The sequence below is a fragment of the Hibiscus syriacus genome, unplaced genomic scaffold (genome assembly GCF_006381635.1).
Source record: "Hibiscus syriacus cultivar Baekdansim isolate YM2019G1 unplaced genomic scaffold, ASM638163v2 tig00110931_pilon, whole genome shotgun sequence".
Taxonomy (NCBI): Eukaryota; Viridiplantae; Streptophyta; class Magnoliopsida; order Malvales; family Malvaceae; genus Hibiscus; species Hibiscus syriacus.
Genome location: NW_024062918.1, coordinates 87,568 through 325,381, shown reverse-complemented (window position 1 = coordinate 325,381; position 237,814 = coordinate 87,568). Strand labels below are relative to the sequence as shown.

The window sequence follows — 237,814 nt, the reverse complement described above, 5'->3', positions numbered from 1 at the left end:
TGGGGACTAGTAATCGTTACTGCCACTCATGATGGTGAAATCAAGATTTACCAGAATTTCGGGTTACCACGTAAAATTGCCCTCATCTAAACATGATTAGTTACATGACATGGAGAACAAGGAGTTTAGCCCTCGAGCAGTCGAACTAAACTGATTTTTTTATTTGTTATTCTTACAAGACTCTTTTTGTATATTAATATCTATAACTTATTGGATGCAACGAAGTTTTGTTGATAATTCATTTCATTATATAATCATTAGGCAGTCAAATTTTTAATACCATAACAATACGAAATATAAGCATTTTAATATATTCATATGCTATATTTCGAATGTAATGTTTCATTAGCACATTCATTATAAAAAGTTCAACTTGTTTTGTTTTGTTTTCAGTACGAAAACTAACGCAATGCAATGTGTTGAAGAATGAGATCCTATTATCAAAGGAGAATAAAATTTCATCTCATGGATAATAATATTAGTAATATATAATAATTAAATATTTTTTTTGAATAGTATGATGAGATAATTACAAGTTACAGGTAGTATCTATTCAGAATCTTTCTTACCGTTGACAACGCACACACTCTGCAAACATAGCTGCTCGAATTTGAGATCTTTGAAGAAAACAATACTCAATTTAATCACCGAAGTCACTTGTGGGTTTTATATAAGAATTAAATTATTTTATATAATTAATTCAAATCAAAATTTGAATAAAATATTACATATTAAATTAAATTCACTTATAATTATAAGATTTATCTAAAATTATTAATATCATACTTGTGTATGTATCATCTTTCTTCTAATATTTGTAACATTAACTTTCTACGATGTACCGTTTTAAATTTATAAAATAATTAAAAAAACATTTGTATATGCATATTTATAGCCTAATTTTTGAACTCGTAATAAAATACTTATAACACATGCATGCAAATATACCTCGATTATACAAATATGATCGCATGCATCCCTACAAAATGAAGTGAGTTAAATGCAAATATGAAGTTCACAATTATTAGTTAAGTTAAACACATGAATTTAAGTCGAAAGTTTTAGCTCAATTGACACATTCTAATAGTTATATTTCAATTTTAATGTAACTATAATTTTTTTTATCAAAACAAATAAATATTCAATTTAATTACTAGATATCGAAACGATCAAAACGGCACGTCTCATTCAATGTAATATGGACATCCATCCATGGAAGATAAAGTTCACATAGCTCAAATCAAGCCTAGTTTGCCCCCATCATATATTTCTTTCAGGAAAAAAAACGTAGTCCACTGCTTTATGGAGACTGCAACGGAAAGGTCCGAGTAATTCGAACTTTGCAAGACAATTTAATGCCTATCGCATTCTCGTAGCTCATTATAATCGATATAAACCATATAAGAATGGAGTTCAAAGAGCATACCAAACATACTCTACCATGGTTGTTGCTTGTTAGAACTTCTCATTTTCTTCACTGCATTCGGCAGGTAGTTTTCCGGGACTGTGACCACCCACTTTCCCAAACGGGCTGATGGCGGATAAACCTTTGAAGCTGCTGCTTCCTTCACTGAAATTGGACTTTCTAGATTTAGTTGGCTTAGAGGGACTGAATTCCGCTCCTGTATCGATGTTGGTGATCATTCCACTACTCAGCCTTAAAGGACTAGCATCGGCTTCTGATTCTTGATTGTCGGTTTTGGCAACGACTAGTTGGGTGATGCAGCAACGGCAGAATGGGCAAACTAGGACTAAAGGAGATGCTGTCAACGGGTTGGGCTTCTTGTGGCAGCATAGGGCTAAGATGCAAGGAGCACACATCGGGTGACCGCATTGTCTAATCTCTATCGTGCATAGCCGATCAAAGCATATGCAGCATACATCCGCATCGCTCACCTGTTTAAGAAGATTTTCACTGGTGGATTAAAAGCCACGGTCGTATTATAATAGAATATTAACTCTTTATCCCGGAAACATTGGCAGTGATAATATGGGAATTTGCTTTACGTAATCTTTGCATAGAAAATAATAAACAAAAATAAATCATACAATATTACCTCAGAGGCAGCATCGTCAGCTTCGACCTCGTACTGTGAATCAGGTGGAAGTGCATGGATTGTATCCTTCAAAATGGCTCTCTCCCTCTCTCTGTTAGCTTCCATTAAGGCCTTCTCCAAAAGTTCTTTTGCATCCGGATTAAGCTCGCTTATGAACCTTAAAGGCAATGGCCAAACAAGAGGTTCTGCGGATGCAGGGTTCAATAAAGCAGCACATGCTTCGTGTTTGTGCTTCATAGCAATCAAATATGGTATTCTCCTGCAGATTACAAAGCGTTGGACAATCACATTCCCGGAATTTTAGTTCCATTTCTCCGCAATCACTACAGATTGAGAGTTCATATCTGTGGTAAAAATATCAAGCCAAACTGCATGTGCTTTTTACTAAAATCATATGGCATTGGATCATGAAAGCTATTGAACAGGCCAAGAATCACGATCTCTAAAGTCGAAAAACCAAATCACTTTGGCTGATCGGATGTCAGTCCATAACATGAAAATAATGCAATAATTGTGACTGAAAATATCTTTGTATTTTATCGGTAAGAAAGAAAACAATGATTAAATATCATTCTTCCTTTTCCAGATATGCTTACCCGTATGAATCCGGCTGAAGCCTATCGGCTCCCCAAGCGAGTAATTCCCGGATACACTCTATAGAACCCCCACGTGCAGCGAAATGAAGAGGCGTGCTCCCAGGGTAGCTGCAAAGTAACTAAAATCAATCGAAATTTCACACTAGAAAAATATCAAAACACAAAAAAAACAACCAAAGATAATCACCCATTTCCACCAGTTGAAGCACAAACAAGAGCCCCACTATCTAAGAGGGCATGAACACAATTGGACCATCCCTCGCGAGCTGCCAAATGCAGAGGCGTAGCTCCATTTTCATCTCGTATGTTAACAAATCTCGCAAAGCCCCTACAAAATTCACAACGACACCGATTTCAACCAATCAGAGAATAATCATTGTTAAGTTCATCAATTTAGCCACTTTTTGTTCGGGTTTTAAGAAAGAGACCAAGAATCTGCAAGAGGACTGCCATGGGCAGCCGAAAGAAGAGCTTGAAGGCAATCGAAATGACCATAGTAAGCAGCATAATGCAAGCAAGTTCTTCCTTGAAGCGAATCAAACATCAAAACCTGATTAAAGCATTGCTATGATCAGTTTCAAGGCAGAACACAAAATGGTAAACAGTTTCAGACAAAAAACAAAACAGGACATACATATGATCCACTCTGGATAAGCCTTTTCACACACTCGGTCTTCCCATGCATTGCAGCCAACATCAATGGGGTCTAAACCGATCACAAGCAGAACAGATCATGAGATGGAAATCAAAAGAGAACCAATCAGAAAACATGCAAAGGAAAAAAAAACACAATCGGTACCTGTCTGTGACGATTCCAGATGTCTGAATTGGGATGTCGATTTAAAAGAAATGAAAGAATCTGCAGCCAATGATCAAACCAAACGCCAAAAACAAAAAGAATCCCAGAAAGAAACTATCAACATTGTCCCCAAATGAAAATCCCAAAATCCATTAAGAACAAAAAATAAACAAAACCCACATCGATCTGACCATGGATGGCTGCAACATGAAGAATAGATAACTTCCCATATCGAGTGGCGCTTTTTAAGGCACTTGGGTTTGCTTCAACCATTGCCTTAACCATCTCCAAGTCACCTGTCTGAACAGCACTGAACAAAGCAGTCTCATGGTTTTCTATGCAGCTAAGCTTTTGACCCATCACCTTCTCTCCACCTTATCTGCTATTTTAACAACCGGATAACAGCCCCAGCAGAGTCTAGCTCACGCGCCACCGGTAGGTGGGGGTGGGGGTGATGGTGATAGTATAGTGGGAAGCGAGAGTTGTGAAAGTGAGATGGGCTTTTAATCTATCTTATTTGTACTATTTAACTACACAGTACAGACCGTGGAGCTGATGCCTCGTAGTTTGGTCCGAGATTTCAGGCCATTTACCAATTGCATTTCGGACATGATAAGATTCTTCGTAGAATTTTGAACTTTAACATGCCCTTAAAATCATTGATTTGTGTCAATTCTCCAACAGTTTAATTCCCCATCCATAACCGAAAGATCATGAGTTCTATACTCACTAAAAGGATTCTTATTCTTTTCCCTAAAATTTTCCTCCTCCTTTTCTCTAGGTTTAAGATTAAATTTAAGATTTATAAGAGAAAATAAAGGTAAAAAGACACATGAGACCCCTATACTTTTTTAGAAAACTAATGTAGCACTCATATTATTTTTCACCCAATGTGACTCTCTAATCAAAAACAAACTTAATGTAGTCCTTTAACCAATATTTTTTGTAGTGGACCATTATGATGATGACTTGACAGTCCACGATGACTAATGATGTGATATATGACTTGACAGATTGATAAATTAATTTTTTTTTGTTTTGTTCGGGACAAATTTTTTTAAAAAGTTTGGGGATTTATTTCATTTAAAAAAATTATTTTAAATTTTAAATATAAAAATATTCCAAATTTTAAAAGAAATTAAATATTTATAAAGTTTATGGTCATATGTCACACCATCAGTCATCGTGAATTGTCATGCTAGAATTATGAACCGCCATATTAACATTGTTAATCACGTCAACATCGTAACGTCAACGAAAAAAATATTATTAAAAAAGCCGCATGAATTTTATTTTTTAAATTGGAAGATCAATTGAGTGAAAATATAATATGAGGATTATAATGAGTTTTTTTCAAGTACAGTTATCTCAAGTGTATTTTTGGCCCAAAAAATGGTAGCTTTTTACCTATTTTCTTCATCGTCACCGTCCTTGACATCATCTACCTCAACCTTTTACCTTTTTTGGTGTTTAGTGTCCAATAATTACAGCTCAAAAGAAGGAAACAAAATTTAACAAAAAGAGAACATTGTGTATGCATGCGCATGCGCATGCTTATGCTTTGCTATTTGGATTAATTTCATAAATATTAATTAATTCTTATGAAAACTATTTCAACTTTGGAGTCAAATTTAGACCACCAAAAGGAATGGAATCCCTTTAACATTTCTATTATTATTTTTCAAGTAAAGTTTTTTTTTACTCTACTTAAGGCTTTATTGTTTTATTCGTATTCAAAATACAAACAAAACATGAGTTTAAAATGAAAGATTCTTGTATTCATTGAGTACTCTTAGTGGTATAAAAATAATATTATTTTTATTGAAAGATTCCATTTCAAATAGTTAGCGTATGCAGTGTATGTACTTATTATCAATAAATTTAAAAAAAATCTAAATTGATATTAATTTATAAAATTATAATCAGACTAATTTTAAAAAAAAAGAATTTTTTTTAACAAATTAAATGATAATTACATGTAAGAGATAAGATAACATCCAAAAAGTGAAAAGGGATCATACTAAATCATTAAGAGGGAATAAATAAGAACCCATTAAACCCAATAAATCAATACATTGAGAAAGAGAAATAGATTCGTTGCTTTTTGTATATATTGTTCTTTAATTTGGAAATATTCTTGGTTTTGATTAATATTGGGAGTGGACAGCGAATATGTTACGGAAAATTACAAGTTACGGACGTAAGCATTGTTCCATCGATATTCATAGAAATAAAATAAGAACCCTAAATCCACGAAAAAACAAGGATCGTAATACTCCTTAGAGGCTCTGTTTACGGTTGCCGATGGTGGCACCGGTCGGACCTCGTCGGCTGAAACTACCTCAACCAAGGGGCGGGTCGGGTCTTCTTCGTCAACCGGTTCTTGTAGCGCACTTTATAACGAGTGTTGCTAATTGCTATTCAACTGCGATCGACAACCCCTTAGCTTCAGAGTACGAACCCGAGAATCCTTCCTCCTTGCTGCATACCTGGACTATGTCCCCTTAAAGAGTAGACCGTCGTTGTTCAATGAACACTAAAGAGAGATTATTCGAGAATAGATTAGAAAATATTTTGGCAGGAGAAAAAGACAAATATGAGATTTATGATTATTGGTGTGTTTTACGAATTAAACGACTTCGGTGGTTAAGAAATTATTGTTATTTATTGAGGTTCTAGATTCAAACATCACGTGTGTAGAGATTTATGAATATTTAACGTTAAACGGTTGAGAATCTTTAAGATATACTACCTTATCTTCACCTCATATTTTTATTTTTATTTTTTGAACTGAGAAGGTGACTTACAGAGTTAAACATAAGAAGGCTGCCAATCAATGCTGAGACTTATTATTGCTATGGAGGTATTCTTCGATCACCGTTGGTGGAGAAGGTAAGGAATTTACTTTGAATGGGAGAGTCTACGCAAGTTTAGCTATTTCATCCGCAATTTTATTACATTCCCATGGCATATAACTAAACTTCACAGACCAACACCGATTGAGCACATTCTTTATATGTGGTATCATTGACGACATAGCACCTGATTCTTTACCCCAACTGAGAGCAGAAAGAGCCTCCCTACTATTTGATTCCCCAATAACTGTCGATAAGTTTAAATTCCATGCCAGCATCAAGCCCTCAAAAATACCCCAAAATTTCGTATCTAGAATCGAACAAATACCTATAGGTTTAGAGAAACCCACAATCCGTCCACCATAGCAATCCCTTATAGCACCGCCACACGTCGTTAGTCCCGAATTAGATTGTCTCGCCCAATCCGTATTCAATTTGAACCAACCCATCGGTAGTGGTTTGCTCTTTCTTCTACTCACCTCCACAGCAAGATGTGAATTCCTTGCTCGCATATAGTCTCTTGTTACATTCGTAGGCTGAGTTGCAATATAATATCTGTAGCAATAAAATCCTGCTCAAACAGTGTCTTGTTACGACGAACCCAAATATTCCAAATCATAGAACCAAAAAGGAGGTCCCACTCTGTGTTGAAAGCCGGAAAATGGTTTGGTTGATGAAAGTTCTTAACAAGCCATGGAATCAAATCAAGGCTGAAGAATTCAATTGCAGTATCCGGCTTGATCACCTCATTCCAAGCTGATTTTCCTACTACACAATCACTAATAATATATATGAATATCAGATTCAATAGAAGCACCACAAATATTACAGCCCTCACCGGATGCCATGTGTCTCCAGACCCGCTCTTGATTAGAAAGAAGACAACCCCGACAAATGATCCAAAGAAGAGATTTAATACGTGCAAGGCCTTTATAGTTCGAAACAATTCTCCATAAATAATAATCATTATCCGTTGCCTCAGTTGTTGTGAATTTTCTGCGATCTCCAACCAGGTTTATTAGCACCGCCTGAAGCGATTGGAGGTTTTATAGGAGCAAGTTGAAGTTTTGCTGAAGATGAGATTAATATCATTCAATGACCGATCTCCATTTGAGGTTACTAGGGATGCTACAGTTGCGGCAGGTGGAACGATTGAATCTTGAACTAAACAAATAGGAAAAGAACTTGCTTCCTGCTGTATATGTTTGGGGCTTTGGGCTTGAATACGGTAACTTGAGAGAAAATTTTTGGGTAAACTACAAGATTGACCACTTCTGTTTAAATTTTATACATTTTTCCTCATTGGATTTCAAAAATATATATGGTCATTTTCATTTTTATTTAATTAAGATATGGTCATTGAGAGTTAATTGTCGTTAGATCTTTAACGGATTGTTGACAAAACATAATGAATTTATAAAATTAAAAAGGATAAACTACACAAATGATCACTAATATTTGAATAAATTTTTATTTTTTCCATTGAAGTTTTAAAAATAACCGAAAATTAATATAATTCTAAACATGATAACTATTATATTTTGACATAATCAAACATTTTCTTAAATAGACTATTATAAAAGTTATGCTTTAACATAATTTTGAGCGACCATTCTATGGACTATGTTCAACTAGATCAGACTATCATTTGACTAAATTAATATATTATACTTCGTTAAAAAAATATTTTCCGGTAATAGTTCCCACCCACCTATCATCATTGTCGAATTCATCCAACCTTTTGGGATAAGTGAAACCCGAAGTGACCCTCCTTCCTTGTTGCATACTTCAACTTTGTCTCCTATAGAAAGCACCGCCATTGATGAGCCTCAAAACAATGACTAACCCATAGAAAAGTTTTTCACATTGAATAATACGAAGAAAGAAATTTGTTATATTAAAGCGTTTTTAGATATGGTGAAGACGGTTAATGTTTGCCTAATCATAATAGGAAAAGAATTTGATTCATTGTTTATTTGTTTTTGGCATGGTAACACACTTAACAAAATCTCTCTCTTTTTAATAAGAATTGTAAACCAAATTAAATTAGGGTAAAGTTTATAAATAGTTCCCCGATATAGTATATTACTTTGTTAAGTCCCTCAATTATTAAAAGATATAAAATGGTCCTTCAATTATAGGGTGTTGCTTTGTTGAGTCCCTCGAATATTAAAGTTACAAAATGGTCACCCACTATTCATATGTTACAAACTCGTCCTTCTCCGTTAAAAAGAATGATGGCAATCTGAGCTGACGTCAACATGCTAACTGAGGTATGCTAAAATATGATCCCAGAATCTCAAACGACTATCATATCTCAGTCAACATTTTAACGTCCACTTAGATGATTGTCATTTTTTTTACCAAAAAATGACGAGTTTGGAACATATGAATAGTCGAGTGATCATTTTGTAATTTTTAATATTCGAGGGACTTAACAAAGTAATATCATATAATCGTATGATCATTTTATAATTTTTAATAGTAGGAGACTCAATAAAATAATGCTCATAGTGGGGGGGACTATTGTGTACTTTGCCCATAAAATTAACTCAAAGATATAACATTGAAAAATTGTACGTATCGGCCCATGATTTTCACGCACATTTTTGTTTTTTTTTTCATCAAATCTCAAACCCACTAGGGTAATGATTTTATATTTAATTGGGCCAAAAGTGAAAAGGCTACAATTTTTTGGGCGTCAAAGGTTTTTTAAAGTGGGTTATCAACATTTTTTTGTTACATGGGCTTATATTAATAAAATAATAACAAAAATGAGATGGGCTCAAATAAGCAGCTTAATTTTATTTTTTCGGTTTAATTATTGGTATCTGATCTACTAATCGATTATCTCGGATCGAGTTTTGTAGATGTCTATTATGAAGTTGATCCTGTCAACCAAGTTTGCTTCATTTACAAATGTCATGATTTTTGCAAACATGTTCTAAACAAGCATGCTCGAAAGAGGTCTAATTTGAAACACTTGCAAGCATGCTCAAGTTCGGTTTAGTTCATTCAAATGACCCCAATCAGCCCACTGGATCCACCAGCTCTAAACAAGGAACTTACAACCTCCAGGGATTTTTGCAAACAAAAATATGCGAAATCCCCCATTAGCCGGCATCGAGGTTTCTTGTCATGTAGCTTTGATAGATGAATAGAAATTGACGAGGTAACATGTCTTGAATCATGACTATTTACCTTTGTGTCTTGTCCGTGCAAAAAAAAAAAAATTAAAAATGCAATTTTAAGATTGTTGAAAGGGCTGCTTCAAACTGAGCTGGGAGCCTGGGAGAGATTTCATGTGTTTGTCCAACCTCTACATTTCCTAATTCCTTCTTTCATTTTATAAGTAAGACTTGACATCAAATTACCAAAAAATCTACAAATAAACACCTTTTCTCCGTTTCTCTGTACTCAATTATTTATTCTTTCTTTTTTATTAGTAAATGAGAAAATTACATTTTTTTTCAACTACTATTATTTTTTTACATTTTAGAATGATTTAATCATTAGTTTAATACATCGAAACGGTTGAATCGAGAATCGAAAAGTCTATTGGCTTCACTTTCAATCAAATTCTTATAATCAGGGACGAACGTAAAATTTTATGTTGGGGGTGCATTTCCAAAATTTTAGAAGGGGACAAATTTATAAAATTCTAGGAGGCGAAAACATGTTTAAAATAAAAGAATACATGAATAAAAATCTAAAACATATGATAATTTTAAATTTTCAGGGGACGCTTGTCCCACCCATCCCTACTTATAACGTTGGTTTAAATATTCAGTTCAAATTATAAAAATTAATCTAGGACAATTTGACCGTCTAATTAAAAGAAAAAAGTAATTTGTTCAATAATATTTGGAGAGAAAGAAAATGAATATTATACATTTTCTATATAACAAAAGACACTTAGAAAAAAACTGTCCATTTTTATATTCAATTAGACATGTTTAAAGATTGGGCTAGCTGTCCAATTTCAAATGTGACCAAATCAGAAATTAAAATTACAATTTTTACTCATAAAAATTTATAATTCATATTCACTGTGACAAAATATTTGGTTTCCCCTAAAACAACTCAAACCTATGTAACTCAAATCTGAAAATGATCAAAAATAAAAATTAAAAAAATAAATAACTCAAACGAGATTGTTAAATCTATATGACAAAACTTAAAAAAGGTTAAATGCTTAAATAGGAATATAATCTTTCAAAAATAATTAAATAAGAGACTCACACTTTCATATTTATTCAAATAATGATTCAACTTCTTAAAATAGTCAAATAAGAGTTTAATGTTTGAGGATTTATTCAGATAAAGGCATAATTTCTTTGAAAATATTTTTAAATATATGCTCTCATTTTGAGTAGATTAAAAAAGTTAGTCCTTATTTGGTTATATTCGAAAATATTAGACGTCTATTCATTATATTTGAAAGGTTGAACCATTATCTCAACCATGGACGAATGTAAGATTTTATGTTAGGGAACGAATTTCTAAAATTTTAGGAGGATACAAATTTATAAAATTATAGGGGAGCAGTAAACAGATTTTCAATATGAAATACATAGAAAAATCTAAAATATATGATCATTTTAAATTTTCAGAGAGACGATTATTCCCACTCACTCCCTCGATCCATCACTGATCACTGATCTCAACGTGTATTTAAAAGTGGTATGCACTTATTTCACGATTTTGAATGATTAAAGTAATGATGTGGATTCTAGCAATCCCAGTTTAAACTTTTTAAATTTCCGGTAAACTTGGGGTTGGTGTTAGCAGAAAGCTGAACAAAACATTCAGCAATATGGGTCTAAAATGTACAATTAAGTAATCAACATAAAAGGTGCATTCAACAAAATAAAACTAGAAACTTGAACTAAATTCATGATTACAAATCATAGCTGCTGGTCCAATGCACTTAAATCACGAACACCAATCTTATAATATTAAATTACGGTTACATTATCTGTCATGGCTACTATGGTAGTATTATGGTTACAGATGTTATTGACTTCAAATTATATATAATAGTAATTATGTAAATGATCTCTAAAGTAGTGTGTGTGAGTCTGGAATTGGGATATGTAGGGATGTACTCGAAATTTTATGTTAGGGGTGAATATCTAAAATTTTAAGAAGATACAAACTTATAAAATTTCAGGGATGAAAATATAATTTCAATACGAAATACATAAAAAATAAAATATAATAATTATAAATGGGGGGATTGTGTACATGAAAAAAGAAAGGGATATGAGAGAATGTGTTTGAGGGTTTGCTTTTGCAAGAACCAAAAACGAATAAAGCACATTCAAGACCGTCAAAGGAAAACCCTTTTCTCTCTCTCTCTCAGTCAAGACAGATAACTATGTTATAGTTTGGTTGGTCGGTCGGTCACAGGTCATCCTTAGTAATCAAAGGGTTATATAAATTGTTTTTAGAATGATCCCAAAATTGTCGATATTGAAATTAACGTTGGGGAAGAACTGATGAAAGCATGAAAAAAGAAAAGAAAATACCGTACAGAAGGAAGTATAATACATAATTTGCTTGGAAATCTAAGGGACAAAATCAAAACTAGAACTGTGTATTGAATGAAATTTCCTTCCCATGTTCGATGGGGGCGCATGGGACTCTGTGTAGCTTTCACTTTTGCAGCGTATTGTTTTTAAAATTATATAAAATAAACTTACAAAATTTTAAAATATATAATAATTTTAGATTTTCAAAAAAGAACAATTGTCCTGTCGACTTCCTTCCAGTCATGCATGTAATGCCCTAAGGAGGCGATTTGATTTGATCAGATCCATCAACTGTTGTTGAAAACTATTACAGATTCCAACATGATGAGTCCATCACGTTCTCCCACATGTGATCTCAATCATACACATGCATGCATGCATGAAACGCCCCATCAGGGCCGTGGCTAGGTTTTCAGGGCCCTGTACAAATTCTTATAAAGGGGTCCTATTTTTTAGATGTATTCGATTTCGGGATAATAATAATGGCGTTTTTTAAAAAAAGATCGCAATAGGTCCATCTATAGTGATATTTATTTGGAAAACGCCACTATATATATATTTTTTGGGATTTTTTTGGGCTGCGCAATAATAGTAGCGTTTTATTAAAAAAACGTCGCAATAGATCTATCTATAATGGTATTTATTGAAAAAACGTCATTATATATAAAATTTTTTAACCCTGCGCGGTTGCGCAGTTTGCGCCGCTAAAGCCACGCCCTACGCCCCCATGAAGTTTTAGATTCCCAAAGCGCCCCCACTGAGTCACTCACTTCTTTCTCTGTGTTATCCTGTCATGTTTTGCCGGTTCTCTCGATCGACCCCACCTAAAAGACCTATGTTTATTCAGGCTTTGCTATGTTGGGTTAGGGTTGCTATCTACTTTCCTTATATGTAAAATAAATAAATGTATGTTGTTATCAATCATATTATATTGAATATTTGTCTCTATACACACGGTGTCCGAATATGAAATTTCAATAAATAATAATAATATTTTAATTATTGAAATCATTTGATTCATATTATGTTAATTAAACTTTTATATAAAGATTTAATCTTTTAAGAATTGTTTCTACAATAATTGCCAAATATGTATACATATATATTCTGTAGCCGAAGCATTATTTAAAGAGATAAATATCAAATTTATATATGATTTTTAGTTAGATTAAATACTACTTTATGCATGAATTATATCAAATTCTTTAATAATATAATACTATTTTCATTTAGATTAAATACTACTTTATGCATGAATTATATCAAATTCTTTAATAATATAATACTATTTTCATTTTTTTTATTTTACATATAAACTTTTTTGTCGTTAGCATATTTACCTATTTCTGTGATGGAATCTGACGTGAATCTTTTAGGTCAATCAAAAATAGATATGAAGTATTTATCAGTTTATAATTTTATACACCATCGATATATAAATTATACTTTTATAATTTTAAAACTTGTTCGTTGGCCTAGTGGTGAACAAGAGGTCACCTCGCAACTTAAGGTCGTGGATGTATGAGTTTACATAAAAAAAATCCTAAAGGGTATAAGTAGTTATTGATTTTAAAAATTATATATATATATATATATATATATTTTTTTGTATTTAATAAAGTCATTAAACTAGTAAATTTTGTAACTTTAGTCATTTGACTAACAATTTTTATTATTGACCATCGTTATGCTGGCAGGATTGTTAATCTTAGTAATGTGGCAGTTAATGTATGAATGGTGATGTGGTAGAAAGATTTGATTACCTTAAAAAAGTTGAGGACTTTAATGATTTTTTAAATATGAGGTTTTATTTAACTCTTTAAAAAAAACTAAAACATAATTATTAATTATATTCAAACAATAAACAAATATTAAATAAATATTTAAAAAAAATAAAAAATCATTGAAAGTAATAAAAAATTAAAAATATATTTAAAATAACATTATATTAAAATTTTAAAAATAAAAAATCTTAAAATTTTTAAACTTTTTACCACACAAGTTTGCATTCTTGCTAGCTCAAAACTATTGAAATACTGTAATTTTGTTTCTTTCTAGATATATCACTTTTAACAAAGTGGTGATCAACATGTTCATAAAACCGGTGAAATAAACATTCGATTCTTGAGGTTGAAGCTAAGGATCCAGCCGTATTTGGTGATATGGGAAGTCAAGGTCAAGCCAAGTCCTCCATGTATGGATGGACCGAAACAGTGGATGGCAGCATTTATCTCCTTAAAAATTTAAATTTTTTATATATTTTATTTTTATTAAAATTTTATTTTCATTTCTTTTAAAATTTTATAAATCCATCCTCGTCAAAGTTAACCTAAGATGATGCTTTGGTCTATATCTACATGCGTTTAGGGTGTTTGTTTGTTGTGTCAGTAAAATGAACAAATGGGAAGAGTGGGAAATAAGAGTAATAGATTTTGTTTGAAGGGAAATAGGCATGAAGCGCGTGCTGTGTAAGAGATCCAATCACGGACACCAAGACAAAGCAGTGAGGTCCACATGCTGACAAAACCACTACTTTGTCTCACGCGCCTCTGTCTTAGGAATTGGGTCAGACATTCCATTCTCTTGTCCGGAAGCCACTCCTAGTCTCCTACTATGTTGATCTTTTGGTTATATAGATTTGAGTGAGATTTTGGAGTCTTTTGAGACTATTCTCTTTGCACTCATTTAAAGAATTATTCACTAATAATTAACTTCAAATCTTGATTCTCTCACCTATGATTTCATTTCACTCTCTTTTCTATAATCATAATGGCTCAACAAATAAGTATCTTCCTTGGTGGATTCAAAAATTTGAATTTTAATATGAGTATATACTTACCTTAGATTAAGAATGGGTCCGTCATTATTTATCTTCTCAAATTATTATAAAATTACAATAGAATCTAATTCATAGTAATATATTTCTCTTCTAGATATCATCATTGTCAATGTATATGTGATAATATCTAATTATACAGTGTAAATCTTTTTATTTTTATATTAAATTAGGATTGTTGGATAAGTAGAAATAACTTAGACTAATGGTGAGAAATTATAATATATTCACTAAAAGAAAGGAATTAATCTCAGTTTTCTATTTTCATTCATCTAACGATTTTACGTATATGTAAAACTAAAAATCTAGAAGGAAAAAAACCCAGAAGATTGCATAACATCAAATACATTGTAAACTAAAAATCATGGATAAAGTAATCATTGAAGGACAATTTCTTTTTCATTCTTATATAAAGAGATTCTACTTTTGGGGAAATATTGATATGAAGTAGAAGGATGTGGTCATATATGGAAATAATCAGACAATAACCTTCTTCTCTGATAAAATAAGTGAAAAAAAGAATCGTAAAATGATATCCAAATCAACTAAAAGAGCTTTGAATTCACTGCGAAGAAGACGAAATAACACTTTGGATGTTGGTACATTTAAATAAAGTTACACTATATAATAAAAACAATATTCCTTTAACTTGAGAATAAATCCAAAATTTTAAAAGGTAAAACAAGTCCACCCAGATTTTGATTTTCTTAAATTGTTGATTTCAAATGATTAATGATCCAAAATGTGATTTTATAAAGCTAAAAACACATATTTTGCTCACAACTTTATCATCAGCGCGTATAATGTCTGATACACTCACTATGAAAAACGAACTCATACAATGAAAATCTACCAATTCTAGTGAAAGAAAACCCTGCCAAATCTAGGGTTTGATCATATTAATGGCATTTGGAGTTGGACAGTAAGTAAAATGGTGTTCATGGTGGATGTATATGAAGAGCTGAAGCTATGCAGTTCCACCCCAGTAATTATCATATCCTTGAAGCCCCAAAAATTGCCTTGACAAATTGATGAGTTCTTGCTGATTATTGTTATTATTACTGTTGTCCTCCATTTTCACTGAAGCCGTTTGGGTTGATATTGAGCTCGATATCTTTGGCCTAACATGATGAAGATGATGGCCAACAGCTTCACCTCCATAGCCCGATGACTCGACACCGGATCCACTTTCGTAATGGTACATCGCGGAAGAAGATTCCAAGCCACTTAAGAAAGGAAATTGCGGCGGTTGTTGCAGCCGCCATTGATCCAAACCGGCCATTGCCAAGAGAGAACTACCGGGAGTAGCACCGCCCCCGCCTCCGCCGATGGCTAAAGCACTTCCCATATCAAAGCTTAAGTCACTCATTCCACCGAGTGGAGCGGACATAGTCCCATAATTCAACCCAATATGATCACTGCCGCCAAATTCAGTAAGATGATGCAAAGGAGTCATTAACCTCGATGGACGAACTTGAGGTCCGAGGCCTAAAATATCGATGTTTCCCGTACTGTTGGAAGAAATCGTACTCGAAGAACCCGACGCTGTTTGCCGGTCACCGCTTGCCGAGGATTTCGAGCCGCTTCCTTTGCTTCTTTTGTTCCTACGATATCCGCCTCCGACCGGAACATTTCTCAAAGCACCCCCTCTGGTCCAGTACCTTCTACAAGTCTTGCAAAAGTGTCGAGGCTGCTTGAGACTATAGTTGTTGAAGTAACAAAACTTGGTGTTTGTGGATTCACATCTTGGGCATTTTAATGCTGCTTGCGGCATCGGTATGTTGGTCAATCGAGCTCGATCGGACATCGAATCGGGCCGGATCAAGCCTGCTTCTCCACCTCCGTGAGATTGTGGAGCTGGTGGTGGAGGAGGAGGAAGCTGGTGAGCGCTGGCACCATTAGTACCATCACCACCTTGATGATTTGGATTCTGTGGAAATACAAAGAAACAAACAACAACAATGAAAGGAAATAACAATTCATAGTATATTCAACTAAGATATAACAAAAGTAATAGGAATATAACAAAAGTACTTGGAACAAATTCGAACAAAAACAAAACAAAAGAAGAAGAAAAAAACCCTTACTTGTTGCCAGTTGGCTGGATCAAGATAAGCTGATATGGAGGTAAAATCCATAGTTTCGTGAAGTTTCCTTTCCTTTTTGTAAAGATACAGGGTAATAATGGAGAGAATCACATAAAAGAAAGCAAGAGATTATTAGTGTTAGAGAGATGTGGGTGGAAATGAAGGAGAGAAATTAAAGGAAGGTCCTTTATATGTGTGTATATATATAAAAGTATATTTAATTTGTATACTAATTAACTTCTTCACTCCCTTTTGTTTTATTGCTTTTTAGGGTTTGGAGAAGATGATGTTCTTAACCTATAAGCTTCTCTTTCTTGAGAAAATTGTTGTGATTTGATTATAAATGTTGAAAATAAAAGTTTAAATTTAAAATATTTTTTTTATTGATATGAGTAAGTATAAGGCAATATCTATTCAATAATAACTCTTAAACATTTAACATTGAACGCTTATACCTCAAATATTCATAGTGCTTAGTCTAGAGACATCAAGAAATAACATTAATTCTTTTATCACATAAATCGTTTGACTCGTACGATTTTAAAATTTAAAATTTTAAAGTTTTTAACGGAATAAAAGAATTAAATATTTTTTAAAATTTAAAATTTAAAATTTAATACATTGTTAATATTTTTTAAACTTTATTATTTAATACATTGCTAAGTTTTTAATGGAATAAACGAATGGAATATTTTATTGTTTACTACACTTTTTAAGTCACATGTCATTTATTCAACAATGTTAGTAGAATTTTTTTTAAAAAAAGTAGTATAAGATGATTATAAAGTGGTATATGTTTAAAAATAATAATCATTAACAATGCACACTCACTATAGAGACACAGCTGCTCCAACTCAAGACCTCTAAGAAGAGTATTACTCCTTTTAACTACTGAAGCCACTTGATGGATTTTTGTAAAGTTTTCTTTTAACTCCATTGATATATTGTCAAAATTCAATAAATAGAGCTCAAACCATATAAAGTATCTATTTTTAAAAAAATAAAATACTTTTAAAAAGATTTTTAACATAATTTAAAATACTACCTTATATTCATCTCATATCTATCAAAAAAAAATATTGCAAAAGTTTTAGGATATAATTTACCAAAATAACAACCCATAAATAAAATAAAAAATTGTTTCCATACATTTAGTTGTCACTTTTAAAACAATCACATTTTGTCGAACGGTTAAGTTGCTCATATTTGTTTCTCATATTTCTTTAGGTCATGGATTCTAGATCTACTAAAACATTTTTTCCTTCCTTAAAGTCATTCTTCTCGATCCCTCTTGCTAGGATTAAGATTTGTCAAAACAAATTGTCATTTATAAATAAATAAAAACTAAATAAACTAAACGCAAAAAAAATATTAATCTCATTTAAAAAAATATTTTTATTAATATAATTCAATAAAGTGAAAATCAGATTATATTAATTAATGAAAAGTCGTAAGTAAATGTTTGATGGCATAAAACAAAGATTTTATTTATAATAAAAAGGGGTGTAAGTGGTCAAGTAAAATAATGTATTAATTAGGGTGAGATATAAGATAAGTGTAATTAGTTAAGGATTAAGGAATATTTAAATTAAACAATAAATAAAGTTGCTTCGTATGGGTGTTTTGGTAGTGTGCAATAATCGAAAGTGCACTGACCGAATAAAACCTTTTATTTCCCGGTCCGGTCTGTTTACCTTCCCCACTGCTTTCCTTTATTTGTGCATATAAATTTCATTTCTATTCCACACCTCCTTTTGGGGGGAGCGTGTTTTAAACGCTCTGCAAATATATAAAATTCATGGGTAAAAAATGCAAATAGTTGTTTGACTATAGAACATCTTTACTATATATTTCAATTATAAAAAACTATGAACACATAAGATCGTCTTAAAGATAACAAGGAATATGGTTCTCTTTTAAAGGTTTTAAGTTCGAACAACTGTGTTTGCAAATAGTTACGGATCTAAAAAATTTACTGAATGTGGGCACATATATGTTAACAACACAAAATTTTTGAATACATTGATACAAATGAAATTTCAAGATGGCACAATCAATAAAATAGGCAATTAATTGGAGAAGATTTAAATTTTAGGCTGAGTACAAATAAAATTTTAAGGTGTGCGTCATCAGTAAAATAGATAATTAAGCGAAGAAAATTCAAATTTTCGTGCCCACCCCCGCTCTCAATGAATTTGCTATTGCATGTAGAGTGTTTATAATTTAAAGAGTTTAAGCACAATTAATGTAATCTTATCATTTTTCATTAGCTTGCAAATGAAAGAGTAAAACTAAAAATTAAATATATAAACGAACACTAAATGAACGCTAAATAAACACGTTCGCGAAGAATAAATAAACGAACAAGAACCGAACATGAACACCTTAACAAATAAACAAACGAACACAAACATAACCTTATTCGTTCAAGCTCAGTTGATTTACACCCCTAAAAATAATTCATCTTGTTCATCTTTAACAATCTTGACTTCATTAGATTGTGAACGAATATGTTCTCCGGCATTGATGGAATATCGTCAATACGAGACACTGTGTTAATTGTGTGTTGTTGAAGAAATGGGTATTCAAGATCCAATGAATACTTGGCTTTTCCAATTCGAGAGATAGGACATAATGGTCAAGGGAATTGGGAAAGGAAGTGATAGCACGAGTAGCTGCAAAATTATGAGAAGCAGGCCTCACGGAATGAAATTGATCCATAGCAAGATCGGGTAAAAGATTAAGGATTGGGCTTGATGCATTCACACACAACAAAATCGTTAATACGTTGTACATCGGTCCACAAATAATTACTTGAACGTATCAAAGAGTATATATTCATGAGTTGTAACTGCAACGATTATGATGAATCTAATTAAATTCTAAATTTTCTGCAGTGTATTCTATTCAATTATAATATAAACTGTTGAATATTTAAATATATATTATCTTTATAAACATTATTAATTACTTTTATATTTATGAAATATATTAATTATAATATCAAAATAATGTATTCTTACAAATTTATCAAAAATTATATCTTTAATTAATGAAAATCAGATCCATATAATACTTTAGTTGATGAAAATTATAATTAGTTAAATTTAATTCCTATTAATCCTTTAATTAATGAAACATTATATCTTTCAATAATTAATAATTCAATTTACGATGTTATAATATAATAGTTTAACTTTGGACTACCAGAACTTTTATTTTTATCCCTGCACAAACCAATTTCTTTTAGAATTATAGATTAACTCAAACGATAGTATTTTAACCAAATAAATAAAACCCACAATTCAATCAAGTTTTTTTTTTCTTTGATTAGAATTTAAACAAGTTAAATGCAATAATTTAATTTATGTGTAGATTTGTCATTAAACTTTAAAACACTTTATTTCTTAGGTACTAAAACTTTAGTGTATGTATCATTTTAGTCCCCACAAATAATCGTCAACTTCTTTGATGGTTGTTGCCAGTCAATCGATTCATGCCACTTATCGTCATTTGAGATAAGATCGATATCGCAACTTTCACATTTTACTCATATTTCTTCTCGTTGGATTAATTTCTACGAAACCAATCAAATTTGGCAAGAACTCATCTAAAGAATGTTCTAATACATCAATTTCTTCCTACAATAGTTCGTTGAAGCTAATTTCTAGATATGTTGTTATTCTTCTCGAAAGAATACTTGTCATTGTTTATAATTTCGAAAAACACTTCAAATTCCTAAAATGTAGGGTTTTTATGTTTAGTTTGTTGAGTTTTAAAGAGATTTTGGAAACATTTAAAGGCATAGTGCAAAAAAAAATACCCTTAATATTTGATTAAATAGTCATTTCTATCCACCTTATATTTTGAAGTATTTTGATACCAAATGTTTTATTTTAGAGTAAAAGAGCTCATAAAGCTTGACTGAGTGTTTCTTTTTTAGAGTATTTTGGATTCAACGTTTCATTTGAAGACAACATGTCCCTATTTGGAGTGTTGATTATTTGTTGACTAAATTTTTTTACCCATGAATAGATCTTTTCCTCAAAATGAAATATTAGGGTCAAAATACTAAAAAAAAGATAAAAAAATTGGTCAAAATAATTATTTTGTCAAATATTAAAGACATTTTATCATTATACCAAATTTAAATTAACAAAGTGATGGAATATGATAAATCGAGTCGACAATTTAAAATGTCTGCAAAAAGAATGACGATTAAAAGTAAAGTGAAAATTCTACTTTTAATAATAAAAATAATGAGATAAAATAAAAAAGTTAATTTTATTAAATTCTATATAACATCAAATTGTCATATCATTTAATTATTTATAGTCTAATATCTTATACTTAAATTAAGAGTTAATTGCATCATATGTCCCTAAATTATAATCTTTGTTTTAAATTGGCACTTAAACGTTTAATGTTCCAATTTCATCCATAAACCATGACTCTCATTCTAAATTAGTTCTTACATTTTTTAACATTCTATTTACATCCTTAAAATATGACCCTCTTTCTAAATTAGTTCCCAAGCTTTCAAATATTTCAATTTCATCTACAAATTCATCCAAATATGTAATTAATTTCAACCATAGTTTAACCTAAATTTTTTTTTTCAAACATATAATAATATAACTTGACCTAATGATTTTATTAATAAGAGACGTGATTAGTATATATGTATAATTTAGTATTTTAGGGACCAATTTAGAATGAATGTCATAATTTTGGGATAAAATTAAAATTTTCAAAAATTTAAAAACTAATTTAAAATTATAGTTATAATTTAGAGATGATATTAGAATATTTAAAAATTAAAGAGTAGTCTATGTAAAATACCACTCATCTTTATGCTCGGGATCAAAAATGCCACTGACGTTTTAATTTTGTCAATTTTAGCACGGAAGTTTATGTTTCACTTCAATTTTACCACTCCGCCGTTAATCCATTAACGGCACAATGACATGGCATAGACGGGCCGTGACGGTGATGACGTGGACGGCTTACCAAAACGACGTCGTTTCAACACAACTATTTTGATGCTCAATAAAGACAAAATAACGTCGTTTTGCTTGAAAAAAAACTATTGAAATATTATGCAACTATAAGGACTTGAACCCCAAACCCCTTAAAATTAAAAAGAATGCTTAACCATTGAACTACATTATATTCTTCTGTTATGTTTTCTATAAAAGTTTTAATATGAAAATATTAAAAACATTCCTGAGTGAAAGGAATAAATGGATTCTAAGCTCACTCATTCCTACCTAACCATAACCAGTCAAACTTGTGTGACGTAGCTGACAATTTTATAAACAAAGACAATAGCTTACCAACCTGATACAAGTGTTTTAGATCCATTGTATTTCGTATTACATGATCCACGATGTCTAGGAGTTTAGATCTATCAGTAAGCTGAGGCATGGCCTGTGTTCAATAATGGATATGGCATAAGATTTACAAACAACCCTTCATTTTTTTAAGTGAATCATCGTAAGAGCAAGGCATACGTACCCTTGAGACAATAGATTGGCACTGAGCTGGTGCCAGTTTTTCCATAGGCTTTCTTCCCAATAGAAGTTCCAGCAGCACAACACCAAATGCATACACATCGCTCTTATCTGTTAATTTACCTACAAAAAACACCAGATAACACTTTCAGATAATTTGCACAACATGACATATAATTCAAATTTAGCTTATATAACATCTAAAAGGTATTATGGGGCAACATAACCTAAAGTACCCGAAAGCTTCAGATTATTTTTGTTATGGGCTGCATCAGTTACTGCAAGACCGAAATCCGAGAGCTGTATCGAGACGAAATGGAAAGAAAGTGAGCTCCAATAGATAATACAAGATCGAAATGGAAAGCAGCATAATCGTTACCTTCGCGTTGAATTTTCAATCCAAAAGAATATTTGATGATTTCAGATCTCTGTGGATGACTGGTGGGTTGCAATGTTCATACAGATACTCCAATCCTCTGGTCAACAAGTGTTATTTTTTAAAACCATCATCATTAACCAAGAGGAATAAGTAAAAAAGAAAATAAAGCCTTACCTTGTTGTATCCAAAGCAATTTTCATCATTCTATCCCATGTTAATGAAGACCCCTAAGAAAGTCCTGAGATGTAATTTAAAATTTTCCATAAACAATAATTAACATATATCCTTTTATATTGGTGAGTTCTTAAGTTGTTCATGAGAGTTGAAGAGGGAGAGAGAGTGCTTACCATGTATATGAGTTTCCAAGGAACCATTCTGCATTAATTCATAAACAATAAACCTTGATTCACTTTCACTGCTGAAACCCAACAATGATATTATGTTGGGATGCTTACATTTACGTAGCAGATCCACCTCATTCTGCAATTCCATACAATATAACTCAACATAAAAAATGAATATGAAATCCTTGAAAACACATAAAAGGGGTTGATAATTTTTTTAATAATACCTGAAATTCTTTTTTTGCATCCTGATTTTTACAGTCCAACTTTTTAACAACAGCAAAAGAACCATCATCGAATTGAGCCTTGTAAAAACACCCAAATCCATCCTCACCCAGAATATTACCTTGATGAAACTTGTCTGTAGATTTTTCAAGCACCTTATAATCCATGAATGATGCATTATTTTCCTTAGAAATTGTCATTGTAGGCTTGAATTTACCAAAAAATGGTATCAGTCCAGCCCCTTTTTCAGCATCTTCAAATCCAAAACCATAGAAAGAAGGGGAAACATAGGGAAAAAAGCATCAATTTTAAACCCTAACTCTCAAAGTCCCAGAACTATGAAGAAAAACTGAAACAATATGGGGTGAAAAGAATATACCTAAGCTCTTCCCATCATTTCTGGTGGATTTGCGTGAATTCTTACTGTAATAAACCCATAAACAAAACAACGAAGAGATAATTGCAACCAAGGAAGAGCAAGCAAGAATGAGAGCTATTGTCATTTTCTTGGATGAATCCTTCTTTTTGTGCTCCTTGCTTCCCAGTTGAAATCTTGCTATCTCATTAAACACTTTATAGAGTCAAAAGCATAACTTTTATCAGGTAATACAGATGTTACGTGGACTAAATAACTTTAAAAAAGTCGTCCATGTCATCGCCGTCACGACCATCCATGTCATGTCATCGTACCGTTAACGGATTAACGGCGGAGTGGCAAAATTGAAGTGAAACATAAACGTCTGTACTAAAATTGACAAAATTAAAACGACAGTGACATTTTCGATCCCGAACTTAAATATGAGTGGTATTTAACATAGATTACCCAAAATTAAAAGATCAATTTAAAATGAGAATTATACTTCCAAAAAAAAATGTGATACAATTAGAAAAGTGCATCGTCACAGTTAAGTAACGGCAAGTTCAATCGGCTTTATCTAGTGTAGGCTTTTACCAACGAGACGCTGCTCTACGTTTCTGTTTCTCTCATTAAGTGTAAAAAGGAAATGGTGGGGTATCTATTGTGGTGGGTGGCGATAATTTAGTGGAGATAAACATCGTAATCGTTCATGGAACTCACTCTGCATATCCATTCCTCGATGCCTATCCCAAAAGGTACTGTTTAAAGATCCCTTCATCTCTCAACAACAAATATTTCCTCCTTTTATATATATGCCTATGTAAATTTAGCCTTCAAAGATATCTCCTTTCTCTTCATTTCTCTTGAAATTCTCTCTTTTCTGTTTCTAATAAGAAAATTAAGATTTGGGTTTTCGTTTTTTGATTCAGTCTTCGGAGGATTTCGAGAGATTTTGGGGTTAGGGTTAGACATTATTGTCTTTCTTTAGCAGCTTTGGTTTGATCTCTCTCTCTCCCTCTTTCTCTCTTTCGGTAGAGTTTGAAGACATTTTCCTTTCTTTTTCCTTTTTAGGTAATCTTTTCGTTGATCTATTAGGAAAGGGAAATGTGTAGTCTTTTTTTTTTTAATTTTCTAATGTTCTTTCTGTGGTATCTTTACAAATTTCGTTAATTCTTCGGCATTGTTGTTTAGTTTTCTGATTGATAAATTCTGGGTTTTGAAGAAGGTGTTCATACGATTTGTGATTTTGTTGATTTCTTTAAATTTTTTTTCTTAGTGTGGAAATGGAAAAATTCAATCCTCCGTCACCAATAATCCCAACCTCCTACTATAAGATAATCTGAAATGGGAGATTATCATATCCTGGCAGCCTTGTCAATGGAGAATCATCACCCTTCAACTCTCTTATCTATGGATTCAAGTGCTTCTTCCCATGAAGAATTGGATTTAGAAATGAGCAGACAAATTGTTCTTTCTCGTCCACCTGATATCAATTTGCCTCTCTCTGCTGAGCCTAGCCCTCCTCAGCTGCCATGGAACTCTGACCACTGTGATATTTTAGATGTTGGGCTCAGTTCACAAGCTTATGACACTGAGTGCTACCTAACGGTTCCCAAAACTGGACGCAAATGTTCCAAAAGGGTAGATAGTATATGGGGTGCTTGGTTTTTCTTTAGTTTTTACTTCAAGCCTGCCGTGATGGACAAATCCAAGGCCAAGATTACTCGTGATGCCAATGGTGTTGTTTCCGGTTTCGGTAAATCCGATCTCAATTTGGATGTTTTCATGGTTCAACACGATATGGAGAACATGTATATGTGGGTTTTCAAGGAGAGACCCGAGAATGCATTGGGTAAAATGCAGCTTAGAAGTTACATGAATGGACATTCTCGTCAAGGGGAGCGTCCTTTTCCCTTCAGTGTCGATAAGGGTTTCGTCCGTTCACACCGGATGCAGCGGAAGCATTACAGAGGACTGTCGAACCCTCAATGTGTCCACGGGCTTGAGGTTGTTCCGTCACCGAATCTTATGGCTATCGACGAGGAAGAACGGAAAAGATGGATGGAGCTTACGGGAAGGGACTTGAATTTCACAATTCCACCTGAAGCTAGTGATTTCAGTGCATGGAGAAACCTTCCGATTACCGATTTCGAGCTTGAACGAGCTGTGATAAAAAGTGTTTCAAATTCTCACTCCAAGAAGCTGTTAAATGGTTCCGGGCTCAATCTGTCCACTCAGCCATCTAGTCACAGCAATGGTGATGGGATCAACGGGATGGACTTATCACTTATGAGCAACAAAAGGAGGAAAGACTTTTTTCCACACGGAAACGAAGATGATAGCTATTTGGCTGTCATTCCAGATACGGAAGTTCACCCCAATGAACCACACTGGCTAAATCAATTCAGCGGTGTAATGAAGAATGTTTATGGTCCGGTTACAGCTGCAAAGACCATTTATGAAGATGAATCAAGTTATCTGATCATTATAAGCATGCCTTTTGTTGATCTTCAAAGGGTCAAGGTTTCATGGAGGAATACTCTCACTCATGGCATCATTAAGGTATCATGTGTGAGCACATCTCGGGCGCCATTCATCGAGAGACATGACAGAACTTTCAAGCTCACAGATACAGCATCCGAGCATTGCCCTCCCGGGGAATTTGTAAGAGAAATACCACTGTCGACTCGAATCCCCGAAGATGCCAACATCGAAGCATATCATGATGGTCCAGGTTCTGTTCTGGAGATTATGGTTCCGAAACTACCTGTCGTGCCAGAAGAACATGAAGTACGGGTCTGCCTGCGACCGAAGCTTGTAGGGAGTGATCTTATGTTGACATCAAAGTAGAGACCGTATTTGTTTTACTGACTTTTTTTTTGGTGTTATTAAAATTTTGGTGGCTAATTTCTGTGATATTGTATTTTGCCCCTATGCTTATGGTTAGCATTTGATTGTAACTGTAATTGATTTTCAGAAATATATTTGATGTTATTCTTCTTTATATCAAAGAAATTGAGTGATGTCTTATGGTAAAGAAAAATATATTCTTTTTCAAAGAATTTGAGTTTTTTTTAATATTTTAAGTGATTACAAGGATGATATCTGCTAAAAAAAAATTAACCATTAAAATCTAGAGCATATGGTAATATTACGTTTTTAAGGGAGAATAATATTTTTTTAACCGCTAAAATCACTTGATGATTTAAGTTTAAACAATTATGTTAGTAAATTATGTACATATTATCATAGATTAAAAATATTGAGTAAATTACATCGTTCCTTACTATACTTTACTCTCTCTCCTATTTTGTTCAGTGTACTTTCAATTTTTCTAATTTGCTCACTGACTTTAATGATTGAATCATTTTGCTCACTCCCATGTTATCTCTCTAACGTTGTCACCACCGTCGACCACCACATATGGTGGTCGTTCGGTCTCAAATTTCATGGGTTGCTTCACCTCGACACCGTGAGTCCAAATCCTATCTCTATTTTGTCGGAACTTGCTCCGAAGTCCACGATTTTGAGATTGATAGCGAGGAAGCTGAAACATTTCAATCCAGATTCACAGGGTTTGAGATATTTTTCATTGAAATAACCACCATATTCGAACTCAGGAGGTTGAGATGAACCAACCCATGAAATTTGGGATCGAACAACCACCATTAACGACAGTGGACGATGGCCGGAATGAAAATGGCGTGGTGGCCGACAACATTTCTTGTGTCATGTCATAACACCGTTAAATAGTTAACGACAGAGTGAGCAAAATAATTTAATCAGTAAAGTTCAGTAAACAAACTAAAAAAAATGAAAATACAGTGAGCAAAATGGGGGAGAAAGAAAAGTATGGTGAGGAACGATGTAATTTACCTAAAAATATTTTAAACAAAGATCTATTAATTGGTTGAATGATCAAGAATACTTATATTATCTCATCTTAATTTGAATATTAATATTTATTTTTAAAACATAATTTTTTATTTGATAAAAAATATTTTAAATAAATATTCTTTTGTAATTTTTCTATACTATTTATAAGAAGAAGAAGAAAAATACCTTTTTTGATACCTTTTTCTATACTATTTTAAAACATACTTCTATGCTATCTTATATTTCTTCTGATCTTGTCCTACGTGAGTGGATTATAAGGTTCAATTATGTTTCGTGAGAGTGTATTCGTGTTGCAGATGAAATGACTAAGTTAACTTGATCTCTCCCATTTGGTTTTAACGTTTTTCATGATCCGTATAATCGGCGAGGCGCTCATTGGTGATTCTACGCAACAGTTGTTAGTTGTATGCCTCTAGTTGAGGCTTAGTCTGTTCTGTTTTGTTTCATTCTCATTAAAATAAAGCAAAAGCAAAAATCGAAAGGGCAAACTGATTGCAAAAAAATTAGAGAATTTCACTTCATATAACAAGACATAACAATGGAAGACCCGGAAGCAACACCAGAATTCGCGTTCCAATAACCTAAAATCATTTAAATGTTGGCTACGAACAAAATGCTCGAGCATCTAAAGTAGAAAAAACAAAATTATGGAATGAGAGAAACTGCTTAGTCGACTTCTTCAATCTTGGGGCCAGCACCGGTTCCAGCGGCTGGGACATCCTCATCCATGCCTGCACCAGCGCCTTGGTACATCTTTGCAATTATAGGGTTGCACATGCTCTCCAATTCCTTCATCTTCTCTTCAAATTCATCTGCTTCTGTAAGCTGGTTGCTGTCTAGCCATTGGATTGCCTGCTCAATTGCATCTTCAATCTTCTTCTTATCTTCAGCACCAAGTTTACCACCAATTTTCTCATCCTTCACTGTGTTCCTCGTGCTGTAGGCGTAGTTCTCCAATTTGTTCTTTGCCTCAACTTTCTTCTTGTGCTCTTCATCTTCAGACTTGTACTTCTCTGCTTCCTGAACCATTTTCTCGATTTCCTCCTTGGAAAGCCTTCCCTTGTCATTTGTAATGGTGATTTTGCTCTTCTGCCCGGTGGTTTTGTCCTCTGCAGACACATTCAATATACCATTTGCATCGATATCAAAGCACACAGTGATCTGTGGGACACCTCTTGGAGCTGGTGGGATGCCCGAGGGCTCAAATTTACCGAGCAAGTTGTTATCTCTGGTCCTTGTTCTCTCACCTCCGTACACCTGGATCAACACACCGGGCTGGTTGTCGGAGTATGTAGAGAAGACTTGCTCCTTCTTGGTGGGAATGGTGGTGTTCCTCGGAATCAAAACAGTCATCACTTCACCAGCAGTTTCCAAACCGAGAGAAAGAGGGGTGACATCCAAGAGAAAGATATCCTGCACCTTCTCGTTACCCTTACCACTCAAGATAGCTGCTTGGACTGCGGCACCATAAGAAACAGCCTCGTCGGGGTTGATGCTCTTGCAGAGCTCCTTTCCATTGAAGAAATCTTGCAAAAGTTGCTGAACCTTGGGAATTCTAGTAGAACCACCAACAAGCACAACATCATGGACGCTGCTCTTGTCCATCTTGGCATCCCTCAAACACTTCTCAACTGGTTCCATACATTTTCTGAAGAGATCCATGTTAAGTTCCTCGAATCTAGCACGGGTGATGGTTGAGTAGAAGTCGATACCCTCATACAAGGAATCAATCTAAATGGTGGTTTGGGCAGTTGATGAGAGAGTTCTCTTTGCCCTCTCACAAGCGGTCCTCAACCTCCTAAGAGCTCTGGGGTTTCCACTGATGTCCTCCTTGTTTTTTCTCTTGAACTCCTGCACGAAATGGTTCACCATTCCTATTATCGAAATCTTCACCTCGGAGTTGAGTGTCTCCAGCAGTGGCCTTAACCTCAAAGATTCCCTCTTCAATAGTAAGAAGAGATACATAAAAAGTACCTCCACCAAGATCAAAGATCAAGACATTCTTTTCACCAACACTGGTAGCCTTCTTGTCAAGACTGTAAGCAATTGCAGCAGCCGTGGGCTCGTTAATAATGCGCATGACATTAAGACCAGCAATGACCCCAGCATCCTTAGTTGCCTGACGCTGAGAATCATTAAAGTATGCAGGGATAGTAACCACGGCATTCTTAATAGTAGAGCCAAGGTAAGCCTCGGCAATCTCACGCATCTTAATGAGGACCATAGATGAGATCTCCTCAGCTGCAAGTTGCTTTTCCTCACCTTTGTAGGAAACAACGATCACGGGCTTATCACCAGGGCCTGGAATGACCTTGAATGGCCACAATTTCATATCACTCTGAACAGCGGAATCGCTAAATCTACGACCAATCAACCTCTTTGCATCTTGAAATAACATAAATATTAGTTCACCCAAACCAAATTTCAAAGATGAAAAAATAAATAAAATATAACAACCTCAACACATTATGATATAAATCATGAATATCCAATAATAATTTCACATATCGGAATTAGTTACAAAAGTTCAAGCGCCATCAACATACGAGAACTAAACTTCAATGGAGTCAGATTCAGATCTGAACGAGAATCTAAGGTCCAGCAACAACGATTCATCATTAAATCTCTCGCAATCTTAGTAAAGTTCAGATCTAACTTCTTACTTTATAAAAATTGATCTTATCATAGATCTAAGATAAACTAAAGAGATCCAAACACCATCGAAATACGAGATCTAATAAAACACGTCTTAACTGAAAGATAAAAAAAGGAAAACAGAGCTAAAGCTTACCAAAGATGGTGTTCAAGGGGTTCATGGCGACCTGATTCTTTGCCGCGTCACCGATCAAACTCTCACCGTCGGTAAAGCCAACATAAGACGGCGTCGTTCTGTTACCTTGATCGTTGGCTACTATCTCAACACGATCATGTTGCCAAACGCCAACGCAAGAGTAAGTGGTTCCGAGATTGATTCCAATCGCTGGACCTTCACCTTTACCGGAAATTATTACTATTCTCTTCTATTTGTTGTGTAAACGGAAATTAAAAGAAGCTATGGGGGGAAACGAATAAAAGAGGAAAAGAAGAACTATGGTTTCAGCTTTCAAGTTAAGTAGCGCGGGAAAAGTAGTTGATTTATATAGAGATTTTCTAAGTTCGTTTTTAGAATGTTCTAATGACCGGAGTCTATGAACCGCCCGATCTTTGGAAATTACCTGATGGTTTCAGAGTTTTTAAACCTCCATTAAAATATTGCCACGTCGGCAAAAGGGTATTTGATATTGGTGGGATTTATTAACGGTATGTGTCATGTAAAATAACTCAGAAAATTCCCAACTCACCTATTAAAATTAGACAAGTATTTAAGAATAGGAAGTACAATCAAAAATATAATTGACGAAATATTTTTTCTTTGAATTTAATCGACATTAAGTGTGTTTTTAGCTCACACATTTACTGATCGGATCCTTTTTGTGCAATACAAACAAAGATTCATTCGATAATTTTGGTGTTTATCTCGTCAAATTCTTATTAAAGTGATGATGTTATAAAATTCGTTCCATATATTTATTAATGCACTGAAGAAAAATGGGGTATTGGAACAAAATGATCTCTACTGGAGATCAACTTTATGTAAATCAGTAATTTCTGCTGCAAATTTGGATAAAAGTGCACTAATAGAACATTGGTACAATCATTTCACAGGCTCAAATCCAATGCCGAATGTTAAATTTGCTCTTAACTTCAATCATTAGCTACTTCTTTTCAAACCGAATGTCCCCTTTGGAGCCTAATTTATGGTTCCTGCCTTCTCATTGCAGTTGCTACAGCAAGTTCACGAACAAAATTGGCTCTTTACTGAAATGGTTATCATGTCCATAGCAGAGCTTAAGTAGTGTTGCAAATGATCTCGAGTCGAGAAAAACACCAAATGCAGATGCCCCACAGGATTGATGCCTAAACAAAACAACATCAAGAAGGTTAGGAAGCCTGATCTTCACCGTACAATGAGAGTCACCACTAAGATATACGCCAAAGAAACTGTAAAAGAATACACGCAAAGAATACAACTCCTGACAACACTTGTCCACCACTTGCTATCTATCCATAAGGCAGGCGAGACCTAGATCCTCATATACAAAAAGCAATACCTCATCTCAAGTACTATCATCATAATCCGAAAACTAGATAAAGAGAAAAATAAAGTGAATAAGCGAACCATGCCTCCCGAGATCTATGCGTAGACCTCTAAAGGAGGATTCTGTTCTTCATGAACCATCAGTTCCCTTAAGGCTATGCTCGAAACAGCACAAACCCTGATCAACCGAACTTAATTACAATGCTAACCGTGCTTTGACATTAGCTCCATTCTAACACAGTGCTGCCTCAAGGTGCACCCTATGTTAAAAGCAGTTCCCAGGTAATGCACTCGAGATTTCATGCATGCAAAGCAAAAATGAAAAATGGATGTAAATCCAAGTCAAAGCAACACATTAGCAATGCAATAACATTTATAGCAATGTCTTGTTGAAAGAATTTAAAAACATTGATCTGTCTTCATTTCTGAAACAACTCAGTCTGGAAAAAACAATCTAAATATCCATCGCAGACACTTAAGAGAGTGCAAAACCCTCAGTTGCTTTCGAATTTTGGGTCAGCCATCACGAAATGATACGCAATAACAAGCACGAAAATGAAGATTCCAAGGAAATTAGCAAAGAAGCCGAGATCTTGATCGTCAATCATCTGAAACATTACAAGCAACAACAAAAGCACAAATCAGAAAGTTCGACTCTTTCCTCTATCCTTATTCCTTAACCTGATGCTTATTTCATCTAACCACAAACCGTATAGGCAAATCAGCAAAGCCAATTAAACAAGGACTTATTCGCAGAAAAAGCGTCCTAAATTAATCACAATAATCGATTTAATGGGAAACACAGAAAACACTATGAAACTAAAATCTCTTAAGAAGAAGATTGAAATTAAAAACTGACAAGAAAATGCAATTAAAAAACGTCTCCGTTATGAAATAAACCGAAATTTGACGATCTTAATCGCCTCAAATCGTTCATTAAGAATCGGAAATTAAAAAAATAAAGATATAGAAAATTGGAGAAATGGGAATTATGTTATAACATTTGAGAAAAATAACGAAATATTAGTAGTTAAAAAATAATACATATTAATGATAAATTTTAATTCTCTTACCTTGATAGCTTTTGAGCAATGGGAATGCTATCCCAAGAAATCCGAACCGATTTTTTATCAGAGCTCGGGAATTAGTAGCAGCCTTGGTCGAGAGTCTGCTTTTAAACAATGTCGTTTTGAAACATGCTTATTTGTAGAATAACTAAAACTAAATTTGGAGAAATAAGGGAAACGTAAGAAAGAAAAATGTGGCTGCTGGGATTCGAGCCCAGGTCTCCACGGCCACAACGTGGAATTCTTACCACTAAACTACAGCCACAGGTTGTTAACTTATTCAAAACAACTTATATAATATTTTATGTAGGTCTCGGAATAGCTTTTCATCTAAATATTTTGAAAATTATGTGGCTGCTTCGTTTTTTTCTTCTTGTTTTTGTGAATTTTCTTTATCTTGCTTACTCAAGGTGTCAGTTTTATTAAGTTTATCTATTTTATTTTTGTCTTCTCCATGTACCTTCAATTAGTGAAATTGATCATGATCTCTGCTTGGAGCAGTGAATTCAGAAATTTTTTAGGGACTAAAGTTATAATTTTATTATAACTCATAATAAATAGTTAATTGCATTAAGTGTCCTCACAGTATGACTCTCATTTTAAATTGATCTCTAAACTTTTAAATGTTCCAATTTCATCTGTAAACTATGACTATCATTCTAAACTTTTCCTCAAACTTTTGAACGTTTTCAATTCCATCTCCAAACTATGACCTGCATTCTAAATTGGTCCTATAACTTTTTGAACATTCCAATTCCATGCCCAAATTCATCCAAATATGTAATTAGTTTCAACCATAGTTTAACTTAAATTTAGTTTTTTGAAAATATAATAATCTAACAATTTTATTAACAATGGATGTGATTAGTATATACGCATTATTTGAGATGAAATTGAAATGTTTAAAAAGTTTGGGAACCAATTTAGAATGTAGGTCATAGTTTAGGGATGAAACTGAAAACAATAATTCATACTTTAGTGATCATTGATATAATTCACCCTAAGTTTTATTCGACATGATTATTTTTCTAATATATAATGTATCATTTTTCTTTTATATATAGCATCATCCTCACATTTGATAATAAATAATGAGATATATATATATATATTTTGATATTTGAGGTTTAAATTGTTAAATTTTATATTTAATTTTTGTCTAATGATATACTTAAATTTGATTTGTTAATTTATATTGATGTTTAAGTTTAATTTTTTAATTGAAATTAATATTTAAATTTAATTTTTTTAATCCAAATTGATATGGCTTTTTTTAAATTTAAATTACTCATAAATTTAATTTTAATCTAAAATGATATTTACAATAAATAATTTATTCAAACATAAAATAAAAGAAAAAAGAACTCAAGTTAAGTCCTGGTTCTTTTCGTGCATCTGCAGTTTACTGTAAGAAAAAGAAAAAGAAAGCATAAAAACTTCAATGGTTGAGATTTTAAGCAGCAGTAGATTCGTGTTAAACGACAAAGCATCCTACTCTTCCTTTTCCTCCTTCTCAATGTCTCCCCAACAACACAAAATGTATCCGACAAATTAGGTTTTGTCCCAATTTAAACAAAATTTTTTCCATTTACTTGGAACTCAGTAAAGAACAAGGGCTATCCTACTCTTCAGATCTCTTCTTCTTCTTCTTCTTCCCTTTTATTCAAAATAAATTGTTACAGCCATGTCTGCAGGGGTTTGTGGGAAAAGGGTCGGATTTGAAGAAATATTCGGATCCTCCCCCAAGAGATTCAGATGTTCCAACTTCGAATCTCCGAATTCATCGTCGGATCCTGAGGTTCATTTCATTTTTCTTTTCTTTTTTATATATAATCTTTCCTTATTTGCTTTTAATTTTAATATTGATACATGTTTCCTGAGGTTCATCTCCGAAATTAGATTTTGTTTAAAACCTTAATCACTTCTTAATCTTGTTTTATGATTCTGTGTTTAGTTAAGAACATCCGTTGTCTTAAACCACAACAATAAGAAGGAAGATTTTAAGGAGAGTTTGAATGCATTTTCTTCGGATCTCGAAGAACCAAGTAAACAACATAGTTTTGATTCTGTGAGAACTGAAAATTGTACTCATGAGACTGCTACATGTAAGTTGTTTGATTAATTTATTCTTGCTCAGTTGCTCTTGGTTTGGTTTATCATTTGGAATTTATGGTGAAATCCCTGCTTTTGTATATATCAGGTAGCCAAACCTCAGACCGCGATGTCGAGTATAACGGAGACACCGTCGATGGTCCCGAGTGGACGGATTTGTTTGTGCAAGATGGCGAGTGCGACGAATATGGACGACGCTAAGGCCCGTGCTGCCAGAATTCTTGAAGCATTTGAGGGAAGTGTTGTTGCCAAGAAAAGGGCTGTTGCAGAGGTAATCTAGAAAAATGTTTAATTTGTCATCAAGCTTTCTTCCAAGAACCAACTTGTTTGTTGCCTCGCTCCCGTCATCTATATCTGATCCCTTTTTCTGCTATAAATGATCACGAAGCAGATTGAGCATGCTTCTTTGAAGGAACATTTGCAGAGCTTGTTAGATAACAATCAAATTCTGAGGAGAGCTGTCGCCATTCAGCATGAACGCAATGTCGAACAAGAAGGGAAGGAAAGGGAAGCACAACACTTGAAGCTAATGCTCGACCAGTACGTCGAACAAGCTCGAACTTTAGAGGTATTCATCTTTGCAACCCCTGCATCTATTAACAGTTTCCATCCATGCATCAATGTGGAATTCATTGCAACTGCTTAAGATTTTAGCTGGTAAGATTGATAATAAAGCTTAGTATAACCTTGTTTCCGGGATGCAGATGAACAACTACACATTAAGGCTTCATCTTCGGAGAGCACAACAAAGTAGCTCGATTAATGGACAGTTTCCTCCAGACATTTACTAAAAGCTTCCGTCGTGTTAGCCTCACTTAATAGCTATGATTATGGTATTTTATGGTTTATGTAATGAAGATTTATAAAGTATTGTACTAATGTGTTGTTTGTATAATTCAAGCCGAAGTATCAGTTTCTACGCAATATTGCTAGTTTGAATCAATCGCTAGTTCTTTGTTTTCCTTTTTAGACAAGTGCATAGTTCCTTTTAAACAAATTCATTTTACAAAGAAGGACCAATGTGAAATGATTTATTAATTGGCTTACCATGCAAAATTGCAACAACTTATGCCTTGTTAGACTATCGAGTAAGTGTTTGTTAATATTTTGATAATGAATGTTAATAATTTATATATGTCAAGCTTAAACTTAAAATCTCTGATAACAATTATCTTTTAACCACTAAGGTCACTTAATTTTTGCTTCAAAAGTTGAAACTTAGATGTTGGCTTTTGTTAAAATTTAAGCTTAATATAACATTAAGTGCCTAAACTATTTTTCTGCAATTCAAGTGTCTAACGTTTCTAATGTTATATTTTTAGGTGTTTGGACCGTTATCACTATTAAATTATGTTGTTAAATGACACGTATCGCCTTTATGAGTTCCCGAAGGCAAACTTAGTTTTCTCTGCCTTTGAATCATTTTGTTTTTTGTTTCGACTTAGGTAAGTCTGGTATCCAACAAAAGAAAAGGGATGCACTTAATCATCTCTCCTGAGTCTCTGAGTCTTAAGCGATCTAGATCAGGTGAGTCTGCAATCTAACGTTTAGAAACTATCTTATCCATCGTCCCTAAAAGTTTTGTACACCTTCTCTTCTACCCTTTATTTTTTTCATAAGTTAGGTTATCTTTGCACTGACAAGGAGTGGTGCCTTCCCTTCGTTGGAGATTAATTTATGTGATGCCACTTCTCATCTAAACACTGATCAACTGAAGAATCATTTCAGTGAACTTTGCTCCCATTTTTTTACTGCAATTTACCAAATCTCTTTGATCTAAGCAAATGAAACCATTAATAGATTTTCTTTTCTGCTTTCTTGTTGGAATTATTATGGGGTCTGAATATCCTGGCATAAATTTATTTTCATCAACAATAGGTGGTTCATTCAACTGTTTGATTTATGTCTGTATGTTGCAGGCAGAGTTCTTTTACCTCCAATGGAATTTTGGCGCAATCAAATTCCAGTTTATGATCAGGTTTGGAATTCCATTTTGGCCTATATGTTGCTTTTCTTAACTTTGGTTCGCCACCAGCAGTTTGGGAATTTACTCTTTCCTTCTCTCGACCTCGAATATTTAGGATCGTAGAATCACTGGCATTATGGAAGGGGTGGATGACACTCAACTATCAGGTTTGTCGGAATATTTAATGCACGATAAGTTTTCCTTGGTTTCTCGAAGGAAATAAATGCATTCGAGTTGCTTTTCTATTTACTCAAAGTCATGGAAATGGCAGAATCGATCGACATAGTTCCGTTTTTATCTTTCTTTAACATCTGGCTGAGGAAACAGTGTTTCATCCAAGAATATTTTCTTCTCGTTAACTAACAAGATTTTGCAAATTGAATGTATATGTATGCTGCTAATCGTCTTGTCCCTACTTTTTATTATTAGGGAGTCGATCGAACCTGAAAAGGTGAAACCCTTGTCACGAGGCATAGACTTCAAACAGTTTGCTTGATATGCGCCTTACGTGCTTTGTTTCTTCCATATGACTATGAGATCCCATTGACTAGTTCATGTAAATATCCATATCCAACTCTCCATACAAAATGCATTATTTACATCCATCTACCATAAGTTCCAATCTTTGCTTGCTACTAGTGCTAGTAAGACTTCCACGGTTATAAGCATAGCCACTAGACTAAATGTTTTATCATTTTGATACAAGTCTTGAGCTACTAAAGGAGCTTTGTGCCTCGGCTAATCCACATATGTATGCCACTTTATCTTGTAAGCCCATTTACAAGAAATAAGCTTCACTTTATCTCTCTCCATTCCCACTTCTTAAACGCTTCTTTAAATTCCTATGTTATTTTGAATCTACAATCTACATTTTCTAGTATGTCGAAGTTGATATTTTAGGGTAAATTACATGTTTATTACCCAATTATTACTTTTGTTTTGTTTTGACTTTTTTTCTTCAAAATTATACTTAACGATATGTTTTAATTTCATTAATCTTGCACGCTTTATCTTGTAAAGCCATTAATCTTGCACGCCTGATCCTCCTCTCCTATTAGGAGTTCCCAAAATTGGATACATGTCCAACATAGAGTCAAACATACAATTCATCAATCATACATTAGTAAAGTATTATATCAATTTACAAACGGACATTAAAATCCTAATCTTTAAGACGTTAGCCTTTGATGATCCAAAGCCCTAAAAATCATAGGAAAAAAAACATCATTAAATTTAGAATCATTTCTATTACAACTTCAAATCTCTAAATACACAAACCTTCAAAGGAGTTTATCTAACTAAAACATAAATATTCAAAAGTTAATAAAATTAATACAAAAAAAGGATCATGAGTTTACTAAATATGAGCTTGGATTAAAATCTATTGGCTAGATTGTAAAGAATTTAATTGTGGAAGTATGGATGTTTAAAGGATATTCATCCATGGTGGAATTCTAGCTTGAAGATGATGAATACATTCTCTCTCCCTTAATGCTTGCCGTGAGCTTACCACGAAATGTTGGTGAAAATTGCCATATTTTCTAATTTAGAAAATGGCCAAAATTCCACTTTTGTGACACATAGGCAATGACTCACCATTCAAAGAAATTTTGGTGCATTAAATTCGTAGTCCTTAATCTTACATGTACATGAACGAATCACACAACTTTACTTACACTTTAAATCAATGATTTTCACATTCTTTGCATTTTAATCCTTAATCACAAAATTTCAAAATTATTTATAATTGATTCAAAATTATTCTGAATTTAATCTTAATATTTTAAAAACTTATTTCGAATACAGAAATTATTTTAAGGAGACATTTGGTCGTGGATACCTCCACCCTTGTGGGTTCTGTGAGGAACATCCAATCGGCTTATCAATGATAAGTACGAGATTATGAGAATTCGTTCCAAAACCTTTACCAAAAGCTCGACTTTCTAACTCAACATCCATATTGTCATAAGCTTTCAAGCCTGAACAAGCGTGCCTACAACCTTCCCCTCGCTCTCCCCTAAGGACGATCGTAGAAGTTTATATCAGAGGTAGAAACTTAAGTTGTATTAAAAAATTTAGAGTGTGTGAAGTTATAAAATTTTAGGGGATATAAAATTAGACAATTAATAAAAAAATAAAAAATCTAAAATATAAGGAAATTTAAAAATTTTAGAGGATGCCACTGCACCCCGAGAACCCCTCGGTCCATCCTGCTCTACCCACCCTTCCTGTCACCAAGGCAATCTGTTTTAAATTTTGTATATATATGTATATCAGTTGCTGCTTTAAATTGTGTATGATAAAGTGATGATTGATCTGTTTTGGAACACAAACCAGATTGGGCTTTGCCAATTGTGGGTGGCACCAGATAAGAGAGGAACACAAAGCATTCTCGTAGGCCATCGAGGAGGCTGCTCAGAAGGGTGTCTGGCTTGTTGTATTGGCTGAGTTTTTTTAGAGATGAATAATATCATAATCGAATTTTAATTATTAAGTTAAATGAATAAAATCACATTCCTCAGACTTTATTTATAAATAAAAAATAAAACTAAATTCCTCAAATTTAAAGCAAAAAAAAAGGCAAGTTCCAAAATGTAGTCATTTCAAATGTAGTCAGATTTTATCTATAAAAAGCAAAAATTAGTGACCTAAACAATTACGTATCTTAATACCAAATTTACTACATAATCAATGTTAAATTCAAGAATTCAGAGTTCTAACGGGGCATCAACGAGCAAGTGATGAATGTACCTACATGATGATCGAATAAAATGCAGGAATTGTGCGAAAGAAGAGTTATTGATTCCCTAACATGTATGTAATGTCAAAAATCCAACGACTTGGACAACATGAAAGCACAACCTGGAACGCTCCAAAACAAATATGGCAAGGAAGGGCCAATATTTAAAGTACTTATAAATGAAATGAAGTGCTGCATATCCCCTATCAAACAGTTGCATATTAGCTTGAAGAGAATACATTACACAAAGACACCCAACTTTTAGGTTCTATAGAAACAAAACACATACCCAGAAGCACATGTTTATCTTGGAAAACTTGGAAATCGGCAATACTAATTATCCAAGTTCACCAGTCCACAACTTATAAACATTTCAATCAAGTAAAAGATAGCAGGAGGAAACCTCCGTTGCACAGCCTGAAAGATCGATATTTCAGTTAGCGCGGCTTTTGATGATATCAAGACCCATCTCAGTTGGATCTGTTGCTTGCAGTTCCACCTGAATTCCATCCAATTCTCTCTTGAATCTGTCTTTGGAGCTTGCGTATATCATCTTGTTCCTCACCCTTGATGTATCAGGAGACCTTCACAAGACAGCATGATAAGTGTGGACGGCAACAGAAGAATAAACCCGTCAGTAAAGGTAATTCAGGTGATCAAGAAACTTGAATTACCATGCAATGAAAAATATCCTGCTCTTTGGGACACCCTCTGGGGTTAGAAATTCAAAATCATACACGGCATATCGACATTCATCAGCTGGAAGACTGTTAGTAAAATCTTCATAGTTCTCAGTTGGCTCGCCAAGCTTCTCCACAATAACTTGTTTCTGCTTCTCCTCAATTTTGTAAACAATAAAGCGGTAGGTTCTTTTAGCCTTGAGCTCCAAAAACTTCAATTTGCAGTCATCGTGCACAGCCATTCCTGATGCGGCGTTGGCCTAAACTTACACAATATCACATGAAGAAAACATCAAATATATGAGGTAAGCCAATGTTTCATTATATAAATAGAATGCATCAGCAACATCTACTTTTATCCTGATAGAAAAAAAATCAAAATCAATTTAGGCCCCCTAAATAGTTTGATGGCTTCTCCCCTGGATATAGCAGCATTAATTCTTACACTACCTCAAGAACACGCAAAAATAAAATAAACAGGGGCTTGGCAATGAAGCGTGAATGTTAAAAAGCCAATGGCCAAGAAAAAGCAGTTGAAAACCCAAATTAAAGGTTTAAGACAGATTGAATCAACATATCAATACATCAAACAAGAAAAAAACAGTTGAAAATCACCTAACCAAAGAATGAATATCAAAACGTACTATATTAAAAAATCAAATCCAGCAGAATCAAGCTGCAAATCACACTAGAATCAAGATCGGCTACAGTTTATCAAATTCCATAGATATAAAATCGGGCCATAAAAATCCACACCATCAAAGCACAAACTACAGATTTGAAACCCTAGGATTTAGAAACCCGAAAAACAAAAACTAATCAGTCAATGGATGCAAATTTACCTCCACACATTTCAAGTGAGAAAGCTTGAAAAGGAGATCATCAATCAACCGATAAGAACACACAACGAGTGAAGATCCGCAAGGATTATAATAAACTACAAACTCAAAGATTTAAATTCAATTAAAAGATGAATTAAAAATAAAGAAATGGGAAGCTTAAACATTACCATCTTACGAGAATAAGGATCGAGATCGACGGAGAAGGAAATGGATGAGAAAATATAGAGAAAGAAAATTCCTCCGATGACGAGATGTGGTTAAAGGTCCTTTTATTTCGGTGAACCTGCTGCAGCGGAGAGTTAATATTCTGCTTTTATTGTACGCTAAGTTATCGTGCTAGACATTCTATCCTCTAATAATATCCTGCCACGTCATGATCCACTAAAGATTTACAAATTCAATACATTTTATCGGAAATATTAAAAGATATTGGTATTTTAAGTAAAAATAATAATATTTTAGATATTTTTTTATCGATTTTATTATTTAAATAATAATAAAATCGATAATATTTTTTTAATTATATATTAAAAGTGTCGCACTAAAAATTTCTTCATTTAATTTACTGTCTGAATTTTGTAATTTTTCGCCGCTTCTTCTTCATTTTTCTTTCACAATTTAATAAAAAATAATAATATCTTCAAGTTGATGATTGGACTGTACATTCAATTGAGTTGAGTCTAATTAGAAAAAGTTAACTATTTAAGATATGAGTAAAAGAAAAAATTCAAATTTATAAAATGAGTACATTTTTTAACGTTGAGTCGAATTAAAAATTCAAATTTTTAAATCAAATCGAGTTTTGTTTCATGAGGATGCTTCGTGGTTCAACTTCAAGTGCTACCTTTGATGATTAAAAAAGAAAAAAGTGCTACCCGCTTCGACTCCTAATGATAACATGAGATTGGTTGGGCCGAAGATAAAACTGAGACAGACGAGTCATAAGAGAAGACATTGAAGAAGCATGATAAGATACTTCCATGTCCATTATGCAATAGCAACGAAACCAAGTTTTGTTACTACAACAGTTACAAGTCAATGACTTCCAATCGAAAACTGACATTGACACCACACCAATTATCAACTAAAGTGCTTCTCAAACAATGAATAAGATAATACAGATCCCATAGTCCTAAAGTTTTAGTGATTTTCAATAGAGGAGAAACACTTCGGAATAGAAAAATAAAATAAACTAAATAATGAATTTATAATAATAACGGTTGGTTCGGTGTAGTTAGTATATTTTTTTATTTGATTAAGTACCGAGATGTTATATTTATAAGGTAAATGTTAGGATTCAAATCCACACAAGATGAAATAATATGAACATCTTTAGTCACTCGATCAAATGGTTTTACTAATAAAAAAAATTGTTAGTCATGATTCAACCTATCAAATGGTTTTATCAATAAAAAAAATGTTATATTTTTCAAAGGCTCTTAATTTTGGGATTGTGGGATCGAGTCTCACGGGGGTAATTCATAATTTAGAGGTCTCCACGGAAGTTGCTCTCAACCTGATGTTGGGGGCAACCTACTATCCTACCTCCCCTTACCCCATTACATATGAGAATAAAAGTCAGCTAATTTTATTAATGACTATGAAAGATTTTTGAACAAATAATACATTATAATCGCCTTAAATTATTTAGAAAACAAACTTAATTAAGATTAAGGATTAAGTTTTCTTAAATTATTTTTTGATTAATTATAGGATGATTATAATATAATATATATTTTAAAGGTTATCTATCATTTGACAGTAAAAGTTCAAACACTCTTACAGTCTGTGGTGTTTAAACACATGACTTTTAAAACTCAGAACTTCTAAAAATAACAATCTTCCTTTTGACATGTGTAGATTGATTCATACACATTTTTGAGTTATTTTAAATTAATATCAAACTGATAAAATGTATAAATTTTAAAACTATTAGATTGTATTAGATCATATTATTATCTTTATTAATTTTTTCAAAATTAATAACTTGATTAACGTGGAAATGAAATGTTATGATTTAATTGAGAAAATATTTTATTTAAAGTTTAGAATAAAATTAAAGAATTAATTTAATCGATGACGGACAAAATTTAGGTCAGACTAAACCCTGCTCCTTTACAACGGAAACCCTCGCAAAATATTACTTTCCCTTTCTTCCTCTCGGTTCTTTTACCTGTCTACAGATGTATTCTGCTCCACATTTTGTCTCTTTGAAATTTGCCGAAATGTTTTCCTAAGGTGAACTTCATTTTATCTCTCACTCGCAATGTAATTTTTACAAGTCTGTTTGGCTGCATTAGATAGTCCGATAATGATTTTTTTGTTGTTGTCAGATTATAAGCTCTTTTGGTTCGCCAAAGGTTGATTTTAAAGTATTTGCTTCCTCATCGAAAGTTAGCGAGTCATCCAATTATATACCAGCAGCTACTATTCTTCTACCCGATGGAGTATGGAAGCAGGTCAGGCACTCCATTTTTACATTATTAGTTCTATATGATTTTTAGTTTTTATCTAATTTTGCTAATTTATTATTATTTTCTTCCCGGGGTGATTGCATAGATTCCTGGGGGAGTTACGGCTGCCAAGGGATTTAAAGCTGCGGGCTTATATGGCGGACTACGAGCCAAAGGAGAAAAACCTGATCTTGCGCTTGTCACTTGCGACGTTGATTCCAATGTCGCAGGTGGAATTTGTTGTTTCTTATTCTATGCTTGGAAACATAGTTGAATTTTTCTTTATGAATTATTTGAGTAAGTTTATTTTGAAAATACGGTTTAAATTTAAGCTGTGTTCTGTAACTCATTTTGAATCTATTTCCAGGAGCATTTACTACAAATGTGGTTGCAGCATCACCGGTGGTGTACTGCAAAAGTGTATTGAATAGCATGAAAACAGTATGTTAAAGTGACTATCTTATTTGTCTTTGAATAGTAGGGACAATCTTCTTGTAGATTTAGTCTTGAATTGAAGAAACAATCAGATTTTCAATTACCTTTGTAGGAGTTATTTAGTCTCATAGATGTTCTTTATGGTATTATATGCTCTGCCCATTTATATGCCTAATGAGTAAATAATGCGTCTTACCAGGCACGCGCTGTGTTAATAAACGCTGGTCAGGCCAATGCAGCAACGGTATGTAGTAGCTCTATTTACTTTACTCCGTGTTTGGTCAGGGGGAAAGAGGTAAAAAGGAAGAGGATGGAAGTTGAAACTACCCCCCACCCTTTCATTTGGTGGAAGGGGATTGGAAGAGGGGAGTAAAATGAGTTGATTTGCACCTTTCCTTTTGGAAGGAAAACACTCGTTCAACTTAAAATAAATTTTTATTTGCAAGTTTGCCTCTAACCTCTTTATTTCCTTGTAATTTTTCAGCCTTCATACCAAAACACAATATGATACCATTATTCGTTCTCCTCATTTTCCCCTTTTCCTTCCATCCATTTTCTTTCCTTTCTACCAAATATAGTGTTGGTCTTTATCTTTTCCCAAGTGGTTTCCAGTGAGTGTAGCACATTTTAAATGTGCTTCATTTCTTATTACAGTCTAAGCATGGGAAAAGAATCCGTGTTTGACTCTTTCTTACCGTTGGAGCATTCTAACATGCCAGATTGAATCAGTTTGACATTGCTAGTTGACTTTCTGATGGTTTTCAGGGTGATGCTGGTTATCAGGATGTGACAGAATGTGCAAATGCCCTTGCTACAGTATGAAACCATTAGAACATACAGTTGTTCTGTGTTGATCTTTGTACAGGCTGCATACTTTACACCACCTTTTTTATGCAATTTTGCAGATCCTGCAAATAAAGCCTGAGGAAGTGTTGATTGAATCCACAGGTGTGATTGGTCAGAGAATAAAGAAGGTGCAGACCCATTTTTTTTTTCCATGAACATGTCCATCCTATTTATATGCTTGCCTGTTATAGTGACCTGATAATGCCATTGAAGGAACTAGGGTGATATTCTTTTGACCAGACTGATATTACAATCCATGGGTTATAATGTCGTATGCAGGATGCACTTTTGAGTTCACTTCCACAGCTAGTTAATTCGCTATCACCTTCTGTTCAGGGGTACTACATGTGCTTATTCTTTATTTATTTATTTTTTGGTGATTTCCATACTTATGTAAAGGACAAGAGACATGGGTATGACGAAGTTAGATATGATGCTATTTTTCCTTTGTTGGTAAATTACAAATAGCACAAGGCCTAAGACTTAGTTGACCAGGAAGTAAATTGCATATCTGCAAATAATTCCAAAATCTGTCTCTTGTGTGGTATTACAAAGTTTGCATAAACATTCAGTCTCATTATGGTTGTTCAGGGCAGATTCTGCTGCAGTGGCAATTACCACAACTGACCTTGTTAGCAAGAGTGTGGCTATTGAATACGAGGTAAGTAACAGTTTCAAAGGGATAACAATTTAATATTCCTTTTTTGCTACAGTTGTATACTTTTTCTCTCTAAACCAATATCTTTTCCAATTTAGATGGTAGCATTGTCTCAGCACTATAGCACTTGAAGGTTTCTTATGAATAAAGTCTTTCTTTAATTGTATCTCATTGCCATGTATAACTAATCATTGTCTAAGGTTGGAGGGACAAGTATAAGAATTGGGGGAATGGCAAAAGGTTCTGGGATGATCCACCCTAACATGGCAACCATGCTCGGTGTACGTCTTTCAAGTGTTTCTAGCTTTCCTAAGGATATTACTCCAATTCTATTCTCAAGGCTGATAAGTCTTTCAGGTAATAACAACCGATGCCCTTGTTGAAAGTGATGTCTGGAGAAAGATGGTTCAGGTTGCTGTAAGCCGCAGTTTCAACCAAATCACTGTATGTAATTTCATTGCTTTAAATCCTCCTTGCAACTTATTTCAACTAGGTGACATCTTAGTTTAATGAACTCCTTTTCTTCCATGGCTTGGCTTAATCTGTTTACCAGTTTTTAAGCAAAGTGCTTTATTCTTTTTTTTCTGTAGGTTGATGGAGACACAAGTACCAATGATTCCGTCATTGCTTTTGCCAGTGGGTTAGCTGGATCAAATTGGATCACTTCTATGAGCACTTATGATGCTGCATTACTTCAAGCAGGTCTTGATGCTGTAAGTTATCTGCGTTCGAGCTTTTCCTTCATCCTATCCAGTTTAAATTAGGTTTGTTATATGTTGAATAAACAAATGAGTAATTTTTTATACACTTTGTGTAAACTAAAGTTTCTATACTACCTATTTGAACCCTAAATTCTAAAACCCAAACCTTAAATTCTAAACCTAAACCTTACATTCTAAAACCTTAAACCCTAAACCCTAATTAAGACACGTGGCATTAAAATACACAAGCTTGTGTAAACTAAAATTATAATTTTCCTAAACAAATAGTATTCCTTTTGCAAATCTCCCAAATTATCCATACCACAAACTACTCGAGTTTTGGTGACAATTTTATGGGATGATGTCACTTGGGTTAGTCATTTGATCTTAGCCAGTGTTTGGAATGAATTGCTTGAGGTTCTAATTTAACGCATCTCTTCTCAGGTAATGCAAGGTCTTGCTAAATCAATAGCTTCGGACGGAGAAGGAGCAACATGTTTAATTGAGGTCTGCATTCTTCAGTTCTTTAATTCCCTCTCTTTTTGGACCTATAGAAGGATCTTTCTTACTGAATGAACCCTGATGCTAAGCCACTTTAGCTAATAACTTGTTTTAATGTCATAAAGTAGTGCATTTAAATTTAGGCAGAAAAATCTCTTGGGTGGCCTATTTGTTTTTCCTTCTTCTTATGGGGTTCTTGAATAGTTTTAGCCAAAGCTAACCTAGAGATACAGGTCACAGTAAGTGGTGCCAAAGGAGAGGCTGAAGCAGGAAAGATTGCTCGCTCTGTGGCTGCTTCGTCACTTGTCAAAGTATGAAATTTGAATGTAAATCCAACAATTAATCATAGCATTGCCTAATATAAATTTATGTCAGGCCGCTGTATACGGGAGAGATCCGAACTGGGGACGTATAGCTGCTGCTGCTGGTTATGCAGGGATTTCTTTTGACCTAAACAACCTTCAGATACTGCTTGGAGATATTATGCTCATGGATTGTGGGCAACCACTTCAATTTGACCGGTAAAGTTTGCTCTTGCTTGCTGTCAACCCCTTCTGCTTTTGAGTTTATTTGTTAAATCATGTATATATCATGCACTTAGCTAGTGCTTTGTTGTGTCCAATTGGTGATCAAGGGGAGACTACAAGTTATTTAGAGGGATTAGGAAGTGACCTTGTAAACACATTCAAAGCTTTATCGTACCTAATCTAGTTACCCCATGTAATTTCAGGCTTGCGGCTAGTAACTATCTCTTGAAGGCTGGCGAGACGCATGGAACGGTGGAAATTAAAATTGCTGTTGGTAAGTTCCTCCAAATTTGATCCATAACTTGCCCTTAATCCTATCCATTTCTTCTGCGTAGGATTTTAATGTCTCTGATTGAACTGCAACAGGAGATGGACCGGGATATGGTAAAGCATGGGGGTGTGACTTGAGTTATGACTATGTCAAGATAAATGCAGAATATACGACATAAAAGACAAAATTCGAGACTGCTCAGACGCATTTGATCGTTCAGTATGTATAATAATACTTGCATAATTTCAACTGCAATAAAAATCTGCATATCCTCAGTCTGTTTCTCCTCATACAATTTTACACCATGTCTACGAGCATGGCAGCATGATGGAGCAATCAACTAGGGATCGACCTTCAATTTATTCAAGTTCTAATCAAGCATAGATTTGTTGCAAAAAAAAAATCCAGTACCAATAATGAACATCGGTCTGCAGAAATATATGTTTCAGGTCTGCGCATTAAAGGGGTACTGATGGTATATTTACAAATCAGAGTCTTTTTATGACTAACAAAACTTTCAAGTCAACACAATTATCAAAAACCATTGTATAATGTATTCAAGTAAATTGTTCCAATGACCATGATAGAGAAAGCTGAAAAGGATTGATAAAAGCAAAGGGCTTTTCTTCTCCATATGTAAAGGTTTATACCTAAAAAAGTTGTTTACACTCTAAAATAGGAATTACAAATTTAACAAATTAAAGAAAAACCTCATAAGATAAATAAAATTGCAATAAATAAATTTTCACTCGAATAACACTTGAGCAATGTTAACAATTAAGATCAAAAGTATTTTACAAATGAATATACAACAATTTAACTCACAAAGGCTATTTGAAGTTGATGTTTGCTTTCAATGTTGTTTCTTGTTGTTCTTGAGATGCTTTGAGCTTGTTTTTATACTCTCTGTGATTTCTAACCGTTAGGAGCCGTTGAAGATTCAACAGAGTCATTACCTACAAAGAAAAATTGCATTTATGGTACAAGTGATGATCATTTTTCAAACATTTTGTTGTTGTCAGAGAAGGGGTTGATCCATTTATAGAATTGATTAATCCTTTTTCTTAAGGGATCGATCATTTTAGGTATTCCTAGAAAGGGATCGATACTTTTTAAAATTAGATTGGTCCATTGTCTACTAGAATCTAAGGTATCAATCTTTTAGATAAAGATATCGATCTTTTGACCAAAGAGATCAATCCTTTTGCTAAGGAAGCAATCATTTGGGCCAACATAAGAAACTTAACTTTTAAGCACAAAAATGATTGAGTAATTGTTTGAAAATGTTCGACTAAGTCGAGAAACATTTAAAACATTTTTAAAATTAATTATAACTTTTGAATTATTTTTGAGAAATTTTAATAAATCCAATTAAATTTAAAATCAAATTTTCAATCATTTGTTATATCAAAATATAAGTTCAACAATCTCTCCATTTTTTATATAACAAAACTCTTTGAAAAATTGTTTTTGGAAGACACTTCTTTAAAAAATACTAAAAAAATTACTTAGTACGTCTAGCTTTGTATGTTGGCCTTGTTAAGATTTAGTAAAATTACTGGTAGTAAAATGGGTAACTTTATGATTCAGATAACTTGTACAATGAGTTAGATTTGCATTGATATCCCCTTCGTCTAGCTTTTGATTTCTCTCATCCAACAGTCTTGAAAGGGGTAAATCTAAGAGTTTTGCACTAAGTAGATATTTCCTGTAAAAAAAATAAAAATTAATCTCAGTCTTTGATTTCTCTTATCCAACAGTCCTAAAAAGTGTAAAACTAAGATTTTGCACTGAATGTAAATAGATCCTAACCATATGAGATACTATCTAATTATATAGTACAAGATATTTTAGTTTTACACATATTTAAGATTGTTGGATGAGTGAAAATAGATGACTGAGATTAATTGTAGTAATTGAGAATATATTCACTGGAAAAAAACAAGGAGGTAATTTCAACCTTATGTTTCCTCTATCAAATGATCCTAAATCTGTGTAAAACTGAAAATGCTTTACATTGTGTAAGTGGATCCTAACTATATATATATATAATACCGTGTGTGTGTGAGAGAGAGGTAGGATCCAATTACACCCCGTGTTTGTTTCCTCTTATCAAATGGATGCTTTACATTTTGTAAGTGGATCATAACCCTATATATATATATTGTGTGTGTGAGAGAGAGAGAGGTAGGACCCAATTACACCCAATGTAAAATTAAGAGTTTTTCACATTTTTAAGATCATTGGGTGAGAGAAATTAAAGGTTGAGATTAACAAAAATGATAATATATTCACTGAAAAAAAAGAGTTAATCTCAACCTTTGATTTCTCTCATCTAACGAGCCTAAATCGATATAAAACTAAAGAATTTTATATTGTGTAAGTGGATTATAACCTATGTGTGTATATATATATATGGAGAGAAGATTGAATAATTTTGTTTATTCGTGAAATAAATAAAAAGAAAAGAGAAGATAAAGATAAATAAACATATTATTTTAGGAGTAATACGATCTAAGATGTAAACACTATTATCATTTACCTAAAAGATACTTATAAAATAAACACATAGATTATATATATATTTTTAAAAATAGTTATTTTAAAAACAAAACATTCTTCTTATCAAATGCATTCCAAGATTTCCTTCTTTTTTTCTCACTATGAACCGATCTTTCTTAATCTGAAGAATTCAACAAAAGCAAGCCAACAATAAAGCCGAGGAAAGTATGTGAGGTTAGAACAAAAGAAAAAAAAGCCTTAGTTATCTTTACTTTCATCGATAATGGAGCATGGTTTTCAATACAAAGCAATTTTGTTCTTTTTCGACGAGTGGAATGTGCATAAGCAAAACCTCAGACTCGTCAAAGGGCTACACAGACATGTTCATTGATGTACAAAAAAAAAGGAAAATGTGTTGTTCGATCAATCTTCGCATGCAAAATTGTATTATAATAAACTTATAAGATTGAAAAACTCTATCATAAATGTATTAAATAATAATTTTTATATGATATTTAAATAGACTTTTAATCAATTATTAGTACTACTGGACAAAAAGATAGGAATAATATTTTTATTTTCCAAAAAATCTACCTAACCGAACATTGAAAATACATCAGTATGGATTTCTTTTAGTTTTCGCGTCACAGGCAGCTTTGGAAAAATAAATTGGTCGATATGAACAGGTGTATTGACCCCATTTCTTGAGTTTGTCATTGCCGTCCAATAACGAATATCCAGAAAAAGAAAGGCTAAAGCGGAGATGGGAAGAAACCCAATCTTCATAGGAGATTGAAGGGGGACGTAATATGAGAGTGGATGTCTAACGACACTCAACTGAGGGGAGGAATCAATCACTTTAATTAATTGCAAGCTCCCAAATTACATACATGGAGCAATGCAAATCAGTCACGAAACTCTTTACACAATAACTTTTTTTTGGGGGAAATTACAAATACAGCAACTCTTCCACCACCCAAAGCTACGAAAAACACATTAAAGAACTGGCACTCACATCTCATCTACAGATGTCATATTAAAGGAATCGAGATCAGTCGGCTAATCATCGATATACACATGATTTTATGTTAAGAGATATGAATTTAATAATCTATATTAGAGTCAACAATCTTTATAGTAAGTGGTTAAAAATTCTCAGTTGAAACCTCCATTTTTTCTCTATATTGTGGGTTTAATATCTACTATGAGCAAAATTCTCATTCCCTCCCAAAATATAAATTGTTAAAAAAAAAAGGAAAAATTAGATTAGAAATTTATAGGATGCGAATTCACAAAATTTTAAAAAATATAAAATTAGATATAGATAAAAAAAATTAAAAAATACTTAAATTATATAAAAAATATAAGTATGCCTTTGATTTCTAATTTCCCTTTTCTTTCCTGATGAATTGATGATATGTTTGATAAATATAAATATAAATAAAAAAAATAAAGGTCTTTTTAGAAGATAGGAAATGAAGAACTGTGGGGGTCTTAAAAGATGTTCCACTCACTATGTTTCCTTTTTGAGGATATTTTTTATGTATCAAAGATGTTTTAATTTCAATATTCTACTCTCTCCAAATATGTGTAGTTAATATTCTTTCAATTCAATAATTTACATTTTAAGTTCCTTAATTTAATATGAACTTTATATAATTCATAAAACTTTAAATTAATTAAAATATATATGTCAAAGTAATTGCATTCACCACATGAGAATATATCTCATCATAATTAATATTGAGTCTTTGTGAAAACTTTTGTGCAACCAAACATGATTTATATCTCGTAATTTCTCCAATTTTATTTCTCTTTCTCTTGAGAACACATTCATGTGTCACAAGTTTTACACCTTTAAGAGTATAGACTATAATTTCGAATACTTCTCCTTTTGTAAGAGACTATAGTTTTGCTTCAATTGCTTCATTCCATTTTGGTCGATTGTATCCTTGTTGATATTTTTCAATAGATATTGGTTCTTCATTCACATTTTCATCTAAAATCTCTAGTGCTATATTGTATGCAAATATATCATCGACTCCGTGTTTATTTTGGTTTCACTTATTTTAAGACTTAATTTATTGATATTTATTCATTATTATATACCTAATTCTTTTATATAGATTTTTTTAGTTATGTTTTTTTCTTCTTCAAAATTTATTGTTTCTTTATATCAACTATCAGAAAAAATAACTCTATTTTTTTTTTGAGAATTTTTATCTTAGGAAACTTAGTCTACCACACCTCAAGCATGCTCTAGATTTATTAGCAACTAAGGTTTCTTTCAGAGACATCAATCTTAATCGGAACATTCATAATTGGTATATGTGACTTAATCACTATTTTTGGATCAATTAAAGTATCTAGCAACTGATCTGTTAAATTTTGTATATGAAATTATCTTTTAAACTTTAATTTCACATTATTACGTACGTAGATCATAATGAAATAATGATAATTCATTCCATTTTATTTCTTTTTCCATATGTTTATTTTCTCCCCTAATTTTTGAAAAACTAACTCATTAAAATGATAATCAACAAATTGAGCCATAAATAAATTACCAATCAATAGCTTAAAATATTTAATTATTGATGAAGATTCAAATCTTACATATATTCTCAACCTCCTTTGACCTATGTGTGTGTTAGGATAGAGAAATAGGAACATATACACACATAAAAAATTCTTAGATGAGAAATATTTTATTCTTAACCAAAAACCAATTATAATAGGAAGAATTTATAATAATTTATTGGCCTGAAGCGAATTAGTGATGGTGCATGTAATATGACATGTCCTCGAACATAGATAAGAAGTTGTAATTTTATAAGCAATGATCTCGCAATTAATTGAAGTCATTTGATGGAAGTCTCAATAAAATCATTTTGTCTATAAACATGAGCTACATAATGTTCGATTTCTTTTAATAGACATGCAATAATCATTGAAAGCTTGAGATGTAAATTCACTAATATTATCAAGACGAGTTATACATGTGAATCTAAAAAATATGCTTGTAATTTGATTAACCGATTGTAAATAACAAGTTGCGGGTTGATATACATGTGACCGTCTAGTTGATGCATTGATTAAACCATAAAATACCTAAATAGATTCATAAGAAGGGCGTATACACCCACTACTATCATCATGTATGTTGTAGAAAATTAGTAGTTTCATAATCCATCTTAGCTGATGATGGTCGAATAAGTAGTTTCTCTTTAAAGCAAGTCTCACATGAAAATTATTACTTCGAAGAATCTATTGGTTCTTCAACGAATGATCATATGAATTGTCAATACTTTTTCACGTCATAATTGAACCGCGATGGCCTAACAAGTCATGTCAAATAATAAAGTTATCATTAAACTTTTGGTTTACTATAACATGTATTTCAATTATACTAATTACTGTGTAGTACAATGTGAAAGAGAGTATAGGCAATTTTTTCAAGATATGTTTATTACATTAAGTTATAATCATAATTTGGAGATATTCAACATCTAATTCACTTATTGTCTCAATATAATACGCATTTCGACGAATATCCTTGAAGTTAAAAAAATTTCTTTAAGACTTTAGAGAGTATAACACATCATAAATTTTGAATTTAAATTATCGATAATAATATATTTATTCTTCCATAGCCTTCTATTATTTTAATACTTTCAGATATAATACTCACATTAGCATTCTACATTGTTTAGTGAAAAAAATAATTTTTATGTTTACATTTGGTGTGAGTAGTTTCACTCTATACCAAGCATAAGTTTTCATCAATTTGAGAAGTGATTTTATTCTTGAGAGAGAAAAATATAGAAATATCACATAAATATGTATATAAATATTTAATAAAATTTAATGAAAAATAAAAATCATGATATTTAATAAAGTAATAAACTGATATGAAAATATATTCTTAAAACAAATAATTAAAAAATTCAATTATTCCCTTTGAGGATTGTGAAGAAATCAATGACATTTAATTGAGTTAGATGAACAATGTCATAATTATCTTTGTTATTCTTGAAAATAAAATTTATCTCCATTTTCTATCTTTTCATCATTTAATAATTGTTGATAATTGTCCATAAGATGCTTTGGCATACGACAAGTACGAACTAAATGATTTGTATGTCCATATTGATAACGGAAATGACCACAATTGTTGGAGTGGTCTTTATTTTCTATTATAAGATTTCATATTCATTTGCAAGACAAAGTTATTAGTGTAAGAAGTGGACTATATTTTTTTTTCTAACATATTATCATCTATGATATCTTGATCACATAATTTTAATTTACATACTTAAAAATAAACAAATAAAATAGATCAAATGATAAATATTATTATTGATATATATATATATATTATTTTTTAGATGTCACGTGTAATGTAAAAATAAAAAATAAAAACTAAAATAAGAATCTAAAAATAGATAAAAATTTGACTACACGTACAAAACATATAATTAGAATTATAAAAAAAAATTATCTAAAAATAAATTAATAAAGCTATAAATTTTATAAAATTTTGTTTCATTTGATCAAAGTTGTATTTTTCTGAAATATTAAAATAGTAACATAATGAACAGTAAAACGTTTTAACGACATGAACTTTTAGAAGCACAATAATATAATAATTCTAAGCAAATAAGAAACAAAGGGCAGCGAGAAATAGACGACTTACCTCAAATTAGATAGAGACGAAACTTGATTTTCTCTTTGAGTAAACTCGTGCCAATAACGATTTGGGAAATAAAGAAGGATAAACTACACGTTTGATATTTAAACTATCAATTTATTTTTTTGGTACTTAAATTTTCATTTTTTCCCAAAATATTCATAACATTTATTTTTTTTATTTCATTTTGGTACCTCATCGTTAAAAACTTAACGGTACTGTTGTATGTTGCACTATTTTATGGATAAATCACATTATTCATCACTGAACTATCTTTTCACTCTTATTTTGCTCACTAAAGTTTAATTTTTTTAATTTAATTACTTAGCTTTCAAATTACTTCTAATTCAATCACTCTTACTTCCAAACTTAATTTCTTTTATTTTACTTATATAATAGTAAAATAATAAATGTCATGTCACAAAAATTATTAATAAAATAAATTATAGTGATTAAAACATGATCAATTTGAAAGTTGAGTAGTTAAATTGAAAATTTTTAAACTTTAGTGACCAAAATAGGAGTGAGAAGATAATTGAGTGATGAATGATGTAATTTACTCATAACAAATATCACGTTATCAAAATAAAACATAAACTAGACGTTGGGCCCGATTTAAAAAAATAAAATTTAAATATCAAAATGAAACAAAAGTAATAGTTTAGATACTAAACGTACACTTTACCTAATAAAACAAGTAAACAAAGAACAAATACAAAATGTACGAGAAAAGAGAGAATTTTGTATTGCTTTCTCAATATGATATATATTGGGAGACTTTTCCAATTTCTACATTTATAGCAATAAGTAGTAGATGTAATATAAAACTCTAATAATAATGAATATTAAAGACCTAATAACAAATACATTAAAATCTTATCTTATACATAATTTTTTTGATGTAATCACCTATTTCTAATTTGTTAATTGATTAATTCAAATCGAATACTGTAGAGGCGAAGATAACCCTCTTAACCCAGTTTGTTTCATTCATAAATGTCAGAATTTAAACCCCTAAACTTTACTTAATAGATCTAGTGTCTCATCCCACTAGACCGTCAATTTATTAGTTATCTTGTGCATAAAATTGTACTCGTAAAATTATACTCATGAAAGACATTTTCCATATTTAATAAAAATCTAAATTAATTTTATTATATTAACAAAATATTATTTTTCAAATTTTTAATTCTATAAATACTTTTCATGAAAATAACTTTTTTATTTTTTGTTTAGTTTTAACATTTTTAGAAAATATACTTTTACTGATTTTGTTTCAAATGTGTTATAGGGAGTGCTTGATGACATTGATTATGACAATACTTTCGGAATACAATAATATAGTCGCTGCGAAAACCTGTTAAAGGTAATATATTAAAACATAAAATCTTTTAAAAATCATAGTTCGATAAAGTTTAGGGTACACTATGTATTTAGTCACTCAATTATTCTTACGATTTTATTTCAATTATCAAGTTATTATTATTTTTTTAAATCATGCATAACAATATGTTTTGGTTCCATTTTAATCACATGCGTTAGAAAATTAATGTTGATATTGAAGTGTTACTATAAGATAATGACATGGCATCAATGAAAAAATTGTCATGATAGCAGTTTTGTTTTATTTTTCAACGATTGTAATCAAAACATAACTAAAATATAATATTATATGTGATTTTAAAGAAAAATAGTTAAACAACCAAAATGAGACCACGAGAATAAGTAGGTAATTAAATATGTAGTTTACCATCGCACATTAATTGGGCCCGACCCTAATAGTAAAATAAATTTTGCAACAGAAATAGACTGAAGCAATGGGTGCGAAAAGGGGATCACCTTCACAATATAAATAGCAAGAAATAGATAGCAGAAAATACCTCACGAGTACATCACCTCGCTAAACTTTTCTGTTATTATTACAAGAAAACTCAATTCAGAGTTATTATTACAAAAATGGAGAACCAAGAACATGGTTCATCATCAGGCAAGTATAAGCCAATTTTAGCTGCAGTTTTGTTGCAAGTTGGGTATGCAGGGATGGACATCTTGTCTAAGACCGCATTAAACCAGGGTATGAGCAATTACGCACTCGTCGTTTACCGCCATGCCATTGCCACCATTGTCATGGCTCCTTTCGCTGCTTTTCTCGACAAGTATCGTTTCTTCTTTCGATCTATCTGCGATAAGAAAACTTTCATGCAAAGCATTTTTCTTTTAACTGATGGAAGTTGGAACCTTTTTGTTTGATAGGAAAGTGAGGCCTAAGATGACACTATCAATCTTCATCAAAATAATGCTGCTTGGCTTCCTGGAGTAATTTCGAAATTACTACAGTTTTCTGTCTTTTGCATCGTATGATATGTCTAATGTTGACATATGTACTTTGGCAGGCCGGTAATTGATCAAAACTTGTACTATCTTGGGATGAAATACACGACTGCAACCTTTGCAACTGCCATGTACAATATTCTTCCTGCCATTACTTTCGTTATGGCTTGGATTTTAAGGTACAACAAGAAGGAAAAAAATCTGTAAATCAATGGTTTCGTTCATACGAGATGTGTAAAAGTTTAATCATGTGGTTTTAGGCTTGAGAAGGTGAACTTCAGATCGATCCATAGCCATGGAAAGGTTATAGGGACGCTTGCAATGGTTGCAGGAGCGACGGTGATGACACTGATGAAAGGACGGTGCTTGAGTTGTTTTGGGTGAAAGGAACCATCAACTATGATGCAGCGGCAAAAAAACGGGACGGATCTCCACGATTCGATTAAAGGTGGTGTGATCACAATTGGCTGCTCAGCTATGCTTGTTTCGTCATTCTCCAAGTAAGTAACAAATATAGAAAATTCTGCAGTGTTATTTTTTTAATTATGAGATTACTAATGTGTGTTTTTTCACAGGCAATCACTCTGGAAACATATCCTGCAGACCTTTCTCTTACAGTTTGGATATGTCTAGCGGGCACCCTTGAAGGTACCATTGCAGCTTTGGTAATGGAAAAGGGAAATGCTGCCATTTGGGCTATTAAATGGGACACCAAGTTGCTCACTGCTGCATACAGTGTAAGACTAGTTTCCTATTGTTTACCGTGACCCGAACCAGTAACTTAGTCCAATAAGTTCTTGCGATTTCAAGCCGGAACAGCAACTGGATTATCGATATGTTTCAGAGTCCAATTAGTTCTTATTTCATTTTTTTGAATGGTTGCAGGGCATTGTATGTTCAGGACTTAGTTATTACATTCAAGGGATGATAATGAAACACAGAGGTCCAGTGTTTGTGACAGCTTTTAGTCCTCTATGCATGATTATTGTAGCCATCATGTCCTCTTTCATTCTGGCTGAACAAATGTTTATGGGAAGGTAATCTCTAATTTCATATCAACCTGTCACGACCCTAGGGAAGTACTCGGTCGGTCGGTTGGCGAGTCAGTCATGATACATACCGGAAAAAGCAAAAGAAAAGATGATAAAATGTTTTACAGGGTGATTGGAGCTATCATCATAATTGGGGGTCTATACCTGGTGCTGTGGGGTAAAAGCAAGGATTACAAGTCGCCACCATCGCCATTAATTGATGGGAAAATGATAGAAGCAGATAAAGGTAACAAGGACAAGGACAGTTTTGATCATGAGGCCATCACAGTTGATGAAAATTCACAAGAGAAATTTCATTCCATTATTGTATAAGATTTGTAAAGAATGGATATGATTTTCAATATTAGCATCATTTCCACTATCATGCAGAATTGAATATTACGAGTAAGATCATAATTCTGACTTTTAATAATTTTATCCCAAGCGGATACATATGATCGACCATCTGTAATCATTAAGCTTGAAGGAACACATTTTCATATATATTTTACCTCTAAAGGAAAGAACATGAAGACATATTCACTATATCGTGCTTGTTTGACATATTCACTATGATGGTTTTAGAAGTCGTATGTTTTGAAAACAAATGATGGAAAAAATGAATGTAAAATATTAAAAATATATATTACAGCTGTAACAAATGAAGAGGAAGCCAAAGAAACAAATCAAAGAATACAAATCAAAAGAATATAAATACATTCACATGTATCAGATGCAAAGATCAACCTTGGGAGCCTTGTTTCCAAACAGAACTTGCAATCATTCTCTCAACGGACTCAAATTCAAGTCCAAGCAAACAACCCTCTTACTACTATTCGATCTCTTCAACACCGGCACCATCGAAACAAGCGGAAACGGCGAGAAGCTTTCGTTAACGGAAACTCGATGCCTCCTCATATGGCCACCCAAAGCTTGTCCCCTGGAAAACTCTTGGCCGCAAATGGAGCACTCGTGAGTCTTGGGGTTGGTTGATGATAAACTAAGGATTTCATTGGGTTTGTCCCCCGCCAATTTGGGTCTCTTGTGGCTCGCTCGGTGACCTCCTAGTGCTTGGAACGATGGGAAGCAACGGTGACAGGTTTTGCACTCGAAGCCCTCGCTGACTTTAGGCCTGGTTTGTAGGCCTTGAGATAGCAGCATTAGACATTTTGCAATGTCGAAACCCTGAATTTCTACACTTTCTCTTTCTCTTTTCATTGCTTGGGTGATATGGAAACTCAGAAATCTGAATATAATTCTGGGAATTTTGTATTTTGGTAGTGTTTGATGTTTATGAGTGAAATAAAAGAATATAGAGAGAAGGGAAGGGTTGTTTGAAGTTTATATAAGGAAAGTGAGAAGTTCGACTGCTCTTTGACGTGTTGTATTTTTTACAATAAAATAAGAAGCCTGCTTTTGGTCAAACTTAAGGACATGTGGTAGAGACAAGGTCACGAGTGGCGAGCTATAATGGCTGCCGCTGAAGCTTCGGCTACTTTCTCAACTAATGTTGTATTGTGAACGGATAAACCCACTTTATGATTAAAATATTATTATTATTTTTTAAGGTTTTAAGTTCGAATATTTTACATGTTAAGTATGAGAATTTATTGTTAAAAGATTAAAAGTTTTTAAACAATTACTATTTTGTATTAACACTAGATTTATTAAAACAAAATGTTGTACTGCTATTATTATCTGGTAAATTATGAATTTCCCCACTCAACTTTGATTAAATTCATGTTTTGATCATTAAAGTTTTTAAAATTTTAATTTGATCACTCAATTTTAATGATTTTTTTGTCACTCCACTATTAAATCACAAACAATTTGATGACATGATGATAGAGTAATCAAAAGTTCAATCTTTAAAGTTGAGTGATCAAATTGAAAACTTTTAAGTTTAGTGACTAAACAAAATATAGTCAAATTTTAGTGATAATAATTGTAATTTTCCATTACCTTTTCTCATACGTATGAAATCATGTTCAGTTTGTGTATTTTTTTTTTATAAATATAAATGAATACACTGTAGTATTTGTTCAAAAACTTTCAATCTTTTGACAATAAATTCTCATACCCTTGCATTTGTGGTGCTCGAACTTAAAACTCAAAGAATAACAATAAATTCCTTAATCACTAAGGTCACATGATTCGTATATTTTTAATGTTTAATAATAGCGTATGTGATGATATTCATGACGTAACCTAGAAGGCTTAACCAGGAGGCAACGAATGTGAAGAAATTGAAATCTATAAGAAAAATTCAATGTTCAAACCCTTGCTCTTCGTTGATAAATCAGGTGCCTGTTGCTGACCAACTCAAATTGTCAACTTCTATTTTCAAGCGATACGGGCAGCAGACATTGATTTGTTGCTTACTGTGGGCTGTTTCTATCTTGCAAAACTTTCAAATATTTGCTCCTTCTATATTTTTCAACAGTGTATAGTGATTATAAATTTTCTATATATCTTCGTACAAACTGTTAAAACTCATGATTTTTAAAGTAAATAATAGGATAAAGTACACAAATAGTCCCCTAACTATAAAATATTAATTTGTTGAGTCCTCGACTATTAAAATTTATAGAATGATACTCTAGCTATAGGGAGTTGCTTTGTTGAGTCCCTAAACTATTAAAAGTTACAAAATGGTCACTCGACTATTCATTATGTTTCAAACTCATCATTTATCGTTAAAAAATTAACGGCAGTCTGAGCTAGAATTAACCTACTGACTGAGATATGATAAAATATGATCTCATAATCACAAACAACTATTATATCTCAGTCAACATATTAACGTCCAACTTAGACGACCGTTAAATTTTTAACGAAAAATACGAGTTTAGAATATAATAAATAGTCGGTGATCATTTTGTAACTTTTAATAGTTGAGGGATTCAACAAAAAACCTTCCTATAATCGGGAAACCATTTGTGTACTTTATTGAAATAATGTTATTTTTTATCATGAAATCACCTGATGGGTTCAGTTATTTTTTTGAATTAAGCTTAATTGACCAAAATTTATTATTATTATTATTATAATTATTACATGCTTCATTTAGTGCACTCTAGAATGTAGAAAAAACAACTTTCTCTTACACGGTGTTTAAGTCAAATTTTGTAGTTCTATTAATTGGGGCAGGTAAGGCACTGCCTCCTTAATATATATATTTACTTAAAGTTAATCTGCATTTATTTATGGTCTAAAATTTGAAAAGGGATGCACATATTTTTTTTATTAAAAAATAATTAATATAATAAGTTTAATTGGTTTAAAATTAAATTATTGAACTTATATAAATTTATGATTTATCCAAAGTAATTCAAAAACCACCATTACTCATCATCGTCGGTGGCTACCTTATCTCGTCGAAAAATTGTTTTATACAATATTTACTGCTGCAATATGCATTTAAATAAGAATTTTGATTATTCTAATGTAAATATCGATCGGTATATATATGCATGCATGTGATAAAGGGTATCTATTTTTATTTTCTTAGCACTTATTCTTCCTGATCTCATGCTTTTTCTCCTTTGATTAGTAAAAGATGAATGGAGGAAGAAGAAGCTGCGTTCTTCTTTTTATTGTTGGCAAAAAAAACTAGTTTGGGTATTTGCCGCATTCTTTTATTGTTACTTTCATCATGAATTCTACAGGCATTTAGTATATGAATTTGTGTATTTTCTATTTTGGATTTGAGACTTATTTTCCGGTACTAGGGTTCATCCTATAGTTTATTTGTTGTATTGTTTTTGGTATTAGTTGTTCTTATTCCAGCTCAAACAAATGTTAAGAATGCAACAGTGAATATTGCATAAAACAATTTTCCGATAAGATAAGGTGGCCTCCAAGGGTGAGTGATAATGATTTCTGGATTAGTTAGGATGAACCCTAAATCTATGTAAATTATACTTTAAGTCTAAATCAACTAAATTTATTTATTATTTTTAATAAAAAAATATATTTTCATTATAATTATATTGAATTTAAATTTTAATAAATAAATAATTTTAAATAAATTATTATACTCCTTAATATTTACATAATAAACACGATTTTATCAGTGGTATATTTCGATGTTTCATTTTAATGGTGTGTTGCAGTCTATACTCATCCATAATTTTATTATATTTTTACTTGATCAATAAATTAAGCTGCTGATATTAATTTAAAGGGTAAATTATAAGTTTCATCATTGAACTTTACTCTCTTTCTTATTTTGCTCAGTAAACTTAAAAAAATTGAATTTTCTCACTAAACTTAATACATTGAGGTTTTTTTATCACTCGACTGTTAAATAGTTATGGTATTAAAACGATATTAAAAAAATAAAATTTTCACCAAAATGAAGATATTTTTCATCTATATAACAGGACATTTATTATACTGTTAGTGAGAAAATGATTGAGTGATGAAAAAAATCTAATATATTAAGTTTAGTGAAAAAATTGAAAAGATTTAAAGTACAATGAGTGAAATAGGAGATATAATAAAGTTTAATTACTAAATTTGTAATTTAACCTAATTTAGAAAAGGGTTGGGTCTTTGTTTAACCGAATAAATTGTTATCCCAAACCCAAGACCCTTCCTAAAATCCTTTTCTCTTCTCCCTCTCTCTTCCCTCCTCTTCTTCCTCCTCCACCTCACCTTTCATTCTCTCGATTCCTCTCTACATCGTCCGTCCCTTACTCCACTTCTTTTTCTATTGCTTCCCGCTTCGCTTCCACTTCCTCCCACAACCACGATGTTTCTTCCCTTCTATCACGCAATCGCCTCCACCTTCTCCACTGCCCTCACCAAAACATCACTCTTGTCTTCTTCACCACTGGCTCGAACCATGACCGGATTGGCTTCTTCTCTGTTCACGTCCAAGACAGCAATTTTAAGTTTCTGGGTGATCGGAATGGCCACGTCTTTATTTCTAACAACCACTTCAATCACAAAATTTTGAGTATTCTGGTGAACCCAGTTGATGATTTCGCCGAGATTTCAGGTGATTCTGTTGTTGGGTATATAACGGCTTCTACTTTATATTCCGTTCATTGGTATTCTGTTAGATTTGTTAACTCTAGCCAAAACCCCGCTTTGGGTTACATAGGCTGTAAGTTATTCAAGAGTTCCTCGATTGTTTCTGCTTGTTTCAGTCCACATATACCTGAAGAAAGTATGGTTTTGTTAGAGAATGGTTCACTGTTCTTGTTTGATTTAGCTTCCCATGTTAATTCTCAGAAACCCAATGAGTATCTTAAAGGGAGTAAATTTAGAGTTTTTTGGGATGACTCCAGTGGTTCAGGGAATTATAAATGGTTGGGCATTGAGTTTAGTTGGCATCCTAGGATTTTGGTTGTTGCCCGATCAGATGCTATCTTTTTACTTGATTTTAGGCGCACTGAGTGTAGTGTAGTTTGTTTAGCCAAGATTGGCATGTTGAGCCCTTATGATGTGGTTGATGAAGATCAGTTCCTAGCATTTTCTAGAGCAGGAGCTGACGGGTTTCAGTTTGCTTTGGCTTGCCGAAGCTTGTTACTTCTTTGTGATGTGCGTAAACCAATGATGCCATTGTTGCGTTGGGCTCATGATCTTGATAATCCAAGCTTTATTGATGTGATAAGGTTATCGGAATTAAGATCACAGTCGAGGGATGATAGATATCAGTTGGCAACTGAATCAGGTTTTTGTGTAATATTGGGATCATTTTGGAATTGTGAGTTCCGGCTGTTCTGCTATGGCCCTTCTTTAACGCGTTGGGCTCATGATCTTGATATCCAAGCTTTATTGATGTGATAAGGTTCGGAATTAAGATCACAGTCGAGGGATGATAGATATCAGTTGGCAACTGAATCAGGTTTTTGTGTAATATTGGGATCATTTTGGAATTGTGAGTTCCGGCTGTTCTGCTATGGCCCTTCTTTAACCAATGAAGGATCTATTGCTATGGGAATTTCAAAGTTTTGCAAACCCTTTCTGGCGTGGGATCTTCCTTCAGAGTTCTTTTTGTCAAACCAAGAGTGTCGTTGCGGAAGTTGTCTTATTAGAGAAGAATTTTCAAAAGGTGCACTTCCTGAATGGATTGATTGGCAACAGAAGAAAGATATTGTCCTTGGTTTCGGGATTTTGAGCAGGGATCTCTCGGGGCTGGTGCATGAGTCAGATGAATTTGGTGGGTTCACTTTGATTAGGTTAATGTCTTCAGGAAAGATTGAAGCTCAACGATATTGTGCCTCATGGGATTTGGTGCATAATTTTGATGCAGCTCACAGAGAACCATTGTTCAATTTTGAGGATAGCTTACTATACTCATTGGGTAATGATGAATATGAATTTCCTAAAAGATTCAAGTATTTGAACCTTGAGTATCTTCGTGGGTATTTGTATGACAATCTTGCTAAAGTCCTAGACTACAAGATGAAGAAGTCTCACAAGGGTCCTCTGCAGGAGTCTTATAGCCTAGACTTTCATGAAATTTTGTGTGAGAAGTTGAAGATCTGTGGGTTTGGTCGATTCAGGTATTCTCCTGCACTTTCCATTGTCTTCAATGACATTAGCTTTCCAACAAGTATATGTGAGGTTGCTTCAAGGCAAATGTGGGCAACCTTACCTTTGGAACTTTTACTACTAGCTTTCTCTAGCTATCCCGAGCTACTTGATGTACCCTTTGATGATAAGACAGTGTCTTTGGAATTTTCAGTTGTTCCAGACATACCTCAGTTGCCTCCATTCCTACTAAGGAAGCCTTCATGTCGCAGCACTAAGTGGTCACGCAAACTGCAGCCTGATGATTCACTTGTGGGTCCTGTTCTTCCTCTCCCAATTCTACTTACGCTGCACGAGTTTCATAATGGCTGTCCTGATTCAGAGAAAATGTGTGAATTTTCATCAGACATGGAGCTTGGCCTTAGGTGCACTGAAGTCATGCAGGTGGCTACAGAAATGGCTGTATCAGATTCTAGCATGCTTAACAATGATCAAACTGTCTCTCTTGGTGATGACAGAGATGAGATGTGGGTTGACACTCAAAGGCCAAAACCATTCCTTTTATACCATCCAGTTGGAGGTGAGTCTTCTAGCATTGATCAACTTCAGGGAAACCGTATTTATAAAGATGAGAAATTTACTACCATGATTACCAAAGTGCATAAGAAGGAGACCGATCCTAACAATACAATGGATACTGTTGGGCTAGAACTATTCGATGATCTGTGTCCCATTGAGTTGAAGTTTGATGTTCCTGTCATGAACTTTAGTCCACAGGAATTAGAGGGATTAAAGATTTTGAAAAGGCAGTTCACCAAGTGGCAAGAACGTTTTAAACCATATCAGGAACTTTGCAAGCAGAATAATATAGATTTTCAAAAGAGGGCATGATATGCTGTGTTGGTGGACTGCTTTCCTCTAACTGAATCTTAGAATCCAACCTTTGTTTGATTTCCTCCCGATTTAGCTTGGAGATGTTGTAACTTGTAAGATGAGATAGCAGCTCCTGTAGCAGTAATTATAACATAGAGAAGAGTCCTTGGCACAAACCAGGGTTTCTTTTTCCTGCTCTGGATGTTTGAAGGCAGAGCCTATCCGAAGATGCTGTAAAGGATGGTCATTTTTTGTTTGTATATATTATCATATCAATGATCAAAGTATTTTTGTTACCTGATGCACCGATTGAAGTGTCAGAAAATCTAGCATCTCCTTCGTTTAACGTGGTTTCTGGCGCTGTTGAACTTTTTAAAGTCTAAGCTGAGATATTTTGATGCAAAATATGAATCCAAGCAGATAGTCATTATTATTAGCTAAGCGGTAACTTCAACTGAATTCACCAAAAAAAAAAAGCAATTGATTTTTAGTAGAATTTTGCAAGAATATTACACTAGTGAACTACGAGAATCGGACAAAATACAATACACACGAAGAAAATCAAGGAAGGAATGTTTGTAGGTACATGCTAGTGTCACGAGTATGACCGAGAAACTGAGATTGATGCACACCTGAGCAATCACGAGGTTACTTACGTGGCAATACCAAGAGAGTTTGTTCACGAATTCAATCTCTAAGGTAGCCCACGTTCAAGAGTTCCCATTCATAAAGTAAATAGAGTTCTAGTTAAATTAGATGATGCAACCCACCAAGTGTAGACCTTATCGTAGTAGGATTCGATAATAAAAGTTAAAATTTGAGTTGTGCTTTAGTAGTTCATAGTTACAAGGGGACTTAAAAATAGAGACAGTTCTCTCGTCTTTAGGCATCAATTGTTATTTTCTTTCTTTAAATAATAAAATCACAGCTCTCATTTATCCCCAATATGTTTTCGTTATCTTTCTCACCATCTCTTTTAATAAGAATTTTTGATCCGTTTGAAGGCTGACTTAAGAGCATGAATCAAACTTCAAGTGTCTAAGGTCGCACAGGTTGTTTAGGTTTGAGATTAGTCCCGTGACGGTATTAAAGCGAGATTTTATGAGCAAGACTAATCGAGATGACTCAAGGAAATGATGTTGTCGTACAAGATGGGATCGAGACCCGTGCTGGAAAGCAGAAGAGAGAAAGCTCAAGGGATCTTTTGTCATCCATTGACAAAAAGACCAATTTGACTAAAAAAACTCATGAAAGATACGAGGGAGACTTTTGACGAGTATGACCAACGCCTTGAAGAGCTAAACTCTAAGGGAGATGAGCTCCAGCAAGAGATGCAAAACATAATCAAACAATCGGTCAGATGGACTATAGAAACGTTGCTCTTGAAGCCAAAGTAATATCTCTTAGGAAAGAGATGCAATAGCTCAAAAGTGAGTTGCTACCATGAAAGGTTGCGTTGAGTAATGGGGTGATTTCTACTGCACTCAAATCGAATGTGGAGGCATCTAGGTCGAAGGAGCTCAAGAGAACTGGATCGGCCCTTAAAGTACAAAATTTACTATGAGGCATGGAACAACACTTCAAAGTCGTTGGTTTCAAGGTGGATGTCAACAAAATAGATACTGCTAGTATTTACATGACCGAGGTCATTCTGTGATGGCGGCGTCGTAGGTGCTCCGACGAAAAACGTAGAGGCTCAATCATTTGGGCTAGGAAGAGTTTCAATCAGAGTTTAAACAACAATTATATCTGGAATATACCGAGGATGAAGCCAGATCCAAGCTTAGGCGTCTAAAACGTGATGGAAATGTCTAGAAATATGTACGCCAATTCAGCGAGCTCATGTTGCAAGTTCTGGACATAAATGACAAGAATGTATTCTTCTCCTTTATGGGTGGATTGAAAGGGCTAAGAACGTGTTATGTTGTTCTCATTGACGTGAGGATAATCTCCACCGTTAGAATCGCCCAAACGATGCCTTAATCACTGGGAAATGAAAACCCCCACTCTCGTTGGAATTTGTTTTTCTTTTCTTTGCTTACAAGTTTTGCCGATGTTTGGACACAATCGACAGCTTGTGTTTCATTAACAATATTAAAAAGTGCTTCTAAATTGTCAGTAAAAGTTACTGCCATGAAACAAAGATGATAATATTAAGTATCACAAATAATGAAGAAAGACAGAAAATGATTCAAGTTAAGTAGTCGTCTTAGATGCTACTGCTTTAAGAATATTTATTTGAATTGATGTTATCACTATAATAGACGTTGCTCCCAATTTAATACAATATTCTAAATTTAGTACACCTAAAATGAGGAAGTATAACTCGCTTGTGCTACTCTCTTCAACAAATTTTTTTTCAAGAAAAATAAAATAAAATCATCAAAATGCATTCCAATTAAGGAGAGAGACTTTCCTTTTATAAGAGTACCAGACAAATAAAAATAACAAATAACTACTATCCATTACATCCCCTCCTTAAATATAGGTAATGTACTATAACTGCTTCTGGCGGGCATAGGCTGTCAAACTCCATTCTAAATGCGTATGCAATGGAAAAGCTCAAAACGGTAGCTTGTGAATAAGAAACTATAAGGAGTACAGTTGAGAACAAAATGACTCTAGAGGTACAGAGTTTGGCGGGTTTCTACTATGGCAAATCAATCCCGAGATGGGCGCGAAATTAGATAATAAAGAAAAAAATATAAAAATCTAAAATATAGGAAAATTTGAAAATTTTAATAGGTTACTACTCAAAACATCTTCTCGATCCATCCCTAAATAAACCCTGACATGTGGTACGTTGAACTTAAGATTCGGGGTAGCAAAGTTCATGTTGGTTGTCATGAAAAACTTGTAGCATTGTTTCATTTCCTTATAAAGTTATAGATTTGTTTAAGATATAGATTTATATTTTTGGTGTTGTTTATTTTAAAAATTTACTAATGAAAAAATTATTATTACTATTTATTTTAAAGGAAGTCAAAGAATTTTAGATTAGATTTGTTGAATCTAAAGCATTTTATGATGAATCGAACACTAGATTCGCATTTAAGAGGTAAAAAAAGAAGTGAAATAAAATTTTGGAATGTAACGGTTGTTAATGAAAGTAGTCAATGACGACCAATAGTGATGACAAGAGACGTTAGCTGAATTTAATAGTCAAAATGATATTTATATAAAACTTAAGTAATTCATCTAAAATTTAAAGGTCAAATTAAAAATTAATTCTTTGCCTTAACTATTCATGTAATTAAACTAGAACTTAACGACTTAATGATAAAAATAACGATTGATAACTTGATTGAAATATTATTTTTTAAATAAAAATTGGAGACTAAAAGCGAATATTGCCTTAGTTTACCCTTAATTTGAATATTTGTATGCAGGGGTAAGTAAAATTCGAATCGATTCAAAAATTTATTATTTTTTAATTTAGTTATTCGAGACGAGTCATTTGAGTTATTTAAATCAACTTGAATTATAAATTCAATTTTTGAGTTCGAGCCGAATTGAAATTTCAAAATTAAGTAACTCGAAAAATAAAAAATTTGTATAAGTGTTTTGATAGGTTTGCGATTTTGTCTCTAATTTCCTATTCCTTCAATTCCTCCTTATTTATTTTAAGTCAATTTTTTATTAAATTTAAACCATGTGCTCCTAAACTATCATATAATGTATATGTACTATCAATTCCGCTTTTTGATAATTTTTTTATCTTTTCAATTTAATCTTTTAATTTTACATGATTTTCGTATTTCTTCAATTCATCATTCATTTTAAGTATGATTTTGACCAATTTTAAGCCACATGTTCCCCTACCACTATAGAATATTTATGTAACTTATCTTTTATTTACAATTGTTTACATATTCTTTCTTCACATTAATTCTTTGACTCATTTATACCCCTTCAATATTTTATCCTCAAAATACATTCTTTGAAATATAATATTATAAATATATTTTATAATTTTAGATTGTATGTGATATATTAAATAATATTATAATATAAAAATAATATGAAGAAATATATATATATATATATATTATGGTTAAAAAAGTTAAAAAATTAAAATAAAATTTTACTTTAATATTATAAATAATTATAATTAAATTAGTATACAATTCTAGCAACTCATTTCAATTCGAAATTTTTAACTCAACTTTATCGATTTCTCATTCCTGTCTGTATGCACCACCTACCACCTTGATGGTGACAATAAGCGACTATTCTAAATTCGACATCTTTCAGTTCCAATTTGAAACCGTCGATGCTCGAATCTTCTCTTAAGTTCTGGTTTCGTATGCTTTGTTGTTTGTTTTCTCTGAAATAGTTGGAAGAAAATGGCTGATGAAATCAGATTCTTTGAGCTAAACACAGGTGCTAAGATTCCCTCCGTTGGGTTAGGCACTTACGCTGTTACTGGAGACACTCTCGCTACTGTCGTCAAGGTATCTTCTTCTTGTTGTTGTTGTTTTCTTCTTTCGGTGTCTTTTGTTTGTGATTTTCAGTTGAATTCCATCTGGGTTTTACTGTTATATTTGTTGGATTCAGGTTGGGTATAGGCACATTGATTGCGCTTCTCTCTATGGCAATGAGGAGGTAATCAATTTGAAAATTTTCTTTGATTTCTCAGTCTTGATTTGATAAATTCACCCAAATTTTACGTTCTAAGAGAAAAAATAACTTTAGTGACGAAAAATGTCTTATAATATACTATTTTAACCAATTTTTTTTTTGATTTATCAAAATGACCAACTAAATCGCAATGCAATCGATATTTGCAACGCGATCTATTATCGCAACGTGATCTCCGGTATCCCAAATCAGTTTCCAGATTCGCAGCGTGAACTTCGACTATCGCAACGCGAACTTGGATTATCGCAATGCGAACTTGGACTATCGCAATGCGAATATGTAAATCGCAATGCGATAGTCGAAGTTCGCATTGCGATAATCCAAGTTCGCGTTGCGATTTATTCCAATTCGACTATCGCATTGCGATTTACGTATTCGAATTGCGATAGTCCAAGTTCGTATTGCGATTTATTTCAAATTCATTGCGATAGTCGAAGTTCGCGTTGCGATTTATTCCAAATTCATTGCGATAGTCGAAGTTCGCGTTGCGATTTATTCCAAATTCGTTGCGATAATCCAAAATCGCAACGACTGGTGGTATTGCATTTGTTTCTTAAGAATTTTCTCTAAAAAGATAGTATTCGCGCGGACGTGTCGAAGACACGTATTACCACGACCACGACCCGATCCGAGACGAGACGAGACGAACGTGCAGTGCTAATATATTATAAGACATTTTTGGTCACTGAGATTATTTTTTCAATAATTAATGATTTTTCTGGTACATGCAGCTTGGCTTTGCTTTGAAGGAGTTAATTGATAATGGTGTAGTGAAGCGTTAGGACTTATTTATCACCTCCAAGCTCTGGTTTTTCCTTTTTCACTCCATTTTTTTAGTCTTATTTTATAATCAGAATAACTTAGTATAATACACTTGTACTTGAATGTTCATGTTATATATTTGTGTTGGACTCAGGGGTACGCATTATGGATAAGTTCTTAAATATGGTTCAACATATTAAGGAACAAAATATTTTGCATACCCATTTATTGAAAGAAAGTATTAAAATTTTTGGATCCCAATTTTTTAATTTCTGGCGCCGTTGGTTGGACTCCCCCCTATTTCTACAATCTAAGCTACATATAAAATGATGATCAGGTGCACCCATCACTTGCCTGAAGATGTACCGGAGGCTTTAAATAAAACATTGGAAGATTTGCAGCTTGACTATGTTGATCTCTATCTGGTATTTCCTTCATTTGAAAATTAAGATATGGTCCAGAAGTTACTTTTTTGTAGCTTTGCTAAAGTTGATGTTCTTTGTTCCTCTTTGAATTTTAAGTGTCAAATAGCTGAATTTATATGTTTTGCTCATTATATTTGTCGCTAATTCTGATGAATCGTGAAGATACACTGGCGGTCAGTTTGAAGAAAGGTTCGGCTGGTGTTAAGCCTGAAAACTTGACTCTACCTGACACATCCGGTACATGGAGAGCAATGGAGGCCCTATATGATTCTGGTAAGGCTCGGGCTATTGGTGTGAGTAATTTCTCTTCGAAGAAAGTCGAGTTTCTGTTGAAAGTAGCACGCATAGTTCCCGCTGTCAATCAAGTAGAACTTCACCCTGTATGGCAGCAGCCAGAGCTGCACAAATTTTGTCAATCCAAGGGAATTCACTTGTCTGTAAGTTTGCAGTTTTGAAAGCATATCAACTATCTTGAATCATCTGAGCAGGCTAATTGTGTTGGTAATGGATGTTAGTTTCTTTGTTCCCAGGGATATTCACCCTTGGGTACCCAAATGAGAGATAATACAAGGACAAAGGTTCAGGAAAACCCGGTTCTCAAGATGGTCGCAGAGCAATTGGGGAAATCTCTGGCACAAGTAGCTCTCCGATGGGGACTTCAAATGGGCCATAGCGTACTGCCTAAGAGCAGTAGTGAGGCAAGGCTGAAGGGGAACATTGATGTTTTTAACTGGTCTATCCCTAAAGATTTGTTTGCCAAGTTTTCCGAAATCGAGCAGGCAAGTTTCAAATATTTCACTGTCTCTCTTACATGTGCATGTGGATATGTACTGCAGACTAGCGGACTTGATCGTTTCCGTGCTCCCTGTAAACCCTCATTTTCTGGGACTTAACATTACAAGTATTTGAATATGTGAACTTTCCACTGCAGGAGAAGCTAATCAGGGGCAGTGAATTTGTACACCCAACTTTTGGTGCGTACAGGACCATTGAAGAACTCTGGGATGGTGAAATCTGAGCCCACAGATGGTCAAAATATGTTATTAGTATAAAATAATGAGTTTGTATCAGTAATGCACATATTATATATGTAGCCCACAGATGGTCAAAATATGTTATTAGTATAAAATAATGAGTTTGTATCAGTTATGCACATATTATGTATGTGGGTATTTATAGCCGACACTTCTTAGTCATAATGAGAAGAAATAAAAGGTCCATTATTTCATGCTGCATCTTCCTTGGTGAGTTTGATTTCGTAATTGCAACTCTGGGTCAATATTGGAAGTTTGAGAGACAGCTAAAAGTGGGTTAGAAAGTACACACAAAAGTAAAGAGATATTCCACTTCCCTATGAGAAAAGGAAAGCTAATATCATAAAGCGAAGGTGGGATATGCTTCTTCCTCTTCCTCTTCCTAAGGTAAAAGAAAAATTTTCCTTTATTCGAATTTGTTGAGTTTTCTGATATTTTACTGAGATATTGAAGAATTATTCCTTGATTCATAGTGAAATTTAGAAGAGCTGCTTTGATGTGATAGTTTGATGAATTTCCCTCATACTTGGGTTTTTTTTCTTCCTGATTTTACAAATTTTAAATAATGTTTTGTAAAATATTTTACAAATTTCCCTTTAGCTTGTGCTTTTCCAGTAAAGAAATTATATTTCATTCCCGTGAACGGCGTATGTCTCAGAGTTGTTCACTCATATCATTTCATTATTCATGCCTGCAGATAGTATTCTCAGTAAAATAGGTGAAAGTTAGTTTTTTGTTTGAATCTGAGTTTTGCATTCATGGGGAGGGTTGCTTGTTAGGAAATAGACTATTTCTGCTTTGTAATTTGTTAATTCTGTTCACAAACTACTAGTTCATTAAGGATTGTTAAGATGGTTTGATAGTCGATTAAGCCTAGATTTATTGGACTATAAGACCATTGTATTGGGCTGTGTTGAATTATATTATTTTGGATGTTATCAGATTCACAATCATGAGTACTATATTTTTCGATGACTATGGGGTTATTTAGCAACCTGGCCACATTCCTAAGAATTCGATGATTGCTTGGATGGAGTCGGTTAATTTCTTTTGGTTGGAATATTGATGGCACTTGCTTACTATGTTCGAGATAAAGTATGTGATTATTAGCATAAATGTGAAGTTTGATGAATAAAGTATTTGAGATTGGAATGACTCAAAAGAGAACTTATATGACTTATTTTCGTGACACTACAGATGTGAAGTTAGTTTTTTTCGGTAGTTTCCTTCGAGAAGAAATGTACGATGAACTATCAGAAGGTTTTGTAATTGAAGGGCAAGAGAAAAGAGACAGTCAATCCTTATAAAGGCCAAGGATGTCAAAGGAGAGGAACTAGAAGAGCCAGGAAAGAGGACGCCACCCACTTCATCCGCGGTAAAACGGAGACGAGCAAACAGATCGTTAACTTCCTCAGTCATAGGAGAAGGAACACAGGAGAAATACATGACTGTAGTGGAAGACGAGTCGATGAACATAGTCAACAGCAGGGAGAACGAGAAGCAGACCGAATTCGAGAAACCCAAAAATCCCAAAGTAGAACCATGAATGCAATAGCAAGGGGAGCACAACCGCTCGTGACCAGGCAAAGAGCAAAACTGGTGCATACGCCATGCAACTGCCCATAAACCACGTAGGGGTAACCAATCCATGACACACGTGCGTGGGATATAAACCGTCAAAACCCGCCAATGGATGAGAGCATACAACGATAACTGCACAAGCGAAATCCCAGATTAAGACAAAACAGGTTCTGACAGCCCTACTGGTTAAGGAACACCATGCGAAATAAGAGATCCTGGAAGACAACCGCAACTAAAAAAAGTCCCAACAAAAAACCAACATCGAAAAGCAAGTGATAGTTCGACAGAGCACGAAACCAAAACCAAAATCCTTAAGAAGTGTACCAGAGGAAGAAACCAACAAACCAAACCTGCACCAGTAAACTGGGGACGTTGCCAATAGCCATGACACCCCACCACTAGAGCAGGGCCGAGACGGAGCGAGAGAGACGTTAAAAACTTGAACCAAAAGGAAAAATTAATGGGTTGGATATCATCACATTATTTATAGTCATAATTAATTATTTTATTTTTTCTTTATAAATATAAATTAGATAATTATTTGAAAAATAATTTTGAATAAATTAATGTGAAGTGAGTGGTTTTGAAACCACAGTTGACTGGTGAAGATAATCCATAAAATAAATTTTCCACTAGCGGGCTGTTTCTAACTGTTGTAGTTAGTGGTGGGCTCACGGCATTCTTTTGACTGATGAGTGGAAGAACATAACTGGTCCTTAGTTTACACGTAGGATCCAAACCCAAGAGGAATTTTAAGAAAAATCTAGCGGCAAGTACCAATGGTTAAATTTTCTTTTTATTTCCAGTAACCATCACTGTTTTTGCTTCTAATTTTCTTTTGTTGTTCTTAGTTCTGAACTGGGGAAATCAAGTTGAGTGAAAAACATTGGAGACCATTTCTTTATTTCAGTCTGTTTTTCTTTGATTTTTTCTTTCACTTGGGGTCTTTGACTTCATAGTTGGCATTAAATTTTAAGTACCCAATTGGTGTCGTTGATTCATCGAATGAAGATAAAGATTCTAACTTGAAGCAAAGTTTCCAAATTGCACCCTGCTTGTCCAATGGTTTTTTTCCTTTTCTTTTTTGTGTCTTTTTCATGACATTGTTGCATGATTTGTGGTAATAATTATTTAGATATATGAAACCGTGCATATTATAATTAGGAGTGGGGAGACAAAATGGTTTCCCACGTGCATCTTCAGTCTTCTGAATCATCTTATCTTTCTATATTGATTTCCAGGGATTCTTTTATGCTTAGGATGGAGTTTTTGATCTGCCCCTATGGTGGATAATTGAAGTTTTTGGTTCTATCAAAAGGAAGCAAAAAGAGGAAGAAGCTATGGGAGAAGAGCAGAGTTTTCAGAAAAAAGATGGCAAAGCAGTTGACAGGTAAAAGAGATGATACACCACTTCACTCAGCCTTGAGAGCAGGGATCTGGAACTGGTTTTGGAAATGATTAGGGGCACTGACGATGGAGAATTAAGGGATTTATTGTGTAAGCAGAATCAATCTGGTGAAACTGCTTTATATGTTACTGCTGAGTGTGGTAATGCTGATTTGGTGAGGGAACTGATCAATTATTGTGATATAGTTTTGGCTGGTATTCAAGCAAGGAAGGGCTTTGATGCTTTTCATATTGCTGCCATGCAAGGTGATTTGGGTGAGTTCTTTAGTTTGCTCTACGCTCGATAATCATAATGAATGTCCAACCCTGCAATTTCTGTAGCAAATAATCTATGAAATTAAGTTTTTTAGTGAAGGTGAACATATTTTTTTAGTCATTTGATTCCTCCTAGCGTGTTCGGTTCTTTATCAGTGTATTTGCCTTCTGATAATCATTTTTTTTGTGTACCATCTCAGAGGTATTGAAGATTCTCATGGAGGCCAATGTTGATCTTTCAATTCCTTTTGATCCTTATAACACCACGGCGCTGCACACTGCTGCATCGCAAGTCCACGCTGTAGTGGTGAATTTCCTTTTGGAAAAAGGCAGCAACTTGGCAACGATAGTGAGGAGCAACGGGAAAATTTCCTTTTCAGCAGCAAGGAATGGGCATCTAGAGATAGTAAAGTCCCTTCTGTCTAAGGAGCCTGGAATCGCAACAAGAACGGACAAGAAGGGGCAGACATCTCTGCATATGGCGGTTAAAGGGATAATGTTTAAGTGGTAGATGAGCTGATAAATTTGGATCCTAGTTTAATAAATGGTTGATACTGAGGGCAATACTGCTTTGCATATAGGGACTTTAAAGGGTCGGATTCAGGTAGCTAGGATTGAAATTTTTGCTGATAGATCTTCTAGTCCCTCTTAGATTGTTGAAAAGACTGTGTGTCTTACTAATAACTAATTCAATCTTTCAGATTGTTCAAAACTTTCTAAATCAAAGTGGATCTCAGAAATCAGTCATCAACAAGTCCAGGGAAACGGCTCTTGACAGTGCAGAAAAACACAAGTTATCAGATATTGCAAGCATCTTAAAAGAGCATGGAGTCCAATGTGCAAAATTCATCAAGGCACAACCTGCAAATTGGGCTTGAGAATTAAAACAAACTGTAAGTGATATTAAGCATGGAGTTCATCATCAGCTTGTGCACACACACCAAACAAGAAAGCGCATGCAAGGTATAGCTCAACGGGTCAACAAAATCCAAGTTGAAAGTCTCAATAATGCAATCAACTCCACCACAGTGGTGACTGTTCTCATCGCAACTATTTGCTGCCATATTCAATGTCCCAGGCCAATATGCTGACAGTCATCAAGATAGTTCACTGGGAGTCTCTCCTGGACAAGCGAGAATTGCTCCAAAACTGCCGTTTATGATATATATTGTCTTTGACGCTATTTCCCTCTTCATTTCACTGGCTGTTGTGGTAGTGCTAACCTCAGTTGTAGTTATACAGAGAAAAGCAAAGAAGCAGATGATGAATATTATTAATAAGCTTATGTGGTTGGCTTGTGTACTGATTTCCATTGCATTTCTGACCCTTTCATATATAGTGGTTGGAGAAGATGAGAGGTGGTTAGCTAATCTAGTTACTGGTATAGGGACTGTTATCATGGTGTCAACGTTGGGGATACTTTGTTATTGGGTGATTGTGAACCGAATTGGGGCTGCAAAATTACATAGCATCTGGAGGTCTTCTATGAATTGCGGATCACAATACATGTCAATGTCATATATGTCTGACATGGAGATTCTGAACAATGAACACAAGAAACTCTATGCGGTTTGAGCTCCCCGCATCTTTTTATTCACTTGTACATGGACCTTATTAACCATAGCAGAATGTTAGCCTAGTGCTTCTCGCTGAAGCAAAATTGCAAGCTTGAGCTTATATAGATTGTATATATACATTCCTTCTGTAGTTCAATGGATCAAGTAAAACAATTAGTCAATAATCCGACTTCATTGTCTAGATTATTTGTTACGTTCGTAATGCTTCTGATTGCTTTTATGTCCTATCTTGCCAAACGACAATCATTTTAACCTCAGAACTTGCTGATTGCTTTCTTTCAAAGATGATCCAAAAGCATATCACTACATTACACTTAACTACATAAACTAAACATCTTTCAAATGAGTATAAGAATAATATATGCCTATATTATACTGTGCTTTTCCCAGGTCACATGTACTGTGCTCCTTTTCCTCTTTTTTCAAGATAACAAATGTACTGGTGACTGGTGAGTATTGCAGTGATTCTCCTGCATAGTTTCCTTCTGAATTGCTGCCATCATGGAATAATTAGTGACATTGATAGCCAATTCCTTTTACAACATTCACTGTACATAGAAATGCTTATGCTTATGAAGTCTGCCTTTATTGCTATTCTTCTTATGATTCAATGTTCCTAGGATAGTGCTTCAGTTTCACTATGTTCAGCATTAGGATGACCAACCAATAGTTTCTAGACTTGGGTGTGGCGCGTTCTTCATTTTGTCTATTTCGAAAGATGAAATTTACTCTCTTTTTTGCCCTTTTAGATTTGAATGTGAAAAAGACATGCCCTGCCTCCCTGTCTCAATTTTTCAGTAATTGTTTTCAATTTTTGTCATTCTGTCTGAATTATGGATGAACTTGGAAATTTTTAGAAAGGGGTTATCTAGAAATGCAGGCTAAAAACTGCTGATAAAAGAATTTATCGTTTCTTTGTTTTCTCTTCGGTCTATGCTAAATGCAATGAACGTTTTCTTGTAGTCCTTTATGTTTTTTGTTTCTTGTTTAAGCAGACAGCGCAGACACAACCTACTAATCAGTTTCACCTTTGGTTTCTGATTTCCTAAAACATGCTACTTATCTGTCATACTGATAACTAAGTTCATCAAGTTTAATTTGAATGAGATGAGAGAATAGTTTGATTATTTTATACATGTGAACATTATGCTGAAGGTGCATTGTGCTTCAGAACAAAGTGTAAAAAACATGACAAGTTACAGATTTTTTATTTATTTTATTAGTTTTAGTATCTATTTCTTGAATCTACCCTGACATTTCCTCACATGTTTCACTTGCAGACAATGGTCCCAAAGCAAAACTTTCAACGAGTTCATTACTGAAACTTACTTGTAGAGGATGTTATGATTAAATGCAATGGTAAGATCTCTGTCAATCTGATCTGTTTCGTCTACTAACACCACATTTCGAAAAGAAGGTCAAATCTCATCTGTTTTTCAATATTGTAAGCAAAGCAAATACAGAAACTATGCATGAAAGCATATACTTTTGGAATCCAACTTTTAGTTGTTTTCGCATAAATAGTTGGAGTTTCCATTGAAATAAAGTTCCATTTCACTAACTACAAAGTGTTAGAGCCTTGCACTTCCTTTTTCTAACCAAATGGAGAAAAAAAACTTGACCATACAGGTAGGGAAAAGGGATTGCTTTTTTAAGTCTTGTCTGTACTCAACATCTGTCAAATTAGCTACTATGCAATTTCGTTATTTCCTTTCCCATCTTGTCAAAAATCTAGCAGGCACGTTTTGTTTTAGTTTAATGGTTAGTCGCAATCATCTGAAAATAACGATAAGATAGAAAGAAATTCTTTGCTTTTGTTTTGACAGTTTTCATAGTGATCAAAATCATTTTATAAAGAGCATACAATTTCAATAACATAAAGCTTTTATTATACTTTAGCCTTAATCATCAGAAAGCAGGTGGAGTGATTATGCTTGTCCTGAATAAAGCATCTGTTTTTTCCTTTAATCAAAGTTTTTTTAAGGTATCCAAATGTAATTTAAACCCACTTTTTTAAAGTAAGGTTGCAGGGTCTCTTCGCTCCTTGATGCAAAGTGTGTTATTTGAGCAGTAAAAGAAAGGCCACTTGTTATTGGCTTGTTTAAACAGTAATAAAGAATTTCTATCTGGGAAAAAAAGCAGCTTTTGTAAAATTCACAATTTTTACAGAATCTACAGATTTGAAGTTCTGGTGCTCTTACTGGAAAAAAGTTTTTATTTTTATTTTTGATAAGAAAAAAGTTTTTATTTTTAATTTTTAAATTCTGGGGATTCATTGCTATCAACAGGAATTGACTTTTAAACTTAGCATCATCTGTGTAAAACTTAGTTAAGTGGTAAAAGATCATTGTCAACTGTGGAAACTGCAAGTCCTTGTAAAATAATGTTTTGTCCCAGTCCAAGGGGGAAAAAAAGGAAGAACAGTTACCGGATTCAATCAACTCTAAATATCTTGAGCAAGTACAAAAAGGAAAGCCATATAATGACCATTGTATTTAATTATAAAACTTCCATGGTTTTCAATATGTTCTTCCACATAAACCTGTTACAGTAACATTAACAAATTGATTGGAATCTCTCACACAGGATTGACAATGGCACGCACTTTAGAAGAACGTAAGAGGAACTGGCTACAATTTTCCAGTGTTTTTTTCTTGTTCATATTCATATTCTACAAAGTCTTTGTTTTTCTTGGTCCCCACTAACTGAAATCTTTGAAGCAGAAAGTGAACAAACCCCAAGTTCAGTTGCAGTCTTTCTTGAACTAGACAGCTGCTGAGACTGCTTACAGTGAGCAATTGCTCCCTGGATCGAATTCTCGATCTCAGAATTCGCGCTGTTGCTTCTTTTCAGCAACCGTAAATCATGGAATCCACTTGAACTGAATGAAAACGATGAAGACGACGAAGAGGAATTGGATGAAGATGTTGATGTTGATGTAGATGTAGATGAAGATGAAGATATTATTGTAGAATGCCTTTGAATTACTCCTGAGAAAGACCTCCTATGGCTATTTGCAGCATCCTCAGCAAGCTCCTTATCGATGCTCTTCCTAATAATACTTGATATCTTATATCTGTCATTATCAATCTTCCCAAATGGATTCTTCTTTGCCAGTTTCATGTACTTGTTTACACAATCGTTATTCTTCGAACCGTTACCTGCTTCCACATTGCATGCTGCTTTTGCACAAGATTCATCCGAACAGCCAGACTTGCTAAACAATGACTTGAGGTACGCCCGAGACGCCTTGAGCTTTTGGCTTATTGCGGACTGCTTGAGCTTCCGAGACCAGGACGCCTTCGAAACCAAACCGTTGCCAATAAAACCATTTTCGGTCGAACATTCAAAGAGATAGTCATCGGCATTTAGTTCACAACTGACCCTACAGGATTCTGATGGTGAGAAGCTTGAGTTTTCTTCAAGGGGTATTCGAGTTTTGCACTCCGAGGCAGCATCATCAGAACTTTGTGTTAGGCTCTGAACCATTTGCAGACGAGGAGGGAGGTGGAGGGGAAGGAGCTTACCCTTGTAGAACAGTTCATCTGCTGGATTAGTTGAAGAAAACTCTCCATCAGGAGAAATTAAACACATTTGGAACTCAAACTCTCTACTTTGAGGTGGGGAACTTATGGAATAACACAAATAGTTGGAGGGTGAGCTTATCTCCTTATCAATATAATCTTCATCTGCATGGTTACTGGAAGACTCTTGGCTTATGGCCATCATTTGAACTCTCAAAACCCTCACTTTTCTCTCTTGTTTTTGAGCTTGGTGGTGAAAGAGAGGGGTATCCTTTAAAGTGAAGATGGAGCCAAGCTTGTAAAAAAGAAAATCATTAGGAGTTGTCAGATCTTTTCCATTTCTTTTTGCCACCTTTTTTTTCTACTTTGTAGTAATATCTTGAATGGTTCCAAACAATAAAAGTATGGATTTTCCCCCACTCAGCTGAACAGCTTCTGACTGGCCCATTTATTTAGGGTTTTCATTTCTTTCATTTCACTTTTTTACATCATTTACCAATTCTGAAACTGAATAAAGCAAAGAATCTTCTGATTACCATAGTTATTAAAATCATTAGCCAATGAACTTGTAACACATGCAAACTAGCAAAACTTTAAAGGATGAGTTTGGAACCATATGATCCAATCCCTATAGTGCAAGAACTGTTTAGTGAAACCCCATGTCCATGTACTTTGAACTTGAAAAAATGTGGTGCAGAAGGTGTAAGAATCTTCCAATAAACCATCAGAAAGAAAAAGGTGACAGATCCCTTTGTTTTTGCTGAAAGTTTCATTGTAAGCAGTCGCATACATATCTCTTTCAACGGTGTTGAAGAAAATGAAAATAGATCAAAATAGCTTATAAGGAGGAGTCTTGAATTTAAAGTTATATGATAATGACATGAGTGATGAATTGATGATAGAGTATCCACTTGGGAGTTCTCAAGGGTTTTAAGCATATCAACGGTCTGCCTGCCTCTGGTTTAACCTCTGTCACTCCGACTCTTCATTTTCTCTACAAGTTCTACACATATTGAAATAGGGTATTTTGTATTAAAATATAGTATTGATTCAAAATCTTTCTTACACATTGACAACACACACCTTACAGAAGTAGCTGCTCGAATCCAAGAACTCTAGGAGGAAACATAGTCCCATTTACCATTGAGGCCACTCAATGATGTTCATTCGTATTCAAGTTACTTTAACCATACATTTGGATTAAAGCTTTTTTTTAATATAAACAACATTATTTACTGAATATAAAACAAAATACCAATTATAATATAGGTTTGTTGTTTTCTGCACATCCGTAAACTTCATTCACTGCAAACATTATTTAAATTTGAAACAAAGGGAAAACCAGGCAGACCTGTTTCCGAAACCTGTTTTTTAGCACTGTCAAGTTTTACAATTCAAAATAGTGAATAGACTATAGCCTGAGAGAGAGAGAGAGAGAGAGAGAGAGAGAGAGAGGTATTATCATATTGAAAGTTTCAAAACCTTTTAAGCTAAGCTAGGCTTAATATTAAAGTATTCTCCAAGCACTTGTATATGATAATGATGCATCAGACTATGTAATATATGCCGATCGGTATTTGACTTGGTCAAAGCATGGGAGATTTCTAGATTTGAATCTATATATATATATATATCCAAGGTACTATTTGAATTAATTGATTAACGAGTGGGATATATTAACTTTTAGGGTAAACTACACATTTAGTGTCCTAATTATCACTTTTTTCTGTTTTAAATCATACCTAACTTTACATTTTGGTTTCATTTTAGTCACATGTCATTAAAAAATTAACAGAACTGTTGTTGTGACAATTAAAAAAAATCAATGATGACATGGTATTACCTTATGGTCACACTTCAACATCAACGTTAATTTTTTAACGATGGATGACTAAAACATAATGTTAGGTATGATTTTGAAACAAAAAATAGTTTAGTGATCAAAACAAAATAAAAGTGATAGCTGTGATACTAAACGTGTAGTTTTACCCTCAACTTTTATTTTTTTTTATTTAAGAAAATTACATTCACCTCTCTAGAAACAAACACAAGCTCCATTCACCCAGGTGAAACCCAATGTTTAGGTGGGTTTACTGGGCTTCTCTTGTGCTAACTGTTCAGTTTTGGTAAACAAGACCTTCAAAGCCAGCAGCAATATATTCAGTAAGCACATTGAACTTTGGATATGCAGTTTTGCACATTATATTCGATCCCTAAAATCAATCAATTATAGGGGAAATGAACAAGGACATAATTGTTTTGTTATGATAGCCATTTTCTTGACATTTTAGACTTTGTATATGGTTGTTTGGTAGAGACATTTACAGTCAATATATGCATATATGGACACATGATTTTAGGTTTAAGGGCGAACTAATAAAATTTTAGGATACGAAAATGAGTTATCGATTGAAACTATAAAAGAAATATTTAAAATATATGCTAATTTAAAATTATTAGAGGCCGACTGTCCTCACTGGCCCCTTCGATGTAAGAGCAATGAACCTTAGAATATTGGTTTGAGTAAACTAATCTGAGGTGGTAGACTAAGTAAGATCGGAGGAAAATCCATTGGCATGAACTCAAATGACCCAAGGTCATGAGATGACCCAAAATAATAAGGGGAACAAGCACAAACTATATTGAATGGATGTTGGTGGAAAATACCTATTTCAAATTTTATTTAAATATTTTTATGATAAATTATATCATTAATAATTAAAATATTGTTTTTATTTTATTTATTATATTAACTTTTTGAGAAAATCGTTACACTATCAATTTGATGGTCAAGTATTTAACTGTTGTGGAAGAAGTCGTAGGTTCAAATCCCTTATGATAATATCTTATTTTTTGACAACGACAATAAAGGTTTTGATGGTATTTTTATAAATTTCTAACTTAACTTAGAGTTTTAGTAATATATGTCACTATTTTATTAATCGAATAAAATTAAGAAAATATCACATAAACTAGTAACAAGTAAAGATAAGATGATATAAAAAAATGACGTGTTGTTAATATATTTAAGCATGTTTCTTATTTCTTATATTATAGGATGATTTTGGTGATTCGAGTGTATTTTGCAATGTAAATATATCATTTTTGGGTAAAGGTATCAATGCTTCATAAATCGGTATGGATGTGCAAGGCCAAAGTACTACAAATATGCTCGAGTATTTTTTATAGTATCGATATTACAATCATACGTGTCGGTCTTATAAGAGTTTGACTTATATTTGATTTGACTTAAATTAATTAGAGAAAGTAAGAAATTTAGTTTGACTGAAATATATTAAATCAAACATATAAGGAAGAAATACATTACATGAGAAACACATTAATGTACTGTCTAAAACAAAAATCTTATTTTTCGAGAATAAAGAAACACACATACATTTGCATTTGTTTTAGGCACGCTAGCGATGAAATCTATAAAATGCAAAAACTCAAATAAAATATAGACAACATAAAGAATATGTCTAGAAACTAACAACCGTTCATCAGAAACATGGATTATGAAAGTTTCAGAAAGAAGGTTATTATTAGTAACAAGTAGAGATAAAATGATATAGACGTGTTGTTAATATATGCAAACATGTTTTTTATGTTATAGGATGTCTTATAGGTCGAGTTTGAGTTAGGTTATCATCACTAGATGATGATTAAATTCGAATAAAATTGAGTATCTAACTTGATTTGACTCGTATCTAACTCAATCCGAATTGATCCGAAGATTCAATGTTGACTTAAATCGAAAATAGCTGATATGATATTGACACAACCCGGAAAATCAACGGATCTAATTTGACCCAAATAAAAAATCAACCGATCTAATATTGACTCGAACCCAAAATAATCAATATGATATTAACTCGACTCGACCTAATTTATCATAAATCGAAATTAAATCCAAACCTAATATAATCAACCTGAACTGAACTCAATCTAAATCAAATCTGAATATGAGATAATTCAAAATAATATGATCCAAATGACTCATTTATCACCTCTAAGTAGATCTTACCAAATGATATAATAGTCATGTTTATATATATATCTAAAAAATAATTTAATAAAATATACATTAATCTTATATTTTTCTAACAAAATATTATAACCAAACGATATATCAAGCAGACATTTCGTCGAACAAGTTTTGAACTTACTTTCCTTTCAAATTCCAATCCTTCACACCGCCTTTTATCTTTGTGAGAATTACCATTTTCCTTGTCGATATTAGAAACTACCAAGGGTGTTGCAGTTGAGTTTACACCAGGAAAGCCATTGATGAAAACAGGACTCATCATCTCATCCTGAAAACGACGTCTTTTTAAGGTCTTTCTGATACGGCTGGGTTTTGGTGTTCTTCTTCCTTACCTCGACGCCAAAAGCCTGACTTATGAGATGATGCCATTAAGTAGATGAAAAGCACAAGAAAGAAATGAATGAGGACCGCAAATTCATTGCTAAACAAACTTCAGTGGTCGCCGACTAAACTCCAGGAATCACTCCGAACTCTATATCCACCCAATTTTAATCTCAATTATGGCGCGTATGGTCACCTTATCCAATACTTCACCAACCACCACCTCCCTCATCAAGCCAAGCAACTCCATGGGCGAATCGTCCTCTCTTCAGTCACTCCCGATAACTTCCTTGCTTCAAAACTTATTGCTTTCTACTCAAAAACCAATGGTCTTCCACGAGCTCACCATTTGTTCGAGAAAATTCCCCAACCAAATACCTTCTCTTTCAACGCCTTGCTCATCGCCTATTGCCAACATAACATGTTTGCTGACACTTTAAGGCTGTTTTCAAATTTTCACGACCTTATTAGGCCGGATAGTTTTACCGTTACGTGCTTATTAAAGGCCTTAGCTGGTTCATACTGTGAGAAAGGGTTGGCTAAGGAGGTCCATTGCTTTGTTTTGCGAGGTGGGTTCAATGAGGATATTTTTGTTTCCAATGGGTTGATCTCCTGCTATTCAAAATGCATGGAATTTGGCTTGGCTAGAAAAGTGTTTGGTAAAATGGGTGAAAGGGATATTGTGTCGTGGAATTCGATGATTTCTGGGTATTCTCAAGGAGGATTTTACGATGAATGTAAGGCATTATATAGAGAAATGATGGGTAGTTTAGAATTTAAGCCTAATGGAGTGACCGTACTAAGTGTTTTGCAAGCTTGTGGACAGTCCAATGATCTTATTCTCGGAATTGAAATTCATCGGTTTATCATTGAGAATTCAATTGAGATGGACATTTTGATTTGTAATGCTCTGATTGCGTTATATGCAAAATGTGGGAGTTTGGATTATGCTAGTGAGTTATTTGAGGGTATGTGTGATAAAGATGAAGTTACTTACGGCTCACTTATTTATGGTTGTATGTTTCATGGGTTCACTGACAAAGCTATGGAGCTTTTCCGCCAATTGAAACACCCAGGTTTGAGTACATGGAATTCTGTGATTTCGGGTTTGTTTCAGAATAAACAGTATGATGGGGTTATGGATTTAGTTTGGGAAATGCAAGCGTGTGGTTTTAGACCCAATGCTGTGACACTTTCAAGCATTCTTCCTACCTTTTCATATTTTTCGAACCTTAAAGGAGGGAAAGAGATACATGCTTATGCTGTTAGAAATAATTATGATCACAACATCTATGTTGTAACTGCCCTTATTGATACTTATGCAAAGCTAGGTTTTCTATGTGGGGCACAACGGGTTTTTGATCAATCAAAATGTAGGAGCTTGATCATTTGGACAGCAATAATTGCAGCATATGCTTCCCGTGGAGATGTTGATGCAGCTCTAGGTTATTTTCATGAGATGCTTAATAATGGAGTTCAGCCAGATCCTGTCACATTCACTGCACTGCTGTCTGCTTGTGCTCATTCAGGAATGGTAGATCAAGCTCAGAAGATATTTGATACCATGCCTGATGAATTTGGCATCCCGCCCTCAGTTGAGCATTATGCATGTATGGTAGCGGTTCTAAGCCGAGCTGGGAGACTCTCTGAAGCAACAGAATTTATTTCTAAAATGCCAGTTGAACCAAGTGCTAAGGTCTGGGGTGCATTGCTACATGGGGCTTCCGTTTCTGGTGATGTTGAACTTGGGAAGTCAATTTGTGATCATTTGTTTGAGATAGAGCCTGAGAATACTGGAAATTATATCATAATGGCAAACCTATATTCACAAGCTGGCAGATGGAAAGAAGCTGATATGTTCCGAGAAAAAATGAGGAATATTGGGCTAAAGAAGATCTCAGGCATAGTTGGATTGAAACTAGTGGAGGGTTACAAAGCTTTATTGCAAAGGATAGATCGATTGAAAGAACTGAAGAGATATACTTTCTATTAGAAGGGCTGCTTGGTTTGATGAAGGAAGAAGGATATACTTTATACGATAAGTTTGACGAGGAGAATGTTTATGTTTGATCATTGCATATTGATCGACATAATCATTGCAACCCTCCCAAGGATTCAAATGCACCCTTGAGGCTTTAATTCGTTTATTTTAAAGAATTGCTAAAGATGTTGAAGACATGGAATCCTTAATGCATTTCTCTTTTACTTGTAGCAGAAAATTGATACTTGTTGGCTAAGTGAAGGGGCACTGTCCAATTCACATGTAAACTTTCTATTTTCTCTCCTGTGCAAATACAACTTTTGAACTTGATCAAAGGCATCATTACTTTAAAACAATTTTAGCATTTATTGATCACATCTTGCAGACATGGAAGTCTCCAGGATCATCTATTTTGTTTGCTTGGTAGTCTTTTTTTTAATTTGCATTTCTCTTAAGCTAAGGGAAACCTCTGCTTGTACCTGAAACATTCTATCATGAAAGTAAGGCTATTTCAAATGTCACTCTTGGTAAACAGTAACACCCAAGATTTTCAGCTCTTTAGTAGTAGTGTTTGTATGACATTTCCCCCTATGCATTAAAGAATGTGAAAATGGACTTATTTAGCCATGAATGAAGAGAAAGAATCGGAATTTGTAGGTGTGAAGGACGACAACTGACCGTGATGAGCGCACAAGCTTCATGCTTACCTTGTTTTCTCTTGTTAAAAATAGAGCTTGTAATTGTACTCATAAGCCATAACAGACGATAGGATGAAGTTCGAGGAAATGGGTAAAGCTTTTCTTTCTTTCTTTTTTCTCTGCTTGTTTTATTGCGTATCAAAGTGGGAAGATATAATGATAAGATAAGATAAGAAATAGGGTGTCAACAGATTCTTGAAATGCACATAAACTTACTGACAAAATGCCTACTTTGGCATTTGCAGGCCAATGTCATAATTCTAACCACCAACATTCCCCTCTTGGCTCACATACATGATAACCCAAACCTCTCAATGTAATTTATACTCAATCAATGTGTACCATTAGCAGCAAATCATAAACAAATCTCACCTAATTCACGTGGTTAAAGGCTTTACTTCAATATTGATGCTGAATGTGGATCTAAATTAACAAAGGTACATACCTTATTAAGTACCAAAAACCATAACAATAAGTATATCTCAGGGCCTATTTGACCACTTTCTAAACAAATAAATAAATAAATAACAGTGGTCCACTTCTTGAAAATGAGTTTGCTTGAAGCTGTATCATTTGGCTATTCATCTTCATCAATTTTCTTTGAGTGCAGTGAAAGACAATTTAAGATTTCCGTTTGACTGATACATGTCAAAATCTCAGCAACTAAAAGGTTAAACACTTTATTCTTTTGCTCTCGTTCTCAATTCCTTTTCTTGTGTTAACCCCAATTTGCAGAATGTTAAAAGAAGTGTCATAAAGATTGTGGCAGTGCAAAAGGCTAGAGTGAGGAGGAAAACAGTAGTCAAATGATGTCTTTGAAGAAGGATATGACATATAAGCCACCTGGAAAAGACAGAGGCCAAAGCCATTACCTTGGATTTTGCAACATTGTTAGTAGCCCAAGAGTCTTTTGTTTTGGAAGAACTACCCCAGTAATTACAGGCCATAGCTTACTGTGCTGTCATTTTAGTACAAAGTGCATGGTGAGTGGATTTCATGGGAAACGGCAAACTCTTTTTCCTCAACTAGTGTGTGTCATTGCTTGATAATATGATTTGGGTTTGTTTTTGTTTTCTCCTTCCAGTGAAAAGATGGAAAGTGATGAAGGATTGTGGACTGTGGAGTGCTTGAGGGGAAGGCTTCTTGCAGAGAGGCAAGCTTCAAATACTGCAAAACAAGATGCTGAACTTATGGGAAATAAGGTTAAGTTATTGTAGCCTTTGTTTCAATCGGCTAAAGAAAAAGATCTGATTTTTTTTGGTTTCTCCAATGCAGGTAATGGAGCTTGAGATAGAACTGAAAGAAGAGACCAAACTAAGGAACAAAGCTGAGAGAAGGCTCAAATTGCTGAGGAAGAAGCTTGAATCCCTCAAATTATTGCCTACTTTGGAAGAATCAGAGCACTGTGCAGTTTCTTGTGTTTCATCCACAAGCAGTCCGAGAACCAAAAACCCAGAAAAAACAGCTTCCATGTCTCAAAATGCATCAAAAATCATGGAGAAAAATGCATCAGACACCACTACTTCTATAAAATGCTTTGAAATTTCTTTCAGCAAAGAGAATTGTAACTCTCCAGGGACTATTAAATCTGATACAAAAGATTCTTCCCATGAGAAGTCCAGTGTTAAACCAAGTTCAGGCCATGAAGTTCCAAAGGTTGATGACACAAGGTATTTCCCCACATTTATCCTACTGATTTTGCTTTCACTAAATATTTAATTTGATCACTTTATATAATTCATTTTCAGTTCTTCAAGCTTGAAAGCTTCAACAGTGGAGATCGATAACGGAAAAAATGAGAATTTTGAGGATGGTGGTGATGATGATTATGTTGATAACACGTTGGCATTGATTCCGCTTTTCCTACCAGAAGCCAAGATGGCCCCGGAGATAAAGATAGCAAAAGTATAGGTGAGGTTCTTGAGACTCTAAAGCATGCCAAGGAAAGAATTCAGAGCTCAATGGAAAGAAAAAATGATTAGAGTAGGGCCATCGTGAATTCATATAAAGTAGACATCATTTAGATAAAATAAAACACAAAGTGACAGATGGTCTTCTTGCATTGAAACATAAATGGGGAACATAATGTCGCTTGTACTTATATTTGCCTTAATCAAATCGTTTGGTCGGTGCTAAGTTTTCCTATAGCATATGGCTTGGGGATGTGACCCTCCATTGAGTCCATTGGCTCAGTCCCCAAAGCCTATTAATATGCACTTGTTTATATCCTTTTTCTTTAGGTTAGAATTGAGTTTTTTTATTAGTACGAAGGGATTATAAGGTAGTATATGTTTAAAAGATTTTCAATCATTTTACAATAAATGTAGATATCATGTTCAAACCGGGACCTTTAGAAATAACAATATCCCTTGACCATTAAGGTCGCTTGGTTCGTGCTTAGAATTGAGTTTGATTAGCATTATCTGAGTTTGGGTTTATTTCATATAATTGATATTAGTTTTACTGATATCTGATTCAATGTTTGGAGTTTTTTATCAGTAGTATAAGTAAATTTAGCAAAGCTCTATTCATTGTGAAGCTTGAAAAGAAAATTCTGTTAAAAAGTTGCAGGACTTTTAAACAACATTCCATGTGCATAGAACGATGGAACAATGATCTGCTAGCTTTTTGACTGGTGTAAATCATGCTGATTAAGCTTGCTTTCGTGTTGTTGAGTGTTGGGGGACCTATTTTTCTTGTGATTTCTGTCATAACATTTCCTCTACTAGCCAGAATCAGTTTTAAAACAATTTGATTTTAGAGTAGTAAATCTAAAAATATATTTTCAATAAATTTTAGAAAAATCATTAAAAGATAAAAACAATTAGATTTTTACTAAAGATTCATTTTTAAGAGTATGAGATTCGATTAAAAAAAACACTCCACAGCTCAATGGCATAATGGTAAAAAAAGCCCTCAACTCTTGCTACTTTTTTCAATGGCATAATGGTAAAAACGCTATGCATAGAAAAGTATTTTCTTTGGTAATTCAAATTCTAAAATTTCATTTTTTTTTCAAATAAACTCTTTGTAGGTGGTTAATTAATGACTTACATTTAAGGGTGCAATTAAAAAAATCAAGACAATTAATTTTATCTAAAACACCCAACTGTTTATGAGGCTATTAGCACCCCTAATATTCCAGAAAAATAACTTCATGATAAAATAGGAGAGGAAATGCCATTATCCTGCCTTTTCACCTTACGAGCATTCTTCTTATTTTTCTTTAACCCATGCATTAAAACGGCAACACCCTTCGCTACCTCCAAACTTCCCTGGAATCAGTGGGAGAAACAACAATCGATTCAGCAACTTGAAATGGGAATTTCAACCACTGGAACAGAATTACCCTCGGTAGAAGCAGCAGCAAAAACAACATTATCGGATTCAGCCAAACTTGTACGATTCATATCCAATTCTTGCTCAATAACAGCAGCCTGGACAGCAACCAACTCAGCCCCATTCATAGCCAATTCTTGCTCCAAATCAGCAGCCTGATCAACAACCATAGCTGCATTAACCGAGACAACCTCCTTAGCTCCAACAACACCACACTTATCTATATATAACATGAACATCGCTCTGATCAACTTCTGTAGCAACAACTAGTACTATACGATCAACATTACACGCTGTTTGAGACCAATCAGGCACCTAAGGAACCCAAATCTGCTGACTGACCTTCCTATGCTCACAACTTCTTTCGTTGCGACCAAAAACACGACAATGAAAGCAACGATGAGGAATCCATGGAATGGCTACCTCAATCGATGCCATGGTTCCATCACACAATTGCACGTTAATAATCTTTGGCACTCTGAAATCAGCCTCCAGTTTCACACATACCTTTGCAAACGCCAATCTATGTCTATGGCAGTGAGTTCATCCTTATACAACGGAGTACCCAGAGCTCTAGCTATGTAAATCAGACCTGAACCAGTGAACAACTCTGAAGGAATACGTTTAAGATGGACCCACGGAATCCTATCCATATTGAACCCCGAAGATCGCTTATTAGGCTCCCACTCCTCAAGATAATTGACTTGTTCTGGATATGCCACAGTCCATTCGGAAACACGTATTCACACGAATCCAGATTCGAAAACTGAAACAAAAATAGATCATCCCCGACCAAATTGACCTTAATATCACCAAAACGTCCCCAAAGTAATTTGACTAACCTTTGTATAGTGGAAAAATTAGGCCACTTACCCAAAACTTGAGCAACAAGCAAATTCTTCCAGACTTGCACTCCCGCATCAAAAACCTCCACTGACGGCTTAATCTTGACCTCCCCATTCCCGAGGTGAGGCAAAAAAAAAACTAGAGAGGAAGATCCTTCTGAGCGACGAACAATTGCCTCCGGTTGATGGTAATTATGTGTTATCATGTTAATCTTACTTTAGACCGTCATATTGAACTGGATATATAAATTACATTTGTGGATAATTTTGTTATGTCGCTCGACTTTGAATTAGTTTGTTGATAGTATTTTAATAATTTGATCTATTTTGGTTCGTTTATCGGTATGACAGATATGATCTTATCCACCTTTTATTCGAGTTTATTTGATTAGGTCTTTTAACATTTTTCTTGTGTAGTTCTTGGTCTTAAGTGAAAATTTTTCATGTATTAATGATTATAGGAATATGTATTTATTATATTTTTAATTTATAGTTTTAGTTATAAACATTTATGATAAATTGAATAATTTCTATTTTTAGTAAAACTAACAGTTTCTATAAAAAAATTTATGGTACCATTAAACCTATTCTAAACAATAAATTTAACCGTCTAAAATTATCAAACCAATCAAACAATCTTAATGGTTAAGGGAAATATTATTATCTTTAGAGGTCTTAAGTTTAATCACGTGTATGTAGGATGTGTTGTCAATAACTAAAAAAATTATGAACAAAATCTTCTAATCATCCTAAATTATTTCAAAAAAATGTTTAAAATTAACCTTATTTGATTTTTTTCACTAATATAATGAATAAATCAATTCATTTATAGTGGATAGATTAATCTGAACCGATGGATCCCATTTGTGGATTACTCTCACCCCTTACGCTCCTACCTACTTTAACAGAAGAGGAGGTAAAATAAGGTGACATTATTGCAACTCCAGGCTACAAGATTGACAAATACAGGAGACTGATTTTAAGTTTTCTTTGTATCCATCCTCAGCCATTAATGTTGTTCTACAGTGAGATGATGGTGCTCCATGGCTGGAAATGGTCCTAGAGGTCAGGTGGGCGGTGAGCCAAATTTGAACTATATTGCTGTGCAAGTAGCTGAAAATAAAAGAGCTGGAATGCATGTACCATATCCAAAACCAGGATAATGGACCCCTTTTCCCAGCTGTTTCAAGCTTTTTCAACTCAAAAACAGTGTTATCCTTGATCAATTCATCAAAACCAAGCGATCAAATAAAAAAGAAGTATATATATATATATATATATATATATGTTGTTTGAATCCAAATCTAGAGGATTGCAACTGACAAAGACATCAATGGAACTTTGCTAATTGAGAAGGAATCCGATCCTTTTCTTCTTTTATAGATATTCCTCAACAGCTTTGCCGGAAACGACAGAGGAACTGAAGTACTGATGGAAAAAGTGCAGAATAATATGAGTAAAAACCGACAAGATATATTATATTCTTAATTAGAGAATAATGATAATAATGAGAGTAAATTTCCATTACAAAGATTTTAAAATTTAATTATGCTCCTCAAATGAGTTTAGGAGTATGAAATTGTGTTATTACAGAATTTCAAGCACGGAATACTGTTGGGTTTATTTCAAGTAATAAAAGAAAAAAAACTTATAAAATCTCAGCCATGCAATAATAAATTAGGTTGAGGACAAGTAATGAACAAGAGGAGAGTAAAAAACAAGAAAGGGAACAAAGAACAGTTACAAAAACAATGTCAGACGTCAGTGATTTAGAATCTCTTTTATTTCTCATCTTGGATCTCATCTGACAACAAAACCCAAGATCTTCTGACATAAAACTCCAAACTCTTTTTTTTATTTCTTTCTCTTATCCATTGCTTCTTCTTTCGTCACTTTGATCTCAAACCAAACTCTGTCTCCTCCAAATCCCAAGGTGCTTTTCCAGCTAAGTCTGTTGCTGAAACACGCCACACGGTGAGGCTGCCAAAAAAACAATTGAAACCCATATTTCAAGGTACACAGCGCCCAGCACACCTCCATATTCTCTGAACTCACATAAAACTATTGCTTCCTTGTCTCAACTACACGCTTACGAGTTGAGTTAGCCCATACCCATCTTTGGTCCTTGTCTGAGACTTGTCAGACACTCAGATTAATGGTGTCTATTGGATAACTCTTTGGTTATATAGTTTCACCTACTGGGATTCTAGTACGTTGCAGAACAAAGACAAAAGCTTAACCCCAGATTGATTCTTGGTCTTCTCGGTTCTATACATTTGAAATATTGGTTGAAAAATGGTTAAATCCTGTTGGAATCCATCGGCTGAAGTTGATTCTTGCGGCCGTGTTGATGGTTTGTTGTGGTATAAAGATTTGGGGCAACATGCTTATGGAGAATTCTCCATGGCCGTGATTCAAGCCAATAGTTTGTTGGAGGATCAAAGCCAACTCGAATCAGGGTCGTTGAGTTCGAGTGGTTATGGACCTTATGGAACGTTCATCGGTGTGTATGATGGACATGGTGGAACCGAGGCTTCCCGCTACATCAATGACAACCTTTTCAACAATCTTAAGTGTTCGTTTTCACTTAAAACTTTGCTGATCTTTAGTATTGCTAAATGCTTATTTTGCTTCCCCTTTGATGTGCAGCAATTGCAACCGAGCATCAAGAAATATCAGTGAATGTTCTTAGAAAAGCTTTCTCTGAAACAGAAGAGAATTTTCTTTCCCTTGTGAGAAAACAATGGCTCGGTAAGCCACATATGGCGTCGGTGGGATCGTGCTGTTTGACTGGAGTGATCTCCAATGGATTTGTATATATTGCTAATGCTGGCGATTCAAGAGTGGTTTTAGGCAGATCAGGAAGAGAAACAAAGGGGCTTAAAGCCCTGCAATTATCCACAGACCATAATGCAAGTATAGATGCTGTAAGAGAAGAGCTTCGATCATTGCATCCCAATGATCCACACATCGTTGTGATGAAACACAAAGTTTGGCGTGTCAAGGGCTTGATACAGGTTTGTATTCTGGTATTTTTTTTTCTTTCATGAAAAGTTAAGAAAGCTGAACAGAAAGTGAATTTAAGTTGTGGGTGTCTTTTGTAGATCTCAAGATCCATTGGTGATGCATATTTAAAGAAGGCAGAGTTCAACAAAGAGCCTCTCCTGCCTAAATTTAGACTGCCTGAACCTTTGCGAAAGCCGGTCCTTAGTGCCGAGCCATCGTTGTTAGTTCATAAATTATACCCTAATGATCAGTTTCTCATATTTGCTTCTGATGGTCTTTGGGAGCACCTTAGCAACCAGGAGGCCGTTAAAATTGTCCAGACTAGCCCACGCTATGTAAGTTCAAATATTGCAGAGAATTGCTGATGTTGGTTGAGCATGTTTTGACACTTATTTTATATCACCCTTTTTAATACAGGGAATTGCTAGGAGACTTGTGAAAGCTGCACTCAAGGAAGCCGCAAAAAAGAGAGAAATGAGATACTCAGACCTGAAAAAGATTGATAAAGCGGTGAGGAGGCATTTTCATGATGATATCACAGTCATAGTTGTGTTTATAGACCCCCATTTGATCAATGGGAGCTCCTCCTCCTACCCATTATCGATAAAAGCGGGAGAACTGGCTGTTGCTAGCGGTGGTTCTCATAGCCAGCCAAGATTGGAGTTAAATTTCTCAAAATTTATCCTCCATAGCCATGAGAAAGGACTCTTTCTTTCATAAAGCATTGTCATAGGGTAATGATAAAATATGATTTGAGACTGGTATTTGCCAAAGAAACTTGGGATGAGACTGCAAGATAAATCTGTAGATATGATTTCCATGTAATCTAATAGTTGATTGTTTTCTTTTGGATTAGATAATCTCATCATCCATTGAATATATTCTCCGCAGGCAATCTTCAATTTATAAAACCATTCCCAACTTTCAACGTTTCTCTCATAATCAAATGCTGAACAGCAGTAGTAACATATAGACGATAACATCACAGACTATTTTGTGAAAACAAAGATACTAATATCTAATTATGTTTTACTTAATGCCATTTGAACCATGAGTATGATGACACATAGTAGAGATATGCATACAAACATGAAAACAATGCATGCAAGCACGTCTAGAACCATGCATGCTCATGCACATATTCATCAAAAAGGAAAACATGTCATATCTATTAAAACAAGCAAAGTACTTACCACTATAGCCCAGGGAAATAGATGTCAGACTCAATATGAATTACTACTGCTGTCTAACACATGATTACAGAATGAAACTTAGAAAAGTATAAGCTGCCACCATGATATTATCTTTAAAAAGGAACAAATCAAAGAACTTGGGGTGAGACTGGTAATGATAAAATATGATTTGAGACTGGTATTTTCCAATGAAAGTTGGGATGAGACTGCAAGATAATCTGTAGATATGATTTCCATGTAATCTAATAGTTGATTGTTTTCTTTCATTCAGAACATATTGTTGAATGTTGGTAACATCCCTCGTTCAGTATTCAAATATATGTTTCTTAAACGTCGACTTGCTCATATTCATGTTTGAGAGCAAGTTAAGGGTTTAGGATTTCATTCTTTCTTTCAAGAAAAAATTGTTGAAATGAACCAATTACTTGAAATCCAGCAAATGCATTGTTAGAAGTACATTTTTATTCTATTGAATTCAATAGCATGAGAATTGGGATACCAATTTTGTATATTAAACATCAACTTGTATCAATAGTCCACTTTAGAAAAGGTTTATGAAAACATAAGAGAGTGTTTCAAACCAAAGAGAGGTGTACGAAATTTAGAGAGATCGTGCTAACCTCAAGGATTGTTCGTTCATTGTAGCGATTATACACGTTGGGGTGAATTCGCTTCCAAGACAATGGATCACCTCAACACAATTATCGTTGTGTTTGTTTTTTTATTTAGGTTTAATACAAAAAAGTGCCCAAACTTTACCATTTTTCTCATTTAGGTGCCTAAATTTTTTTCGGTCAATCCAGGTGTCTAACGTTTCCAACACTACACTTTTAGGTGTCTCAGTAATAACGGACGTTAAACTCCACCGCTAAGTGACAAGTGTCGCATTTAGGTAATTTTGAAATTTTTATTTTAAAAAAAATAAAAATGTATTATATTTAAAAAATCATAATTTCTCTAAAATTACTAAAAAATCCAAATCCCAAAAAAATCCTAAAATCATCCCCAAATCACTAACCCTAACTTACCATCTCCATTGCTGGCCACTGACGCCACTCTTTCCATCCCCCTTGTCTGCAGTCATCGTCATTTTCGTCATTCTTACTGTCGGGGACGCTTGGGTGTCGCGATCTGCAAAGTTTTTTCTGATCATCGGGTCGTTGTTGGAAGCGTAGATGGGCACTCAGTAATTTATAAAACTCGAAATATTATTGATACGAGGTAAAATACGTTACAATGACGTTACCCCAATATTATAATATTACAACACTATAACACTAGCTGCGGCTAGTTTACAAACACAACCTCAATATTCAAAGTTTTGCTAAGCTTTACCCTCTCTCTCATAACTTTGCTAAGCTATTTTTCATTCCAGCTTTTCTAAGCTTTCATTCTTTCTTACTTTTCATACATTTTAAAACTAATCTACATACATATTTATAGGTGTAGTAATCGACTTATTTTCAGCTCTGTGGATGCTTCTTAATTTCTCTCAATTATTGCCTTAATACTTGCTTGTCGTGAATGAATTTGTGCTGCCAATTCTCTTTTGTGGGACCGTCTTAATATGCTTAATAATTAAACATGTGCATACTGCCAAAAGCTTTTCAATTTTGCTTATTTCTATTCTTTGTTGTTGCCACGTTTTTTATGTCACCATTATACCGCCTTTGACTTTTCAAACTTCTAGAATTAAGTTTAATTTCTAACACTCTCCCTCAAACTTAATTTTCCATTCCACGCTTTTCTCCGCTTATCATCTCTAATCGATTCTTCATTTTCTGGCAAGTGTGCGCTGCTGTGGCTATGTATTCTTCTTTGCTTTTTCGACACCTTGTAGAGATTTTTGCAAAATCTCCCACGCTTGTTTTGCGGTTTTTGCATCAGAAATTTTTCAAAGGTAGATTCGTCTACTCCTTGAAAAATAAAGAACACCGCTCTTTTATCTTTTTTCCGGGATTCCTTCAATACCTTCTTTTCTTCATTGGCCATGACTACTTCTATTGCTGCATTTTCAGGCTCGGTGTAACCATCCTCGATGATATCCTAACAATCTTGAGAGCCTAGTAACGCCTTCATTTGAATGCCCCAATTTCCATAATTCGTATTTGTCAATTTCAGGATTTGAGGTTGAATCATGTTGGTCATCTTCTCCACCACGTTAAACTCAAACCAAGCTCTGATACCACTTGTTGGAAGCGTAGATGAGCACTCAGTAATTTATAAAACTCGAAATATTATTGATACGAGGTAAAATACGTTACAACGACGTTATCCCAAAATTATAATATTACAACACTATAACACTAACTGCAGCTAGCTTACAAACACAATCTAGATATTCAAAGCTTTGCTAAGCTTTACCCTCTCTCTCATAGCTTTGCTAAGCTATTTTTCATTCTGACTTTTCTAAGCTTTCATTATCACTTTTCTAAGCTTTCATTCTTTCTCACTTTTCATACATTTTAAAACTAATCTACATATATACTTATAGGTGTAGTAACCACTTATTTTCAGCTCTGTGGATACTTCTCAATTTCTCTCAATTATTGCCTTAATACTTGCTTGACGTGAATGAATTTGTGCTGCCAATTTCTTTGTGGGACTGCCTTAATATGCTTAATAAATAAGCATGTGCATACTGCCAAAAGCTTTTCAACTTTGCTTATTTCTATTCTTTGTTGCTGCCACGTTTTTTATGTCACCATTATACCGCCTTTGACTTTTCCAACTTCTAGAAATAAGTTTGATTTCTAACAGTCGCATGGGAGGAGTCAAGTTTTGGGTGTCGTAGGGTGGTTGTTCAGTTCGGTGGAGGTTCCACCGAAGGCGGACTGCGGGGGTCGACGTGGGTATAAGAATTAAAATTAGGATTTTCATAGTTTTTGGGATTTTTTCAAGATTTGAGAAACATTTTGATTTTTTTAAATATATATTTTTATGTTTTTTAATTTAGAAAAATTTCAAAATTAATTTAATGTCTGTTACGACCGAGACATCTAAAAGTGTAACGTTGGAAATGTTAGGCACATGTATTGACCAAAAAAAGTTTAGGCACCTAAATGAAAAAAATGATATAGTTTAGGCACTTATTTTTATATTAGTCCTTTTATTTAATATTTTTGGATCAATGTTAATGCCTCCTATTGTAACAGTATATTTTTCTGCAGCTTTTGCCTTCTTCAAGGTTACTTATGCAGGCATGCACCGAATGTTCTTTATTATAATGGTGCGGAGGAAATTCCGTCGCGCTACATAATGCGTTGTTGGTGTAAAGATTTCAAGTCTCGGCATAGGCTCCACTGACGTTGTAGTCGGTTTATTGGCAAAATCACTTGCATAAATGTGCGGTTCTAGTTGTAGAAGGAGGAGCACAATCTCAGAAACACTATATAAGATTGCACTGCATGAATTGCAGGAATTATTAAACATATTTAATCTTGTAGATCATAACAGTGCACTATCAAATATTTAATCTTGAAAGGAGGCAAATGGAGCAGAGATGACTGAAGAAGAAGCGGGGACAGATTTTGAAAGAAAACATATTAAAAAAATGGTAAATTGAAATTTTGTCCTTGAATTAATTTGGGTTTACAAAAAAGCCCATACTTAGTATTTTATCTGAAGTTTATAGGTTAGAATAAAGATTAAACTCTTTTACTAACGTCTCATGTCATCAAACTAACAACATTCAACATCTAGGTGACCAAAACTTAATAAAATGATAATGTAAGTGATTAAAACTTAAATTTTTTGATTTAGTGAGAAAAGTATACAAATATAAAAGATAAATGACAATTGTAGTAGTTTGTCCTTTATATTATTTTCAAAAGACTAAATCGATCCTTTTTCAAATGTTTATCCTTTATATTGGCCGATGCCGTCGTTGTTGAAGTTTAGAACTCTCCATTGGATTTGGTCTAAGTAAGACAAGGAAATAACATAAGAAAATTCCGTGACAACAGCTTAATACGTATTTTTTCCTATTATGTTATTATAAGGAACATTCCAACATAAATATCATATACTAATATGATTATTATTATTTTTGTATTTTTTTTTGTAATTTGAGGTAAGTTCAAAGTAATATCTATGTACTAAAAAAATATAATATCTGCTCAAAGATAACTCTTAATCATTTGACATTGAACACTCACACTTCTGGCATTTTCATAGTGCTCTAACTCTGGACCTTATAGAATAATATCAATTCTTTTACCACCGAGTCCACCTGATTTATGTGTAGTTTTCATTAATATTGTTAGACTTAGGTATTTAATTTTTGATTGACCAAAATGAACAATTTCTCTAACAATGATTTGAGGTGATCAAAATAAAAATTCTAAAAATTAAGTGACCATCTGAATAGTTTATCCAAAGAAATCGAATGGTAAGCCATTTCCTCCATCCATGACAGGTTATTCAAACAAAATGAAATGTTATTTTTTAAATCATAATTAAAGGCTATATTCTTTTGCCAATTAAAAAGAATATTTGAAATAAACAAATGCTTTATAACAGAGGGTGCATTTTACAAAATTAAAAAATTTGAGGACGAATCTTGAAATTTACTAATGTTTATAGCCTCCGGGCACATGATGGTTGCTTTGAAACTTTATTAATAAAATTATTTATTATTTAGCTGTCATGAGAGATTATTTTTAGTATTGACAATTTCGTCACTGCTGACTATGCCTTTTAACAATTCCAAAAATTACATAAAGGCAAAGAATTCATTCCTGAAGGTGTACGAAACTGTTGAGCAAATTAAACTTAAGGCAAACTTTTGAAGCTGAATTCATCGACGACAATGGCTACTGAGTATTTGCCTCCTCTATTGGATGCTACTGCACAGGAACCCTCTCTGTTTGATGGAACTACCAGGTTTCACAATACACTTCCTCTGTTTTTTCTTTCTAACATCTATCTTGTTTGCTTGTGTTTATTGGTACATAATAAAGTTGACCCTTTTCTTCTTCCTTCTTTTTAAGGTTGTATATGACTTACACTTGCCCCTTTGCACAGCGTGTGTGGATCACTAGGAATTCCAAGGTTGTCTAATTCCCTTGGACTTGTTTTCAATTTTCTTTCTTTTCCCAAATTTTGAGAGTAAACTGTTGTGAATTTGGTTGAGTTGCAGGGTTTGCAAGACAAAATTAAGTTGGTCCCTTTGAACCTTCAAAATAGACCTGCTTGGTACAAGGAAAAAGTTTACCCTGAAAACAAGGTGAGGAGATCCACATATTATGTGTTCTGATATATGAACAACTCAAACAAAAAAAAAAAGTTGATCAATGTTCTTTTATTAATTATTTCATTTTCAGGTGCCGGCCTTGGAACATAACGGGGAAGTCATGGGGGACAGTCTTGATTTGATTAAATATGTTGATAGCAACTTTGAAGGGCCATCTCTTCTACCTAATGTAACATCTGTTGAATTGTTTAGTGCTCTCGGTGGAGATTTCTCACTTTACCACATACTAAGTGATCTCTTGAAATTGTTTTAGGATCCTGACAAGAAAAAGTTGTTTGAAGAGTTGTTATCACTCACGGACAAATTTGCAGGGATGGTATTTACTACAATTAAAGGAGACTCAACAACTGAAGCTGGTTAGTCTGAATAAAACATACTTGTGTTTTACTGAATGTATCTTGTATTTGCATGACATGATATGATATGCATCAGCTGCTGCTTTTGATCTCTTGGAAAACGCTCTTACAAAATGCGATGGCCCATTCCTCCTCGGTGACGAGTTTTCTCTGGTAAGTTGGCTCACCAGTGATCGCTAAATCACTTTCTCGGTGCTGTAATATTTTCATCGTCTGTTTCTTAAAACGACACATGAATGATTTTGTCATTTGCAGGCGGACATCGCCTTCATTCCTTTTGTTGAAAGATTCCATATGTACTTGTCGGAGGTGTTTAGGTACGACATCACAGAAGGCAGGCCTAAACTGACCGCATGGATTGAGGTATAATTTAAAGCATATATACACGCACACATGCATATATGTTTTGTCTACCATCATGTATGTTTCAGTTGCTTCAGAAAATGCAGATGAAGATGCTTCAGATATAGCCAATGTATTACTTGAGCGACATTTCTTTATCTATTTCAATTCTTGAACAATACTTACTATTGTCATAACTTCCTGATGCAGGCGGTGAACAAGATCGATGCCTATGCACAGACGAAGAAAACCAATCCAAAAGAATTAGTGGAACTGTATAAGAAGATATTCTCAGTACTGCTCTATTTATACCCTTAGATTACTAGTTTTTCATCATTGATTAGTATACCGGAAGTTGCTAACTACTGACAAATTCTTATTGTTGCAGGCCCAAAAGTGATGAAATTGCCAAGATCATATGAACATATATTAATGTGCGCTTGTGTGTGTGCATGAAAATAACATGTGCTTGGACTACTTATTTGTTCTCAGTTGAGAACCTATGTTGTACGAGTATTTACCACTATATGAATAAATCTGATATCTTTGTGTTAAATTTGGTAATTATAAATATATAAGTGTAGTCTGGTTGCAAGATGTGTTTTGTAGCTTAATTTTCAACAATTCTTGTTGATTTAGGACTTCTTCAAATGTGTTTGATCTTTAAGTGTTCTTGATCTACAATAGTCATGCTTGGACTTATACTAATATTCTTATAGGCTGCTATTTTTCCTCTTGAGATAGGATAAGCTTTCATTTTGAATCACAAATAATTATTATTAAAATGGGTAAGCTTTCATTTTGGGTAAGCTTAATTAAAATGGACTTATACTAATTATTATTTTTCCTCTTGAGATAGGATAAGCTATTCTTATAGGCTGCTATTTTTCTTCTCAGTTTGATTTTCTTCAAAATTGAAAAAACTCAAATCAAAACTTCAACCTTATCAAAATGAGTCTGTCTCAAGTTGAATTTTCCATCTTCCTTGATGAAATACAAGTTGAGATTGTCTCACTTTCATCTTTAGCTTATCAAACTTTGCTTGTGGTGTCTACCAAAAATCTACCCAAACTTATCACTAGCAATGGTGTGGCGTTCATCCATCTTTATATAACGTTGGTTCCTATCTCTATATAGATAGTGGGTCACGTTCTATCCACTTGTTATTAGTTAAAAGAACCATCTTTATAAAACGTTAGTTCCTATCTCTATATAGATAGTGGGTCTCGTTCCATCCACTAGATATTAGTTAAAAGAACCATAAGTTTAGGGTCTTCAGTTCTTATAGTATTGGTTCATCCTTAGGTTCCTTTTAAACTAATATCGAGCCTATCCTACAAATTTCACCATCCAACCTCCATCATATAATCACCTATCCAAATTCCATTAAGAGATCTTCCATCCATCACCATTCCATTTTATAAGAGACTCTGCTGTCGCACACTTTCAAACATAGATCTAATTCGAAGTTTACTTTCCTCGGGTGACCTTAATTCGATCGAGAACAAGAGTCTCGACTTCACCTACAAGGGCATGATCGCATCAAAACCTTTTTTATTTTCATTTTTTGGTTAATTAACCAAATTAATAAAAAATATTAAGTATGTTGCATATATATTTTAAACTCAAGCTCATTAAGAATTAAAATACTAACTATTGTAAATAATGGTTAAAAGAACTCCAGAAACTAACCGATAGAACATGATTAAAATGGTTTTCAAAGCACCCTATTGTTCAAGATCATGATGCCAGCACACCAAATCAAATGGGGTCTTATTATACAAGTATTCTATCTTCTCCAGTCCCCCTAATGTACAATTAAAGTCCAGAACAACAAATTATAAGAAAAGAATAAGAAAAAAGGTGGAAGGTCCATACCAATAAAACACAGCTCATCAAGCCTAACATTGTCAAATAGTCTAGACCAGTCACTTTGTGGTATCAGCCAGAGGATTTGATTTATCTCTTGTTCTGCTTGTTTTCTTCTTCACTATTCGTCACATGAATTGCCATCGGATGATAGGTCGGTGTTTTTCGGTGTTTGTTGCACAAACTGCCCATTGATGCGAGGTCGTTGTTCTGCTAGTCGTTTCCTGCTTTGGTACCGAACCTGTAAAAATCCAAAAGTATTAATAAAAAATTGAGTCAAAATTTTTCTGCTAGACTCTGACTACCTCGCATAGTTATTTATTAAACAGCTCAACGTTAATTACCCTTTTCTGGAAGCATCTCTCTTTCCTTTTCTGACGAAATTTGGTCAGTGTAGCTTCCCTATGAGCAGACTTACTCTGGTCTGCTTTGCTGCCGCTTCCGGAGCCACTCACATCTCCACTTCCACTTTTCCCAGCTATTCCGTTGTCGCTCTCCATGTTTTTCCCGACAGTATTGACTGCATTGCTACTTCCATTTGTCCCATTGCTTCCATGGTTACTACCTGAGGCACTTCCGTTGATACTGTAGTTGCTAGCATTTCCTTCAACAAGGCCTCCCAACATATTCGATGACCCACAATGAGGAGCATCTGCAGCTAATGTTTTCAAAGATAAATCATCATGTTCTGGGGGCTGCTGCTGCTGCATATCGTTAGTAAGATGGCGATGTTGATCATGATGGTTTGAGGGATGTTGCATTTTCAGTTCTTGATGAGTCCCTCTAGGTTGGGCTGGTCCTCCTGTAGTAGTTACATTATCGTCCTCGTCTAATACAACTTTCTGAGAAGTACTTAAAAGGTCATTTATCATAGGTTGGAATACAGCTGATGGATGTGAAGATCTGACAGTGGATGATATAGCTGACTTATTCTTCTCAGCTGCCGCCTTGGCAGAAGCATTGTTAGTAGTGGAGCCCATACCAATATTATTGCTACCGACATTTGAGCTTTGATTGTTAAGGTCATTAACGAAATGAGAGCGATTATCAAATAATGATCCTTTTCTAGTCAGTTCTAAATGATTATCAACTGCAGACGAGCTTCCAGTGTTGACAGCAGGAACCTTATTTGCATTTGCTGCATTATTATACCTGCAGGTAATAGAAATAATGGTCAAAACTAATCAGAATTCGGAAAATCTTTGTAGATTACTTTTCTGGGATTCAGTTAAGTTGAATGCCACAATGCAGTAGTCTCTACATTATACCTTGAGAAGGCAGAAGAGTCTGAACGTCTCAAAACATTTCGCTCATCCCTAACTTCAGTCCCAGCATCTTTAACTCCTCTAAGTCTCTTCAATCCGAGTTCAATAGATGGTAGTTCTTTAGAATCATTGATGGTTTTATCATTGCCATCTGAGATTTTGGAAAGCCTATATGAAGCCTCGCACTCAGCAATTTCCATCTTAGGATCAGTGGTCATAGATGTAATGCCAGCTTGATTAGCAGCTTCAGACTTTTCTTTGCCAGAAGGGGCTTCACTATTGAGGTCCAGCTGCCTTTTATCAATCTGTTCATTGTATTTGCTGGAGCTCATCTCAAGAAGGTTAATCTGTTTGGTTTCAACTGTTCTGATCGGAGCCTCAACTGGACACTGTAGTAGTAAATTTAAATCTCTAGGCTTGTTTACACCCAGTTCTTTTCCCATTGCAACGTTGTCTGCAATGGAAAGGATAAAAAAGGCTAAAAGAAGAGAAGAGAGACATGGCAGTTTAACCATTAAAGGAAAGAAAAGTAAAACAGGACTACCAGATTAATGATGTTGATCACCAGCATTATATGCTTCAAGCTAAGGATCTAAATCAGAGACTGCGCTTGTAAGCTACTTGGGTTCAACTCCACAAAAACTTAAATTCAGTTTGGTCATTGTCAAGTAGAACACAAGCCCAAGCAGCTAAACCCATCGGAGTAGCCAAGTTTGAGTGACTTAAAGCTCGAGTAGTTGGCTTGCCTAATAAAACCTTTCTTCTTATTTTTAATATATAATTGTTGTTTTTTATTTACTATCAGAATAATCTCAATTCGAACTCGTGTTTGAGTTTGAAGTCAACTATGGGAAATGACTCATCTTCACTAGATAAATGAGCCTAATCAAGCAAGCTCAAGTAGTTCAATTTTTTAATCTAAAATCCCTTGAACCAAGTATCAAGCCTCAAGTTTCAAATTGAGCTCAAGCTTCTTACTGCTTGACCTCGATTGACTCAATTCAAACCTACTTCAACCTACACATTTGAAATTCATGTTTACCAAGCTGTTCATCTCGTTCTTGGAACCCCCTTGCTGCAGCCACTGGCACCCCTTTGTTCCCAGATACTTCTGCATTTGAATGGACAACTTGGGCACATGTACTATCAGGGCACTCAGCAACTTTATCTGAGGGTGAGACTAGATGGGGGCTGTCAACCTCTACTGCTTGTTTTGTCCAAGAATTCTGCAAAAAGAAAATGCATTTGCAGTTTTCCACTACATATATTTACAGGTTTCTAACAATTTTATGAACTTTTCATCCAAGTTTCGAGAGTGATGAAATTCAACCATTGAGGATGAGGAATTCGAGATTAAAGCTCAAATTCCAAAAAGTGATTAGGAGGAAGTAGAATTTGTACATAATTAGCCCTAAATTTGGAATGAATAAAATGATTTGTGCAGACTACCGTAAAATTTTTGGATAAAGAATGAAGTTTTTAAATGGATATAGAAGAAGTGTTTTGCCACTAAATCTTATCAATGGAAATCTAATATTAAAATAGAGCCAGGTAGTTTTTCTCTTTCATATAAACAACCTTCATATGATATCAAAGTTGCGCTTTGTCACTAAATCTTATTAGTGGAAATCTATGACTACAATAATTTTTTTGGATAAAAGGGTGAAGTGTTAAAATGGAGATGTATGAAATTGTTGCCAAACAATAAATAATGCTGTTGGAGTCTTAGAGATCAGAATCCAGTTTTTTCTTTCATATAAACAACCTTCTAAGCAGAGGTCATTTCCTAAGCAGTGGTACGAGAGACTCAAATATTTTGATCGGAAATTAAACATTTCTTGTTTCTTGAGAATATGTACATCATTTCCTAAGCAGAGGTCAGCACAAGCAGAGCTAAATGTAATCCATGACTTATAATACTCATCTCATGCTTTTGCGGTTTCAGTGAAACATCGTGTCTTAATTTTTTAATGAAAGTCCATTACAGTTAAAATTATATATTTAAGTATTATAAATTGATGTAAACAGAATACAAAACTGCACTATCTGCACTATGACATAAATCAATGAAAGAAAAGCAGTTCAGATCTCAAGGTGCTCACCATAGTTCAGGGAAATCTAAGGCCTAAATTTCACTGCTAGATATTAACATCATAAAAAGAATACCCTGCAACTGAAGGACAGATTTATAATACCTGAGTGCCACTCCCGATATCACTGCCATCTACAACATTTAGACCACCACTCCCATTATTGTCCTCATCATTGCTACCGCTGTTGTTGTCAGACTTCTCGACGCTTTTTGACCCGACAGATTTTTGAGTTTGTGTTCCACTCTCACTTCCACTACCACTAGACTGAGGGAGCAGAAAATTTATCACTTTGCAAAGAAAACTATGAAAACAGAATATGTAACCAATTTCTCTCTCTCTGCTTTCTTTCGTCTTTTTTTTTATTTTCTTTTTTAACAAACTAGTACAAGTAGAAGTTTTCCTAATCGATACGGGTCCTAGATGTTACCTTCTTCATACAATTTAAAAATATAGTAATGGAATAGTTTCAAATATTATTTTTCTATTTTCTTGAAATCAAAACAGGAAACAAGAAGAAAAACTTGCTAGTACATAGTTTGTAGACTCTACTTATAATAGGGAATCTAAATCTGAAGTAGGAAGTTAATAACTCACACTATGGCATCTCCTCCAAACATGCTGCCACAGGTTCTTTAGCTCATTCTTTCGAACAGGCTTCACTAAAAAGTCAACGGCACCTTTTGACAAACACTTAAAGACTAGATTCATTGAATCCTGAGATGACATCACTGCATGAAGATATCATCAAAAATAGTTGTTGAATGTATCTACTCGAAAGAACTCAAAGCGAAAGCAAGAGTGAAAATGCTAGAACAATCAACAAAATGCAGGAAAGAATGGAGGCTTACTGATCACAGGAACATTTTTACGTGTTTTGTGGCTCATAATCTTGCTCAAAAGAACAAGGCCAGATAAGGAAGGTATTCCCACCTCAGCCAATATAAGATCGATGTGATTGGTCAAATCTTCTAGTATCTTCCATGCTTGTAATACATTTGCGGCTTCAATAACTGGGAAAATGAAGTGAATATTTAGGTTAGCATAGGCTACATCAGCCCCTATATTTTAACAGATAACTGATAAAGTGTTCCAAAATGGAAGAGCTTGTCGCAGGCATTAATAAAGATATCTTTTATAGAATGAAAGAAGAGATGAATCAGACATAAATAAACTGGTAAGAGATAAATGGGTATCATAAAATCTCATCATCAAATTCTAACCAAATACAGAGTCTATCGATACTTGAATAGACAAGATGCAAAGTACAATATGGAAACTTCTCACTTAAACTTCTATAAGCAAGCTGTACTAGGCTTAGTTTAATTTGGCTCTCAACAAGCAATATATGTGTGTGTGTGTGTGTGTGTGTGTGTGTAAAGCTAATTATTATTTATTAAATTAGTCTAGTTGAGATATCAGTTCTCCTTCCATGTGGCATGAAATATTACTAAGTTGCATGTATTATAAAAAAATATCCAAGATATTCTGACGCAACATCCTTGAAAAACTTTAGTCACTCACCATCATAACAGCAATTGCGCAGAAGTGCAGTGACAACATGGCGAGTAGAATCATCATTTTCTACAAGCAGAACTGTAACAGTTGTTAGATGCAGAAACCTCTGCCAGTAACACATTGCATTTTGAGGCTGTTGCTGTGCCATTTGCCGCATGGCAGGAGCCTGAAAAGCTCCAACATGACCATATTTCACATTTTGTGCAATCTTGTTAACTTTCAGATCATCTTCTTCTAGCATCACATGTTCCTCAGGGACGACACAGTTTGTAGTTCTCTTGTTACCAACGTAGACCCGGTGATTTACTTCCCGTAAACCTTTGTCACCATCGCTATCAACATTCATCGAGACACTTACCTGTAAATCAGATTACAAAAGACTGGCAACAATAAGGGCAGTCCAAGGATGGAACAGTAAAATCCTCCTCCAATTCAAAAAATAAAAAGTACATAGCTTCGTCTTCGAAAAGGCAAACTTCTGCAAAATACAGACAGTCCAATCTAAAACACAAGTAAATCACAAAGGAGATCCATAACTAAAAAGTTGGGGGGGAAAAACCACCACAACAAAAATGTTTACTCCTTTTAATCTTCAGAAACCAAACTCCATACTCGTAAGTTGCTTGCACCCTGTAGAAAACAACAGAGTATCACATCAAAATAATCAACCAGAATCCAACCATTAAGTTCAACCAAGTAAAACTCCCAATATTTTCCTCGTTTTAAGGAACAAAACCATAATGCTACAAAACAAGCTTAATCTTACACATAAACATGTAAGCACAAGTTAATTTTAAATTATTAAAATAAGTAAAAGTTTTAAAGACTTCTACACCAAGACCCTATTATCAAGCACCTAATATCTGCTCCTAAAATTAAAGCAAAACTTTTCTACTACTAACCAAAACCTAATCGAAAGATATAAACAATTCTAAGTAAACTACTGAATTGATTTTTCTTAATATTCTAGCGCTAAAAAAAAATCGCAGCTAAAAAAATGAATTCTATAACGAAAAGTAAGGGAATTCAACAACAGGAAACTATTCAAATCTGACAAAGTTAAACAACTTACAAGTATCACAAATGAAGATAATCCTCAGCAAAGATTCAAATTACCACAATTATTCAGCTGGATTGAAAACCTGTTTGAATTTAAAAATAACATTATGCAAAAACTAAGCAACATAATTAATTTCAAAGCGTATTTTTACATTGAAATTAAAATCTTCGGTTTAATACCAACAAAATTCTGGAAAATTATTGCAGATTATATTATTTTTAATTAAATAAATTGACCGCCTGAGAAATAGAGCGACTCGAAAGGAACGGATACAGGCGACCTTTGTTTGGGCGATCCGATAGCGAAGAAGATATTATTGAGACGAACTTGACTATGCTGACGTGGATAAAATGGAGGTATGGAACTTTCCAGAAATTCCACGTGGGATGGCTATATTTCCGCGTGGCAAAAATTTTGGAGGCAGATGGACTTGCTGAGCTGGACAAAATCAGAAGCCGGGAGCTCGATTGTCACTATAGCATCTCTAAAGATCTTGGAATCTCATGTGGACACGTGGCGTGTGAAGGGTGGGGAAGATCGAGTCTGGGGGTTACGTCGTTTTCACGGACGTCAAAGGCTGCTGGGTTTATGCGTTTATTGTTTGAAGTGTGGTCGTGACGACGTTAAGTTTGATGCATGAAATGACGAAAATAGGCTTGTTATTACAAAATGGCAAAATTATCCACAAATTTGGCTTGGAATTCAAATATGGGAAAATATCTAGTCGAGTGCTTGATACAGTGTGAGTGTGTTAAAGTGAATTAAGAATGAATGTCATTGGGCTTCGTAAATCACAACACTGTTGATGACACGTCACAAATAAAATCAATTAAATTAAGACAATTAAATTAAATTAAATTTATCACAATGAAAAATATTTATTTAATAATATAATAAAATTTACTCAACAAATAATTATTATTAAAGTGAAAAAGTTTTACATTTAAATTTATCAATTATATATTTAATCTAAATAAACAAAATCTTTATAACTATGTTTGTAATTTTTTTTAGAAAATAATATTTTATTAATTAAATTGGTGTTTGATTAACTCATCTTACTTAACATGTAGTAGTATATAGATTTTGAATCTATTTCAAATATTTATCTAGTATTATTTATTTTGTTAAGTTTTTTAAGATTTTTTTTAAGTATTATACATAAAAAAAAGTTAGTATAAAAATAAAGTATTATTTGAAAAATAATCATTTTTATACAAGATGAAGATTTAAAATTTTAAAATCTCGACTTAAAATACCATATATTAAAGTTAAAATATTATTTAATAATTTATAAAAATATTAATTTTATAGATTGTCAACTAAATTAATATATGATTAATTTTTGACGTCAAAATCAATTAAAAATGTTAATAGTTAACTAAAATTCCTTTTTTTGTTATTAAATAGCATATGTTAAAATAATTTAATAAATGTAAACATTAATTAATTGTAATGACCATTATTTATTAATAAAAGACAAAAGAGTACATAATGCCATTACTTTTAAAAAAAATTAGAATGTGATCCTCGAATTATTATTACATTCACTATGGCCCTCAAACTTTAAAAAAACTCAATGTGTAGCACCCAAAATTTTACTTTAAAATAATACTTTATTTATTTATTTAATTTAATTAAGGGACCAAAATAAATAATTTTGAAGATTGTTTGATCAAATTCAAATATATAAGAAGTTTAGGGACTAGTCCCGTAATTTACATATAACCAAAAATATCATTTGACACCAAAAATAAAATCAATGGTGGATAGGAGACTTGAACACGTGACCTAAAGGATGGCCACCCCATCCTTTTACCAGATAACCTAGGTCAATATTGGAGAAAATAATAATAAAAGTAAATTTTAAGGGTTATGCGGGTTAAACAAATACCCAAAACAGAACCCCCATTGTCGTAAACCCCCAAAAATTTCCCCATCCAAAATCACCCTATTTTCGTTCAGTCACCATCGGCCGACGATGGAGTGCATTGTCATCATCGTCAGTTTTAGCGTCAACCGATGATCCAACCCCAACCCTCAGTTCACAAATTTGACCATTGTTCGTCGCAGTTTAGAAGAAAAATGTTCGGTTCTCCCCGTCTCAGGTCATTGCCGTCGATAATCGGTGTTTGTCACGACCACCCCCATCAGGCACGCTAGGCCACCGTGAACCAACCTCTGCCAGCACTCTCCACTAGCCACCGTCGTTCTTCGGGGAGAGATATTTGAAAGCTTCACCAAAAACCCATTTTTTCCCATCGGTTTCTCATAGTTTCTAGTCGTTCCAGCCGCACCGTCGCCACAGGTAGACTCTCCGTCGCCGTCCGCTCGAAACCCAACCGGTGGGTCTAGTTGTCGTTTTCCTCGTCGCTGGTGTATGTAAGCTCGGATTTATATTTCGATTAATTTTCTCTCAGTTTTTCTTGGTTTTGGTTGCTTTTTTGGTTAAACCTTGGTTGATATGGTGTGGTGATGCTCCCGGAGTATTCAACCGGTCGAAACCGCCTTGTCATCGTCGTCATGCGCTTGGGGCTTGTTCGTGGTCTAGTGAGCTTTCTAGAATTAGTTCGAGTTAACTCGAACATGTCTGTGTAACATCCTAAAACAGAGCTAGTGACTAAAATGTGAATTTTGAAAGTTTTGGGTTTGATTTTGAAATAAGTTAAAAGTTTAGGGACTTTATTGAAAACATTTTGTGATGGATGGTTTAGTAAAGCATGAAAGAAAGAGGGGAAAAAGTTTTCGGTTGGAGGACGATTATGTATTTTAAGCCAAAAAAACTACTGACGTTTTCATAATTTAGAACTGAATTGATTTGGAAACTTAATTGTAAGTTTTATTTCTGTAATGTTGGAACACACTGAGGTCTCTAACTCACTCCACCAAACTCTTCCCTTTCAGATACTTTTTGGATAAGTGACCCGGACTTGGCACTTGGAGGATCGACACATTCGTACAGTACATTTTGTTGTAATGTTTTTATCTTCTGATTTGTCATTATTTTTTGGTGACATGTGCCTAATTATTTTGAAATACATGTCTTGCGACTGATGTTAGAATTTCATCGATACTGATTTGTGAAAGATGTGGTTTTACTTAGTCATTTATGGTATTATATATTACTCGAATTAGAATTTATTGCTAATAACTATGTTTTTAAAAGGTGATTATTCATAATATGGATTTAAATTATCGAAGAATATTTTTGGAAAATTTTACTGTAACTCAGTGGATCTGGTCGTAACGCATAGGCATGTCTAGGGGGTTACAATGTGGCCCTTTAATCAACGATTTTTCGTTGATCATTACGATGTTGATATGACATTTTATGGTATTGATGTGACGGTCTACGATGCTAATGTGATGATCTACGGTGCTAACGTGACGGTCCATGGTGGATAATGACATGGATCTGGTCGTAACGCACAGGCATGTCTAGGGGGTTACAATGTGGCCCTTTAATCAACGATTTTTCGTTGATCATTACGATGTTGATATGACATTTTATGGTACTGATGTGACGGTCTACGATGCTAATGTGATGATCTACGGTGCTAACGTGACGGTCTATGGTGGATAATGACATGGTTTATAGGCTAAACTGATTTCTTTTACTAAGTTCGATGGAGAAATTGGTTTTTTAAGTTTATGGGCTTATTTGATTTTTTAAAATAAAATATTTTAAATTTAAAAATATAAAAATATTTTAAAAAATAAAATAAAATAAAATATCAAAACTAAAAATTAAATTGCTAAAAAATTAAAAATATATATTATTATTTTTTACCTCAAATTTAATTTGATTTTTATCTATATAAATCTAAACTCGTTCATCCTGTACAACTTTTATTTTATATATTTATCTATAATAATCTTAAATTTCAAAGGTCTTTCTAATTATATTTCACTAAATTTTCTAAAATTGAATTAAATAAATATTATAAAGTCTTATAAAATATAAAATTATGAAATTAAAATTTATTTATACATTATAATAAAATTATATATGTTAAAAATATAAAAAAAATAATTATACAACTAAGAGGGGTATTTTAATGAATATAACATGATAGAGGGAAATAGACTTTACCTAAATTTGATCTCAAAAAATTTAATAGGAAAATTGACATACCGACCAATTTCTGTTAGATACAACTCTATAAAGTCAAGATGAATATGGACTCTATGTGTTTGAGATTTTTTTTGTCACCTCCAATATATATATATAAGAAATAACAAATTCGTTTCTACAAAATAAAAATAAAATAAAACTCACATCATAATTGACATGTATGAACATAACAATATAATTATACTACTTAATAAAATCAAATTAAAATTAAAATTCATCTCTAAATTAAATAATTTGCTTAAGTATATATTCCTAGAAAGGTTACTCATTTTTTCAAGGATCTCATTGTGAAGATCAATCAACCGATTATACACGGAGAGTGAGATTTAGGCAAAAAATCTACTCGACTATGAATTAATGAGTTTGTTGTGGTTGAATATCATTTTAATTTGTATGAGGTGATATTATCTATGGTAATGAGTTTCAAATGCAATAAGATACATGTAGTAAAGGCCTTTTTTTGGAGGACTCGAGGAGTCACAAAAGTTGTGCAGCTTGAGTGTTTATACCAGCGGTTTTGTCCTAGAAATTTTGATGATGAAATTTTCTTTTATAATAGGACAGTTGTGACGACCCAAATTTTTGAGTCAATTTTTGAGTATTGACCTAAGAATTTATTTAATAGATTTATTATAGCATAAAGGTCCACCATTTCAAATTTGGGTTTAATCATGTAATAAATTAGTCTTATTGGAGATAAAAAAAGATTTTTGAGCTTGAGATAAATAAGGAGGGTATAATGTGTAATTAGAGCCAAGGGTAATAAAAATAAAGGAAAAAACTTAACACCCTTTTTTATCTTTCTCTTCACTTTGTTTTCTACTTCATCTCCTTCTTTATTTCCCTATTTCTCCATCAAGCAAGAGCTAGAGGAAAGGCTTTACCTTTCATCATTCCCCCTTCAAATCCGAAATTCTAAGGTGAGATTAATGATCTAGAGATCATGATCTTCAAGTTGAACTCATCATCTTTTTCAATAGTGTTTTGAGCCCTCTTAAGGTTTTTGGAGGGTTTGAGCTTCAAGAGCTCCCTCATATGATTTCTATTCAAATTTCATCAAGCATAATTGTTTTCTAGCAAGTTGTGGCTATTGTTTTGGTGCTAAAAACATTATGAGAGCTTGGGATATGTTGAAGAGTGGTGCAAGAACCTCCCCTCCCCGAAAAGCAAAGTCAAGAGAATCTGGTTCTTAGGTAAGCTAAAGATGTTTTTGGGGAGGTAACACACTCTAACTTTTCCTTCCTACTTATATGTCATTTACATGGGTTTTGTTTTCTTGTATAGGGATGGTGAAGCATGTGGGGGTTGGGAGCTTGATGATTGTTACGAATGTTTTGGATGCTAGTTTGGTGTAAAAATGGTGTATAATGATCCCTAATAACTTTCATAGGCTTTAATAATCAATATAGATCTTAAAACAAGTGTTTAGGGGTGAGTTTGAGTGTATTTCCCAAGTGAAACAGTGCATTTCTAGATTGTAGTATCGATACTGGATGAACAAGAGCGATACCGGATAAACAGAGATAAAAATTAGGCTATTTTATATGGATAGTACCGATACTGCATAGGGAACTACCGATACTACTCCTTTGAAATATACAAAGGGTAATATTTGGGTCATTTCGAAGCTAAATTTAGTGCATATACTCAAAGGAGTATTGATACTACCTGAGAGTGTATCAATACTACATGTATGATATTAAAGATATTTTAGGGGACATTTGAGGTTGTTTTTTTTTTACTGATACTCAAGAAGAATATTGATATACTAGGGAAGGTATCGATATTCATATAAAGGTACTCATACCATCGATAACCATCGTTGCTTTGACTACACTCATTAGTATTCTTATGTTATAAATTAATAACCAAAAATGAGTGTCAGGTTGTTGTTGGGCTATAAAATGGTATTATATGTACTTGTCCGGATAACTATTTTTATGGCCTAAATTTTCCTTTATTGTTTTACTTTTTCTTCTTCTTCTTATTTTCTCTAGTAGTGTCAGATACAGTCTGTCGGAGCTCCGGTGACTAGTAAAGATGGTCTTTCAAGCTTCAACATTCAAAGATGAAGGAGAACAGAATGAAACTTCCAAGTTTTTAAGTTCTCTAATCAACAATCTATGAATATTCAAAGATGAGAATAGAATGAAACTTCATTTTCAAAGTTTTTTTTTTAATGTTATTTGGGTGTGTCTTCCAACTGAAACGTGATTCTTATTTATAGTAAATCTCGTGGTTGTTCATCCAAATACAACTCTTTAAATAAATGGTTAATTGAATAGTCACATCTTTTAATAATAGTCATTATTGTTGTACCCCCATAATAATAAAATAATGTCACTGAATCCATTCAAATTCCCATTAACAAACAACCTATATCCGACAACTCATTATTCTCGTTCCTTCTTCCCAGTATAACTAAGAGACATAACTCCTCATTTATAACTCTTGATTAGTATTTCACCTATAACTTTTTAGAACATTCGAAATAGTTAGAAATTGTTCCAACATAATGAAAAGTTGGCGTGAATGAATTTTGTTAGATTTTGAACTGCATTCTTCTTGGTTTGCCGTCATCTCTGAGGAAAATATTTGGCCCTTCTTTGTAGTACCTTATATTATGGTTAAACCTTGGAAATATGAAAAGCGGTGCTCAACCAATTTTAGTGAATAGAACAGAATTGGATTGCATGCAATCTGTAACGCTTTTTGACACTGTTATTTCTTTGTTGATGTGCATTATTTCTTGTTTCGCACGTTCATCTTCAGACCAGTGATCTTACGGCTGATGGATCCGCTGCTGATGCGGAAGCTCAATCAAACGACGAAGACGACAATGAATTGGACATATATGAATTCAAGGTGCTATGTTCCCGTTGCATAATGTCTGCCATGGATTTTTGCCTCATCCTCCATAGAATATTTTTCTTATAAGACAAGATTTAGGTTTGTACAGGTGGTAAGTCTCTATCCTGAATTTTAAATTTTTTATATCAATTATTTATTTTATAATATTTATCTTCAAATTTTATTTATTTTATTTCATATGAATTTTTTATTAATATATATAGGTTTATTTTTAAAAATGTTTTTATTCGCAATAGTAAGAAATAAATTCAACAGTAGCATAGGAAAACTTGGAAACAAACAAGTGCAGTTTACGACACTCAATGATGCAAAACCGACAGAAAGAAAAAAGAAATATTCAACGGCTCATTTAACAAGAACGAGTTCCGGTTCCACTAATAGAAAGCAGCCCCTACAGAACAGTTCTCAATGTCTGAATGTCGTGTACGAACTGATCCATGTTATTTTGAGGGTCGAATTTTAAAATATTTTTTTAATAATTATGTACATTAATAATATACAATTTTTATATGAATAAAATATAAATAAAATTTTAAAATAAATATAATTAATAAAAATAAAATAATTAATAGAAGAAAATACGATTTTTAAAGTATATTGTCTACCCTGAATAAAGGTGCATCCGTTGTTTTCTCATCGATTTAGCGACATAGGTATCACATAATAGCTCCAAATTCATAGGCCCTGTGTTTTGCCTTTGTTTTTGCACGAGAGCACCCATGCGCTGGGCCAGACCACAAAGAAACTTTTACTTTAAATTTTGGATTTGATTTCATTCCATCAAATAATATTTATATATTGTTATAATTAAATTTAAATTATTTTATAAATTTTTATTTAATCCATTTGATATCAGAAAAATTCCATCCAAAGACAGGTTTACTTGTTAATTTTCGTGGCTATAGAAACATTTTATTTCGTACGGTTAAGAGAAAACAAATCATGAATTAACTATTAATTGATCTAATAAGATGAGATGTTAGATCTCTAAAGTAAAATTAAAAATTTAAATTTTGATATTTAAGAATGAAGCAAAGTGGATAAAGAGAGTTGTTCTTATCATGAATCTTTACAAATTTAATCTGAAATAATCGATTAATAAATCATATATCAATTATTAAAAATAATCAAAGGTAAAATCAGTCAAGGACACAATTTATATTTGTCGGTTGAATGAAAAAAGTTTGTTCCCCTTCAATGGTGACAAATGCTGTTGAAAAATCATAGTAGTTTCTTGATACAACTCATATTATATATATAAGCACAAATATATTTCAATTACATACTATTACTACTTTTTTTTAAAAAAATATTACTAACTTTTAAAAGGTTAATTTTTTATATTCTTAAATGTAATTCTATTAGAAGTGATTTTAACTAATAATATATCATTTATTAAAAAAACTAATAATACATCATATATCAAAGTAGATAGTCGAATATGTACCAAAAAAAGTAGATAGTCGAAAACGTTATTTTATATAATAATATCATTAATTTAGTTAAAAAATTATTGAAGTGGGAATCATATTGTGATACTCATGTGTGAAATCGAAATCATATCGTCACTACAAGATCACTATGGGATCATATACGCGCATTGTTCTTCAATACGAATTACGATTTTATAAATTATAAAATTTATTTTTTGAAGCAATCAATCAAACTTTTGAGTAGTACATATCAATTATATCGAATAAAATTTGATTAATTCGATCTATTTTTAAATTAATAGAAATTTATTATTACATAATTTTTCTGTTTGCAATAACAGTAGTCATTCCATTAAAAAACATTTTTTAAAGGGGTTTTGTATGAATTTAAGGGAACAACTCATAAAAAATGACATCGGAAGGCCTTCGCTAAAAAACCATATTAAAATTAAATTAAAGAAAAGAGTGCATCTTACCAAGTCAAACATACAATCAATCGAACAGTTTGTATTAGAAGTGTTCAAACTTCGATTTTAACCAAATTAACCATAGGACCGAAGGTTTTTATATGCTAAGACTAAGTAGTATAAAATATATAATATAAATATTAATATTTAATATTTTTTGTTAATCGATTAATTTGATCAATTAACTAATTTTAAATTGAATTAACCGACAATCATAGTTTAAAAATCATTAACTGTTAACTGACCGAACTTAAAATTAACTAACTGATTAATCAAAAAAGTTTAATTCAATCGGTTAATTCGGTTAATATCAACGTGTGAATACCCTTCATGAAATGGCCTATGCATATGATGAAACTGTTTTCCAACACATATCTCAATCATTTTGGCTCATAAGGTGAAACTGTTTTTTGTATGGATTAATGGACTTACCTTTATCTGTCTTGTAATTTTCTTATTATGTGCAAATGCAATCTTTGTCTGTTTCATACCAGAATTGATCATGTAAGAAAATTAAATATTTAATCATCTTATCCAACAAAATTTTCTATTATTTATCTTATCCAATTTTTCCCCATGAATACTCTTTTTGAAGTACTTCAAAAAATAGCATAAACAAATTCATTAAAAAATATCTGTTATTGGAACTTATAATGATATAATATGTGACAATTGCACTTTGATTCTTGTCCCCACATGTTCCCAAGTTGTCTCTAAAATATTTTCTTATATTTGGAAATAAATAAGGGAGGAAAAGTAAACAGAACACCAATTATTTGAGGATCACTAAAGCTTATGTTTCATCCATCCATGGCATTTCTTCCATGGCAGCAAAACAGCAAAACCAGAGATGATGGTTGATTCTATATTCATTGCTGCTCATTTTTTAACAAGCTGAAGCATTAACCATTGACAAATGGACCATTTTTTATACCAAATTTTGTCTGATAAAGAAGAAAGGTGCAGCAAAAAAAAATGCATGAAAGGGTAAAAAGAAGCTTAAACCAGCCGATTTCTAGGCAAGTTTTATCTGGTTTTTCTGAAGCTGCATGTCTTCTGAAGCAACCACCTCCTTTCTCTGCAATCTTCTTCTACTTTTGATGCTACTCTTAAAACAGACTCCATTATAATGGACAGGATTTTAACCTTGAGCTGCCCTCTTTTTGGAGGCACCCTTTTTTGCCCTAGCTCACCTTTTGCCTTTTCCATAGCCATTGCGTGCAAGTTAAAGACTTGAACAAGTTTCAGAGCAAAGAAGGCGAATTAAGCTACAAGTTTGGCAAATTGTGAATGCAAGATGGAGCCTGAGGGTGTTTTATATAATGAGGGGTCATTTGCTTGTTTCCCTTCCTTTTTCCTTTTCTCTCTTTTATCTCTGTTGGGAAAAAGGGTTGACTGGTGGGGGACAGATGACTTAGCTTTCTACTTGATTCTCCGGATAAATTACCTGCAGTCAAATGACCATGATTCGAGGTTAATCTAGTTCAGCCCATAATTTGTCAGTTATAAAAATTACTTTCATGGTTGATTTTATCAACCCTGCAGTCACACATTCATGCATAAATCACTGGGAATGGAATTATAATTGCTTTTCAGCTTCATGCATAGAATCACTGGGAATGGAATTATAATTGCTTTTCAGCTTTGAGGATCCGCTCGGAATTAAAATGATACTATTAGAAAAAGGGGCAAAGTCCACACGTTCACAATGTCTCTTGATTCCTATTATTTGGGACATCTTGTCTACCTTGAAATGACTTATGAAAGACCTGTTGGTTGGCAAGATGCCAAACCAGATTGTAGCTGTCGTTCAAAGACAACAATAGGTGGAAACTACATAGGACTAAAACCAGATTCGGGTCTTGGTTCCAATTTCATGTCATAGCGGAAAACACACGGAACAGACCAAGAAAGTCGCATGATAAAGCCTTCACCATGCCAGTTTTTAGTAATGGTTGCTGGAATTTTCTTCCATTTTATTCCGAGTTATTGACTAACATGAATTCTTCATCGCCCCTAGGCTACCCTACTATATCATCCTGTTTGATATCTCCTGCAACTGCTGTTTGTAAACCTATAGCAGGTTGTGACTGTCCGTGAACCGAATTATTGTTTCCATCAGTTCAACAGTAAACCATTGAAAGAAGAAATCTTTCACTGCCATTCGAGATTAAAGTGTTCGATTCCTTCAGGAAATCTCAAACAAAGCCCGCGGAGAACTCGTTTCTGCTACATTACTTCCTCAACCATGTCAAAACAATGCAATATAGCCCGCAACCGTTCTGCATGCAGAACCATGGCAACAAAAAGGATGAGGAAAGATGAAAGAAAAGAAGTGTTTGTGGAGTAAAAGGAATGAGACTATTATAATTGCCCCTACTAAAGTAATCCTGGACTGGTCCACAACGAACCTCTCTGTTCTTTTTATGGGATCAACCTCTTCAGACAAGGGATAGTTTGATTGTTTAGGGTTCCAACTAACATAATGTTGTGGGAGAAAACCCCGAGAAAATGGGCTTTTTGCTTTGCTTCTTGAAATTTGACCATGCCTTATCCCAGTTAGTGGAGAATTTATCACCTGAGATATGTTCAAGAATAACTGTATCGAAAGGGCAATGTAAATAATCGAGTAGGTAAATCATAAAAAGGCATCATAACAGCATAGTGTAGTTATAATCATTTTTCGTGAATCATACTTGCATATATGAACTAGTCCTAATTCAATGGAAATCCAGCAATCTAGCTAACATGTGATGAACACTGCAATCTGCTGCAACATCAGCCACACCATCTAAAAGTCATGGCCAACTAGCTACGCAAGTAATGAGCTAGGCATGGACACTGCAAGGTAAACCAGTTTGTGTCTGGTGCAAGCATAATTGCTTGAAGGAAGGATTGATTCCCATCTATGCTAATATGCCGATGCATACACATCATAACAGTGAGGAGGATCGATAAGGCCAAAGAACAATTTACAGTCCGACAACTCTTACAGAAGCAGAACAAGAGAGAGTCTTGAATGAAGGGCAGTTAGCATATACTATAACATTTCGTCTCCATAGTTGGAATCAGTTTCTTAGTTCTAAAAAGTAGTCATTTATGCATAGCCAAGAGTATTAATTTACTGATCTTTAGATGTGCTTTACTTAAAAACCAGACGAAAAGTAAGCACATTAGGATTCAATATTCAATTTCTAAATTAGCTCATCTGGGAAATAATCCCCAGCAATCATGGATTCAAACACTGTTATTTTCAACCGGTACAGCTTATGTTGAAAACTCAGAAAAGCTTAGAACACTAACAAAACCCAGATTATGACATGAAAACCAATGAAACCTTAACAAGACAGGCAATTCAACAAAAAGGCAATGAAATGGTAAAATACCCTTTTGAGATTTAAGTGAAAATATTGTAGAGATGATGGATTCATTTACGTTCGTGAACGTTCGGTTATGTTCGTTCGATTATATTCGTTTATGTTCGTTCGTTTATGTTCATTCATTTATGTTTAACCAATCTTCTTAAATCAATTTTGGTGACCAATTTGTAAGTATCTTAAAAATATTAATTAATCTGATATTCTGATAACCAACTTCATAATTAACCCAATTTTATTTGGAAACCCAACAATATTAACATGGATTAGTTCTTTTTGAACGATCCATAAGCTGCATACCCACACCGTCAACATCCTGCGTCGAAACCCTATGTGACTGCGCCACCAGCTAATTATTCGATGAGCAAAGAGGAGTCCCAGAAACCGGTTTGCTTTCGAACCAAGTCCAAAGGTGATGGATTCGGAAGGGATGTTAAGTATTAAGCATCGTTTCTTCTACTCAAAATCTTCTTTAATTTCATATAATGGAGTATTCGAATTTATAAGTAAATAGTGATCAACCAGCACTCAAGCCAGTTTACTTTGAACTCAAGAACCCATAATGGTGAGGCCTTATTCCATAGGTTGAGAAGTTCTTTAACGCGTTTCATCAAATAATTTGTGTGCCATCTAGATATGGAAGTTAGCCAGCCGAGAAAGAATGGTTTTTGAATATGATGTATGAGTTGTGTGAACAATAAACCAACCTACTTCTCTCATCACCCAATTTTCAACTTCTACATATCATGAAGCTAAGGACATGTTTGTTTGATCCCAAGGATTAAGGTCGGCAATCACATGAAACACAATCTGTGTTCATCTCGACTGTAGTTGAAGGAGAGAGGAAGAAAGAAAGTGGAGGAACGTTATGCAATCCTACATCAATAGCAAACAAGCAGCTCGGGGTTGGTAACTTATATAAAAGAAGATGGGGGAGAATAGGTTTAAGCATCTTTGTGCTTGGGGCAATGTCGAGCTTGAATCGAGCTCAGAATCGAGCTTGAATCGAGTTCGAGTCTCGAGTTTTAATCGAGCTCTTAATTTTTTTTGAGTTCGAGCCTTTTCAAGTTCGAGTCGAGTTTCAATATTATTTTGAGTTCAAGTAGAGCTTGATAATTTTAAGCTCGCGAGTTTTCGAGTCGAGTTGACTTTAAAAGTTTTCGAGTTGAGTCGAGCTCAGCAATACTCGAGCTCAACTCGGCTCATTTACACCCCTAGGTAGGGTCTCCAACGTTTATGTCTGTTTATGTTCGTGTTCATTTATGTTCGTATTTGTTTATGTTCGTGTTCGTTTATTTATTAAATGAACGAACATGAACAAGTTATATTCCTTAATAAACGAACATGAACAAAAAAAAATTTGTTCGTTTATGTTCGTGTTCGTTTATGTTCGTTTATTTATTAAATGAACGAATATGAACATACCTCCGTTCGTGTGCGTTCGGTTCGTTTACAGGCCTATATTTTTTTAACTCCTTAAATATAACATTTTAAGCATGCGTTAAGTGATTAAAGATAAGACTAATACACATATGTCATCTTTGTAACTTAATTGGTCTTATGCTCGTGCAAATACGTCATGCACTACGTGTATTTATTCTTTTAGGTTTTAACTCACCCTATAAAAGTTTTGATCGAGTTCTATCATATCATCAGATGATGCTTCTTACAAAAAGCGTTTTCCATGTGACTTGTCTTCCCCTACATGGAATAAAATGGTGTCAATTTGAAAAATAATATCAATGGATATTAATTTTTATATTACTTTTTTGGGTTATATTTGGGTAGAAAATACTGATCTTATATATAGAAATATTTAATAAATTATTATAAATGAAATAAATAAATTTATAAATTTAGTATTTGATTTTTAAATGTATATATTTATATTACTATAAATTTAACAACAAAGCGCAGTAATGATTAAACGATGTTGAAATAATTTTTTTAGTAATATTAATTTTTTTAATTATTTATAAAACTATCAGTAAATTTTATCAAATTATAATAAAATGATCATTAAACTTATTTAATTGATAGAAAATTGTTCTTGGACTTATCAGAATTTATCACTATTTTTAAACATATGATGATCATTTTGTAACAATTTGATAAATTTAAAATTATTTTATAAGTTTAAAATGTTAATGATAAAAATATCATTTTAACATAATTAATGACTATATATTATTCTAAATTAAACATAAAGGAAGATAATATATTTAGATATGTATGATATATTATCCTAATAAACTTTAAATTGGAAAAATCTTGCCTATTGAAGCCGTGATTAAGGCAAGCGAAGCTAGGAAGCTTAGCCAAGTGAGCCGCGCCCCGACCTTATGTAAAATGGTCGCCAGATTGGGCGGGCCTAACACACAGCATATGGATGGACTTCCCCGTTTGTTAAACTGGATCATAGTTCTTCCACGTGTCATAACATCTCTTGCCTCATAAAGCTGTGTGGCCCAGATTCGTAATACAAATGGTTTAAATGTTGAAAGAGAATATAAATAGGAATCACTAATGAAATTAAATATTATTTTTCTAAAAATTTTGAGTTTGAGTGATTATGTTTATAAATTGTGCGTGTTACTAATGAATGATGCCCCTCAAGGTTAACACAATATTATTAAAGGTCATATATCCGAAGTTCAAAGATAGACAAGGTAATATCGTTCTTCTCAATGAAAACTTTGAACATAATATATAAGAGAAAACAATAGAGTGAAAAAGGTTTTTTTGGAGGATATAAACATTGAGAGAAGGTTTGTATTTACAGGTTGGTCTCCAAACATGAATCAGGTCAAGCTATAAACCCATCTAGAATTTCGACAGTAATAAACATTCATTACAGCTGATAGAATTATCTGTTGTGACAGCTAAATGATACAAATGAATCTATACATGAAACAGTCTGGATTCATACTCCAAAAATTCCGGTTGATAGTTAACTATTACAATGAATATAATCTCGTAAATAAGGTTGTTATAATTATGAATTTTATTCAATTGAAATCGGATTACAACTACATAAGATCTATTTACATTACAGTTACTAGGCCTAATAATTAGAGAAAAAAATATCATGTTCAGTTTTACAGATTTTTTTTTAAAAAGTATTATGTGTGCGATACGTGTAGAAGACATGCAATTCCATGAACATGAATTGAGTCAATCGAACAACGACAATGATAGTATGTGCATGTAAGGGACTAGTCTTACCACATTCAAGAAGTAAAGGAATAAGTTTCCATATATAAATCTTTCCGAAGGTAATTTCCTTCCAAATGCGGGATACATTTCTTAAAAGTTTGTTGAAATATGTTTCGATATAACAAATTTAAAGGCAAAATGTTTTTGGACTTGAATTGAATTTATTCAAAGTTTTCAAAAGGTTTCAAAAATAATTCAAGTTCATTAAAATCGAATTTGAGCAAGAAAAACCAGATTGCCCAGAGGGAACAGATTCCTCCCCAGGGGGTATCGATTCCCCGGGAACAGATTCCCCCCAGGGGTATCGATTCCCCGGGTACAGATTCTCCCTGCATGGTTTGGCTCTGAGAAATAACAGATTACTCAGAGAGAACCGATTCCCCCTTGAGGGAACCGATTCCCTCACTGTTCATCAGCCCAACGGTCATAATATTTGAATATTATGAAGGGGTATCAATTCCCTATGAAGGGGTACCGATTCCCCCCATTCTGGGCAGCCTATTTTTGTAGAAATACCATTCCCAAACGGCTCCAAAACATCCCCAACGGCTAGATATGACTTCAAACACATTCCAAGCTATAAATACAAGCTAAGGACACTTGAAGAAGGAAGAGAACAACTATCCAAGCAATCAAACACAAGAGAAGAGTTTTTCATTCTTATGTCATCTTTCTCTTGTATATAATTTGTTATTGTGAGCTCAATCTTGTAAACACCTACCATAGAGAGGTTTTCTTGTTTACTTATTTTATCCTTTTATAAAGGAGAAAGGTTCTAGCTAATCCCGTGTAAAAGCTAGGGAAAGGTTCTAGTTTAGCCCGGAAAAACTAGGGAGTTGTAAGGTTATCTCTTTGTCCTTAAAAGAAAGAAAAAATTAGTGAATTTGTTGGAAAATCCTTGGTGAGGAGCTAAGGTAGTGGATGTAGACTTTGGTTGATTTGAGCTTCCGAAAATCCCAACAATTGGCATCAGAGCCTAACTTGTTAAGAAGGTTTAACCACCTTGATACGATCCTAGAAGAAGCTCTACCAATTCCCTACACAACCGAGAAGATGGCTTCCACCTCCAGCTCGTTCCACATGGAAGACTCCCTACCAACTGACAAACCTCCATACTTCAATGGAGTCAACTATCATCATTGGAAGAAATTAATGAAGGTATTCATCCAATCCAATGATCTTGATGTATGGGAGATAATCGAGAATGGCTACTCTTCTCCAAAGAAGAAGGAGAAGAAGCGGAGTGACAAAGAACAGAAGAAAGCTCAACTTAATGCCAAGGCCATGCACATGTTGTTTTGTGCATTTGGTCCTGAAATCTATGAAGGGGTTTCTTCATGTTCAAGTGCCAAGGAGCTTTGGAATAAGCTCGAGGAAATTCATGGAAACAAGAAAGAAGAACCAACAAAGGTGGTGTCTCTAATGGCTTATGAAGAGCCCGAGGTATCTTCTAACTCAAAGGAATTTAATTCATATACGTTTGATGAGTTACAAGATGCTTTTAATAGGTTATATTCGGAGTTTGAGACCATAAACTCCAAATATAAGAAAATGATTTCAAAATTTAAAATTGAAAACGATTTCCTTTTGAAAACAAAAATAGATTTTGAAAGCCAAAATGAAATTTTGAAAAAGGATTTTGAGCTTTCAAAAATAAAAATTGATAGTTTTGAAAAACAAAATTTTGATTTAAAAGTTAAGCTTGAATGGTTAACAAAAGAAAAAGAAATCATTTTAAATAATTCATTTAGTTCAATAATTACAATATGCTCACATTGTCATTATCATGGTCATTTGGAACATACTTGTCCTTTGAAGAAAGGAAAACATTTTAAAATTAGGCAAGTATGGGTTCCGAAATGAACAAGGGGCATTGAAACTAACGTCCAAGGATCCAAAGCAATTTGTATACCAAAATCTACTTAAATGTCTCTTGTAGGTGTGTGGGAGCAATGATGATGAGAAAGATGATATTCAAGATGCTCTAGCCACACATGAAAAAGGAATGTGTAACCTCTAAGCTTAATGCTTTTAATTTTGGTTATTTGGTTGCTCATTTGATTTTAAGCATGCATGAGTTTTGTTTTTAAATGATTATGCATCATTGTTTTAATCTTATGTATGTTGAAAAGATGATTATGAACATTTTAAAGTTATATTAATTTTTAAGAATTTTTAGTTCATCATAATAAAATTTTGGTCAAATTGGTTTTAATGCAATTGATATCTCTAACAATTGATATCAATTTTTCAAATACTTTGATTTTATAAATTTTAAAATTTTTGACATAAATTTGAATGTTTATGCATGTGGTTTAAATGAAAATGATATCTCTCTAACAATTGATATCAAAATTTTCAAATGCATGACATTTTTGGAAAACTTTATGCATATGCACTTAATTTTAACAATTGGTATTGATATCAAATTTCAACAATTGGTATTGCATAAAGTATTTTAGTCTTGGATATATTGAATTTCATGTGCTACTAACATGTTTGTTATTCTTTGTTGAAATTCAATTTTGTTTAAGTGTCTTGTTCTTAAAGCTAAATTTTATTTGGAATGCATTTATTGAGGGGGAGTTTTTGATTTTTCAAATAAATTTTTAAATGTCAAATTTACCACTTACTCTCCAATGTTATTTTAGAACTTTAAAAGATTGAATTATTTTTGATATAACAAAAGGGGAGAAGTTTGGTTGTTTTAAAAAAATTCAATTTCTTAATGAAAAAGGGGAGCTTAACATTTTCATATATTTTCAACAATTGATATCTTTTTCATTAAACATTTTATTAAGGGGGAGTTTTGCCAAAAACAATTTTTTAAATGTTTTGTTATATCAAAAAGGGGAGATTGTTGAAATATGTTTCGATATAACAAATTTAAAGGCAAAATTTTTTTGGACTTGAATTGAATTTATTCAAAGTTTTCAAAAGGTTTCAAAAATAATTCAAGTTCATTAAAATCGGATTTGAGCAAGAAAAACCAGATTGCCCAGAGGGAACAGATTCCCCCCAGGGGGTATCGATTCCCCAAGAACAGATTCCCCCAGGGGTATCTATTCCCCGGGTACATATTACCCCTGCATGGTTTGGCTCCGAGAAATAACAGATTACTCGGAGGGAACCGATTCCCCCTTGAGGGTACCGATTCCCTCACTGTTCATCAGCCCAACGGTCATAATATTTGAATATTATGAGGGGTATCGATTCCCTATGAAGGGGTACCGATTCCCTCCATTCTGGGTAGCCTATTTTTGCAGAAAAATCATTCCCAAACGGCTCCAAAACATCCCCAACGGCTAGATATGACTTTAAACACATTTCAAGCTAGAAATACAAGCTAAGGACACTTGAAGAAGGAACAGAACAACTATCCAAGTAATCAAACACAAGAGAAGAGTTTTTCATTCTTATTTCATCTTTCTCTTGTATATATTTTGTTCTTGTGAGCTCAATCTTGTAAACACCTACCTCAGAGAGGTTTTCTTGTTTACTTATTTTATCCTTTTGTAAAGGGGAAAGGTTCTAGCTAATCCCGTGTAAAAGCTAGGGAAAGGTTCTAATTTAGCCCGGAAAAACTAGGGAGTTGTAAGGTTATATCTTTGTCCTCAAAAGAAAGAACAAATTAGTGAATTTGTTGGAAAATCCTTGGTGAGGAGCTAAGGTAGTGGATGTAGACTTTGGTTGAGAAAGTCGAACCACTCTAAATCGCTGTGCAATTTTCTATCTTTCAATCTCCTTACTCCCCAAACACAAAACCGTTCCGACCCCTCTTTGCAAACCGTTCCGGTTGTCGATTCGAGCTTTCGAAAATCCCAACAAAGTTTAAAGCATTACTAACAAAGTGCTATGTCTCTATGAAGAGGTAGAACAAAGAAAAGTAATGTGGAGTGGTTTCATTGAGGTTGCATCTCGTTTCTCAATTTTGCTTGAGAGGTTATGTAGGGATTCAATAGTGTGTATCAATTGTAGGATTATAATAGCTACTTGTACGCTGATATGTTAAATAAATACGATCATGTGATAATGATTTAGTTCTGGTAGGTTATATGGGTCTGTTACAGGTTGGTCAACGAGTCACAACTTCTCTAGATTAAAATATTCAAGATCATTTCTTCAAAGACATTTCATTTATTTCTTTTGAATGCTCTTAATCACCATAGATTCAAAAATACTTTAGAGTTCTGGTTGCTAAGAACAATAAAATTATGTCAAAAATATCATTGACGAAATACAACAATATATAATTAATAATTTAAATTACTAAACTCAAAATCTAATTAATTAACAAATCATCCAACTAATACCCAATTCACTTAATCTATATTTAATTTATCCAAATTAAATGAATTTGATTAATTAAATAACCAGGCTGAACTTTAAAAGTTTAAAGTATTTGATCTAATCACAAAATTAATAATATAATTTATGAGTTTATATAAATTTAAAAAATATTTTTTATTATACAAATCAAGTGACTTTAGTAATTAAAGAGATAATTGTTATTTTGAAGGTCTCGAATTCAACCATAATATATGTAAGGGTGTTTGAAAAAATATTTTTTTTTATTGTTGAAATAATTTTATTTATTAAAAAAGAACCGAACAAAAACCAACACAGTTTCAATCCTCGTGTAAAATTTTTTAACATATATTTTATAAAAATATAAAATATTTTTATAAAAAAAAGGGGACAATGGGACATACACACAAAATATTGGGTGTTATTTAGTGGAAGAGAATGATTGGGCCGTAGCTTTCATAAATCTACAGTACGTAGTAGGACTCACCTTCTTCCCAGTTTTAAAACTTCTCAAACATCGGCGGCGCGCCTGTTTGCGCTACCAATTCAATCCATTCCTCTACTTCTTTCTCCACGGGAAATACAGTGTGGCCTATTTCAGATTCAATTTTTTAAATAAATTATTAAATAGATTTTTATTATTTATGATTTTATATATAGAATCCATGGGTTGGGTTTGATCGAATGATATAATTAAATTCTTTTAATAATATATAACTTAATCTAGTCATATTTAATATGTATAATATTAGTTTTTTAATTAAAATAAATCATGGAGTATGTCTAATGAGTAATGATAGAATAATGTTTTAAATTTTAATTGTATTTGTAAATCGAAGAATATCAAAAATAAAAAATCAAAATGAATAAGTAAAAACTTAATATTTATAAACAAGTTGGTTTAAAATTAGAAAAGATGAAAATGAAGAGTAATTGAATTAAGTTATTTAAACTATTATCTTTCATGAATAATTAAATTAAATTAAAATCCACATAAATTTAAAACTGTTGTGATGATTGAGTATATGTTTTATTTAGAATTAAATGAATATGAATATTTATCGTTTGGTGTAGGATTGTAAATGAGATGAAGCAGATCATGAGTTATATGAGTTCGATTTGGTCAAAGTTCGATTGAGTTCTTAACGAGTCAAAATAATTTACTTAATGTCTGACTCGAAAAGCTTTCTAGTAAATAAAAAATAATATTATTTTTTAACTTTTAAAATTAACTTATTGACAATATTAACGTTTATATATTGTTTTTTTAAAATACAATATAAATATTTTATGTACTTAAGGTTCATATTTGAATTCGAATTCGAGTTTGAACCGTATTCGAGTTTAAGCTTAAATTAAACCAAGTCTAGGGATGTTTTGAATTTAAATTTTTTCAAATTTAAATCGAGTTTAATATTTGATTTCAAGTAGTGTTTGAAAATTTTAAATATGTGAGCTTTCGAGTATTGTGGAACTTAATTTTTGAATGAGGAATAATTAGGGAGACATCCGGTGAGTATTGGATTAAAGAGTGCATATGGTGGATGAGACCCACGCAGGAAAGAAATCTCTCAAATGTCATTGTGGATAAGGACCATAAACTAAAACCGCGGGGACGATTAATTGAAAGGTTCATAGATGAGTCACCACACGTATTCTTCTGCTCAGCCAGCCAACTTCTCTCTCGGAAAGTCAGACATCACTCATTGTCTCTTTGTTCGGTAGCAAAAACCAGACACAAGCAAAGCAAAAACACATGAACTCATCCCCCAATCCTCCACAACCGCCTCCTCTTCTTCCTCCGCCTCAGTCCTCCACGTCCACCACCGCTGATGGATCCGGCAAGAAAATTAGGAAACCTTACACCATTACCAAGTCACGTGAGAGCTGGACTGAAGAAGAACACGACAAGTTCCTTGAAGCTCTTCAACTGTATGTTTTTTCTCCAAAGATGAAAACTTTTTTTCTTTAATAAAAACCCTGAATTACAAGTGTCCAATACTTTGATTTCTCCTTGGTTTTAGGGAATTTGCCTTTCTTTATGTTGGTTCTTAGTTCCAATGCTTCTGTTTTTGCTAGTAGAGAACTAAGAAAATCTTGATCGACTTTTCCTTGTTTCAACTGTGAAGTGGAAGTTTTGTTCGGAGAAATTGATGATGTAAACTTGGTCTTCAATTCAAGTTGTTTTGGAGCTCAATTTTGGTACAAGACTTTAACTAATCATAATTTTTTAACCTTCCTTGTCAGCTTTGTTGTGTTGAACGTCGTACGAGTATGCCAATGACAATACATTTACTTCCCTTTTTTTTGCCCCCTTCGTGTTTATTAGCAATATGAGCTATAAGGAATAATATTGTTCTATGATAGACAAAAAACATTCATGTTAGCCTGTTAAATAGTTTTCTATCTTTCTTGCTGACTTAGGTTTGATCGCGACTGGAAAAAAATTGAAGATTTTGTCGGTTCAAAGACAGTTATCCAGGTTTAACGATAAGGATTTGATGTTTTGTCATTGATCTAAGCTTTTCAATCTTTAGTTTCAGTTTGCATATTTTGTTTCAAATGGATATTTGCTGTCTTTACAGATTCGAAGTCATGCCCAGAAATACTTTTTGAAGGTTCAAAAGAATGGGACAATTGCACATGTGCCGCCTCCTCGTCCCAAGCGCAAAGCTGCTCACCCTTACCCTCAAAAGGCCTCTAAAAATGGTTTGATTTTAGAACTGGATTGTGATGATATTTTTGAATGAATTCTTGGGGGATAATTACATTTTGACATGCTCGTATAATACCAGTTTTATTGCCATTACAAGCATCCATGGGTTTTCCTTCTCCAATAAATGCCATTCCACCTGGATATGGTCCCTGGGATGAAGCTTCCACGCTAGTAAACACTGCCTCAAGCAAAATCATGCCACCCCAAGATGAATTTGCAAGTCTTAGAGGAGCAGAAGGCATGAATTCTTCTCTATGTTGGTTCCTTTTTTTATAATAGCAGTAGACTAGATGTCCTACAGGAAACTTTCCAACATTTCTTATGCATAACGTTACTGATTCAGCTGATATTGATCAAAGGGCGTAGCAAGGATTAGTAACAGTGATGTTAGTGGCATTGGAAGCTCTAGCCGGACAATACCTAATTCCGATGTGCCAAATCAAGGGAAACAAGCATCCATGCTTCACGGTAATTGTATTGACTATAATCAATTGTTTTCTTCAGTTACTTTGTACTTGATGGTATTTGGCCAACTTTGACTTCGTTTTGCAGGTATACCTGATTTTGCTGAAGTTTATAGCTTCATTGGGAGTGTCTTTGATCCTGACACCGGGGGGCACGTGCAGAAACTCAAAGAAATGGATCCCATAAATTTTGAAACTGTAAGTCAAGACTGCACCCTTTTTTGGTTTAAACATTTCATAATTAATTAGAATTCATTGAGTGGGCTCAGTGGTAAAAGAGAATGTTGTTCTCGTTAGAAGACCCCAGTGTTTTAAAAAGCGTGCCTGAGGCACTAGGCGAGGCGTTTAGAAGAAAGCCTCCGACCACCAAGGCGGCGGCGAGTACATGAGGCGATGCTTTTAGCGATTCACGTACAATGACCCATTTATGTTCTGAGGAGACAGTATTAGGTGGAGTTCCAGGGCAGCAGATTGTGTCGGGGGTTTGTATTGATGGGAGAGAAAGGAGTTTAAGCATGGGGTTGTCACCTCAAGAAGATGGGCGCAATGTTAAAACAAGTATGTTAGAAGTTAGTGGGCTGCCAGTTGGCAGTGATAATAGGACAAAAATAAGTGGGAAGCACGTGGGTCTGGAATCAAGAAATACAAACTTCTCGGATGATTCTGCACGTTCGGTTGACTATGGTGTTGCACATACTTCAATTAGGAAATCCAACCATACTGGGCCTGTTAAGTGGGTTGGGAATGAGAAGTCTATTGGGGGGCAGAATGGTGAGTTGCAAACTGAAACGGATGATGTTTTGATCCAGTGGCAGTCTGTAGGGCCGAGTAGGGGTGACGGGGATCATGGTGTTAATACAAGTATTTCTGGAATCCAAGAGAGGGGGAAAGGTTCAGTGGAACTCAAAAGAAGCGCCTCGCGTACGTGAATCCCTCACCTCAAAGCGTCTCAAAAATTGAGGCTCTCGGGTAGCTAATCGCCTTGGAGCGCCTCGCGCCTTTTAAAACATTGGAAGACCCGAATTCGAGCAGTTGTGTCTACAGGATATGTGTCCGCTATCAATAGGACCTCCAGATCAAATATATATAAGCACTCTTTTATTAACCCCGCAAAGCTTAAGAATATCTTCCCAGACCTTGCTTTGGGTAACTTAGGCCAACAAATAGATTTTGAGACCAGATGATTCTTGCACCACCGGGTGCTATATCGGCTATTTATTTTTCCTCTCCAAAAATATCTCATACAAAGCTGATTGATCCTCTTCAAAGCTGGTTAAAGATAACCAACTGCATTAATCGCATTCTCCCAGCAACTGAGCTACCTTGCTACTCGGCTATATATTTTTCCTTTTACTTTCTCCAAAAGAGGAGTAAAATCTGTTTAAGACTGTTTCCTTGTGACAAGTAGCACCCCAAAGTATCTCACATGAGGTTTTCCCTCAAATTATGTAATTCTCCTAATTTCATCCTTTACCTCACTTGACATACCAGAGGAAATTTCTATATAAAAAAAACATACCAGAGGAAAAAATCTCACTTTTATCAGCTTTCAGCTGCTTCATTTTTCCTGAAGTACCTGTTTCCGACACTCATGTCTGATACTTGGATATGGGGATATGATCTCAAAGGATCCTCCAAATATATAGAAAAACTTCGAAAAATCTAACCATACCCGTGTTAAATACATACCTGTGGTCGACACTTCCACTCGAGTCTGAGTAACATAGGCTGCAATCCTGATATCAGGTAAAACTGATTTAGAACACACCAAATACTAACAACAGAATCAATAGTCCCCTTGGAAAAGACCAGAAGATCATCTGCGAAACAAAGGTGAGACAGCTTAACTTTGTAACATTTAGGATGAAATTTGAAGATTCCATTGGCTGCAGCTGCTTCCAGTAGTCGAGATAAGACATACATCGCTAACACAAACTGGTAAGGGGACAAAGGGTCCCCCTGCCTAATGCCTCTGGCACCCTTGAAACCTAGGAGTAGTTTTTAATCTAATTGACAGATTTCTCAGAACTCCATGCTTCAGGTAACTTCAAAATAAATTCCCAACTAATAGAATCGAAGGCCTTTCGCAAATCTATCTTAACAGCACATCTAGGAGACAAAGAATCTCTTCCATACCCTTTCACCAATTCTTGATCCATAAAGATATTATCAGAAATACTCTATCTTTAATGAAAGCACTTTGAGTACTTGAGATATTCTAGGAAGATACTTTGTTAACCTTTTCACCATGATTTTAGTGATGCATTTGTGCACCATGATACTTTGAATACTTGAGATTATTCAGATTATTTGTTTTGGGAACCAACAACACAATAGTACTGGTTAAAGGCATGACTAATTGTTGACGTTTGAAAGTAATATTGCACAGCTTTTACATGATTCTCCCCTACAACATCCCAAGCTGCTTTGAAGAAACAAGCAATATACCCATCAGAGCTTTATCACTCCCTTGTCCCCTAAAATTTGTTTTGTTATAAACTGTTCAAGTTACCGCATGTAATACCTTTCCTTATGCCATGCAGGTTTTGTTACTGATGAGAAATCTCACTGTTAACTTGTGTAGTCCAGATTTTGAGCCAATTGTAAGTGTTAAGTTTATGTTTATACTACACAAATTATTTCCGTTTTGAACTTATTGGCATAGGAAACTATGTGCTTTCGGGTTTTGTTTTTCTTGTTTTTCTTCTTGTCGATGTAAAAGTTTCTCCTGAGCATGCTGCTGCTTCATATGAATCTGCATATGAAAGACCGTTCTTAAATGTTTTGACTTTGATCTCCTTGATTGTTGCAGAGGAAGGTCCTGTCCTCGTACGATGTCAACAAAAACATGGTGGGAGTTGCCAAGGGAATTATTCCCCCAAACCAAATGAATGATATATTGTGTTAAGCGGTTATCATGTAGGATTTTCCGGTAAGTATGTGCCTTTAATATTTTACTTCTGCGTGCTGCAACTGGAATCGAATTTCTGTGTTCTTTTGACTCCTACCTTAAATATAAAGTCCGTACTTGGAATTGGGGCAGCATGCATTCGAGGTTTTCTAGGTGAGGGAGTTGCAGCCAGCAGCCTATAGAAAATGTTGGAAATGATGAGTTGAAGAAAGCGTTTCCACCACAGGTTTTCAAGCTCATCGACTTCCAGCGAGATCAAAACGGAATGGTTATCACCGTGTTTTTACTTATCAACCGGATAAGTTGTGTACATTCTTGTCAGGTGGGTTTGCTAGCCGTTCTTTTACGTAGTTGCTCCTGGTATGGCGTTATTATAGAAGCGGAAGTAGGAGAATTTGAAGATGTGTAATAAGGATCATAATTCTGCCATTTGAATGTAGCTAGAAGGATCCCCGTGACAAACATGATAGATTTCTTATCAATTTCTGAGACAAGTGAAATCTAGGTATATGCCACATTTTCCTACTTGGAAGCTACATTGATAGAAAAAGCAAAATTTGGACCATGATGAGTAAACATCAAAACATGATCATAAACTGAATGCCCTACATGAAAAAGGCAAAGAGAAGTAAGTAATATAAAGAAATATTGTTTTCTTTAAACGTTTTAAGTTAAAAAATTTTACGTTTATAGAATATGTATATTTTCATTATCAATAAATTATTTTTTTAAAATCTATTTTCTTTAAACTTTTTAACTGAATTGCATGTCTGGGACAAGTGATTCATCTTAATTTACTATTTCTGAGAATTGAACTCTCCATTTTCATGTTGGGTTGAATTCTCATCATGCGCATACCTAGATTTCTACACACTTCGCTCCAATCTGATCGTCACTGCTTAGATAAGCGGTGACCGAAGCGTCACTAATTATATAAAAAAGACGACTAACTCACTCTTCGCTCCTAAGAAAACTAGAACCAAAAGTGAGGAACAAGTTAAAAAGAAATATATATGCTTAGATAAGCGGTGACCGAAGCGTCACTAATTATATAAAAAAGACGACTAACTCACTCTTCGCCCCTAAGAAAAGTAGAACCAAAAGTGAGGAACAAGTAAAAATATATATATATATATATATATATATATATAAGACGGGAACAAAAAAATAGCATCATGGGTGAAGAAGTGAAGGTTTTTGGAGCTTGGGGAAGTCCTTTTAGCCGCAGGGTAGAGCTTGCTTTGCGGTTGAAAGGGGTTCCATATGAATACATAGAAGAAGATATCGTTGGGAACAAGAGCGCTTTGCTTCTGCAATACAATCCGGTTCATAAGAAAATTCCAGTTCTCCTCCATAATGGGAAACCAATTGCAGAGTCGCTTGTTATACTTGAATACATCGACGAAACTTGGAAATCCAATCCCATATTTCCAGAGGATCCTTATGATAAAGCCATGGCTCGATTCTGGACTAAGTTCGTCGATGACAAGGTATTATTTCATTATTTTTAATCCAACTTTTCCCTTTCGAACTTTCACATTTCTGGACTGAATTCTTTTTGTGGCGCAAGTGTAGTGCATTCCCGCCCTTTGGAAAGCTGCATGGAGCGCTGAGAATGAGCGAGAAAAGGCGGTGGAAGAAGCTTACGAGTGTCTGAAAACGCTTGAAACTGCATTGGATGGGAAGAGATTCTTCGGCGGAGATGTTATTGGAATGGTAGACATTGCTGCTAACTTCGTCGGCTTTTGGCTGAGTATCATTCAAGAAGCGACCGGAGTGGAGCTGTTGTCGGCTGACAAATTCCCCGACTTGTTTAAATGGACAGAAGAATTCATAGGTTGCAACATCGTTAAGGAAAATTTGCCTCCCAGAGACAAACTATTGGCCCTTTTCAAAGCTCGCTTTGCTCAAGTTATGGAACCGCAAACTAATACCTCCAAATGAGCGTTTCCACGATGATTGTTGCATGTATTTCTCTTCGTTACATCAGTTGGTTTTGTTTGTAATCTTCCAAGATTACACGTTGTCAAGTCAAGAATAAATTAACAACTTCTTAAATTAAATTAATTGATAACAGGGCATTGTAGAGCCATGCCTTGCAATACAAAAGCAGATTCAGTTGATAAACTGACAAAAAATAGTCCTGAGATCCAAAATTTAAATCAGTCGTAGTTAAAGAACACATCCTATATGCTAATGATCCGGTAGCATTAATAACTCAAATTGTAAGGAAATTGTTATAGGATAATGATAAATATATTGATCGTTCAATAAAAAAGATTTCAAAATTTTATGTTAAATTTCAAACGAGAAAAATCAAAGTTAGTGAAGAAAAAAATTAATAATGCTGAAAGATAAGAATACAAGAAGATTTACGGAAACATCTTGATTTCTAGCTCTATTTAAAATAAATTTCCTAATTTTAATTAATATCTAATAGTAGAAGTATAGTTTTCTTCATATTCAAACATAATTCAAGTCACATAGAGTTCATCAAGTGTATCATCTAGGCATGGGATAAGATATATATACTGAGGTGTGTTTGGTTGGGAGAATGTGAGATTCTCATGGGAATGGAATCCACATTCCCCCGTTTGGTTGGCCAGGAATGTCATTCCCGGTAATCTTATATTACCAATAGTGAATTTTTTAAGATATATTATTGGGAATGTCATTACCTCATTTTCCTTAGGTATTGTTGGATTATCAGCGTTTGGACTAAAATGCCCTTAATTTTTTTCTCAAAAATATCATTATTTTGTCATTGAATAATAAAAATTCTACGAATGTTAAATTATAAATTTATCCTTAAACTATTTTAAATTTACAAAAAAATCTATAATTACAATTTTATATGAAGTTCAGGGGTTAAAATAAAATTTTACCCTTTCATTAAATCTTTTTATATTTTCAATTTTGTAAAAAAAATTATATAAATTTTATGAATTTAATTTTTTTAAAGAAAATATATAAATATTTTCTAACTTGTTAAAAAAAACAATTATATAATAAGGACAATTTGGTCAAATATACATTCAAATAATCTTTTATTCCTTTAACAAAACACGATAATCTTACATTCCTGTTAAACCAACCAAACACAAAATACAACATTTCCAGTAATCCTATTCCTTGGTAATCTTTTATTCCCACTGGTAATTTTACATTCCGTGAACCAAACGCACCATGATGGTAATGCGGTTAATGGGTCGGCAATTGATACACATACGACACTTACCATCTTTTCGGAGTACCAAGAGTATTAGAACAACACAATGACTCAAACTCTCTGTCCCTTAGTGGCGGCAAACCTTTAGGTGATCACCTAAAACAACATAATATTCTTGCAATAATGAAACAAACACACTAGGCAAAGTCTCATTAATCTTAGACATAGATAAATCTTGCCTAAATCAGATAAAGACACAAAATTGTTAAGGGAGAAAGAGTTTTCTTACTTCTTTTCCTCTCACAGAAACATACGAGTCACTTTTTTTTTCTCATTTTGGGATTCAATCACATCCATTGGGTCATCGGTTTTTTGGCTTGTTTTTTCTAAGGATCCCTTTATTGTCAGCTTTTTTTTAATCTTCCTTTTATGATTTGGTCCCAACCTCCTCACAAACTTTTTGCATCTTTTGTTGGTTTGTAAACATCTTTGGGGTTTAATGGGATTAATGTCTACTTCTTTCCATGCTTTACTAATGTATACCGACTCAGCTTGCCATGGTGAACAATATCATAGTCATACTGCCATGATCTTCTGAGTAACAAATTGGCAGCATGCAAAGGGACTACATCAACCAAACATCATCACTATAATTACTCATATTGGATGTGATCAAGGAGCGTTTGATTACCTTCACCTCATATCCCTCATTCAGTTATTGAAGATGGTATGACTTAGGATGTCGTTGGCTTGGTAGATTGAGTGTATCGACGAGGAAGCTGCTAACATGTACACAACTCCCACTACCAATGAAACTTGAACAAGTTTTACCTTGAACCACGCATCGAGAATGGAAGATGTTCGTTCGTTGCACATCAACATCTTCTGTTACTTAGATATTAAAGGAATGTCGTATCACCAAGCATCTATGGTCTGGCTCGTCACTCTCATAAGTTGCTGGAGTAATGTGCTCTTCTTCGAAACCATCATCTTGTTCTTTTTCAGACTTGAAAGAGAGCATACCATCATCTCGAATAAGCAAGATTCTGGTATTCGAACAATCTCGAGCATAATGTCCACGACCCCTACACTTGAAGCACTCAATATCTCGGTTTTGACTTGATTTCTGAGGAGTCTCAACAGCCATGGGTGGCTCAGGAGGTCTCGGCCGTTGCTCCGTGGTTGTTGCTGGTGCCTTCCCAAATTCATATCTTTTTCGCTTCACTTTAGCTGGATCGAAGAAAGTGTTATTAATAACCTTAAAATAATATTGTTGATAGGTACCTTTGTCATAGGACGAATACTCTCGTGGATGAAACTTGGCTTTCTTTTGAAGGCGATATTCAAGGGCGATGGCCTCATCAAGGTCCACATAGGTCTGGCGTTCAAGTACATCAGCGATGTTATCATTCAACCCATACACAAACCTGTACAATATGTCCTTCTCATTTTCATGGATGCCTAATTGTTGCAAGAGAACCTCAAAATCCTAAAAGTACTCCTTAACGGATCGATTGCCTTGTCACAACCATTGAATCCGTTTTCTGTCTCTATAATAATGTGGGGGGAACAAATTGTTTCCGCATCACATACTTCAACTCATCCGATGATTCAATCTCACGCACCTAGTTGTAAAGTTTGAAATGAACTAATTGAGTCCACCAACTCAAGGAATAGTAAAAAATTCCAATGTTACCAGGGGCACTTGCTCTTACTCGGGGCACCCGTAATACACTGTCAGCCTTACTCTCTCAATCGCAATAGGCATCTGGAGCATGTTTGCCTTGGAAATGAGAACTTTTGTCTTGCCAAAGAAGGTTGTTCACGTGCAGAAGGTCTAGCTTCATCAAATCGATGACCACCTAAGGGTCGATGTCTGGGTTGTCCATGTCTTGGTTCATCATCTTCACTACTCGTCCATGGGTTCCACTGTATGGTCTAGAATTCAATGCTGCCACAGTCCGAGTAAGACATTGTAAGGTTGCCTCCATGGAGGAAACCAATGCAGACAACTCTGAAGAGTTGAAGTCTTCTTTTCCTCAATTTTATTACGATCAGTTTGTGATATCCTAAAACTCACAACAAGATAAACAAAAGGGTTATTACCTCATTCATACATGAACTATATCCAATTCTCATGAATAGAGTAATTAACCCAAAACAAAACAAAACAAAAACCTTACCATTAATCACTCAGGAAAGAATATGCTTTAAAAGACAAGTTAGCCGGCCTTGTATGTTTTTATTGTATTACATTTTTATTAATTAAAATTATTAAATATAATTGATTGTTGGTGATGATGATTTAAGGTCCGATTATTGGCAATGGCAGGCTAAGAGCCGACTCTTTCTATCTAGTCTTATTATTTTCTCTTTTTTATTTTTCTGTCTCATCCTTTTAAGATTTATTTTTTGTATATATGAGATTTTAATTTTGATTTTACCAAAAAAAATATAATTATATATTTCATTGCTCTTATTTTTAAATCTCGATTGATTTTTTCATCTTAATAGGTGTTTAAAGTCATTCCAAATATGACGTGGTTTAAATTATAATAAAACAAATTATTAATGTATTTTTATATTTTTATTATTATATTAATATTGAGAATATTTATCTTTCATTGTTAATAATTGTATTTATTTATACCTTTATTTTTTGGATATATTTAATTAGGTTTTCTAATCCTCTTATTGTAGAGTCATATCTTACGTGATAGATGAATTAATTAGATTTATAATAATGATAATATTTTTTTCACCCGATGCACGTCTCATTAACTTTGACTCTCAAACTCTCTTCGCTGACTAAGACTTTATTTAGCGGATAAATCATTATTTTAATTTGTTAAATATATATTTTGATAAGATCGTATCTTATCTAACGAACGAATTAGATTTATAACAATACTATATTGTTGACTGGGCTGCATTTAGAGGAGAAGTGCATTATTTTCATTGGGTAAATATATATATTTTGATGTCAAATTTGAATTTGATTTTATATTAATATTTGGCCTTTAGTTTTTTACTTTTTTTTTCAATTAAGTACCTGAATTTAGTTTTAATATCCGATTTGATATCTAATTTTTTTTATTCCAATTACGTATCCAATTAAGATTGTATATTGTCATATATGAACTTTAACTTGACTTTTAGGTTTAAATTGATATCTAAATTTGGTTCCATTGTTCAAACAAATCATTTTGAATAAGTATCTATTTAAATCAAAATTTAAAGTTCGAATATCAATTTGAACCAAACAAGTTATATTCAAGTACCTAATCGACCCCAAAATGTAAATATCAAATTACATCTTAATTTACTACAGTCACAATGGACTTTCCTCTATCTCCATTCTGCATGCTCATTGCATAGACCTTGTTGACTTTTCATTATGTTAGTAACCTCGACCACTTGGCTCTCACATGATCCTCAAACTTTTGACTCAGCTGCATTGATGGGATAACTTGAATAACTTATCTTATATTACTAATTTCATTAGTCAAAATTCCTCCATCTCCATGTTCATTGCTCGGTCCTTGTTGGTTTTTAATTATGTTCAAAACATTCAAAGATTCAAACCATTTCACTCTCACATTTCGTCACTGGTTAATGACAGAGAACAAACAGTCGCTAATTAAATACTAAATAATGAACTGATTCTGGTCGTCGCTAATAAAATACAGCAGCCGCTAATTAAATAATAAATACAAGTCGTATTTCCTTATCCGTCAAGGAAACTAGCAAATCCGGCCTCTATAAGTAGCGTGAAACCAAAGTCATACTTCAAGTGTGGAAGAAATCAAAGAAAGAAAAAGAAGTAGCAGAATGGGTGAAGAAGTTAAGGTTTTTGGATTCTGGTCAAGCCCTTTTACTCATAGGGTAGTGCTGGCTTTGCGGTTGAAAGGTGTTTCATATGAATACAGAGAAGAGGATCTCTTCGGGAACAAGAGCCCTTTGCTTCTGCAATACAATCCAATTCATAAGAAAGTTCCTGTTCTCCTCCACAACGGGAAACCAATTGCAGAATCGCTTGTAATACTTGAATACATGGAGGAAACTTGGAAATCCAATCCCATTTTGCCCAAGGATTCTTATGACAAAGCCATGGCCCGATTCTGGGCCAAGTTCTTCGATGACAAGGTACAGTTTTTGTTTTGGCATAATCATAGTATAGACGGTTACTTTGACCTCTATTATCTTTTTAGAGCACTATAGCCTCCGGCTACAACGTTTTACTTTTTGGTCAAAATACCTCATATTGAAAGGAAACTGTTAATTGACTAAAAGTCGACACATATTACTGACATGATATTTTCACATGTGCTGAATATATGTTTATGTATGAGTTCCTTTTGTGATGTGCGTATAGTGTATGCCTGCAATCTGGAAAGCTTTCTGGTGCCCCGAGAATGAACGAGAAAAGGCGGTGGAAGAAGCTTGCCGGTGTTTGAAAACGCTGGAGAGTGCGCTTAATGGAAAGAGATTCTTTGGAGGGGAAGCCATTGGAGTGGTAGACATTGCTGCAAATTTCGTAGGATTTTGGCTGAGGACCATTCAGGAAGTGACGGGGTTGGAGTTGTTGTCGGCTGAAAAATTCCCTAACTTGTTCAAATGGACTGATGAATTCGTGAACCATAGTGTTGTTAAGGGAACTTTGCCTCCAAGAGACAAACAACTGGAATTTAACAAAGTGATCGTTGCGAAATATGAACAAGGTGAAATTAAGGCATGATGATGGCCACATGCATTTACCTCGTTTACATTATTTAGTTTGGTGTAATCTTCATGTGTGTTGCTTGCTCTTGTTTTCGAGTGAAATAAATTTCCTAATTGTTGCCTTAAATAAATTTTTTGTGTAATCCTTTTATCCTTGTAAACCCTTCGACAGTGCTAAAAAACAAAACAGATTGAGTTGATAAACTGAAAAAACTAGTCTTAGATCCAAAACCTGACATTGTAGTAAGTAAATTAATAAAAAAAATCGTAATAAAGAAAGGCAAATAGATATTGAGTTGATAAACCGATGGATTGATTGAACACCCTTACATTTTTAGATATGTTGAGAGTCAGAGAGAAAACGAAGTAGCGAAAATCCACCCGACAAAATAATTGACCGACCAATTGCTTCCACCCTCAGTCTGTGTGTTTGAGGACGAATCCAGACACGTCAACCCCCTTTCTCCAACGACTAATGCAAGCGTTGGCAATGAATCCTCCCTCCTATTTCTGTTCCAACACAAACCAATCCCTCTCCTCTCGTTGCATCCAGCCTCAAATCAAGTAACAAATCCTCCTCTCCTCCACTAAAATCCAAACAAATCCACTGTTTCTCACTTACATTTTCTTTATTTTTCTCCCTCTGCACTTCTAAAAACTCTCCCTAATTTGTTTATCCCTCTAGTTTTCAGGCAATTGCAGAGGAGACAAAGTCTTATCAGAGATGATGGAAAACTCCATCACTGTAAAATGCTGCAACAGTCGACCCTGATTTGTCTTACTATCCATCTTGACGTCTTCATTTTCTTAACAGCTCAATAATGACCACTCTTTCACGAGGTATCACAAGAGCGTCGTACCAAGTAAAGAACAGGCAATGAGTGTTTAATCTCCTTCCCATAATTTTTACAACAACAAAAATTTCCTACCTGAGTTATCATTTGTCCAAACAGTAACAACCTTAGCTAGTTGTCCTCGTCAATGAATAGGGACGTCATTGCCTTCCATTCTTCATCTTCTTCTTTTTCTTCTTCTCTCTGTCTTGGAAAAATGGATGTTAGGATTTTTAACCCCTAATTGGTTCTTATAATATACAAGTGTGAAATAATATTATATAATATAAATATTAATTAGCTTTTATTCTAATGAGCTTTTATTCTTACGTCACTTACAGTTGGTGACTTATGTGGATTAATGATTAATGTAAGTTAATGGTTGAAGAACTTAAAATGAACAAATTGATAATGTAAGGGATCAAACTTAATTTTTGAATCAGTGATCGAATTCGATCAAATTGAAAATAAAATGAACTATTCATATAATTTACCCAAATATTAAATATTAACCATCATTTCATGCACATCAATAATAATGTAGTCTATTATAAAGTACATGTAAGTAGGGGTGTAATGTAAATGAACAGGACATTCAGTGAATTGTTCGTGAATCATGTTTGTTTTTTAAGATAAATAAATGAGCATGAATAAAGTGAACATAAACGAACACGAACGAAGGTGTTTCTGGTTCATTTATGTTCACGAACAAGCTCGTTTATAAGTTCATGAGCAAACTCATTTAATTTTTTTATATTTTAAATATTAGTGAAGGTACATACTAAATTGAATACATGGTAAAATTTGGAGTTTAACCTATAAATCTTAAGAAGTTTAAGCATCAATTGTGCCATTTTCCCTAATTGTAACACAAAAACCTTTTCCTTATCCTATCTTTTCCCTTTCCCCGATCTTCCTTTTCCCTTTTCTTCATGAGATTTATCAAACCTTAAACTATCAACTGTGTTAAAATTTATCAAATCCTAACCTTCTGTTAATCACTTTACAAGAGCTTCATTGTTGGGTTTGTAAGATTTCTCTCTATTTCACTTATGCTTCTCCTTGTTTGGGGTTGATAACAATCAGATAAGATTATTTTGTCTCCTTTTTCTCTTTTTCTTTTAGTAAGATCTTCGTTACTAGAATTCCAGTTGACTTCATCGATACTCTCTTCGACTTCTGCAACTTCCTATCATTCACTTTCTTCATAGAAAATTGAAAAAATATTTTTAATCCATCCGTTTCACTTTCCTTTTAGAAAATTTGCAGATTCCATTTTATAATGTAAATTCTTTACTCCGCTTGTGTTTCATTGTTAAATCCATAAATATTGTTTTAATTGTGCATTTGTGCTTCTTATCCCCAACTGTTTTTGCTTCTATTGTAATTCCAACTATTTATATATTTTGTCTCTTCAGTAAAAATGTATGTGTGGTGTTAACCTAAAATTGTTCTTGTTCGTATATACTAATTTTATCTTGCAATTGAATTTTTGCACCAGGTGGTGACTCTGTTTAATTTGTTTTTTCTGTTTGTTTGGTAACATTTTTTGAATATATATAAACGAATATGTTTGTGAATGCTAAACAAACATGTTCATGAACGTTATACAAGCACTAAACGAACATGTTTACGAACGCTAAACGAATATGTTTGCGAACACTAAACGAATATATTCGAGAATGTTAAACGAACATGTTCGCAAATGTTAAATGAACAAACACAAATACCTTCAAAAATAAATAAAAGAACATGAACATGATATTAAAAATTAAACGAACACGAACCGAACATGAACACTTTTAAAAATAAATAAACGAACACGAATATATGTTTATTCGTTCAAACTCGGTTTATTTACACTCCTACATGTGAGGGACAGAGTTAAGCCTGATCCCAAATTTTTAGTTAACTAAATTTTATATTAAAATGATTTAAATATTAATTAAATTAAACTTTAAGTTTTAAATTTTTTAACACTCGTGAGCCAAGGTAATTTAGCCTCCAATGTTAATCCTAGTTCACTTTAGTAACATAGGAGCACTCATTGACGAATCCACCGAGGCGTAAGGATAGATAAGTACATACATTAGAATTTTAATTTTTTCGATAATTGCCTATTTTATTAATTATATTTATTTTAAAATTTTATTTGTGTTTATTTTATAAAAAAATATATATTATTAAAATATAGATATATACTATAAAATATATTTTTGGATGTATCATTACATGCAGAGTTGAATTGATTTGATTAAGATTTGCAACAAGGCATGTGAGGTTGCTGCTTTCCACGTTCGGACGTTACTTGTACCTGTTTTATAAACAATGGGCAGTGGAACTCCGATTCAAAACAGACTTTCGTTATCTGTATCCCTCGCAAGCATGCATTTGATGTATATGAAAAAGGGAAAGCTTAACTAGTGATAAGATCAAGTCACTATCCTTTCCTTCAACCGTTTCATTAAAATTATTCTTTATTATTTTTTAGTTTAATAAGACTTAATATAAAATATTCTTAAACTATACTTTTTTTCTTATACAAGTGTTTATTTTTTTTTTGTTAATTCAGATGTTTAATGTTACAAACGATACAATTTTAAGTATTTAACTGAAACGATCGTTAAAAAATTATGTTAAGTGACAGATGTCACATTCTAATAATTTTAAAAATATTATTTAAAAAACTTAAAAAGATAATTTAAAAAAACCCTAAAATTTTCTCAAATCTTAAGAAAAAACCTCAAAACCTTAAAAATCATAATTTCAATCCCTATACCCACATCAATCGCCGACCTTTGTTGTCATTGTTGTTGTCAACAGAACACACCCCCACCGCACCTCCACCCGATGAATAGCCACCGACAAATCCTAATAGCAATTTAAACCCAATGAACGATATGAAAAAATCGAAACATTTACGTGACCCCACGAGACCTGACGACACGAGACGAAAAGGGTGACGAAGTTCGAAAAGGGAGATGACAATGGTGGCGTCGACAGCGATAGTCGTGGCTGATAAGGAAGATGGTAAGGTTATTAGGGATTTTAGGGTTGAATTGAGAGATTTCTAGGGATTTTGGTTTTTTTGTAATTTTAGAAAACTTTGGTATTTTTAAATATAATAATATTTTTAAACAAATTAAATAAAAAAATTAAATTACCATAACGTGATATGTGTCATTTAATGGAATTTTTAACTTCGTTACGGCTGATGCACTTAAAATGATAATGTTTATAATGTTAGACATTTGGATTGACCAAAAAAAAGTTTAGATGCCTAAATAGAAAAAATGTATAATTTAGGCATTTTTTATATTAAGCCTTTTAATAATAACTATTTTAAATATTTTAATTAATTAATTTTTATAATATATATATATAAATTTTGACATATAAGGCGAAAACATAAATTCTGAAAATTGTATGTTTTTAGACTTTTTTATATATCAGAGGGTGTTTTTTTATTGCATTCCAATAGTTTTCTTTAATTTTATAATTTTTTAAAAAGTAAAATAAAAATCCAAAATTCATTTTTAAAAATTACATTTTTATAATTTCCTTATTTTTATTCTTTGCATTTTAAACTATTTTGAAGATTTTATTTTTTAAATAAATTAAATATAATTACAATTCTAAAATAAATAAGATCAAAAGGTAAATTCTAAAATTAGAGTTTTTTAATTAATATCATTTGAATAACGACAAGACAAAACGATATTACATAAAAACAAGAAAAATGTATTGAAATAAATGAAAATTGAATTAAAATACATAAAAATAATAAGATGTTAGAGAAAATGCCATTTTTATCAATAATAGACTATCCTTAAGAAGAAGAAAATCATTTTACTGCTTGAATCACTCAATAAATATTAAAAAAATAGAAACAAAACCCATTTGTTTAATTGATTTTTCAGGGGGGGGGGGAACTCAAACAAAATCTTTCTGGGAATATGGGAAAAGATTGCTGAGATTGTAGCTTAGAATTACTTCCCAAGCAAGAATATTAGGCGGTTATATTCCATTCTTTCTTTTGTTTAATACCATATGAACTTCAGAAGGATAAAAAGGTAAAAGAAAATGTAAGCAGGATGTATTCACACCTTTAACTTTATATTTCATTATTTTTATATTTGTAATTAATTATTTATCTTTTATGAGTGAATGTTTTATTTATTAACGCCATCATTTGTGTTATGCAAAAAAAATTAAATTAATTTTTGTTTTAAAATTTTATAACAATATATTGATATTTAACTTATTAATAGTATATAAAGTTATATCATATCAATATATTAGATATTTATTGTATTTTTACATGTTGACTTACAGGGCAACCTTCATTTTGCACCCTTCAAAGGGAACTTAGAAAAAATGATTAGTTTATATATCAAAATATACTTAAACTTTTTATTATTTTTTTTGTCAAAAATTTACTTGTAAAGATTTTTTATTCCATTGACAATGTATAGAATAACTTTGATAGTTTTCTTATTAGTCCAATAATTATGTATACTTGAAAACAAATATCAAACATAAATATATTTGGAAATTAAAAAATATTTTTAATGTAGAAAGGTAACCTACCTTTTTACATGTCCAGAAAGAAAAGAAAAGAATAGTGTGGAAACCGGAAGAGGGAATCATGAAAGCAAGCTTAAGCTTAAGGATCACTCAAAAAAATATTCATAAATAATTAGATGAAACATTAATCTAATTATTATTCTTCAAGGCGGAGCAAGGCCGCCCTCCGATTGAGAGCCCGAAATATCTCACCGGCCACCATCCACCTCCTTCTGATTGAGCACCCAAAATACCTCACGACCACCACCTTACCTGGACTCTACTCAAGGTGTGATACTATCGTAATATTGTAACTAATAGAGGATCAAAAAATATTTTTAATTATATTAACAATATTTTTTGTACGGATAAACATAAATAAAACTTCAAAGTAACATAATTAATAAAATAAAAAATTAATAAAAATAAATTTTAGGACGAACAAATATAGAATGGGTCTTCGTTGATTGTAACTTAATATATTTGACGATTTAATAAATTATTTTATGTTCAGCTTTAAATTAAGCTTCCGTCAACATGAAATTAGGGAGGTAGATGATTCGGTTTCGTTTAATTTTTTAATAGTCTGTTGGTTTACGGTTATGTTAAATTTAATTTTTGATTTTTTATATTAATTTTGACATTTTATATTTTATTTTTATAATTTTTAAATATTATTTGATAAAGTTTTTAAGCCTTTTCCATAAATACTTTTTAAAATAAACAATAATCATATGTAATATTCTTAAGTTATTTTATTATTATTAAATATAAAATATCTACTTTTATATTATAAATAAATAATAATTTGATTTAGTTTAGTTTAATTAAATAATCGTTTTTTAAAAATTTATTAAATCATAAATTATCTAAATATTACTATTTAAATCAAAGTTAAATTAATTGTTCAACCCTTCATGCGATCAGTTAAATGTGTGGAATAAGTTGAGACTGTTGAAAATGATTGAAAAGGACTGTGAATCATAGCATCAGTTCATAGGGAAATGGAAAACTCCCTTTCCATCACAGCTTAGATATTACGAGTGAGCAATGAAATCGAGAAAATCGAAAAATCGATACGAATCGAGTAAAACGGTTTGGTTCGGTTTGGTTTGGTTTTAAACGGTTTGGTTTTCAGTTCGGTTTAAAGGCTTCATTTTTTTGATTCGGTTCGGTTCGGGTTTTTCATATGGAACCCATTTGTTCCATATTGAACCGAATAGACAATTTTTGTAAAAAAAAATTATAGTTTCAAGTGATTTTTTCATTGAAAAACCGAAAAACCGAATCGAACCGAACTGAAAAACCCGAACCGTTAAAAAACCCGATCCGAACCGAAAAAACCGGTTTCGGTTTTTTCAATTTTTTAACTATTCGGTTTCGGTTTAAATATTGAAAAACTGTTTATTTCGGTTCGATTCAGTTTTTGGTAAAAAACCGAACCGAACCGAATACACCCCTATTAGATATCAGTGGAAAACATTTTTTAAAAGTTTAGTAATATATTTTTCTCTACATTTTAATTTGATTTTCATACTATTTTTTATCAGTTGAACCATATATAATTTATGTATAACATTTTCTCTCTTTAATCATTACCATTTAAAGAAATTATGGGACCAATCAGAATCTGATACATATAATGTTGATGATGACTAAATACATATTAAAAATAATATAAATTAACCTATTTTTTAAGGATAAATATTTTTATATAAATTAAATATTAGATCGATTTTTTTAAATAGTATGATTTTATCTCTCTTCAAATTATAAATATAATGAATGATATCTATATTCTGTAAATATTACACTTTAATACTTATGATATATGTAATATAATTAATCATTTAATTTTATGTCATATTTTATATATACCCATAATTATTAATTTTAATCTAACACGTATATGATACAACTCTACGACTATGTTATATGAATGTTATTAGAAATTACTAATTATATTTACCATATAATTTTATCATGAAATAATAAAATATAAAAGAAAAAATATCCTCTTAGTAACATCAACTCTCTTTTAAGACATATAAATTGTTCTAAATCTAAATTAAATAATCACATAAATTTTTACTTGAAAAATAAAGAAAGAAATATAACTATTGTGATACCTTAAATTTGATCTAATTATTATGACTAAATTTGATATAAAAAAATTTAAAACAAAATTACTTTTTTAAAACAAAATCATAAAATCTAAAGTAGTATTCAAAGTTGGATAAAATAATTGCAAAATCACATAGCAGAAATATATTACATTTCTTTAAAACATATATAAAATAAACACGAAAGTCTCCGTTTAATGTTGAGTTTAAAACTAATATGGGATAATTACATCAATTTGAAGAAAAAAGAAAGAAAAGAGAAATGAATTATAAAATTCATCACAATCTCTAAATGTATACAAATAATTACAGAGTATGTCAACATAAGAAACAATCACATGGAAAGCCCATAAGCTCTATCTACCCATCCATCTGCTAATCTCCAAAAACATAATTTAGGCCCCATTTAATGTTCAGATTTCCAGGAATTTAGGTCAAAATAGTAGGTAATGCTTCATTACTTGGAATAATATTTTCTTTGATCCAAACGTTTCAAAAAATAATTTTATATTATGTGAACTAAACGTTCTCCTATAGTATTGGATTCAGGCAACTACTTCTGCAAAATAGAATACGTGTATATTATTAATAGTTAAGAAAAATTCTAAACATATATAATAATCTTATAATGTTTTAATATTACTTGTATTGTAAGGAGGTAAATACCAATTATTATAGAGGGTAAAGAAGTCTTGGAACAAAGCTTACATGATGATTCTAATCAAGAAAATTCTGGCCGGAGAAGGTTCGTTGTGGATAGCTTGGTTAAGGAATTATATGTTCAATACTAATAATTTCTGGACTGTGGAGGTTAAATCTAACATGAGCTGGAGTTTAAAGCAAATCCTCAAATTAAGGAATGAAGCATCCAGCATTTTGTCTACTGATGTTTCAAATGTTGGCAAAATCTGGAATGAGATTAGAGTTAAAAATCCCAAAGTGCAAGATCACTTATCCTTCGAATGCCCGATTGCCTCGTCCCTATGGTCTACCCTTTTTGCTCTCAATGGCTTACTGTTTAATCATCATTCTTGGGATGCTCTCTTCGGTTGGGCTACTATGTTATGGAAGGAAAAATATATTTTGTCTACCATCATGAAAGTTTCTTCTAATGCACTCATTTACACCATATGGAAGGAAAGAAACAAGAGACTTTTCCAAAGTCACTCATCTACTGTTGAAGAAATGTTTAAAGCTATCAAGGAAATTGTAGGGCTTCAACTAAGGGAAAAAATTATAAGTAGAATTGACAATGTTAATATTTTTCTTTATAACCAATGGGTATTGTCTGATGGGTTGTTTGCCGTTTTTTTTGGATGATCTTTGTATTTTTTACTCTATTATTTTGATGCAGTTTACTATTTTTGGATAATAAAATTTTAATTATCAAAAAAAAAAAGTAAATAAGAGTTGGATGAACTAAATCGAATAGTTAATACCTTGTATGCAAAGGATTGACTGCCCCTACATCGTCAGGTGGACAACATAGCCATGACAAATGTCTGCTACTATGCTGCCGAAACCTTAGCCCCCACGTCGCCATTAAGATAATATCGTGAATTTTGGGATATTTTTTCTCTTTATTTTTGTATAATTATAACTAATCAATCACTTTAAATAAAATATTATAAACTTATTTTTTAAAAAATAAATTTACTTTTTCTAATTTTAAAATTTAAAATCTATATATTACATAAGATAGCTTATCTTATTGAATCGATTAATAATTATTTTTATTATTTAATTTTAAAAACATAAAAAATATAAATTATAAACTTTCAATCTTATCTATTGTGATCTTAATCTTCATAATTAAAAACTTTAATCTTGAAACCTTAGTTTATATTAAAAAAATTCCCTTTACTTTAATATTCCGTATAAATAAATTACTTAAATCTGAAACTTAGGAAAGAAAATGGCGGCCACGGGCCATCTCACATAATGCGTATGAGTCGGCCCTTACGCGGCTGCAACACTTCTATGGACCCTACACTTGCTCATTTGTTGACAGTTACTACTCTCTTTAGCAATCACTGAAGTATTTTGGTTTCATCTTTGAATTTTTCCCGTTGCCAGCAACTGCTTATATTAAATATCAGTTCTTCACCAAGCGCCGAGCTCTCATCACATGCTCTCCACCCTGTCCCTTCTGAACTTTGTATCTGCTCTTTTTCTTTGTTATGACCGAGGTTTTAGACGACGGAGAGTTCTGGCTTCTGCCCCAGTTTTTAACCGACGATGACGGAGTTAAGGCTACGACCAATACCAAGAATCTTAAAGACAGTGAGGGTTTGTTTCCCTACGAGTTCTCTTGCGGGTTTGGGTCTTTCGGGTTTTCTTCGGATCTAAGTTCCCCCGTTGAGTCTGTTCTTGGTTCTACCGAAACAGAGAGTGATGGGGAAGATTACCTTGCTGGGTTAACTCGTCAAATGGCTTACTCCACTCTCAAAGACGATTCCTTCCGAATGGACCCCGCGTTTGCCTATGAAAATCCCAAGGTCTGCTGAATTACTAAACATGAACCATTTTTGAGTGAGTTTATTAAATTAAGGAGTGTTCCTTATTCTGATTTCATTTTTTTTTTTGCATTTTTGTAGGGATGGGTTTTGTCCAGTTCACCGCAATCGACCATGTGTTCGTTACCGAGCGGTTGTGGTTGTAAGCAAGGGTCTAGCCGTGGGAGCCCTAATTGTCAATCTCGGGTTTCATCGCCGCCGGCAACATGGGACCTGCTGTATGCGGCGGCCGGGAAAGTAAAAAGATTACGAATGAACGAAGAAACATATGTAGGATTCAGCAACAGAGGCCTTTTGGGTCCATCAGCTACAAAACCTTCTACGAACCTCGATGCTTCTGGCTTTTACCCTCGACAATCACTTCCTCACAGTAAGCTGCGCACCACTCTTGTAAGATCCTCAAAACAAAGTATTCAGATTGTTTATATTCTGCATGGTGTACTAATTTCTTCGTCTTTTTATTTTTTGGTTGCAGTTTCAGCAACTGAAACAAGATCAGCTAAAGAAACAACGAAACGCGTTGGTTTGGGGAGGATTGACGCAGCAGCAGCAGAAGCATGTGGTCCAAAACAGAGGAAGGTATGATAATAGGACATTGGGTTTGTCCCCATCTGCATGGGCCCCTCTGCAGCAGCAACAACCCCAGCCACCAAACGGGTCGGGTATGCGTGCTGTTTTCTTGGGCAATCAAAATGGTAAAAGAGAACGTGTTGGAACTGGTGTTTTCCTTCCTCGGCGTGTTGGAAACTCTTCTGAACTCTATAAGAATCCATGTTTGTAACCATCAACTTAAAGTTTTAATAGTATTTTCTTGAATGTTCATTGATTTGGATTTTTATGCTATAATGGCAGCTTGCTCTACTGTTCTGGTTCCAGTTAGAGTGGCTCAGGCTTTGAACTTGAATCGCGATGAGGTTGGAGCTCAACTCCAGCTTCACCATCCTGGGTTTAACTCAAGTTTCACTTCTGGTAGTAAATACTTAATATCCCTCTTAAATTTCGTTCATTATTTTTTTAAAAAAAGTTTTTAAACTTTTGAAATGTATTTGTAGATGCTGCTGCATCGAGGCCTCTAAGGGGTTGGAATTTCGTTAGAAATCAAAGGCAGCAGCAAGATATTAGCCATGAAGTCCGGTTACCGCAGGAGTGGACTTATTGATTACTCATCTTGCATGCAGTGGTTTTACCAACTGATCTGTTGGTTTTTCTTTTAAAGTCTTTTTGGGTAGAAATTTGAAGGATAGGATAGAAAAGAGAAGAAAAATTGATAGTTTCCTACAAGGGAAAATAGTAGAATAGTGGTATATAGGCTTTAAGAAGGGAAAATGTTGGTTTATTAAGAATATGAAAACGAAATGTTGGGTTCTTGGGTTAAGGTTTAGGTTGAACAATAAAGAATTTTCTCTAGTTTCAGTGATGGGTACAGCACAACCAACGGCTAGTAGGGGAAGAACATTAAGGTATGGGTTTACCTTTTTACTGTAATTGTGGTCAATAAGTTTTGTATCTTGCTGGAAATGAAAGGCTCATCGTTGTGGTAACTCTGCATCATAGCACATGGGTGTTAATTCGTTTTGCTGTAGAATTTTCCACTTTCCAACCTGTCCACGGTCGTACTCGTCTCTACTTTAGATATCACTAATTTTATTTTATTCATAATATTTAATTATTATAATATTATTTTTATAAATATAAAAATCCAAAAAAATTACAAAAAAAATTAATATTATTATTTAATTTTAATATATTTTTTATTTATCTTATAATTTAATTAAAAAAAATTTTAAATCAAACGCGAGTTACAATACCGCGTTGGAAGTGGCGCAGTACTATAACAATATTCTATAGTGGAGATGGATTTGGCGTACGGCTAAAACGTGTTACAGTGGAAATATCTATACTGTAGCACAGCGTTAGAGATGCCTTAAGAACATTGTGTTTGGAGGTTGGAATTTTATCTATTAATATTTAATGTTAATTATATATATATATATATATATATTTTTGGATAATTAATTAATGTTAATTATAACCAGAAGGATTTTTGCTTTCTCCAAGGTCCGGCAGTTGAAGTTTTTTCTCCTTTTCTGGAAAAAAACCCTACTCTGGTTCACATCTTAAACAAAAGTTATTTAATGAAACCGAAAAGTAAATGAAAGTGATCCAAGTCACCGAAGCGTATGGGTACTTTTATAAGTGTCAAACAAGAGGGGGTTACTTTCTCTGTGTGTGATCTTTCTCTTTGCGTTCTGTTTTATTGAAGGCAGAGTTATTTCCTTTATGCACCAGCTTGGTGCTGGCCGCTACTTTTTGCATTCTCCCAAAGTCCGTCGTATGTTACGCGTGTTTCCTGTATTTTTATTGGTCGGTTGATGTAATGCCTGCTACCTTAGCCTCTCCCTCTGCTTTACAATGCCACTGTTTATGACATCTTGGTGGGATTTTTTATGCTTTCACATCAAAAAAACTCAGTCTATGCTTGGGTTCAATAGCCATAGCTATCATCCAGACATAAATAGCAGTGTCAAACATTAATTGGGAAAGCATTTCAAGGACTCCTCAGTCGGTAGTACACACACACTTCCCATCCGGATATATATCTACCTTATAAAAAGCTACTATGCATTATGTATTACCCTCTGACTGAGAGCTGAATGGGGTGATGGAACATAAAGCAGCCGCACATGTATAGGTTATTAATGTGCCCACGCTACACTATGACTACTTCCGAATAACTATTATCTGCTTTACTCACACCAATGGCTGCTACCATGGCAATTCTACTCTGTGAATACTAATTTCATTTTGATTTACAACTCTACCCTCTAAATTCATCGGTGTAAATGGGTTATTTTAAATAAATTTCACTTTACACTAGAATTAGTATTTTACAATTAAGCTAATCACCTCATTGATGATCAGATTTGGTTATTACCGTAACAATACAAGTTTAAAGTTTATGCTTAATTTATTTTTTAAATAAGTTTCAAATCTAATCTCAATATTATTTAGAGAGGAGATTAAAAGAAACTCTAAGAAAATGAACGAGAACAATCCTAATAAATCTAAAATCTATGACATAAAAATATATATAAAAAATAAATACAAGTAGCTTGATCACTATAATTTTTGTTTCAGTTGATATAATAATTTAATACTCATGCGTAGTTTGGCTGAAATCATGTGTGTGGTAAGAGGGCTGGGCCAAGACATTTGTTTTTTTTTAAAGGATGTTTTGTATAAGAGAAAATAATTTCAGTGATAAAAAAAATGTCTTATAATATACGATTTTAACCAATTTTTTTTTGATTTACCAAAATGACCAACTAAATCGCAATGCGATCGATAATTCGCAACGCGATCTCCGGTATCGCAAATCAGTTTCCAGATTCACAACGCGATTCTGACTATCGCCTTACGATTTTCCAAATTCGCGTTGCGATTTTCCGACTATCGCAATGCGAATATGTAAATCGCAATGCGATTATGACTATCGCAATGCGATTTTGACTGTCGCAACACTGAATTTCAAATTCGCAACAGGTTTTAGTTTCGCAACACAAATATTTTGGGTATATAACTACGCAGCAGAAGCAACTCATAACCTAAATTCCTAAATCGCAACTCATTCCATCTCCATCTATTACTCTCACCGGCGACATCCGTTCTTATATCCAACGATATCCTTCCCCATCCGGCTACAGGTTTTAGTTTCGCAGCTCGTTTGTTTAGTAAATTAATTTATAATAATGAAATCATCTAATGTTGATCATGTTTGGATAGATTTGTGTTTTGGAGGGTCATGGGAGAATGCTCATGGTGTTTTACAATATATGCCTTTACCCATGAATCTTCAACTAAAATTGTCATTAAAAAAGTTAACTTATGAAACTCTAATGTTACGTGTTGCAAATAAATTGAATTTAGAGCCCTTAAGTGGATTTAGGCTATCTTATCAGAGAAAATGTAAAGTTTATTTGTTAACCGACAATGAAGATGTTGAACGATTCATTGCTTACGTTATTGTTTCGCAAGATGATGTTACATTGTATGTTGTTGAACCTAGAAGTAGTTAAGTTGGGTCAGTAGCGGGTAGTAATCAACTAAGTTTTTCAACCCTAGTTTATGGTGCTCAAAATTTGCAAATTTAATGGTTCCACCACAATTTCATCACCAAGCAAATTTTGTTTCACCACATTTCCAATACCAAACACAATCTCAAAACCCACAACCTTTCCCTAATCCAAATCCCAATCAACTTTCAGCACCAAATTTCGGTTTTCGTATTATCCAGTTAGACGATGATGAGTCAACAGAAAAATTTGTGAGTACTAGTCGGTATTCGAAATTTGATCTTGGTCAATACCCGGACTTTGATCTTGGTCAATACTCAGATTTTGATGATGTTTCAGCAGAAGAAACAGACCCTGCGTTTAATGATTTTGATATTGATCAATACCTGAATTTTGATCATGAAACAGCCGCTACCGAGGAAGATGTTGTTGATGATAATGAGGAGGAAGTTACGACTGTGAATGAATATGTTGAACATCCATTCTGTAATTCATATAACCCTGAAGAAGAAAAAGAAGAATAAGAAATCCCCAGAGAAAAGTCCCCGAAGAAAATACCACAGGAGTATAACTGGAATATGCCAGAATTACTTCAGATACCGGAAGAAGAGTTGGTAAAAATAGCAGTTGATTGTTACACAAAAAGTATTCGTATCAAGAAAGATGATTGTTTTGATACAAAGGAAGACTTGAAGATAGCTTTGTATACGAAATGTGTGGAAGATGGCTATCAACTAAAAGTTAACAAATCAAGCAAAGATCGTTTCGAAACAAGGTGTATGATTGACAAAAATTGTACGTGGCGTATGATTGCAAAGAGGATAAAAGATTGCGAAATGTTTCAAGTTAGGACTTTTATTGATAAACATGCATGTTCAAGAACCCAAGTTTTTCCTCATTATAGACATGCAAACAAAAAGGTGTTGGGTGGTTTTCTGGCTGAGTTAATGTTTTTGAATGGCAGGGTATATCGAGGACATGAAATTATGACTGACATGAATGCTCGGTTCAAGATTAGTATCTCATATTCTCAAGCTTGGAGAGTCAAATGTTATGCCTTGGAATTGTTGAGGGGGTCGCCAGAAGCATCGTTTGCCCAACTGCCGGCTTATTGTCACAATTTAAAGCTGAAAAATCCTGGGTCGGTAACTCATATCAAAACAGATAGAGATGGACGCTTTGAGTTGCTGTTTATCGCCATTGGTGCTGCGGTTAGTAAATCAATATAATTTTGTTGACTCATTTTTGTTAGTTATATGCATTTCACATTTAAATGATTATATTTCTTGTGTATATGATTTTGTAGATTCGTTCGTTTATTACTTGCATGCGCCCAGTTATTATAGTTGACGGAGCACATTTAAAAGGTCGATACCTTGGAGTAAACTTATTAGCAGTAGCCATGTATGCTAATAATGGGATACTGCCAATAGCTTACGGGGTTGACAAATCTGAAACCTCTGATTCATGGACATGGTTTATGGGGCATCTTAGGGATTGTATAGGTCCTATTAGCAATCTGACAATCATATCCGATAGGGCAAACTCAATTGACAACGCAGTTAGAAGGTGTTTCCCATATACTTTTCATGGACTTTGTGGTGTTCATTTATATAGAAATCTAAAATCAAGGTCTGCTGGTATAAAAAAATCACAAATGGACATACTGGAAGGCTGTAAAAGCTTATTGGGAAGTGGATTTTAATAAGCATATAAATTGTTTAAAATGTGTTTTGCCTCAGTGTGCTCAAACACTAGAAGATGTCAGGTTTGAAAGATGGTCAAGAGTACATCAACTTGGAGCAAGATATGGTTTCATGACGTCTAATAGTGCAGAATCAATCAACGCTCTAAATCGTAATTCCCGGAAATTACCCATTACTATGTTAATGGAGTTTTTTCGAGCCTCTATTCAACAGTGGTACTACACGAAAATAAACCATGCAGGTATTATTTCTTTAAATTCGTAACTTATCATATATTTTACTAAGTATTATTTATTTAAATTTATAGGAATATTGGAACATCGTGTTACACCATGGACTGAAAAAAAAGATAACGAAACGTGTTGTGAAGTCAACGTCATGGAGAGTTGAACCATGTTCAAACACTTTGTTTGAAGTACTGGATAATAACTTAAATGGGCTTGTTGATCTAAATGCAAAGATGTGTAGTTGTATGAAATGACAAACATCTGGCTATCCGTGTGGGCATGTTATAAAAGTTACTCTTTATATAAACCAAGATGATTCAAGCGTATACGCTATGGATTGCTACACTACAGAAGTATATTAACTGACTTATGCCGAGATTATCTACCCTATTCGACATCCTTCTGAGTGGGACATACCAGATGACTTATAAACAGTTTTCCCACCAGCCATGGACAAAAGGCTACCTGGCTGACCAAAAAGTCACGATCGTATACCGTCAAGGGTGAAGAGAATAAGAGATCGACATGTAGTCGGTGCAAGGAAAGTGGTCATACAAGGTTGACATGTGGATCACCAGTGCCATCACAATCATCTTTTCCTCTACCAAAATATGGATCCTCATCAAAATCCAAAGCTCATATGGTGTCAAGAAAAAGACAATCAAAATCGCAATCAAAATCAAAATCCCAATCACAACTGGCTTCACCTTTTGGGACTATTAACTTAGGTGATTTTTAAATGCAAACGTTGTATTATGTGTAAACTTTTAACATTTTCAGTTAGGCATGTATAAGTAACTTGAGTTTGAACATTGCTATGATCTGTTCAGTTGTTATCACTTATTACATATTCATTTGAATATCGCAACACGAATTTGACTATTATGTGTAATTTATGTGTAAACTTTTAACATTTTCAGTTAGGCATGTATTAGTAACTTAAGTTTGAACATTGCTATGATATATTCAGTTGTTATCACTTGTTACACATTCATTTGAATATCGTAACGCGAATTTGACTATCGCAACGCGAATTTGATTATCGCAACTCAAAAATCGCAACACGAATTTGACTATCGCAACACGAATATGACTATCGCAACGCAAAAATCGTAACGCAAATTTGACTATCGCAACGCGAATTTGACTATAGCAACGGTTATTTGACTATCGCAACGCGAATTTGACTATCGCAACGCGAATTTGAGTATCGCAACACGAATTTGATTATCTCAACGGGTATTTGACTATCGCAACGAGAAAATCGCAAAGCGTATTAGACTATCGCAACGCGAATTGACTTTCGCGTTGCGCTTTTGTCTTTCGCATTGCGATTTTGAGTTTAGCGTTGCGAAAGTGTACCTCCAACAGGTCTTTTGCCTTCAATATGATGCAGATTGAAATCAACAAATCAACTTTTACATTTCAATCAATTAAACAAGCACAAATAAGAATTATTTACACATCAATATTAAACAAATCAACTTTTACAAATCAGTTTTTATAAATCAATTAAACAAGCAAAAAATGATAATATTTATTATTTTCCTCATCAATTAATTAAAAAAATCAGTCTTTTAAGAATCAATTAAACAATAAAAAAAGTGTACCCCAGACAGTTGTTTATGCACCCATACATCAATTTCACGCAGCTCACTTTAGGATTAACCTGCAGAAACCAAACATTTGCTCAAATAACACTTTCTACACATCTAAAACCAACAAACAACAAATTATTATTGAATTCTAGGTACTTAACAACACTTGCATTTGACTTACAAATTGTTTATGGACACTTTTATAACGCGGATGCAGGTAGGCAGCGTCTCGAATATATCGCTCTAGCCATAAAATGCCGAAACCACAATCCTACTGCACCTCTATCTCTATCGGTGGGAGACAGAAACTGTGTACTTCCTGTTGTCAAATGCTCCAAGCACATGCATACGAGAGGACCACAATCCCCTCTGGCTTCCGGCGTTTGTTGTGGCGCGGTCTCGTCTCTGATAACTGTAACATTGAACTTCTTTGGCTTCTTGTTTCCAGAATAAGTCCAATAATTAATCGCATCTAAGAATTTAGCCAAATGAGAGCTCAATCCTTTAATAATATCTCTCAAATCAGACAATGATATGTAATTTATCATGTTGTCATATACTATTGTCTTCAGGGATGAGAGCTAAAGCTCGACGAGAAGCCAATGAGTACGTTCCAAAACAGGGATAAACACCTGCAATCATAAGGAATAATTCAAATTACGCACTTATTTATGAACACCTTTAAAATATTAAAAAAATACTAACCTTATCGACCTCCCACCATGCATGATAAAGTTTAGCTTGTCCATTAGCCAACACATATGATTCCTGTCATTGATTTTTTAAGTGAACTATGTGAAAAGACGTCAACATAATTGTATATCGCATATTTTTTTTTATTTTTTTTCTTCAAAGCCCTTACTATTAGAAGACGTGACACCCATGCATCAATATGTTGTTTTACAAAAAAGACATATATTAGTGAATTACATAAATTTAAAAAAAATTAATTAAAATGAAATATAAGAAGAAATATAAGACTTACCCCCATCGAAATAGTCATTATCTTCAACCCCTAATAACACACCCCACCAAGACCGTTCAATCAACAAATGCATATCATCGTTGAATTTGTATATGTCAGCGTAACACCCTTGGCTTCGCTCATGTAGATAAAAATCAACTGCGGTCTTAGCCCAAAGGCTATTATCCAGAATTGTTTCCGGTAGTTGTTTCCTCTCCACTTCATCTGCCGGAATGGTACTGGCCGGTAACTTATACGAAAGCCAACAGTCATCCATCATGTCCGGCACGTGAGTGGGTTTCTCAATAATTCGATATATTATACCGTGTGAATCGGGCTCTAGAATATTGGGAGGGACCTCTTCAACGATGACAGTGACCTCTTGAACGGTGGGAGGGGATTCTTGAGGGATGACAGGGGCCTCTTGAACGATAGGGGAGGACTCTTGAACGATGACAGGTGAGTCGGCCTTTTTCTTACAGATTCTTCGCACTATTGGGGTGAACAAATACTTAATGGCACGTGTACGCCGTCTGATGCGTGAACTCTGTCTTGCAAGAAAAACCCGACGTAGAGCATCCACCTTAGCGGGCCGTTAAAAAAAATTAATACATAAATCAGTAAATAAACAGACATGATATTAAACAGTGAAAACAAAGACAAATATATTTCAAACTTGCACGGTATTCACCCAAGTCATTATTATATCATTGTTCACAAAAATGCATCAGATAATATTCCAGAAGTAATCACTTATACAAACATTTAAAATGATAACATATAGGTTTAGTGCAGGTTCAATGACAACATAAAGAATAGTAGTTTATTCTTGAAACTTAAATTTTCAACACTGTGAAGTTAGTATTTGTCTTTGTCTTTTGGTTGAAGTAATGCAATTCATTCAAGTTTCAATTTGCAGAAGAAGAATAGAATCTGAAACTTAAAATCGCAACACAAATGACTATCGCAGCGCGAAAATGACTATCGCAACGCGAATTTGACTATCGCAATGAGAGAATCGCAATGCGATTTTCATTTCGCATTGCGATTCTTTCGTTGCGATAGTCATTTTCGCGTTGCGATAGTAAACTATTATTCTTCTGCAAATTGAAACTTGAATGGATTGCATTACTTCAACCAAAAGACAACAAAAAACAAATACTAACTTCACAGGGTTAAAGAATAAACAGTTTAACAGTATTGGCAGCAACCGAATGAATTTACTAAGCAATCTAAGTGAAATGGTACATCTAAGTGAAATGGTTAATCTAAGTGAAATTACGAGTAAATTTATCATCAAGTTAAATACGAAAAATATTAAACTTACCTCGTTGCGTAGAGTATGAACCTCATTCTGCAACAATGCTACCATCTCACGTAGAGCGGCTATCTCACCACGTAAAGTAGACACCTCAACACGCCATGTACCATTGTCATCGCGTAAAGTACCGACCTCCTCACGCAAGGCATTGACCTCATCACGTAACTCCCCTAACTCATCCCGTGGAGGTGGAGGTGGAGAACAGGGAGATAAACGTCGTGGCATCTTTGTCGGTCGCCTATCATGAGGTGATAGTGGAGAAGAGGCTCGATGATGTGACATAATAGGTGATGGCTCTCGTTGTGGAGGTGTATAGTCTGGTCGATCAGGTGATGGCTCTCGAAGTGAAGGCTGCTCATCATCCGTGCCATCAAAAAAACGCTTACTAGCTTGCCACCAATCAGTGGCAAGCTCAGCTTCTGTGGGTGTCAGCCTCTTTAATGGAGTATTGAACTCCTAACAATATAAAAGCTCAAACAAAGTTAAACGTGTACTAGTAATAACTTGTGTATAAACATATGGTAGTATTTGTGTTAACTTACATTATTTATTTTCGTATACGGTAGTAAATCTTCCCATTGCTGCAAGGTCCGTTTCATCTTCCAGGAAATAGCCCTAGGAATATCATTAGAAGTTTTTAATGCATATGTCTGCATGGCGGGAAAGGCCGCAAATATCCAAATCTACAAATAATATAATAAAAAACATTAGTAATTGTTAAATAATAATTAATTATAATTTTGGAAACATTATATAAAAATTCTTACCTTAAAGGCCCAAATAAAGCCTGACAAAGTGTATTTGGAACCATCGCCACACAAACTTTTTCGATCATCAAAGGCAGACGACAACTTATTCCATGTAGTTTTCCATAGATACGAACCCCACGGAAACAAGTTCCATGCATTTAGGTACTCTACCAATTTAATTAGACCATTAGGAATAGATTGTCTGGCCTCTCTGCCTAAAAAGCCGGCATGCAAAAGTATTAGAAGGCATACTCGGACAACATCGACGTCATCCATCCGAGTAAAACCATCTTTCTTATTCAATAATCTCGTCAAGTCTTCCACGTGTAAATTCGGCTTCTCCATTGACAGCTCAGGAAAAACCCGAGATAACCATGATAGGTGGGTAATATGTCTAGTGTACCGACCTACATCATCGTGTCCGAAGCGTAGACCGGTGATTAAGCAAAACTCCTCCCGCCCAAAACACGTATACGCCGGTGGAAAATCAAACCATATCTCTTCATCACAAAGTTGTATAGTCTCTGGTAGATCGCTAGTCATGGTTTGAAGAAACAGATGGGTCAACATAGCATCTCCACCCGGATGTTGTACTTTCAGCCATGGCCCGAAGCAAGTATCCTCAAATATTTTTCTTTGTGCAGGTGAAAGCTTCGACGCAATTGTTTTGGCCAGGCTTAATTTATTTCTTAAGGTCAATTGAACCGAATAAAAGTTCTACAAAAACAATAAACATACCAAGTTAGATATACCAAAAACTACACTGTGAAGATATACAAAGAACAATAAACATAAAGAGTAGTAGTTTATTATTCAAACTTAAATTTACAACACTGTGAATTTAGTATTTGTCTTTATTTTTTTGTTGAAGTAATGCAATTCATTCAAGTTTCAATTTGTAGAAGAAGAATAGTTTCTGAAACTTAAAATCGCAACACGAAAAATGACTATCGCAACGCGAATTTGACTATCGCAACGCGAAATGAAAATCGCAACGCGAAACTAAAATCGCATTGCGATTCTGTCGTTGCGATTTTCATTTCGCGTTGCGATTCTTGGTTTCAAATACTAAAATTGAAACTTGAATGGATTGCATTACTTCAACCAAAAGACAAAACAAAGACAAATACTAAATTCATAGAGTTTAAAGACTAAACAGTTTAGCAGTATTGGTAGCAATCGAATGAATTTAATAAGCAATCTAAATGAAATGATTAATCTATTATTGAAATTATCAGTAAACTTATCATCAATCTCAATATGAAAACCCTAATAATAATGCAAAAATTTCAAAATAAAAATAATTAAAAAAACTAACCCTCGGTGGTTGATTTTCCATTTCTAATCGTGAATGATTGTGAGGGTGGCTCTGAGAGATGGAGATAGACGGATTTCGCCGGAGATGGGGACTGATTTCGTCGGAGATGGGGACGGATGTCGCCTTAGAGAGTGAGAGATGGAGATGAGACTGAGTTGTGATTTAGGGTTTTAGGTTATGAGTTGCGATTACGGGATATACTGTGGACGGTTCAGTGTTCCGATATATTAATATTCGTGTTTGAAATTTGAAAAAAAAATGCGCGTTGCGCGTTGCGATAATAATGACGCTTTGAAAATCGCATTGCGATAGTTAGCATCGCGTTGCGACAGTCAGAATCGCGTTGCGACAGTCAAAATCGCGTTGCGATAGTCAGAATCTCGTTGCGATAGTCAGAATCTCGTTGCGATAGTCATACTCGCATTGCAATTTACATATTCGCAATGCGATAGTCAGAAAATCGCAACGCGAATTTGAAAAATCGTAATGCGATAGTCAGAATCGCGTTGCGAATCTGGAAACTGATTTACGATACCGGAGATCGCGTTGCGAATTATCGATCGCATTACGATTTAATTGGTTATTTTGACAAATCTAAAAAAAATTATTTAAAATCATATATTATAAGACATTTTTGAACACTGAGATTATTTTATCTTTGTTTAATGTTATAGAAGCAAAATCATACAAAGGGAATGACGATATCTGGATATTGTTAAAAAATCTCCTTAAATTTAATGGAGGTAAAAAGTGTCCCATGTCAAAGCCAAATACCCCAGAAACAATCAGTTAGGAATAACCCAGGACCAAACACACAATCTCATGTCCACACAGCAACCAGGAATCCAACTACAACCAGACGAATACCCAGCTTGCAGTACTGATAACGGCAGAAACATATTCAGCAGTAAACGACACACAGGATACGAGATACAGGAACCAACCATGGAGAACAAACACCAAAACAGATTTAGCGAAAGAAGTATCTTGAAAAAACAGAGATAAAACCAGCGAGTGGCTTATGCTCAACCACTCAGGCAAATTTCAACGGTTTGCTCACCCAACCAACCAAACCTCTCATTTCGTGCTCTCGAAATAGACAAGAAAGACCAAAGCAAAACCTTAATGGAAAATAATAGAGCACGGTTCCTTATCTTAAAAGTTTTATTTTTTAATATTTTACATATTTTATTAATTATTTAATTTTGTATTTCTTAAATTTTTTATAAAAATTACTTAAGTGCAAAAGTTAATGGCGTGCACACGATCAATATGGCGCCAAGTCAGGGGGCGCAAATTAGCACCTCGTCATGATCAGAATGCTATGAATTTCAACATCGTCATCCGCCGCGATTGCTGCATGATCTTCTTTTCAAATTGATCAGCTGAGATTGAAATACTAGCTGACGGATTTTGTTGTGCGATTCGCCTGGACGCTTGCAAACATCAGCAAAATTTGGTCAATCACTCTTGGACATCAAATTTCTGGTAATTATTTTTGTTTATGTTGGCAATTATAGTTAGTAAGAAGAGGAAATGATTTTTTCTCTCTTCAAACTGTTAGTTACGACTATTTAATTGAAATTAAGCTTACTTATTAAATTAAACAAAAAATCTTGTGCAATTCTTCAGTGAACGATGGCTTTAGAGGAAGATGATGAGCAGAGCTATGCTGTAGAGAGTAGTTGCAGGAAGTTATTCTGTTTGTACAGTTAGAGAATTTGTTAGTTAGTTACTGGATAGTTAGACTCCTAGCTGCTGTATAAATACTTTAGTTTGTAATCTTATACTGGTATGAGAAATGAAGTATATTCAGTATTATCCAAATTATACATTTTAACATGGTATCAGGAAGGTTCTTTCTGGGCTATTGGGTTATTGGGCTTCTATTTTACTATTCCCATTTTTCATTTATCGTTTCCCTTTCCCGTTTCAGTGCAAATTCCCAATTCTAAGTTCTGTTCTTCTGCGTTTTTTTTTCCTTCTCTCTTCGATTCTTCTTCGTGATGCCTCCACAGGACATTTCAGAGATTGATTTCACGCATCCCTTGTATCTACACCCGTCTGATACACCAGGTGCTCTTCTTGTTTCTCATCAACTCACTGGCGTCCATGATTATAGTATTTGGAGTCGATCGATGCAGATTTCTCTGCTTGCGAAGAACAAATTAGGGTTTATTGACGGCGTATGTCGTCGGTCTAATTTTGTGGAGCAACTTCAACCACAATGGGATAGATGCAATGCAATTGTTCTTTCGTGGTTAATCAATTCAGTCAGCAAAGATCTTTCGGCTGGAATTGTTTTTGCCTCCAGCGCTGCTCTTGTGTGGTCTGATTTGAAAGAAAGGTTCGACAAGGTTGATGGTTCTCGGGTCTATTTTTTGCACAGAGAGATTGCAACCCTCGTCCAAGGCGATTCTTCAATTTCGTCATACTTTACAAAGTTGAAGCTTCTCTGGGATGAATACGGTGCTTTGGTGCCTCTTCCTTCGTGCGATTGTGCTAATGCCCAAACAAAACACTGCTAATGCTCTCCAGTAACGCCTTTTCCAGTTCTTGATGGGCTTGAATGAATCATACTCTGCTGTGCGTAGTCAGATACTTCTGATGCAACCATTACCAAGCGTTAATCAGGCTTATTCGATGATGGTTCAAGAGGAGTCTCAACGATCTCACTCTACTGGTATACCTTCATTAACTGATTCTACTGCTTTCTATTCTAATGTCTCTGCATCTTTTGGCAGTGTTGGTCGGCGTCGGTTCAATGGTGTTTGTGACCATTGTAAGATTAAAGGGCACAAAAAGGACCAATGTTATCGATTGATTGGGTTCCCTACTGACTTCAAATTCAATCGAAAGAAGGATGCTTCAGCTGCTCTTACTGGTCAGCTTGAAGAACCTGTTACTGCTTCAGCTCCTCATATGCCCCCTGCTCCAGTCTTTACTCAAGAACAGTACAACCAGATACTGAGTCTGTTACATCAAACCCCTGCTTCTGAGCCCTCTGTTAATTTTGTGGGATAAACTTCAGGTACTGATTCTTTCATTCATTGGATCTTGGACACTGGTGCTACTGATCACATTACTTTTGAATTCTCTTGCTTGATAAATCCTGTTGCGTGTGCTTCAAAGAATCATTTTGTTCATCTTCCTAATGGTAAAAAGGCTCTTATTACCCATACTGGTTCTTACATTCTGAAAAATAACTACATCATTCACAATGTTTTGTATGTCCCTGAATTTAAAAATAACCTTATGTCAATCACTAAACTGACAAGTGAGCTTCAATGTGTTGTTTTGTTTTATCCTGCATTTTGCATCCTGCAGGACATCTCCAGTGGAAAGATCAAGGGGATTGGTAAGGAACATGGAGGTCTTTACTTGCTCGAGTCTTCTTTTGCATCATCGGGTTTGAGTTCATCTTCTATTCATGATTCTTCTTTTTCAAATTTCTCTGTTTGTAAGCTTGTTGATCATCATTCTTCTACCATTACTGAACTTTGGCATGCTAGGCTTGGGCATGCTGCCATTAATAAAATTCACAAATTGCTTGTTCTTCAGTCTGTCAAATTCAATTCTAGTGATGTACAACATTGTTCAGTGTGTCCTATGGCTCGACAAACACGTTTGCCATTTCCTTTAAGTACCTCTAGAACGGATAATCCTTTTGAATTAATTCATATTGATCTTTGGGGTCCCTATGGAGTTTCTACTCATAGTGGACATCGTTATTTTCTTACCGTTGTTGATGATTTCAGTCGTATGACTTGGGTGTTTTTATTAAGACTTAAAACGGATGTTGTTCTTCATTTAAAAGCCTTGTTCCTCATGATTAAAAATCAGTTCACTACTTCTGTTAAGATAATTCGTAGTGATAATGGGTCTGAATTCTTCAATTCGGTTTGCTCTCCTTTGCTTTCTTCTCTTGGCATAATTCATTAATCGAGTTGTGTTCGTACTCCTCAGCAAAATGGGGTAGCTGAGCGTAAACATAGACATTTACTTGAGGTTGCTCGGGCCCTCCGTTTTCATTCTAAAGTTCCCTTAAAATTTTGGGGTGTGTCCTTACTGCGTGTTATCTAATAAATAGGTTGCCTTCTTCTGTTTTGTCTTGGCTTACTCCATTCGAATTGTTGTATAAAAAGCCCCCTTCCTTGTCTCACATTCGTGTATTTGGGTGTCTTGCTTATGCAACTCAAACTCATGTAACTGACAAGTTTGCTTCGAGAGCCATTCCTTCTGTGTTTCTTGGTTATTCGTCCACTCAAAAAGGCTATCTTCTATTTGATCTTGAAAAAAAAGTTTTCTTTGTCAATCGTGATGTTGTTTTCCATGAATCTTTTTTTCCTTTTAGGTTTCCTCAATCATCTGATTCCTTTTTTCCTACTCAATCTTATAAGGATGATTCTGAATTCTTGGTTTTGTCTCAACCTCCTGTCTCTCTTGGTGATTCTTCCTCACCAGTTTTATCCGAATCATTGGAACCTTCAGTTATTCCATTGCGTAAGTCTTCTCGAGCATCTAGACCTCCTACATGGCTACACGATTATGTGCGTTCCAATCAGTCTTCTTCTTCTATTTCCACCTGTAAGTACCCTCTTATTCATAATGTTTCTTATGCTCATTTACCTATTCATACTCAACATTTTCTTGCCACCACTTCCTCCATTGTTGAACCACAATCCTATTCTGAAGCTATTTTAAACCCGGTTTGGATTAAAGCCATGCAAGAGGAAATTCAAGCCTTAGAAAACAATGGTACTTGGTCTGTAGTATCTTTACCTCCAGGAGTGAATCCCATTGGTTGCAAATGGGTATTTCGTGTCAAGTATAGTGCTGATGGTACAATTGAGCGTTTTAATGCACGTCTTGTTGCTAAAGGTTACAATCAAAGAGAGGGTGTTGATTTTGTTGAAACATTTTCCCCTGTTGCGAAGTTAGTCACTGTTCGGACAATTCTGGCCATTGCTGCTATGTATGATTGGCCTCTTTTTCAAATGGACGTGCACAATGCATTTCTGCAAGGTGATTTATTTGAAGAAATCTACATGAAATTGCCCGAAGGTTTTAGCAGCTAGGGGTAGAATATGGTTTGTCGGCTGCAAAAATCTCTTTATGGTTTGAAGCAAGCTTCACGACAATGGAATTTAAAACTTACTGAAGCATTGGTAGCTGCAGGATATCAGCAAAGCAAGTTTGACTATTCGATGTTCACAAAAAAGGAGGGTGAAAAATTGGTGGTGATGCTCATTTATGTAGATGATCTCCTTTTAATTGGTAATGATTCAGCCTTGATTAATGAGCTGAAGGATATATTGAATTACAACTTTAAGATGAAAGATCTGGGAGAGTTGAAATATTTCTTGGGGTTTGAGGTTTTGAGGTCAAAGGAAGGAATCACATTGAATCAAAGGAAATATGCTCTAGAGCTGCTAAAGGAGACTGGTCTTGAAGGAGTTAAACCAGCCATGACTCCTTTGGAGCAGAATTTGAAGCTTACTTCCACAGAATATGATGAGCATTTGCAGCAAGAGGGAGATGAAGTATTGGTTGAAGAAAAGTCAACATTTCAAAGGTTAATTGGAAGATTGATATACTTGACACATACTCGGCCAGATATTACATTTGCAGTGCATCATCTTAGTCGATTTATGCAACAACCAAAGAGAACACATTTAGAGGCAACATTGAGAGTTGTCAAATATTTGAAGAAGGAACCAGGTCAGGGGATTCTGTTGAAGAAAGCAAGCAAAAATCAGTTGTTGGCATATTGTGATTCAGACTGGGCTTCATGTCTTATGTCAAGAAAATCAGTTATTGGTTTTTGCATAAAGTTAGGTGATTCTTTGATATCCTGGAAATCAAAGAAGCAGAATACGGTAGCAAGATCCTCAGCCGAAGCTGAATATCGAAGTATGGCGGTTGTTGCAGCTGAAGTAGTATGGTTAAATGGCATTTTAAAGGAGCTACAAACTGACCTTTCGAAACCAGCAAAGTTGTACAGTGATAGTAAAGCAGCTTTGCAAATTTCAGCAAATCCAGTCTTTCATGAAAGGACTAAGCACATTGATATAGATTGCCATTTTGTTAGAGAAAAGATACAAGAAGGAATGATCAAGACCGAGTATGTATCATCTTCAGAACAGCTTGCAGACATATTAACTAAAGCACTTGGATTACAACAACACAATTATTTGATGGGCAAGTTGGGGATGAAAAATGTTTTAATCCCTCAACTTGAGGGGGAGTGTAGAGAGTAGTTGTAGGAAGTTATTCTGTTTGTACAGTTAGAGAATTTGTTAGTTAGTTACTGGGTAGTTAGACTCCTAGCTGCTGTATAAATACTTTAGTTTGTAATCTTATACTGGTATGAGAAATGAAGTATATTCAGTATTATCCAAATTATACATTTTAACATATGCACCGAAGAAGAAGAAATCGAAATCTGAGGATGACAAGAGGTAACTTTGCGTTTCTCATTTTTCCGTATTTTTGAAACTTTTATGGGGGGGAAATTTTGATTTTGATTTTGGGCTTTGTAATTAATAGGAGAAAGAAAATTGTCCCTGGAAGCTTAATGAGAGCTTTGATGAGACAGCTTTGATGAGGCCCGGAGGAGGTGAATCAAATCCTTCAGATGGTGATCAAGTTATATGTTTTTCATTAAACTGTTCATAATCAGATATGGCAAATGCGGATTTTTTGTATTTGGTATGGAAATATATGTAGTTTGAGAAAACAGTACAATGGGTTGAGTTGTGAATTGGTAGTTTTTTGTTTTCTTTTTTAATGTTTTGTAGGTTATATATCATTGCACTGTTCGGACATTGGATGGAGTTGTCGTTGAGTCCACGAGATCAGAACATGGAGATGAATATAACCTGAGCGTTTGAATATATTTAAGTTAAGGGACGATTTTGTATGCTTGCTTTCTGGTGAATTGTGGAATCTTAAGTTGGATAAGTTGGTCTCAAGTTAAACAATGTATCTAGTTGAATTGTCTAAGGTTATATGCTTTCGTTTTATTAAATTGACTTCTGTTTATGTGACAGGGAAAGGTATTCCAATAAGAAATCTATTGGGCAAGAGCAAAATGATATTGGGGTTGTTGGAAAGAATTCCAACAATGCTGAAGGGTGAAGTGGCTATGGTATTGTCTTTGTAGTTCATTGAACCATATTTGTGTTTATTGCTCCAAAATTCTTAACAAACGAAGTATTGATTTGAAGTTTCTTTTTATGTTGTATAAAATTCTGGTGACATTTGTTGTTTCAGTTCAAAATTATGCCTCAAATATACTATGGGGAGGAGGATTGCCCTGTTCCAGCTCCTAGTAGTTTCCCTAAAGAAGATGATCTCCATTTTGAGATTGAGTTGATAGATTTCTCCAAAGCTAAGGCAAGAGTTGCTAGAGTTCAAATTTGATATTTATCCTTTCTTTGCGTTTTGGCATAATGCAATATTATTCCTTTCTGCAATGTGTATCTAGTGCAAGGATGAAGCCAGAAATTTGTTGGGTGGTTGTAATTAAAAAAAATCAAATTATAATTTCTTTTTGAGGTTGGGAGGGGTTCAAGATAAATTAATTACTATTTTTTAAGTATAAAATATAAACTATCAAAATAAAATAAAAAAATCGAATAGAATAGCAAGCTTCAGGCTTTTGGGGGGGCGGGGCGGGGAGGCTGGGAACATCCTCGCTACACCCCTGATTCCATGTTCTGAGACAATCTTTCTTAGTAATGTCAATACCATTCCTATATTTGATGTGCTGATGGTATTGTTATCTAGATGTCATTGATTAATTTGCATGTAGCCTTTTATTTCTAATGTCTTGTTATTTTTCTGTCCATTTTTAGGTTGTTTCTGATGATTTGGGAGTTATAAAGAAGGTACAGTGCCACAGCAGTTCTTAAATTCTGCTAGGAATATGGTGATAGTGGGAACTAGAAAGTATTTAAGGAAGATTGGGAAATTCACACATTCCTGAAATGTTTCCATTTTTTAAATATGCAGACAAATTTTAATGGTTGCAGTTGCGTGCATCATTATTTTGGGTTTTTTTGTACTTTGTTGCTGCATGGACTTCATCCTTTCTTCAAAATTTGCATCAAATTAGTTCAATTCTGAAGATGTCATGTCACTAATACGAATATAATATGGTAGGTAATTGATGAAGGCCTGGGTTGGGAATCACCAAGGTAACCATATGAAGTAAAAGCTTGGTAAACTTGCTCTAAGCCCCTACTCATTTCTTTTGTGTGCATTGTACTAAGTTTCCAGAATGGTTTGATCATTTGTCAGATGTATCATAATGTGAATCTTTCAGGATTTCTGCAAAGACAGGTGATGGGAAATTGATTTGTCACACACTGAAGGAGAATCATATTTCTTTACTTTTGGGAAATGTGAGGTTAGTGATTTCTGTCTTGTAGGGATTTTTTTTCTAATTAGGCACCCTCATTTCTTTATCTAATTGTACGTTTGATCTATCCTGCTTCATGTTTTCGTACTAAAGGTCCTTTTAATATAAATTTTGTTCCTGATTCCATAATACTTAGGTACCTAAAGGTCTTGAGATAGGAATAGGAACAATGACACTGAAAGAGAAGCAGTAATTTATGTTACAAATAAATACTTAACCCTATCTCCCTTGTTGCCCGGGATAGAAGGTTATGGAGAAGTTCATTTTGAAGTTGAGCTTGTCCACTTCATCCAGGTAAGTTGTTTCTCTTTTTGTGGATTTTTCTCATGCATATGTTTGTTTATCTTCAGTTAACCAAATCGTGGATGGAAGTGAACTCTTAAGTGTTGGACTTATAGGTGAGGGACATGCTGGGAGATGGTCGCCTAATTAAACGACGATTACGTGATGGAGAAGGTGCTCTTTGTTATTTCATTATACTTTGCCACGAAGAGATATTTATTTGATTCTTTTTCTGTTTTCTCTTTCTTATGCTACTTGAGATTGATTCAAAAAACAAATCTATAGTCAACATGTTATTAATTATTGCTCATGTTACATTGTCAATTTATTTATTCATTCCTTCGAAAGTTTTATTTGGAATATACTTTTAACAGTTTCTACACTCATTCTTCTTTGATGAAAAGATACCTAGGATGATGCTTCAAAACTGTATGAGCAACTTATGTGCTAGTTACTAATTCCATTTCATATTCCTGTACTATATGTCAGCGATCCTTTCTGTGTGGCTCCATGGATGATAATGTTCGTTGTTGTTTAGAATAATCAGGGGAGTTTCCAATGGATTGCCCACTTCATGACAGTCTTTTACGTGTGCATTACAAGGGCTTGCTTCTTAACAAAGAAAAAACTGTCTTCTATGATACAAGAGTTGATAACCACGGTGCACCTTTGGTGTTCAGTTCCGGAGAAGGATGGTAAGTTCTCCTTATAGAGTTGAAAAGGTGTTGTGGGTTCTTTTACCTTCATCTTGTGCTAGTTGAAATCAGGTTTTCATATCAATACCAATCATCCAAATTGCCTTGATCAAAATTATAATGCTAGACTGAGACTATACCTTGATCGGGTGAGCATTTTTTCCCTTACAGCTTCTTGGTTTTGATATGCCAAAGGTAATAAAGTCATCTTTTAGGAACTTTCCCTTGGTTATGTCTTAGATTTCTTATGGTGTTATACTCTAGTTGAGTCATTCTACTATAAACAATTATGTCTTAGGTAATAATTCATCTTTGGATGCTTAATATGGGTATCATAGCCCATCTTTGTTTTGCTCTTCCTGCTTAACCCCATATGAGGTGGTCCACATGTAGGCCCTTGTTGAGAAAAGACGTGAGGGGAAATATTAAGCGGTGTTATTGTTAACTCTTGGATTCCTGTAGTCTTATATTCAAGTTAGACCCTTCCACCTATAATTTATTGGTTTTAGGTTGGATGCTTAACAATATGGTTGTTAAATTGTCAGCGTGCACCAAGATATTGTAATAAAAGTAGTGCACCATTTTTTTTCTTATTCACCAATCTAGAGCCTAACTTAAATCTTCATTACAGGATTGGACTGGTTTAAACTTTCAGAACATAATGGATGAAGCAGAAGAAATTAGAGTCTCGGCATGTGGTTTATTATATCTATGATTGCTAGCTGTTGCAGTGATGTAAATTAATTGTTTAATCCTTCTGCTTATTGTTCTGTAAGACTACTAATTTGAATATTTAACCGTTTGCCTGCAGGGTAACCGGCTCTTCAAAGAGGGAAAATTTGAACTTGCCAAGGCAAAGTATAAAAAGGTAGTATAGCAACTGTTTTCCCTAGATCTTAAGTCACCTCTGGATTGTGAACTATGTATTAAGCATCGACCACAGACCCAATTCTAATACGAGCAATGAAAACAAATTGGTCTATCATTTGGTAAACAAATATAAATGATAAAAAATAAATAACCCATATTTGGAATCCAAGCTAACCATCGAATCCAAATGATTTCATAATGGATATAGGGTAAACCTAAATACACATTAGTTAGCAGATGTTCATGTGATATTTCTAACGGGGTACATTTACGTGCATACGTAGTTCAATTCCATGTATTGATTTCTTTGTAGGTGCTTCGGGGATTCAATCATGTTAATCCACAAACGGATGAGGAAGGGAAAGTATTTTTAGACACAAGAGTAAGTTTCATCCTGCCACATGGTAACTGAAATAATCTATCCTGTCCTTTTATTTTATGGGTAAAGTACACAAATGGTCCCCTAACTATAGGATACTTCTTTGTTGAGTCCCCCGACTATGAAAAGTTATAAAATGGTCCCCCGGTTATAGGAAGTTGCTTTGTTGAGTTACTCGACTATTAAAAGTTACAAAATGATCACCCAATTATTCATTATGTTCTAAATTCGTCATTTTCCGTTAAAAAAAATAATGGCTGAGCTAGATGTTAACTTGCAACTCCCTTATTTTATCGGGTGGTACCTGATGTTAGATAGCATGTTTCTGGATACTATTAATTTCTCTTTTCCTGATTTATTGCATGAAGAATTCATCACATCTGAATGTGGCCACATGCTTGCTCAAAATTGGAGAATGCAGAAAGTCCATCGAGGTGTGTAATAAGGTTTATTGTGACTTCAAACTGAAGCTCTTTATCTTTCTCATTTATTAGGAAGAATAAATTTTTATTCATTTTAGGTTTAGTTCTCAAATTAGCCGTCCAGTATGCCTTTTTCCCACTTTGCACTCTAAACCTTTTTTGTCCCATTTTGGCGCTTAAAGAGTACACTTGTTTTCCCATTTCGCTCCCAGGAACAATTTTGACCAATCAACTCATGCCACATGGCATCTTGGATTTGTTTTGTTCTTATGAGTTGTCACATGGTGTGTTTTCATCGGTTCATATCATTCCAGGGTACAAAATGGGAAACATATAAGGTAAGGGTCAAAATGGGACAAAAAAAGTTTAGGGTGTAAATTGAGCTAACGGGTATACTTGGAGGGATAAATTGTGAATTAAGCCTTTATTTTATTGTTTTCCGGGAAAAGATGCATATTATGATCATAGATAACAGAAGCCATAAAGTATATTTCCTGCCGAAGTTAAAGGATATTAAATTGATCAGATTGTTTCCAAAATAATTTGTTGTTCAGTTTCTGAATTTTCACAAGGACATAAAATCAAGCTTCAAGGTTTACATTTGAGCCAACGTAAGAAATAATCAAATAAAGATAGAAACTACCGAAACCGTACCTTTCAAAATGCTTTGTCCTGAGCTGCTAATGTCTGAATTCTTAACTGGTTGTCTTCGGATGTGCATCAAATTTGAAGATTGGTCTGTTTTACTTGAACTTTGAAGGTTTTAGATGCAACGCCTGTACATACAAAGGCTCTATACCGTCGTGGAATGGCTTACATGGCAGCTGGAGATTTTGCGGAAGCAAGAGCTGATTTCGAAATGATAGTTATAATGTAATCCTTTATGCTTAATGCTCTCTAACTTGATTCTGTACCACAGCCTAAAATCCTGTTTATATATCAGATGATCAAAGTTGATAAGTCCTCAGGGCCAGATGCAACTGCAGCTCTAGCAGAACTGAAGAAGCAAGAGCAGGTGTTGTAATCAATGATATATTTTCTGTCATCCAACACGTAATGCAAACATGGCAATTCATTATGTATCTGTACTGAGTTTTGAGCAGGAAGTAGAGAGGAAGGCTCGGAAACAATTTAAAGGACTATTTGACAAGAAGCCAGGAGAAATTGCAGAAGCTCAAGTTGAAGATAGAGCTGGAGGTGAGATCACCGGCGAAAACCAGAAGAATGAGTTATCGGAGCCATTACTGGAAGGAAACGAGCCTCAACATTCCAATGAATCTGATGGTGGTAGACATCGAATGGGCTGGTTTTTCAGCTTGTGGCCTTCTGGTGGAAGAATATTTGCAGCTCTTGGCCTTGACAGATGTACCATACTCTGATATTCTAAGGTGAGGACCCTAAACTTATTAACATTGGCTGCAGAAGAGATTCTTAAATTAGTTTCCAAGAAAAGAATAAAATTTCTGTGTCTGGTTTTAGAAAAAGCAAAAGGTTTCTTCCTGTTTTTCAATGGAGTTATGCTCCATAGGTCTCTACTTCAAAATATAACACCACTACCATAAAGAAAACAGCCCATTTTCCCCTCATATTATTGAAGATCGAACCCGAGGTTATAAGAAAGTATCCAATGATTTACGGCATTTATGAATACTTGTCATTGCAACGTTATTGAAGCCTTTAGGCTAGAAAGGGCCTGACTTGGGGTGATAGACTGATAGCTGATTTTGGTATTTGGAGTTAAAAACAGGTTTACTGAAACCAACCAAAAGGTAGAATGTAAATATCACGAGGGATTCCATTAAAAATGGTTGTGTGCAACACTCTTACAATTTCATATAGGAATCCTTTATTTATCTATTACATGCACACACAATCCATAGCTAAAGCTTTAACGAGTATGCTCAAAAGAATTTGGTGGAGATGGCACAAATTTCACTGAGCTTAATTATATCATAGTTTTTAGAAGCCAAGCCTGTTAAATTGCGTCCTCTTATGAGAGTTTGGCACCTTTTAGTGTCATGTGAAGCAGTAAAGAGATAATTAACCATGGCCTTGATGTTTTTACTGTAAAACGAATTATTAGCACTCCAGAGGTCCGCCATGGCTTTCATGTTAAGATCCCAACATCGTTGGAGCCGCACCCGGTAGTGATGGGGATGGTTAGCTGAGGCAGAATCTTTGAGTAAATTGGAAATTATTGTTCCAGCTTCCAATGCTCTTATCTGCGCCCAACCCAAAGCTGTACTAGCAATCCCTTCTGCTGTTAATGGTGGCCCCGGGATCATGGTACCGACACAATATCCATGGCTGGATGTGTGGCGACAGACCTCTTCCACGAGGTCTTTGCTGTTCAAATGCTCTCCATACGAGGGATGGATGATGACAACCGATATCAGTAGCAACAATGGCGAGAAAACATAAGTGTGAAATCGGGCCATTTCGTATTCTAAGTTACTCAGGAAATATTTTAAACAATATGTAGAGACCTTTTTAAATAGATTAAGAGATGATTTGGGCATAGGAAACAATTTACGTGTAGATGTATATTCACTCAATATATATGATCAATAGTGTCAAGTTCATCACAACTTCCAACTTGTTTTTCATGATATATGGGTTGCAAGTTTTCATGATACTTAAGGTAGACACTTACAGTGGTAGGAATTCTCTCTTTAATATTTTTGGTTGTCCTCTTGGTTTTAGGGTTTTTTTCTGATTAATTTGGATTGATCCGCGTCGCATTCATGACTTTGGTGGGTGGGTGTCTTAGCGAGGATTTTTACATACACAGGTGTAATGAATTCTCTCTTTAATTGATGGTAAGCAAAAAACCAAAACCAATACTTGATCTTTGTGGTATCAACACTAAGCAACGTACCCAATATCACAACTACAATACTAGACCCATCAAATGCCATAGAACTTCACTTCTAACAACCGTAGCTCAACAAACTCTGCATATACTATTTCCTAGAACTAAGGTTGGGCAGTTTTTCAGTCCCTCCGTGCTTTCCGAAAGCCTTACTCCCAAAAACCAAGAACCCGACCATATGTCCGAAAACCGCAGCGAGGAATACACCGCCGTTAGACAACATGACAGCCAACATCACAATGTAGCTCAGCTCTGTGCACAGTGTGCATGGCGGTCTTAAAGAACCAAGCAGCCACCTTGTTGGATTTGGGCTTTCACGATGCTGCAACAAAAGAGGCACTCAACGATCACTGCCAATCGAAATACGAAGAACAGCAGTGCATACATGCCCCTGCTGGAACCAGGCCCAACCCGAGAAAAAGCTCGTAAGTATCGGTGAACGTCGATGCCTCGTTACGTTATGAGACGACGTGGTTTGGCACATGTTCGCCGTGTTCATTTTGTCTCTCCCTCTGTCTTTATGAAGAAACATTAACATGGTTTTATATGGGAGAAAATAGGATCCTGCAAAACTGGTTTCCAAGCAATCCCCCCTGTAGCCTGCCCTTTTTCAATATTCGCTTTTATTTACTTTTTTTATGCTGTTTTCTTGTTTGCGTGCATATATACTATTAAAAGGAGCATCCTATAAATGACTTGACCCCCGTAGGTGATGCAGGGAGTTTCTTGGACATGCAATGCTAGGATCGATCATGTGCTCTGTTATTCTTTGCATACTGTTATTCACTTTTAGGAAAGAAAAAAAACATGGGATTCACCGGTGTAAATATGGAAACAGAGTTTAAAAGACGATGAGACAACCTTAAGAACGTAAACTACAGATTTAATTAACACCAAAAGACGATGAGACAACCATCTTAGCACCATACTTATACTTAATCACATAATCTCAAACCCTTTAATACATCATTCCTTAAGTCTTAGACAATAAGTGGAGCACACACGTTTTGATATGAGATTTCTTTATTTATAATAAGGCCATCAAGACTTTTCCCTATGAAATTGTTAAGCAAAAGGGAAACCGATCACTCGCCACCATGGATCTCAACGCTTCTTCTAGGGCAGTGTTTGGCTTCTTTCTTAGGAACCGTGATGGTCAGCACCCCGTTCTCCAAGTACGCTGTCAGCTTATCCAGCTTCGCATTATCAGGCAGCTTGAAACGCCTCACAAACGACCCACTGCTACGTTCCACGCGCTGCCACATGTACGCGCTCACTTCTTTCTCCATGCTCTTCTCACCGCGGATGCACAGCACTCTCCCCTCCACTTCCACCTTCACTTCGTTCCTCTTCAGCCCCGGAAGTTCCGTTACGAACACGTGAGCTTCCGGGGTCTCCTTCCAGTCCAGCTTCGTGAGCTCAAACCGCGATTCGGAGGGGAAAACAGGCGTGGCCACTGCCGAAACAAGGCTGCTCCCGCCGTACCGGAATTCTTGGAACGGATCCCGAACTGTTTGATGGTGGTAGTAAGGCTCATGATGAACGGTGCGACCGCTGTAATACATGCTCGGAATCATCGACATGGTCGCAAAACCAACTAGGAAAATGCAATAACTAGCTTACGAGAAAGTGGCAAAGATGGAGAAGGTTTTTATAAGGGAAAAATGGAATCATGAAAGTGAAATAGTGGGACAATGGATGTTTTGTTCTGTGTATTACGTGATGTTTCGAGAGAGAAATCCACTTTAAGATAAGATGGAACTTCTATCAGGAAAGGTATTTAAACGAATATGGCATCCCAATAAATGTTTGAATGGGGTGGTGAGATTAGACATTTTCGGAATAAAAACATACGTTAACCGAGGGTGATGCAAGAGAGATTGACGTCATCTCATATTCAGTAACGAATCTAAACATATTTTTAAAATAAATACATGTATATTAATAACAAAAAAAATCGTAAAATATAGATAAAAAATATTTGAAGTGAACATCATTAATCAAATAAAAGACTAATATAAAAAAATCTAAATTTCATAATAGACATTGATTCACCCTAAACCCCATTTACATCACCCAGTGATCATATCAACGTAATTTCGGAGTAAAATCAACTGATCAAAGGAACACAGCTCATATAGGTATCAAAGGCACTCGACAACAAAGACCGATTGATGATAATGTTAAGCATCTATCCAAGACAGAAAATTTTTACAATAGAAATCTCTTCCATCGATTCTCAGCTTTATTATTCAAATATAATGATTTTTTTGGTGACATATTTGTGTATTATCATCCAAGAAAGTGGTAAATTACTACGAAGTACAAGGAAAGAACTCATAACGTGGAAATAATATACACGTAATATCTATACATCCAAGAAAGTGGTAAATTACTACGAAGTACAAGGAAATAACTCATAAAGTGGAGTTAACCCCTAAACTATACAAAGATTGACATTAGCCGTATCAGTAATATCTATACATTTATGATATAACTGTATACAAACTATATTCTTTATACGGGAAATAATATCCTCAGCAGGATAACACCTATCCCTAATGTGTCTAGAGTTCATTTCCAACCAAATGTTGTACACAAAAGCACTTTAAGAGAGTTTTAAAATAATCACAAGCAAAGACTTTCACTTTAAACATGTAGAAGCTGTTGTAACCGTCTTTCGGTTGGGCTCCGAATTGAGCTTCGACTTGAAAAAATATGGATTGAGAGTCGCCACCGATCATTTATTTAAAACAAATGGGTTGATCGGATACCCTATTTCTTACCTGATCTACGTCTTTCCAAAGATGTGTCGGGTTCGGGAGTCGGTTACGGTCAAGGAAGGATTAGCACCCTTGAACCGCCCTTTCGGTACTACGTAATTTCCAGTTGTCTTCGATTAAGAAAATTGCAAGTTAAATTAAAAGGTAAAATTTGATCCGAATTACTTACCCTTAATGAGTTTACGGAAATACCCTTAAAAAATTAAAATAAGATGTTAAAAGAAAATAATAATAATAAAAGAAAGTAACAAAACTAAAGAGTAAACCAAGGAAATAAATGAAACCAATAATAATAAACATAAAATAATTGGATGAAACAAATATAAAAAATGAAATTGAATAAAATAAAATAAATGAAGAAAAAATATATATATACACAAAAAGAATTAAAAAAAATGTAAAGTGTTTAAAAAAAGAAAATAATGATAAGAGCAAAGAAACTAAAACATAATGAAAATAAATAAATAAATATAAATAAATAAAATAATAAAATATAAAATATAAAAATGTATGTATAATAATAAAATACTAAATAGTAACAATAATAATAAATAAATGAAAATAAATATACATATAATATTAACTAAAAAAATAGTAATCATAGAAATATAAAATAAAATGAAGTAAGAATATATATATATAACGTTAGGAAATATAGTAAAAAAACATAGTCAATAAGTAAACATAGATAAAAATAATAATATAATATATATATATATATAATAATAAGAAAATAATATAATATAACGCAAAGTAAAATGAAAAAAATAATAATAAATAAATAAAATATAATTATATATATATACATATAAATAATAAGGGTTAAATTAAAATAAAAAAATGAATTAGGGGTCAAATTAAAAGCCAATCGAAGAAAAAAAAAAAAACACGCGGATCCACACGACCCGTTTATAAAAATCCGAATAGTTTTTCAAAAACACAAGCCTCGGGACTAGATCTACAAAAATATCTCGAAAACGCCCCCGTTCATCGGCCAAAAACACTTCTCTCAGTTTTCTTTCGAATCAAAACACAGCAAGGGTATGTAAAAATAACATGCGAAGGTATGAACTTTACATTTCAAAATATAAATGCTTCGAAAAATGGTTACGCGTTGCTTGTAGTTTTTTTGCTTGGTATTTCGTATATCCTCCTTCTGTGTTACAATAGTGAGTTACAATGGCTATTTATAATGCTTGTGAATCCTATCTTTAGGAGTTTAAATAATAGTAGAACTCTATCCTATTTTTAGGAGTTTGAATCCTAGCAAAATTCTATCCTATTTTTAGGAGTTTGAATCCTAGTAGGACGAAAATGTGTGTTGACAGCTGCCCCTCTTTGCCCATAGTCGTTTAACGGGGATAGGGCAAAGATTAAAATATACACTTTTTCGTTTAGTGGAGTTGAAAATTGACTATGATGTTTCAATAACTCCCTGTCGAATTGAGTTACGGATAACTCCTCCATCGTGAAGTCAAGTTCATCTTGAAATGATATGAAATTGAAGCCGTAGTTCGGAATTTGAATCAGCACGTGGCTTCCCGTTGCCCTTCGGTCTTCTTCTCGGTTTAAAGACCTTGGATCGGAATCGAACTCAAAAATCTTCATTGACAGATAGTTTTTTTTTACTTAAGTTATGCTGCTTGAAAATGGTTGCTTGTCACTAAGGCACGGCTAACCCAGGTCCTCTTCTCGACTTGAAAACCTCGACTGCAACCGGAAAGTAGTGCGATTGATGTGTCATCGAGCTGAATGGAATCGAACTCAACAATTTTGATGGCAGATAACCCTTCTAGCCTTGAGTTATGTTGTAAATGATGTGCCTTGGAGCTGAGCGTAGTCGAACTTGAAGGTCTTTGTTGACAGATACTCCTTCTATGAGTTGGATATCCTTCGTCGTGAAGTTGAAATCCAATCTAAAGACGGATGATGCTTGTGTGCATAATTCCCTTCGTCGTGAAGTTGAAACCGTGGGTGGCCCATTCGTCGTGAAGTTGAGCATGTAATTGGATATCATTCGTTGTGAAGTTGAAATCCAAGTAAGTAGCATTGTTCCGAGTCCAATATCCTCCGTCGTGAAGTTGAAATTGCCTCTGGAATCGGGAAATTGTTTGTTGACAACCAGCTGTCCCTTCGTTGTGAAGTTGAACTTGTGTTGTCTCGAGTCCAATATCCTTCGCTGTGAAGTTGAAATTGGCTCCGAAATTGAGAAATTGTTTGTTGTCAACCAACCATCCCTTCGTTGTGAAGTTGAACTTGTGTTGTCTCGAGTCCAATATCCTTTGCTGTGAAGTTGAAATTGGCTCTGAAATTGGGAAGTTGTTTGTTGACAACCAGCCGTCCCTTCGTTTGTGAAGTTAAACTTGGGCTGTCTTGAGTCTAATATCCTTCGCTGTGAAGTTGAAATTGACTCTGAATGAAATTTTGTTGACAATCAGCCGCCCATTCGTCGTGAAGTTGAGCTTGTGTTGTCTTGGGTCCAAGATCCTTCGCTGAGAAGTTGAAATTGGCTCTGAAATTGGGAAGTTGTTTGTTGACAGTCAGCCGCCCCTTCGCTTTGAAGTTGAACTTGTGCTGTCTCGAGTCTAATATCCTTCGCTGTGAAGTTGAAATTGACTCTGAATGAAATTTGAAAAAGTTATGCATATATGTGATGAGATGGATGCAATGCTCTTAGGTATGCCTAAAATGCATATGCAATATATGCTATTTTTGGGGCTCAGGATTGAGATCTCGATCTCCGGTTACTTTTCTGGAATCTTAGTTTTGGAATCCTCAAGTTTTGATCCCTGATCTTTTATTCTTCAAATGTTCAAATCTGATGTGCACATTTTATTTTTTGATTTGAAAAATGCTTCTCGACCATTCCAAGTATGTGTTTGAGCTGAGTGTAACGGTTCAGATGATGCTTCAAGAGAAGTTGTCTCGAAAGAGATAGAATTAGTTTCAAGGGAAACGATCTCAAAGATATTTGTTGTTTCATGAGAAACGGTCTCAAGGGAGACACAATTTTGTTTTGAGAAAAACTGTCTCAAGAGAGACAAAACTTAGTTCCAAAAGAAATTGTCTCACGGGGAGATGAAATTAGTTCCAAGGAAAACATATTCAAAGATTTTGTTTCAAGGGAAACTGTCTCAAGAGAGACAAAATTCATCTCAAGGGAAATGTTTTCAATGTGTATGTTTCAAGAGAAACTTTTTCAAAGAGAAACGATTTCAAAGGTTTTTCTAAGGGAAACTGTCTCAAGGGAGACAAAGTTTGTTTCAAGGGAAACTGTCTCAAGAGAGACAATGGTGGGCACAATTCCCTTCGTCGTGAAGTTGAAACCGTGGGTGGCCTCTTCGCCGTGAAGTTGAGCCAGGAATTAGATGTCCTTCGTCGTGAAGTTGAAATCCAACTTGAAAATGCGAATTGGATCGGTTCTGAATTAGCTCTCGAACTCGTCTGAAGTTGATTCTAAGATCTGTCGATCTTTCAATATGTCAAATTGGTTGAAATGTAGCTTCTTGTTGCTGAGTTAAGCAACCAACATCAATCTTTAAAGATGCTTTTGAATCGAGTATCCTTCGTCTTGAAGTCGAAACTTGACTCTAAAAGTTGCAAAAATTATGTATGTGGGAAAAATGATGTTCTAAAATGTATGCATAAGATGCATGTAACATGAATTGGTTATGTTTTATCTCCTGAAAAAGGTCTGATAACTCGCATTAGGATGTTGAATCCCCAAAGATGCCCAATATCCAAAAATCCCCAATATTTGATGTTGAATCTTCAAAGATGCCCCAAATGTTCCTCATTTCTTCCTTCAGCATTGATTCTAAGCATGAGTTTTGTGTCTAAGAGTCACATATCATTTACCAAGATCCACTCTAGAGAGACTGTCTTGTTTGAAAAAAAATGTTTCTTTTTCTTTTATTTTTAAAGTTCTGAAATATCAAAAAAGAGTTTTGAAAGATGTTTAATCAAGAGTTTTGAAAGATGTTTAATTAAAAGTTTTGAAAATATTGTCCCTTTCACGGTTTACAATTAAGACGAATCATAAAACTAGAGTTCATCGGATATCAAAGAATTAATTACAATGTTAATCCTTCAATAAATTATAGCTATTTGACAAGTGTCAAGATCAAAGCTATCTTTAGGAAATGGTAAGTAAGGAAAGGATAAAAAGGTCTCATGTTGTTGTGTTTGGTCAAAGGTTTGGCATTTGATGCTCAAAAGTTTGATGGGGTAGCTTGCATGCTCCTCTGCTGGAAGTGTTCTCTGACTCCCAACCTTCGTGGTCACACTCGGATTGTGCGATGCCGTATCAAAGAACTTGTGTGATCGCCTCAGTTGCACAATTTTTATATTCGAGTCGCCTTTTCAGGTTTTCAACTCGAACCCTCCTTTGGTTTCAAGACGTTATTCAGAATTTACGTCTTGAACCCGCCTTTGTTATTTTTCTCTACCATGCATTAATTACATTATTTTTTGCAAATAAAGATTAATTCTGATGGGCGGGATGAAATCTGAAGATAGTCTCTTCTGTTTAGAAATCCATGTATGATTAGAAGAGACTTTTAAGGCACGTAATGTAGGCCAGGGTTCATAGTTATGAAAGAAAAGGATAAATAGGCCCAAACAAGTGTTTCAAGGTGTTGAACCAATGATCAATTCATTTTGATGCCTTCAATCTTGCTCAAAATGTTTCTCTCTCTTGATGCTCTATGATCTTCGAGTGTAGTGATTCAGTGATTCAGGAATGATTGTGCTTGATCAATCTCATAGTTTGAAGCTTGATGTGCCATTTGTCTTTAGGGAATCTTTGCATGTGTTTTTTTGTCCTTTTTCTTTTTGATTTTGTTCTTTATTTTTCTTTTGTTTTTCTTCTTTTTTTGCCCTTTTGTTTGATTGAATCTTCGCACTTGGCATTTGGTTCACTTTTGGTATCTCATCTGAATCAATGCCTTCGCTCATGTGAGCATATTTCTTCCACCTTGCCCCCAGTGTGGAGGGTGATCCTTGGTTAGGGTTGAATCAGAAGAAAAATAATACAGCTCAAAAGGGGACACAAGGGATATATTTTTTCTCCTGTTGTGAAGGGATAAAGAAAGAAAGCCGTTCATCATTTCATATATGTAAATCTTCATAGAAGAGGTATCCCCAAGGGGATAGATTTTCAAGATTAATTATATTCACATGAAAACAGTGTAATTAATGCATGATAGAATTATTTCGAATGAATTCTTCTTCTTTTTTCCCCCAGATGTCTCAATGTTCAGGCTCCCCGCGAGATGCCCCAAGTTGGTTCTTTAGAAGAATGCTCATGTTAAAATGAACAACTCAATGCCTTGGGTTTTAATGGTAAAAAAGACAGTGGTGTGATCTTATTGACTCAAAAAGATAAAGGCAATGTTCAAGAATTTCAAAAGGAGGTAATGTCAAGATTTTATCTTTTGGTAATGACCACGAGTTGTTTTGGGCAAAGAATCAAGGTATTTTATTCTGGGGTTTGAGACAGGGTAAGAAAGGTATAATCTTTCCATATGTCAAAAATCTATAATTCTTGAAGAATTAAAAGAATCATTAATTCATTTAATATTCGAAGAACTAAAGATTAAAATTTGTTCAATTGTTCCACCTTAGAAAGCATCATAAATTCAATCATTTAAAAGATTAAGCAAACATGAAAGATCAACTACGTGTTCAAACAAAACAATCCTCTAAGTGCAAATGGTATATGCCATGCCCCCTTCTTCGGCAAGCGCCTTACAGTTTTTAGAGGAATATTTGGGGCTTCTTATGTGGTAACAGCTTCAACATCGTAGCCCTTAGGATATGGGGATTCTTTTCTTAGATCATCCTGACAGGCTTTGTCCTACAATCAGCTGATCAGGCTCCCACTGTATTGTTTTCAGTTTTTTTCTTTTGATGTTACAATCTTGCTTCCATGTGGTGTCATGTGGTTAAAACCACTTCATCGAATCCTTCATAAAGAAATTTCATGTTTATGAAAATGCTTAAAAATGAAATGTAGATGCATAACACAAAATAAAAAAAATGCATGAAATGTTCGAGGCATTGATCCAGAAAAGTGTCCATTATTATAAATAATTCTTATTTCGACAAAAATGTTTTATCTTGTAAGAGACATAAAAACAATCAAAGGTACATTCAGACTAAATCCTCTAGACCCCGAATAGCTTCTAGCATATTGACAAGTCTTCTGTTTTCATCTGTCACTGGTTGTATGCCTTGTTGGACCACTCCAGCTTCCCTTGCCATGCCGTGTAGATGGCGAGCTGCCTTCTGTACTTGATCCAGGAAGTCTCGGATGACTGTGTCTCTGGCCTTCACCCTTTGTTGTGCTTGCTCCCAACGGAAACGCCACTGTAAACCTCTGTCGAAGGGCACTATCTGAAGCTCGCTTGCTTTCTTCTTGAACCCATCTACAATAGTTTCTAACTCAGCTATTGTTTTGACATCTCTCTCATGTTGTTTCTCCAGATCAGCCATCTGGATTTTCAAGCGTTGGTTTTGATGCTGGTTGTCTACTAAGCATCTCTGGGCAGTTTTTATCTGTTCTTTCCAGGCTCTCTCATCAGGCCCCTCAAACTTTCTTTTCAAGTTGTGAGCTTCATCCTTTCAGTACTCATAAGACACCTTTAACTTGGAGTTATCCTTGACCGTATCTTGATACCCATTTCTTAAGTCTTCAAGCTCAAAACGGACTCTTTTATGTTCTCTTTCTAGTTTGTCTGCTTTATCTTTATGTGAGTCGGCCTCGAGTTTCCATTGATAACGTTCAGTTTCAAGTTTCTTAATCCTCTGCTTCAGCTTGCTATTCACATCTTCAAACTCTACCTTGGCTATCTCCAGTCCGGAAGGGACAGGCCTGAGATGTTCTTCCATAGTCCGAGTGTCTTCATAGTCTCGCACCGGGACGTTATCATTCTTTCTCAATCTTCGCCACTCCACATAATCCGGAGTAAGCATGTCTCTGGCAACAACGACATCCATTCGAAATACTTTCTTCCATGACTCAGATGCTTCCCTGATCATCTTCTTATAACTGTCACCGCTATACACAAACTCTGATTTAATTAGTCCGTATGTTGCGGGGACAAACTGACGTGCCCCATACTGTCTAAGTGCTAACAATAGAGCATACCCAACTGCACCCCAAAGTCCGAGTAAAGTTATAGTATCAGAATCCCCACACCGGAAAAGAACGTCACCGAGGAACAACCAGGGGGCTCTCCAGGTAATATCTCGATCCTGAAGATGTGTAAAAACTTTCATCCACTTTTCCTTTGAAGCACATTCATGCCATTTCATTGTGATGAACTCCCCTAAAGGTGAATATGTGGTGCTAAATCGGCGGTAGGCGACCCCGTTAGTCTTCTAGAAATGGTTGTGAATCCAGACTTGAAGGAGTTGAATACACCCAATGAGCCTACCTCCACCAGATCTTCGACAATGATTAAGAGACCGAAAGGTCTCGGCTAAGAACGTTGATTTGTCTCGGAAGTTGTTCAAACAATTCTACCACGGTTGCGTCAATGCAACCCAATGCCTTCGGAAAGATAATCAACCCGTACATACCTAGTGAAAAAAAGTCTATAGTCTTCCACTCATCAGGTTGGTTCTTCATTAATTGCCTTATGTGGATCCATTCAATTCCTTCCCCACTGCCTCTGCGCTGAGTCCGGTCAATTACCCATTTTTCGTCTACTCTCGCAACTCTGGCCAATGTATTCTTAAAAGGCTGACTTTTAATGTGTTTAATGTAGGCTCGCTCTAGTTTGATGTTTTCACAATGCAACAGTGCAGTGTATTCTTCAATGGTGGGCACCATATCCTCCCGGTTAAAAGTGAAGCAACTATATCCCGGGTTCCAGAACTGAACCAATGCTCTGATTAAAGGCTCATCAGTCTTAACCTGGAGTAGAAGTGCAATGTCACTATACCATTAGCTGAACTTTTATTTTTTATCATTCTTCCAACTGTCCCAGATGTCTCGAAGCTCTTGAACATTGTTCTGTTTTACGCTGATAGAGGCATAATTAACCAGCTCTGACACATAGCTTCCTTGAAGACTGTCTCCCTTTTCCTTCTGGGTCTTCTCGGACCATAGTCTTACCTCCGGGTTTTTAATCTCTTATATTACAACACCTTTGTTCATTTGTTCAGATTATTTTGTGTGTAATAAATGCTTTTTAGGGATCAATGACCTCTTGTTATGATGTAAATGCTAGAAAACAAGCACAAAGGTAAAAACGTTAGTAAAATGAAAACATATAAGTAAATATGAAATGACGAAAGAAAAAAAAATAAGAAGAGTGAGAAGGAATAAAAACATGGTTAGGGTAAAAATGTCATAGGGTTTGAAATTCGGTTTTGGGGTAGGCTCTATTTCTCCATAGCTTCATGGTTTAGGTTCTAAAAATGGTACCCGTTCTCCTTGCGATGCCCCCGTGGGTAGCTTGCCTCTATTTCTCCATAGCTTCATGGTTTAGGTTCTAAAAATGGTACCCGAGTTCTCCTTGCCGATGCCCCCGTGGCTTGCCAGACCCTTAGTCCTAAACCATCCCTTGTGTGGACTAAGTTAAACTCGAGAGGACACATTCCCTTATGCCGGAGAATAATTCACACGAAGGCATAAGGTATATGAATCCCGAATGCTACTTGCTAGGCTCATACGTGAATAATTCACACGAAGGCGTCGCTTTCACCCCCACTTAAAACGGGTTTGGAGCTCGGGTTTAGAGCCTTAAGTGAAAAACTTTGAAGCTAAAATCATGAGAAAATGATTAGTACAACTATTTACTCGAAAATATAATCAAAAGTAAGTAAAAGATCGAAATATTACCTCAAAATTTAACTTACATTTTTCGTTAAAAAGACAACTGGAAATTACCTTAGCCTGACTCACTTACATATTCCACAGTGGAGTCAAGCTGTTGTAACCGTATTTCGTTGGGCCCCGATTGGGCTTCGACTTAAAAAAATATGGATTGGGAGTCGCCACCGATCATTTATTTAAAACAAATGGTTGATCGGATACCCTATTCTTACCTGATCTGCGTCTTCCAAAGATGTGTCGGTTCGGGAGTCGGTTACGGTCAGGAAGGATTAGCACCCTTGAACGGTTACGGTCAAGGAAGGATTAGCACCCTTGAACCGCCTATTCGGTACGTACTTTTCAGTTGTCTTTGATTAAGAAATTGCAAGTTAAATTAAAAGGTAAAATTTGATCTGAATTACTTACCCTTAATGAGTTTACGGAAATACACTTAAAAAATTAAAATAATAGGTTAAAAGAAAATAATAATAATAAAAGAAAGTAACAAAACTAAAGAGTAAACCAAGGAAATAAATGAAACCAATATAATAAACATAAAATAATTGGATGAAACAATATAAAAAAATGAAATTGAATAAATAAAATAAATAAAAAAAAATATATATATATACACAAAAAGAATAAAAAAATGTAAAGTGTTTAAAAAAAAGAAAAATAATGATAAGAGCAAAGAAACTAAAACATAATAAAAAATAATAAATAGTATAAATAAAATAATAAAATATATAAAAAATAAAAATGTATGTATATATATAAAATACTAAATAGTAACAATAATAATAAATAAAAAATAAATATACATATAATATTAACTAAAAAAATAGTAATCATAGAAATATAAAATAAAATGAGTAAGAATATATATATAAAGTTAGGAAAATATAGTAAAAAAACATAGTAATAAGTAACATAGATAAAAAATAATATATATAATATATATATATATAATAATAGAAAAATAATATAATATAACGCAAAGTAAAATGAAAAAAATAATAATAAAATAAATAAAATATTATATATATATATCTAAAAATAATAAGGGTTAAATTAAAATAAAAAATGAATTAGGGGTCAAATTAAAAGCCAATCGAAGAAAAAAATGATAAACACGCGGATCCACACGACCCGTTTATAAAAATCCGAATAGTTTTTCAAAACACAAGCCTCGGGGACTAGATCTACAAAAATAGATCTCGAAAATGCCCCGTTCATCGACCAAAACACTTCTCTCATTTTCTTTCGAATCAAAACACAGCAAAGGTAAGGAAAAATAACATGCGAATGTATGAACTTTACCTTTCAAAATATAAATGCTTTGAAAAATGGCTACGCGTTCTTGTAATTTTTTTGCTTGGTATTTCATATATCCTCAAAGCCCAACCAACTCCTCATACAAGCCATAGCCAGCCTTGAGAGTGGCAGAGATCCAAGATGCTCGACCAAATACCCTTAGAATCTCAAACAACTTTTGGATTAGATTTTATCATATCCTAATCAGCATGTTAACGTTCAGCTCAGACGACCGTCAACTTTTTAACGTAAAAGAACGAGTTTGAAACACATTAATAGTCGAAGATCATTTTGTAACTATTAATAATCAAGGAACTCAACAAAGCAACACCCTAAAGTCATATGATTATTTTGTAACTTTTAATTAGTGAGGGACTCAACGAAACAACACCCTATAGTCAGGAGACCATTTATAAACACCTCTAGTATCTATGCATAATCTTTCTTAATCATGACAACACATTCATCATCTAAACGTAACTATTGAACTCATGATATCAAATAACAACAGGTTGAATCTCGATCAATTTTGGCATTATTATAAATCTTCAAAAAGTGAGCAACATGTTGGTATGGATTTCCTTGATCATCAAGTTGGGCCAAATACTTGATAAAGAACCTTTGTTTTCCGGCTAATGACAAGGGATGAACAAGAACACCAGTGCTTGAGGATGAAACCAAGTGAATACTTTCTTTTACCTGAACACTCATGGAAGTTGATTTATTTACATTAACTTTATATGGTGTCATTGTAACTTTCACAGATTTTTCAAAGATAATGTTCCAAGTTCTAGTAATTACATTTACAGTGTGTGTGCACGTTATTAATTGTTAAGAATATTTCAAATAAATTTACTATGTAATAACCAGTTGATTATTAAAAAAATTGATTGAGTAAAAATTAATTTTTAGAGTCAATATTTCATTTTTAAATTGAAAGAGACTAAAATATCCTCTATTTTTTTTTACATATTTTATACATCATATGTGCAATAACAATATTAATATGAAATACTTTGTAACAATACCAATATGAAATACATCGTAACGATATTAATAAAAAGTAATATATAATTCTAATATTAATAGATGTTAAAGACCTGATAATAAAATATTCGATGACAATGTTAATTTATAAAATATATCACATTAAAGTAACAAGTTATTTAAACCTAAAGAAGATCTAAACTTCAGGGAAAGCAGGAAAGGCAAATATTAAAGTCATGAATTCATAACCTGCTTCATCTAAACTTAAGGATAATGATGAACCTCTAAGTCAATTACCATTAAGATTGCAGTTTCATATTAAAATATAGAGAAAATAACCTAAGTGATCAAAAATGCCTTATAATATACGAATTTAACCAATTTTTTTTGGATTTGCCAAAATGACCAACAAATTCGCAACGCGAATTCCAATTTCGTAACCCAGTTTCCAATTTCGCGTTGCGATTTTCCAAATTCGCAACGCGAAAGTCAAATTCGCAATGCGAATTTGGAAATCGCAACACATAAGTCAAATTCGCAACGCGAAAGTCAAATGTTTTTACGTGAAACACAATATTAATTTCGCAACACAAATGTAAACAGTGTTATCGCAAATCATCTATAACCTAAAACCCTAAAGCACAACTCAGTCTCATCTCCATCTCTCACTCTCTACGGCGACATCCGTCCCCATCTCCGACGAAATTCATCCCCATTTTCGACGAAATCAGTTTATCTCCATCTCTTAGATCAACCCTCACAACCATTCACGGTCAGAAATGGAAAATCAACCATCGAGGGTTAGTTTTTTTAATCTCTTATTTTTATTTTGAAATTTTTGCATTATTATTAGATTAACCATTTCAATGAGATTGCTAAATTCATTCGGTTGCTGCCAATACTGCTAAACTGTTTAGTCTTTAATCTGATGAAAAATGTTTATTTCTAACGAAGTCCAAAACATTATTTTTCCAAATAATGTACCCATAACAATGTTCAAATAATGTACCCACAACAATGTTTAATTGATTGTTGTTTAATTTTCAATCTGAATTATGTTGAAGGTAAAAAAGACCTGTTGAAGGTAAATTCGCAACGCGAAAGTCAAATTCGCTACGCTATAGTCAAATTCGCAACGCTTATTTCGCGTTGCGAATTTGACTTTCGTGTTGATCGCAACATAAAACATCAAGGTATATACAACATCAAACACATTCCAAGCTATAAAATACAAGCTAATGACACTTGAAGAAGCAAGAGAACAACTATCCAAGCAATCAAACACAAGAGAAAATCCCAACATGATAACAACTGAACATATCATATCAATGTTCAAACTCAAGTTACTAATGAATGTCTAACTGAAAATGTATACATTCACACATAAAATACACATAATACAACGTTTGCATTTAAAAATCACCTAAGTTAATAAGTCCCAAAAGGTGAAGCCGGTTGTGATTGGGATTTTGATTTTGATTGCGATTTTGATTTCCTTTTGCTTGACACCATATGAGATTTGGATTTTGATGAGGATCCATTTTTTTTATAGTGGAAAAGATGATTGTGATGGCACTGGTGATCCACAGGTCAACCTTGTATGACCACTATCCTTGCATCGACTACATGTCGATATCCTCTTCTCTTCACCCTTAGACGTTATACGATCGTGATTTTTTGGCCGGCCAGGTAGCCTACTGTCCATGACTGGTGGCAAAATTGTTTGTAAGTCATCTGGTATATCACACTCAGAAGGATGTGGACATGGGTAGACAATCTCGGCATAAGTCTGTCGATATACTTCTGTAGTGTAGCAATCCATAGCGTATGTGCTTGAATCATCTTGGTTTAGATGAAGAACAAATTTTATAACATGGTCACACAGATAACCAGATGTTTGCCATTTCTTACAACTACACGTCTTTGCATTTAGATCGACAAGTCCATTTAAATTATTATCCAATACTTCAAACAAAGTGTTTGAACATGGTTCAATTCTCCAGGACGTTGACTTCACAACACATTTCGTTATCTTTTTTTCAGTCCATGGTGTAACACGACGTTCCAATGTTCCTGTAAATTTAAATAAATAATACTTAGTAAAATATATGATAAGTTACGAATTTAAAGAAATAATACTTGCATGGTTTCTTTTCTTGTCGTACCACTGTTGAATAGAGGCTCAAAAAAACTCCATTAACATAGTAATGGGTAATTTCCGGGAATGACGACTTAGAGCGTTGATTGATTCTGCACTAATAGACGTCATGAAACCATATCTTGCTCCAAGTTGATGTACTCTTGACCATCTTTCAAACCCGACATCTTTTAGTGTTTGAGCACATTGAGGCAAAACACGTCTTAAACAATTTATATGCTTATTAAAATCCACTTCCCGATAAGCTTTTACAGCCTTCCAGTATGTTCATTTGTGATTTTTTATACCAGCAGACCTTGATTTTAGATTTCTGTACAAATGAACACCACAAAGTCCATGAAAAGCATCTGGGAAACACTTTCTAACAGCGTTGTCAATTGAGTTTTTCCTATCGGATATGATTGTCAGATTGTTAATAGGACCTATGCAATCCCTAATATGCCCCATAAACCATGTCCATGAATCAGAGGTTTCAGATTTGCCAACCCCGTAAGCTATTGACAGTATCCCATTGTTAGCATCCATGGCTACTGCTAATAAGTTTACTCCAAGGTATCGACCTTTCAAATGTGCTCCATCAACTATAATAACTGGGCACATGCAAGTAATAAACGAACGAATCTACACAATCATATACACAAGAAATATAATCATTTAAATGTGAAATACATGCAACTAACAAAAATGAGTCAACAAAATTATAATTATTTACTAACCGCAGTACCAATGGCGATAAACATCAACTCAAAGCATTCATCTCTATATGTTTTGATATGAGTTACTGACCCAAGATTTTTCAGCTTTAAATTGTGACAATAAGCCGACAGTTGGGCAAACGATGCTTCTGGTGACCCCCTCAACAATTCCAAGGTATAACATTTGGCTCTCCAAGCTTGAGAATATGAGATACTAATCTTGAACCGAGCATTCATGTCAGTCATAATTTCATGTCCCCGATATACTCTTCCATTCAAAAACATTAACTCACCCAGAAAACCACCCAACACATTTTTGTTTGTCTGTCTATGGTGAGGAAAAACTTGGGTTCTTGAACATGTATGTTTATCAATAAAAGTCCTAACTTGAAACATTTCGCAATCTTTTATCCTCTTAGCAATCATACACCAAATACAGTTTTTTTCAATCATACACCTTATTTCTAAACGATCTTTGCTTGATTTGTTAACTCTTAGTTGATAGTCATCTTCCACACATTTCGTATACAAAGCTATCTTCAAGTCTTCCTTTGTATCAAAACAATCATCTTTCTTGATACGAATAACTTTTGGGTAACAATCAACTGATATCTTTACCAACTCTTCTTCCGGTATCTGAAGTAATTCTGGCATATTCCAGTTATACTCCCGTGGTATTTTCTTCTTTTTCCTTTCTTCGGGGACTTCTTCTTCTTCTTTTTCTTTTTCAGGGTTATATGAATTACAGAATGGATGTTCAACATGTTCATTCACAGTCGTAACTTCCTCCTCATTATCATCAACAACATCTTCCTCGACAGCGGCTGTTTCATCATCAAAATTCGGATTTTGACCAATATCAAAATCATTACATGCAGGGTCTGTTTCTTCTTCCATCATATCATCAAAATCCGAGTATTGACCAAGATCAAAGTCCGGGTATTGACCAAGATCAAATTTCGAATACTGACTAATACTCACAATTTTTTCTGTTGGCTCATAATCGTCTAACTAGTCAATACGGAAACCGGAATTTGGTGCTGAAAGTTGATTGGGATTTGGATTAGGAAAAGGTTGTGGGTTTTGAGATTGTGTTTGATATTGTGTTTGGTATTGGAAATGTGGTGAAACAAAATTTGCTTGGTGATGAAATTGTGGTGGAACCATTAAATTTTAGGTTGAAGAACTTAGTTGATTACTACCCGCTACTGACCCAACTTCACTACTTCTAGGTTCAACAACATATAATGTAACATCATCTTCTTGCGAAACACTAATGTAAGCAATGAATCATTCAACATCTTCATTGTCGGTTAACAAATAAACTTTACCTTTTTCTCAGATAAGATAGCCTAAATCCACTTAGAGGCTCTAAATTCAATTTCTTTGCAACACGTAACATTAGAGTTTCATAAGTTAACTTTTTAATAACAGATTTAGTTGAAGATTCATGGGTAAAGGCACATATTGTAAAACACCATGAACATTCTCTCATGACCCTCCAAAACACAAATCTATCCAAACATGATCAACATTAGATGATTTCATTCTAAAAATTGTAAATTAATTTACTAAACAAACGAGCTATAAACTAGATATTATCACTAACTTAGAGAAAAACATATCTTTATTAAGTTGATAGTTGATAATTTGGGAGAGAAATCATTGAAAAATTATATAGAAATAAAATTATGTAAAAAAAATAGAGATGAGGAAGGATGTCGTTGGATATAGGAACGGATGTCGCCGGAGAGAGTGATAGATGGAGATGGAATGAGTTGCGATTTAGGGATTTAGGTTATGAGTTGTTGCTGCTGCGTTGTTATATACCCAAAACATTTGTGTTACAAAACTAAAACCTGTTGCGAAATTAAATTCGCGTTGCGAATTTGAAATTCAGTTGCGAATTTGACTTTCGCGTTGCGAATTTAGAAAGTCGCAATGCGATTTACATATTTGCGTTGCGAAATTGGAAACTGGGTTGTGAAATTAGAATTTGCGTTGCGAATTATTGGTCATTTTGATAAATCTAAAAAAAATTTATTAAATTCGTATATTATAAGATATTTTTTTGTTAGTGAAGTTATTTTCTCTAAAGTATATCCCATTGTAATGATAAAGACGAGGTAAGAGAGAAACAATATGAGACCAGGTCGGAGAAGAAGGGGGTGTTGCTGGGACTACACTCTACCCACGGGTGGGGGAAATGGTATTCAAAGTCACAAGAGACGGGCCCACATTTATAGCCTAATCCACTGTTTGTTTTTTAACCGTCCGATCTAAAACTATAAAACGTCAACTTCAACCTTCTCACTCTCACTTCGCTCCCAAACAAAACTTTGCTTAGCCGCGTTCTGTTTTTTCCGCCACTCGATTTCTTCTTCTTCCTTTTGGATTAATATTTTTAAACAAAATTGATATTTTGTTGAAGAAGAAATAGATTTGGTGATTGCATTTGGTTCAGCGATATATCATTCGTTCCTTGTTCTCATTTTGAGGTAGTTCTTTTTAATTCTTTGCTTTGCTTGTATTCTACGTTTCAGTTTTCCTTTTTTTTTCGGTGTTCGGAATTTTCGCCGACTTACTTTTATTTCTGTAATAGGTATCTTCTTTAGAGACGACGAGCTTTTCAAGACTTGCTTCGCTTTCTTCAACCTGCATTGGTTTCGTTTCTACCTGGTAATGAATGATTCTCTCTCTCTCTTACACACACACACACACTACTTTTCTTTGATTAATTTCTCTTTTTGTTTTCGTTCTTTTCTTGCTAGTTAATTAGTGTTGTGTTTGGTTGCCGGGAAACAAGAAGGAAATTCAGAAAAGTAAAGAAATAGTTTAGTTCTAAGCACTTTTGTTCTGTTCATTTTGCTTCAATTGAATTTTGTAAACGATGCTAGAATGCGGACTCTTTTTCATTTTCTGTAAATTTCTCAAGTGCTTAAAAGAGGCTGCCTTCAGTTATTCTGGACTAGGATTCTTAATGGACATGTGAGATTCTTTTGTTTTCGACTTGAATCAAATGAAACTGATTGTGTTTGATCGTGGAGAATGTATCTTTATCAGAGCTTTATGATGTCCCAGGATTTAGATGCATAAATCAAAAAGTTGTTAAGAATTTAGAATCTTTCGTGTTTCTCTTCTGTAGACTGTAGTTAATTTGATTACTAGACCTAGAGATAGACATTGTTTAAATGGGAAGAAAAAGACTACAACTTCGGGACTTTTACAATGGTAACTGACAGTGGAGACTAGTGTTTTATAGGGAATCACCCAAGTCATTTGTATTGATTGGTTGCCTGCTGAGCTGCCACATCTTTTCTAATGTTGCTTTTGCTCTCTTTGGGTGTAAATTTAATTTCCATGCCTTTGCCCCTTTGATTTTGTGTTTTTTTTCTTCTAGAGGGAAATGGACTTCTATGTGGGCAAATAAAAATGTTGAGCATGAATTTGTTTGACCCTGGATGATCCGAATAAGTTCTTTTTTTTTTTTTTTTGCTGCATTTGTTGGCCATTGATGATTAGAATAAGGTTATGACAGGAAACTTGGCATGTATTGATAATGTGGCTTTTAAGAGTAGCAATTATTTAGTGCATGTGATATACACACATATTCAACCACAAATTCAATCAAATGGGTGAACAACTAATGTGAGAAACTAGACTTGGCAATTTTGCAGATAAGATGGGATGGTAACGCAAAAGAATTCATTGACACCTGATAGAAGAAAACCTAATGAATAATTAGAGGACATGGGATTTTGTTCCAAGTCAGAAAGGAGTTCAAATCTATAGCAAAGAACAAAGACAGGGAAGGAGAAAGCTAACTTGCCACATGCAGAACTAAGGTTAAAGAATCAAGGCAAGTCCAATGTAAAAAATGGTATTACTTTTCCGTATGGGGTTCTGCCGGGTGAATTAGGGAACAAACAGATTCGAAGCGCCTTGGTTGAAACAAAACCTCCTCTCAAGAGCAAGTCAACAAAAGAAGATGAGCTTGTTAGGTACATGTCAAACTTGCCGGGTTACCTACAGCGAGTAGACAGTTCAGATAACCCTCAAGAGAAGGCATTGAATGTTGGAGTTCTGGATTGGGCACGTCTAGAAAAATGGAAGCACCACCGAAAGCATATACCAACAAAGACTGGCAATGATGAATCATCCACAATTGCTATTTTATCATCGAAAACAAATACCAAGTCGTCTGCCTTTTCTAATGTTGTACCCAAGGTTGCCTCTGCCTATATAGGTAAGCAACACTTCTCAACTTGTTCAAGTCTTGCCCCATCTCAAAAGGATGGCATTCCTCGAGGTGCAAAACCATCTATTCCAAAAGTTAGACACTACCAAGATATTGAAACTGCTTCCAAGAGCACCTTGGATCAGCAGACGAAGACACCCAAGACGTATAAATCCTTCAACAAAATTAATTCAGATGCAATTCTTGAGGGGAAGAGAAAAGAATCAGATCAGAAAATCACTTCAGAAATGGGAAATATGCCTTCAAACATGAGAAATCGTGGAGTCTCACCTCTGCCAAAGGAAACTGCATGTGTTTGTGATGATGGCGCAAGAAACAGGGTAGAGCAACGGAGGGAAACTGATATAAATAAGGACTTGGATGATAAAGGTACTTCAGATATGGAGGCTTCCTCATCCAAATCAAGAAACCATGCAGTTTCACCGGGTTCCAGCAAAATGCTCAGTGCTGAAAGCCACAAACCTAAGAACAAAGAGATCGATAAATCGGAACTTGATCTTAATGATGAATGTCTTCCTGGTGAGGACAAGAACGTTCTTCTTCCAAGTACTACCCGAAACAACCTTTTTGAAGAATCCCGAGATAGGAATTTGAATGTAGCAAAATGGAATTCTCTTCCTATGACCTGCTTCAGAAGGATCATTTTCGGGAATTATGTTCTGAAGTTCCACGTTCTTGTACATTTCCTTCTGGAGTTGAGATGAATCCTGAAACTGACATGATGACACGGGGTCTGGAGCCTTCGTCTAATGCATCAAGTGGGTCTGTGTTGTCAGATAACACAGTAAATATAAGGTCTCAGGGCATGTATTCAGCAGATAAAAAGACCAAGTCTTAAGATGCTGATTTTGAAACTTTGAAGAAACTAGAGGAAGAAATGGCTGAGATGGCAACCGAAAGAAGAAGAACTAATTCACCAACCCGCCGTTTTAGTTTCAGCTTAAGTCGTATTACTAGAAGTTTCAGTTTTAAGGAAAGTTCTGCAGTCCCACAATTGAGCTCCGATTATGTTTCCGTGAGGTCTGGTCCAGTAAGGCCAGAATCTTCTGGTTTTCCGGATGATGCAAACATAGAGAAGCTGAATGGCCATCATAGAACTAGATCCAGCCCCTTTAGAAGGGTTCTGGATCCGCTACTGAAGTACAAGGGCTTAAATTCCTTCCAATCCATTGACACTGTTCAGCGATCAAAAGGAAGCTCGAACTCCTCTGCTCAACGTCCACTTAATACAAATGAATCCTTTCAGGAAGAAAAGTTGGGGCCATCAACGATTAAAGCTCTTCTAGAGGTTGCAATGAAGAATGGACTCCCACTGTTCAGATTTGTTGTCACCAATGGCAGCAACATGCTGGCAACTACTGTGAAAAGTCCAGCATCATCTAGCAAGGTGAGATCGGATGAGAAATGTGTATTCTCTTCAGTTAGAGAAATTAAGAAGAAGAGTGACAGCTGGATAAGTAAAGGAAACAAGGAAAAAAATTGTGGTTACATCTATAATATCATTGGACAAATGAAGATTTCCTACTCATATTTCAGACGTGACTGCAGAGAACTCTTGCAATTATCTGGTAAGAGAGTCTGTTTTGTTCTGTGTGGAGCAAAGACAAGCAGATCAAGCATTGGCGAAGTTTACACCAAGTACGGAACTTGCTGCTGTTGTCATCAAAATACCTGGTGAAAGCAATTTACAGCAGACTGATAAAGAAGTAGAGAAGACTGGCTCTACAGAATCTTTGGCTACAGATGGATGCACATGCAACTTTATGGAAAGTCCAAGCTTCAGTAGTACTACTGTCATACTTCCTGGTGGAGTCCACGGCTTGCCAAACAAAGGAATGCATTCCCCGTTGATTGACCGATGGAGATACGGTGGATTATGCGACTGTGGAGGTTGGGACATTGGTTGCAAATTACATATTCTCTCCAACCAGAACAGGAGATGCTGTAAGAATTCAAGGATGCATCAAGCATGCCTGGACCGTCTTGAACTTTATCCACAGGTATCCTCTTTTCTACTGTGTTACCTATTCGTTCTCCACTGTGTTATAATATCATCCGGATATCTAAGTTCTTGTTATGTACTTCATTTAGGGGAAAACACATAAGAACATGCCTATGTTCAGCTTGGTTCCACATAAAAAAGGAATCTATGCAATCGAGTTTAGTTCATCCATCACTGCATTGCAAGCGTTCTTTATCTCCGTAACAGTTATAAGTTGTCAGAAACAATCCTCTGATTCACCGGAATTCAGTAACCTGCCCGAAGGAAAAGTAATAAAGGAGAAAATGTTGGATGGCAGCTTTGGGGTAGACAACAAACCAACCATTGCCCTTGGAACCTTGCCTGCAAAATATGCTCCGAACCCACCACATTCCCCCGTTGGGAGGGTATAGTTAATAGTTTCGAGCACAGGCCTTCTTCACTTTTCAAGTATATAAAAAAGTCTCAACGGCACTAAAATTTGGGGTTAATCACCACACACATACAGGGAATTGGATTTGAGGTATAGGCTTGTTCGACATGGTTAATCATCGTGATTTTGTAAGAATCGCACATTACCAAATAGACCACTTGTAGAAAGAAATAATAATGGTAATTTAATATATATATATCACTGTTTTAATCAAGTAGGTCAGTCCTTTTTAAAGCCAATAACAGCATAGTCCTATTTGTTAGGACAAACTTTGTAATAATATGCTTATGATCAAGCAACAACGTAATAAGTATTAAAGTCGAACAATGTGGAATACCGTGCTATATGGATGATTATTCAAAACGTTTTCAAGTAAAAAAACAAAAAGAATGTCCATAAGCATGCTGATATAGTGGACTATGCTTTCACAAGTCAGCTTGAGAAGCATGGTGAATGCATATGTACCATTGACCATTAATCCTTTCAAACACGTTCGTTAAGAACTGTGCTCCCCAGTTGTTACCTTTTGTTGTCTTGATGAATTCCATGCATGTAACGTACCCAAAATCTCCTTTAACATGAACTCAAACATTTTTCAGTTCTATCTCTAGTGGAAATTCATAGTTCATCAACACAATCTCCCAGCTTTCCATTACAAAATCATAACCGCATATACCGTTTGCAGTTGGGTGCACACAACAAACATCATCTCCTGTTGCCCAAAGGTTCTGCATCGTGGCTAGATCCCCTCTCCTAAAAGCGTTGTAAAATCGAGAATTTGCAGCCAGTACCGAAGCCTTACTATCCTCATGTAGGACTCGGAGGTCATCCCTGATTTTTGCTGCTTCAGCATAGTTTTCTTCCTCAATGGCAATCTGTAGGTCCCTCTGTAAGGTTTGTTCATCCGATATGATGCTCTCGGCATCTAGGTTACCTTCATGATGCGTTTGGTTCACTGAATGTAAGATTACCAGTGGGAATAAAATATTACCGGGGAATAAGATTACTGGGAATGTTGTATTTTGTGTTTGATTAGTTTAACAGGAATGTAAAATTATCTTGTTTGGTTAAAGGAATAAAAGATTATTGAAATATATATTTAACCAAATTGTTCTTATTATATATTTGTTTTTTTAATAAGTTGGAAAATATTTATATATTTTCTTTAAAAAATTTAAATTCATAAAATTTATATAATTTTTTTTGTACAAATCTGAAAATATAAAAAAAAATTAATGAAAGGGTAAAATTTTATTTTAACCCCTAAACTTCATATAAAATTTTAATTATAGATTTTTTTAGCAAATCTAAAATATTTAAGGATAAATTTGTAATTTAACATTCGTAGAAATTTTATTATTTAATGACAGAATAAAGATATTTTTGAGAAAAAAATTAAGAACATTTTAGTCTAAAACGCCAGTAATCCAACAATACCTAAGGAAAGGGAGATAATGACATTCCCGGTAATATACACAAAAAAATCCACTATTGTTAATGTAAAATTACTAGGAATAATATTTTCGGCCAACCAAACGGAAGAATGTGAATTTCATTCTAATGGGAATCTCACATTCTCCCCCAATCAAACACAACCTCAAATGTCATCCCTTTGGATTGACAAGGCAACGGCAGAAGCATATGCAGATTTTTTTTCAAAAGAGTGCTGAACTAAATTAATCAGCAGTTAGAACTGTGTGAAACTCAAATCCCAACAAGGAAAAGGAGAAAATTATATTGGTGGTGTGAAGAAACCTAATGAAAGTAACATTCATCCAACATTAATATATATGGAAGAACTCACTGGAAACTAAATATGGGCTCAAAAAGCGGATTGTCTCGACAATCTAACCGAAGAAAAGGTCAGCCAACTTCACAATTACCTAATTTATATGAAAAAGCTCGAAGATATCAGAATGTATATATACAGATAATTTGCAAATCCAAGAAACTTACGAGGCCTTCCATTTGGCAACTTGGAGAGAGACAGTCCGCATGAAACTCCTTTTTGTTTCCTCTTGAAGCCTTAGCTAAAACCACATTACATGCCTCTGGAATTGGAAGTAATGGAAAACGGCAATGAACACTTAAAACAATTAGTGCTTGAACATGGCATGCATTAACATTTACCTACAGCAACAAAAAATAATTCAAGGGTAACCGAATTACAAAATATCTTGGTAAATATAAACAAAACATTTCCCATTTTTTTCTCAAGCAATATGGCAAGTTTCATCTTCCATTGTTCAAGGAAATTCCTTTTTTCTTTCTTCCCAAAATAAACAGATATAGAAAAAAGTGAGCTTGGAACCACATCTATAGGATTCAAGAATATGAAACTAAAAGGGGTTATTAAGTAGATTGAAAAATAAAAAACTACCCATTTTATCAAATTCAAGTAATCAACATCAACTAATGCTTTAGCAGCAAGAAAGATGTGTAGGAGTAGGAGAAAGTTAAACTTACATCGTAGCAAAAGCTAGATCCTTGGAATGCCATGAAAATGAAACTAAAGGTTACTGACATAGAAAGAGGGAAAACAAAGAAAAAAGGGTTTTGCTTGATTTACTGTATCACACAAGCGTCGTGAAGCAGAAAATGATGTGATAGCTAAGGGTGCTCCATGTAATGGGAAAGACAAAGGGATATTTGAAGAGAGATAATAAGGACATGGGCTCCCTCAATTTACACCCCAAAGATAAGCTATGGACATTAAAATGCGGACCTCGGTTTTGGGTTCATTTATTTGAACCCATTTTCCAGTCACAATCAATAATAATTACTCCTATATTTTATTTTAGAGTTAAATCCATATATTCACTTTTTTATTTTATTCTGAATATATTTTTTATCAGTTTACTTTTAAAGTTACATCAAATTGTTTAGAATATTTGGTTAAAAAATTTTAATTAACATTCACTTCTCCTTTAAATTTTAAATTCAGTATTCATTAGAAACAAAATTCTTTTAAATTATGAGTTCAAGTTTTAAATTATTATAGCATATAATGTTTTGAGTTTGAGTGTTCATTTCTTAACCCTATGTCACATCTGTTTTCTCTTTTCTTTGCATTATTTTCTATTTTATTTTATGATTTATGCTTAAGATTTTTTTATTTTCTTTTAATAATATTATTTTTAAATGTTGAATCTAATTTATTTTAAAAACATATATAATAGACATTTTTGTTACGCTCAACAGTTAGCTAATCCATTTTTCATTCATCCTCTATGTATTTTTCATTTTTCTTTGAAAGGAAGAAGATTCATTTATATATATAAAGAATCCAAATTCTGATCTAAGAACTCTATTTCAAAAGCTTTTTGATTTTTATATACTTTAAGCATTTCCTCATATTTAACTCACAATTGTTTCTTTTCTTTGTTTATTTTTGCTGCAGGCTTCTCAGACTCTCCGAATTATCACATTCTATTATACTCAGCTTCCAGGGCCAAACTATCATTGCCGAGAGGTTAGTATTGAAATTATATGTGAAGCTTGCCCTTCACTTTATGTTTAAATTTTGAATTTTTAAGATCATTTGGTAAATAATTATGTTTCTTGTGGCAGGGTTCAAAGCTTGCCAGGTTGCCTAAACCACATAGTGCTTTAGAAGTCCTCTTAATTAATTGTATGCATTCTTGTGTTTTGTTGAAAATTTCAATTTATTGCTTTAAAGATATAGATGCGTTTTTATCATGAACATTTCGGCTCATTGGCTCAACAAATTTGCAGTTCCTCGTGGTTTAATATATGGTTGTGGAGACTTGATTTTTTCGTCACATGTGATCTTCACCCTGGTCTTTGTGCTCACGTATCAGAAATACGGCACAAAAAGGTGAAAGATGGCTTACTCTTTTCACTTGTTTTTAGCTAGTAACCCCAAAAGGAATAAAGAATAAAACAATATATAATTCTTGGGAACACGAAAAAAATAGTTGAATGCCATTCTCATAACATTTCTGATTCTCAAAAGCAAAATGTTTAGATCTGGTAATAGGCAATGCGTTATTGCATGCTACATTGACATACATATGAGCAACTGATTGATAGATTTCTGATGGTATTGTTTGTCTATTTGCAGCTGTATAAAGCACTTTGCTTGGTTGGTAGCTATTGTTCAAGTCTCTTGATTGTGGCATCCCGCAAACATTACACGGTTGACGTAGTTGTTGCACGGTATGTAGTACACTTTTGAAATTTCAATTTACAGTTAGGGTTTTTTATATTTTCTTTGATTTAGTTTGGCAATGGTGCCATATTTTTTTTCTGTAGGTATACTGTTAATTTAGTGGCATTCTTCATAGACAAGAAGCTGCCAGGTTTGAGTATTCTGATCTTATCAAACTTTTGTTGCTATCCTTGAGTACCATAGACAAGGATAGTAAAACCAAAGAAGAGAATCACAAGCTCTTGAACGGGAATTCTGTGGACCCTGCAGATCGGGTATAGTGATTTCATTACCTTCATCTAGATATCGAATTTAGATCGGTATTTATGTCTCTTTTTCTAATTTATTTAGAGGCCAAGAACCCAAGTGAATGGCAAGATTCAGGAGGATGCCAATGGAATCCATGATACTGCAATGAATGGTGCATAGATGATGAAAAATTACTGCTATCACTGTAATTGTGCTGCTAAATTTGATTTGTATTCTTAAGAAAATCGAACCTTAGTCCTAATGTATGGAAATTTTCAACTTCCTATTGCTTCTGGAGTACTGATCTTTACTCTCAACAAAGTCCAATCTGTGAAAGATAAGGCCGTTGAGATAAAATACTTTCAATTTTGACTTAAAAAACCTTGTGTTTCATTTCAAGATAGGATTGCATATGGGGTAGCCTGGCTTTAAAAACACCTCTGCATTGTGTTGGCACTGGCAGGATCTGATTCTAGTGCAAGCTAATGCTTTTTTGTCTAAATGGCCCCAAGTGCCAGTTGTTTTTATACGTTTGGAAGGCACGATAATGTGCCAGGAAAGGTATTCTGTTTCCTAGAGAATCATGGATTAAAATACATAACATATAATTTCTTTGTATTTGTAGCTTATCCATACTAAAGTTTGAAGGATATATGGGGTTGTGTCTGGATTGCCCATGCTGGGGTGTGCTTGAGTCGACAAGTTGACAGCAAAGAGGCCCCATACTTGTTAGGCGTGATACTTGTAAGCAAGACACTATCTGTGGGGGATGACTGACCAGAAAAAGCAATGCAAGCGCGCAATTTAAGCTTTGAAAGTTTAGTCAATAAAGTAAAGGAGTATGGAAAACAACAACAATGGCATGTGTGATTCAATAGTCTGCAGGAGGCCATGAGAGAGAAAGAAAGACTGCAACTTTTTTCATCATTGTTGGTTGCATGTCTGAATAACTACCACTTTATCCTTTTACATGCTCTCTCTTTTTACCCTGTAAAAAGCTTAAAGGGGTCCTCTTGAACACTAAGTGAGGGGTGGCTCTAATTATGTCACCACCTGCCAGACATTCTTATAGACCCTGTAATATAATCTCTTTCAAGAAAGCTATCTACCTTTTTTCCGTTGATTATGGCTTCTCGGACTCACATTATTGAAATTCCTTCCTGGGAAAAAGAAGGAAAATTTTTTTTGAAAAAAGCATGAGGTTTTTTTGATGAGTCAAATTAAATTAGACGACAACTTGGCTCCATTGTCAATGATCACATGCTTTTCCACCATTTCCTACAGTGTCATCAATGGGGTTTTATAATTTTTCAAATTTTCTTAAATAGTAACAGTCATTCGAGATGATCATGCACATTCTACGTGTTCCCATGGCGGATTTGTCATGCAAGACGCGATACTTTTAAATATTGTAGAATATAAATGCATAAATATATCACATTTTTTAACAAATCAAGCATCGGATTTGAACCCAAATTTCCTGGTTTTTTCTTCTCGTTTTCAAATATTTAAACCCCAAAAAAAATGGTGAATCGGTCAATTTCTTAATGCAACTTTACCAAATTCAAGACCAAACTAACCCACATTCTCATAAATCTTCTTTCCCACGTCAGTGTTTTTCTTATGACCAAACCAAACTATGATCTTGTCCAACGTTTACCTCTACCTCTACGCGTATGAAAGAACAACCTTTTTTTTTAGTTTTGATATTATCCATTAGAAGGCAAAGTTTGGATTTACGAAGATCACAGTTCGGGATTGTTGCAGACATGTACGGTGTCTGATCATTTGACTTTCCATTGATTCTCCGTCATTTGGCTTGAAAGAAAGAAGAAGAAAAATGGGAGCTCGTTGTTCTAAATTCTCCATCTGTTGGTTTCACTCTCACCTTAAAGCTTCCGTCCTCGAATCCTCCGATTTTGGTACTACATTCTCTGTCCTCGGTTTCTCGTTCTTTGTTTCAAAAGATGTTCCTTTTTTCAGTGTAAAAATTGTAATTAAATGCAGAGAATGGTGGCAAAGGTGAGAAGAACACATGGCCGAGTTTCACTGAGTTTAGCTTGGAGCAACTCAAAGCTGCTACGTCCGGCTTTTCTTCCGATAACATAGTGTCGGAACATGGTGAAAAAGCTCCGAACGTTGTTTACAAAGGGAAGCTCGACAATGAGCGTTGGGTTGCCGTTAAACGGTTTAACAAGTTCGCGTGGCCTGATTCTCGCCAATTCCTCGTCCGTTTCAATACAATTCACAGTCATCACCACTTCTTTTTTGTTCTCTAACTATTTGATTATTTAACTGAGTAAAGATTACTTTTTGAAAATTGAATGTCTTTTAGGAGGAAGCCAAAGCTGTTGGGAATTTAAGGAGTGAGCGGTTGGCAAATCTGATCGGCTGTTGCTGTGAGGGCGATGAGAGATTGTTGGTCGCCGAGTTTATGCCCAATGAAACCTTGGCTAAGCATCTTTTTCACTGTAAATCAGTAGTCTTTTCTTCTTCTTCCATTAGACTCAAAGTGAGTTTGGGATTAAAGTTAAAAAAAGGAAAATGGGTTAATTTTGTCAGGGGAAAATCAGCCAATGAAATGGGCAATGAGGTTGAGGGTGGCACTCTATTTGGCTCAAGCTTTGGAGTACTGTAGCAGTAAAGGGAGAGCTTTGTACCATGATCTCAATGCTTATAGGATTTTGTTTGATGATGTAATTTTGTTAAGTTCATGAAGATTTTGGTTGTGAAATCAAATGACCCTTTGATTATGATTTCTGAATTGGCTTTCTTTTCTTCTTTTGGTAAAAGGATGGTAATCCCAGGTTGTCTTGTTTTGGGCTCATGAAGAACAGCAGAGATGGGAAGAGTTATAGTACAAACTTAGCTTTTACACCTCCAGAATACCTTAGAACAGGTTAAACATGTTCAAATGATTCATTTATTCTTTACATTTGAGAAATGTGTTACTTTGAATCTCAACTCAAAGTCTGGATGTTGTGCTTCTTCGGCAGGTCGAGTGACTCCGGAAAGTGTTGTGTATAGCTTTGGAACCTTGCTGCTGGATCTTATGAGTGGCAAGCATATTCCTCCCAGCCATGTAAATTCTCGTGTCATAGTAGTATCCTTTATTGTGAACTGCAATAACTGCATGCTGGTGTAATTTAGTGATCAGTGGAAAACCTTGTTGATCTAAAAGTTCCAAAAGGAAGATGTGATGTTGGTGTATCCAAATTGAATTACTCCGTATGGTATTAAAGTCTGTTATGCTTATAGGCACTTGATTTGATCCGCGGCAAGAATTTTCTCATGTTGATGGATTCTGCTTTGGAAGGCCATTTCTCAAACGATGACGGAACAGAGTTAGTGCGGTTAGCTACTCGCTGTTTGCAGTATGAAGCCCGTGAGAGGCCAAACGCGAAATCTCTCGTCATATCTCTCATGTCAGTTCAGAAGGAAGCAGAGGTACATATAATTTCTGATTTATTGGATATCACAAGTTCATACTCTTTCACTGTTCATTTTGAGCAGTTTGGCATCATCCCAACTCTATGGCCTTCATTATTACAGATTCATCTTTTGTAAACACCATTAAGTTACTCATTGGATGGAGTTTTGTTAGGTACCATCATATGTGTTGATGGGTATTCCACATGGAACTGCTTCGAAACAGCCCTTGTCGTTGACACCGTTTGGAGAGGCTTGCATGAGGATTGATCTTACTGCTATACATGAGATATTGGAGAAGATGGGATACAAAGATGACGAGGGAATAGCTAATGAGGTTCGTTGCTCCATCCTCGATATTCTCAGTATACATTGTTTCGTTAAGTCATTTTCACCATAACTTCTTTAACAAGAGAGTCTGAATTCAACACCCAATTATTGGTGAAATCCATATGTTATGGCTCAAGGGGCAACCGGCAAGCAGAGGATCATTTACTGTCTGCTTTGATTGTTTTGAGTACTTCTGTTATTAGTTATTACATTGTTAATGTTACTTGAGCTGTCATGTAATTTGCATTCAAATTCCCTTGTTCCTTTCAGCTTTCTTTTCAAATGTGGACCAGCCAAATGCAAGAAACCTTGAACTCCAAGAAACATGGTGATACTGCTTTTCGAGCTAAGGATTTTGCAACCGCAATTGACCGCTACACACAGGTGAGTTACTCATTTTCAAATCTATTCAGTCTATAAGGCTATCGGTTGCTACCAAACATTATGGTTTCGATTGGATTATGTTTTTCTCAGTAATTTTCTTTGCATTTAACAACTAGGGCACTAATATGCCGTACAAGAAAGATATATTTTGAAGGTTTAAACAGCATGATATACAGACTGAAGATTGTTGTGTATCTTATGTAGTTCATTGATGGCGGGACCATAGTGTCACCGACCGTATACGCCAGACGCTGCTTGTCTTACTTGATGAATGATAAGCCGCAACAGGCTCTTGGGGATGCAATTCAAGCGCAGGTGGTGTCGCCACAGTGGCCAACTGCTCTGTATTTACAAGCAACTTGCTTCTTTAGCCTAGGTATGGAAACTGATGCCCAAGAAACCCTCAACGATGGCACCAACTTGGAAGCCAAAAGGACCAAAAGCTGAATATTGTATAGGTTTTCATATTGTTTCATTTATTTATCTTCCGCGTTTTCTCCCCATAGTTTTTCTCCAGGCTCTTGTATTTATTATGGGTTTTCGCTGCATAGCAGAACTCTTCAGTATTCTTCAATATTTATCGTTGGTTTTGAAATTCTGTTGAGATTTCCCACTATAATTATAAATGCTGGACATGGTATTTTCCTGAAATTACAACCGAGGATAACTGTAAATCCGGTAGAACAACAACGATTGTGCAAATCATAGCATAACCATTAAAGAGCTCTTCTAAGACCATCAAGAGCTTTCGTAACTAAGATGAATGTGCACAACATAACAGGCTTTCTACAAGTATGGAGGAGAGGTGTATATAATTCATATTTCCATTTCTCATCATCACAGCAACAAGTTTCCCAGGCTCCTTTACAGTAAATTCTGTTTCTTTATTTTTCGTTCTTTTCGACGTTGTTCAACCGTGCACGGAGATAAGTTTCAGGATGACGGCATGTGGAAGTGGAAGAGCCATGATATGACAAAGGCAAATACCATGCAAGCGAGGAGGAAGTTGAGGAAGCGATGGCCATGCCAAAAGCTTTGGGAGTCTGAATAGGTTGCTGCTCTCGCTGTGGCACTGTTGGTCTCATTTGGTTGCTCCGTCAACTCGATCTCGTTCACTCCAACCACGTTGCGTGCAATAGAATGACAAATTTCACAGGTCCTAAAAGAATCAAGCAGATTGAATGAGTGCATGGAGAGGTGCTATAATTCAAAAAGAAAACAAAATCGAGTATAAGGATGATCCAATATGCTATCGAGGTAAGAGTATTGTTTAAAGATGTTGAATAAAGAACGAACCATACAGCATTGCAGATTTAATGATTCGATATACGATCCTTGCACCATGCATTTTAGCTAAATGCTTAAAGCTACTACTTATATAGACCATGCTCCTCTGTCCAGATAACAAATCATTCATGGTTTCAACAGTCGAACATTAACTCGGATATCATAGCTGACAGTCTTCGTCGATTCCAAATGTTAGTTCCTAATCATATGTAAATACATCAGAAATTACTTGGTTGCATATGACCTTTCATTTGTTACGGATATCTTGTAAATTCCAATCCAAAACCAGTAAACTTAATCAGTTGTTAGACATTTCAAATCCTATTTAATCAATAATGAGTGGGCAATCAACCACATAACCAGAATCCTAGACGGTACAATAGCTAAAGAAACACGAAACACCATTTGGCTCACTGTGATCACGGTAGTCATTGTATCAACAATCGTTTCACAAAAACACGACACCGGACCAGACATGCATGAAAAGCAGAACACGGCGATGCAAAATCTGATAAAAAAAAGTCTAGAATCAATGAATTTTTGCACCAATGGTTTGGTACCTAAGTTATGACTTAACAGCACCACCCCAAATCTTGTCAAGCAAGAAATCTAGAATCTGTGTTTGCGAATTAAAAACATCTAAAGTGATGCACCACCAAATAATGATCTTCCACCAAAGATTAGATAATGCATCAATAAAAAGGGTCAAATCCCACCACTTTCCTACATGGAAAGAGAGCATAAAGGAGAAAACAACAAAAGCTAGAGATTCCTAACAGCAAAGAATCGTCGGTGTAGTCAAAACATAAGTCTTTAGTCTTTAGCTTTACTTTGAACCTGTTTTTCAAATGTAGTATCCATCTTTCTTTCCAATTAAGCAAATGCATAATTTTCACCTTATAAAACTAAAACCAACAGTCTAACACCTAAAATACATAGAAATGTCAACCATGATCCATGAAAAGGTGGCTGATTTTCACTAAAAAAGAAGGTGAAATTGGGATTGTTTTTTACTTACTTATTTCCTCTGATTTTAAACCAAGCCTCGGCACAGTGTTTATGAGCAGCAGCAAGATCATCCTTGCAAGAACAACCCAATTCAATAGCAACGCCGGATTCATGGCTGTTACTCTCTAAACCCAGATGACAGATTCTACAATCTTTCTCAGCTTTAGCCAAATGCAGTTTGATTTCATTAGCTCCACTTTGAATCTGCACCTCCACCGAACAATCCGAGACCGACGACACCCTTCCGGAACCCGAAACGTCACCAATCTCGCCATCTGAACAACAAGTGAAGCTGTAATCGTCGTAGGAACCGCCTGTGGTGGAATAGAACTGGGAGTAGCAAGAACCCTCGTCGGCGTTGGAGTAGACGCTAGCCTCATCGGCGCTGACGTCGCTACCGTTCCAGCGGTGAGTCCCTTGCTCTAAATCGATGTGGGACATCTCTCGTGATGACATTTTGGAAAGACCCAGAAGCTTAAACTTGGAGTTTTGAGTAGAGGCTCTGTTAAAAAAAAGCATTAACAGGCTTTTAAAGTTTCAAGCTTTTGAAGATCATCAATGGCGTCCAAGTTACAAACTTTGACAGGGTTTTAAACAAAGTTGGTATAAACTGTGAGAATTTAAACAAGTTACAATTGGATTAGGTGTCCCTTTACCTCCATTAACGTTTTCATTCAATATGAAATAGCTTAAAAAAGGGAAGAAAATAAGGACTGAGCCAAAGAACCAAAAGGTGAAAACATGGGAAGGATTTACAGAGCCATGGCTTCTCGCTTAAGAAAAAAGCATAGAAAGAGAGAGAGAGAGTGAAACACAAGCTTAAAGAAAAGAAAAACAGAAACGTGCAGTGAGTGCACATATAACCGAGAAGAGATTTCTTATACAATTTTTTTCTTTACATTATTAATAGTAAGACAATTAAGAAGAGAAAACAAAGTTGTTGGAAGATTTGGTGTTGGTACTTGGGGATCTCTGTCTCAAGCAGATTCTGTACGTCCGATGGTATCAGTATGGTGATGCGTGAACCTTGAAAAAGATCGGACGGTCAAGAATTGAGGTAGGCATACTGCTTCAATACTTTTGTGGATATTACTTCATTTTGGCCGCTCTTCAATTTATAATTGGATTTAAGCTCAAATATTTCAATTAATAGATAAGCGCCTGTTTTAAACACGGGGTAAAAAGCACACAAATATTGAATATTCTGATTATTAAATATTATAAATGGTGACTTCATAATTTATATGTTATAAATTTATTTATTTTTGAAAAAATTAATGGTTGTCTGAGTTGAATATTAATATATTGATTATGATATAATAAAATATAAACCTAAAATCGTTTGAGCTATACTTTATTTATTGAATCTATGTTTACATTATGTTTTTGGGTTATTGTTTGAAAGTAACGATAATACTAGTAGACATCATTAAAAATATAATTTTATCATATCTCAATCAGTTAGTTAACGTTCAGCTTAGATAATTATTATTTTTAATAAAAATGACGAGTTTAAAACATATAAATAATCAGTGACTATTTTATAACTTTTAATAATTAATGAACTCACCAAAATAACATCTTATAATTGATAGATCATTTTATATTTTTTTAATAATCGAAATACTCCATAAAAAAATACCTATAATCAAAAGATTTTTTTTTATATTTTACCCTTAGTCTTAATATTTAAATGAAACCGCAAGAGAACCCTCTTATACAATTATTGAGATGGTATAGCCGTAGAGGTATAGTATTATCTTATTTTATTCATTTCATCCAATGAAAGATTATGATATTTAGTTGTAAAAATATATTTTATTATATTATTATTATGATAAACTTTTTAAATAAATTTAACCTTTAAATTTTGTTGAAAATTTTTAAATAGTTAAAAAATTTATTTTGGGATGTCAAAATTAAAAAAGAAACTTTTTTAAGTGAATGAAAATGAATAATGAGCATCAATTTATATTTAGAGATATTATTTTATAAATATTTTTTAATTTTATAAATATATTTTTATTTTTTATTAAATGTTTTTATATTAAATTTATAAAAAAAAAATTCAAAAAAAAAATTGGAGTATCATTTGACACCCATCGTAATAGGCTGGGTCCGCTCATGGGAATAACATGTGTCAAACATTCCTCAAAAAAAGTGTGAAACAATAAATTAATCCCAATAATTCGCATTGTACTAAAAAATGTTTTGGATTGATTTTAATTATAAGATTTTATCTCTTGACCTGGAGATTTGTAAGGAAGGGATGTTTAAACTTCAGTTTCAATCCAATTAATCTGTTCAATTAATTTTTTTAATTATTACATTGATTAATTTTTAAATTCAATGAGGAATGACTTTTTTAAATTTTAATTACTGAATAATTAACCGAATTAACTAAAGTATTAAATATTTAATATATTATATATTATTTATATATACTTAATCGTAAGGTGTTAAAAACTTTGACTTTAACCGAATTAAAGTCTAACATACATATCTTAAAATTTTAATATTGATTGTCGGGGATGTCTAAGAAAAAACAGTTTAATATAAAGTTAAGAAATGCGCTACCGAAAATGTTAATATTTTTTTAACATTTCTAATAAAACGTTACCTAAAATGTTATCTTTTTTTCTACCGAAAATGTTAATATCATAAATATTCATCTTAGATAGCGAAATTAACATTTTCGGTAAGAAAAAAGTAACATTTTAAGTAAGAAAAAAGTAACATTTTAGGTAGCGCTCAACTATAAATGTTAAAAAATTATTAATATTTCTTATAGTATATTTCTTTAATCTTATATTAGTCTGTCATACAGTAGAACTGCCCATCGATTGTTAGGTGTTAAATCAATCAATTGTTCGGCAAATAATATTTCCAACCTTTTTTTAAGAAATAATCAGAAAACCGTTTGATAATATTGAATTATAAGATATTAATAGGAAAGTTAACATAAATTTTTGTGTTGAACTCTACTTAAATTCTACATTTAACATGTATTAAATAACATTTAAAAAACCAATTGCACGTATTATTAAAACAATTAATTCACATATTATTTTTTATGCCATGTTTAATCTTATCAAATCTATATAAGAACAAATTATAAAACAATCATCAATGTAGAACGAGAGATAATTGTAATATATTTTTATTAGTACGAGATGATTTCAATGTAGTATATGTTTTAAAGACTCTCAATTAGTATTTGAAAATAAACATTCAAACACTCTTACATATATCATATTCGAATATGAGATATCTAGAAATAACAATTATTCTTTTAATCACTGAGATCACTTAATTCGTACATATAATAACAATACTTATTATATTTTTAAACAAATATTATCAATCACATTAAATCATTATCTTTAGACAATGTTGTGAAATCAAATGAAATAATCTCGTTCAAAAATCTTACATTACAGGTAATGTAATATTACATTAATGAAACACGCATTTAAGATAGAAAGAATTATGGTTTTATTCTCCTACTGTTTCACTTTTAAGATGTAGCTTATGTCCTTTTAAAGGTATAATACCTGAAATGATCCCTCTATTTCAATAAATTTTCGTTTTGATTTTATTTACTATCTCTTCGATAAGTTTAATCCTTTAATTGTCACTTTGGTATTATTTTAATTATTTTTCAATATAAAAATGTCACTTGATATAATCAGATTCTGTCACGTGTAATATTTTAAATTTATCTAAACTGATTTTAGACATAATCTATATATTATGCAACTCAACCCTTGATAAATATGGATTTTTGCATGAAAGTCGAATCTTGGTATTATTTTGATAATTAAAAAAAAAGTTACATTGCGGGGAGAGTTCAGGGCTTGCAACCATAAAAGTTATACAAATCTGTAATCTTTTTATTGCAATTGAAAATATTATAAAAAAATAACATTTTATATTTCAATTTTACTTTGTCTTTTTAGTTATGTTATTAATAAGATTTTCGATATTATATTTTAAAATTTCCTTAAAATTCTGGCATCGATTTGACTTAACTTTGATCTCATGCAAAGGGAACAGTGAATAGATTTTGATGTATCAAAAGATCGATTAGAGTAATACTGCATGCAAACTTATAAACAAAGCATCTCAGAGTTTGACTGGAGGTGGACCACCTCAGGCCCAATGCTGCCTCAATGGTCAAATTTTAGTTAGGTCCTTCTACTATTATTAAATTTAAAATTTAATCTTTATACTTTTAATTCAACATAATCCTCCTATTTTAAATATTACGATCAATTTGTATAAAGGTCTTTGATGTACATTATTTTAAATTTTTATTCTCTCTTAAAATATTATCATTTCATGTTATCTTGAATCGTGTATTTTAATTTTGAGATTAATTTTTTTTATTAATTATGTCACATAACTTAGTATGATTTATTTTTTGTACAATGTGATGATTGGAACGCTCACTTTAACTTTGTTTGTACAATTAGACAATTATAATACATTTTTCTCCTTAAATGTGTATTTTTTTCTCCAATTGTACGTATAGAAACTTTTCTGTGGAATTTGATATAATGTTATTAGTTAGTGTGTTAACTTTTTTTTCTTCTAATTTTATTTAACTGAAATATATCATATATTATATTTTAAAATATTATAATGTCAATCAGATTCTAATCTTATTTAACAACTCTATATTAAAATAGACTAATTCAATAAAATAAAGTTTCCACTAAAATTTTCTTCAAATATATAATGAATAAATAATAAAGTATAAAATTCTTACTCTAACTGAGATATAAATAAATCAAAGTATAAGTTAAAATGCTTACTACGGTAAGCCCTCAACTATCAGGAAAATTCTAAGTCAATGAGGCTCTTCATTATATTTCAATTATAATATATTATTATTTTTATTTTTTTATTAAAATGATTTAAAATATAAATAAAATATATTCACATATTAATCAGTTATAATATTTGTGTATATATATATATATCATATTATCGTATTATTCAATTATTCCATGTTGTGATTCTTATTATGTCATTTTTTCCTTTTTTTATTGTCAACAACAACAACAAAACCCTATTCCCATACGTTGAGAGCAGCTTTCGTGGAAGACCTCCGGCAGTCATAAAATTAAAAATGAAGATAAAATGCAATGTATGTATAAAATAAATAAATAAATAAATACATAGTTGAACAGTCTTCATATGCGGTCTTCATATACGCGTATGTAATAGGAAGTAATCCCTGCAAGTAAATCCCTGGAAATATTATGGTGTGGTAAGTTTGCTTTTTGAATGGTGCAGCCGAGTGGTTAGGGCATTTTTCTTCCTCTCTTTACGCCTTAGGTTCAAACCTCTTTAATTTATTTTATATTCATTCAATTGGTGACACGTGACACCATTTAATTGGATGGAAAATTTATTAAATTAAATAAAAATATTAAGAAAAAAAATCCAATCACATAGTGACACATGTCACAATCTGATCGATGATTAAATTTATTGAATTAATTAAAAGTTAGGACCAAATTAATAGAATGTGTAAGTAATGTAGACTAAATATGTAATTATATAAATTTTATTAACTGCCAGGTTATCTCCTCCGTTAATATTTAACGACATGTGGTTTGAATGACATGAATTAAATAGTTAGTTGACCTGATTGAAAAAATTGAAAAATCGATGGTTAAAGTAAAAGGGGTAAATAGTTAGGTGATCAATGGTATAATTTATCCTAAAACTAATGTTTTATAAATATTGTATTTTAATTAAGTTACATTTAAATTTTTAACTAATTTATAATTATACGTTTAATATTTTATAATTTAATGATTTATAAATTAATTTAATAGTGCTCATCGTTATACGATCGACGAGCGTTGTAGAATTTTTTTTGCAATAAAGCCAAACTGATAACGTAATGACAATAAATAGGACTAAATGTTGGCCGACGCCGTTTTAAAATTATTACCAGGGATTTAAATAGTAATTTGTTATTATAATAGTAGTCGTTATATAGTAGTTTTGTTGTCGTCTGAAATCGTTACCACGATAAACGCAATCGCAACTTCAATTTAAATCCCTTATTATCACACCATATTTTAATTTTTTACAAAATTGGTTGCTGAGACCGGATGTGGACATTATTTGAAACGGAAATAAAAAATCAGTTTTGGATCGCTTTCAAGTGTCGGTTGGATCTGCAATTCCCATGGAAGGAGTAAAGTGGAGGGGGGGGGGGGGCTGCTACCTTTGTTGAACCTAATGTTTTCTCTTTGTCCATGGAATAGTTTCTTTTTGAGCTGTTAAAGTAGAAGATAAGCATCTAACATCAATTAACAATTCCACCAAGGATTCTCCCTGTCTTTAAGCATAATTAACCCCTGTTGATCAAGTGATAAAGAGTTGGATGCTCTTTAAGAGTTGCAGACAGAAAAAGAAGAGAGTACACATAATCCATCAAATTTGGAACCCTGCTAATGAGATTTCCGGGGATAGGTCTCTCATAAATATAGGCAAATATTCAACTCATCCTTGTTGAACAAACACCGAAGGGAAAAGGGAATGAAAGGTTCCCTTCGGTGCATAAAGTTGAATCTTTCTATTCATAAACCAACAGAAATGCCACGAAAATGGACATGATGGGCGAGTTTGACACCGCATGCATTTGGTTTCATTACGAAAGCAAGCTCTGCAAATGGAATGCCGCATGTTTATCTCTTTCAGGCACCCCCTAGCATGTGTCTCTTTCAGGGTTTGAGTCATGGAAAGATTAAAAGGATATTTAGGAACTGAAAGGGTGACGTGCTTCTTTCACTAGCCATGACCATTCATTATTAGAGAAACAAGATGTCTTCCACTTCCATGTTAGCTCACCGTCACCAGCTTTAAAACCCCGCTCTTATTTGCTATCAAAGGAAATAAAGAAAACTGGCCCTGATTAACTGTTTCAATCTAACAAAACAAAATATCAAGGCAGCCACAGTTGTATTATTCTGAATTAAACACATGAAACCTACTTTAAACTTTGTCCCACAGCTCATGTTACTCTTTGGCATCAAAGGTCATTCAAGCACTAAACACGACCAATTCACCTACAGCCCATGTTACTCTTTGGCATCTAAGGTCATTCAAGCACTAAACATGACCAATTCACCTACAGCCCATGTTCTCATCAACTTTCTGCAATCCTAAATGGATCACAATTAGAGGCTTTTCCCCAGTACAATTCATGGTAAGATAAACCATGTCTTTGCCACATACTGGTATAGTATCAGAAAAACTGTCAACTAACCCACTGGTATAGCATTGACACTTAGGCTCTGTTTGGTATGGTATGGATGATGAAGAATTTGTTAATTAAATGGTTAAGATTCAGAACCCTTTTCTACTTTATGGCTTAACCATTAGATTAACAGATTTTCCATCCTCTATACCAAGCAGAACCTTTATCTTGGGTTCAAACCTTGGATATTCCCTTCCTCTTTATAAAAATAAGAGTATCACAAACTCCTTGTTAACCGGCAGATGTTGTCATTTATTGTTATTGTAATGAAAAGAAAATGAGATTGTTTTGAGGCTATCAAAACAAACTAGACTAGATCAAAAATCAGTCCCAACAAAGACTGATAAATGGAGACTTCAATTTTTCAAGAAGAAAATGGTAGAACATGATCTAAGACCAATACGGATACTAAGAAAGTTATTTTAGATACTAACAAAGTTGAGGAAAATGTCAACAGAAAAAAAGTTACATATAAAGGAGGAAAAAAAGATAAAACGTAGTAATTAGATTGTAAATCAATATTTTCAAATTTTGTCATCGATTCATACTGGTACAACTTACAAGGATGTGAATAGGCATTGCTAAAATGAGTACGTAAACAAGCTCCTCTGTATCAAACTTATCAACTGCTATGCCCATTTAAGCATGTAGGCAAGCATTGCAATGAATATGACTCAGAACCATATGGCATTTACCTTGAAGACGAGAAATCAGGATCCCATTCCAGCATTACTCCCAAGCTAATTCAAAAGCAAAGAGTATCATTCTTCATCATTTTTCTGACCACGTTCTCTCAATTTAGAAGTACAAATGCCTCATTCTATGTTGACAGCAGGTCAATACTTAAACGATCACTCATTCGGCTCTCCTCAAAATGTCCCATGTGCGCTGGAGATCTATGAGGTGTTGTGCCAGAAGCTGCATCATCCATTGCTCTGACGCTGTTATTTTCCAATCCACTTTTCAGCCAAGCAAGGTTACTTATATCAGTGGCTATTGCAGCCAACTCATAGTTTGGAAAAGATGGAGGTTCTGAAAATTCCACGAATTCTGACCCCAGCAAAGACTTACTTCGACCATTTTGAGTTCCACAACAGCCACGACCACATTGCAGAGGCACTAGACGATCAGTGTAAACTCCTTTAAGCAATTTGCATATCCCAACATCTGGTTTTGATGTCTGAATAGAAGGGCCTAGCAGTGGAACCGGCATTGAACATGGTGAAACAAATTCTGGTCTATCCATGTTATCATAAACATTAAAAGCACTGATACGGGGTACAGGTCGGAAAAGAGTAGGTGGTTCAATTGATTCATGGCTAGAAGGAGTCCCCGTTGGTGCTTTGCCCTTTGATTGATTATCTATTTTTTCCGAAGAGCTTACATCTTTCACTTCAAGGTGTCTGAATGAACTGTCCTCTGCACAAGTCAGGGTTTCTTCCGATGATGCCTTGTCTTTGTCCAAGCAAGCATCATCCACCATATTTCCAGATTCTGAGTTTATTCTACCAAGATCCATGTATCGGCGTCGCAATGTGGAATTCCAATGATTTTTTATAGCATTATCTGTTCTCCCAGGTAGAAGCCTTGCAATCACTGCCCATTTGTTCCCATGTACAGCATGAGCTGAAATTATCATCTGATCCTCCTCATCTGCCGCAAAAAAAAGGAATATCAATTTGATCTATCAGAAATAACAAAATACATTCTTGTCAAAAGTTAATAAACTGAAACATACCAACTAACCGAAGCAATGAATAAATGTGTTTGAAGGTAAAAAAATGATGAAGTGAAAGTTCACACGCTAATACTCACCGGTCATCACAGCCATATGACTACAAGCAGAATGTTCATCGACTTAATACATATTACTTGTACTCAAATACCAAGCGTATGATATGAAGATTGTTACTTTTTATAAGTAATGACACTTCCCCAAATTACAAGCAGTTTCTCTAATGCTTGGAAAAATTATTGCCATTTCCAAACAACCAAACTCCTCTTGCCCCAATTTAAACAAGAAACATGTGATTCAAGCTTTTACATAGCAAATATTAGCTACTTCGTTTCAATTTCAACATTATCAAGAGAGTTCAGCATTGATAAATTTTGGGGAAATGATATGATGGTTCACTTAAAGCACAGTTCTTGATATTGTAGTTTCTAAACAAATAAAGAAGGCATTGATCTTTGTTAACAATTAGATCACATAGCTTGAATGTTCGAAAGCAAGATACTCTGAACTTGAAATCGTTACATAATTATAACATGCAGTAACATCCAAGCAACTCCTAAAAGTTAAGGAAAGATAAGCACATCGACAAATAAAATAAAAATTAGTAAAGGTATAGACTTTGTACTAGTAAATGGCTTGCGCTTAACGGCCGGGTCAAGCTGATTGCACCAACGAAGCCGACACGATTTGCCAGAACGGCCGGCGATTCCACGCGCTATCAAGCTCCAATTCCTCGCTCCGAACTTGCTCACGAGTTCACTCAGTATCGCATCTTCCTCGGGCGACCAAGGCCCCTTCACTCTCCGTTTACGCACACGCCCTCCGTCCGCCGAATCTTCGCGGGTTCCGGAACCGCCCCCTTCTTCAGCGGCTTCGCCGCCATCTACGAGTGGCGGTGATGGGACGTTGATACGGTCGTTTCCGTTTACAACGGGTTCCAGTTCCGTTTCCATTTAGCGTGAGAGTGATGACGGTGTCTCGAGTACCAGACTTAACGGCAAAGAGTCTTTGTTACATAACTAGCTTTTATCGGGCAAATGTTGTTGGGAGTCCTACATGGTTGACAGTTTTATCCTCGAAGCTTTTTATCTTTACGGATTTGTCCAACCTTCCATTCGCTATCAAAATCAAATTTGCATTTTTTTTTCTCTCAGATGCTCACAAATTTAGAAATCTCTAAAGATAGAAAATAAAATAATAACAATTACTACATTAGTGGATAAAATTATATTGATTTTAAAAAAAATCAGTTTGCATCATTGTTATTACAGCTGTGTGTTTATGGAGATCAAATTAAATAAATCATGGATTTGAGAAGGGTTTATGAATAATTTAAGAAATGTACAGTTGATGAATGAATCGACTTTTTATTCCAGTTTGTGGGTTTGGGGGGAAAAGAGAGGGGTCATTTCGTAATAGTAAAATTGAGCCTGGGCTGGATTGGCGGGAAAACTGCTGCTATTCTTATTCACTTAAATGGGCCTAAGACCATTAGTTCAAAGTTAAAATAGGCTGATATTGGATCAGATCATGGTTTACCAAATTTTTTTTTTTAAAAAAAGAGAAATTTATTAAATTCCAATTGTATCGAGGAGTACATATTATCTTATACACTCCGATTCATTCATATAAAATAAAAAAGGATTGATTTTTAAAAAATCCAAATGACGAGGTCATAAATAGCCATATTCGCCTCTCAGTTAACATAACACACTTTGAGGGACGGTGATCTGTCAAAACCTTTACATGCTTTGTTGAACAATAATCTAATCACGAAACTATCTCTATTCGTGTTCGTCAACCGATCAACAATGAACGGGACATCTCCCTTGATGGTTACCCCTCCCCAGCTATTCTCAAAAGCAAAATGTATTCTCTCGATTAAAGTAACAACCTTGGTTAATTCAGTCGAATGACTCCCACTGAATTTATAAGCCACCCTCAACAACGAGGTCATGGTGGTCGTGGGCTACCACTCCGATAGACGCGTCCAGTGTATAAGGTGTGAAGGCTCCGTCCATGTTAAACTTTAAACTTTACATCTCCTGTCAACAACACTTTGTTCCATTTTTTGGTCGACTCTTTGCAAGTAATTTAAGGAGACAAAACATGAGCTTTCTTGGGCTCAATCTTTATTATGGATATTACAAGCATCCACCAGGAAAAAAAAATTATCTTTCATTATTTTATAAGTTTTATTGAATAAACAAAAAGTAAAATAAGAAAGCATAGTTGATTTGTCAAATATTAAAATAACAGTTGGTGAATTCTATCTGCCACTAACTACAATAACCCATAATAGATTTAAAAAAAAAAAAAACTGGTATGAGTATTAATGAATGCAAAAGCAACCAAAATCTGCAGATTCTTTTCCAGCCTCACGAGTCATATCATCCTGGAGTCAATAAAGCAGTCAATTAATGGCATTTACTATCAAATGAATTAAATGCTGTTCAGAAGGGATCAAATTTCGATAAACATAGTTGAAGTACCTTAACTACAACTCTATGCTTTCAAATGGGTACCAAATTTGAAATATTTTTACCTGGCATTGGCAAGGCACGCCTATATTATTTTTGGGAAAAATACATAAATGATCCCATGATTATAGGATACTATTTCATTAAATCTTCAAACTATTAAAAATTATAAAATGATCTCTATACTATAAAATATTACTTTGTTGAGCCCCCAACTTTTAAAAGTTAAAAAAATATCACTTGACTATTCATATGCTCCAAATCTGTCATTTTCGTTAAACATTAATGACAGTCTGAGCTGAAAGTTAACTTGTTGACTAAAATATGATCTCATAATCTCAAACGATTAGCATATCTCAATCAACATATTAACGTTCATGCTTTGGACACTTGAATTATATTTGGATACACGATTTTCGTTCAAAGATAATTTTTTCACGACGTTTGACTCTGGTTTACGATTAACAATGGTGTTTTCATAGTTTGATCCACTATTATGATTCGTTTGATTTTTTTAACTTTTCCTTGTATGGTCATTATATGATCTTAAATGATTAGTTTCTTATATCAATAGTTAAAAATATCCTAATTATATATTTCATTTACGTTTATGATTATAAAAATTCACTATAATTTTAGATACTTTTTAATAAAACTAACCGCTTCAAGAGTTATTAGAAAAAAATATAAATATACAAAATATAAAGTACATTATGATGATTAAGAAAAAGTACAAGTGCAAAACTGAAAAATGTCCATTATAATATTCCCTCAGCAACCACTTACAGTGACTCAGTGAGGGACAAATGAACAGAAGTTGAAGATAAAAGTAAAGTTTGGAATTATTGTTCACAACCCTCCCTTTGTTCTTTACTTCTCTCTTCTCTGATTCTCCACACACAACTCTAAAGAAAAATAAAAAGAAACCACCGAGTAGTAAAGGGAATTATCGTCTGCAATTCCTTAGCAGACCAACAAAAACAAAGAACAAATACCATTTCAGCAATGGCCACAATCTCCATTTCCGTGTACTTCTTCCCAGTTCTAATCTTTTTCCACTTTAAAGTATTGGCCTTAGAACATAGTTCCTCCTTTTCCTTCAAAAGTTTTGGTAAAGATCCAAAATTTGAGTCTAATATTGCTTTTTATGGGGATGCACATGTTACTAATGATGGCTCTGTGATTCAACTCACTAACTCGGTGAAATGGAGTGCTGGGAGAGTCATGTATAAGAAACCCATCAAGCTTGTTGAAGGTAAAGTCAGGAACTTTGCTTCTTTTTCAACCTACTTTTGTTTCTCAATGTCCCATGACAAGGGTGATGGCTTGGCTTTTGTTATGGTTCCTAGTACTTTTGATGGATCAGGAAATAGTTCGTTTGGGATTACTTTTGGGTTGGAGGAAAGTAAAAGGGGTGTTGTTGGGATTTCTTCTAATGAAAACCATGTAGGAATTGATGTGGGTAGTCTTGTATCAGGTAAAGTTAGGAATTTATCATCACTAAGCTTGGTATTGAACAATGTACAAAAATTGCATTCTTGGATTGATTATGAGGCAACTTCAAAGAGACTAGAGATTAGGTTGAGTCAATCTCGTACCAGGCCTAATGATCCGTTGCTTTCGCACTCGATTGACTTGTCAAAACTGTGGAACTATGAGGAAGTGTTTATGGGCTTAAGCTCTTCAAATGGGAATTCTTCACAAACAAGCTTTATCCACTTGTGGAGCTTTAAGCTAAGGCAGGTTCCGAATTGGATGCATTCTCAACCACTTGATCCCGAGGCTATTTCAAATAACCCCAAGCCTTTAACAACTGCACACAAGAGTAGCGATTGTTTTCGGAAAGTGCTTGCAATGTTCATCTTAGGTTGTGCATGTGGTGTCTTCACAGCTTCTTGCCTGCTATATCTTCGGACCACCCTTGGTGGTCAGTGTCCAGTAGCGCCCGAAGAGTGTAGCGTGCACACCGTGGTTTCTGAGTACAAGAAAGTCGAATTAGCGGTAGAAAAAAGTTGTTAAAGATGACAAGAAATAGATGTTTTATGTTTGTAAATTAATCGTCTTCTTTTGTTCAAGATTCATGTGTGCTTCGTATGGTGACCGATTGTGAAATATGTAGTTATTTGTGACACAGTGTTTAATTTGAATGTAACCTTAATTTTTAAATGCAAGCTTGTGAAAGAAATCTGTACCTGTGACTTATGTTGAATTAGACAAAGAGTGTAGTGTGCACCCTCTGGATTTCGAGGCGTGTGGCTGATTCCTTTTTCGTAATTGTAGTTGCAGGTTTTGTGTGCTTGTAGCTACTAGTTCTAAAAAATGCTGCTCTTTGTAAACGCATGATTCTATCACAGTTTTGAGCTGTCTTAGGGTTTTGCTGCCTTTGGGTTTTGTTTCACTGTTAATGAAATCTGCAGAAACGAAAACGATATATGCTTTGTTTTGATCCAATTGTAAGGATTGAATAAACAACAGAGATGGAATTATTAATATTGAAATTTAGCATTCATATCGGCATAAACAAACATGTCTAGATTGATCTATTTTGCCAGAGACTGGCAACTGGTAATTTTTTTAGCATTGTTACATTGTCTAATATCATTCATCATACTCCTCTTCCTCCTCATATTCTTCCTCATCGTCGGCAGATGCATCCTGGTACTGCTGATATTCAGAGACCAGATCGTTCATGTTGCTTTCGGCCTCTGTGAATTCCATCTCGTCCATACCTTCGCCTGTGTACCAATGCAAGAAAGCTTTTCTCCTAAACATAGCTGTGAACTGCTCGCTGACACGCCTGAACATTTCCTGAATCGATGTTGAGTTCCCGATGAATGTGGATGCCATTTTCAACCCAATTGGAGGGATATCACAGACTGTTGACTTGACATTGTTTGGGATCCATTCCACGAAGTAGGATGAATTCTTGTTCTGGACATTGAGCATCTGCTCATCAACTTCCTTCGTGCTCATTTTGCCTCTGAACATGGCCGACGCTGTCAGGTACCTTCCATGTCTCGGATCGGCAGCACACATCATGTTCTTGGCATCCCACATTTGTTGGGTGAGCTCAGGCACGGTTAAGGCTCGGTACTGCTGCGATCCACGAGAGGTAAGAGGCGCGAAACCAACCATGAAAAAGTGAAGCCTAGGGAATGGAATGAGATTGACAGCGAGCTTCCTAAGATCAGAGTTTAATTGACCAGGAAACCTCAAACAACATGTAACTCCGGACATTGTAGCCGATATCAAATGATTCAAATCTCCAACTGCACCAACAAAATGATCGTAGTCAAACCGAAATGAAAGATTAACGAAACCCGGAAAGGAAAACTAGTGATGGGATCTGCTTACAGCTTGGAGTAGTTAGCTTGAGGGTACGGAAGCAAATGTCATAGAGAGCTTCATTATCGAGAACCATACACTCATCGGCATTTTCAACAAGCTGATGTACAGATAAAGTAGCATTGTAAGGTTCAACGACGGTATCCGAAACCTTTGGAGATGGAAAAACCGAGAAAGTAAGCATCATCCGGTCCGGGTACTCCTCTCTGATCTTTGAAATCAAAAGGGTTCCCATACCAGATCCTGTTCCACCTCCTAGCGAGTGGCAAACTTGAAACCCTGTAATAATACCAACAAAATCATAAGAGAACATATAGGAAAGAACAAGCAAAGAAAAGAAAAAGAAGAAAACTTACCCTGCAAGCAGTCACAGTTTTCGGCTTCTTTACGGACAACATCGAGAACGGAATCAATGAGTTCAGCACCTTCGGTGTAATGGCCTTTAGCCCAGTTGTTTCCGGCACCGGATTGACCAAAGACAAAGTTGTCTGGTCTGAAAATTTGACCATAAGGCCCAGACCTGACACTATCCATGGTACCAGGTTCAAGATCCATAAGTACAGCCCTGGGAACATACCTCCCACAACTTGCTTCATTGTAATAAACATTGATCCTCTCATGTTGAAGATCGGATTCCCCATGGTACTTGCCGGAGGAGTCGATTCCGTGTTCGGCACAGACGACTTCCCAGAACTTGGAACCGATTTGGTTGCCACATTGGCCTCCCTGGATGTGAAGGATTTCACGCATTTTTGCGATTAAAACACTTTGAGAAAATAAAAAAAACAAGGGAAGGAAGAAAATAAGATGGTTAGGGAGGGTGGGGACGGAGGGAGCTTTATAGAAAAAGAAGATTGTGGGTTAAACGGTAAGAAGTTTGTTGGGGTTATTTTTTGAATTTTGAATGAGGAAGCGGAGCGGGATCCTTTCTTGCTTTTGTGTTTCCATTTTCAAAATGTAACGGCCAGATTACTTACTAAATGCATTCATATTTAGATGGTAGAATTGCACACATGAAACTAAGTGATTTCGGTAACAAATGAACGATTGTTATTTTTTAAAGTCTCATATTCGAGCACTATGAATAATATTAAATTGTTGAGAGATATATTTAAACATATAGTATCATATATTCTCTCCTATTAATTAAAAAAAAAAGCTAGAATAGCGCAAATTATGGTCTCAAGTTGCAGATTTTAGCACACTAATCGTTCACATGGTCCCTTCAAAAAGTCTTTCTATGGTTAATATATGTATTGTATTTAAATGGTGGTGGGTTTAATCATGAATTCTAATTTAGTCAATCTTAATTTATGTGTTTTTTAAAACATAAAATTTTAGTTATGGTTTAAATAATTTAGAGATAATATAATTAAATTATATAATTTAAAATTATCAAATTAGAAAAACATAAATTAAATTTATAAGTATAGTATAGTATGATATAGAGACTAATAACAAAATTAGTTGATAGATTAATAAAATTCTAAACAGATATTAAATTGTAATAACGGTAGATCATTACAAAAATAATAGATCTCATAATAATCGCATGGATTAAGATTAAAGTTTTAAAAAGTATGGCATCAAAGTATAAGAACTAAATACATAACTGAATTATTGATAGAATTTAATAAAAGAAAACTGTTCACATGGTACCAAGCAAGCCAAGGTGCAACAAACACATGGAAACCAACATTAGCCAACAGAAACAGTTTCCAATACAGCTTCATCTTTATTCTTTAGGGAGAAAATAAAATTAAAAAAAATCCCCAGATACTAGGTTTACAGATCATATTTGTTTTCAATTGTTGTAAATTATCAGTGCACATGCCCAAGAATCAAACACCAGCACTCAGATCACTATCAAAATCAGAAGAAAAAAAGTGCAGATCAGTGACGAATCCAAGTCAACTTCCGGTGCTGCACCGGTTAGTAAGATCGAAAAAGGGTTCTTCTCAGCATGCAACCAGGGACGGATACGGGGATATGAACAGAGAAAATACAAATTTCTTAAATTACAAGGTACAAGGACGATTAGGGTACAGTTCTTAGACTACATGCTACTTATCTGTCAAACAGTTAAACCATTCATAAACACCACCAAAAACTAATAATCCAAGTAGCCTTTCATCAAACGTTCTTATGATTTACACTACAACATACACAATGAAGAAAAGTTGTTTAAGATTAAACTTTTAATCTCGCCCTATCTTTCTAAGCTCTCATGCAAAAGTTCCCAGCAGATTTATCATTATATATATTCATTAAATTCCTATTAGTACTTGCAATTAATGTCCATATACTAAGAACTAAAGATATTATGCTTAATTCAATCCATAGTAGATTTTACAGAAGAGAAAAATAAACATATTAACTTCAAAAATAACTTTGGGTAGGTGCATGAAGACTAAACGTCATCCCCGATACATCTCTTGAAATTTCTTTAACATACTCAATTAATTTCAGCATTATCCCTTCAACGTGAAAAGTTCTCATGTATCTAAATCGTACTTGACCCGTACTCACCTCGAGAATATATTAGATACTTGAAATGATATTGGGTTGCCGTACTCGTGCTTCACAAGTTAGTAATATACTATTACGAACACCAAATTAGCACGCTCTTCTTGATTTAATAAAAAAATTCTTGTTTTGTGGTACTGATGCGGTATGCATTGAATATAAGTTGTGAATATATATCAAAGAACTTGTTTGGGCTGCTGTTCAGTGATATTTGGTTATTTAAAGATTCCCCTGTTAATAGGCCTAAACCTTTCAAATTTTGGGCTGCTCATCCTAATTTCTTGAATGTAGTTAGGCTCTCTTGGCATCATGCTGTTCATGGAAATCCAATGACTATTCTGTTTTCTAAACTTAAGAGACTCAAAGTCAGCCTCAAAAGTTTCAACAAGGAAAATTTTAGCAACATATTGGACAGAGTAAAACTCAAGAGACTAGAGTTGGAACAACAGCAAATTCGCACTTTGAAAGGTGAGGATAGCATAGTTAAGGAAATTGGTCTCCAAGCGGACTTAAATTCTCTGGAGGAAGCTGAAGCATATTTCTTTAAACAGAAAGCTAAGGTTCAGTGGATTCGTGATGGTGACAAAAATTCTAAATTCTTCCATTTTATAGTTGCTTGCAGAAATAAACGTGATACTATACGGGTTTCGGTGGATGACCGTGGTTGCAGGCTTGAATCTTTCGATTCAATGTCACAAGAAGTGCTCTCTTTCTACACCAACTTGCTTGGCACTGTTGACTCTTCTTTAAAGGAGATTGATCCTAACCTCCTCAATGATCTCTTAAATTACTCCTTGCCTCCTGAAGCTGCAACCAGTCTTATTAGGGACGTTACCGATGAAGAAATCAAAAAGGCCATCTTTGGCCAAGGTAATGATAAGGCCCCGGGTCCGGATGGTTTTACTCCCTTATTTTTCAAGGAAACCTGGCATATTGTTGGGAAGGATGTCATAGCAGTTGTCAAATTTTTCTTTACCAACAGCTTCATGAATTCATCTTTAAATTCCACGGTTATCGCTCTTGTCCTTAAAATTCCTAACCCAAGTACTGTTAGAGACTTCAGACCAATTTCCTGTTGTTCAATTATCTATAAGGTTATTTCAAAAATCCTTGTTAATAGGTTGAATGTCTACATTCCTGAGATCGTTTCTCTGAATCAGTCTGCTTTCATCAGAGGAAGGAATATTATTGATAACTCCCTGCTTTGTAACCCCCCCAGACCGATGGGGGTAGCCCGATCCGATCCGAGAAGTCACATTAGGGCCACCGGAGCGACCCATTGTAAAAATAGCGGAAAATTTAAATCTTTTTATCAGAACATGTAAACTTATAAAATCATTTGTCACTATTTAAAATAAAACATATTTCCAGACTCGTATATAAATCAAAATACAATTACATGCCCCCTAATCACATGTACCATACTCTGCAACAACGCCGGAAGAACTCCCTTACTGAAGTCGATAGATGCACTGGTACAATTCTTTTAACCTGAAAAGGTGAGTAATAGAGTGAGCTTCGAAAAGCTCAGTAATACAGAACTACCAGATGATGCTGAAAAACGTGCAGATATAGATAAACATATTTTCCTTATTGGTTCAGATATTTACAGATCTTTATGTTGAGCTGAGGTCCATTGATATCGCATGTAGTAACAAATAGTATTCATTTCAGATGGAAATATTTCGGATGTCTAGGTTCAGGAGATCAGAACAGGTTTTCTAGTGTGTTCCCAAAAATCATGTAACTTTTCAGATCTTTTTTTTTAAAAAAACATATATATATATATACCCCCATCCAACAAGTCCAAGTTGTGTAGGTTCCCCAGAACCATACACCCACCATCAAGTCCAGTTGGCCCTGAGCACACAGCCGAGGAACCGGTAAATAAGGCCTTGAGCACACAGCCGAGGAGCCTCCAGGTATACTTCCTCCAACATTACCCCCCCCAAGTAAGATATGTCCATCCGTAAACGGATATATCAAAAATCAAAACATAAATCAGGTCAAGTATCATATCAGAAATCAGGTCAAGTAACAGATCAGAATCCAAGTCAAGTATCAGATCAGAATCCATGTCAGATATCAGATCAGAATCCATGTCAAGTATCAGATCAGAAATCAAATCGAAAATCAGGTAAAATATTCATGTGAGTAGGGAACACACCAGAATTTACAGATAGTATTCAAAGATATTGGATAATCTTAACAAGTAGGGGAACACGGATCTTTAGTATACCGATAGAATATCGGAATTCAGAATCACTATTGAAATAGTTCAATAACTGACAGAATCATCAGTTATTCAGAAAGTGACTTGAGCTGATAAGGAAGAAATGAAGGTTCAGGACATTTATATTATCTATCGATTGATCGAATTATCGGACAACTCTTAGATGAATAGTTTCCAGAACTAATGCCTGTCGATTGGTCAATTCATTGTTCTTCCAAGGTATTTACTCTTTAATACCACAATTCTTGTCCATAGACCATTTTCGGAATCATCGTTGAATAGATCTTCCAATGTCTTTATTTCATTTCCACACTTCTACAATATCATGAAATGCTGACGTACTTGATTAATTTGTTCAAACTCATTGTAATTGTACACTACGTAAACTCATCAGAGTTTCCAGACTTATCCAAGTCACTTACTAAATCCTCAGTCATTGAAGTTACCTATTTCATTTAGCAGTCATCTCTATTCCAGTTACTTCAGGATTTTCCAGAGTAATTCAAACGTTCCTGAATTTCAGATACATGTTGTACTTCCATTCCATTCAATTTGGTCTTCGTGGTTGATTGTCGAACAAACGTTCAATTCTTAGTACTGAATACAATCTAGAGCTGAGTTGAATACTTCCAAAATTTATCATCGAGCCAAACTTGAGAAGATGAACACATGTTCCAGTAATATTTATGTCATTCAGGTATTGACATAGCTTTAGGGTTGATCTATTCACTTGAATTGTTTTCCATTACCTTTAAAGGTAGTCCAATACTTATCTTACTTGGATTCCTTAATTAATCCAAGACATTTACTTAATTTAGGCCATAAGGGTATTTTGGTAATTTTGATGTTCAGTTTTATTCCATTCATTTCAGAGCTCGAGGATATTCAATCATTCCTGAGCTTGGTGATATTCTTGGGTCATTTCTATTACAGGGGTATTTTGGTCATTTTACCGATTCACGGTATTTCAACCTTTTTCCTCAATCCGGTCTTATTATTTAATTCCAATTTATTATCTATTCCAGTCCGTTCGAACAATTCTGATAGCAGAATACCCCCGATAAATTACTCTTCAAGTATTTACTCATTATTTGAATATTTTCAGGTCAAGTGTCTTCTCAGACTTTACAAACGGAATATCATAAATTTTCCTGCACTAAGTCGGGATCTTAACAATTAAATCTGTACTTAATCGAGTTAAGTACGAATCCTCTAAGTATTTTCTCATTCAGAGTCATCTCAGACTATTCTACCTCTTAAGGGCATTTCCGTAATTTCTTAACCAGATAAGTTCGATATTAGCTCTTAACGAAAATAATATAATTTAGAGATCCTATGATTAATTGCTTTCTTGAACACTCTCTGATCTTGAAATAATTCCCTTAACACACTTCTAGTATCTTGTATAAACCCTCTTGGGGTTAAAAACCGGTTATCCATAATTTCTAAGTATAACTATCATTTCTTATGCACATCAATATATTTATCGTATCAATATGTCGTTTCAGATTTATTAGTCCACTTCCAGGGACAATTCTTATCATTTTCCAATATAAGGGTAATTTTCTATTTTTACCATACCGAAGTATTCTCATAATTTCCCATCCAAGTACCTTTAACATTTAATCCTTTGATGATATAAAATATAATTTACAAATCCATGTCTGATTTCTTTATCACTATTCACAAAATTGTAATTTAATTCTAACAATCTTTCAATCTCATATATTAGTCATTCGATCCGTATTCAGTTACAGAATTTCTACCACATTCATATCGAGTGAATAAATTATTCAACTCCACAAAAGTGACCAACATTATCTTATTCATGCATTTACCAATATCAACATGTTCCATAAAGCATAAAGAGGTAGTAAAGTATTACCTCGATTTCCGTGCAATACCGATCGACCATAAAAATTCCATTCGAATGCCTTTGATCTTCAATTCAACTTCAAATAATTCCTCAGATACATATCAACATAAATTATATCAGAAACGGAGCTTAATTGCGATAAACGGATCAAATCGGGTGATAAATCAGTGAAAGATGGCTTACCGGGTTCGAATTTGGCGAAACAGACTTCGGATTCGGATTCAGGACGTCGAAAGCATAAAATGTGACTTTTCGGAAATTTGGAATTTTCAGTCAAAATCAAAGTCAACGGGTTTGACCGGATATTTCGAGGCATTCGGGTTCTAATTTTGAAAAACAAACAGTGGAATCGGATTTGGAACGTCGAAAAATGTCAGGATAGGTATACTCGGTCGAAGTCAAAGGTCGTTTAATACCCGGTCAAAGCCAGTCAAAGTTTTGGTCAACAGTGGTCAACGACGGTCAACGGTCAACGGGTCAACGGGTCGAGTCAACGGGTCGGGTCGGGTCAACGGGTCGGGTAAACGGGTCGGGTCGGGTAAACGGGTCAGGTCGGGTTGTGACCGGTAAAACCGGTCAACTATGCACCAAAACCGGTCAAACCGGTCATTTTTTCTTCCCCACGCGCAGTGGCGGCGCGTGGGGGCGCGTGAACAGTGCTAAAATCCCGGAAAAATTTCTAAAAATTATTTTGAGCGATTTCGAGATACTTACAAAGCTCGGTTCACAATTTTGAACGGCGGAGAGCTCGATTTCAACAAATCGGAAACTTTGACCGCTTCACCTCCTCATGCGCCGCCATGGACGGAGACCAAGGATGACACCGGCAAACTCGGAACGATGCAACGAACACGATGGTGCGGGAGGTGTCGTAAACAGATGACCCGATCGTCGTGAATCTATGAAAAACCAACTAAAACTGAGTTATTACCGACGATACTTCCGACTGAAATTCACGACGAACGGCGATGATTCACGACGAAAGGTTTGAGGGGTTTTGTTCCTCGATTGACAACGAACACGATGGTGGTTTCGGCTCGTCGTTTGGAGGTCGGACGGCGAGTAGATCGGAGTTGGAAGTTGGGTTGTTGGAGAAGGGAAATCTGGAAAATATAAAACCTGCGCACGGTGAGGAGCTTATAATTCATCATATATAAGAAATGGTTAAATCATGGGTTTAGCCACTGAATTTCCTGCACTTTATAAAACGGTCTGCCAACTTTAAAACTTTACAATTTAATCCCCAATGTTTCTTTCAAAATATCAATTAAATCCGCCACTTTATAATTTCTTAATTTTAGCCCCTAAATTGGGGTGTTACAATTCTCCCCTCCTTAAAAAAATTTCGTCCTCGAAATTCATTCATGTCACATAATTGCATAAATGAAACTTCCATCAGTTCTTTCAAATCTATCAATAGTTTTTTATAAAAGTACGATTCCTCCACTTATCCTTAACCAGCTGAGCATACATTCTTATTATAAATTTTCCTTATTTCAATAAAAGAATTTAAAATTTTCTCGAGTAATCAATCTCTTCAGAATTCTCCCTCAGTCCAAGTAAATAATCAGAACAACTTTATTCTTGTGAAATCAATTCAGCATTGGATACGTGAATAGGCTCGTAGAGCAGCAACATATCTCAATTTCATTTCCGGAGTCGAGTCAGAAATTCTCAGATGAATAACTCTCACATGGCTCATGAGATACTTTACAGCGTTTAGACAGATGTTACTGGTATTCCTTTAGCAGATAGAAACTTTGGTTTACTCAATACAGATAGGGACTCAGCCCTGGAGTTCCGGCTCAGAGAGGTACGATTGCAGTCTAGGGGCATGTACTGATCAGACATATTTTGACATTTGACCGACCGGTCTATCTTGAAAAATTTTGACTCAAACCATATCTCTGATACCACTAAATGTAACCCCCCCAGATCGATGAGGGTAGCCCGATCCGATCCGAGAAGTCACATTAGGGCCACCGGAGCGACCCATTGTAAAAATAGCGGAAAATTTAAATCTTTTTATCAGAACATGTAAACTTATAAAATCATTTGTCACTATTTAAAAATAAAACATATTTCCAGACTCGTATATAAATCAAAATACAATTACATGCCCCCTAATCACATGTACCATACTCTGCAACAACGCCGGAAGAACTCCCTTACTGAAGTCGATAGATGCACTGGTACAATTCTTTTAACCTGAAAAGGTGAGTAATAGAGTGAGCTTCGAAAAGCTCAGTAATACAGAACTACCAGATGATGCTGAAAAACGTGCAGATATAGATAAACATATTTTCCTTATTGGTTCAGATATTTACAGATCTTTATGTTGAGCTGAGGTCCATTGATATCGCATGTAGTAACAAATAGTATTCATTTCAGATGGAAATATTTTGGATGTCTAGGTTCAGGAGATCAGAACAGGTTTTCTAGTGTGTTCCCAAAAATCATGTAACTTTTCAGATCTTTTTTTTTTTAAAAACATATATATATATACCCCCATCCAACAAGTCCAAGTTGTGTAGGTTCCCCAGAACCATACACCCACCATCAAGTCCAGTTGGCCCTGAGCACACAGCCGAGGAACC

General features: G+C 34.2%; 28 protein-coding genes, 1 non-coding gene and 9 pseudogenes across 37 annotated transcripts; 22 read left to right on the top strand and 16 right to left on the bottom strand.

Moving 5' to 3' along the window:
* Positions 1-1,234: 1,234 nt before the first annotated feature.
* On the bottom strand, positions 1,235-4,067 carry LOC120146692 (putative E3 ubiquitin-protein ligase XBAT31). Its single transcript, XM_039160192.1, has 8 exons — positions 3,633-4,067; positions 3,453-3,512; positions 3,288-3,359; positions 3,082-3,203; positions 2,841-2,981; positions 2,654-2,761; positions 2,058-2,316; positions 1,235-1,896 (listed from the first exon to the last, which is right to left on the bottom strand). Exons 1-8 carry the CDS (start codon positions 3,810-3,812, stop codon positions 1,456-1,458), a joined length of 1,383 nt encoding a protein of 460 aa, XP_039016123.1. The 5' UTR covers positions 3,813-4,067; the 3' UTR covers positions 1,235-1,455.
* An 11,423-nt stretch (positions 4,068-15,490) lies between these two features.
* Positions 15,491-16,649, bottom strand: LOC120146850 (dof zinc finger protein DOF5.1-like; the record flags this gene model as incomplete). The annotated part of the gene is made up of 1 exon (XM_039160338.1): positions 15,491-16,649. A coding segment is annotated over one exon (1,005 nt), but the record flags the coding sequence as incomplete, so codon positions are not given.
* A 5,371-nt stretch (positions 16,650-22,020) lies between these two features.
* LOC120146849 lies at positions 22,021-24,361 on the bottom strand (annotated as a pseudogene).
* Positions 24,362-24,764: 403 nt separating this feature from the next.
* On the top strand, positions 24,765-46,469 carry LOC120146742. Of its 2 annotated transcripts, none has more exons than XM_039160234.1 (2): positions 24,765-26,444; positions 46,456-46,469. In XM_039160234.1, the coding sequence occupies exon 1, from the start codon at positions 24,928-24,930 to the stop codon at positions 26,431-26,433; it is 1,506 nt and encodes a 501-aa protein (XP_039016165.1). In that variant the 5' UTR covers positions 24,765-24,927; the 3' UTR covers positions 26,434-26,444; positions 46,456-46,469. The 2 variants fall into 2 exon arrangements, with proteins under 2 accessions (XP_039016165.1, XP_039016166.1); XM_039160235.1 differs by lacking the exon at positions 46,456-46,469 and adding an exon at positions 45,124-45,139 and having other exon boundaries at positions 24,765-26,438.
* On the bottom strand, positions 28,118-30,556 carry LOC120146741 (annotated as a pseudogene).
* On the bottom strand, positions 31,964-32,257 carry LOC120146745 (dolichyl-diphosphooligosaccharide--protein glycosyltransferase subunit 4C-like). The gene has a single exon (XM_039160241.1). The coding sequence runs from the start codon at positions 32,233-32,235 to the stop codon at positions 32,113-32,115; it is 123 nt and encodes a 40-aa protein (XP_039016172.1). The 5' UTR covers positions 32,236-32,257; the 3' UTR covers positions 31,964-32,112.
* On the bottom strand, positions 32,879-32,950 carry TRNAH-GUG. Its single transcript has one exon. It is a non-coding gene; the product is annotated as a tRNA-His (tRNA).
* Positions 34,149-35,733, top strand: LOC120146743. 3 transcript variants are annotated; one of them, XM_039160237.1, is made up of 6 exons: positions 34,149-34,483; positions 34,640-34,671; positions 34,711-34,790; positions 34,886-35,068; positions 35,186-35,365; positions 35,502-35,733. In XM_039160237.1, exons 3-6 carry the CDS (start codon positions 34,776-34,778, stop codon positions 35,586-35,588), a joined length of 465 nt encoding a protein of 154 aa, XP_039016168.1. In that variant the 5' UTR covers positions 34,149-34,483; positions 34,640-34,671; positions 34,711-34,775; the 3' UTR covers positions 35,589-35,733. The 3 variants fall into 3 exon arrangements, with proteins under 3 accessions (XP_039016168.1, XP_039016167.1, XP_039016169.1); XM_039160236.1 differs by having other exon boundaries at positions 34,152-34,483; positions 34,640-34,790; XM_039160238.1 differs by having other exon boundaries at positions 34,175-34,483; positions 34,640-34,790; positions 35,189-35,365.
* Positions 39,658-41,325, bottom strand: LOC120146744 (actin-depolymerizing factor 2-like). Its single transcript, XM_039160240.1, has 3 exons — positions 41,193-41,325; positions 40,178-40,443; positions 39,658-40,087 (listed from the first exon to the last, which is right to left on the bottom strand). Exons 1-3 carry the CDS (start codon positions 41,193-41,195, stop codon positions 39,937-39,939), a joined length of 420 nt encoding a protein of 139 aa, XP_039016171.1. The 5' UTR covers positions 41,196-41,325; the 3' UTR covers positions 39,658-39,936.
* On the top strand, positions 43,177-47,695 carry LOC120146746 (annotated as a pseudogene).
* An 8,798-nt stretch (positions 47,696-56,493) lies between these two features.
* On the top strand, positions 56,494-58,319 carry LOC120146806 (annotated as a pseudogene).
* Positions 58,320-58,751: 432 nt separating this feature from the next.
* Positions 58,752-59,256, bottom strand: LOC120146760 (zinc finger protein ZAT11-like). The gene has a single exon (XM_039160255.1). The coding sequence runs from the start codon at positions 59,187-59,189 to the stop codon at positions 58,752-58,754; it is 438 nt and encodes a 145-aa protein (XP_039016186.1). The 5' UTR covers positions 59,190-59,256.
* A 185-nt stretch (positions 59,257-59,441) lies between these two features.
* Positions 59,442-65,651, top strand: LOC120146848. The gene is made up of 3 exons (XM_039160337.1): positions 59,442-59,483; positions 62,514-63,692; positions 63,867-65,651. The coding sequence occupies exons 1-3, from the start codon at positions 59,442-59,444 to the stop codon at positions 65,346-65,348; spliced, it is 2,703 nt and encodes a 900-aa protein (XP_039016268.1). The 3' UTR covers positions 65,349-65,651.
* A 3,940-nt stretch (positions 65,652-69,591) lies between these two features.
* LOC120146726 lies at positions 69,592-72,393 on the top strand (annotated as a pseudogene).
* Positions 72,394-75,014: 2,621 nt separating this feature from the next.
* On the top strand, positions 75,015-77,206 carry LOC120146722 (annotated as a pseudogene).
* Positions 77,207-79,671: 2,465 nt separating this feature from the next.
* LOC120146724 (probable membrane-associated kinase regulator 3) lies at positions 79,672-80,794 on the bottom strand. The gene has a single exon (XM_039160215.1). It carries the CDS (start codon positions 80,739-80,741, stop codon positions 79,677-79,679), a length of 1,065 nt encoding a protein of 354 aa, XP_039016146.1. The 5' UTR covers positions 80,742-80,794; the 3' UTR covers positions 79,672-79,676.
* Positions 80,795-84,871: 4,077 nt separating this feature from the next.
* On the top strand, positions 84,872-87,211 carry LOC120146720 (pentatricopeptide repeat-containing protein At2g37310-like). The gene is given in 2 exon segments (XM_039160213.1): positions 84,872-86,806; positions 86,809-87,211. Coding segments are annotated over 2 exon segments (1,989 nt in total). The 5' UTR covers positions 84,872-84,984; the 3' UTR covers positions 86,976-87,211.
* Positions 87,212-88,465: 1,254 nt separating this feature from the next.
* On the top strand, positions 88,466-89,495 carry LOC120146846. Its single transcript, XM_039160336.1, has 5 exons — positions 88,466-88,567; positions 88,669-88,786; positions 88,860-88,978; positions 89,087-89,284; positions 89,333-89,495. The coding sequence occupies exons 2-5, from the start codon at positions 88,676-88,678 to the stop codon at positions 89,493-89,495; spliced, it is 591 nt and encodes a 196-aa protein (XP_039016267.1). The 5' UTR covers positions 88,466-88,567; positions 88,669-88,675.
* A 3,937-nt stretch (positions 89,496-93,432) lies between these two features.
* On the top strand, positions 93,433-95,620 carry LOC120146723 (probable protein phosphatase 2C 38). The gene is made up of 4 exons (XM_039160214.1): positions 93,433-94,343; positions 94,418-94,785; positions 94,873-95,109; positions 95,192-95,620. The coding sequence occupies exons 1-4, from the start codon at positions 94,064-94,066 to the stop codon at positions 95,492-95,494; spliced, it is 1,188 nt and encodes a 395-aa protein (XP_039016145.1). The 5' UTR covers positions 93,433-94,063; the 3' UTR covers positions 95,495-95,620.
* Positions 95,621-100,728: 5,108 nt separating this feature from the next.
* Positions 100,729-102,446, top strand: LOC120146725 (glutathione S-transferase L3-like). 2 transcript variants are annotated; one of them, XM_039160218.1, is made up of 9 exons: positions 100,729-100,851; positions 100,959-101,019; positions 101,108-101,194; positions 101,292-101,390; positions 101,475-101,581; positions 101,658-101,730; positions 101,833-101,940; positions 102,130-102,213; positions 102,308-102,446. In XM_039160218.1, the coding sequence occupies exons 1-9, from the start codon at positions 100,778-100,780 to the stop codon at positions 102,317-102,319; spliced, it is 705 nt and encodes a 234-aa protein (XP_039016149.1). In that variant the 5' UTR covers positions 100,729-100,777; the 3' UTR covers positions 102,320-102,446. The 2 variants fall into 2 exon arrangements, with proteins under 2 accessions (XP_039016149.1, XP_039016148.1); XM_039160217.1 differs by having other exon boundaries at positions 100,732-100,851; positions 101,475-101,577; positions 101,654-101,730.
* A 1,156-nt stretch (positions 102,447-103,602) lies between these two features.
* On the bottom strand, positions 103,603-109,990 carry LOC120146719 (two-component response regulator-like APRR7). 3 transcript variants are annotated; one of them, XM_039160211.1, is made up of 11 exons: positions 109,901-109,990; positions 109,734-109,803; positions 109,224-109,291; positions 108,668-109,139; positions 107,995-108,156; positions 107,741-107,874; positions 107,249-107,410; positions 106,096-106,279; positions 105,057-105,507; positions 104,133-104,940; positions 103,603-104,029 (listed from the first exon to the last, which is right to left on the bottom strand). In XM_039160211.1, exons 4-11 carry the CDS (start codon positions 109,005-109,007, stop codon positions 103,910-103,912), a joined length of 2,361 nt encoding a protein of 786 aa, XP_039016142.1. In that variant the 5' UTR covers positions 109,008-109,139; positions 109,224-109,291; positions 109,734-109,803; positions 109,901-109,990; the 3' UTR covers positions 103,603-103,909. The 3 variants fall into 3 exon arrangements, with proteins under 3 accessions (XP_039016142.1, XP_039016143.1, XP_039016141.1); XM_039160212.1 differs by having other exon boundaries at positions 108,668-109,019; XM_039160210.1 differs by having other exon boundaries at positions 108,668-109,291.
* A 21,230-nt stretch (positions 109,991-131,220) lies between these two features.
* On the top strand, positions 131,221-136,787 carry LOC120146899 (protein REVEILLE 8-like). The gene is given in 10 exon segments (XM_039160376.1): positions 131,221-131,460; positions 131,953-132,010; positions 132,114-132,237; positions 132,324-132,482; positions 132,588-132,593; positions 132,596-132,712; positions 132,797-132,906; positions 135,252-135,311; positions 135,521-135,559; positions 135,752-136,787. Coding segments are annotated over 10 exon segments (870 nt in total). The 5' UTR covers positions 131,221-131,284; the 3' UTR covers positions 135,773-136,787.
* Positions 136,780-137,682, top strand: LOC120146900 (glutathione S-transferase U8-like). The gene is made up of 2 exons (XM_039160377.1): positions 136,780-137,109; positions 137,195-137,682. The coding sequence occupies exons 1-2, from the start codon at positions 136,795-136,797 to the stop codon at positions 137,561-137,563; spliced, it is 684 nt and encodes a 227-aa protein (XP_039016308.1). The 5' UTR covers positions 136,780-136,794; the 3' UTR covers positions 137,564-137,682.
* Positions 137,683-142,574: 4,892 nt separating this feature from the next.
* On the top strand, positions 142,575-143,624 carry LOC120146901 (glutathione S-transferase U8-like). Its single transcript, XM_039160378.1, has 2 exons — positions 142,575-142,934; positions 143,164-143,624. Exons 1-2 carry the CDS (start codon positions 142,620-142,622, stop codon positions 143,524-143,526), a joined length of 678 nt encoding a protein of 225 aa, XP_039016309.1. The 5' UTR covers positions 142,575-142,619; the 3' UTR covers positions 143,527-143,624.
* Positions 143,625-153,196: 9,572 nt separating this feature from the next.
* LOC120146714 lies at positions 153,197-154,933 on the top strand. Its single transcript, XM_039160208.1, has 5 exons — positions 153,197-153,530; positions 153,630-153,938; positions 154,024-154,321; positions 154,401-154,517; positions 154,601-154,933. The coding sequence occupies exons 1-5, from the start codon at positions 153,213-153,215 to the stop codon at positions 154,705-154,707; spliced, it is 1,149 nt and encodes a 382-aa protein (XP_039016139.1). The 5' UTR covers positions 153,197-153,212; the 3' UTR covers positions 154,708-154,933.
* A 16,866-nt stretch (positions 154,934-171,799) lies between these two features.
* On the top strand, positions 171,800-178,244 carry LOC120146701 (annotated as a pseudogene).
* Positions 178,245-178,478: 234 nt separating this feature from the next.
* Positions 178,479-179,015, bottom strand: LOC120146845. Its single transcript, XM_039160335.1, has one exon. It carries the CDS (start codon positions 179,013-179,015, stop codon positions 178,479-178,481), a length of 537 nt encoding a protein of 178 aa, XP_039016266.1.
* A 1,341-nt stretch (positions 179,016-180,356) lies between these two features.
* LOC120146844 (18.1 kDa class I heat shock protein-like) lies at positions 180,357-181,032 on the bottom strand. Its single transcript, XM_039160334.1, has one exon. The coding sequence runs from the start codon at positions 181,030-181,032 to the stop codon at positions 180,535-180,537; it is 498 nt and encodes a 165-aa protein (XP_039016265.1). The 3' UTR covers positions 180,357-180,534.
* Positions 181,033-198,735: 17,703 nt separating this feature from the next.
* LOC120146919 lies at positions 198,736-203,061 on the top strand. Of its 2 annotated transcripts, none has more exons than XM_039160398.1 (3): positions 198,736-198,889; positions 199,888-202,468; positions 202,560-203,061. In XM_039160398.1, exon 2 carries the CDS (start codon positions 200,216-200,218, stop codon positions 201,170-201,172), a length of 957 nt encoding a protein of 318 aa, XP_039016329.1. In that variant the 5' UTR covers positions 198,736-198,889; positions 199,888-200,215; the 3' UTR covers positions 201,173-202,468; positions 202,560-203,061. The 2 variants fall into 2 exon arrangements, with proteins under 2 accessions (XP_039016329.1, XP_039016330.1); XM_039160399.1 differs by having other exon boundaries at positions 199,871-202,468.
* Positions 201,346-202,862, top strand: LOC120146843. Its single transcript, XM_039160333.1, has 3 exons — positions 201,346-201,925; positions 202,005-202,468; positions 202,560-202,862. Exons 1-3 carry the CDS (start codon positions 201,346-201,348, stop codon positions 202,860-202,862), a joined length of 1,347 nt encoding a protein of 448 aa, XP_039016264.1.
* A 244-nt stretch (positions 203,062-203,305) lies between the features above and the next one.
* On the bottom strand, positions 203,306-205,266 carry LOC120146842 (annotated as a pseudogene).
* Positions 205,267-206,249: 983 nt separating this feature from the next.
* On the top strand, positions 206,250-207,521 carry LOC120146841 (annotated as a pseudogene).
* Positions 207,522-208,844: 1,323 nt separating this feature from the next.
* Positions 208,845-212,040, top strand: LOC120146921 (serine/threonine-protein kinase BSK6-like). 2 transcript variants are annotated; one of them, XR_005518257.1, is made up of 10 exons: positions 208,845-209,224; positions 209,310-209,530; positions 209,638-209,773; positions 209,865-209,998; positions 210,096-210,201; positions 210,299-210,384; positions 210,561-210,749; positions 210,907-211,105; positions 211,265-211,445; positions 211,650-211,759. XR_005518257.1 is itself a non-coding variant. In XM_039160403.1 (10 exons), the coding sequence occupies exons 1-10, from the start codon at positions 209,143-209,145 to the stop codon at positions 211,890-211,892; spliced, it is 1,473 nt and encodes a 490-aa protein (XP_039016334.1). In that variant the 5' UTR covers positions 208,845-209,142; the 3' UTR covers positions 211,893-212,040. The 2 variants fall into 2 exon arrangements, 1 of the variants encoding a protein (XP_039016334.1); XM_039160403.1 differs by having other exon boundaries at positions 210,907-211,068; positions 211,332-211,445; positions 211,650-212,040.
* Positions 212,041-212,242: 202 nt separating this feature from the next.
* LOC120146923 lies at positions 212,243-214,779 on the bottom strand. Its single transcript, XM_039160405.1, has 2 exons — positions 213,751-214,779; positions 212,243-212,604 (listed from the first exon to the last, which is right to left on the bottom strand). The coding sequence occupies exons 1-2, from the start codon at positions 214,257-214,259 to the stop codon at positions 212,379-212,381; spliced, it is 735 nt and encodes a 244-aa protein (XP_039016336.1). The 5' UTR covers positions 214,260-214,779; the 3' UTR covers positions 212,243-212,378.
* A 7,063-nt stretch (positions 214,780-221,842) lies between these two features.
* On the bottom strand, positions 221,843-223,774 carry LOC120146840 (transcription factor MYB1-like). The gene is made up of 2 exons (XM_039160332.1): positions 223,383-223,774; positions 221,843-222,675 (listed from the first exon to the last, which is right to left on the bottom strand). Exons 1-2 carry the CDS (start codon positions 223,708-223,710, stop codon positions 221,843-221,845), a joined length of 1,161 nt encoding a protein of 386 aa, XP_039016263.1. The 5' UTR covers positions 223,711-223,774.
* A 2,319-nt stretch (positions 223,775-226,093) lies between these two features.
* On the top strand, positions 226,094-227,330 carry LOC120146922 (L-type lectin-domain containing receptor kinase VIII.2-like). Its single transcript, XM_039160404.1, has one exon. The coding sequence runs from the start codon at positions 226,243-226,245 to the stop codon at positions 227,254-227,256; it is 1,014 nt and encodes a 337-aa protein (XP_039016335.1). The 5' UTR covers positions 226,094-226,242; the 3' UTR covers positions 227,257-227,330.
* Positions 227,331-227,748: 418 nt separating this feature from the next.
* LOC120146761 (tubulin beta-2 chain-like) lies at positions 227,749-229,375 on the bottom strand. The gene is made up of 3 exons (XM_039160256.1): positions 228,939-229,375; positions 228,592-228,861; positions 227,749-228,506 (listed from the first exon to the last, which is right to left on the bottom strand). Exons 1-3 carry the CDS (start codon positions 229,330-229,332, stop codon positions 227,836-227,838), a joined length of 1,335 nt encoding a protein of 444 aa, XP_039016187.1. The 5' UTR covers positions 229,333-229,375; the 3' UTR covers positions 227,749-227,835.
* Positions 229,376-231,248: 1,873 nt separating this feature from the next.
* Positions 231,249-232,300, top strand: LOC120146839. Its single transcript, XM_039160331.1, has 2 exons — positions 231,249-232,152; positions 232,269-232,300. The coding sequence occupies exons 1-2, from the start codon at positions 231,249-231,251 to the stop codon at positions 232,298-232,300; spliced, it is 936 nt and encodes a 311-aa protein (XP_039016262.1).
* The last annotated feature ends 5,514 nt before the right edge of the window (positions 232,301-237,814 follow it).

Bases quoted from the DNA above. Each gene is read 5' to 3' on its own strand.
- LOC120146692 (XM_039160192.1), bottom strand. From the start codon at position 3,812: ATGGGTCAAAAGCTTAGCTGCATAGAAAACCATGAGACTGCTTTGTTC. The intron at 3,204-3,287 runs GTATGTCCTGTT...TGCTTTAATCAG, and splicing joins TTATCCAGAGTGGATCATAT to GTTTTGATGTTTGATTCGCT. The intron at 1,897-2,057 runs GTAATATTGTAT...CTTCTTAAACAG, and splicing joins CTGACGATGCTGCCTCTGAG to GTGAGCGATGCGGATGTATG.
- LOC120146742 (XM_039160234.1), top strand. From the start codon at position 24,928: ATGGGAGATTATCATATCCTGGCAGCCTTGTCAATGGAGAATCATCAC.
- LOC120146745 (XM_039160241.1), bottom strand. From the start codon at position 32,235: ATGTTTCAGATGATTGACGATCAAGATCTCGGCTTCTTTGCTAATTTC.
- LOC120146743 (XM_039160237.1), top strand. The intron at 35,069-35,185 runs GTAATCTAGAAA...ATGATCACGAAG, and splicing joins AGAAAAGGGCTGTTGCAGAG to CAGATTGAGCATGCTTCTTT. The intron at 35,366-35,501 runs GTATTCATCTTT...TCCGGGATGCAG, and splicing joins AACAAGCTCGAACTTTAGAG to ATGAACAACTACACATTAAG.
- LOC120146744 (XM_039160240.1), bottom strand. The intron at 40,088-40,177 runs GTAATTCAAGTT...TGTCTTGTGAAG, and splicing joins AGGATATTTTTCATTGCATG to GTCTCCTGATACATCAAGGG.
- LOC120146760 (XM_039160255.1), bottom strand. From the start codon at position 59,189: ATGAAAAGAGAAAGAGAAAGTGTAGAAATTCAGGGTTTCGACATTGCA.
- LOC120146848 (XM_039160337.1), top strand. From the start codon at position 59,442: ATGGCTGCCGCTGAAGCTTCGGCTACTTTCTCAACTAATGTT. The intron at 59,484-62,513 runs GTATTGTGAACG...AACCTAATTTAG, and splicing joins CTACTTTCTCAACTAATGTT to AAAAGGGTTGGGTCTTTGTT. The intron at 63,693-63,866 runs TTCCGGCTGTTC...TGGAATTGTGAG, and splicing joins GATCATTTTGGAATTGTGAG to TTCCGGCTGTTCTGCTATGG.
- LOC120146724 (XM_039160215.1), bottom strand. From the start codon at position 80,741: ATGATGGCCATAAGCCAAGAGTCTTCCAGTAACCATGCAGATGAAGAT.
- LOC120146846 (XM_039160336.1), top strand. From the start codon at position 88,676: ATGGAAAGTGATGAAGGATTGTGGACTGTGGAGTGCTTGAGGGGAAGG. The intron at 88,979-89,086 runs ATCAGAGCACTG...AATCATGGAGAA, and splicing joins TTATTGCCTACTTTGGAAGA to AAATGCATCAGACACCACTA. The intron at 89,285-89,332 runs GCTTTCACTAAA...ATTCATTTTCAG, and splicing joins ACATTTATCCTACTGATTTT to TTCTTCAAGCTTGAAAGCTT.
- LOC120146723 (XM_039160214.1), top strand. From the start codon at position 94,064: ATGGTTAAATCCTGTTGGAATCCATCGGCTGAAGTTGATTCTTGCGGC. The intron at 94,344-94,417 runs GTTCGTTTTCAC...TTTGATGTGCAG, and splicing joins CCTTTTCAACAATCTTAAGT to CAATTGCAACCGAGCATCAA. The intron at 94,786-94,872 runs GTTTGTATTCTG...TGTCTTTTGTAG, and splicing joins GTGTCAAGGGCTTGATACAG to ATCTCAAGATCCATTGGTGA.
- LOC120146725 (XM_039160218.1), top strand. From the start codon at position 100,778: ATGGCTACTGAGTATTTGCCTCCTCTATTGGATGCTACTGCACAGGAA. The intron at 101,020-101,107 runs GTTGTCTAATTC...GTTGAGTTGCAG, and splicing joins GGATCACTAGGAATTCCAAG to GGTTTGCAAGACAAAATTAA. The intron at 101,195-101,291 runs GTGAGGAGATCC...TTTCATTTTCAG, and splicing joins AAGTTTACCCTGAAAACAAG to GTGCCGGCCTTGGAACATAA.
- LOC120146719 (XM_039160210.1), bottom strand. From the start codon at position 109,007: ATGAATGTTGATAGCGATGGTGACAAAGGTTTACGGGAAGTAAATCAC. The intron at 107,411-107,740 runs GTGAGTTATTAA...CTGCTCCCTCAG, and splicing joins TTTGGAGGAGATGCCATAGT to TCTAGTGGTAGTGGAAGTGA. The intron at 105,508-106,095 runs GTAAACATGAAT...TTTCCATTGCAG, and splicing joins AGAACGAGATGAACAGCTTG to ACAACGTTGCAATGGGAAAA.
- LOC120146900 (XM_039160377.1), top strand. From the start codon at position 136,795: ATGGGTGAAGAAGTGAAGGTTTTTGGAGCTTGGGGAAGTCCTTTTAGC. The intron at 137,110-137,194 runs GTATTATTTCAT...GCGCAAGTGTAG, and splicing joins CTAAGTTCGTCGATGACAAG to TGCATTCCCGCCCTTTGGAA.
- LOC120146901 (XM_039160378.1), top strand. From the start codon at position 142,620: ATGGGTGAAGAAGTTAAGGTTTTTGGATTCTGGTCAAGCCCTTTTACT. The intron at 142,935-143,163 runs GTACAGTTTTTG...ATGTGCGTATAG, and splicing joins CCAAGTTCTTCGATGACAAG to TGTATGCCTGCAATCTGGAA.
- LOC120146714 (XM_039160208.1), top strand. From the start codon at position 153,213: ATGACCGAGGTTTTAGACGACGGAGAGTTCTGGCTTCTGCCCCAGTTT. The intron at 153,531-153,629 runs GTCTGCTGAATT...GCATTTTTGTAG, and splicing joins TTGCCTATGAAAATCCCAAG to GGATGGGTTTTGTCCAGTTC. The intron at 154,322-154,400 runs GTTTGTAACCAT...CTATAATGGCAG, and splicing joins TGAACTCTATAAGAATCCAT to CTTGCTCTACTGTTCTGGTT.
- LOC120146845 (XM_039160335.1), bottom strand. From the start codon at position 179,015: ATGGCCCGATTTCACACTTATGTTTTCTCGCCATTGTTGCTACTGATA.
- LOC120146844 (XM_039160334.1), bottom strand. From the start codon at position 181,032: ATGTCGATGATTCCGAGCATGTATTACAGCGGTCGCACCGTTCATCAT.
- LOC120146919 (XM_039160398.1), top strand. From the start codon at position 200,216: ATGTCAAACTTGCCGGGTTACCTACAGCGAGTAGACAGTTCAGATAAC.
- LOC120146843 (XM_039160333.1), top strand. From the start codon at position 201,346: ATGGCTGAGATGGCAACCGAAAGAAGAAGAACTAATTCACCAACCCGC. The intron at 201,926-202,004 runs GTAAAGGAAACA...CTCATATTTCAG, and splicing joins GAAGAGTGACAGCTGGATAA to ACGTGACTGCAGAGAACTCT. The intron at 202,469-202,559 runs GTATCCTCTTTT...TACTTCATTTAG, and splicing joins GTCTTGAACTTTATCCACAG to GGGAAAACACATAAGAACAT.
- LOC120146921 (XM_039160403.1), top strand. From the start codon at position 209,143: ATGGGAGCTCGTTGTTCTAAATTCTCCATCTGTTGGTTTCACTCTCAC. The intron at 209,531-209,637 runs GTCCGTTTCAAT...AATGTCTTTTAG, and splicing joins CTGATTCTCGCCAATTCCTC to GAGGAAGCCAAAGCTGTTGG. The intron at 209,999-210,095 runs GTAATTTTGTTA...TTTTGGTAAAAG, and splicing joins ATAGGATTTTGTTTGATGAT to GATGGTAATCCCAGGTTGTC.
- LOC120146923 (XM_039160405.1), bottom strand. From the start codon at position 214,259: ATGCTTTTTTTTAACAGAGCCTCTACTCAAAACTCCAAGTTTAAGCTT. The intron at 212,605-213,750 runs GTAAGTAAAAAA...TGATTCTTTTAG, and splicing joins TTTAAAATCAGAGGAAATAA to GACCTGTGAAATTTGTCATT.
- LOC120146840 (XM_039160332.1), bottom strand. From the start codon at position 223,710: ATGGAAACGGAACTGGAACCCGTTGTAAACGGAAACGACCGTATCAAC. The intron at 222,676-223,382 runs GTACAAAGTCTA...TTTTTGCGGCAG, and splicing joins TAAGCGCAAGCCATTTACTA to ATGAGGAGGATCAGATGATA.
- LOC120146922 (XM_039160404.1), top strand. From the start codon at position 226,243: ATGGCCACAATCTCCATTTCCGTGTACTTCTTCCCAGTTCTAATCTTT.
- LOC120146761 (XM_039160256.1), bottom strand. From the start codon at position 229,332: ATGCGTGAAATCCTTCACATCCAGGGAGGCCAATGTGGCAACCAAATC. The intron at 228,862-228,938 runs GTAAGTTTTCTT...GTATTATTACAG, and splicing joins AAACTGTGACTGCTTGCAGG to GGTTTCAAGTTTGCCACTCG. The intron at 228,507-228,591 runs GTAAGCAGATCC...TTGTTGGTGCAG, and splicing joins CAAGCTAACTACTCCAAGCT to TTGGAGATTTGAATCATTTG.
- LOC120146839 (XM_039160331.1), top strand. From the start codon at position 231,249: ATGCGGTATGCATTGAATATAAGTTGTGAATATATATCAAAGAACTTG. The intron at 232,153-232,268 runs GTACTGTTAGAG...TCTCTGAATCAG, and splicing joins CCTTAAAATTCCTAACCCAA to TCTGCTTTCATCAGAGGAAG.